Raw genomic sequence first — 288,358 nt, 5'->3', positions numbered from 1 at the left:
ACAACATCAGAAATCATTGATTAACTGCATGATATGATATTGGATGACCGGTGAGTCAAAGTGCGTGAAATTGCTGAGACTATAGGCATTTCAAAAGAACATGTAGGATATATTTTTCATGTAGAATTGCAAATGAAAAAGCTTTACACAAGATGGGTGCTGCGCTTGCTCACAGGAGATCAAAAATGCACTCGCATGAAAATCTCTGAACAGTGCATGGAGCATTTTAACAAGAATAAAACTGATTTTTATATAGCCCATATCTTAATAACAGATGTTGCAAAAATAAACTTACATGCATACTAGAAAAACACGTAAAAATAATGATTATTACAAATTTTTAAATATATCGCAATCTGTATGTCATCTCTCACTATTAATAAAGGTGCTGATACATTATACTGGTATCATCTATTCACTTAGGCATGAGTAAACATTAAAGAAATATATATTTAAAATTTACATGAAAAATGTATATTTGAAATGCCAAATAAAAGCACACATTTTCATTAAAAAAATCCAAATGTTAAACACTACAAGTTTAATAAGAAATATTGCTTACAAATCTAATGTATATCTTTTATCTTAGATCTTACAGCTGTATTTACTTCCTGCCTCATCATAAGTATACACAATCAAAGTTCTATTTATATTTGTATGAAAATTGTTATGGTTTAGGTCTCATGAAATCATCCTGTGATCATTCTGACAAATAAGATACTATTACCATCTAATGTAGTATTTAAAAAAGGCAATCATGTAAATACAAGATGAGTAAAAAAAATTAATACTAGTATGGAACAATGATTTTAATATCATAAATCTTATTACATTACAAATGTAATTTAATGAAAATCAAAAAGTTGAAAAAGAAAATTGTGCATAAGAGGGTAAATAGTAAGTTTTTTTGCAAAGAGAGTGGTAGGAACTTCGTTGTGTTGTCAGGATAGATCTCCCACAATGAGTCTTGTGACTCCATGGAGCCAGAACAATAACAATAAGAATAATACACATTGGGGGGGGGGGGGGGTGGGGGGGGGGGGGGGTGGGGGGGGGGGGGGGTGGGGGGGGGGGGGGGTGGGGGGGGGGGGGGGTGGGGGGGGGGGGGGGTGGGGGGGGGGGGGGGTGGGGGGGGGGGGGGGTGGGGGGGGGGGGGGGTGGGGGGGGGGGGGGGTGGGGGGGGGGGGGGGTGGGGGGGGGGGGGGGTGGGGGGGGGGGGGGGTGGGGGGGGGGGGGGGTGGGGGGGGGGGGGGGTGGGGGGGGGGGGGGGTGGGGGGGGGGGGGGGTGGGGGGGGGGGGGGGTGGGGGGGGGGGGGGGTGGGGGGGGGGGGGGGTGGGGGGGGGGGGGGGTGGGGGGGGGGGGGGGTGGGGGGGGGGGGGGGTGGGGGGGGGGGGGGGTGGGGGGGGGGGGGGGTGGGGGGGGGGGGGGGTGGGGGGGGGGGGGGGTGGGGGGGGGGGGGGGTGGGGGGGGGGGGGGGTGGGGGGGGGGGGGGGTGGGGGGGGGGGGGGGTGGGCGTGTAGTGTCTAGAATTGCCTTTTCCACACATGTTTTATTAGACATGTGTTAAAGTATTTTATTATTTGCACGCCTTTATTATTTGAAAAAGAAAAAAGAGAGAGAGAGAGAGAGAGAGAGATTGAGAGAAAGAAAACTTATTGTAACCTAACATAAATTTGAGTGTCTTCTTTCTTCCCTCGTTTTACAAACTGATAGCCATACCATTCGCGAATACGCGCCTCTTGTGGTTTCGTTATTTGAAAAACAAATGTCTCAAGAATAGTTTAATTTAAAATTCAACGGCATGGCACAACTATCTACTTTGGATGTTTTGAATGTCAAGGACAATAATATATGGTTAGATAATATTCTAATATATATATATATATATATAACGATAGTAATCATTATTTGGGGAAAAAAAAAAACAGTAAGCATATAATGATGGTAGTATACATGTAAATGCGTCTCCAAATGAAGTTCGGTTGCTGCATCTGGTGTAGAATAGTTAGACTGCCAATGTTGGTTGAAAAGGAAATGTGATGTTATTTATAAACGGTCATTGAGTAGAAGACGTTGCATGCGACAACAAAATTGACCATTGACGTTACTGACAGGATGGGTGAAGCACAAGTGCTTTTCATATTCCCCTTTATCTGTAATGAGAGTTATTTGGGAATGGGAGATTTGTGAGCAATTAAGCTCGCCCTCTGAGGGCAGTAGTGTTAGCTATGATCAGTTGAGAGAAGAATAGCCTTCGGTCTTTTGTGTTTGTAGTAATCAGTCTCATTGTAATTGACAGCTTGCACGATTAGTGGGTTTGAATGTGAACTTGACTTCACGAAGAATTTTTCTGCAAGATCACGAAGAAGAGAGGAGATGTATGGAGTGCCGGTTTCTCGGTGAATTTGTGAATTTCTGATGAACCACGGTGCATCCAGGATCATCCTAAGGCATTTGTTTTGGATTCTCTGTAATTTTGAAATGTTTGATCTTGAAGTGTGACTCCATGCTGGTGAGGCGTAGGTAATGACTGGACGTATTACCATCTGGTAAAGAAGCAATTTATTATGTAGGTTCAATTTGCTCTTGCGGTTGATCAATGGGTAGAGCTAAGCTATGACTTTGGAAGATTTGGAACAAACGAGATTGATGTGTTTGTTGAAAAGGAGTTTCTTATCCATCAATACCCCAAGATATTTGGTCTCTGAATGCCATGGGATCTTTTGACCAGAGAGCAGGATGTCTTCTTTGTTGCAGATCTTTCTTCTTGAAAACATCATGGCTGAGCTTTTGAATTTGAATTCTTGTTTACTTGAATTCTCCAGTTGGTGAACCAGTTTGCTAGCTCATTGATACTTCCTTGGAGTCTAGTGATTGCTAGGTGAGGGCTGAGCGATCTGGCTAGAATAGCGGTGTCGTCGGCATAAAGAGCCGTAGTAGTTTTTGGGTTGAGAGGAACATCTGCCATGTAAGTTGTGAAAAGTATTGGGGCAAGAAGAGAACCTTGAGGTACTCCCGCCAGGATTTTGCGCCTTGAACAAACAATTCTGTTGAGTTTTACTTACATGTATCTTTCATTGATATATGAATATATGAGTTTCACTAGTTTAATTGGGATATTGTTCTCAATTAGTTTGAAGATAAGGCCTTGATGCCAGACCTTATCAAAGGCCTTGGCAACATCCAAAAATACAGCAGCAGTATGAAGGTGCCAGTTAAAGCCATGAGTGATATGTTCTGTTAGTTGGTGAATTTGTTGCACCGTGTTGTGAGCTTTGCGAAACCCAAATTGTTCATTTGGGATTATTTTCTGTTGGTCCACTGCTGTTTGTAGTCTTGATAGGATGACCTTTTCTGTTACTTTGCCAAGACAGGAAAGAAGACTGATGAGCCTGTAGCTTTGGGGAAGTTGTGGGTTATTACCAGGTTTTTTCAGAGGTATAATGTCCGCGACTTTCCAATCAGAGGGAAAGTATTGGAATCTTAAGATGGAATTGGTAATATTAACTAGATGAATTATGGCTTTCCGTGAAAGTAGCTTTATTATTCTATTGGTAATGCCATCAGGGCCAGGGGCCTTTTTATTCTTCAGATGGGAAATGATATTTATTATTTCTGTTGGAGATGTGGGGGGTGATGATTTCTGAATCATCCTTAAGCTGACTTAGTGCATTTCTAACTTTACGATGGACTTTGTAAATAAGATTGATATTTAAGTTTGCATAAGATGGGCTGCATTGATTTTCCAGATTGTCAATTAGGGCTTCTGCTTTTTCTTCATCTGTGTGTGCAACTCCAAGATTGGTCTTTAAAGGGGGAAGTGGTTGTCTTTTGGTACGAAGAGATTTTACAAACTTCCACATGGAGTTATCTTCTGGGTTAATTTCGTTCAGTTTGATTTCCCATTTGGAGTTTCTGTGGACCTGGAGGGCTTCTCGAACCTGTCTGTTCAAAGTGTTTAAGGTTGCTTTGTCCTGCGAGGCTCTGGTGTTGTGATATCGCTTTCTGGCCTTGTTTTTGACTCTAATCAGGTCCATTATCTCTTCTGGGATCTTAAAAGCGTGGAAGACGGTGGTTTGAGTGACTGATGCTATTGCTGTGTTGATTTGCTTAGTTAAGTTGTTTACAGCTTGATCTATTTCTTCTTTTTTACGAATGACAGGGGGAGGACCGATGTGGATTGGAAGAACCTTAGAGAGCTTGTCCCATGGTATGAAAGAATGATGGGGAGAGAGTTGGTCTTGAAGTCCTAACCTGAGTAGGATGGGATTATGATCTGAGTTAAGCTCTTGTACTGTCTCCAGCTGGTATTGATATTTGATGTTTCTGAGGATAACTATGTCTAATACATCAGAACTTCCTGATGGGCTGTAGTGGGTGGGCTCAGTGGGTCCAGCTACTATTGATGAGTTGAGTAATGTGTAGTTGTATAAGGTACGGCCTTTAGTGTTGATTGACGAACTGAACCAAGCCGTATGTTTAGAGTTAAGGTCTCCAGCTATAATTATGGAATCTGTGGAGCCAAGGATGGAGTCTAAGTCTGCTGTCAATAGTGAAATACTGGGAGGATTGTACGCTGCGTAGATTTTGAGTTTGCCAGCGTTATTTCTGTGCACCTCCACACCAGTCACCTCAAGGTTTAGAGTTTGGGGGTTGATCAGCGAGTTGTGGCTTAAATAATTTTTGATAAAGATAGCTGTTCCACCTCCACTAGAGTTAAGTCTGTCTGTCCTGTATAAAATATAACCTCTTAGTTTTGGATTGTTTGATGGTCTGAGGTGGGATTCACTGATCAAGATTATGTCTGGATTGTATCTTTTTGCAAATTCTTGCAGCTCGAGAATTTTGTTTGTTAAGCCATTGGCATTCCATGCTGTTATCATGAGAGAATTTGGTTTAAATTTTTTAAACATTATAGAGAGCTGTTAATATGGATTGGGTTTCTAGGTAGAATCTTTTTCTGGAGGATGGTGAGGTGCTTGCTTTGCTGAATTCATGCAGCATTGTTGCAAGTGACGAGGTTAAAGCTGAGGTGAGATTAGAGCTTGTTCGCTCTTGTGATGAAGAAATCTGGGTTCTTACCGCTTCTGCATATGATTTGGACATTGTTGAGGGTCTAGTGCCTTCCTGTGTTTTTGAATGTGAGGTAATATGTTCTGGAGGGCGAACTTCTTGGATGTGCATTGTGTCATTTCTTGGAGGAGCGTGGTTACTTCTTAATGATCCACGGTTTTTTGGATGGAAAAGGTAACCCTTGTAATTAGAGGGGTGTGGTCCTCTACAGTTGGCACAACAGGCGGGTGTCGACCTGGGTTTGGTGCCGGAGTTGGTTTGATTACCCTCACCACATTTTAGGCATCTATATGCAGCTCTGCACAGTTTTTGGGCATGCCCAAACCTCTGGCATCTGTGGCACTGCCCTGCCGATGCCTTCTTCCTTAGAGGTTTGGTTGTGATTTTAAGCTTACAGATGTCCGTTACTTCATAGATGCTTTTTTGTGTATTAGAGATTTCGACCAACACCAGTGGCATTGGTGTTTTATCTGACCTCAACATTCTAGTGACTTTGGTTGGAGTCAGTCCTTGATTGATGAGGTCAGCTGTAATCTCATCAGTTGAGATGCCTTCAGCCAATCCTCTTAGAACTACCTTTAAGTTCTTCTCGCTTGCTAGCGCAAAAGGTGTGGAAGGGCAGTTTGGAGTTGTCAAACAATTTGGTCATCAAGCGATAATCGGTGACAGTGGTAGGGTGGATCTTTACACCCTCTTCCGTATTGCTTGGCTAGGAAAAATTGATATTATGTTCTCCTAGGGATCTTGAGACTGAGGTCCATTTGTCTTTGTCTCGAAGGATAACTGGAGGGACCTTTTCTTTTCTGTCTTGGGAGATCTGATTTTGTTGAGTTGATACATTATCTTCCAGTTCACCTCCCGATGTCCTTCGTCTTTTATTAGATTGTTCCTCATGAGAACAATCGAGTTGTCGGGGAGTCTTTGTAGGTAGAACAGGTGTAATGTCCTCTTCTATGTCTAAATCATCATCTTCAGTGTCATTTACTTGAGTGAAGAGATTCAAGCAGCCAGGGTAGTCTGTATCAAATTTCTTAAGGATGAATTGACATTCTCAAATGTCAAGTGACATCTTTGTTTAGCTGTTGAATGGCGTCCTTGATATCGTTTACATTCTCCATTCTTGTGTACGAAATATTAAGATATATTTCGGAAAGGTATGATGGCGTATAGAACGGCTAGGGCCAGAAAATTGTATCAAAAGTTAAATTCTTACCTTCTATTCCGTAAACAAAGCAGATTCACAATATCTAAAACTCACTAATCACCACTGATATCAAAAAACATTCTACACAACAACAACCGTCATGCGAGACTACTATGCGAGACGCCATCTTTTTTTTTCGCGATGACAAAATAAATTTTCTATCTCTTTTTATTCCCGAAAAAGAGAGAGAGAACAGGAAGCTCCTTTAGCCTTTAATGGAAATCGACTGACCTTAGCCATCAACGATAGCTAAGTTGATTTTCGATGATTTTGAATATATCAGGATTAAAGTACCTCGAATTGTCGGTTTTTCTGAGATGCGAGTTGCAAATCGAGTTTTGCACATAAGCTTCACTAACACGTGAACCGACTAAAAAATTCCTCAACTCGGTAATAAAAGTCAAGAATATAACGATCTCTCTTCCGACAATGCAGTATTATTGGAATCAGAACCGTTGCTACAAAGCAACGCTTCTGCTTGGAAAATACCACACTGTCACTTAACCTACTCATTCCAATAATTAAGCCTAAATACGCTCTTGAATTTAAAGATAACAAAAGTTTAATATTTATCTAAATATAGCAGTTTATAAATTTACTTACGTTGGCGACAATCCATTCGATTCTTCTTGTCTTATTCAATAAAATTCAAGTCAGATCAATTAAGTCAGGTCAGCAAAAGTAGCAGTGAATAAAAGGCACTTTATCGAGCAGTAAAATCAATATATCAGCTTTATATTAGGCAATATAAAAACGCTTTTGATCGCTTGGAGTCTCAAAGTAGAGTGAGTGAGATAATTGGAACATATTTGAAATATGCAAATGATGTAACAAAGCATCGAATTGTTGATAAAGCAGCGTTTAATTGCTTTCTTTGTTTCCTGTATAAACATCAAATTTTTATTGTTTGAGTCGTGTAGTTTTTAATTTGACTAGACTACTGGTTTATTCCTTAAACTACTGAATTTACTAATACTTGATTTCACAAAATTAAAAAATAAAATAAACAGAAAGGAATTAAGGAAGAGGAGATATAGGAGTAGCACAGAGACAATATGGAATATGAAAAAAGCCTAAAGTTAGATATCAAAAGCATCAGAAAATATAATCGAAGAACAATTCAAAGTATTAAAAATATCATTAAAATGAATAAACGGGGATTACATGAAATGGAAAATAAGCAGAGGAATAATACAATACATAGAGAAAAATAAAAATGTGCTGTGATTTTTATAGGGCCCTATACTATGGCAGAGACATATACAGATCCTTCGCTAATTTTAGATGAAGTCGAAACAGAAACGCGAATCATAATAGAAGATAACATACGATATAACATCAGGTCATCCCTGCAAAATATATTAGGAACTGCATATCAGAACTCAAGAGCCAGTATCAAATTAGAACATGAGAGAAATGAATTCAATATTGAGAGAAGAGCGAGGTAACGAAATCCGTTATTATCCGAATTATTTTCTGCTACGATTACTTGAACATACAGGAAAACGATGTCCGTTTACTGTTTGTTACTTGGGGAATTTATCACAAAAAAATAAATAATAAAATAGCATCAATAGAAGGGATCTAAATAGGCTGACCATACGCAGGGGCGGCTCGTGCATAAGCACTGCAGAACTGTAGCACCCCCAATTTTTCTCGATACCTTAATATATTTATATTTGCTTGTAATATCTAATTTTATCATCAACAATCCTATACAATTCTCTTAGTTTGTATAAAAAATAATAAAAATCCATCTTGTAACAGGAGGGCGAAGGACGCTAGCAGCACTGTTTACCACAGTGTCATATTGCTAGCATATGCAGGTCATAGTGAGATGCGAGCTATTACCGTAATGCGGCACTGTCCGTCGCTCAGTTCCACTTGCAGTTTGCGCCAGTAGTTGCTTAGTTTTACAATTCGTAAATTTTTTTCATTCCTCCACAAAATGCTACTTAAAAAGGCAACTGGGGATGCTGCAGGATTTCCAATGTTGAAACTGTGCATCGACAGATTGCCGGTAATGTCCCTTAAGCACGCTCTCAAAACATGAGCAAAGAAATTCATTAAAATCATCGAGTTAGGATATTATTATTTCAATAAAAGAAGTTACCTGAAAATGACAGTTTGATCGGTACCATCCGTTTGTGATATTTATCCTGCGCGGGATATTTTCGTATTCATTAATTAATATAAAATACTAAAGTTCATTAGGCGTTCGAAAATAATTTGATTTTCTGCCTTGAGGGAAGCTACGGAGAGATGGTGCGGACCTATTTGGAAGTAACAAAGACAGTCGCCCGGGTGAAAGTGAGGGGAATCCCATCATAGGCCTACGAAGAGAGGCGGGGTCAGAGTGCCCCTAGTAGGAAAGAAAAAGAAGGGAGGGGATGTGACAGTGTGGTTGAGGTGGGGAGGTGAGGGGGATGGGAAAAGGGGAAAAGGAGAGGAGAAGGAATAGGATGGGAAGGGCGGGTGGGGAGGTGGGGAGTAGGAAGAAGGAAATGTAAGCCTCAGCTCATATTCTCACATTTATCTCACTATTAGATGATATTGTTTCACCCAGTCTCGCTGTCTGGCTTGTAAGAAAGATGGAATGGACCATGGAGGTAGCCGGTGCCCGGGTGACCTGCCCCTTCAGGGCAGCCCGCCTCGAGTAGGCCTGCGCTGCCCGGGTTTTTCCTCCGGACTACCTCCGTGGGAGACCAAGGAACAGAACAGACCTCAGGGGGGGATGCAGAGACCAAGGAAATGACTCAGAGTGGAGCTGCTGCTGCAGATGGAGATGTTAAAGCAGCAGCAGGCAGAACTTGATGTTATTATGTCTGACACTGCACAGGATTGGAGGTGAACACCACTTGTTCTTAAATAGGGTGTCACCCAGAGCCTCTCTTTCGAGATGTAAAAATCTCCTTAAGGAACCGTAGAACTTGTAGAGGACGATTCTAGAGAGATTCAACAGATTCGGAGGATTAGTAGGATTAGAAAATTTCTTTCTTACCTTCCAGATGTGGTATTTGAGCTCATTAATTATAAATACCACTAACTTCTGCTTGTTGTTGGCCGGGGGAGCAAACTGCAGGAAGATGACTTGCTCCTGCAGTAGGAGGGGGATGCGGAGCTCGACGCTTAACCTCCTCCAGATGTAGATGGAAATGGGACACCGGTAGAAGGCGTGCTCCACGGTGTCCAGGCTCCCGCAGAAGTCGCAAAAGGGGTTCCTGGTGTTATGGAACCGCCAGATGTTGATGTTCACTGGAAGGTGTCCATACGCAATCCTCCATGCCAGGTCCTTTCTCGACGGGTAGCCTCGATGTTTGATGAGGTGGCCGAAGAGGATCTCGTTGTTATTGATCCCCAGATCCGGAACGTCGGTACGAACGATGTTGAAGAAGTGTTCGTACCAGGTGGAACTGTTCCGGATCGCGGCGATGTTCACACCCGGCGAGCGGAGTTGTTGTATAAGCTGGCACAGTCTGTTGTAGTCCTCTGGAACAATGTCCGCCTTGGGACCCTGATGGACTGGGATCCCAAAAAGGGGAAGCTTGTGACCCAAGAAATACCGCACAGGATAACTGCAGGGATGTGTGGTCTGCAGTATCCTGTTTAGATGGAACGCGGTATTACTCAGGTACCTGATGTTAAAGGAGGGGAGGCCGAAGCCCCCCCACTTCTCCGGAAGTTGGAGGATGTTAAGACCAACTTCCTGGCGTAGATTGCCCCAGAAGAACTTCAGGGGCTTCCTGTAGAGCCGGATTTCCTGATCCTCGCTAACGTTGGTAATGTTCAGGACGTGCTGAATCGCAGGGCATAAGATGGTTTTGATGACAGTAGCCCTGGAGGAGAGTGACAGCTGTCCATTTTTCCAGTCCTTGAGATTCTCGACGGTGTTGTTGTTGAGACTTTCGATGTTAAGTACGGGCTGTTCTTCGAACGGGACCCCCAGGATGGTGAGGGGGTCGGCAGTAGGGACGAGGCCTGCAGGGATGTTGTGCAGGTCCCAGACTCCGTACAACTTGATCTTGGTTTTGTCGGGGTTGGATGTTAACCCCGACACTTTGAACTTCTTTAAGATGTTGAAGAAGTTCAGCACGGAGTCGTTGTCCCTAAGTGTGCCCACCACGTCATCCGCGTAGGCGATTACCTTGGAATCATCCGTGGTGAGAGGAAGTGGAATTCCTCTAACCGCACGAGAGTTGTTCACAGCCCGCAGGAACGGTTCAAGGGCTAGAGCAAAGAGCAGCGGACTGAGGGGACACCCTTGTTTGACCCCTTTCTGGATGGTAATGGGGTCGGATAGGTGTCCGTTGATGAGGAGGCGAGTAGAGCTGTTGTTGTAGCCTCCTCTGATGATGTTGAGGAGTCCACTGCTAACCCCGACTTTCTCTAGGATGTTAAAGAGAAAGGAATGCCGGACGCTGTCGAACGCTCGGTTGAGATCGATTGTCAACAATGCCATGGAGTACTGCTTGATGTTAACCAGACGTAGCACTTCTCTGATGAAGATGAGATTGAACTCCATCGATCGACCAGGAACACCATACACTTGTGTGCTTTTGATGACATATCTCATCCCGATCTTCAGTCTGTTGTTGAGAACACGGGTGAGGATCTTATAATCCGTGTTCGACAGACTGATGGGACGCCAGTTCTTGATGATGGACGGGTCCCTGTTGGTCTTCGGGATGAAGACGGTATGGCATTCCAAAAATTCTCGTGGCAAGTTTCCGGTGTTAAGGAAGGTGTTGAAGATTGCCACGAGAATTGGGAGGATGTGGTCCCAGGCCTCTCGGTAGAGTTCCGTGCTTAAGCCGTCTGGCCCAGGCGCTTTCTGTGTACGGCACTGTTTGAAGGCTGATGTTATTTCGGCCGCTGTAAACGGTGCATCCAACCCTGCTTGGATGTGCGCAGGGAAGGAGTCAATATTCCAACAGGAGTAATCCTGGGGGGTACTGTTGTCTGAGTAGAGTTGACTGTAGTACCCCCAGAAGGCGTTCATGATGTCAGGTGTTGTAGTGTGATCATGTCCGCCTTCTTTGATGGTAGTGATGGTACGCTCCTGCCGGAAGTTGACGTAACGCCTGTTGTAAAATGCGGCCGACTGCCTATCTTCCGAGCGGAGGTGGAGACGGATCTTGTTGTTCTTATCTTCCACCTGTTTCTGTCTCTCCGATTCGATGTCGAGATTAATGTCACGGATGGCATTGTGACATGGAAAACCTTGGCGTTGGCTAGCCACGAACCAGCTCCTCTCCTTGTAGAGGTCACGGAGCCAAGCTCTTCGTTGGAAGGCACGTTCCTGGCCCCATTTTATCATGTTGTTCTTGATGTTAAGTTTAAGTCGTGCCCAGGCGTCCCAGTCCCAGCCAGCGGTGCACCAGGTGGAGCACAGTTGGTTAAGCTTGGCTGAGAACAGGGACGGGAAGTCTGGTGGTAACTTCCAGGGGCCCGGACCAACATCTACGGCTTCTAATGGATTGTACCTGAGCACGACTAATTTGTGGTCCGAGATGGTAGAATTAATCGGAACGTGCCTTATTGTCTCGGCTCTGGAGACAAGGGATGGTGACAAGTAGAAGCGGTCGATTCGGGTGCCGACACCTCGGCCTGTCCAAGTATAATCCCGACAGTAGGGGTTTTGAGCCCTCCAGATGTCGGACAACTGGAGATTCCTGATGTGGGTTTCCAGTTGTCTGTAGCCAGCAGTACCTGTATGTGGATTTCCCCCTACTTTATCGTACGCCGGGTCCGCCACACAATTAAAGTCCCCCATCAAGATGACGTGATGGGCGCCGTATAGGTATGGATGGAGCGACTGGAAGAATGCAGGTCTTAATGTTTCCTGCGCCGGGGCGTAGATGTTGATGTATCTGGTGATACAGCCCCGGTACTTCCAGTCGACGGCAAGGACTCTCCCTTCTGTGTCCCTCTGGATGTTATGGAAGGCTCCGAGGAGGGGGGCTAGCATAAGTACCCCGACCCCGGCGGTGGTATTGGTGCCGAAACTCCAGAATGAATGGACGGGGTACTTATGGCTCAGTTCCTGCATATCTTTGAAACGAAAGAAATGTGTCTCTTGCAGGAACAAGAGCCGGATGTTATGTGCTAGCATAAGCTTCCACACCTCCTCTTGTTTGGCTGGTGAACGGAGCCCTCGGATGTTAAGAGAGGCAACACAAAAGGGGGTGGCGGCATTATGATGTTTTTATACCCGGCCTAAGTCTTTAATACGAAGCTGTTTGACGTACTTAATTAGGTTGTCAACTTGCAGGGGGGAGGTAGAATATCCCGCTCCCTGCAGACCGGCTTCCAGTTTACTACACGAGCTCGAGAGTACCTCGAACTCGTGGCGAATGTTCTTTATTTTAAAACTGATGATTTTGTTGTCCCTGATGTCATAGTCGTAGAGATTGAACTGGGAGCCGGTGAATTTTTTAATTTTGGAATTGACACTTTCTTTATGTCTGGAGGGGGTTTCGACCTCCATTTCGGACTCCGATGTTGTGGAGTCCGTGCTCTTCCTGGAGTGGCTTCGATGATGTTTCTTGTCAGCTTTTGGGGAAGCCACTTCCTTCCTTTTTTTAGGAGGCTCTTTAGGAGGTGGAAGGTCTTGTTCCCCCTCCTGTGTCTTATGTTCTGCAGGGAGTGGAATGCTGGCTACTGCAGGGGAAGTCTGTGAAGCGCAAACAGAAGAAGCTTCCTCGGATGTTGTTGAGGGGGGGATAGCAGTAGTTGTTTCGCTATCCATAGCTTCTTCTGTACTCCCCTCGACTGTTGGTTGTTCTTGTTCCGATGGTGGTGGTGGTGGAACACTGGAAGTTACTGAGGGGGGGACTGCTTCCTCGGCAGATGTTGTTGCTTGGGAGGAAACAGTTCCTTCTGCTGGTGTTGTTGCAGATTGCCGCTTCGGGATTTTACCCAAGATGGTCTGGGTAAACTTCTTCTCCCCGCTGTTGGTAGGTGGATCTGGAGATGAAGCGTCTCGGGCAGGCTGCGAGGGAAGTGCCTCAATTGGCGCCCCTGCCCGCTCTGCAAATGTTCTTAGTGGACAAGATGTCACTTTATGGTCCGTGGCAGAGCATTTACGACAGGGGTGAGGGCACTGGTTAGAGATGTGCCCGGCGCCGACGCAATTAAAGCACTTGGCTCGGGGGCAGTCACTCCCCAGATGTTCGATCGAGCCACATCGTAAGCACTGCCGTTGTACTCCGGGGTAGTTCACAAGAACACGCGACGTGCCGATGTTTACAAGGTTTGGCACGGGTTGCCGCATGTCCATGGTAAAAGTTACCTCGCCAGAGTACCAAGCGGGGTCTTCCTTGGAGAAGCTCTTTTTGATATTGCTCACTTTCCCCCACTTGCTAAATGTCTGCGTGAGCACGTCGTCTCCGGACTCTATGTATTCCATGGGGAAGCGGTCGATTCTGATTTGACGAACCTGTGATCCCACCATGGTTGGGATCACCTGCTTCCCCTGGACGGTGAAGCCCTCCAAAAGTTTATCTCTCGTGGCCGCATTTTTGACGACAAAAATAAATCGTCCTCCTCCGAAGGTGGTGAAGGAGAAGATGTTATTCACTCCTACGATCTCCTTAAGGACTGTGGTGAGAACTCTGGGATCCTCTAACCCTGGAATCTCCACTCCGAGTGTCCTAGTCCTGGGTGGGACGTAGACTGGTCTACTCATCTTAATCTCTGCGTCTGAAAAATAAAGGAAAAAAAATTAAGAGTCTTGCGACTCAGAATAATCCCGTAGTGCAGAGACCGCACTACCAGCAAGTTAGTACAGTTAGTAAATAAAGTAAAAATATTAGTATAACACAATAAATAACAAACACTATATATTAGTAGAAAGCAACAATAATAAAGAATATCCTGATCCGCTGCAAACGATTGTAACTTCTCGTCAGTAGAAATGAAGTCGGCTCACGAAATTCTGTTGTGTCTGTCTGAATTACGTGGACCTTATATTTATGCAGAGGATGCACACGTGCATCAGTAGAGGTAGAAAACCCGCGAAACCCCCCTACAGAAACCGAACAATGGTAATTCAGCGAGATCTCTTTCACTATCTTGCCATCTACGAAAGATTCCTTGCAGATTTCTTTCTTTCTCCCCCCCTCCCCTAGAACATTTGCTCTAACAGCGTCTTTGGAGTATTCTTTCATATAATAACGGGGTCCTGTATGCTGATGGTTGGTGATATTTTTAACGATTATGTATGAAATTTCGATCCTCGCCTTAGATTTGCTAACTCACTCGCTCCGATAAGGTTTAGATGCGAATCTTCTTGCATATCACTGTTCATGCAATTGCTGTTGCGGTATTGTAATTATTCCGGCCTTTACATTAAATCATAAACAAAAAAAAGCTGTTCTTTGTCTATTTTGTAAATAGAATGAACACGTCAAATTTCGCAAATGATATTCTAATTCCCAACTAAACAGTAAATATAAACACAGATTGTCGCACTGGTACGTGTTCAGGTTGTGTTTGAAGAGGTTTAATAGCTGACGCTGCTGCTTGTCAATATTATTCATTTAGTAATTCCTAGAAATATGCGCACGACTTATGAAATATAGAAGACATTGCTTGTAACCCACTTGACACTTTTGTGGTGGCACAACGGGGGGGGGATGGAAAGGAAATCCACATATAATGAAGAAAATGAGACGATTAGATTCTGACAAATGACCAGATGGAATTGGCTGACTTTCTCTGCGGAAAGAAAACGGAGGACCCTTATCGCTAATGATCTTGGATAAGAGTAATTGCCGTAATGGCCGTTCAACACGTGACGATTTTCGAAAAAGGTTTAGTAAACCAACATTCATTTAGGATATGTTCATTATGTTGAATTTTTTCTTGACAATTATTCATAAGACTATTACACTTTTTTTATATACTCTTTGTTAAGTAGCTTTATTTTATCCTCCTAGATGTTTCGCCAATTTTTCTATTGGCATCCTCAGGGAATACAAACTGGTAAGCTAAAATGAAGGTTACAGAGTAGGTTATAACTGATGGTTCTAATTCATACAAAAAATTGGTATTGTGCATGACAATGTGCGTGTCTCGTTAACGTGATTTATTCGTTATGGCTCATGACGTAATTGTTATGAAAGTTCATTTCTTTGATGTTTAATGATCTAATTAAAGTTTTTTCCAAATTTCTAGTAAAATTAGACCTTGATTCTTGTTTAGGTTTTCAGTTTTGCGGGCGACTGTAGCAGCTTCTTTAAAGGTTTCTGAATGGTAGTTATCTTCTATGTATGGCATAAGGCTCTTATCCCACTCAATGTGATGGTTAATAGAGGCAAAGCGGCATGAAAGGCCTGAAATGTCTTGTCTGTTATTTCTGACATATCCTATGTGTTCTTTCTTTCTCGTTTCACAGCTTCTTGAGGTCTGACCTACGTAACTCATACCACATGAGCAAGGTATATTATATACTCCAGAGTACATGTAGAATGGGTGAGGATCTTTCGGTGATCTTAAAAATTTCCGAATAGTGTTGACTGGTTTGAATGCCACTCTGATCTTATGTGGTTTTAAAAGGTTAGCTAATTTTTTGGAAAGGTTGCTGACAAAAGGAATCGTAATTGTACTGATGTATTGGACGTCATCACGTTGTTGATGTGGTATATCAGTAAAGATAATCTTCTTATAGAGACTTTTTGGGTAACCATTTAAAGAACGTTCTCTGGATATTGTGGTTAATTCCGTTAGTAGGTCATCCTTGTCTGTCGTATACCGTATAGCTCTTTCCTTGAGACTATGAATAATGCTAAGTTTCTGAGCTATGTGATGAGCTGAGTTGAAATGGAGGTAACGTCCAGTATTTGTTGGTTTTCTGTATACAGATAGGTTGTCAACAAATGGCAGTTTTTTTATCTTTTTCCATTTCTAATGTGAATTTGATGGTATTGTGGAAACTATTGATTTGGTTGAGGTAATTCATAAGCCAACTTGATTTACCAACGAACTTCGTATGCTCTTCTTAGAGAAAGAATTCGCCATACGAGTTTCATGCTTAGCAAAATAGACTCACAGTGCTATAATTTATTCACAGATATCTCTAATAATCTTGACGCTGAGACATGGCAACTATTAGACAATATGATTAGCAACAGTTTTACCAAAACATTTAATCACAGCAAAAAGACACAAATTGATAAATTCAGTATGCTGAAATTATCATAGCAACTGCAAACCGTCTCTACCAGATAACCAAGTGATAATTAACCTATCTAAACACGTTTTAAGTAAACCTGAGGTCTCTATCCTCAAAAAAAGGATTCAATTTTGCTTTAAAACCCACTGTCATTCCCAAAATAGAGTTCATCTGCAACTTAGAAAAAGCCTTCTCATTACTACCACTTCCAATAGCTAATGACTTACGATTAAAAAGCAGCATAATCCTTTCAGCTCCGTCAAGATCTCCTAACACCAACTCTAACCAAATGCAAAGAAGAATGCTTCTCAAATTAAGGAATAATAAAGATATCATCATACTCAAAGCCGACAAAGGTAATAATACAGTTATATTAAATACTAAAGATTATGAAGAAAAAATTAAAAATCTGTTATTTGACAGGTCTGTATATGAAGTTCTCAGTAGAGTTCCTACCACAAAAAACCATAATGACACCAATGAATTATTACGTGGAATGAATAACTGGCCTATAGAAATTATAAAAAAACTAAAATCAATGCACCCACTAACTCCTAGATTGTATGACCTTCCAAAAATTCATAAAGAAGGTATACCATTACGTCTAATAGTTGATGGAATCTATTCTCCCACTTACCAACTGTCCAAGTATCTTGCGAAGATTTTACAACAACACATTCACGTCTCGGATACTTATATTAAAAACTCAAAACATTTTATAGATAAAATAAAAAACATCCCTATCTTTGAAGAGGATATACTAGCAAGCCTGGACATTACATTTCTGTTTACAAACATTCCAGTGTTGAAGTCATCAACATCTTAGACAACTTGTTCCCAAGAAACATCACTACTTTGTTCAATCACTGTTTAACTTCTATTTTATTTGGCAAAAAACGATCTACAAACAACTCGCTGGATTAGCTATGGGTAGCCCCCTCTCACCTCCTTGTGCTGACTTATTCATGGAAGATCTAGAGAAAAAAATCTTAACCCAGATCATTCCAAAACCGAAAATTTGGTACAGATATGTAGATGACATCTTTATCATTTGGGATCATACGAAAGAAGAACTAATGAATTACCTCAACCAATCAATTTTAATAAAGAAACAAACCAATAATAGTATGAACCTATCTGTATACAGAAAACCTACAAATACTGGACGTTACCTCCATTTCAACTCAGCTCATCACATAGCTCAGAAACTTAGCATTATCCATAGTCTCAAGAAAAGAGCTATACGGTATACGACAGACAAGGATGACCTACTAACGGAATTAACCACAATATCCAGAGAACTTTCTTTAAATGTACCCAAAAAGTCTCTATAAGAAGATTATCTTTACTGATATACCACATCAACAACGTGATGACGTCCAATACATCAGTACAATTACGATTCCTTTTGTCAGCAACCTTTCCAAAAAATTAGCTAACCTTTTAAAACCACATAAGATCAGAGTGGCATTCAAACCAGTCAACACTATTCGGAAATTTTTAAGATCACCAAAAGATCCATTCTACAAGTACTCTGGAGTATATAATATACCTTGCTCATGTGGTATGAGTTACGTAGGTCAGACCTCAAAAGCTTTGAAACGAGAAAGAAAGAACACATAGGATATGTCAGAAATAACAGACAAGACATTTCAGGCCTTTCATGCCGCTTTGCCTCTATTAACCATCACATTGAGTGGGATAAGAGCCTTATGCCATACATAGAAGATAACTACCATTCTTCTTCTTCTGGTTCCCATCTGCCATACGGCCGCGGGAGGGTAGCTAAATGCTACCATTCTAGGGAGAGATGATTATGAGCAAGGTGGTTTCCCGTTGCCTTCCTTGCCGTAAGTATTTATGACTGTAACCTGTGTGTTCACGGGGCCAGTTTGCCTGCTTGCGGGATGAAAAACCCCAGATAAACTGGCGGAAAAAACCCTGCTGCCCACGCCAAAGACCAGCTAACTTGGCTATGGCTGAGGAAGATCCTTAAGCTCCTCACGTCGTGGACGGGAATCGAACCTAGGCCACTCCTTCCCCAGGCATATGGTTGCGAAGCGCAAAGCCACTAGGCTAACCGCGCATTCAAGAACCTTTAAAGAAGCAGCTACAGTCGCCCATAAAACTGAAAACCTAAACAAGAATCAAGGTCTAATTTTACCAGAAATTTGGAAAACTTTTATCAGATCATTAAACATCAAAGAAATGAACTATCATAACAATTATGTCATGAGCCATAACGAATAAATCACGTTAACGAGACACGCACATTGTCACGCACAATACCAATTTTTGTATGAATTAGAACCATCAGTTATAACCTAGTCTGTAACCTTCATTTAAGCTTACCAGTTTGTATTCCCTGAGGATGCCAATAGAAAAATTGGCGAAACATCTAGGAGAATAAAATAAAGCTACTTGACAAAGAGTATATAAAAAAAGTGTAATAGTCTTATTAATTTAGGAGATGTTTTTCTTTTAATTTTCGAATAACTGAGAGCTACTTGTTTGTTAATATTGAAATTTGTTAATCACTGAAATTAAATGAAAAAAGCGGAGAACGAAATGCAATCGTTCCGTTTTCACTTGCATGACTTCCATTCCTCACACGTATCTACAAGTTTCTTGTGTGTGTGTCTCTGCTTCGCCTGTGTTTACTGTTTGTATTTGTACTTACTAATGGGGTGTTTCCCTTCTTTTGAACTTCGTTTTGTTGTAATTTTAATATTAACGTAAATATTAAAATAACAGAGAGTAACGGAAACATTCTTAGTGGATTTTTTCCCTTTTGAGTATTAAGTGAGTGCATTAATAGCAACTCAGATTATTTCATGCTGGGAAAGTATACTACGAATACTTCACTGATATTCAAACATTTAGTCACTTGTGGAAGAAACTCTGTAGTATTAAAAGAAAACAAAATAAATAAAAAGAAACGTAACGATAGCAAACGTTTTCACAGAGAGAGAGAAAGAGAGAGCCCATTATCATGTGCTTGCCACTCTCAAAGAATCAAATCCCATTATTATTTCCTCAGTGTTATCTCGCTGCACGTAAATGCGTTCTCCAATTTAGCGTCGTGGGGGCATAAACATGCTTGCAATATTCGTGTGTAAACATTAAAAAAGGACTGGCATTGCTGTGCTGTTGAAAGATTGTGGGATGCAGCCATTGCAGGAGCAGTAACACAATATAAAATCTAGAATATACAAACACATAGAAACGTGTACTTGAAGGCCACCAACATTACCCACACTCCGACATTCTTTTGTTACGCTGACGTTTTCTGTTTTACAGAATTTTCTGTTTTAAAGACAAGATAATTACAAGATTAACAGCTTGTAATTACCTTGTCGTCTCATCAATCAACGGAAAATTCCCCTTTCTAAAGTGTCGCTTACACCCGCACATGCGCGATTCTGTTCGTTACTCTAAACGCCCCGTTTGCAATCTGTCAGCAGGTAGGCTCACGGTCGTGTGAACGCCGTCAGTGAGTGAGGAAAATGCCTCGTCATTAACCACGGAAAGAGGAGGTGTAAGGTGAGGCATTTTCCTCACTCACTGACGGCGTTCACACGACAGCGATCCTACACCTGCTGACAGACTGGAAACGGAACTAAATCATTCGCTTTTACTAATCAGTAGACCGCCGTACTGAGCCCCCCCCAACACACATCCGACCTCATTTCAAATTTTACTGCCTTATTATTTTACTTTCTTTTTCATCTTCTTCTCACTGTTATTTTTTTCTTATTTCATTATCTTTTCCCCCATTCTATTCAACTCTTTCTTATCAATGATGATCCATCTGTTTAATTTCTTTTCAGTTTAGAGCGAAACCCAGCAATGATTGCAGAATGCGATTTCAATCCTCATGCTTTAGACAGTCTGTAATATCGGATCAAAACGATGAAAATAGATTTTTCGCCCACCAAATCCTGTGCACTCAGCACCTTGATATTAGCGCAACCCATAAATACATTCCATACATTTAGGGAAGTTTTTGACTTGGCTCTGCTACTAATTGCATATTGGGTTTTATCCTTTAACCAAGTGTAAGCAAAACAAAGTTTGTGTCTGAAGTATTTTCAGGACTGGGGCAACTCGTGGTAAAGGTGGTATAATTTCTCATAACTTGCCTTAGTATTAGGTGCTGTTTAAGTAAAGACCTCTCTAAAAATTAGGATAAAACCCAATATATAATTACATTCCAATCGTATAAAATTCATCGTTGCAATTTAGTGTTGATTGTAATTCTTCTTCGATATTTTTCGTACAAATTTCGAACTTCCCTCAAAATGAGTTTGCTGTTAATTTTGCGATTCAGATTTTATTCTAAATTCGAACACCTCATTCTAAATTGAGTAGCTGATTTAGTCAGTTTTTATTTCAACATGCGAATTTTTATACATGCGTTTTTATTTATATAGGACACAGGGCAACGAGCAAGCGCTCTTTGCACTTATCAGAATGTTTTATTTTTAAACTTGAAGGAGCGGTTCCCAAACAGAATGCAATGAGACCCATATTATTATTATTATTATGATGATTATTATTATTCTACTATTAATATTCTTATAGAAAGGAAACCGGTTTGATACAATAAAAAGTCAACAGACTCATTAGCGTGATATAAGAAGTACAATCAATTTTATTCTTGTTATCCCTTGTTAGTGTTGCAGAACCCTCTTTAATTCAAAAAAAAAAAAAACACGGATGGGTGTTTGGGTTATAATGAAACTTGACAAATTTGAAATAATATTAGCAAAAATTTGCAGTGGATTATCTTAAAAAAAACTTTGAGTTAATTCTCTTTTCTTGACTAATACTTTAAAATTGTGTTATGCAGTAGCAGTTCAAACACTTGCATGCAAACGGACCCGGATATTGCCTAATTTTGATTTTAAAAAAGTCTGTTTAGAAGTGTTCAGACAACTTCTTTGCATCGGAATATTCCATCACTTTTTACCGAGATGTAACAGCCGAGATAATATCAGTCCTAGATAATATTTTTACCTGGCGTAGGCTAAAAAATATTTAAATTATGCAATTTCCATTGTCTCCGCTAGGTTCGCTTTGATCGTTTCTGTTTGAGTAGCAAACGGCACTCAACAACAGATTGGAACTTGTTGATCTGGTCGACCAGTTTTAATCTTCCCTTACCGAACTCGTTTCTGTTCCATCACTCGCTTGTCTGCCGTCGTTACTTGGTGCACGATGCAGGAATTACAGCCAAGGCTCTCTTTACTGCAATCTGAACTTCAGTACGTGTGGACTAGTTGGATGCCACACAGAATCGTGTCGGCCAATGAGGGTTGAAGTTATTTTGTTTCCGGCAAATATTTCCGCGAAGTCACACGTGGAATTAGATATTCGATCTTTAACTTTTTGCTATTGTACTATAAAAAGAGAAAAAAAAAATGAGGATACCGCTGATGGTTGTAATTAACGGGAGTCGAACGTCTTGTTCTGCTTTTGCGTGTGCGGCGTAGAAGTTGAACACGAAAATAAGCGGAATTCGATAAAAAAAAAATAAAATTTTTGTGCATCCTACCCACGAAAGCCTGTTAGCCTTTCTTACTATTAGTACCATGGATGGATGGACTAAGTATAAGATAATTCAGAATCCTTGCTGCAAAGCAGTGTTTCCGAAACTTACTTCCCTGAAGAACTGTTAAAAAAATGTGGCCCAATTTTTTTTATTCATTAAATACATTTTTACTGATACGAATTCGACAGATTAGAAACAGAAATTATGAAATTTAAATTTTCCATAATAAAAAAAGGAAAACTTTAATGAAACGAACGGAATTGTTTCTGTTGGGGAGTTTTGTGTTTGTTATTTTTAGCCGCAGGTCAAGAATACGGTTTCGCTTTTTGAGGTGCAGAAAACCCAGTTGCATCGCATCGTTCATTTACGATGCGATTGATGCCGAAATTCAGCGGAGCTTTCCGAACGCGTGGTTCAAACTATTTGAATTTAAACTTTCAATGCGAACAGTTCGAACCATGTAGATTGAACTCAGTCATGCCGCAAACAAGTCACAGATTTAATGGAGGTCAATCGATGCATCTAAGGAACACTTTCAGAAATTCCTGTAAATTTCTTTAATAATTGTTAAACTAATTATAGAATAGACCTAAAACAATACCGCGACGAAAAATATAAAGGTAATGAATATTAACTGAGGGCTCCCATAAAAAAAGTGATGGGAGTGTCTCATATGGAGCGATGAACTTCACCTCAAGATGATAAAAAACATTCATGCTCACGACACAGTTGGAACCCTTAACCTGTTGTCTGTGAGCGAATTACGCTGACCAGTTAGGTTGATTGAGGTTTATTCAGGGGTTAAGAGTTCTTCAGGGAAGTAAGTCCCTAGAACGAAAGAAGACTAGCTATTGTAGACCTGTAAGAGGAGAGGAAGGTTATTTGCTTATGACACCCAATAAAAGTTCTAAGAAAAAGAAAGCAACCTGTTCTTCTGTAGAATTTCTTATGATCTTCTGCCTTCCATTAGGAAAGAGTCCACCTCAGATTGTCCCACCAAATGAAACCAAACTGAAGAGCGAGAGGGATGTTCAGACTGATTTCATATTTTTACGAGAGGGAAACCGTAACGCTTAAAGAAAAGTAACAATCATACATATTAATACACTCGAACTATTTTTTCCTTCGGAAATTCAGTTTTTTGTTTTCTTTTATCCTTCAGAATGAGTAAATTCCTCTCTTTCCGTCCCATCCCACGTATGAATTCATTTGAACACATTCCCACTCACGAATAAGACCGAAGATAATTCGGAAATTATCCTCATCTGTAAAAACAGATAAAGAAGTAAACAACCGTACTGAGATTTTTTTCAGAATTAAAACTAACTGAATGATTCCCATTTTCTCTACGGAGCATATGTCACAGCCTAAATTTTAAGGAATACTGAATGGGGTGGTTTATTCTAGTTGTTTTTATTTTCTTTTGTATGTGATTTTTTTAAACAATTAGAGGAATATCTCCTCCGAACCGTGGATATGTGAATGGTGTTAATATGAATGATATATGAATGAATGAATGAATGATAATGCAGAAGAGAGTAGGAGGAACAGCAAACACCGAGAATTAAAAACATGAGCCATTAAAATGGAGAAACGAACGAAAACAAAAGCCTTTATTATAATAAGTCAAATTGTGAGATAAAAATAACACTTGGGTTTGTGACACGTGCTCAAGTTATAATGAAAAAAAAGTATTGGTTCAAGAAGATCCTATTCAGCGAAGCGTTCAGGACTCCATATTTGTCATAAAACCAACCTCTAAATATTGTTAATCATAGAGATTAAAACAAAACAAAAAAAACGACATAAATAGGCGAGTTTCTTCCACACGAACATGGAATGAGTTGATTTTTGAACTCGAATCTTTTCTTCAAATATCCCCCTCCCCACAGGTGAACTAAGCAATCAACAGATCTTATTTTATGCCCATAAAACTGCTTTGTTTTCATAAGTTTCAAAAGTCTCCCTTAGTCCAATTTCAATTAGGTCCAATAATACTAGAGCCTGAACGTCTTCCAGAAAGGTGTAAGAAGCAAACGTGGGTTAACACAAGGCCCTACGTAGTTTACAAAGACATTCCAAACTGATTTGTAGCTTCATTTTCTTCTTGGTTTGAGAAAAGCATGACTCACTACAGGGGGGGGGGGGGGGTTCCCGAGTCAGTGATGTTTGCAAAAAAAAAAAAAATTCTCTAGAGTTAATTGGCAAGAAAATGTTTACGATAACTTATTACCTTTTGAATGAGAAAAGGACAGATTAAGAAAAGCAGGAAAATTTAAGAAAGGATGTTTAGAGAGACTTCTAGGAGCCAAACCTCACCGTCATCTCTTAAGCCAGTTGCTACTGAGATAGCTTAGGGGTTCGAATAAGCAATGGGGAAAAACTCTGCTGATGAAAAGTTTTTTTTTTCATTCTATCCTTTCTGAATGCGGCATCTTAATCACACAACGATAGTTGTAAACTGCCAGAGCTTGAACTCGCTCCAGAAACCGATTTTAGAAAATCAGTTTTAATTTCTGTGAGTTTGTGAGGCATTTGGGGAACGATGTGAATGCTAATAAAGAAACGAAGTGGAGTCATTTGGGAGAGTGGGGATAGAAAGATGATGAAAATACAATCGCCAAACAAATACACTTTGAATATTTTTTTTTCGCAACGACAAATAAGGTGTCTTCCTGATTGCTATCAATGGCAGCAAAGTGCCCTTAATTTCCCCCTCCCCCTCATTCCATCGTGTAGGAAAACTCAAACGATTTTGAACCAGAAGTAGTCTCTTTCCGAATGTTTTAGCGTACGTGTGATCGAAAGAGAAACGAAGTGCATTACTTATATGTTGAACCCTGGCAAGGGTTCAATACTTGCTATAATATTTCGAGATCTAAAGATCTCGAAATATTCGAGCAAGATGAGTGTAAAAATTTTCATTTCTTTCATTCTGTTCTGTACTTGAAGTTCCATTATCTTTATCAACACAGTTGAACTGTCCTTTCTTTGAGGCTTAATATGTTCGGGATTTGTTTCGTTCTTTTTTTATCATAATAATATTTTCTTTTTGAGGAAAGACTTCTAAATAAATGGATTCCACCTTGATTTACCGAAAAGGAAACCCTCGGCTTTTACAGAGGAAAAACGGGGAATTCTTCTAGTCGTTAGCCATTGCAATAAAGTTCTCCAGTAATAATCCTGATCGCATTTTACGAAGGGGGGGGGTCCGGAAAGTTCTGATAAACACCTGGAAGAACAACTCATTTTATGTCTTCTTAGAATATATAAGAGAAAAGATATTTTCTGACAAAAAAAACATTTTTTGTTCTAGGCGATTATCAGAACTTTCCAGACCACCATCGTATAACACACGGAATCCATAAAACTCGTGCATTAACGCATTCGCCATATATTTTTTTTCTTTTTCGGATGTACCTTTTTCTTTTCTGCTTATGACAGGTTGCCTTAAAAGAACCCAACGGTGTTCGCTCCAGATTCGAGTCAGCACTTAGAATAACTTGGCGTTTTTACGGCCAATGATCGCACGAATACTTAATTTAATCCCGTTACTGCTCAATCGAATAAACGAAGTGTTTTAAAATAAAACAGTTAAGCAATATGAGCTAGTAAAATAATCCAAATTAAACCTCAGCGTTATCTTTGAGTCTTATTATCGTATCTTAGCTTCTGCACAATTCTTACGTGTAATTTGTAGATGACAATCAAGGAATAAATTAACTCCGGCGGCTGTTTAAGATCCTCATGAAACTGTCTTCGGTGATATTAGACACCAGTGTTTGACGAGAGGGCTTCTTATTGGGAGCCCTCCATATTATTCATTCCATGGGTTTTTTTCCCTTGGGGGGGGGGGTGGGGGGGGGGGGGGGTGGGGGGGGGGGGGGGTGGGGGGGGGGGGGGGTGGGGGGGGGGGGGGGTGGGGGGGGGGGGGGGTGGGGGGGGGGGGGGGTGGGGGGGGGGGGGGGTGGGGGGGGGGGGGGGTGGGGGGGGGGGGGGGTGGGGGGGGGGGGGGGTGGGGGGGGGGGGGGGTGGGGGGGGGGGGGGGTGGGGGGGGGGGGGGGTGGGGGGGGGGGGGGGTGGGGGGGGGGGGGGGTGGGGGGGGGGGGGGGTGGGGGGGGGGGGGGGTGGGGGGGGGGGGGGGTGGGGGGGGGGGGGGGTGGGGGGGGGGGGGGGTGGGGGGGGGGGGGGGTGGGGGGGGGGGGGGGTGGGGGGGGGGGGGGGTGGGGGGGGGGGGGGGTGGGGGGGGGGGGGGGTGGGGGGGGGGGGGGGTGGGGGGGGGGGGGGGTGGGGGGGGGGGGGGGTGGGGGGGGGGGGGGGTGGGGGGGGGGGGGGGTGGGGGGGGATGGAGACTTTTGAAAAGAAAGCCTTAAACTCTGCCCCACAAATACCAGCCATTTGGATTCACTATGTTGACGATGTGTTCGCTATTTGGCCACATGGCTCCAATGCACTCCTCTCCTTCCTAACACACTTAAACAACCAACACCCTGGAAGAAGAAAAAATAACTGCCTTCCTTTCTCAGACACACTAGTCACTCGCCAGCCTGATGGAACCTTGGTTTTCTTAGTCTATAGAAAACCCACCCATACAGATACATTCACCAACAATCCCACCACCCCTCCTCGCAACAATATGGAGTCATTAAGATACTACACAACAGGCCTAAACTTATCTGTTCAAATGTCAATACCCAACTACAGAACTAAACCACATTGTCATCATTTTCTCAGCCAATGGCTACCCCCTCACAACAAGAACTACTCTAAATCCATCACCATACCCTATATCCGAGGCACTTTGGAAAAAATTACAAAAATCATAAAAAAACATGACCTAACTTCTTGTTACAGGCCATATAAAAAATTGGCATCCGTTATCTGCTCTACTAAAGACCAACCTCTCCCCCTGGACCTACCTAGTGTATACCAGGTCCCTTGCAGCTGTAAGCTGTCCTACTTTGACCAAACAGGCAGGACAGCAAATATCAGAATTTCAGAACACAAGGACTACATCCGGTTTCACCAATACAGCCACTCTGGTCTTGCTGACCATGCACTGGATACCTGCCATAGAATACGGCAGAAGAAAGCCACGATAATACACCGTAGTAAATACAAATATGAAAGGCTTTTCATGGAATCAGCTTCAGCCCTAAGAAACAATTCAAACCTCAACAAATTTGGCTGCATGAGATTGCTTCAAATTTGGGAAACCTACATCAGAAGACCTTCAGCCCAATCACCCAAGAATACCAACATTGCCCGCTAGGGGGCACCATCAGAACTTTAGGAGAAATAATAGCTTCCTGCTTCTTCCTCACTTACTGTTTGTTGTACCTGCGTGCACGTCTTGTTCTTGAGTTTCTTGAAAATGGCAACGTGACGTTGCCATTTTCAAGGAAATATTGAAGTATATTAAAATTTATTTTAATGTATATCCTAGTTGATGTTGTAATTTCCTTAAATTATTTAGTAAAAAAAACAAACTTGCATCTGTAAGCTCTCCTATTTTGGCCAAACAGGCAGGACAGCAAATATCAGAATTTCAGAACACACGGACTACATCCATTTTCACCATTACAGCCACTCTTGTCTTGCAGACCAAGCTCTGGATACACGCCACAGAATACGGTGGAAGAACGCCACGGTTATACACCGTAGTAAATTTGAAAGGCTATTCATAGAATCAGCCTAAGCCCTCAGAAACATGCCAAACCTCAACAAATTTGGTTGCATGAGACTGCCCCCCCCCCCCCCAATTTGGGAGACATACATCATAAGACCTTCAGCCCAGCGGCTGAGAATACTTACATAGCCCACTAGGGGGGGCACCATCAGGACTTTTAGGAGAAACATTAATTTCCTGATTCGTCCTCAGTTACTGTGTGTGGTGCCTGCATGCACGTGTCTTTATTTTTAAGTTCCTGTGAAAATGGCAACGTGACGTTGCCGAAATATTGGAATAAAGATTAAAGTTTAATTTTTATTTATATAATTTGTACATTATTAATTCCTTAAGTAATTTAATAAGCATGTATAACCAACGTCTAAGCCTTTCTATGAGAATGACATCATAAAAGTGATTATTAAATACTTAAGGAATTGACAGCATATACTAGAATATAAATTAAATCATACTTTAATATATACTTTCCAATACTTCAGCAATGTCGCGTTGTCATCTTCATGGGAACTTAAGATAAAGACACGTGCATGCAAGTACTACACAACAGCAAATGAGAAAAGAAGGGAGGAAACTTCTATTTTCCTAAAGTCCTGATGGTGCCTCCTAGCAGGCTATGTTAGATGTTTAACTTAGGTGTTCGAGACAACTGAATCGTCTAACCTTCCTAAAACGCTGCCTGGATAATTAGGTAATCCCAAATTGTGTGAAATTTAAACACCTTTTCTTTTCACAGAAAGCTCTCCGAATCTATAACCGCGCAAGCTATGCTTTGCTACTGGAACAAATTAACGCTACACACAGTTCCCTAGCTGACTCAAACAAAGCTATTTTAGTGCTAGAGGAAGAGCTTTCTAATACACAAATCACGAACTTAGGTCAATTCTACATGACGTCTCGTGCAGTGTGACAAATAATGAATTCAAAAAAATACGAAGTCGACATATCAACAAGTTTGATAAATTAAAAAAGAACTCTATGTCCAAACCAAAACTATCAACGAACACTGTAATCGTTCATTCTTCAGTTATTTTGAAGCCTGAAGCACTCAACGTTGTCACAACTTCACCATTGCTCCTAGGAAAATACTGTATGAGGAATTAATGATCCAGATCGAATGCGGGATTCACAACCTTCGAAACCACATCACCAATGATATTAGATTGGATGTAGCCTGTGTTCTCACAAAAGCAAGACCACAAAAAACCAACATATCCAATAGTGAATACAAGTCTCTACAGAAAATGAAGAAAACAAAGAAATAGTTATCACCAAAGCGGATAAGGGGAACGCCACTGTGGTACTCAATCATACTGACTACACAGGTAAGCTTAATGCTTTACTATTAGATCGGGCTACTTACCTCCCCATTAAATAAATCCAAGCAAATCGCAAATTAGAAAACTCCATAGGCTCCTTAAGAAGGTCACTTCTTGGCCTGTGGAGATTACTAACAAACTAAAACCACATAACTCTAGACCCCCCCCCCCCCGTATATATGGGCTCCCAAAAATACAAAGAAAATGCGCCATTACATCCCATAGTGGATGGCATTGATTCCCCCACGTACAAACTAGCTAAATATTTAGCCAAAGCACTCACACGCTATACTGGCAACACACCATCACACATAAAAAAACTCAGCCCACTTCAAAGCCAGTGTAGAAAACCTTACACTCCAACATACTGACATAATGGTCAGTTTTCACGTCTCCTCCTTATTCACAAATGTCCCCTTCAAAGAAACCTTAGAGCTAATCCAAGCTAAATTTCCTCCCGATATCTCAGCCCTATTTCAGTTCACAATGAACTCAGGTTATAGAGGGGACAGCCATGGGTTCACCACTTTCCCCACCCTTGGCCAACTTCTTTATGGAGACTTGTGAAGAGAAAGCCTTAAACTCTGCCCCACAAAAACCTACCATATGGCTTCGCTACGTTGATGATGTGTTCGCTATTTGGCCACATGGCTCGGATAACCACACTTAAACAATCAACACCCCAGAATCAAGCTCACCCTGGAAAAGAGGAAAACAATCGCCTCCCCTTCCTAGACACACTAATCACCCACCAACCTGATGGAACCTTGGTTTTCTCAATTTATAGAAAACTCACCCATACAGGCAGATACATTCAACAACAACCCCCCCCCTCCCCACAACAATATGGAGTTATTAAGACACTATTCAACAGGGCTAAACTAATCTGTTCAAATGACAAAGCCCTGACCACTGAACTAAATCACATCCTTAACACTTTCTCAGCCAATGGCTACCCACCTAAAAAAATCCAGAAAATACTAAAACCAGTAATCCACAACCCCCCCCCCCTCCTTCACCAAAAAGATTACTCTCAATCCATCACCATTCCCTACATTCGAGGCTCCACTAAAGACCAACCACTTCCCCTAGACCTATTTGGTGTATACCAGGTCTCTTGCAGCTGTAAATTATTATTATTATTTGACACCTCCAGGGAGTCCAAGGACTCATCGAGGGAGGGCACCTGCTCTACAGCTCTATCTCCACTGCTCAATCCACCAACTGACCGCAACTACACCAACACCATCTACTGCCGACCACCACCACTGGTATATCCACAGACACTCACAAACATCCATGCCCATGGCGGGATTTGAACCCGCAGCCTTTTGGCTGGTGAGCAGATACGCTAACCACTCGGCCAGGCCAAACAGGCAGGACAGCAAATATCAGAATCTCAGAACACATGGACTACATCCGATTTCACCACTACAGCCACTCTGGGCTTGCAGACCATGCTCTGGATACTCGCCACAGAATAAAGTTAAAGAAAGCCACAATAATACACCACAGCAAGTTCAAATATGAAAGACTATTCATGGAATCAGCTTCAGCCCTTAGGAACATGCCAAACCTCAACAAATTTGGATGTATGAGACTGCCCCAATGAGAAAAATACAACCTTCAACCCAAAGGCCAGGAACACCTAATATAGCCTGCTAGGGGGCATCATCAGGACTTTAGGTAAACGGTAGCTTCCTCGCTTTGTTTCTCATTTGCTGTTGTGTAATACTTGCATGCACGTGTCTTTATCTTAAGTTCCCATGAAAATGACAACGTGACATTGCAGAAATATTGGAAAGTATATGTTAAAGTTTGATTTAATTTATATTCTAGTATACGCTGTCAATTCCTTAAGTATTTTAATAATCATGTTTAACCAGCGTATAAGCCTTGCTACAAGAATTGACATCATAAAACGGGTACTCCTAAACAAAACAGCCATAAAAATTAATATTTAATGTTTCTATTTCAATATTTTCTGGGAGTATAATTTCTTGTATTTGAGTTTCACTGTTTAGGGAAGTATTCAATCCATCTCTTTTCTATGTCTTTTCCCCTTGTTTATCTCTTATCAGTGTCTCTTTTCTCATATTTTTCAGTTATCTTCATTGCAGTCTGTTCAACTTCCTTACAGAGTTCTTCAGTGAATTTTCTTTTATCATCTATTTTTCTCCTTGTACATTTTATTTTTATCTCATTTTCCTGTTGTTTATTTCGATTTTGGAGTAATTTTCTTCTAATTTCTCTTCTTTCCTCACTTAAGAATTTTTTTTTTTTTTTTTGTTATCAATTTTAGAATTCTCTCCTGTTTTCCAGTATTAATAACTTTGGTTGTTTCATTGTATAATTGTTTTATATTTTGCCAATTTACTTCTATATCTCCATTTAATCATTGTGTGAATTAATCAAATATCTAACAATGTGTTATTGTTAGATATTTGCTTTTGATTGTATGAGCAAAGTTTTTTTGTAATATCCTTATTTTTCAGTTTATTTATATTATACCAGTTTCTCTTGCTCCTTAATTTAAATATCTTTTCCACCACCATTATATGGTCTGTGTATGCATCTGCTCCTCTCCACATTCTCACATCCTGCAAAGAGACAGCCATATTTTATTTATTATTATGTTATGTGATGCATTTTGTTTTTACTCTTTCTATCTGGTGAGATCCAGGTTTGTTTATGTATATTCTTATGTTGCACCTAATATGATTCAGTGGTTAAATAAGCAGAAGTCCTTAAATAATATTCCATTTTCATCTCCTAGTCCTTTTCCCATCACTATTTCATATCCACTGCTGCCTTTGCATCTCTTAGAAGTAAGATTATCTCTCCTTTACTACTCTGGTCTAACTCTTTCTGTAGAAGGTCATATAAAGTTTCTTTTTTCTTCCCAGTCAGCACTGTTTGTAGGAGCATAGATGTTTATTATAGTAACAGTTTTGAACCTTGCTTTTATTATTCTTTCCAATACTGGGTTCCATTCGAACACTGTCTTTCTTGCCTCCACTGTCATCAACAAAGTGACACCCCTGCTATGTTTTTCATCCTCGGGGTTTCCAGAACATGCTTTTGTTTAATGTTAGTCTGACCTCACCAATTACATTCCATCTGGTTTCACTTAATCCTAATATTTGTATTTTGCATCTATTCATTTCCTTAGTATTTGATGTGCTTTTCCAGATGCTACATCATCCTGATGTTCCAACATCTAATTTTGGTTAAATTTGGGTGTGAACATATCTTTGCCAGAAACCTTTCCCCTGTTGGCTTCTCTAAGAGAGCATTCATCAACCACAGCCAAGTAAAGATAGGGATGCACCATTTCCTCTGGTGATTCTTTAGCAGAACTGGTCCAATTTCTTTCAATATGTGAAGTTTCTGTAGCAGGAGATTTTTTGATATATTGTGGTTGCTGTCCACAAGTACAACCCTATTCCTTACTCATCCAAGCTTGGAATTAGCAATGGCAGAGCTCCCTGGATATCTCAGCGAAACCAGTCTGTTGTTTACAAAATCGTAGCTCCAGCCAGACAGGCACCCACAATAAGCCCTTTATTGAACTCCAAAAGATCATTCATTTCTTTCATTGACCACCACTGACCAGCAGTGGTGGTCACAATGAAATAGTTGCTTAGAACTTGTTCACAAGTATTTTGCATAGAGACTGCATGAGTGATGTTACATCATCACTACATACATACATCAGAATAAAGGTTTCCAATTCAGTGTCCAGTATGTGTAGATCATTTCTAATTATGCCTATAAGAAGGCCTTCTATAGAAGGATAATAACCTTATCTCTACTTGTCAGTGTTCTGTCAACCACTATCACCTTTTCTTCTTCTTCAATTTGCTGAACTGCTAAGGTTCTTTGCTGCAAGCATCAACTTTTTACATCTCAGTTAAATCTTTTTGGATGTTATCCTCCTAGTCACTTTCCATCATTTAAATGCATGTTTAGACATCTCAGTCTATAAGTTTTGATTATCAGATAGAAATGGTGATCTATAGAGTTCATAGTTCTTGATTATATGTCTCCTTTTTCTCCATTCACCTGTTGTATTAACTCTTACAGGTCCAAAAAACCTTCAAATTATATATAATTTTAAGATTTTTATTGTTTTATTATATTGAGAATATATTAAATTCTCAATATATTAAACAATAGGTCAAATTATTGTCTTGTGTGTATTTCTGTCTTAACTTTGATTGAAATTTGAAAGGTAGTAAATGATGCCCCAATAGACATTATGTATTATCATTATTTATATGGGTACTCCATGGAGTCAAAAGACTCATCTTGAGGGACCCATTCTATCGATTAACAGACTGGCTATCATATATCTCCTTAAACCTATTCACTGTTGGGGTGCATACAATCAATCACCTATGGCAATCCTCTCCACCCATTCAACACTCTCCAAGTAAAGAGCCTAGTACATATATCCTTACTAACCCCACTCTTACACAACTTCCAGGGGTAACCCAAGCTCCCTACATATTGAAAAATTTATTGTGTGTCAATCTTATAGAATCCTTTTCATAACGTGTAAGTTTCTATTATCGCCTCTTTGCCACCTGTCAGGTAAACTCTGCAATCTGCAAATCCTCAATTTACTCACATGGGGAACATTAGACAGACCTGTCACCAGCTTGGCCACTCGTCTCTGAATCCTCTCCACCAACTCCTGATCTCCAAGAATTGCAAGTGATCAAATCTATGCATGGTAATTAACATTTTGCCAAATCATAGCTTTATAAAGTGGGATAATAACATCTCTATCTTTACTTGTCAAAGTGTTCTACAACATCCCAATAATCCTCTGAGCTGTTTTGCCAACTCTTGCAATGTGTTGCAAGTTTTTCCACTTGGTTATACTGGAAATTAAAAATGCAAAGAAATTATATTCTTGCATGTGAAGTTACTTCATGACTGGGTTACTCGTATGTATTAATAACTTCACATCAATTGCCTTAGTACCCAATAATGCAAAGAGCACATATCCTTGCAGGCATGTATAATGCAATGCTTATGGGAAAGGCCACTACGCGGATCTGTTTCGACCTTTATTGAAGTCTCATCAGTGGGAGCCAGACCCAGAAATGATGGCAAAGTTGAAGTAATGCAGAAGTCATATTTCCATATACAAGTAGCCACAAGGTGTCATGCCTTATTACTGAAATACTCTGGATTAGAGATAGACCAAGAATATAATTTCTTGGCATCTTTAATTTATAGTATAACCAAGTGGAAAAACTTTCAACAACTCTCCAAGTAAAGAACCTAGTACATATATCCTTACTAACCACACTTACACAACTTCCAGGGGTAAACCAAGCTCCCTACATATTGAAAAATTTATTGTGTGTCAATCTTATAGAAACCCTTTTGATGAGAACTAGAAAGAGGAGGAATGGATCTTCATAGACATTGGCCAAAATGCGTGCACATGTAACATAATCCGATGCAGTTAAACATTGATCCACCTGAATGACGTTTAGAAGTGCACCTAGCTGTTTATGGATTCTCTGTAGTGACTGAATTGGTATCCCAAGTTTTACCGCTGTTTAGCATTGACTGCATTTTGAAGATTGTAACACTTGTTCCAGCACATGCCTGTGATTCTCATTTGTGTTAACAGTGCATTGCCTCTCCAAATGCCCTTTGCATTCCAGCAGAATGCTCCTGCTATGTTGGGATCTCTTAATTAAGTCAATGAATGACACTGTTGCTTGGGGAAGGCAGAAACAATGAACAAACTGCTCACAAACACATAGGCTTGGCCATTTCCTCTACTAACTCTGTATGAACGAAAATAGTGCTCGACAATAAACGTCTTTTCTTCCAAAATCTTCATCATTGCTGAGGCTAAATGTTGTACACTCTACACATCTTCTATTAATGTTCATGCAGTTGAACAGCATATGTATTGAAGGGGGTGTCAAAGTGCTGTTTTTTTTAGCCATACCATACTAGTGATAGCTGATGAACTTCAACCAACAAAAATAGTAGTTAAGATTGTAGATTTGAAGGGAATAGTTCATTTGAGGCTGTCTGGCACGAGATAGAAGCCAGTAGGTCAAAACGTGATGTTAGTTGCTGCTATAGACCTGGCAATCCAGAATAAGATGTGAAAAAATACATGAGCAGATTAGCACAATGAGTATGGGCCAAGCAATTATCATAGGAGATTTCAGCTTTTCCCCCTTCCAAACTATATTGTGATATAGTTTGGAAGGGAGAAAAGGCACATGACAAAATGGAAATGAATTTATATAATTACTAAGGGATAATTACCTGAAATAGCACGTGATAGAAGAGATTAGGAGTTTGAGAATGTTGGATCTGTTAACTGCAACAGAATATCTATGTATAACTGTAGTGGTAACTCTACCTCAGATCAGGAAAAGTGCCCATGCAGTCTTGTCCTTGGAGGTTGCTCAACATGTGCAAATTTCAGTCAGGAAACGTTTTATGTGGATTTAAAGTGACAGTAGAATTGGATAAAGGAAATGGCCACACCAGGGGTCTTCAACGCATGGCCCATGGAGCTCTTTTCTGTGGGCCATTTTTATTATTATTACATCACACCTCCAGGGAGTCCAAAGACTCATCGAGGGAGGGCATCTACTCTACAACTCTTTCTCTCACTACTCCACCAGTCTTCATCAGCTAACACCAATGCCATCTACCGCCGACTACCACCACTAGTGCTTTCACAGACAATCACAAACATCCATTCCCATGACGGGATTCGAACCTGCAGCCTTTTGGCTGTAGAGTGGATACGCTAACCACTTGGCCAACCAAGGCCGGCATTATTTTTGGAAAAATAACTACTTAACATTAAAACACGATTAATAAAAAATAATTTCAATGAAACCTGCAGGCCACTAAGCAATACTGCAGTATTTAGAATTGTAAGATGCTTTCCAGATTCACAAGGAATGCTGTGTATTTGATACTTTACATAAAATCCTATAAAAATAAATATTGAATAGACATGCTTCTTCAGCCATATACCAGCGGCAAGCTGTACTTAAGTACTAACATCGCAGGCTGAAGCAGGTATTTTATTCGAGTGCGCTGTCTAGTTTCCTCCAGATACAGCTTTAAGGTTCTCGATACTTCGTTATTTTCATATAAATACAAGAGGATCTCATCCACAGTCAGTCATGAACAGTGTGATATTCATGTATAAGCGCATGCTGGTTCGTCGTGTCAGCCATAGCCTATTGTGGTTTTATATTGCCAGACTTTTTTCCTTAGTGTGAGACATATTCAGTGGATAATAACCATTACATGGCCATTTTGGATCATTTTTTGGGTTCACCTGCCATCACTATGGCATGTACGAGTTAAAAGTGTACGTCAAGTGATTCTTGGCAGATTTTTAATGAAAATTTTTTTTGTGCCAATGTGTTTAATTTGTCGTGAGTCAGTGTCAGTAAAACAACACTATGAGACAAAGAATGTGTCCAATTTCGATCACTTTCAAGAGCGGCTTCGTGTGGACAAAGTCAAAGAACTTGCCAATGACACTGAAGGAACTTTAAAAAAAAAACGGTCATCCAAATTTACATCATATTCACTTGCTTTAGATGAGAGGATGTGAAGGATACAGCACAACTGGCTATCTTTGTATATGGCATTAATTGATCAACAATTCACTGTGACATAAGAACTACTAGCGCTCGTACTTATGAAGGGAACGACGAAAGGCACTTATATTCTTGAAGCTGCCAAGAAAACGCTCCAGCGTTTCGGCCTCAGATTAACCAACCTCTAGGTTGTGGTAACTGATGGTGTCCCTGCTATGGTGGGAAAGAACTGGAACTAGAATGGATGAGATGATTGTGGGAACAAATGACTTGAGTGGTGTTGTAAATAGGGCAGCAAGAGATATGAGATTCTTGCTTGAGGTGGTATGAAAGATAGTGTGTGTGTTGCCTAGGTATCATAATGACGAGCTGAGCAGAAGGGCAGTAATATTGAATGACATAATAACTAGAATGTGTGACAAGAGAGGACTGGAATATGTGGATGCTTGGAGTGCATTTGAGGACAGACAGGAATTGTATGCGAAAGACTTTACATTTGAACAATGAAGGACGTAGGCATCTGGAGAGATTGCTGTTCTGAACAAGTCAGTGGGTCCCAGGGAGGATGGTAGCAGGAGGTGGCCTCTTGTGGGAATGGGTACTCGGGAGAAGGGGAATAACATCAGCTAACACTGAGCCCAGTGGAGTCTAGAGGGATAATGCTGGGTATAGAAACAGTTGCATTTATATGCTTTATACTAATGCCAGGAGTATCCAGAATAATGGAGAGGAATTGGTGGCACAGATAGCATCAGCCTGGCCAAAAATTATTGGGATCGTTGAGACGTGGTTGACAGAAGAGGATATAATAACAGAAATAGAAGTCACTGGGTACAGCATATTTTGGCAGGATAGCAAGGGAAAGCGTGGTGGCGGAGTACTGCTTATGATATGTGACAACCTATGTCCTCTAAGAGTGGAGACTTTGGAAGACTTTGTGAGGTAGAAGGAGAGCAAGACAGGATATTTAGTGGGGTGTTGCTACAGACCCAGGAGCACATACGATGGGGACCAGGAAATGTTTAGACAGTTGGGTTTGGCAAGTGCAACAAGAATGATTGTTATGGGAGATTTTAACTACAGTAGTATAAATTGGAGAGAGGAAGATGCATGCAGCAATAGGGGAATGGAATTTCTAGAATTCTTGAGGGACAAATATCTTAGGCAACATGTAATAGAGGGAACAAGAGGTTCAAGAGATTTGGATTTGGTTATAGCATCAGAAGAGTTGATAATAACGGAGATGACATCTCTCCCACCAGTTGGAGAGAGTGGCCATATGGTTTTGACTTGGAAAATGAATAGACATGCAGGAGTATCAAAGAGACGAGAACTTATGTGGAATTATAAGACAGGTGATTATAATAGTCTAAGAAGTCAACTTGGGGAAGTTTTATGGAGGGAGGAATTGGAAGGCCAGGATATCATTAGTGCATGGGAAATTATGAAAGAATATTCGTTAGCAGCAACGGTAAGTTGTATACTATGAGTGAACAAGAGGACAAATTTTAGTAAAATGGATGACAAAAACAATATTAAACAGGAATTGCATGCGAAAAAGAGACTGTGGAAGAGATATAAGGAGACAGGTGAAGAGAATACATTAAGAGTATAAGACAGACCAGAAGAGTGACTAGTATGGTAAGGAAGATGAAACTGGAATATGAGAGGAGATTGGCCCTAAGATCCAAAGAAAATCCTAAGGAATTTTTTAGATATGTGGTCAGTAGGAGGAGAAATGACTGTGGGATAAAAATTGAAATAAAGCAACTGATGCAGAGGACATACTGGAATTGTTCAATGAACATTTTATTGGAGTATTTCATCCTGGAGGAGTCAGTTTTAATGCTAGAGGGAATGGGCAGGTTTGAGGTTTAGAGGTACAGGAGGAGTGTGTGTTTCAAATACCGAGTACTCTGGATGTCAGTATCAGTAAAGCTGTGGGACTGGATGGTGTTTCACCATGGGTTTTAAGAGAACGTGCTAGGGAACTGACAGTGCCTTTGACCTGGCTATTCAATGAAAGTCTGGCTGCGGGAATGCGGGAAAGGTGCCCATGGAATGGAAAGAAGGCAAGATAGTGCCATTGCATAAGGGCAGTAGCAGACTGGAAGTGTCTAATTATAGGCCAGTTTGTGTATCATCAGTAGTTAGTAAGATCTTAGAGAAAGTAGTGAAGGACTGTATATACAGCATTGGGCAGATGAGGGTAATGTTATCTGCGAGAGTCAACATGGATTTGTGAAGGCGGCGCTCTTGTTTTAGCAATATGCTAGCCTTTTATGATAAAGTTACAAGAGCAGTAGATGAGGGAAGAGCATATACTGCCATTTTCTTAGACTTAGCGAAGGCATTTGACAGGGTGTCACATGATAAGCTGATATTTAAGTTGCAACACATGGGTCTGGATGTCAGATTTGTCAACTGGATTCAGGATTGGCTGTCCGATAGGTATCAGAGTTGTGTATGGTGGGGCACTTTCAAGGAAGCAGAGGATTACAAGTGGGGTCCCACAGGGCTCAGTACTGGGACCTATATTGTTTAACCTTTATATCAATGACATTGTCAGTGGATTGCATGGGGATATTCAGTTGTTTGCAGATGATGCGAAGCTGGGAAGGATTATTAGTAATGGTGCAGATGTGGCAGCCCTGCAAGAGGATTTGAATAAGCTAGATAGATGGGAAAATGAATGGGGCTGTCAGTTTAATGCAGCAAAATGTAAGGTCTTGAGATTTGGGAAACATCGAAACACTGCATACTCTATGGGAGGAGTTATACTGGAGGAAGTAGGGGAGACGAGATCTGGGTTGATGATTGATAGAAACCTGAAATTTAGGGGACATATTGCAAAGGTGATGAAGGTAACACAGAGGATTGCTGCTATTATGAGAAGGACACTGACCTGCAGAGATAAGAGGGTTATCATTCCGTTGTATAAATCTCTGATCAGACCACACTTGGACTATTGTTCTCAGATTTAGTCTCCAGGATTTGAAGAGGATAAATTAACTGTGGAAAGGGTACAAAGGTGGATAACAAAGATGGTTTCAGGACTGTATCATGACAGTTATGAGGATCGGCTGAGGGAATGTGAACTGCAGAATTTGGTGAATAGAAGAAGGAGAGGTGATATGATTAAGACTTTAAACTGTTGAGAGGTGGTTACAGGGCTGACACTGGGGAGTTCTTTCGCTTGGTTGAACATCAGGAAGGAGTGATGACAAGAGGCCATCCCTGGAAGTTACAAAATGAAACTGTGACCAAGAGGGTGAGGAGTGGTTTCTTTGCATGAAGGGTGGTTGAGCCATGGAATGCATTGCTTGATGGAGTGATGAGAGCAAGAACGGTCAATGAGTTTAAGGAGTGGTATGATAAACTTTGTGTTTCTTAGGGGGGGGGGGACCTCCCCTCGATGAGTTTTGATAGACTTTGTGTTTCTTAGGATGAACCTCCCATGATGACTCTTTTGACTCCATGGAGGCCTGAATAATAATAATAATAGAAGGAAATGAATTCATCCATTACCACTGTTTAATCCACCAGGAGAATTTGTGTGCAAAAACTATTGGATTTGAGAATGTCATGAAAGTGACTATCATCAACTAGGGCAAGAGGATTGAATAATAATCAATTCCAAGAGTGCGAAGCGGATCACGGCAATGTGTTTTATTATAGTGATGTGCGTTGGTTGAGCAGAAGGACAGTTCTTTAAAAGTCTTTGACTTAAGGAGCGAAATACAGCAGTTCATGCAAACACCAAGCGGAATTTAACTATCTGCTCTGAAGTGGATAAGAGACTTGGCGTTTGTGACAGACATCTTGGTGCATATGAATAACCTAAAATACGTGGTTACAATCCAAAGATCAACTGGTGCATACTCTATTTGATCACATCAAAGCTCTTTTGTGGTCAAGCTCAAACTTTGGGAGGCACAACTCGCAAAAAAAAAAACTTAACTCATTTTCAGCTTCTTGCTGAGTTTAACCGTTCATCTCTTGATGAATACGCTACAAAATTAGCCATGTTGCGAACTGAGTTTTAATGATTTTCGAAACCAACAGTCTTCTTTAGATTTATTTTCAATGTCATTCAGTATCAATGCTGCCGCGTTGCCAGGATCAGTACAAATGGAGCTGCTTGAACTCCAAAACAACTCATCTCTTAGAGAAAAATTATTCAATGTGCCCTTGTTTACATTTTACAAAGACTACATTTCTGAGGATGCATTCCCTAATCTATGCCAGCATGCTTTGAAGATGTGCGCTTTGTTAGGAAGCACATACTTATGTGAGCAATTCTTCTCCAGAATCAAGCATGGGAAGTCCAAAACAAGAATTCAGACTATAGACCAACATCTCGAAAATACTCTGCGCATAGCGACTTCCAACACTGATGCCAACATCGATAAGCTGGTCAAGGAAAAACATTGCCAAGTTGCCTATTGACATAATAAAAAATGAATGTTTTCTTCATTAAATTATCTTTATTTAAGTATGGATTGTATTTATTTATCATGAACCTGACCCCTACCTGTGCTTTTAAAGCTGAGTTTGTTTATTTTTATAGGATTTTATGTAAAATATCAAATGCACAGCATTCTTTGTGAATCTGGAAAGCATCTTACAATTCTAAATACTGCAGTATAGCTTAGTGGCCTGCAGGCTTCATTGAAATTTTTAATGCAGCCTGGCATGGAGTAAAGAGCTGAGATTAACATCTCCAATTTTCATATCAGGTTTAATACCACTTTTCTTCATAATGTGGTGTTATGATTTATTATCCATATAGATAATAAATAACAGAGGGGATAATGTACATCCTTGTCTGACACGAGATTTAACATTAAACCATCTTCCTGAACTTCCTTGAATTCTAACTGCTGGCTTACAACTCAAATAAAGACCAAGTATTGCTTGATATAATGCCCCATTGACACCATACAACTGTAGCGTTTTGAATAGCTTTTCTCTTGGTACCTTGTCATATGCTTTTTGCAGATCTACAGAACTTAAATACAGATCTTTGTTATATTCCCATGATTTCTTAACTATTTGTTGCAATGTGAAAATCTGATTTTGACAGCCTCTATATGGCCTGAATCCTTGTTCTTCACCAAGCTTCCCTTCCATTTTTGTATTTTATTTTGTATACCATCTCATATTATCAAAAATAATATAAAGTTTATAATGTCAAATATATGTTTTATAAACATTATTATATAATAATATATAAATCACCAGGCAACTTTTAAATTATATAAAACAATAGACATAAAAAATATTTATTATATAATAATATATAAATCACCAGGCAACTTTTAAATTATATAAAACAATAGACATAAAAAATTAATCTTTTGCATCATAGAAAAAGCATTTCAGAAAGTTTTATTTATATTTATATTACATTAGCATACAGAAATGTTTGCTCCATTTGTTGCATTGAGAATTTCAAGATAACTTACTTTCTCTCCTTGCTCAGTTAACATGGCCATCACCATTTCTAATGAGAATTCTCTTGGATTTGTGTTTAAATCCTGTTCCAGATGCAAGGAAGCTGTATAAAGATTCTAGAAGTGAAGGTGAGTTAGCTAATCTCATGACAGAAAACCAAACGAAATCTTGGATTTGTGGATGTTGTTTGCTTTGGTGTATTACGTGCTGTCCTGCCAAAACAATCATGGGACACCTCTCCAATTGCAGAAAGCAGTGCATCTATGCAATAGGCAAATTTTATTTTGTAGCCTCTGAAAGAAATTAGTTGTGCAACTGACACCTGAAAGCCATTTCTGTCTTGCATGCTGAGCTAGTACACAGAATTATATAGTTCTTCACTGGAAGTGGGGAGTCGTGCTCTTGTTAGACAAATGTGCATTCTCAAGTTCATAGTTGAAAATGTGTAGTGTATTGTAAAAATATGTCATCCATAGGAGATACAGTGCTTAAGATACAACCTAATGGGCCTCATGTGTTGATATGAAGTTAAGTTTCTCTAAAAGGCTGATTACCTCATTTCAATGTCAGACATTAGAGGTTTGGAGATGTAGCAGCCACAAGCATTTAGCGCTTCCATTACATATAGAACTACATTTTCAGATGAACAGCCACAATCCAAAGCCTTTATGAAAAACAAACACACATTGTCAGTTGCCATGAACCAGACTTCAAAATAACCTGGACAGAGCAGGGGAAAATCTGTCTTATAGAGCGATTAACCATGGCTCTACACTGCATATGCTCTTTTATTCTGATGGACATGTTTGAATATGATCGATACTTGGAAAATGCAATTTTACTTAGTACAACATATCTAAGGATCCCAGTTACATTGGAAAAAAATACCAGACACTTATGACTGATGGTGAAAGTTTAGTATGCGCATCCATCACATATGCCTGTCTTACAAAATGATTCTAACTTTCCAAGTGTGTGCGTAGTAAGGTTTACTATGCACACACTTTACTAAGTATGAGTAAACAAATGGTAAATCCAATTGTTAGGCTGCATATTTTCATTAAGCCACTTTATTAGGTACTAACCTGTTTCTCTTGGAGCAAGCTTCTAAAATGGCATGGGCAAAGCGGACCATTCCGTGCTATTTAAAGCTGAGCCAAAATGCGCACTGTTCTAACAAACTTATTATTGTTACAATGTTGCCATCACTCGCCTTGAGAAAATAACGCATCTAGCAAAAAGCTGTCCCGAAGAGTTTTCTCTGGATAACAGGACGCATTAGCCAAAAACAGGATGATCATGTGTTTTATGGGACGTCTGGGGATCCCTAATGTTGTCCCAACAGTGAAGGTTAGAGATATAGCAGTGTAATGATAATGATATTTTTTGTTCTTCTTGCAGCATGGATTAGGCTTACTGGTCATAGTACATAACTGTTAGGTATGGCTCCAAATAGTTCTGGGACATTTTCTAGGTAGTAGATGACTTTCAGCACTCACTGAAACATCACTAACTTGCTGGATTGAGAAGTATCTATTGCCATGTTTCATCTACAATGTACACAAGTGACACTATCTAAGCCCTGTTTCCCCAACTATTCCACAGAACACTTCTTCGCTTCTTATGAAACATTGGTGTTTGGTGAGATGTGAACAGGTGCTTCACGAAAAATCTTAATTTAAAAAATAAAATTTTTTTGAGTTAAAATGTTGGACCTAATATTAAACGAATTTGTGATTGAAAGACATGGAAATACCAACCCCATTAAAATGCATTTTAAAAAAAAAAATCATAATTCGTATTGTATATATACTAGTATCCAAAATACAGGACAAAAAGATGTCCCAAAGAGTTTTCACTGGACAATGGGACGCATTAGCCAAAAACAAAAATATCTTATCATGATGATAAGATATTTTTGTTATCTGGTTTCAATAGCAAAGCCTTTTTTTTTTTCTATGAGGATGGGTTGCCAGGCACTTCACTCAATAACCTGTTTACTCTGGCTTGGGACCAGCATCATGACCGACTTCCTTTTGCTTAAATATATATAAATTCTTAAAATGGATAAAGTAAGTTATCAACAAACATTCTATGCATGCATTGTTTCTCTTTTAATATATGTTAATTTGTGCTCTCTTTGTATATAATAAAATGTATTTTCTTCTTCAGTCAATGATCAAGCTATCCCAAGAATCTTGGTGTGCTTTAATTTCATTTCATTTGAAGGTGAAAGATTTTATGCTACTTTTGTGTTCCAAATTTTAATTTAATATTGCATCTGTCAATCGTGAGTGTTGTAATATATTTTCTTCTTGTAATAGAAATTGTATACTTATTTACCTCTTTTCTCGATTTTGTTTACATATTTTTGTTAGAAACTAATATCCAAAAATTTTTTGTTTCCTCTGTAACCATCTACATCTCTTACACATAAAGATATTTTCTGATTGAGTAATTACTTGACTAATTATTCAACTATAGATCTTGCTCCTCTACCACTGAGAGGCATCAGTCATTTTTTGTCCACTGCTGCTGGACAAAGGCCTTCCAATCTTGTGCCTGTCTAGGATACCATTCTGATATCAACTTGGTCCATTTTGGAGTGCTATTTCTTGCAATGTGATTTGCCCGCTCATGCTAGGACAAGACATAACTATTATTAAAAGATCCAAATGGCAAATCACATTGCAAGAAATAGAACTCCAAAATGGACCAAGTTGATATCAGAATGGTATCCTAGACAGGCTCAAGATTGGAAGGCCTTTGTCCAGCAGTGATCTTAAAAATGATTTTAAGGAATGACGATGGTAAGGAGGTCACTGAATCAGTCGATATAGTGGAGTTACTGAGCACGCACTTTGCAAAAGTATATCATCCAGGTGGTGACATTGAAGAAATTAAGGAACCATTAGTTTATACAGAAATTCTGATGAAGAGGAGGTGAATAGTCTATTACAGAACCTTAATGTGAATACGTCTGTGGAATTGGATGGTATACTGGCACGGGTCTTGCGTGAAGCAGCTAAGGAATTATCAGTGCCCTTGATCATGTTGTTTAATCTGAGTCCCAAAGGTGTGGAAAAAGGGGAAAATAGTTTGACTGCATAAAGGAGGATCCAAGACTACTGTTGCAAATTACCGGCCGATCAGCATATTAGAAGTCATTGGCAAGAGAAAAATACAGAAATGGATTGATGAAAATGAGATACTGTACAGGGGACAGCATGGCTTTGTGAAGGGTAGATCATGCCTCAGTAACTTGCTCACATTTTATAACACAGTGACGGCTGAACTGGATAAGGGTAATGGGTTTACAGTGATACTGCTGGACCTGGCAAAGGCATTTGACAGGATACCATATGGAATTCTAATCCGTAAACTACAACATATGGGAATGGATATAGAGTTGGTGAGATGGATAGGTGGGTAGTTGATGGAGAGATATCAAAGAGTAGTTTATTCAGGAGTAGAGTCCAAAAGACAGCCTGTGACTGGTGGTGTGCCACAGGGTTCTGTTCTTGGACCACTGCTGTTTAATCTGTTCATTAATTTGCTGATGATGCAAAGTTGGGTAGGGCAATAGTGAATGTAAAATTCATGACTTATTTTTCATGGTATTAACACCACCACAAAGATGTTTTATTAACGCTTATATTTTGCTGATTTTCAACTCAGCATCATCAGAGCATAACACACTTGTAAACGCAACAGTGAGTGAGTGAAACAATATAATTGCAAAAGACAAAAGATCTAAAGTCCTATTTTTTGGCACCCTATAACGGGGGAAAAAAAACGCAAGTTATCCAGGCGTTTTTCTTAGGATAACCATCTCCCAAATTTTTGCAAATTAATGCAACCATATTTGTTAAGGGTGGAAGAATTCTTCAGTCATTGCTGACTCAAAAAATAATCTTTCAGCTCTATAACTCCTAAATAGCACATTGGTTTTCCTCCATCATCCTGTGTGAAGGAGTGTCCGAAGCGTGGTCTACCAGTCCCGACTTGCCATAGTAATAGTAGCGAATGTATCTTTCATGTTCTTCCAGGCGGATGTTCACTGATCTTCCTGTTTGCCCATAATAGGCCAAGTCACCGTCACACAGAACTTCATACACTCCTGGGTGTCCTAAAGGGTGAAGTTTATCCTTAGGCGAGCAGATCAGAGTTGCCAGCTAGACATACCATTTCTTGACACATTAGTCACCCGCCTTTCAGATGGATCACTATCTTTTTCTATTTACGGAAAGCCTACACACACAGGAAGATACTTACATAAACAATCACATCATCATCCAGTCCAACAGTACGGCATTTTAGAAACACACACAGAGCCATTTGTTCTAATGATACAGCTGACCACAGAACTCCATTACCTGTGCCATACATTCTTAACCAACGGCTATAATCCCTACAAAATAGATAAAATACTACATAGGCCCATTACTCTGCCCTCCCCTAATATACAAGAATACAACATGACCATTTCTATTCCCTATATCAGAGGCAGGGGATGCTTAAGGGCATCCCCTGCCTCTGATCTATTCATCCCTCTGGGCAGAGGGATGAATTCTGGATGATGGAGTAGAGCTCTCATAGTACCCATATATAAAAAGGGGAAATAAAACTGAATATGAGAATTACAGAGGTATTTCCCTACTGAGTGTTCCTGGCAAGATCTATGCAAGTATACTTGAGAAACAGTTGAGAAGAATTGTGGAAGGAAAGCCTGGTGAAGAACAAGCTGGATTCAGGCCAAACAGAGGCTGTCAGGATCAAATCTTCACTTTACGACAAATAGTCGAGAAAGCATGGGAATATAACAGAGATCTGTATTTAAGTTTTGTCGATTTGGAAAAGGCATATGACAAGGTGCCAAGAGAGAAGCTATTCAATACGCTACAGTTATATGGTGTCAATGGGGCATTACATCAAGCAATACTTAGTTTTTATTTGAGTTGTAAGTCAGCAGTTAGAATAGAAGGAAGTACAGGAAGATGGTTTAATGTTAAATCTGGTGTGAGACAAGGATGTACATTATCCCCTCTGTTATTCATTATCTATATGGATCACATATAGATAATGAGGAAAGTGGTATTAAACCTGATATCAAAATTGGAGATGTTAATGTCAGCACTTTGCTTTATGCAGATGATGTTATACTTCTAAATAAATCCGCTACAAGTCTGCAAGATTCTCTGACTAAATTGAATAGCTGTTGTAATAGATATGGTATGAAGGTCAGCAATAAAAAGACAAAGACAATAAAAATAGGCAGAATCATTGAAAATGTCAACTGTGTTGTGAATGGAGAACCTGTGGAACAAGTAGAACATTTCAGCTACTTAGGCATCATTTTTACTGAAGATGGTAAATTAAATATAGAAATAGACAACAGAATCAGCAAAGCTGGTATGGTGGGAAGTCAATTGAATAAATTCCTATGGAATAAGAGAGAAATTAGTCGGAACACTAAATTAGCTGTATACAAGACAGTGTTCAAACCAGTTTTAACTTATGGATCTGAGAGCTGGGTCAGAAGTAAAACACTTGACCAAAGACTAGAGACCGCAGATATGAGAGTCCTGAGAAAGATTAGAGGCATGAACAGATGGTATCAATGGCAATATATTAAAAACGAGGATATTAGGAAAGAACTTGACATTATCAGCATCCAGGAATGCATTAGCAGAGCTAATCTCAGGTGGTATGGTCACTTAAATAAAATGGGAGAGGAAAGATTAGCAAAACAAGTGTTTTCTGCCAGGTTGGCAGTTAAACGACCCAGATATAGGTGGATTGATACGGTACAAAGTGCCTTAGAGGATAGAAATATAAGATCTGATAATGTTGGAGTCTTGACAAGTAACAGATTGATTTGGAGGAAATTGTAGATAGGAAGTTAGTAATGATGTAATTTTTTCATGTAGTACTGTCATATCCTGTACACCCCTTGAGGGTACATGGCAGGAATTTGATGATGATATCAGAGGCACATCGGAAAAGATAGCCAAAGTATTGTTGCAACTTAGCGTTCGCACCACTTTCAAACCTCATGTCAAGCTGGCAACTCTGATCCGCTTGCCTAAGGATAAACTTCACCCTTCAGAGGGTGCCAAAAAACAGGACTTTAGATCTTTAGTCTTTTGCAATTATATTGTTTCACTCACTCACTGTCGCGTTTACAAGTGTTGTGCTCTGATGATGCCGAGTTGAAAATCAGCGAAATAAGCATTAATAAAACATCTTTGTTGATAAAAAGTGTTTGTGGTGTTGTTAATACCGTGAAAAATAAGTCACGAATAACCATCAACACCTAAGCTTATCTGTTAGAGTGAATGTAGATGTCAAAATCTTGCAGGATGACATGGATAGATTGGAGTTCTGGGCTAATGAGAATGGATGTCAATTTAATGTGACAAAATGTAAGGTTATGCATTTTGGGGTGAAAAGATGAGCAGCTGTATACCACATTGGTGGAACTGTACTCCAGGAGATTGATGAGGCCAGGGACTTGGGAGTGTTGGTTGATAGGGAGATGAAGTTTTGGGGGCACATCGCAAAAGTAGCTAAATCAGCTGATCAACTCACTTGGTTGTTGAAAAATACCTTGACGAGCAGAGACAAGCAAGTTATTATACCTCTGTACCGAGTCTTGATAAGACCTCATCTCGACTACTGTGCCCAGATTTGGTCACCTCGGTTCCTTCTTGATGGGGAATGGGTGGAGAGGATCCAGAGGTGAGTGACTAAGATGATAGCAGGTCTATGGAATGAACCATATGAGAAAAGGTTGAAGATTTGTGGGTTGCAGAAATTAGTTGATAGGTGGAAAAGGGAAGATATGATTGAGACATTCAAATTGCTAAAGGATTCTATAGGATTAATTCAGAGGATATTTTTGAGATCAGGACTGGTGGTGGGAGAACTAGGGGACACCTATGGAAGCTGGGCAAGAGTGTGGTTAGCAGGGGTGTTAGAGCTGGTTTCTTTACTTTTAGTGGTAAATGAGTGGAATAAGCTGTCAGAGTCTCTTGTGGGTGCTATGATGGTGAGCGAGTTCAAGGCAAGGTATGGTAGATACTGTGAGAATGTCGTATAGTTGTGTGGACGTGATGTTTAGGGCCTCCCTCGATGAGTCTAAGGACTCCCTGCAGTCGCCCGAAATAATAATAAGGCACTGGAGATTTTCATTATGGAAATCGGAAAAGAGCAATTACCCGAACTCATAACTTTCAACGGCTTCGTCTATAATCCCAACCAAAGCATAAATTCCCTCTCCCTAAATGTTGAATATTTTGCTTAACGACAAATGTTTTATTTAGATTATCTACCGTCTGCTCCATTTAAAAAAACATTTAGATTATCTACCGTATGCTCCATTTTAAAAAACATTTTCCAAAGACGAAACAAAATGTGGTGCTCAGTACAAAGATATGGCGATGCTGAGCGCAATAGACGATAATACTGAAGATGTGGATGATAGTCTTCGATGTGCTTATGAGATTTTGCAACGCTAACTTACAATTACTGATCATTGCCATAAACCAAACTACAGTCTTGGGCTTTCACGATGTTATCACAAATTAGAACGTAAAAAATACGATGTTAGTAGTTTTAATTGTTGAAACATGTTACAATACACTAAATTCCATCACGCACATGTGCATTTGGCTTTGTAGTTAAGGATGTGTTTTCTATTACCCCCTACCACCCTCGAAATGACATTCGAAAATATCGTATCAGCCCAAGTAGCACGTCGCTGCACTTAGAAAACAGTTTTTCCATTTTAAATTATATTATATGATGGAATTTTTTTTCTGCCACACCCATTGCTGGGTTAGAAATTTGTTATCTTCTACTCTACTTCTAAGTGTGAATAAACATACTGCAAGCAAAGCATCTTCAAGATTGTAGAAGAGTTACACTTCAAGCCCAAAAATATGACTATAAACGGTACATAATTGTTTCATTAATTCATCAGGATCACAAAATGGCAGTAGCTGTTCACCATGCTCTCTCACCAAATGCTGCACTCAACATTTCAAAAGTTATAGTTAAAAGATCTATATCTGTTCCCTTTGGAAACAAAGAGGCATTAGATTAAAAAAAAAACTTCATACCTCTCACAACCTATGGTGTCCCTTGTAATCATTCCTACAAAACTTGGCTTTTAAAAGCTTAATTTCACACTCACACGTGCTAGAGAAATACAAACCTGTTAAGTAATTATCTTGGATTTTGGTGAAAATCCTCATTCCTTTACATTGATGGTCACAAAGGAAAAAAGGCTGCAATTTTGTTTTAAAGATAGGATAAAAAGCAAATAAATTTATAAAAATAATCCTGAGTGTCAAACAAGGATGACAAGTTCTCTGCCTGGAAATTAGGTGTTTCATCTCGAGAGAAAAAAAAATATACAGTGAAAGAATTTAGACCTAGAAATGTAGGAAAATGACCTTTCCAATATTGCATGAATTTTAAATGAATTTTAAATTAGGTGTTTCATCTCGAGAGAAAAAAAAATATACAGTGAAAGAATTTAGACCTAGAAATGTAGGAAAATGACCTTTCCAATATTGCATGAATTTTAAATGAATTTTAAACCCCTGAGCCTATTGCTGGTAGAGCACAATTATTTAAGCATGTGCCTCTTATCACTGATTTTGTAACAAAATATTCCTGATGCCCCTTGTCAAAGTGGCTTCTCTGGTAGCCAGTCATGGATAGATGTATTTAATTCAAAAACAGGTTGCCATAACTGTAGAAGATAAGTTTTGAAAAATTTTAAAGAGAATTTATTTATTAAAATGAAGTACAACAAGGCTTCAGCTGGGCGATACAAAATTATATAAGCAAAGTGGATATTAGATCCACTGGTGGGAAGACTAGGGCCATCCATGGAAACTGGGCAAGTGTTAGAACTAGGTTTTTTACTTGGAGAGTGATGAACGAGGGGAATAAGCTGCCAGTCCGTTGTGGGTGCCATGATTGTGAATGAGTTCAAGGCAAAGTATGATAGATATTGTGTGGATGTTGAATAGTTGTTCTTGACAAGATTTAGTCTTTCCTTGATGAGTTTAAGGACTCTTTGGAGTTTCCCATAATAATAATAGATCCAGCATTGTTTCAAAGCCGAATGTAGAAACCATGAGGTTTGTAAAAGTAAGTTGACAAGAGCTTACGGGAATACACTCACAGGCATTCACAAGTTGCCTTAGCACAGACTACTTAGAAAACATCAATGCTGGACAAGCATATATATATATATATATATATATATATTTGCTTTCAAAATGGACTAATAGAAAGCGAATTGGGCAGCGTTGGCATTTTCTAAGTAGTCTGCGCTAAGGCAACTCATGAATGCCAGTCAGTGTATTCCCATAAGCTCTCGTCAACTTACTTTTACAAAACTTTCAGTTTCTACATTTTCGGACTTTGAAATAATTCTGGATCTAATATCCACTTTATTCTCTCTAATGTTATGTAAGTATTCTTAACCATTTCATATGCAAGTCATAAAATTTTTTGGTTTTGCCTATCCCCATTTATTAAGCATGAATCACTTGAGGGGGAAGAATCGCATTCCACTGACTCTCTCAAGGCAGTAATTTTGTAGATAACTATTGTTAGTTATTTACAATACAGAATTAATAATAAAAAACTGAGGCCAATACAGATTGTGTTGAAGTTTATTAAAGGGTTTTCTCTGCTAAAAGCTTCAAATTTAACCATTTTCTATAACATCACAGAATGCTGATGCATGGCAGCTTAGCTTCAAGCATTAGCATTCTGTGATGCTAAGCTGCCACGATGCTAGGTAGCTAAAGCTGATCAGGATTTTTTTTTTTTTTAATTTGACCGCTTTTCAACTCATTCTAATACTTGCAGGTTGATTTTTTTTCATTTAATTTAGGGGAAATGACTGCTTCATGCTAAACATTGTACATTAATGGCAGGAAAAATTATTCTCACATTAAACCCACGTTATATTCTTGCTAGATTTCCTAGTAAATCTATTGTCTCATTATTTTAGCAGACTGCATTTTTTTATTTAACATCTTCCATTATTCTTATTTCCTAGTAAAATCAGTGGTGAAGTTGTGAACAATACACTTTTGCTGAAAATATAAAACTTAATTGCATATCAATCATGCCATCACAAGCAAATTAGTGTTTTCAGGCTTGTAACTTACGTCTGTTCTCATTTCCAAACTGGTCTCTTAAGTGGGTTCATTTTGCACCACCAGCACACTTGCTGTAGTAGTGTGCTGCTACTACGCATTAACTACATATATATTTCCTGAGAGGATTATTTGTTTGCATAAGATTTTCCATACTGTATTGAAACATGCCCATTCTAAGGATGATCAGCTAATGGACTAGACATTTTTCACTCAGACATGGCCAAGTCTAATTCTTAAAACTCAGTAGTAGTGATTACTTCAAACACTCATCTTTTCAATTATTCACCTAATGAAGAAAAATATTTTACATTTTACAAGCATAATCTTTTTTTTTTTTTTTTTTTTTTTTTGTCCTGTGATATAATTTTCATGTCTGATTCAATTTTCATTTCAGCACTTTTGCTAAATTCGTCCAATGTAAATATACCCATGTAGCAAATGACTGTGGGCACCATGCTGGAAAATTTCTGCATCGACACATGGAACGTGTCTGGATCTCTCTTGACACAGCACTGTGCTGCCTATATATACGATCTTAAGAGTTGCAGTACCTCCCCTAGATCAGATTACTGTACTTTTAGTGACTTCAGGTTCCTGATGTGTTTAATCACCGTGCTTGTAATCTGGATGACAAACTGAAAAATAATATTACTGAAGCTGTAAAATATCTTGTAAATACAACTGATTGTACATTTTGTATAATGAGAATTAAATTTCTTACCATAAGCTGTTACTATTTTTAAGTACAGAGCATTCTTTAATGAAATACATCAACATTTTAACTGTAAAAAACTTTCAGTTCCATTTATAATAGATGAAATTATGAATTTGTGATCACACAGTAATCACTAATTGCAATGACAAATCACCAAGAGAATATACAACTGGCAGAAGTGAGTTGTGTTTAGTGGAATGGCAAGTCCCTCCCACAATGAGTCCTTGGAAGTGTCATGTAATAATAAAAATATCTTGTCACGTTCGGATATATATTAATGAAGACCATTCTCAACGATCTGCATGTATTCCTATTTTTGACCAACTATAAATGAAATGTTTGTACAGAAATTAGCTTTTCTTTGTTACCATGTGTGGTTAAATCTTGCAATGGATCATATTTCTAAACACCAAAATAATCTATATCTAATCGAGTATTTTAAAAGCTTCATTACTTAAGTTTGCACAAGCAACAGAGAATACTTATAGATATGAATCAAATCTGGATTTATCTTTTTTTTTTCAAGTGCTACTCAAAAGTGACAACTTTTCATACATAAATAAAGCTATAAAAAGTGGAAATGAGGCAATACCACTGTTTGAATAGTAATTTAGCCTACTTACTTCAGTAATTGTTGATGAGGCTATTATATATATATATACAGGGTGTTCGGGATAAATTTGACATATTTATAATTAATTATATTTTTCCGTAAGTTACATGTATTAACACACACTTCTCTTCATTTAAAAGTTTGGACCCTTCTTCATTCATATATATTCAGATGTCAGAAAGGATGGATAGCTGGAACCCACCTGAATCATGGAAGAGAATAACTTGTATCATGATGATTCGTGCCCGCCATCAAAATAAGGATATTACGACTGCTGCCCAATGCTCCCTGAATACAGTAAAAACAATCAGGCATGAACTAGAGACTTGCAATGGTGACTACGAGGATGTAGCAAGAAGAAAGATCCCTAGCAGACGATCTGATTGCGTTCGTACAGCAGAATTCCTCGCAAATCTGCAGGAACAGGTGTTGAAGAACCCTGGCATTGGAATTCGGGCTTTGTTCGTGGAGTTGCTAACTGTAGTCAAGCCCTGGATAACAAGGGTAGCCAATGGTAGGCCGTATGTATGGCAGCAGGATTCGGCCCCTTGCCACACCTCTGGGAAAAGTCAAAAATGGTTGTCTGAAAATTTCTACGACTTCACCAGTCCAAATGTTTGGCCTCCAAACTCCCCAGACCTTAACCCCATGGATTATTTTGTATGGGGCGCAGTTGAAAAAGACACCAATCGCACTTCCAGTAATACAAAAGCCCAGTTAATGGATAAAATTAAAACAGTTTTTGCGGCCCTTCCCAGGGAGACTGTAGCATCAGCTTGTTCGAGGTTCCGAAGCAGAATTGAAGCTGTGATCGATGCTAATGGTGGTTATTTTGAGTAAATCTTGTTGATAGTATTGTAATTAACTCTGCCTGTAATGTTTTTTTGTCAAGTCATTAAATTTAATAGATACAAAGAAGATTTTCTTTTTCCTTACGAAACTGTCAAATTTATCCCGAACACCCTGTATATATATATATTAGAATTTGAACATCAGTACTTGTTTTGCAAACTGGAAACATGTATACATCTTAAAAAAATTTACCACGTAGCACCTCTCAAACATAGGAGCAAATCCTTCTGCATATTCTCAACAAAACTGCTGGCCTCAGCTGTTTGCAATGCATAACAGCTTTGTGCTGTAGATGCTATAATCTCTCACACACACATTATCATTTTGTCAGAGCAGGGTAAATCTGAATAAAGTATTAAACAAAAATCTTAGCAAGTTTAAGTATGGTTCCACTATTAACACAACTGCTGCTTGTTTGATTTGGATTATGGTCAACACATCATCATTGCCTTAATTACTTCTCAAGCCAGTTTTTCATTCAGCAAAAAATCTTACCTCTCTATATAAGTTGAACTCTAGTACGAAATTATTTCTTCTTGCTGCAAACAACTTTTACAGTAAGATTTTTTGAGATTGTCCTGGGGAAAATTAGGTTCACAATCTGCATGTGCCAAATCATCAACAGCCCCTACTTGTTCAACGTGCCAATGCATTTTTTACAACAGAATAGCTCAAGAAATCAGTAACTACAATGAACGCATTGCAATTTTTGTTACCTTACTTGGTCAAGTTATTTCTCTGAAGATTTTTTTTTATAATAATACATGCTAAAACACAGTTACGTATGATATGACGTGAATACATAATGCAGTCAGATTTTAGTGAATAAAAACAAGGCTAATAAGAAAGAGGAAGAAGCATTTTTAAAGTCATTGAGTCTTGAGAAACATGGGACTGGCAGACATAATTGACATTTCAAGCGCAAATGTTTATATAATTCAGAACTTTTTATAATTTTAGTAGTATTACAATGCCAAACAAACTAAGTTATAAAAATATGTTTATTAACTGGTTTATATTTTGATGATTTCAAACAAACATCTTCAGAGACAATATGTTACAGTGTACATGCAACAATTGAAATTATAACAGACAAAAGATCTGAAATGACACCCTATAATGCTGTAAAAAGAATTAGTATTACAGTTGTGTAAGTAGGAGTCAACTACTGTGTCAATTTCTCTTATAACTTATGCTTATTACTCAACCAACAATTATCACTTATTTTACCATGTGCTGCAGTGACATAGTGGAATGCATAAATTTTAGCCTCAAATCAAGATGAACTAAAATACAGGATGTATACTTTAATTGATTTAAATTTCATTATGAAAAGTATGTTTATTCTTTTTTTTTTTACATAAAACATTAAGTATTTGTAATATGTTAGATGCATTTATAATTTTCATTGATTCATGATTAATGTTCAAGACCAAATTTTTGTTATATCATTCCATTCAAAGGAATGAAGTGTCGTGAAATTAGACAGATCTGTTCAAGGAGATTTCATACACTGTTTTACAGATAATGCAATTACAGCACTGGTGAGCAAGTGTAAAAGATCTATGCATGACAAGGAGACCATACTGGTTCAAGATCCATGTACCCCAAGCCCAATTCAAAAAGCACCTGATGAGGTATTCCTGGACAGTTTGAGCATAATAACAAGAAACACTACCCTTTCACACACAAGAAATTGGGATTCAAGCACATAAGGTACAGTTACTTCCGTACGTTATGTGCTTCATAAAACTGTTACTTCTGCCAAAAAAAAAAAAAAAAAACCTCCATAAATTTTTGATTTTGTTTTCCCAAGCATACTTTAGGGGATTCTCCTTCATGCAGGTCATATAACAATTGGACGTGGTAGGTCTTTTTTCATCAATATCAAATGCAAAATTTTGTAAATCGATGTCTTGGATATTTAGTCTGAAATTCCTTGCTAACTGATAATGTTAGGTCCTCTTCGAACATTTCTTGAACTGATTCAATGCTTTCATGTGCTATCCTTGGGTGTCCACTATTCTCTCCTCATCAAGGACAGACCCAGTTCTTTTAAACTTATTCACCAGTGCTCTAATCACATTGACTGTATGATCAGGACTATGAAATATTATTACATTTCTAACACATTACAAAATTATGTTTTACATAAAAAAAATAAATGTAACTTGTCAAATGTATTTGAAAATCAGTGTTTCACCAAAATATGAAGTGACTTTTGGGACACTGCAGTGATTTTTATAACATGATAGGCTTCGTAATCATTTAGTTTCTTTCAAGCTGTACTTTGCCACTCTTCATTTTATTCATCCCTCTTATGTCAAAGAAATATATATATTTTTGCAGTGTTTTAAACAATTAAATCAAATTTTCATCTAATAAGATGTTCTAGTCAATGAGTATGCATTTTATCTGTAATATTTGATTTTCCTATTTTCAAAGGAAAATCCTACCTTACCAGTTTCAGTACATTTAGAAATGACAATCCCTATAAAATTTATCTTAAAAAGGAAAGGAGAAATAAAATTAATGAAACCATCTAGTGATGAATGACTTGTTACCTAACTTCATCAGATAATAAAAATCATTCCACAAATTTAAGACATAAATTTATTGCATTTCTGCATATACAAATATGAAAGCACTTCGTCATAAGATAATAAATCTGTGTACACTGATTTATTTATTTATTTTTTTTTTATCATGCACTGTGATGATAACAGAAAAAAAAAAAACTGCATCCCATATGAATACACAAGTGCTTTTTTTGTGTATTTATACATCCTTGGAAATATTTATTAACCACTTCAAGTTCCTGTGGTCTACAAATAAAGTTGGGCATAGTCAACACAAATTATGCTAAGATATTTATTTAAATATACCAAATGTAGTTCATGGAAATCCAGAAAAGCATCACTACTGCTCAGCAAGCACTCTAAAATCCCATCAAGTAAAATATTCTGTTACTATCCTAAGTGAGTTTGAACCAGTACAATTGGTATCTTAACACTATTTGAAATTAAAAAAAAAAACTTAATCTGGTCTTAAAAATAATGGAAAATTATCCAATTATTAAATTTCAATTTAGCTTAAAAAAAAAGTATCCAACTATTTATATCATGAACCTTGTAATTCCCCAAACAATTTGTACCTTTTCTTTTTTTTTTTTATCAGTAAAAATATGATTTACTTAAGATATTTCACTCAAATGCAGTTATTCTTTTAATTGCAGCAAAATCCAAATTTATTTCATATTACTAAGGTTTTTTTTTCTGCCCCAATAAAAATAAATCAATATGGCACTTACTTGGACATCTTTGAAATATGAAAATCAATCCAATTGCCATATTAATGTGTATTCTATATACCAAAAATTTCAGAAATGCCTTCAACTCACTCACTGATTTAGTAATTGAAATATAACAATTTTTTATAGTATTAAAGAAACTCAGAACTTTTAAATAGTCTAGTTTATCAGACTGCTATTTTATCTATTAATAGCCAAGCAATAAAAAAAAATAAAATAACCTTTAACTTGCAACTAGTTCTTAGGTCAGATAACTTTTACATGAAGAAAACTGAGGAAATATAAGTATATAATGCATAACTTTATATATATAATGTCTGTCAGGTAAAAGTTTATTTCCATCTACAAGTCATTTTAACTTATAGATGTTAGATTACAGATCTAAATGAACAAAATGAAATGTGTATCTAAAAATCAGATTAGTTTCTTAAAGTGGTTTCATTCATTTGCAAGCCATTTACAATTCATTAAGTGACATTTTAATTGACGTGTGCTGGTGTGTTAAGTGACAGTTAACAAAAGCAGTGTTTTTGTTTAAATGCAAGTATTTTTTAGAATCATGAATTATCATTGTGCTTAGTATATTGTGACTAACATCCCTCAGAAAAGCGGTGCACAAAATATGATACTTATGTTGAAGCGTAGTGACTCAGATTTTTTGTTAAAAAGTATAATCAAAACAAAAGAGAAGCAGGCCTCCAAGAATAATCAGCCGGTTTAACCATCAAAGTCAGATTTGTTAACAATCTTGAGTGAAAGGTGCAGGAGAGGTAAAACACATATCCATGTTAAAATCACTAATAGTCACATTCACTTATTATCTACAGCTTAATGTGATGACAAATATCTGTCCTGAAGGATTTGGTTAAAGCAAATAACATTATGTTAGGTTACAGTGTATTATCACTAATAGTCACATTCACTTATTATCTACAGCTTAATGTGATGACAAATATCTGATCCTGAAGGATTTGGTTAAAGCAAATAACATTATGTTAGGTTACAGTGTATTATGTCTGGAAATTGCTTGTATCCACACAACTCTTTATTTAAAACTGTCATACTCCACGTTGTCAACAAGTAGTTGACTGACTTCTTTTCAACCAATTAATTGGTCAAACTAATGAATTTCATTAGACATAAGAATAACTATCAACTGGTATGAAAACCTGAAAATGACTTCAGCAGTTCAGAATATAAGGGTTTTTGTCCATTATGCTGCTCAAGTAACAATAAGCTGGCTTTTTTTCTCATCACTTCAGATCAATTTATTAGCCAGAATTTATCTAGTTCTCTACTCTGTAGAAAGATCTGGGTTAAAATTACATTTATGACATGATGAATATTTACAAATTTATTTATTTTATTCCCCACGGATAGTAAATTTGTTTTTATAGAAATGGATGGGTATATTTACTCCAGGAAACTAGCTTATTACAATTAGGATGTCAGTTCATGAAATACGTACAAATTTCAGACAAATACATTACAACCAATGGCAATATACTGGCATAAGATAGTACTATACCACTGCTTATATTGGCCTTATGGCCATTATAATAAACCTAAGCTAATAACAGATCTACAGTTACACTGCAATTCTGCTAATCAAAAAATTAGCAGAACTGCAGTGTATATGGTTGTATGCTATATAAATGAAAAAAGTGTGTGTGGGGGGGAGTTTTTTTGCAATTAAGATGTCAGCTCATGAAATATCAGTTCATTGTTTTACAAATTGCATTTTCCCTTGCTACTATGGTAGTATCATACCACTGCAAATGGTATAGTTCAGCGTACATTTCCAAAATTACTTTCTAAACACATGCTAAACGTTAAGGCTAATATTATGGAAGGAATATCAGATAATTAGTTAAATGTTGAAAGATTTTGACCTGCCTGTCACTGTAGAAGTTTTAAAAATCACAGCTTTTCATCATAAATCGTACAGAGCAAACTGACAAAAACAATTTCATTAAGTATCAATATTCACTATTTTTAGCTTTTATTTTTATACCAATCCCACACAAACAAGCGACAATAATTTACAGCATCAATAGAAACAAACGAAATTGTACTTTTTAAACTGCTTCAGGGCTCTGGTGAGAAGTGCAGGTCTTAAACCAGCTAACAAAAATAGTCAAAAACTGCTTTTCAGTTGTTGTGATACTATTCTATTTATCACAGAAAAAGAAAGAAGCAAAAATATTACCTTAAGATTATAAACCACCTAATACTGTTTATATAATCAAGTAAATTATTTTGCTATAGCAGATTTTATCATCAACAGATGTTTTTTTTTTTTTTTTATCCAGTTCGTTCACTGTTCAGGAGAGGGTTTGAAATCAAACATTAGAAATGAAAATGAGGAAAACCAGTAATTTTTTTTACACGTCTGTTCACAAACTTATGGTTCTGAGATCTTATGGGTTGGCTTATTTTATAGTGAATCATTAAGTAAACTAGCCTTAAAACTTCTGTATGACTATAATTTTCAAATGAAATACCAGTATTATGTATAAATGATTACACTATAACATAATTTTACAATTACATTCAAATCCAATCCAGATATTTTTCTATTTATTCATTATAAAAACTTACAACAGACTGTCCTTATTGGAAGGAAGTCTATGATACGGTGATGAAAAGTGCGACTTCAAATTATCAAACTTTGCTCCTCACCCCCTCTTCAGAGGGAAAAAATATGCAAATTAAGAAACTAAATACTGAGGATTAATGGACCAATCAAATTTTGGCATTGTCAAATTTGAAACATGAAATGTTTAAAAAATATCCAATCTACTTATATCCAGAATTAAATTAATAAGAGAAAAAAAAAAAAACACATTTATGTATGCTCTACAAAGCAGCATAAAAACAATATGCATTACATTTATGATGACTAGGTAAACTACATGTCTAAAAAAAGTAGAAATTAAGCCTGAGCATTTGAAACAGCATCTTTAAACATTATTCCAAAAACAAATATCCCCTCTACCACAGTACAATCAAAATATAAAATTAGACAAGAAAACTATAAAATTTTTATGACACAATAATTTATACTATAAGCCTTTGATGTTCATCATTTTAAGATATAAGAAGGAAAAAAAATATAGGAAAACTTTATATTAATTGATACATATAAAAACAAGTTTTGACATTTTACAAACCAAGGGGATTTTATGAATTTTTTTATTTTGCATCATACGTACTTAAATGAAATCTATAAAAACTCAAGAATTTAAACATTATGAAGCACTTTGACAATATTCCATGATACAGAAAATATCCTAAATAAATACTCTAATTTTCACAATACAAATTATCAATGAAAATTATCTAGGAATCGAGCAAAGTTAAAGAGGATTCAATAACAGAAATTACTGTTATACAGTAAGTAATTATGTATTTGTACAATATATGAATCATCAAGGAAAAACTATTATATATATCATGGTGAGAGGGAGAACAATATTTCCACTATACATCTCTCTCTCCAATTAGCAGTATCTAATTTGAGCAGTTCCAGAGTTTATCATTAAACAAATCAAATGAAAAATGGCAAAGTGCATGTAATGAAACTATGCCATAGACTAGATTAGCCAAATCTTTGGAATAATAAAGGTAGGTTTGAGTTCCCAGTGCATATAGTGCATCTTTACTTTCTAATCCTGACTGAGCAGTTATACCAACAGCTAGTATTAGAAGGCAGCATCTATTATGAGACTGATGTCAGCATTCTACACCCATTCAAAGGATACATGAAATCTAGCCAACAATCTCATAAAAAGTTGGCTATAATAGATGCAATATCTAATATGCATCTCAAAAATAGAAGTCCTCAGGAAAACAAAAAACTAATATGAATGCAAATTCACAGCTTCATATCCATTATTATTCAGGCCATGAGTAATTCTATGAGTCAGTTGACATCCAACAAAACTGCACTTATCTTATGTAAATCATGCTGGTGGTAGAAAATTAATATATCAGAGCTTACATTACTGAGAATTATATTTTTTTTTTTCAATTTTAGAAAGAATCCTTTATGTGGAAGAAACACTAGTTATCACACTGCATGTAGTTTAAGAGAACATTTTTATTTTAATATATTGTCAACACCAAAACTTTGTCTAAGAATTGAATACTAATTTACTAATGATCTTGTGAATGTTACACTTGGCACAATTTCAAACAGAGAAGGAAATAATGCTGCTGTTCATAAATATTTCCATTTGTGGCACTGACCTATACACAAGACACTGATGATGATGAGGTGAGCTTAAGTGACAACATAACATTTACACAGAAGAAATCTAACCTATGAAAAATTCTTCAAAAATTAATTTGACACATGGTATGTAAGAGTGCTATATCACTGTACAAAGACCATATGCTAATTGCATATACTTTGTTCCAACATTCTGCAGATTACACTTTGAAAAGCAATCAGACTCAAAAATGCATCAGGGTGATATAAATAAGTGGTATTTATCTGCTGGGTAATATGTATATACAAGAGAAATAGCATTTTCAGATAAATGGAAAAAAATATCTTCTACAGGATTTTATACAAAAGCAGTTTCAGAAAGCTTGGAAGGAAAAAAAAGCATAACACATTCATAAATCCTGGCAGCAAGCAGACTGAACAGATGATATTGATGTAATCACATAAAATATAATCATGTGAAGCTGTTTGAACAAATAACATGAAACTAAATCAGGGAAAATAAAACTTAATACAATACATTGGCTCCCATTTCCCCTTTTAAGATATAGAAGAAAATTTCAAATATAAAATATTTGCAATATAAGCAAAGACAAAATACAGAAGAGTAAACTTAATTTATCACTGATAATCATGCCCAGAAAACTTGTTTCATATTTATCACAAGGCTATTTTTATTAAGTAACTAATAATATCATAATTGTACACATTTTTATATCACTGGAATCGGTCTCCAGACTAATAAATGAGACTTCACAGTATATCATAAGTTTAAACACAAAGGTAATATACATTTCACTGGAATCTTCTAACATGCCCAATCAATTGCTTATCAGGAAAAACAGACCATTTTCACACAAAACACCGAACGTACATGAGTCGATTAATTTCATTAAACAAAATTTTATTTTTGTTTTTTTTCTTGAACACTTACAAATGTTATACACCTGTATGAAGTACAAAAAATGATATATCAGTGTTTATTTCACTCTCGTAAATAATCATAAGGCAATGAAATGTACGCTAGTTATCTATATGGTAGCAAAAGCATTGGAATATGCAGGTTAGAGTGCTGTTAAGCAATGTAATGGACATACCATTTTAAAGAAACTACCTTCTGTTAACTTTTTGATGTTTATTTTTTCCCAACTGCTACTAAGAATCTTTATTTCATGCTTGTGCAAGAGAAACTGTAATTTGTTGATACCATTTCAGAGTATGTCGTAAGTCCTTTCAAAATATATAGCAATGTTTTTTTCTATCAACAGGAAATCCAAGAAAAATTTAATCATACTAAGCCATGTGAAGCATGTTTTCGTGGTAAAAGTGTATGTATCACGAAAACATGCTTCACATGGCTTAGTATGATTAAGTATGATTATAATATGTATGATTATAAGTATGATTTATACTTAGTATGATTATAAGCCATGTGAAGCATGTTTTCGTGGTAAAAGTGTATGTATCAAATCGTGGATAAGCATATGCATATCACTTTTAAAATTTTTAAATGTGTCTTATGAGCACAAAATGTTTTTCAGGGATGAAATGATTTTCATTTACATAAATAAATAGGTTTTTCTAATCCTTATTAATATAGGTTCTAATAATAACTATTATCCATATCTTAGGTATATTTAAAGAGCTAGTATTTGAAAATAATAATTAACAGTTTCCCAATTAATACAAGAAATATACACTTCAAAAAGATAAAACAGATTTAAATTTCAACACAATTACATTTAAATTACTTTTGTCTACATTTTGTATTTATTTGGCTTATGATTATGATATTTAGCTGTTACATATGCAAAACAATCCAGTACCCCCCCCCATGCTTCTGCGTCCATAATTATACAACTCTTGGATATAAAACAACTATTACCCAACTGGTCATTTCTACTTATCAAATAGAATGATCTCTGGTGACAGTTTAAAAACCATAGTCCCAGTATTACTGACTTACTAAACATCAGCAGATCTATCTAAATGATCTGCTTTACACTGACAGACAACATAAAGATAATAGTATATCTTATTATAATAATACAATCATGCAAGCTATCTATAATTAATTTTAAATCTGAGGCTTTTCATTATGTTAACTTTACTGACTAATTTTTCATTCCAATTAAAACAGTTACTTAAATAAGAAGTTCCTATATTGTTTAAATTACACTAAGAAAATTGTTTTCACTTTTTTCACTAACAATTCAAATATCTCTTTAAAAAATGTGATAAAATGGGGATGACCATAAGCTGAAAACCTGCATGAACTAAGAAAATGGCATTTGCTATCATTTATTCTACAATGATAATCAGCAGAACTCTTACTAAAATGAATGAACTGTGCACATTATATTAAAATTATAAGAAAAAAGGCCATTAAAGGAGAGTAAAAGTCCAAGTTGTTTATTTAGAAGAATTACACTTGTAGTGATAGTTCAGATTTTTTTTAAACAGTAAAACATGCATATATCAAATTTATCTCTTAATTATCTCTGGTGTAATATAAAATAATTACTGCTATTTTTTTTTTTTTAAAATGTGACATGACAAATTAGAATTACCTCCAAGAAGAAGAAAAGCACAGAGCACCCTGTCAGAGGAAAAAGAAACCCTGTAGTCAGGAGATTTTGCTAATAAAGAAATGTCTTAAGTTGGAAGAAAGTGTTGACAATGGAGAAAAAATCCCATACATCCGACAAACTTGATAAAAGAGGGTGAACTGTGCTAGATTGGGTATACACCTAAGAATGATATATATATCAAACTTTATGGCAAAATGTTTATATCAAAATGATACCTGTCAACTTTGCAATAATGAATATATAATAATGAAAAAATATTAAACAAATCTCATTATAAAATCAAAACTGCTATATAACAATTATTACTGACAAAAAAGAAAACAAAGCATTTATCTTTGCTGAAGATAAGTAGATGTCCTAGTTAAACTAAATTCAACTAGTTTTGGGTTCAAACAGGATTGGCAAACTATGTTAAAGAATGTCTCTCAAAGTTCAGCACAATAATCCAATATGAAGTGAACAAGACATAAGACATATTGCAGAAAAGAATACTGTTGGAAAGAAAACCAAATATTGCCTTGCCCCCCCCCCCCCCCCACTTTTTTTTAGTTGATTTGCATTAGCAAGTTTATGGAGTTGTTTAAGTCTGCTGTTCTTGAGTGTAGTGTATACGTCACCACGAAGTTAGGATTATAGTAGATTACAGTGATTAATTTTTTATGATCATTATCTACAAAATGAACAAAAATTCACATCAAAAGAAGAATTGTCAATTTTGAAAAACACCACTGGGAATTAAAAAGTGAATTTACAAGAGAATACTTGGACACTAATATCTGAGATTTTAAAAAAAGCTTTCTTAGTCTGAATTACTGTGGTATGAGAGAAGTCCTAAAATGAAGGAAACTTTTCATATATCGAGATTTAGCTGCTTTCATATAGTAGTGGAAGGGTTTATCCCTGCTAGAAATTCAGAGCAAGAACAGAAGACCGAGAACATACAGGTGATTAACAGATGAGTCAGTTTAAAGGAGCAAGTAGTTGGTAGAATAGAGTGGCTTCTCATTATGTGCTAGGACTCAAAGAAAGAATCAATTTTAATTTGATGAAAAGAAACACACTAGTTATACATGAAGCAAACTTTTTTTTTATATGGACCTATAAATATAATTACTACATTAAGAATGTGTGGATCTAACTTGCATCTTTAGAATGAATGACTATGAATAGATTAAGTATAAAGAAAAATACAACACAGTGACTATTAAGTGGCTAGCGTAAATTAATTTTTATATAAATTATTGTTAAAAAAAATTAATGGATTGATGTGTTACTAAGGTTTTTTGTATATAATTTAATTTTCTTGAAAATAACTTCTGCCAGCTACTGCTGCCTGATGGATTTGCTATCACAATTCTCTTTTCATTTCAACAATTCATTCTAAAGAAATGTGCACAAAATCTACATAAACTGCAGTGCTACAAGTTATTTTACCTAATAGCATCATTAACTTTAAATATAATGAAACTTATTTAAAAATAAAAACATGAAATCAAATTTAATTATCAGAACTATCAAAGCTGTTTATCTTCACAAGTATTAGTTTTCTCTGAAATTACACTCACATAGTAATGTTTCTTTCTGCATGAACTAGTATGTTCCTCATAAGTAACACCATAGTGCTTCAAAATTATATTTACAGAAATCCAGGTCTTGAATGCAGCAAGTAAGTTTGGCACAAGCCAAATGGAAGTTCCAGTTCCATCCATTTAACATAATTTGCAAAGGAATACAAATAAAACATTAGTGTCAGATGTGAGAGGGGAAAAAAAAAAAAAAGAGAGAGAGAGAGGAAGGGCTATGAAAAACAGATTAGAATATCTATTTACGACATTCATTCTACATCCTGAAGTCTGTTGAATGAATATAATAAGTAATTGGAGTTAACTGAAAAATTTAATTACAAAAATTTTCATACATTCTAATCTAATCTTTAACTAACCAATGCTGACTGATAAATACGAATTATTAGATCATAATATTATAAGATTTAATGAAGATTATTTTTCAAATTAAAATTTCTTACAACTAATTGAATTAGAACAGATGCACAAACAACTCATAGCAAAAAGTTAATTCAGTGCTCATATTTTGAAATTTGCAATACCTGATTCCTTAGGCATGGCACAATATGAAAACTTAGATCCTGATAGAGGGATATTAAAATCTGCTCAACATTACATCTCTTACTAGTCAATAGTACAATAATATATACAATACTCACAAGATTCAACTAATGTGCAGCAATTAGTGAAACAATTGATATTCAAACTCATGAAAGCCAGCTTATATCATGTTACAAACAATTAAGAAAAATATTAATTTATAAAATATCTCCAAGTTTTCTGGGCAAGGAATACTGTTTAGGGATTAAAACACTGTACAAAAATACATTACATTTAAGGAAATGAGTTGCATATTTAACCTAAGTATAGAATAATGAATGATGCCGACCACCAAAAAATTCAGATGAGTTGTTTAAAGATCACATAGGGCATAACTGAATCAGGAACTATCATCTTTGGAACCAATGACTGGGTGCCCAAATATTTATTCTAGAACCCTTATACAACAAACACAAAAAAACATGTTCCTGCAAAACACAATCATACCAACAGAAATTAGGAACACAGTGACTAGATTTCATCATAGCGTAAGCAAGGAAATGGATATTCAAGTCATACCAGAGTAGCCCATAATATTTCACTAACTAAAGCATTTAAAGCATGGACGGATTACAGATGATAAATCAAAAAACTAATATTCCAAAGTTTCCAAAACAAAAATGCCAAGAAAAGAGCACTTTGCCACTGAGTTATTTAGACCACGTTTACTCAAATTTAGAAAACAAGAACAAAATAACATGTTGTCTCTCTCAAACTAATTTTGGTAAAAGATAAATTATCAAATTTAATGAAAATACAGTTTCATTTCTAATTAAGGTGTGTGTAAATCTGCTACTAAGCACTGTATAAAAAAACTGTTTAAATCCGTACATCTGGACTAAACAGTAGTGAAAAAATTTCATATTGTGTAAAACTTGAGCCAAAAAATGTGGCTTAGTTTGAATGTGAAAAATGGACCATTAGAAAATGTAGTGCACTTTTGAATCTCCTTAGAAGTGATTAAGCAAAGTGAAAAATAAACACAACTGTCTTCCTGAATAACAAGCTCAACCAGCAACACCATAGGAAACAATATTCATCTTTAAAAGTTAATCCACAATTCGTATCTACTCTGGCAGTCTCCGTGTTCCATCTGAGAAAATATTTGTAACATTTTCTTTTCCAACAATTTCTGCAGTGCTAGGTTCTTCTTCTTCCACCAACTGAAAAAATTTATCCTTGTCCCTTGCAACATATGGATCAGCAATAAAGCCAAACTTCATGCCCAATACCACATTTAGTGCTGACATATCATATCGGTGGCAACCTGAGTACCGAAATAGTGGCTTCTTGTCAAATCTACAGCCAGAACTTTGTGCTCCTATGGGTGCTATGCATTCAAGAACCAAGGCACACTGAACCCAAGGAAGCATGACATGCTCATGAATGGTATCTGTATTATAGAGCACAATGTGGCTAGGTTGTACCATGCGATGGAAGTAGAAACTATCTTGTTGAGTGTGGAAATATTGAAACATTCTTGGGTGGGTTAGGGCAGAGGTGGGTTGATCTATTGTCCACGATACAAGACCCTCTTTCTGAGCTTGCTGGAGCACACTATCTATTTGACCAGATATAAACTGGTAATGAACATCAATCCAGAGCACTGCTCCAGCTCGGTCAAGAACCTCCTGGAAAACAAAGAAAAAAATTACTTTTCATTTTCCTATATAATCAGTTTAGACAAAAATCAATGTTTTAACATCTTTGTTTATGAGATATCAAAAAAATTTGGAAAACACTGGCAATTCTCTTCAAAAGTAATGTGTACGATACACATCTGTAATTTGAAATGGGATTTAACTATCAGCAGCATATTGTGCATACAGTGAAATCAATATGAATCTGGTATTATTCATTGTACCATTCTTTAGGATGACAATTCAATAAATCAGAAAATTACAAATTTTACATAGCAATTTTAAAATGTCTCAAAATCTAAAAATGAATATTTAGTTTTTACAGCATACTAACAAAGAACCCGTGCCTAAGTAAGATCCCTTAGTGATGGCTAAAAATGGACATTTGTTTACTTCTGATATGTTTTTAATGTAATTTTGCCTTTTGTTTGAAAATTTAAAGATTTTGTGTGCTTTTTATCAGATGTATAATATTGAATTGTTTTGGAACTCATACTAGTGGTAAAAAAAATGCATATTATACATACATGAAATACAGTATGTCTATTGTTCACAGTGTGATAAATAAATCTGATTTAGATTTGATGTATATCTTACCAACCAAGTGTGCTAAAGTTCAATTAATGTATTGAATTTGCCAGTAATATTAGTTTTCTACCCAGCATCTACAGAACACAAATTACAACTGTGCTCATAACACAGAACTCAACTAGATCATTGTAGAAACAATTCAAATTGTAATTGCCTGCCTTGTTGGCCGTGTGGTTAGCATACTTGCTCTCCAGCCAACAGGTCACAGCTTCAGAACTAGTTTCAAGCATGGATATTTGTGATCTTTAAGTGGGAGATGAATTTCATCGCCCATCCTGAATCCCACTGCTCCATTTATTGGAGGCTTGAAAAATTTCCGTGTTTGGTCTCTAGAGTAGGTTCTCCAGGGTTCCCGAACTATACAAAAATGTATAAAAAATTATAAAATTGATATGAAAAAAAAAAAAAAAAAATTCTTATCCCACCCGCAGTACACATGTTTACTAATAACTTTTGGTGGGTGGAAAACACAAAAAAAAATTTAGAAAACTAACATCCTAACATGGTGCCTTTTACAACAGGATAACAATCAAGTTCATTTGGACAAGTCTGGCTATTTGGTCTTAGAATGACTGTCTCTAAGATCTTTGGTAATTAATATAGCCATACTTACTGAGGTTGAGGTAGTCCAGAAATGGTTTCTCAGACCTACAATCAATTTCTAAGTAATACCAATGTCTTCTTTCATTTAATTCTCAGTGAACAAGTATCCCGAGCAGGGTCTGACAGTCCTGACTTGCCATACAGATGATCAGGAATGAAATTTATGAGCTGAAGACAGTCATTCTAAGACCAAATAGCCAGCCTGATGTTAATTATTATTATTATATTTGCAGAGAAGATAGTTAATGTTCTCTGCAAATATAATTGCCATGCCACTTTCAAACCACTCATTCAGTTGTTCTTTTAAGGCCCAAAATCATCTTGCACATCATGGAGTGTATAAAGTTTCTCATGCCATGCTGTATATGAATTAAATGGAATCACTTTCTCCTAATTCCAGCCTCTGCCATAAATCTCACAGAGAAACTTTTGATTTGGCTGTATATATGGAGAAAAATAAAAGTGAGCAGTTGTTGGTTTATTATCACCTTGTACAGATTAACTGATGTTAATTATTATTATTATTGTTGTTGTATATAATCAACTCCATGGAGTCCTAAGACTTTGCAGGAGACCCAATTTTTTCATACAATCTATCATACCTCTCCTTGAACATTAACAGACAAAGCATTGACTTCCATTCATTCACAACTCTCCAAGTGAAAAATCTAGCCTCACGCTCCTACTAACCACACTTTTACTCAATTTCCAGGGATGACCTCTTGTCCCATCCCCACTAGTTATTCAGTCAAATGGCCATCTTGTCCCTCAGAGTAATATATTCCTAATGCATTCTTGAATTTTTTTTTTTTGACCAATTTTTCCAGTAATACTGATTGGTCTATAATCTGATACTACAGTTTTAGAACCTCCCTCTTTCCACCCCCTTCAAACTCTACCAGAGCTGAGACTTAAAAAGCCTAGTCTACACTACTAGTTCTCTTGCACATTCCTTCAAAATGCAAGCTGATATCCAATCTAATCCCACAGCCATATTCCAATGAGATCCAACAACATCCAAAAAACCCACAATTCATTCACCTCTGTTCCCAGGTTTTTTATGACATATGTCACAGCATTAATGGGTGCAAAAAGAGTAATCATCATAGGAGGGGAAATAATTATCCGAACATTGATTAGGTAGCTGTGAAACTGCGTGAGAGAAACTGAATTTATTGACCTATTATGAGACAACTTCCTCGAGCAGCACGTGAAAGAAGGAACTAGTGGTCAAAAAGTGTTAGATCTGATTATAGTGTCAGAAGGGGGTTCAGTTAAAGGCGTAACTATTCTGCCTCCAGTAGGTGACATTGTTCATGCAGTACTCACTTGGGAAGTGGCTAAGTTTATTCAGGAAAAGTTACATGCTGAACTATAAAGCAGGAAATTATGACCGCCTGGGGAGTATGCTAGGTTCTGTGCCATGGTATCAGTTGTTGGATGGGAAGAAGTAGTGCATGGAAAGTGTTTAAAAAATATTTAAGTGATGTGATATCAGAATGTGTAATCAAATTAAACAAGAGATTCATAAGAAAAATATGATGTGGAAAGAATACTGTATGCGTAAAGATGATGTCAGTTATGATAATTAGAAGTAGCAGGACAGAAGAGTTACAAGTGTTGTACAGAAAGCTAAGTGAGTATGAAAAGAAATTGGATCTGCAAGTTAAAGATAACCCCAAAAAGAATTCTATCGTTATGCTGCAAGTAAAAGAAAGAATGAATATGAAAGAATAACTCTACTGAATGAAGATGGTATGCAGGTGACTTTCAATTAATGAGCAGGCATTTTGATAAAATGCTATCAACCTAGTACTTGCAACACCAAACTCACTACTACCACCTCTTCACTGTATGAGGAAACTCATATGGTGAAGAAAAGATGTATGAGAAGGAAGTACTGGAGTCACTGCACAAACTGAAGAAATCTTAATTTCTACAATAGGAACTGATGGGATATCAGCATGGACGCTAAACGAGTGTACAGCTGAACTGGCTATTCCTTTGACCAGGCAATATAATTTGAGTCCCAGAACAGGGAAGATTCCACAGGAGTGGACATAATGTATGGTAATCTCATTGCACAGGGGTGGTGCGAGTGGTGAATATTTTGGAAAAATTGGTTAGGGCTTGCATTCAGCAGTTGTGACTATTCTAGCCTGCTGTTATTAATTTTCATAATGGACATTGTCCATATGCAGACAGTATTCCTTCCACATCATCCTTTTCTTACGAATCTCTTGCTTAACAAGATTACACATTCATTTGACTCCTACCCTATTTATTCTTCCAACTCTCAGGACACATTCTGATATTGTGTTATTTAAGTATTGTTTAAATGCTTCTCATGCACTGTCGATATTCTTCCCATCCAGCAACTGATCCCATTCCACTGAACTCTGTGCACTCTTCAGTTGGTCATAATTTCCTGCTTTGCAGTTCAGCATGTAACCTTCTCTGAATGGAACATTGATAAACTTAGCCACTTCCGAAGTGAGTACTGGAGGCAGAATAGTATGTCTTTAACAGAAACGGCCTCTGACACTATAATTAAATCTAACACGCTTTGACCTTGAGTTCCTTTTATCATATGCAGCTTGAGGAAGTTGTCCTGCAACAGCTCACTGAATGCATTTTCATTCTTCTCATGAGATTCTACTGCTACCCAATCAATATTTGGATAATTAAAATCTCCCATTATGATTACTCTTTTTTGTGCTCACCAATCCACCAGGCCTGTAACAATACCCCACACCAGATGGCTTCAAACTCATTGCCATATGAAATGCAGTTGGTAGTAGTACTACAATCATAGATCTCAACTCTAACTAGATTCAAGTCATCCAATATCATTAGCAGTATGCCCCCCCTCCTCTCCATCCTTCTTAAAAATACTATACCCTTTACACTCGATACCAGTTACTATGTCTGATTCTGATAGCCAGGTCTCATCAATGCCTACAATCTGAGGTCCCAACATATTGACTAAAGGCAAAAAAAATTCTGCCCCTTTGTTTCTGATACTCCTAGCATTCGTGTACAGACACAGCCCATTCCTATCATTAACACAGTTATATAATATTGTCGCTCTTACACTCAGATTCTCATCATCAAATTCCTGCCATGCACCCTCAAGGGGTGTACAGGATATGATAGTACTACATGAAAAAAATTACATCATTACTAACTTCCTATCTATAATTTTCCTCCAAATCAGTCTGTTACTTGTCAAGACTCCAACATTATCAGATCTTATATTTCTATCACCTAAAGCACTTTGTACCATATCAATCCACCTATATCTTGGTCTTCCTCTGGGTCGTTTTCCTGCCAACCTGGCAGAGAACACTTGTTTTGCTAATTTTTCTTCGCCCATTCTGTTTAAGTGATCATACCACATGAGATTAGCTCTGCTAACACATTCCTGGATGCTGACAATGTCAAGTTCTTTCCTAATATCCTCGTTTTTAATATGATATTGCCATTTATGACATCTGTTCATGCCTATAATCTTTCTCAGGACTCCCATATCTGTAGTCTCTAGTCTTTGGTCAAGTGTTTTACTTCTGACCCAGCTCTCAGATCCATAAGTTAAAACTGGTTTGAATACTGTCTTGTATACAGCTAATTTAGTGTTCCGACTAATTTCTCTTATTCCATACGAATTTATTCAATTGACTTCCCACCATACCAGCTTTGCTGATTCTGTTGTCTATTTCTACATTGAATTTACGATCTTCACTAAAAATCGTGCCTAAGTAGCTGACACGTTTTACTTGTTCCACAGGTTCTCCATTCACAACACAGTTGACATTTTCAATGATTCTGCCTATTTTCCTTGTCTTTGTCTTTTTATTGTTGACCTTCATACCATATCTATAACAACAGCTATTCAATTTAGTCAGAGAATCTTGCAGACTTGTAGCGGATTTATTTAGAAGTATAACATCATCCGCATAAAGCAAAGAGCTGACATTAACATCTCCAATTTTGATATCATGTTTAATACCACTTTCCTTCATAATGTGATCCATATAGATAATGAATAACAGAGGGGATAATGTACATCCTTGTCTCACACCAGATTTAACATTAAACCATCTTCCTGTACTTCCTTCAATTCTAACTGCTGACTTATAACTCAAATAAAGACTCACTATTGCTTGATATAATGCTCCATTGACACCAAATAACTGCAGCATATGGAATATGCTTCTCTCTTGGCAACTTGTCATATGCCTTTTCCAAATCAACAAAACTTAAATACAGATCTTTGTTATATTCTCATGCTTTCTCGATTATTTGTCGTAAAGTGAAGATCTGTTCCTGACAGCCTCTATTTGGCCTGAATCCACTTGTTCTTCACCAAGCTTTCCTTCCACAATTCTTCTTAACCGTTTCTCAAGTATACTTGCACAGATCTTGCCTGGAACACTGAGTAGGGAAATACATCTGTAATTCTCACATTCAGTTTTATTTCCCTTTTTATATATGGGTACCATGAGAGCTCTACTCCAATCATAGGGAATTCGTCCCTCTGTCCAGGCTTTCTGAACTATGCAGTGCAGCCACTGTAATACTCTTATACTACCATACTTAAGCATTTCTATTCGAATATCATCTACTCCTGCTGCCTTTCCACATTTCAAGCCTTTGATGGCTTTTTCTACTTCAAGTATGGATATGTATTCCTGACTGTGCACCTGTTGAGTGATTTTTACCACTATGCTATCACTGCTTGTTTCATTTAGCAGTTTTTCAAATTAATTACTCCTTACTTGAAGGATATCTTTTTCTACCGTTTTCATGCCACCTTTATCATCTCTTACTCCTTTTACAGCACTCTTTCCTCTATTCCTAAGCTTCTTCAACACCCTCCAGAATATTTTCCCACCTTCTTGATATTTATTTTCAATATTCTTGCCAAAGTCCTCCCATGACTTTTGTTTAGCTAGTTTTACACAGTGTTTAGCATTCTTGCATTTGTCTCTGTATTCTCTAAGAGCACAAGCTGACTTATTTGACAGGAACCTTTGATATGCTTTCTTCTTTTCCTTCACTGCCTCTTTAACTTCCTGGGTACACCAGTGTGTTCTGATTTTTTTATCCTTGCAGACAACCTCACCACATGCCTCTCTGGCAGAATCAATCAATGTTTTCTTCAGAGTTTGCCACTGAATCTCAAAGGTTTGATTCCTGTTCTCAAACTCTTTCATTTTTTTTTCAATAATCTTTGTGTATTTTAGTCTACAGTTCACATCTGAGAGCTGCTCAACTTTTATTCGCTTTAAAACTTTCTTACATGTTATTCTTTTCAATATGAAATTCAATTTTATTCTGCTCAAGACTAAATAGTGATCACTTCCAATTTCAAATCCTCTGTACACTCTGGTGTCCTGCACCAGGGAGAAAACATCACTATCAACAATAACATAGTCAATGAGACTTTTCTTATTCCTTGCCTCTTCTCTCCATGGGAATTTGTGCACATTTTTATGTTGGAACATGGTGTTAGTAATAACCAGTCCATGTCCTGAGCAGAAATCCAACAGATATTTGCCATTATTATTAGCTTTGCTCTTTTCTCCAAATTTTACCAAAATATTTTTGTATGCTTGGCAATCATTTCCTACTCTGTTATTTAGATCCCCAACAAGGACCAACTTTTACTTTTTCATTGTGTCAGTTGCTTTTTCTAAAGCCTCAAAAAATTCCCCCACTTCTACCTTAGTAGAAACTTCTATGGGACCATAGGCACAAATAAGTCTCATTGTCCAGTTCCCCATTCTCATATTTGCCCATATTACTCTACTTGAGACTGACTGCCATTCAAGAAGATTAGCCTCGTATTTTGTGTTGAATACTATGGCTACTCCTTCTTTTCCTTGATTGTCATTGCCTGAATATAACATTTTGTATTTATTGTTCAGAAAGATCTCACCAGTTTTTGTCTTTTTTGTTTCAGTCACCTTTATTATGTCGATCTGGTACTTATCTAATTCTTCAGCTAGCTCCATTTCTTTGTCATTTAGGCTTCTTACGTTGATAATACCGATCTTTAACTCTGGTGATGTTGAGTTGGGGTTTGTTTTCAGATTTGTTCCAGTAGCTGATTTTTTTGCTGAGATTCTCCCCCCTTTATTATTTAGTTTCGCTGATTCTCTGTATTAGGTCTAATACCAATTATAAGTTTTTCTATACTCCAGATGCCAAAATGCATTCAGGCATAGGCCATCCCTCTTATACAAATCCTTCAAACTCATTCCACACATACAAAAACTCACATCCATTCCTTCTACACAGCCTATGATTCAAATCGTTTGCCACATAGCCCTTCTTAATTCATTTTAATCATATTGAGGTAAAATACTGATGATTTTCACTTTCTCACTCTTGCCTCTTCCAACAATATCTCTAATACTGAACTTATCACTAGTTAAGTCATTAGTACCTACTACAATTAAGATTTCATTTACTTTCCTTTTCTGTTTTTGAACTGCTTCCTTTATATTCTTAATTTTCACTCCAGGAAAACTTGAAGTTATAATTCACTCATTAATAACATGTTTTATAGAGTCATCATGCCAAATAACATCTTTATTTTTACAAACAACATCACTTACCTGGTTTCCGTTAATTCCTGACTTACCTATTTCCATGCTTTGCTGTTTCTTATTTTGCTGATTAATTTTCTTTTTCTCCCTATGCTCATTTAAATGTCTCTTGACTTCTTGTAATTCCTGCATTGCCTCTCTGATGATTTGCTTTAATTTTGCTATTTTGGAAGTTAATTCATTTTCATTAACCTCCTCCACATCTCCAATAACCTCATTAGCAGGACTAGCCTTCTTGTTCCCACCTGCAGTACTCTTCTTAGTATTACATTTTTGGCACCATTTTAAACTTATACTTTTTAAAATATCTTATAAAATACTAAATACACTAAAATCTACACTAATATACTATAAAACATTAATTTTCTAAGATAAAAGCAATAAAATAGACAAAAATCATCAATTTTACACAAGAGCTAAATTCACCAACCAACCACGGTATATCCTAGAACTAATCTTACTGAATGAGCCAGTGAATTGACATCTACCTTGACATATTTGTTTAATACGAGCCTTACAGTGCATAAGTTCCAAAGAAGCGGAAAGAAAGCAAGATTGTACTGCTTCATATGGGAGGTGACAGAACTCAACCATCAAATTATAGGCCTATGTGTGTATCATGTTGTGGTTAAAGTGTTGGAGAGGCTAGTGAGAACCAAGATCTAGAATTGTGTTGACAACAGTGATATTATCTTTGGTGGACAGCACATATTTGCTAAAGGAGGTCATGTTATTTGTAATATACTTACGTATTACAATAAGGTGACAGCACCATTGGACAAGGAAGATGGATACACAGTAGTGGGATAGTTAGATTTTGCAAAGACTTTTGATATATTTCTGCATGATAAGTTGACAGTCAAACTAGAGCAGATGAGATTAGATATTAGACCTGCATTGGATTGGAGATTGGCTATCTGACAGCAACAAGTTGTGTGGGGGCTGCAATATCCCAAAAGAGGAAAGTCTATAGTGGTGTGCCTCAGGAGTCTGTTTTAGGGCCACTGCTGTTTAAGCTTATGTTAATGATATTAGTGAAGATTTGAATGGGGTTATTCAGTTGCTTGCAGATGATGTAAAGTTGGGAAAAACTATGAAAAGTAGAGCAGATGATGCTTTACAAGAAGACTTGAATAGTGAATGGGAATGGCAGTTCAATGTTGAGAAATATAAGGTTTTAAACTTAGGAAAACAAAAATGGGATGTAGAATTATATACTAGGATATATTGTTGGAGGTGGAGGAAATAAGAGTTCTTGGGATGATAGTGGATAAAGATCTAAAATTTAGAAGACACACTACCATAATTGTGAAGACAAAAACGAACTCTCGCAATGATGAGGAGGACACCAACTTGTAGAAGTAAGAAGATTCTGGTTCCATTGTATAAGGCCATGGATTAGGCCATATATGGACTACTGTGCACAGATTTGGTCACCTGGTTTTCAAAAAGATGAAGAGATTTTGGAAAGAGTTCAGAGGCAATTGACCAAGGTAGTTTCTGATCTCTGGATTGTTGAATATGAAGAAAGGTTGAGAAGATGCAATTTACAGAGTCTAGTGGATAAGAGAAGAAGGATGATATGATAGAGACATACAAGTTGGCCAAGAGTTGTCATAAGGATTAACGTTAAAAAGATTTTTCATAAAATGGTGAGAGATCAGGGGAGAACAAGAAGTCATCCCTGGAACCTATATAAGGAGGGTGTGAGTAAGGGAGCAAGAAAGTTTCTTGCATAGATGGAGAGTTGTAATGATTGGAATATATTGCCTGAGAGTGTGGTGTCTGCAGAGAATTTGAATATGTTTAAGGCATAATATGATGAGCTATGTGTATGACAAAAGAACCTCCTAGATGAGTCTGACTCCATGGGTCATAGGATAATAATAATAATCATCAGCATCACTAGTCCAAAATTGAACACCAGAATAAGTTCATTGAACCATTAGAATTGGGGTACAAACATATGCACATAAGATGCTGTGTTGTGTTAGTGAAATGAAAAGATGAGACTGGACATCTGTAAACCAATGAGGCTGAAATGAGTTCAGTATATGGAATATTGTAATAATACCTTTAAAGATCAAAAAAATCAAACTATACTTTCTGATGAAGAGTCCTACTGCCTGTCATTTAGAGCAGTGCTTCCCAAACTTCTGGATGTCAGGGCCCCTTTGCAAAAATTAAAATATTTCACGGCCCCCGTCTCGAAAAATAATCGTAATAGAGAGATATATTATTATAATATTTATTGTATTTATATTCAATACAAACCATACACAGTGAATATTGCAAAAATCAAATGCATAGTACATTTTTTGCCTCTTACCGTTTGGTTTTGAAGACGATGTGGGCTGTTCTGGTAAAATATGAAATACTATCCTTTTTTTTTTTTTGAGTCTGTTTCTGCTTCTTCTGATTGTTCGTGGAAATTTTTAAAACTTTTTTTTCAGCCACTTATCAATCTCAGGCTTAAAGTTTTTAACGTAGAATAGATCAAATAATATCACCACTTACCGATACTGGCACACCACAGACTGATAACATGAAATTCTCTCTTATTCCATATGAATTTCTTCAATTGACTTCTCACCATACCAGCTTTGCTGATTCTGTTGTCTATTTCTATATTTAATTTACCATCTTCAGTAAAAATCGTGCCTAAGTAGTTGAAATGTTCTACTTGTTCCACAGGTTCTCCATTCACAACACAGTTGACATTTTCAATGATTCTCCCTATTTTCCTTGTCTTTGTCTTTTTATTGCTGACCTTCATACCATATCTAATACAACAGCTATTCAATTTAGTCAGAGAATCTTGCAGACTTGTAGCGGATTTATTCAGAATTATAACATCGTCTGCATAAAGCAAAGAGCTGACATTAACATCTCCAATTTTGATAATATGTTTAATGCCACTTTCCTTCATAATGTGATCCACATAGATAATGAATAACAGAGAGGGATAATGTACATCCTTGTCTCACACCAGATTTAACATTAAACCATCTTCCTGTACTTCCTTCAATTCTAACTGCTGACTTACAACTCAAATAAAGACTAAGTATTGCTTGATATGATGCCCCATTGACACCATATAACTGCAGCGTATTGAATAGCTTTTCTCTTGGCACCTTGTCATATGCCTTTTCCAAATCGACAAAACTTAAATTCAGATCACTGTTATATTCCCATGCTTTCTCAACTAATTGTCGTAAAGCAAAGATCTGATCCTGATGGCCACTGCTTGGGCAGAATTCAGCTTGTTCTTCACCAAGCTTTTCTTCCACAATTCTTCTCAACCATTTCTCAAGTATACTTGCATAGATCTTGCCAGGAACACTCAGTAGGGAAATACCTCTGTAATTCTCACATTCAGTTTTATTTCCCTTTTTATATATGGGTACTATGAGAGCGCTACTCCAATTATTGGGAATTCGTCCCTCTGTCCAGGCTTTCTGAACTATGCAGTGCAGCCACTGTAAGACTCTTATACCACCATACTTCAGCATTTATGGTCAAATATCATCTATTCCAGCTGCCTTTCCACATTTCAAGCCATTGATGGCTTTTTCTACTTCAAGTATGGATATGTATTCCTGCCTGCATGCCTGGTCAGTGTTTTTTTACCACTGTGCTGTCATCACTGCTTGTTTCATTTAGCAGTTTTTCAAAGTAATTACTCCATACTTCAAGGATATCTTTTTCTCCTGTTTTCATGTCACCTTTATTATCTCTAACTCCTTTTACAGCACTCTTTCCTCCATTCCTATGCTTCTTCAACAACCTACAGAATATTTTGCCACCTTCTTGATATTTATTTTCTATATTCTTGCCAAAGTCCTCCCATGACTTTTGTTTATCCAGTTTTACACAGTGTTTAGCTTTCTTGCATTTGTCTCTATATTCTCTAAGAGCACAAGCTGACTTATTTGCCAAGAACTTTTTATATGCTTTCTTCTTTTCCTTCATTGCCTCTAACTTCCTGTGTCCACCAGGCAGTTGATTTTTTTTATCCTTGCAGACAACCTCACCACATGCCTCTCTGGCAGAATTAATGAATGTTTTCTTCAGAGTTTGCTACTGAATATCCAAGGTTTGATTCCTGTTCTCGAACTCTTTCATTTTTTCTTCGATAATCTTTGCGTATTTTAGTCTACAGTTCGCATCTGAGAGCTGCTCAACTTTTATTCGCTTTAAAACTTAATAACATGTTATTCTTTTCAATATGAAATTCAATTTTATCCTGCTCAAAATATTTTTGTATGTTTCACAACCATTTCCTACTCTGCTATTTAGATTCCCAACAAGGACTAACTTTTCCTTTTTCATTGTGTCAGTTGCTTTTTCGAAAGCCTTAACAAATTCCTCCACTTCTACCTTATTAGAACCTTCTGTGGGACCACAGGCACAAATAAGTCACTGTCCAGTTCCCCATTCTCATGTATGCCCACATTACTCTACTTGAGACTGACTGCCATTCAAGAAGATTAGCCTCGTATTTTGTGTTGAATACTATGGCTACTCTTTCTTTTCCTTGATTGTCATTGCCTGAATATAACATTTTGTATTTATTGCTCAGAAAGATCTCACCAGTTTTGGTCTTTTTTGTTTCAGTCACCCCTATTATGTCGATCTGGTACTTATCTAATTCCTCAGCTAGCTCCATTTCTTTGCCATTCAGGCTTCTTACGTTGATAGTACTGATCTTTAACTCTGGTGGTATTGAGTTGGGGTTTGTTTCAGATTTGTTCCAGTAGCTGACTTTTCGCTGTTCGCCCTGGCAAAAACAACTGGGGGCCTTGTTTAACCAGGCAATGACCCAGCCAGCATGAAATTTTGTCATGTTGTACCATCATTTTTTATTTTGGTTTATCCAATAAGAACACAATTTGGTCGGCTAAATCCCAAATTGCCAGCCCATCCTCATTCATTCAGTATCCAAGTAGATACCCAATAGGGTGCACCACGAGAAGGTGATGATCGGACATTAGGTCAGAAGCCCTGGTCGGTTTTCTGCATTCCTTTAAAGGCTATGTGGAGGTCTCCTCTCAGTTATACAGCTTTGACCCTTAAATCTTAATCCATTAGGTATTCTGAACTTTGTCAGTCACAACTAACAGTGTTCAAAATGGCTCATGTTGTAAACCATATCACTGTTTCTGCTCATTTCTCACATCCTAAACACTACTACATCATCATCAAATTCCTGCCACGTACCCTCAAGGGGTGTACAGGAAAATATTCATCTCATCTCATCATCTTCCTTTTATCCTCTTTTACCTTGCAATGTCAAGGGTTTATTAATCATCAGACCTCAAACCGTTCACAGGATAAGGTGGTCAGCCCTAAGCCCCGTTGTATCCTGTGTCCTGTAGTGTTGAGTTCTCAAGGCCAGTTTGCCTGTTTTGCAGGATGAAAAACCCCAGGATAAACTGGTAATACTTATTCACGGATTTTTATCTTTCTTGATCAGAATCAAAGATTTAGAATGATATAATTTATTACTAATCACTAGATGATTAAATATCGACTTGACCCATCATTACTGTGCCCAGATTTGGGTGCCAGGGATGGGGAGGAGGTGGATAGGATCCAGAGGCGAGTGACCAAGATGATAGGAGGTCTATGGAATGAACCTTATGACAACAGGTTGAAGATTAGTGGATTGCAGAAATTGGTTGATATGATTGAGACATTCAAATTACTGAAGGGTTTCTATAAGATTAATTCAGAGGATATTTTTGAGAACAGGACTGGTGATGGGAGGACTAGGGGTCATCCATGGAAACTGGGCAAGAGTGTGGTTAGCAAGAGGTGTTTAGATTGGTATATGAGTGGAATAAGCTGCCAGAGTCTGTTGTGGGTACCATGACTGTGAATGAGTTCAAGGCGAGGTATGATAGATACTGTGTGAATGTTGAATAGTTGTTCTAGGCATGATGTTAGGGCCTCCCTCGATGAGTCTGACTCCTTGGAGTTGCCCATAGTAATAATAATCATAAATAAAAGCTGTATTCTAAAACTGTTTCTTCAACATAACTATTTTTAAATAACACATGAATACAATATGAATCCTCAATGGAAAAATTATCATGTTACAAATTATAAGCACTGTGAATATCATAAAAAAATACAACTCATAATTTTACAAGTGAAGTAAATAAAGCACGATAACAAATGAAATCAGTAAGAAGGACATGAAGAGCTTTATTAAACATGAAATAAGTTACACTGATATGCTAGAAAAATTACTAATACAATTTATAATATTAAAATCAATCAATGACCGACTATAGCAATGTACAAATTCACAGCAATGGAATTCAAAGGCAGTGTGCATCAGCCAACGATCTTAATACAAAAAGCATGTTTGTCAGTTATCAAACTACAAACCAGTCAGTCTCTGATTAAAGCAGATTTATGTAAAATATTTAGATTCATATAAATTTGTTATCTAGTGCTCTGAATCTACATAATAAGTGGTTACATTTCAGAATAAATTTCCTCTTTCTTACTCTGATTTCTGTGTTGTTCACAAAATGCAGAGATCACAAAAAAATAAATAAAAATAATAATAAATAAATAATTAAAAAATAAAAAACATTTATCTTTAATTTATTTCAAATGCAAATATGTTCCATCAAATAATTCATAGAAGTAATACATCAAACAAACAACTGATTGACTGCTAAAGTCAAGGTTGGAAGAAAGTGTGTACTCCTATACACTGCTTGGAAAGAAGTCAATGGATACCCCCATGGGCAAGGTGCATCATGTCATGTGAAGTTAAGTGTTTGTAGCCAGTATAAATTGGAAGAATACGATGTTTCCAAGTCAGTAGATCTGAGTCCGAGTGAAACTATCATATTTTAATATGATAGTTTCGCAGTGTGATGGTGTAGTCCTGTTTTTCCTGGTTTGGTCTCAGACCTCTGTAATATACATACCAGATGAACTGGAGCATCAGGTGAGGTGAATGGATGTCCTCCCCACAACAATACAGATCTCATTACATTCCTATAGGAAGAATGGTCCAAAATTCCCATTGATTGTTATTTTACACTTGAGTGAAGTATGCCTGTAGTGTTTCTGCAGTCATCCCAACAAAAGGAGATACATGTTATTAACATGGATCCGTGGCTGTTTTTCCCTCACACTATGGTGTCCGTTTACTTCTATCCAAGCAGTGTATATTATACTTTAAAATAAATTATATCAAGTTGTAAAAATTAAGTTATACATAAAAATAACTTATTCGATAATAATTTAAATCAAGAGTGCAGATCGACATTTCTGCTGAAAATAATAAACATTTTTAAATATACATACCTGAATAATAATTGGTCGATGGGCAAAAAATTTCAGATTACTCACATGAGATGGATAAATATCAAAGCTAAACTTTCGTAATATGCAATTTGTTGAATTACAATATTTGTTAACCTAAAAAAAGAATATGCCATCAGGATTTTATTTTGGATATTTTAATATGATTAATATGCTCATTTAAATATCAAAAGAATAAGGATCTGTTTTAAAAAAATCCTGATAATCTAAAAGAAAAACCCAAATCTAAACTATTATTCTGTATATGAAATTTTAATATTCCTCAATCATACACTACATTTCACATACTCCTAACTCCATCTACTGCTGAGAATTAAACCCATGTTCATGGGACACTTCTGACCAGAACATTATCCGAAATAAGATGCTGAATTACTAATAAGGTCATTATACACCATATAATATACTTGTTTCAATTATTTATCTTTAGTTCAGCAATGTACCTCAGGTTGACAATCATAATGAATGATCTGATGTTCACAAACATATTAAGACAAGAATAAATAATAAAAACCCTGTCTACTAATATCCTTTGTGTACATTAATCCAACTTGATTGTTAATTATAAAAACTTGAATAACTTAAATGGTTTTTTTTTATGAAACAAATTTTGGCAATGATAGAGCATTTAATCCTATCTGCTATGTGTTGACATACCTAGCAGATAGGATTACATAATGTTCCTCCTTATTTTTAACTTCATGAATCTTTAATGTCTAAACATTAATAACATTGCTCTGGCATTCTAACAACAATGTTCTTAAATCATACAATACAGTCCACATTTTAGTGCAAATTTTGTATTATCCACTTGGAACTAAATCATGAACTTACTCAATGGGTGCTAAAAATCACAGTGAGAGCAAACTTCAATAAAATTTTAAAGTATTCTTCAATTCAAAACAAACAAAAAGATAAATAAACATGGGACCGGAAACCCTTTGTAGTTCCCTCCCAAATACTAACAACATGGAAAGTATACAGATGTGACTCAATGAATTGTGTGATTGCTAATAACCAGAATCATGTTGCCTGGAATTGTTTGAGCTGGTTCACCCTTGCAAAGTTGCAATTTCTATTTGTTCTGGTGTTTCTACTGATGTTTTGCAATCAAACGGTAGTTCACAATTACTTAACTGGCTGATGCAGTTTTATTATGGATGTCACATTGGAAATGCACACAAAGCACGTTGTTCTATCAAAAGGCTTCCTTTTGACAAATTCCTTTCTCTTAAGTGTTCACTCATCTTTATCACCACTTCGTGTGCAGGACAGAATATTGCCCTGGACATGAAAACAGCATCTTAATGACATGGACTCCACATAGCACACAGAAGATTGCAGTAGGAGAGGGTGTCTCTCAAGCAGTTGTATGGAAGCTCTTGCATGACAACAGGTTTTATCAGTACCATTTCCAGCAGGTTCAAGCACTTTTACCACATGATCATCATCCTCAAATGGTACTGTCAATGCTTTCTACAACAGTGTACATTTGCTTGAGATAATATTTTCAATCATCAAACAATTATATAAGAGCCAATCAAAATCCACACTGTTATATTGTTAAGACATAGCAGCAATTCTCTACCAACATAGACCCTCTGTCCAAAAAGAAACTGAACTTTTCGAAAATAGAAGAAACTAGTGGCGTCACCTGTGTATCTTTTTGTTAACGAAAGCAGCAACCTTCATTAGCATTGTGCCAACTGTTTATGATATTTGTTTCATTAGAAGTCAAGTTATAGTGCCAAGAGTGACAGTGTGCTTTGACGAACAGTCGGAAAATGAGTTTCAAACAGAGAGTTGCGATTGACTTTTGTGTTAAACTTGGTAAAAGTTTTACCGAAACACATCAAATGCTTCAAAAAGCATATGGTGATGAATGCTTATCCCGTACTCAAGTTTATGAGTGGTTTAAGCAATTTCAAATTGGTCAAGAGATGCTTGAGGACGACGAAAAGCCAGGTCATCTAAAAACTGGACTGAGCGAAGTTAACATCCAAAAAGTGCATGATTTCATCAAAGAAAACCCGAAATCGTCCATGAATCAGGGATTCCAAAATCAACTGTGCACAATATTTTGACCGAGAGTTTGGGCTTTCATAAATTGAATTGATAAGATAATCCATCTGGATTATCTTTATCTAGAAGTTTCTTTGGACACAAATTAATTCACCTTTGACCTTCTTTGTTCTTTTTACAAAAACTTTATGCGGTTATATTACTTCGTAATTAACAACATTTTATTTCCATATTATTACATACATACCAGTAAAATTGGTATATAAGGTATTTTTGTATAAAATTCCTCCTATACATGATTTTATATAGATTTTCTCTCCCCCCCAAAAATTTTTTTTCAAAAAACGTTTTCAACTTCCTGTAAATTTTCTAGAGAGAATTTGACTGCAAACTTGTTTATTTCCTTCTTTTGTATCTCTCTCAGACCTAATTTGTACCTTATATCAATATGTGCCTTATCCTCACGATTACACCTAATTTCATTGCTATCTTTTAACGTTTTGGACCTAATTAATTCTCCATTAAATTTATTTATACAGCTTGCACAATCTGTTAGTAAGTGTGCAGCCTTTGTAGCAAGTGCTAAATTCCAACATAACACACCATTTATAGCCTTTCTAAGCATAAAAAGAAAACAGAGGAAGTTTGCATAATTAAACTGCTGCTGATATTGCACATTAATTTCCTGTTTTCTGGGCCTGTTCCAACATGTCTGTTATAGTGACTTCTAGATCTATCAATTTTCTCAATGAAATTTACTCCGATTGTTCTCCGATTATCCTTCCCTAATTTTTCTTCTGTTTCGTCTTGGTCATTTACTAATTTAATGCTAGATATATGGTAAGTCTCAGATTGATTATTCACTTCTAAAGTTGAAACTATTTCAGAATCAATCTGGTGATTTCTAGAAACTTCACAACCTCCATCAGTTTTATTCTGCTGTATTCTTTCATGAGATTTCTTAACTCTATCTCTAAAATTAGGGTTCCCTCCTCTGGACTGTTTATTACCCATTAGGAATATCTCATTTCTAGAGAAGTCGCAAGAGAACTTGTACCTCTCTAGAAAGTTAGATCCAAAAATAATCTGTGCGCTTGTGCGAGATGCTCTGGGAAGAACCAACAACTCATGCCAAACACACAAAATAAATTCTGGCAAGTATATATTTACCTTAGCCTTCTTGGTTGCATAAAACACAGAAGTTGAAAGTCCCGATAATCTGACCAGTCTCTTCAGCTTAGTAACGCCTCGCCATATCCTGGATTTTATTCCTTGAAAATACTCTCTAGTTATGATAGAGGCGTTGCAACCAGTATCTAATAACATGTCACAATGCGATCCTTGTGTCTTCCCTTTAATTATCATGTTCGACTTTCCTTGTTGTTCATGATTCCATTGTCCTCTCCTCCATAGTTTACCTTCATAATTATAAGGAGTGTGCCAAAATCTCGACTCATATCTATTATTTCTATTGGAGGGTCTCTTGTTACTAAAACAGTTACGAGCTATGTGCCCAATCTTATTGCAACTAAAACATCTGGGAGGTTCCCTTCTGTCTCCTTGTTCATTATTTCTCTCTGAATGAGGCTGAGATACTTCGGAGGTCTTTGCTGTTACTGCCGCCAACTCCTGCATAACAGAAACAAGACGAACCATCATCGGCCGTTGCAGTCGTTCGACCCCCTTGTCTTATTATCTCATTAGTCTTCTCTGTTGGAGGTATAGTTGATTCCGAGGTCCTTACTGTTACTGCCGCCAGCTGATTCAGCACAGCATCAAGGTGGTTCATGAAGGGCTGTTGTAGCTGTTCAACCTCCTGTTTTATTATAGAACGTACTTCTATGTTTGTTAACCCTACTTGTTTTGGAGTGTTCAATTCATTTTCAGTCACTTGAATAGTGTTGACTGACATTTCTCTTTCTCCCTCACCATCCTTTCGATCCTTAGTAGTCTTGCCATTACATGCGCTTGATTCCTTTTCATTCTTATTCTCGCAAGCGAAATTATTCACCTTTTTTTTTAATCACGTTAATATAGCTGTCAGTGGATGCGGGATGAATGTCTCCGAGCATCTGGGAGAGGAAACATTCATCAAGATTTGTGATTTTTTTCTTATAGGCAGTCTCTTTCAATTCTTGTTTTACCCCTAGCCTAAACTAATGAAATACTGCCCAGTTGAGATGAAGTTTATCCTCATTTGAGACGCTCAGACTGTTAGCAATTGTCAGTAACCTATTATAGTACTCAGTCACATTCTCCTTTTCCTTTTGAGCACATCTCTGAAATTTCCAGATATTAGGGCCTAAACTTTTTACTCTGGAGGACTTGGAAATTGAAAACTCTTTAAAAATTTCGAGTATTCTAAGGTATCCTTCAGTATTGGGGATGAATACAGGAAACTCTTGACCTTTCCGACAAGTTTGTTCCTTAGTAAGAAAGCAATTGGAAATCCGTCCATCTACCAACTTTCCTCAGTTCTTTGACGAAGCTAAAAAAAAGCTAAGACATCATCTGTTTCTTCTCCAGAAAATTGCGGAATAACTTGCTGAGGATTAATAGTTCTGAAGAACTCAACGTCATCCATGCCTGTACTAGTAGGTTGATTCATACTCGTGAATTAATTCTGAAAATTTTCACAAAAAACATTTCCAAAAAAAAAAAAAAAAAAAAAAAATTTCACTTTTTAATTGCCTGATTCTGTAACAAAACTTGCTGACTTTAATTCACAATTTTGACCGATTAATTACGTGAATTAAATCCTCTCGGTTGCGCCATTGTAAAATCTGTAAAATTCTGTTTATATTGTTCAGTCCTTATTACATCTTGTATTATTTAAATCTTGTTAATTCTTGTCGTCTGTGCCACTGTAAAATCTACGATATTATGCTATTCAAAACTCATCTTGGAAATTTCACTTTACTTAATTTATAACTCTTTATCTTTAAATTTATACTCTTTAGCTTTTTATTAAAAGTTGTATTCCGAGTATATAATCAGTTGCTTGATTTAATCTCTTAGCTCACAATCCTCTCACTCAACTTATTTCACTTGTCTCAAGTCCGCAAATATTATTGTTCTTGTGTGCAAAAACTTCAGAACAAAGAAAATGACTCTGGCTGGAGCCAATCTCCTTGTCTGAACAACTGGTGTTTTCCTAATTTGATTTCAAGCTGCGCCTTCTTTGTTCTTTTTACAAAAACTTTGGATGGTTATATTACTTGGTAATTCACATTTTATTTCCATATTATTACATACAGCAAATTCTGTTAATTAATTACAAGCATTTTGAATGGAATTTTGTTTACCAATAAAATTGGTATATAAGGTATTTTTGTATAAAATTCCTTAACAGATTTTACATATGTAAAATCGTGTATAGAAGGAATTTTATACAAAAATACCTTATATACTGATTTTACTGGTAAACAAAATTCCATTCAAAATACTCGTAATTAATTAACAAAATTTGTTGTATGTAATAATATGGAAACAAAATGTGAATTATGAAGTAATATAACCGCCCAAGATTTTTGTATAAGAACAAATAAGGCCAAAGATGAATTAATTTGTGTCTAAAGAAAGTTCTAGATAAAGATAATTTCAGACAGATTATCTTATTAACGTATGACCTAGGGCAATTGCAGTCATGAAGGTCAACTATGCACAGGGTGTTTAGTGCACCTTAATGCAACAACCGAAAAAGGTGGCGGGTGCAGCACAACATAATACCCAGAGGATTAATAGATAGCAGTACCCAAGGTCATCGGAGCCATATAAAAGGGGGTTTGCTATGGCAAGAAAGGGCCTTTTTAGTCAGAGGAATTGTTCTTTGGTCAACAAGAAGTTACGAGGTCATGCGGAGTTCCGACAAGAGTGTTACGGGATCCAGAAGGCGAGGAGGTCAGCGAGGGTCGAGCAGTTACTGGGATACGATGTACGTTATGGCGATGGAGTTTTGCTAATCATCGTAGAAGATGATACGCAATTGCCAATGGGACCTGTGTTCCAACCATTAGATACCAGAAGTGCGAAACAACTAATTTAATAAGTTGTTCCTAGAAGAAAGTAGATACCGGAGTTCAATGCCGCCAAGTTCCTTCGCAAATAGTAAGAGGAGATCTGAAAAATATCGGAGAAGGTACCCGTGTTCGTGGCATAAGGCTGGAAGGTAATAGAAGGAAGTGATTCCAAGGATCAATCAGAGGACCTGACAACTGTTTTAAAGTAAGATCTTTCTATTGTTTTAGCTAGAGACAAATTTGTGATGGTGACTTGTAGAGAGTTTGTTTGTTATGATACTTGGACTTTAGCTTTATGCTAACCTTTGAATGGTCTTGTTAAATTATATGTGAGAGAAAACTTAGCTAAATCTTGAGGTGAAATATCGCATGTTTAATATTATTGCTATTAGCTATGCCTGAGCTTGTTTAAGTGTGATAAGGTGTTAACCAAGGAAATATTATAGACACGTGGTCTTACAAGAATTGTTTTCATAAGAGTAGTAATTGTAATTTGTATTGAGAATTGTCACTGAAGCATAGAACCTGATTTACTTGAATCTTTAGTTTTAACCTTTTATTTCCTTGATAATGAATAAATTGTTTTCTTGTTTAAATAATTTTCCCGATTCCTATTACCAAATGCACTGCTCATTAAATTCGAATCTGTGTATCCTAAAGTTGAATTTGATACGACTGCAGAATAGAAGTTATACATTGCTGGATTTCATAAGTGAGAGAGGAAAGTTGCGTGATTAACTGAGTGTTTTTCTTCAGAGGGATATTCATCTCGTATCCACGAATTTTGGTGGTGCAGCTAGAAATCAAATAAATTTTCCAAAATTCAAATTAGAAAAACACCAGTTGTTCAGACAAAGAGATTGGCTCCAGCCAGAGGCATTTTCTTCGTTCTGAAGTTTTTGCACATGAGAACAATAATGTTTGTGGCCTTGAGAGAAGTGAAATAAGTTGAGTGAGAGGATTGTGAGCCAAGAGATTAAATCAAGCAATGGATTATATACTCGGAATGTGACTGTTAAGATTAAAGTTAAAGAGCTATAAGTTAAAGTTAAGAATAAGTTTTGAATAGTATAATATCGTAGATTTTACAATGGTGCAGAAGACAAATATTAATAAGAGATTGTAATAAGATTTAATTAAATAACAAAATTTACATAAGTTTACAACTTGATATGTTGTGCAATTTTGTGATCAAAGCATGGAATAAAGTTAAAGACTGGAGACTGTAATAAAATCATTTAAAAAGTGTGGTATTTCTAATCTTATGGATGGTACGGAAGATGATCTGTTGTGGGAGACTGATGACGATGAAAACGAAATCAATTCACCGGATTCAAACCAGGATCCATATGACGATCATGTAAACAATGAATCCGAAGAACTATTTTCAACAGATGAAGAAAATTAACATGAAAATTGATGTTAATAATTATTTGTTTTTTTAAGACTTACATATATAGTAATATTTTAAATAAATTTATGTAACAAAAAATTAATCTGATTTGTTTATAAACACTGCCTATTTTCTTATATAACAATGTATTGTAACTACCTAACTGTTCATCCAAGAAATTAAGCTTCCCTTTTTATACTTGCCATGTAAGATGACCCATGATTTCGAGGGGTTTTCTGTAGTATTTGAGAGTCGTCTTATATGGCGACATATACCATGTTTTTTTTTTTGTTTTTTTTCAAAAACCAGTTTAACTGTTTTTTTTTTGGAAATACTGGAATTCAAACCCACCGTTGGCATGGTTGGTGAGAGAGTATGCTATCTACTCAGCCAACCAGGCCAACACAGTCTATCTATTAATAATGCCAAATTCTTTACTGATATCTCCATTTTTAATTTCTGTGGGTTACACCATCTGTTCACTCCAATCTTATATTAAATCAACTATTCTAATCCAACTCTCACATATTAAATTGGTTTGGACATTGTTCTATGGCTAGCTTAGTGTTTTGGCTGATTTCTCTTGTTCCATATAAATTTATTCAGCTGTCATCCCACCATACCTACTATCATTATGCATACTAATTATCTAATTCTATTTGCACTAAAAAGTTTGGCAAAATAGCTAAAATAATCTGGTCAATAACTTAACTATTAGAAGGATGAAGTTTATGCACTATTTTTAGTTTAAGTATTTTTTTTTTTTTTTTTGATTTTATATGAAATTCTTCATAGCAATTATTTAACTAAAGACTTAAAGTACATGATTTATTTAAAAGAACGTCATTAGGAGAGAATAAAGAACCAGGCTTCATACAGCTTACAATATGAGCTTATACAATGAAAGAATAGCATGCCAAAGTAAACATTCTTTAGCATAGTATTACTACTAAGGATCTGGCTAGATGTTATAGTGAGTTTACTTGTGTGCGTGTGTGTATTTTATATATGTATTCCTGAGCTTCTATTCGGTTGTTATGGTACATTTTAAGGAATAAATGGCAGTCAGTCTCAAGTAGAGTAATGTGGGCAAATATGAGAATGGGGAACTGGACAATGAGACTTATTTGACTATGTTATTGTTGATAGTGACGTTTTCTCCCTGGTGCAGGACACCAGAGTGTACAGAGGATTTGAAATTGGAAGCGACCACTATTTAGTCTTGAGCAGGATAAAATTGAATTTCATATTGAAAAGAATAACATGTAAGAAAGTTTTAAAGCAAATAAAAGTTCAGCAGCTCTCAGATGTGAACTGTAGACTAAAATACACAAAGATTATTGAAGAAAAAATGAAAGAGTTTGAGAACAGGAACCAAACCTTGGAGATTCAGTGGCAAACCTTGAAGAAAACCCTGATTGATTCAGCTAGAGAGGCATGTAGTGAAGTTGTCTGCAAGGATAGAAAAATCAGAACTCCCTGGTGGACACAGGAAGTTAAAGAGGCAGTGAAGGAAAAGAAGAAAGCATATCAAAAGTTCCTGTCAAATAAGTCAGCTTGTGCTCTTAGAGAATATAGAGACAAATGCAAGAGTGCTAAACACTGTGTAAAACTAGCTAAACAAAAGTCATGGGAGGCCTTTGGCAAGAATACAGAAAATAAATATCAAGAATGTGGCAAAATATTCTGGAGGTTGTTGAAGAAACTTAGGAATGGAGGAAAGAGTACTGTAAAAGGAGTTAGAGATGATAAAGGTGACATGAAAACTGGAATAAAAGATATCCTTGAAGTATGGAGTAATTACTTTGAAAAACCGCTAAATAAAACAAGCAGTGATGACAGCACAGTGGTAAAAAACACTGACCAGGCATGCAGGCAGGAATACATATCCATACTTGAAGTAGAAAAAGCCATCAAAGGCTTGAAATGTGGAAAGGCAGCTGGAGTAGATGATATTCGACCAGAAATGCTGAAGTATGGTGGTATAAGAGTCTTACAGTGCCTGCACTGCATAATCCAGAAAGCCTGGACAGAGGGACGAATTCCCGATGATTGGAGTAGAGCTCTCATAGTACCCATACATAAAAAGGGAAATAAAACTGAATGTGAGAATTACAGAGGTATTTCCCTACTGAGTGTTCCTGGCAAAATCTATGCAAGTATACTTGAGAAACAGTTGAGAAGAATTGTGGAAGAAAAGCTTGGTGAAGAACAAGCTGGATTCAGGCCAAACAGAGGCTGTCAGGATCAGATCTTCACTTTACGACAAATAGTGGAAAAAGCATGAAAATATAACAAAGATTTGCATTTAACTTTTGTCGATTTGGAAAAGGCATATAATAAGGTGCCAAGAGAGAAGCTATTCAATACACTGCAGTTATATGGTGTCAATGGGGCATTATATTAAGCAATACTTAGTCTTTATTTGAGTTGTAAGTCAGCAGTTAGAATTGAAGGAAGTACAGGAAGATGGTTTAATGTTAAATCTGGTGTGAGACAAGGATGTACATTATCCCCTCTGTTATTCATTATCTATATGGATCACATTATGAAGTGATATTAAACATGATATCAAAATTGGAGATGTTAATGTCAGCTCTTTGCTTTATGCAGATGATGTTATACTTCTAAATAAATCCGCTACAAGTCTGCAAGATTCTCTGACTAAATTGAATAGCTGTTGTAATAGATATGGTATGAAGGTCAGCAATAAAAAGACAAAGACAATAAAAATAGGCAGAATCATTGAAAATGTCAACTGTGTTGTGAATGGAGAACCTGTGGAACAAGTAGAACATTTCAGCTACTTAGGCATCATTTTTACTGAAGATGGTAAATTAAATATAGAAATAGACAACAGAATCAGCAAAGCTGAAATGGTGGGAAGTCAATTGAATAAATTCATATGGAATAAGAGAGAAATTAGTCGGAACACTAAATTAGCTGTATATAAGACAGTGTTCAAACCAGTTTTAACTTATGGATCTGAGAGCTGGGCCAGAAGTAAAACACTTGACCAAAGACTAGAGACCGCAGATATGAGAGTTCTGAGAAAGATTAGATGTGTGAACAGATGGCATCAATGGCAATATCATATTAAAAATGAGATTATTGGGAAAGAACTTGACATTGTCTGCATCCAGGAATGCGTTAGCAGAGCTAATCTTAGGTGGTATGGTCACCTAAACAGAATGGGCGAGGAAAGATTAGCAAAACAAGTGTTCTCTGCCAGGTTGGCAGCAAAACGACCCAGAGGAAGACCAAGATATAGGTGGATTGATATGGTACAAAGTGCCTTAGACGATAGAAATATAAGATCTGATAATGTCGGATTCTTGACAAGTAACAGACTGATTTGGAGGAAAATTGTAGATAGGAAGTTAGTAATGATATAATTTTTTCATGTAGTACTATCATATCCTGTACATGGCAGGAATTTGATGATGATATTTAATGACTTTAAACCAAGATAAAATATTAAGTTTGAATGAAAATGATACAACTAGTTTCAGCTTTTTACAGCCTTCATCAGGTATCCACTAAAGGTAGAAAATAATAAAAATTGAAGTTTCTAAAAAAAACTGAGAATCACAGGTAAAAAAGCTAGTGATGAGTTTGAAAGGAAAATTATGGAATTCAGGGAAATCATTCCCAATTCCTGAACATCTAAACAACAACTCGAGCCAAGACATCCCTGATGGACATACTGAGTGAGGCAGATTCCATGAATAGCCTTTCAAATTCGAATTTACTACAGTGTATAACCATGGCTTTCTTCCACCATATTCTGTGGCAAGTTTCCAGAGCATGGTCTGCAAGACCAGAGTGGCTGTACTGGAAGAAAGCCACGGTTATACACCGTAATAAATTCAAATTTGAAAGGCTATTCATGGAATCAGCCTCAGCCCTAAAAAACATGACAAACCTCAACAAATTTCGTTGCATGAGACTGCCCCAAATTTGAGAGACTTGGATCAGAAGACCTTCGGTCCAACGGCCGAGAAAACTTACATAGCCCACTAGGGGGCACCATCAGGACTTTTAGGAGAAACAACAGCTTCCTGCTTCGTCCTCAGTTACTGTGTGTAGTGCCAGTGTGCACGTGTCTTTAATTTAAGTTCCTGTGAAAATGGCAACGTAAAGTTGCTGAAATATTGGAATATAGATTAAAGTTTAATTTATATCATTTGTATGTTGTAAATTCCTTAAGTAATTTAATAAGCATGTATAACAAACGTCTAAGCCTTTCTATGAGAATATATATATATCATATCTGAAATCAGTTTTAATACTACTTTCCATTGTCTGTATACAAATTATAAATAACACTGTCTAAATAACACAGATATTATTCAGGCAATAGTGACTGGGAAAAGGAATAACTAATTTTCACTAAATATGAGAAATTACTTGAATGCCAGGGAATGTTAAGTAATGATATGGGCAATTTCAAAATAGGAAGTTGGATTAGATTTATCTGTGCAAATGATCCCACAGAAAGTTCTAATATGGAAAAAAGTGAGGAATTTTTCAATTCATTAGGGGGATCATTTGCAATTAGGATTTGCAAAAGGGTGAATGATTCTGATGATGATCAGAAATTATGAATATATTGGTATGTAAAAATGGTAATTGATCATCAGTGAATAAAAGAAAATTAATAGAAAAACAAGAAAATATCAAAAATAAACCCACTTAACAAGCATAAATTTTGAATTTTGGTTTAAGCCAATAAGAATATAATTTGGTCGGCTAAATCCCAAATTGCCAGCCCATCCTCGTATGATCAGTATCCAGGAAAATACAGGGTGCACCACGAGAAGGTGAGGTTTGGACATTAGGTCAGATGCCCTGGTCAGTTATCCACATTCCTTTAAAGGCTATGTGGAGGTCTCCTCTCAGTTATACAGCTTTAACCCTTAAGCACCCTCAACCCAACATCACCAGAGTTAAAGATCGGTACTATCAACATAAGAAGCCTGAATGGCAAAGAAATGGAGTTAGCTGAGGAATTAGATAAGTACCAGATTGACATAATAACTGGAGCAAAAAAGACAAAAACTGGCGAGATCTTTCTGAGCAATAAATACAAAATGTTATATTCAGGCAATGACATTCAAGGAAAAGAAGGATTTTAGTATTCAACACTAAATATGAGGCTAATCTTCTTGAATGGCAGGCAGTCTCAAGTTGAGTGATGTGGGCTAATATCAGAATGGGGTACTGGACAATGAGACTTATTTGTGCCTATGGTCCCACAGAAGGTTCTACTAAGGTAGAAATAGTGGAAAAATTTTTTGAAGCTTTAGAGAAAGCAACTGACACAATGAAAAATAAAAAGTTGTTCCTTGTTGGGATCTAAATAGCAGAATAGGAAGTGATTGTCAGACATACAAAAATATTTTGGGAAAATTTGGAATAAAGAGAAAACTAATAATAATGGCAAATACTTGTTAGATTTCTGCTGAGGGCATGGATTGCTATTACTAACACCATATTCCAACATAAAAATGTGCACAAATTCACATAGAGAGAAGAGGCAAGGAATAAGAAAAGTCTCATAGACTATGTTATTGTTGATAGTGATGTTTTCTCCCTGGTGCAAGACACCAGAGTATACAGAGGATTTGAAATTGGAAGTGATCACTATTTAGTCTTGAGCAGAATAAAATTGAATTTCATATTGAAAAGAATAACATGTAAGAAAGTTTTAAAGCGAATAAAAGTTGAGCAGCTCTCAGATGTGAACTGTAGACTAAAATACACAAAAATTGTTGAAAAAAAAAAATGAAAGAGTTTGAGAACAGGAATCAAACCTTTGAGATTCAGTGGCAAACTCTGAAGAAAACATTGATTGATTCTGTCAGAGAGGCATGTGGTGAGGTTGTCTGCAAGGATAAAAAAATCAGAACACACTGGTGTACCCAGGAAGTTAAAGAGGCAGTGAAGGAAAGAAAAGAAGAAAGCATATCAAAAGTTCCTGGCAAATGCAAGAAAGGTAAACACTGTGTAAAACTGGATTAACAAAAGTCATGGGAGGACTTTGGCAAGAACATAGAAAATAAATATCAAGCAGGTGGTATTCTGCAGGTTGTTGAAGAAGCTTAGAAATGGAGGAAAGAGTGCTGTAAAAGGACTTAGAGATGATAAAGATGACATGAAAACGGGAGAAAAAAGTACTCCATACTTCAAGGATAACTTTTTTTCTCCCGTTTAGAAAAATTGCTAAATGAAACAAGCAGTGATAGCACAGGGATAGAAAACACTCAACAAGCATACAGTCAGCAATACATATCCATACTTGAAGTAGAAAAAGCTATCAAAGGCTTGAAATGTGGAAAGGCAGCAGGATAAGATGATATTCAACCAAAAATGCTGAAGTATCGTGGTATAAAAAAGTGTTACAGTGGCTGCACGGCATAGTTCAGAAGTCCTGGACAGAGGGACGAATTCCCGATGAGTGGAGTAGAGTTCTCATAGTACCCATATATAAAAAGGGAAATAAAACTGAATGCGAGAATTACAGAAGTACTTCCCTAATGAGTGTTTCTGGTAAGATTTATGGAAGTATACTTGAGAAACGGTTGAGAAGAATTGTGGAAGAAAGGCTTGGTGAAGAACAAGCTGGATTCAGGCCAAACAGAGGCCGTCAGAATCATATCTTCAATTTACGACAAATAGTTGAAAAATCATGGGAATATAACAAATATCTGTATTTACGTTTTGTCGATCTGGAAAAGGCATACGACAAGGTGCCAAGGCAGAAGCTATTCAATACGCTACAGTTATATGGTGTCAATGAGGCATTATATCAAGCAATACTTAGTCTTTATTTGAGTTGAAAGTCAGCAGTTAGAATTGAAGGAAGTAAAGGAAGATGGTTTAATGTTAAATCTGTTGTCAGACAAGGATGTACATTATCCCTTTGTTATTCATTATCTATATGGATCACATATAGATAATGAGGAAAATGGTATTAAACCTGATATCAAAATTGGAGATGTTAATGTCAGCTCTTTGCTTTATGCAGACGATATTATACTTCTAAATAAATCGGCTACAAGTCTGCAAGATTCCCTGACTAAATTGAATAACTGTTGTAATAGATATGATATGAAGATCAGCAATAAAAAGACAAAGAAAATAGACAGAATCGTTGAAAATGTCAACTGTGTTGTGAATGGAGAACCTGTGAAACAAGTAAAACATTTCAGCTACTTAGGCATGATTTTTACTGAAGATGGTAAATTAAATATGGAAATAAACAACAGAATCAACAAAGTTGGTATGGTAGGAAGTCAATTGAATAAATTCATATGGAATAAGAGAGAAATTAGTCGGAACACTAAATTAGTTGTATACAAGACAGTGTTCAAACCAGTTTTAACTTATGGATCTGAGAGTTGGGTCAGAAGTAAAACACACCAAAGACTACAGACCGCAGATATGAGAGTCCTGAGAAAGATTAGAGGCGTGAACAGATGGCATCAATGGAAATATCATATTAAAAACGAGGATATTAGGAAAGAACTTGACATTGTCAGCATCCAGAAATGCGTTAGCAGAGCTAATCTCAGGTAATATGGTCACTTGAACAGAATGGGTGAGGAAAGATTAGCAAAACAAGTGTCCTCTGCCAGGTTGGCAGGAAAACGATCCAGAGGAAGATCAAGATATAGGTGGATTGATACAGTACAAAGTGCCTTAGACGATAGAAATATAAAATCTGATAATGTTGGAGTCTTGAACAAGTAACAGGCTGATTTGGAGGAAAATTGTAGATAGGAAGTTAGTAATGATGTAAATTTTTCATGTAGTACTATCATATCCTGTACACCCCTTGAGGGTACATGGCAGGAATTTGATGAATAAGCATAAATTGTACAAGATGATTTGCTACTCCATCAAATCTACATGTATTTATGACATGCCTTGATGAATGTGATTAACATTAGTTCACTGGATTAGACCCTCGCTATAGTTAATTACTGAGCTACGAAATGTATACGGCCTTTGTTTATTATTGGTTATTTATATTTTGCAAAAAAATCTGTTTTCCTCTCGTCAATTTTTTATTTTTATTATTTATTTATTTAAAATTATGTCCATCATAAATATACACATGTTTATAGAATCACGTGTTACTCGCTCCACCCAGCAACCTCATGCACATATCATAAACGTAAGTTATTAACAATTTATTTGCCAATAATGAAAGTGTCTATATACACCTAATATTTCTTTCCCTTATATTTGCCCCTCTAACATAGTTCATTAATGAGGTATGGTTTTTTCTTATGCCGAACTAGAAGGTTAAGGTGGCAGCGAAAGAATCTGACTGCCTTGATAGAAATGTGTAAATGGTAGCTGTTTGATGGATTTCTGTTCAGAATATGCAGACTTGTTACTAATGCCATAATTTAACATAAAATGTGGATAAATTCACATCGGGCAAACCTTACAAAGAAATAAAAGCTTCAAAGAGAAACAAAACTTAGCAACTTTCAGCTGTAGAACGAAACATACAAATTTCACTGAAAAAGGTTGAAAACAAAAACCAAACTTGGGAGACTGTCAAAATTTCAAGAAAGCACTGACTAATTCAGTTGGGAAGGCATGTAGTGAAGTCCTCTGCAAGAACAGAAGATTTAGAAAATCAGGGAGGATTCAAGAAGTTAAAGAAGCTATTCTGGAAAAGAAGAAACATAAAAGTCTGGACAGGTAAGTCAGTAGCTGTCCTAACAGAATGAAGAGAAAAATTGTAAGGATGTTATGTGAATCACGGGAAGGCCTTGGTAAACACTGTAAAATGTTATGGAGGCTATTGAAAATCATTAGAAATAGAGGAAAGAATACTATAAAAGCAATCAGAGATAATAAAGCCAACATCAAAACTGAAGATATATTTTAGATATCTGGGAGTAATTACTTTGAGATTATTAAATAAGATAAAAGAGAAATACAACCTAGAATACACATCAGCAGGAAAAAAAAAAAAAAAAAAAGGAAATCTGCGTGGAAAGAGAGCTGCAGTAGATGATATTCAACCTGAAATATTCAAATATGGAAGTTCTACATCAGTTACAATGAAAATTTTAGAACAAGAAATTTGAGATGATTAGAAGAAATCTCTCACAGAATCCATCTATTAAAAGGGAAATAAAAAATCAAAAATTAAATAATTTTCCTCACTGTGTGTTACAAGATTTATATCAACATTCTTGATAAGTAAAAAATGTTTGGGAAAAAAAAAAAAAAAAAAAACAGTGGAAGAACAAACCAGGTTCAGGACAAATAGAAACTGTCAGAATTAATGGTCAGCTAAATTCCAAATTGCCAGCCCATCTTCGTTCGTTCAGTATCCAGGTAGATACCCAACAGGGTGCATCACGAAAAGGTGAGGAATGGACATTAGGTCAGAAACCTTGGTCAGTTCCCAGCATTCCTTTAAAGGCTATGTGGAGGTCTCCTCTCAGTTATACAGTTTTAACCCTTAAGTACCCCCTTGTTTAAAGATTTACAAAATTAAATATAAATCTGTTGTTTGAATATAACAGATCTATATTTAAATTTTGTAAATCTGTAAATATCAATGTGCCAAGATAAAAGCTGTTCAAAATTAATTGTATAAATGGATAACTGTACATAGCAATATATAACCAACAATCAAGTCTTAAGACATCAATTATAACTGAAGGAGGTACAGGATGACAGTTTAACCACCTTACCGGCGATTATGGATCAAATATGCATCCTCATATGCTTCGTATCCATTATATATATTTCAATGTAATAGCAATGGTATTAAAATTTTAATATGCACTTCACATCCATGATAACCTTGACGTCTATAGATGTCTTGGCCAGTAGCATGGTTAACGTAAAATCAAGGACAGGCTTCAGGATTAACTGAACTGAATAACTGCTTTAACAAATTTGGTACAAAAACCAGTAATAAAATGAAACCATTAAAAATAAGCAGGAACATGGAAAATAACCATTCAAGTGGTTATCAGAAGAAAAACAAAAAATCTCAGCTATTTAGGCAGAATTTTTAGTGAGGACGGCAACTGCATATGATTACAGAGCCCAACACGGATCCAAATTCTTTTGCATTGCCTTAAGCCTGCACAGCCAATTTCTTTTCATATTCTGATTTAGCAGACAATATAATACTAATAACTTTACTGGCTTGCATTTTATATATTTCATCACTACTCTCTTATTGGCATGATATTTCTTGCACATCAAATTTTTAAGGATCTTTTGCATAATAAAGTTATACATCCATTTCACTCTTGCCTTATTTGTTCTTTGAACTCTAGGGACACATTCAGATACTTCCTCATTTAAGCACCTTTTTAAAAATCCCCATGCATTGCTGATTTCCCATTCAGTTACTAACTGATAACATTGGACTTAAAATATATTCTCCTAAATTTGTCAAAATCCAGCTTTGTAGTTCAATATATAACCTGTCCTAAGTGAAAACAGCCATATAGATAGCTACTTCCAAGGACAGCAATACAGCATGATCACTGTCACCAAATGGTGGCAAAGCATTCATATTCTTAACTGAGACTTCTTCTAATGCTATGATCAAAAGGTACCACTCCTTGATGTCAGGTTTCCAACAGGTCAGTAAATTCTCTTCATTCTTATGAAATTTCTCTTCTGCCCAATCAAAGTTTGGATAATTTAAGTAACCCATAATAATTACTTGCTTAGTACCATCAGGGTAATTTGGTAATTCATTGTAGCAGTCATTTTGAGACTATCTGGTATGAAATCACAGGATAAAATTATTATTAACGGGGACATTATTATTGGCTTCATGAGTTTCTACCCTAACTGGACACATATCATCTGATATCATTAGTAACCCCCCTCCCCACCTCTATCTCTTCTGTCCTTCCTTAAATTAGTATACCAGATTTTGTTTTATTTCAATATTTATAATATTGAAATAAAATGAGTATAAGTTTATCTATAAGAATCAACAAGAGAATTAAAATCAATTCTCTTGTTGATTCTTATAAACTTATACGTTGGTGATACATAACTGTCAATTTTTAGGGAAAGATAACGTATACTGTTATATTAATTAAAAACTTTAATTAATACTTCCTATATTTCGGTAATGTTACATTACCATCTTCAGGGAATATAAAATTAATATGTGCATGCAGGCACACTGAACAAATATGGCTGAAGACAACTGAAGTCGGTTCTAGAGTCCTAAAAGATGCCATCTAGTGGGCTAAATTTGGTAGTAGTCTTGGCTGTTGGGTTGATGTTCTAAGAATGCAAGCTTTCCATTTTGGAAACAGTCATGCATCCAAATTTGTTAAGGTTTGGGGAGTTTTTTTTTTTTTAGAGCTGAGGCTGATTCCAGGAATAATCTCTCATATTTATACTTGCTGCGGTGTAGTAAGGTAGCTTTCTTCCAGTGTATTTTGTGGCTGGTGTCTAAAGCATAGTCAGCAAGTCCTGAGTGGCTGTATTGGTGGAAACGGATATAATCCTTATGTTCAGATATCCTGATATTAGCTGTCCTGCCTGTTGGGCCATAGTAAGACAGTTTGCAACTACAAGGGACCTGGTATACTCCAGGTCCCTTGTAGTTGATTGTCTGATCATTTGTTTAAATCAGGACATTTCAAGCATTAAGTAATCCTCACTTATATATTCAACATTACATATTCAATATATTCAATGCTTCTGATCAGCTGCACAACTTTTTCTATCTCTAGCAGCTTCATTAATTTATACTTTATTCTTATGGGTTTTTGGTGCTATTTTTAAAACAACCTACATTTAACATTTTCATTTCTCATTTTCCCCTTTACTCTTTACCTTGTGGTGTCAAGGGTTTATTAATCATCGAACCTCAAACCGATCACAGGATAAGGTCGTCAGCTCTACACCCCAGTGTATCCCATGTCGGTAGTATTGAGTTCTCGAGGCCGGTTTGCCTGCTTTTTGGGATGAAAAAACCCTACTGTTCACGCCCAAGACTGGATAACTTGGCTATGGCTGAGAAAGATCCTTCAGCTCCTCACGTCACCGTTGGGAATCGAACCTAGGACAGTCCTTCCCCAGGCATATGGTTGCGAAGTGCACAGCCACTAGGCTAACCCTAAATTTAACTATATCTACAATTATATATTACTAAATGCATTACATGAAAACTCAATAAATCAGAAAAAATCACCAATTTAAAAGGAGCCTCAAAAATTACTACAATTATGTGAAAAACGATGTTAAAGGAACTTAGCATGTTAGAATTCAAAAATGTGTGAACAAAGAAAACTAAGAAGTGGGAGGGGGGATCATTACTTAACACGTTCGCTGCCAACTATGAGTATACTCGTAGTTAGTATATGCGCCTCACAAGCCAACTACGAATATACTCATATTACCGACCTCCTATACCAAGCACGAGTTAACCCTTAGTATAAGTACCTTAATTTGAATCCTTCGCTTGTGAATAAAGCGGAGAGCACATCTAGGGGCTTGGTAGAAGGGAAATAATTTCAGCTAAAATATAGTATATTATATATGTGCCTCAGAAGCCAACTACGAATATAATCGTATGTCGATTACCGACCTCCTATGCCAAGCACGAGTTAACCCGTAATTTGTAAATCAAATTAAAACTAATAAAATCAATAAAAATAATAAAATGAAATCAATAAAATAAAAACCAATTTATTCAAATTACGAATGATACACTTTAAAACAATTTTCCACGCACAATGGTGGTTTTTCCTGGCAAACAGGACAATAATAACGTGTTTTATGTCGTTGTTTGTTTCGTGTACATACTTGGCATGGCTTTGTTGGGCGATTCTTTTTTCTGTAAGTGGTAAAATTTCAAATAATGAAGATCCCGAATCCTGCTGATATTCTGTGATGCTGTAAGCTCATCCATTCCAACAAAAACTGAGATAAATTGATCTCTAAATTTTAAGGAATAAAAATAAACGGAAGAATCATTAATAACTTAAGATATGCAGATGATGTAGTGGTGATGGCAGAAAGTGAAAATGGGTTACAACAAATTATTCAAAGAATTGAAAACTCTTGTAAAGAGTATGGACTAAGAATTAACACAAAAAAGACCAAGATAATGATAATGGGTAGAAAAATAGGAGATAATGTAAAAATAAGATGTAGAGGAAAGATTTTAGAAGAAGTGGAAAGATTTCAATATTTAGGTAGCTGGATCTCAAAAGAAAGGAACTTCAGAGTTAAACATTAGAAACAGAATGGGCAAAGCTAAATCGGCATTTATGGAAATTAAGAGAATTTTAATAAACAAGAACACTAAAATAGGTGTTAGAATTGGAATAGTTAAAGCAACAGTTTGGAGTATTGTAAGTTATGGAAGTGAGTCATAGACACTCAGAAAGAGAGATATGGAAAGAATTAATGCATTGGAAATGTGGTGTTGTAGAAAGATGGAAAAGATTAGCTATACAGAAAGAATATAAAATCAAGAAGTTTTAAGACTAGTTGGGATGGAAAGAACACTGCTAAAGAATATTATGCAAAGAAAGACCAGATTTGCAGGACATCTTCTGAGAGGTTCTTCGGGACAACTGACAAGAACTATATTACAAGGAAAAGTTGAGGGGAAGAGAAGACATGGAACACCAACTAGAGTGGTTTAATGACATCATGGAATGACTGGTTTAAGAATGATGGAAGTGACAGACAGAGAGAAATGGAGAAGAGCTGCTCATCTGCTGCAACCCTCTTGCTAGAGGATGCTACCGGATGACGACAAAATTTTAACGCTGTCATTGCGTTTCCAGTAATTATATTTTAAAATTTATGAGCATTTTGAATGTATATATCAAAAATGCGTATTGCCAATTTCTTTGGCCATCTAATTGTCTTTCATAAGGCAGAATAGTAAGAAAGCATTTAATCAGAAAGACCGATGCCCTACCCAAATTACAGTCCCTAACGATATTTGGTTTTAATTGAATTTTACCATTCCGATTTTTTGCTTCAACCATTTCAAATTTGTGCATATTTGAAATGGAAAGAACTTCTCTCTTATCCTTCCATTTGGGATGATGAATTCATTAAATTCATTATCGCTCATATTAGCACAAGCTTCTAATTCTTTATCAGTAAGTTCTCTTTTACTGATCACGGCAAAACTGAAGGTTTTTAGAGACTAGATGCAATAAACACAGTCGTCAGCGCATGTAATATATAGGTGGGGGTGATACGAGATTAATCGTAGTTGATGTATGAAATAAAATTCTGTCTGATAAGCCAGCTACGAGATTACTCATAGTGATCTTGAAGATGCAAAAGCGCTTGGCGTGCGGGAACAAACTATGCCCGAGGAGCGTGGCAGCGAACGTGTTAAACAGAATGAGAGAGAAAGAGTTAGGAAAATATTTGTTTGATGCAAGGAGAAGACTCAGGAGATCAAGTTCATGGCTGATTGATGCATGTATTAAATCTCGTCACTTAAGACTGAAGTGGAAGCTCTGACAATATTGGCGTCCTGACAAATAAATTAATTTGAAAGAAAATTATTCATACGTTAACAATGTATTATCAGTGTTTTGTACATCCTCCATATGCATACATGTAATAATTTGAGAAAGATGTGCATTGTTTTAAACCAACTTGAAGAATATGGCTATTAACAATAACAATTAACGACTTCTGTTTTCATTATATGAATGTATGCACATTTTTATGAAGTAACAAGAAATTGTCAACAAGTAATCTGTGTCCTGGACAGAATTCAGCAGGAACATGATATTAGTCCAACCCTTTGCTTCAAAAGATTACTTGTTGAATATTTTATGTCTGGGATTAATTTTCCTCTCTGCTGTTTAGATCTTTAATATACCCGGCTCTTCTTTACGTCAGTTAGCCTTCTAATAAGGCCAAAAATTTGTGTTTTTCTTTATTACTAGAACTACTTATAACTGGCTCTCCCCTCGTCAAGAAATCTGTCTTTAAGTTCAGTGATGAATACAATAGCTACTCTGAACCCTGCTTGGCATCTGGCACCTGCATCCTATACTTAGAAGATTGCTTGTTTTACAAGGGTGTTCTGAAAGTTGTCGGCCTGACAATGAAAAAACGAATTTATAATTTCAAAATTATTTTTATTTTTCAACATAATCTCCCTTAAGACTAATACATTTATTCCAGCGATGCTCCAGTGCCATTATCCCGTTCCTGTAGTGGTTCTCAGCAAGATCTGCAAAATATCCCTCTACAGCTGCCATCACCTCTTGATTTGAAGAAAAACACTGACTAGCGAGGAAGAGTTTTAGTTTTGGGAAACGGCAGAAGTTAGAGAGAGAGCCAAATCTGTGGAATAGGGTGGATGTTCCAATAATTCATGCAGATCCCTTAATTTTCCCATTGCCAAAACACCTTTGTGGGCAGGTGCACTGTCCTGATGAAAGATGTTTTTTCCTTCTGCAAACAGTGTCTTTTCTCACAAATTTTTTCGTCTAGCCTGGTTAAAAGATCTGAATCATATTCCCCAGTTATTGTTTTACCCTTTTCAAGTTAATTAATAAACAAAATGCTTTTAGCATCCCCAAACACAGATGCTATGAACTTTACTGCTGATGGAACCGACTGTCTTCTTTTGGCACTGATTCTGGTGTGTAATGGTGAATCCAAGTCTGATGCATAGTAATAAATCGACGCACAAAATCAGTTTTATTCTTGTTAACACGTTTCAAGCACTGTTCAGAGATTTTCATCTCTGAACAGTGCTTCATCTCCAAGTAAAGATCAAAAACTTCCAAACGTTTTTGATTTGCTGTGAGCAAATGCAGCATCTAGCGCAAAGCTTTTTCATTTGCAATTCTTCATGCAAAATATATCCTACATGTTCTTTTGAAATGCCTATAGTCTCAGCAATTTCATGCACTTTGACTCACTGGTCATCCAATACCATATCGTGCACTTGATCAATGATTTCTGGTGTTGTCACACTTTTTGGACGTCCTTCACGTGGATCATCTTCAAGGCTGGTACAGCCTAAAACATTTAACCTTGGCAGCCCATTCGTTAATTGTCAAAAACAAAGGAGAAGAGTACCCATAAACGTTTATGAACTTCGAATGAATTTCTTTTGGCGTTAAACCTTCTTTTACAAAGAATTTTATAACTGTACGATACTTGATTTTATCCATTTCAAGGGATACAGACAACACTTTTGCTTCAGACATCTGTATAAAACAAACTACTTGATAGAATGACTTGCAATTTCACATGGATGCTTATGACAGATGTACCAACTTAGAAAAAAAAAAATTTGCTGATAGCGTTGCCATCTATAATTGAGTCCAAGAACTTTTCAGACCATCCTCATAGTCTGTGTTTAGTCTCAGTAACACCACAGCTTCTCCGTCACTTATCATCTGCATGGATCATTAAGAATAGTGACATTAAACTATGTCCATGCAAAGAATAATCAGTTCTTTATTCTATGCAGATATTTTTCTCTGAAGTAAATCTGCTATGACTCAAAGCCTTTAACCAAAACGAAATAGCTGTGATAAACTTGGTATGAAAATTAGTAATTAAAAGGAACTATGAAAATAGGAAAGAAAAGAGAAACTGCATTCTCTACATTGAAATTACAGAACAAAACATTTCAGCTATGTGCAATTTTTAATGAACTTATGCTAGCAGTGTACAAAAGCTTTCCAGCTGATTTTAACATATAGATCGGGGAGACTAGTACAAATAAAATAGTTGATCAAACAATAGGAATCCATAGTAGTGTCAGTAGGTTGGCTAACTTAAGGTTTATTGGCGCAAGGACAGCAAAGATCGTACTGTGTCATAGCAAAGGTCACAGAGGCACATAAGGTATTACTAACGTTATAAAGAAATAAATTAATAATATATGTACAAAAAATTAAGTTAAGCAATGTAGTATCTATATATAAATAGAATTTATAATCAGATGTGTTTGTATAGATTAATCATTTGTAAAAAGTTGTTTTTACTTGGTTGTTCAAGTCTGATAACATCTGTCTGAGTATATACATTATTCTAGTGAATGGATACACTAACCATTCTCCAGCCTCTTGTCTGGAGAATGGTTAGTGTATCCATTCTCCAGACAAGAGGCTGCAGGTTCGAATCCTGCCAAGGACATGGATGTTTGTGATTGTCCTACTATCCAATTACTATTTGTACTGTTGTGACCAATGTCCTGCCACAGTATGGCCTTTGATGTCTTTGTGCCACAAAAAACAAATAAAAAAAAATTAAAGTATATGGTTCAGCCAGTTAAATAAAAATTTCACTTTTCTCTCGCGTGAAATGCTGCCACTCCACCAGAATATGATGTATTTTTCACACATAGGTGGGTCCTCAGCCCTCGGTAAATAAGAATGCATATGATGAATGTGAGGAGCTGAAGGATCTTCTTCAGCCATAGCCAAGTTAACCTGTCTTGGGAGTGGACAGTAGGGTTTTTCCTAGTTTATCCTGGGGTTTTTTTCCTCCTGTAAAGCAGGCAAACCAGTCTTGAGAACTCAACACTACAGACATAGGATACACCGGGGCATAAGGCTGACCACCTTATCCTGTGAACGGTTTGAGGTTCGATGATTAATTAACCCTCGGCACTGCAAGGTAAAAGAGGGTAAAAGGAAGATGAGATGAGATGATATGATGAATGTGACCTATGCAGAACCTAGCAAGAACAACTTCTCTTCTGTTTCCTTGTTGATTAGACTGCCAATGCTTAATTTCAGGCAATTTGTCAGTGATTCCTTCATGATGACTGCCACTGGACAGCTTTGATTTTATAAAATGTCTGTAGTCTGTACAGGAAAATGTCAAACAATATGCGAAAAAAGGATGCACTGATCTAGCAGCTAAATCCAACACAGCCAAACATAAAAATTATGGATCTTCATTGTGTACAACAGTTGTAACACCTCACAAAGCACTGGATGTGGATTGTAAGCCTGTAAAAAACTCAGAGTGTATATAAATTACATGCTTTTAGTAGTGGTTTTCTTTTATATGTATAAGTGCAAGCTGAAAGGCATGCAACTGTGTTGTATAGTTAATGCAATCTAGTGGGATCTGGTTGGAGATAGTAATATCAGGAATCACAAGCTAACAGAGATCTCTGATCTTAAGCTATCAATATAAATGAGCAAGAAATCAGAGCGGCTGATCTGTGTGCACTGAACAACTGAAGGTAGAGACATGATGGTATATAAGACTTTTGTAGTTGACAAAGGTAAATGTCAATATTCATGCAAATAGCTTCCATAATCTCTAACATGCAAACTAAAAGGACATATGGCAGTCTGATGTGTTCAAGCTTACCAATGCAGAGAAAAGAGACTAGTCCATGTAGGATGGTGTTCATAGCTGGAACCAAATGACCATCCCTATGGATAAGGATATGACTCATACCTGTCACTCACTGACCTTTAAGCTCAGAACACATCTTCTCATCAGGAACAGAGTTTCTGAGATTACTCTTCAAGTAGAGTTGAGTGTTTAATGAGGTGTTACTGTAATTGGTATTCCTAGCCACTAACAATGCTCTGAGGAGTTTCAGAATGTTGTTGATATGAAGTTTCTACAAGGATATCACCAAAAAACATAATTTAACTGTTTTCAGAGGACCTGGCAGTTATTCTAAACCCTACTGAATAAAGAAAGGTGACATTTTCCCAATTAGCTTTTCACTTATTGCATGGATGATTAGGAAAAAACCAGTACATTTATATTGGCATCGCATCTTTTGTTTCTTACTTCTATAATTGGGATGCTTATCAAGGCTGGATAACTGGGAGAAGACTCCCACATGACCTTCCTGTGATGCAACCTGTTGGGTATCTACCTAGATACTGAATGAATGAGGATGGGCTGGTAATTTGAGATTTAGCCAACCAAATTGTATTCTTATTGGCTTAAGCCATAACTCAAAATGATGGAATCTCATGCTGGCAGGGGAATCATCCGGTTAAATGAGGCCTCTGTTATTTTCATCAGGAAACCAGGACGAACAGCAAAAAGTCAGCTACTGAAATAAACCCAAACCACAACTCAACACCTGCAAAGATCAAGATTGGCACCAGCAGCATAAGCATCAGTAAGAAAGAAATGGAACCAGCAGATGAATTGGATAAGTACAAGATCGATATAATAGGGGTTACCAAAACAGGTGAGATCTTTCTAAGCAACAAATACAAGACATTAGTTATATATTCAGGAAATAACAATCAGGGAAAAGGAGCAAGTTATAATATTAAATACTAAATATGAGGATAATCTTTTTTGAATGGCAGGCAACATCAAGTAGAGTAATGTGGACTAATATCAGAATGGGGAACTGGACAATGAGATTTATTTGTTCTTATGGTCCCACAGAAGGTTCCAATAAGGAAGAAGGAAAGGAATTTTTTGAGACATTAGAGAAAGCAGCTGGCACAACAAAAAAGGAAAAATTGATCCTTGTTGGAGATCTAAACAGCAAAGAAGGAATTTGATGTTTTAAGGATACTTGTGACAAAGACTGAATAATATATGCAAGTAAACACAAGAAAGATATTTAGTTAACCAAATATTTCAGTCTGGAAATAGCAGACCATCTTCAGTGGCACTACAAGAAAACAGTTTTAAAAAAAATACAAGGTGGAATACTAACAATAGATCATTTAAAAATAGAACAAGCCATGTGATGTTATATCACTAAGTATTAAAGGGAATATTTTAAAGCAGAGACATGATTGAAATAAAGATATTAATTAATAATATTAAATAAAATTAATATGAATGAATGAGTTATCCTGATTAGACTTTCCCAGATTTTTGATATAGATATACAGTCATTCTGATTCAGGTTAGGACAATGGAGTAAGGCCGCTACGCTTTCTTTGAATAAGCATTCAAATTTATAACGGGATCTAAGTAAGAGGTGAGTTTTTCACCAAAGGATGTTGTGGTTAGTTTCAGTCCCGTGCTGAGCCAATCCAGATTTTTCAAGTTTGTTGTGATGAATAGAGGATTGATTTTCTTGGATTCTTTTTTCAAGAGAACGTCCAGTTTGTCAAATTCCCTGCACAGTTGCAGGGAATTTGATAAACTCCAGGAAGAGATATAGTTGAGCATTTGTCTTTAGAAGGAAAATGGGAAGATAATTTGTTAATAGGTGAATACGTAGCTGTTAACTCATATTTCTTCAGAATTCTTGTCATAGGTTCTGAAATCCCGGAGATGCATGGAATTGGAACTCGACGTATTGAATTTTCGTTGTTTTGTGGTGGATTATAAGAATCAAGAAGATGTTGAATACTCTTTTCGGAAAAGCCATTGAGTTTCATGTGTTGTTGGATAGTAGAAAGTTCTTTCTGTAGAAAATTAGAAGTAGAACAATTACTTTTGGCTCTTCTGATTAGACATTTTATGATTCCTGTTTTTTTTTTGCCAAGGACGATGGGCTGATTCTTTAAGAATATAACGACCTGTGAACGTTGGTTTTCTGTAAACTGTAGTTGTAAGAGTATTTGAAGGTGACCAGATGAGGAGAACATCTAAAAAAGATAACTGGTTGTTTTCTTCCATTTCCACAGTAAACTTTATACGATGATGTAAGGAATTGATACTATTTAAAAAAGAAGGGTCAGAAGTAAAACACTTGACCAAAGACTAGAGACCACAGATATGAGTGTCCTGAGAAAGATTAGAGGCGTGAACAGATGGCATCAAAGGCAATATCATATTAAAAACGAGGATATTAGAAAAGCACTTGACATTGTCAGCATCCAGGAATGCGTTAGCAGAGCTAATCTCAGGTGGTATGGTCACTTAAATAGGGAGAGGAAAGATTAGCAAAACAAGTGTTCTCTGCCAGGTTGGCAGAGAAATGACCCAGAGGAAGACCAAGATATAGGTGGATTGATACAGTACAAAGTGCCTTAGAGGATAGAAATATAAGATCTGATACGATCCAGAGGAAGATCAAGATATAGGTGGATTGATACAGTACAAAGTGCCTTAGACGATAGAAATATAAGATCTGATAATGTTGGCGTCTTGACAAGTAACAGACTGATTGGGGGGAAAATTGTAGATAGGAAGTTAGTAATGATGTAATTTTTTCATGTAGTACTATCATATCCTGTACAAGAGTACATGGCAGAAATTTGATGATGATGGTAAGGAGTCTTTGTTGTGTGGCCATACAGTAAAGATGTCATCTATATATCTTACCCAAAAGGATGGTTGAGGGAAAATACATGAGAAGAGGACTTTTTCTAGATGTTCTAAATAAAAGTTGGCTAAAGCAGGAGAAAGAGAGAGGACTTCCCATGGCCATTCCTTCTACTTGGCTGTAAAATTTGTTTTGACATAAGAAATATCCGGAGTGTATTACGAAATCGAATAGTTTTATAATGTCTTCTGGAAAGATTTAAAGTCTCCTTGAGAGGTACATTTGTATATAAAAATTCTATATCAAAGCTCACATAAGATCTGTAGGTTGCAACGAGACATTTTTTAATTTTTCTAAGAAATATGAAGAGTTTTTTAGAAAGGAACTAGAGTTGCCTATGTGAGATTTCAATAATTTAGCTAGATATTTGGCTATACGGTAAGCAGGAGAATCAATACAATCTACTATTGGACGAAGACGAAAGTCAATTTTATGTATTTTAGGAAGACCATAAAATCTAGGAGGTCTTGCAAAATGAGTTTTAAGTCTTTCAATTCTGTCTCTATCTAAACTGAATGACTTCATCTAAGAGAGAATTTAATTTCTTTAGTTGTCTGTTGGTTGGATTATAATCAAGTTCTTGATAAGTGGAGCGATTTCGAAGTAAAAGAGAAACTTTTCTTCTATAATTTGCTGAGTCCATAACTACTGTTGCTTTACCCTTGTCTGCTTTGGTGATAATGAGGTGATTGTTTTTTCTGAAGGACTGTAAAGATTTCATTTCAGAAAGAGATATGTTGGAAGGTGGAAGTTTGGCCTTAAGTAAAGAAGAAGCGACTTCTAGGCGAAAAGCATTAGCTTTATCACTAGTTAGATGACTGAGATCCCGTTCAATGTTAAATAGGAAATCTAGACATGGTATCTTATTAGGAACAATAGAAAAATCATGTCCTTTTGAAGGATGAGGGTTTCACTATCAGTTAGAGGATGTCTGGATATATTGACAATCCAATTATCTGGAGTTTTGAAGGGCTTGAATTGTTTAGACGAAAGAGCTTCATATTTTCGGTTTAGATGTTGACTTAGTTTATTATATGCTCGTTGAGTAGAACGTTTAGCCACATTTATAACTGTGTGTGAAAGATGTGGATCCAAGTTTGTGGAAATATAGGTGCGAAGATCAGAAATATGATGACTGTGAATAGCAAGATCACGTTTAGCAGCTTTAAGTTGGTTACAGATTAAAGATAAACTGGTGTTCCAGTAAATATTATGAGCTCCAAGGGATTTTATAGTTTCTTTAATCTTAGCAAAATTGGGAATAATCTTGTTGTCGTGCCATTTTTTTTTAAAAATTGATCTTTCCTCACAACCTACCTTGTATAACTGAAAGTTTTCCTAATTTACTGGTTATTTTGGTGGCATTTTCCCCATGAAGGATTAAAATTTGATGTTTTAAGGATACTTGTGATGACATAAAGACTGAATAATATATGCACGTAAACACAAGAAAGATATTTAATTAACCAAATATTTCGGTGTGGAAATAGCATCATCATCCTTGTCAAAAAACAGGAATCATAAAATGTCTAATCAGAAGAGCCAAAACTAATTGTTCTACTTCTAATTTTCTACAGAAAGAACTTTCTACTATCCAACAACACATGAAACTCAATGGCTTTTCCGAAAAGAGTATTCAACATCTTCTTGATTCTTATAATCCACCACAAAACAACAAAGATTCAATACGTCGAGTTCCAATTCCATACATCTCCGGGATTTCAGAACCTATGACAAGAATTCTGAAGAAATATGAGTTAACAGCTACGTATTCACCTATTAACAAATTATCTTCCCATTTTCCTTCTCCTAAAGACAAACGCTCAACTATATCTCTTCCTGGAGTTTATCAAATTCCCTGCAATTGTGCAGAGAATTTGACAAACTGGACGTTCTCTTGAAAAAAGAATCCAAGAACATCAATCCTCCATTCATCACAACAAACTTGAAAAATCTGGATTGGCTCAGCACGGGATTGAAACTAACCACAACATCCTTTGGTCAAAAACTTGCCTCTTACATAGATTCCGTTATAAATTTGAACGTTTATTCAAAGAAAGCATAGAGGCCTTATTCCATCGTCCTAACCTGAATTGGAATGACTGTATATCTATATCAAAAATCTGGGAAAGTCTAATCAGGATAGCTCATTCATTCATATTAATTATGTTATTTAATATTATTAATTAATATCTTTATTTCAATCATGTCTCTACTTAAAAATATTCCCTTTAATACTCAGTGATATAACATAACGCTGCTTGCTATTTTTAAATGATCTATTGTTAGTATTCCACCTTGTATTTTTTTTTAAAACTGTTCTTGTAGTGCCACTGAAGATGGTCTGCTATTTCCAGACCGAAATATTTGGTTAATTAAATATCTTTATTGTGTTTACTTGCATATATTATTCAGCAAAGAAGGAAATAATTACCAGACATAAGAATGTTTTGGGAAAATTTGGAGAAAAGAGCAAAGCTAGTAATAACAGTAAGTACCCGCTAGATTTCTGCTCAGGACATGAAATAGTTATTACTAACACCATGTTCCAACATAAGAATGTGCACAAATTCACCTGGAGAGAAGATGAAAGGAATAAGAAAAGTCTCACTGACTATTGTAGACTGATGTTTTACCACTTTTTCAGGGCACAAGAGTGTACAGAGGATCTGAAATAGGAAGTGATCACCATATAATGTTCAGAAGGATAAAACTCATATTGAAAAGAAGGGTGTGTAAGAAAGTTTTGAAACGTTTCAAAGTTGAACAGATATCAGATGTGAACTGTAGAATCAAATACACAAACATTATTCAAGGAAAACTGAAAGTTTGGAAAAGAACCAAGCCTTGGAGAGTCAGTGGCAAACCCTAAAGAAAACTTTGATTCAGCCAGAGAGGCATGTGGTGAGGTAATCTGCAAAGACAGAAAAATCAGAACTCCACGGTTGACTCAGAAATTTAAAGAAGTAATCAAGGATAAGAAGAAAGCATATCGAAAATTCCTGGCAATTCCCCTTGTGCTCTTAGGGAATACAGAGAAATACATAAGAAAGCGAAGTATTGTGTAAAATTAGCTAAACGAAAGTCATGGGAAGACTTTGATAAGAACATTTAATATTAAATACCTGGAAGGTAGCAAAAAATTCTGGGGACTACTGAAAAAGTTCCGAAATGGAGGAAAGAGTACTGTAAAAGCAATCAGAGATAATAAAGGGGCCATGAAAACTTAGGATAAAGATATTCTTGATGTATGGAGTAATTACTTTAAAAGATTGCTGAAAGAAACAAGCAGTGACAGCATGGTGGTAGAAGACACTAACAGGAATGAATGCCATCTGAAATATATATTGGAACTTGAAGTAGAAAAAGCTATCACAAACCTGAAATGCAGCTGAAGTAAATAACATTTGACCAGAAATGTAAAATATCGAGGTATAAAAGTTTTACAGTGGCTACGCTGCGTAATTCAGAAGGGCTGGTCAGAGAGTCAAATTCTAGATGACTGGGGTAGAGACCTCATAGTACCCCATCTATAAAGGGAATAAAGCTGAATGACGGGAATTTCTCTACTTAGTGTTCCTGGTAAGATTTATGCAAATATTCTTGCAAAACAACTAAGAAAAATTGTGAAGCTTGAACGTCCATGGTCGCACCACATGGCAAACATGCTGTTGGATCTCAGTGATTGTGGTCTGGAATAAGGACTGTAAAAAAACTCAGAAGTAGAACCAAGAATATGGGAAGAAAGGCAAAGAAAAAAAAAAGAGGAAGAATGAAAAAGACCAGCCATCACTGAAGATTCCCCTCCACCATGAACAAGATACTCCACAGGAAGGGATAGATAAGTATACTTGGGAAAGTGAGCAAATGGCACTTACTGACCATATTAAAAATAATATAAATAAATAAATATATATACAGGGTGTTCGGGATAAATTTGACATATTTATAATTAATTACATTTTTCTGTAAGTTACATGTATTAACACACACTTCTCTTCATTTAAAAGTTTGGACCCTTCTTCATTCATATACAAGATGTCAGAAAGGATGGATAGCTGGAACCCACCTGAATCATGGAAGAGAATAACTTGTATCATGATGATTCGTGCCCGCCATCAAAATAAGGATATTACGACTGCTGCCCAATGCTCCCTGAATACAGTAAAAACAATCAGGCATGAACTAGAGACTTGCAATGGTGACTACGAGGATGTAGCAAGAAGAAAGATCCCTAGCAGACGATCTGATTGTGTTCGTACAGCAGAATTCCTCGCAAATATGCAGGAACAGGTGTTGAAGAACCCTGGCATTGGAATTCGGGCTTTGTTCGTGGAGTTGCTAACTGTAGTCAAGCCCTGGATAACAAGGGTAGCCAATGGTAGGCCGTATGTATGGCAGCAGGATTCGGCCCCTTGCCACACCTCTGGGAAAAGTCAAAAATGGTTGTCTGAAAATTTCTACGACTTCACCAGTCCAAATGTTTGGCCTCCAAACTCCCCAGACCTTAACCCCATGGATTATTTTGTATGGGGCGCAGTTGAAAAAGACACCAATCGCACTTCCAGTAATACAAAAGCCCAGTTAATGGATAAAATTAAAACCGTTTTTGCGGCCCTTTCCAGGGAGACTGTAGCATCAGCTTGTTCGAGGTTCCGAAGCAGAATTGAAGCTGTGATCGATGCTAATGGTGGTTATTTTGAGTAAATCTTGTTGATAGTATTGTAATTAACTCTGCCTGTAATGTTTTTTTGTCAATTCATTAAATTTAATAGATACAAAGAAGATTTTCTTTTTCCTTACGAAACTGTCAAATTTATCCCGAACACCCTGTGTATATATATATATATATATATATATATATGTTAAAGATACCAAGTAATTTAGTGATCGGAGCTTGTTCCACCTTTGCCACGAGTTGCCCTGATCCTGCACTACCTGTGGGATCAGATAGACTTGCATCAATTGCAGGCGCAAACTTGACTTTTAGTCTGTTTGTTTACTTGGGAAATGGAGTAAAACCAGGTTTAAAATTACTTGGTATCTTTAACATATTTATACCCAAGGTAAAAATACTTCCTATATATATATATATATATATATATAAAATAATAATAAAAAAAAAAAAGAAATTCAAAGATCTGTAAGCAATACTCATCTAAATTTATATTACTAACTCAATAATATTAAATTAAATCATTAATACTGAACATTAAATTACATTAAGTTAAATAATATTGACCATTTAGTGAAACGTGTTTGAAGAAACCATGGCAGAAAAATCAGATAGTTGGAGATACACGAGTGCTTCAAAAAACAGAAATAGCTGATGAGATCACAGATCAGACAATCAGTAATCTGGAATAAAATTATTAATAGAAAACTAATAAGGAAATTAACTGTGTGGTAACATGCTAAATAGTATGCCATCCCATGAGGAAGGTGGTCATGACAATCCCATATGGAATGATGGATGAAATCCATTCTGAAATCATATGTTGAAAAGTACTGGATTCCTGTTATTTTTGATAAGACTGATTTCAAAATAATTCTTAAGTAAAAATTTCTCCTCCATGATCTTTTTTTTAATAATGACCTTTCCAAACAGGGTAAAACCCAGCAGAATTTAGCTCTTATGTTCTTCATGTGCTAACATGAAGAACATAAGAGCTAAAAAGGTAACATGATGTGGTCAAAGTGAGATCACTGACTCAAAAAACTTCCTTTTTTCCTCTTTTACCTTGCAGTGTTGAGAGTTTTCTCTTCATTTAACTGCAGTCACACACAAGGATAAGTGGTTAGCCCTGTGCCTCTTGGTATATCCTATGTTGAGAACTGTTGAGCTCTCAAGGCCAGTGTTTTCCTGCTTGCAGGATGAAAAACTCCAGATAAACTGGGGAGAAAAATCCTACAAGTCTATGCCCAAGACCAGCTAACTTGGCTATGTCTGAGAAAGATCCTAAGCTCCACACATCAGTGATGGGAATCGAGCCCAGGACACTCCTTTCCCAGGCATATGGTTGAGAAGCACATAGCCACTCAGCTAACCGAGTGGCTATGCGCTTCCGATTACTACCGGAACCCAAAAGATTTTGGATATTAACAAGTTAATAACATTACTAAAAAAAATAAAATTAGAACTAAAAATGCAAAATTTGAAAAGTTCCTCCAGTATTGGAATTAGTGTTCCATATCTAATTATTATAAACAGCTTACTGTAATTAACTCCATAGGGTCCAGCCCTAAGTCATATACAAACAAAAGATGATCAGGAAAATGATGCTGATAAGATTTGAGGAAGCCAGCAAGCAGACTATCTTGTCCAGATGTGACTGCTGTAACAAAAACTGGCAAAGAAACATTGGTCCATGTGTGCGAAGGAAAAAGGCGAGGATGCTCAGTAAATCCTAGAACTTTTAGGTATCGTTCATCTGGAACAGGTTCTTTTTCGACAGGTTTAACCACCTAGAAAAACAAAAAATATATCAAAGAGAAATTACATAATGAATGGTAGAAAGTACTAAAACCAAAGCAAAAAAATAAATGTAATGCAATCTTCAGATGGTAACTATTATAAATATATGAACGGCAAATCTATAAATTTGCCTAATTCATAGAATCAAGAAACCGACACATGAATAAGGAAATTTTAAATGTGGTAACATGCCAACCAGTTTGCCATCCCTCAACAATGGACATCATGATGATTATCCCATATGGAATGATGGATGAAATTCTTTCTGAAATCATACCTGAAAAGTACTGGATTTCTGTTACTAATCTTGTAACAGAAATCCAGTAATTTTGTAACCTTCAAAAAGAAGAGATGGTCACAGACTCACCGCTGTGGTCTCTATTGTAACACACATAACAAACAATGTAATGCCAATAATGGTACTTTCTAATTATAATAGCAAAAAAGGTAGCAAATTTACTTACTATTACAAAATGCAGAAAAGCTCCAACTAGATCCCCATAGTACCAAAGCCCTTCGAAGCTCAATCTTGTCAACATTTTAGCAAGATGAGTTTGTAATCCCCCAAAAATGTTTGCTTCTGGGGAATTAAACAGTGGTTGCTAGGGCATTTACTTTTAACTTAAACTAGTCAAGTGAATTAAGCCATCTTAGAAAAGACGTAATTATTTGGAATTATGGCAGAACTGACTAAGGCAATGGGGACAGTGTCTTGTCTGTTAAATGCATGTGTTTTCAGTTTGCTTGTTTTGTTATCCTCCTTTTCATAGCCAGTATGAGACTGGCTATGAAAAAAAAGAGGGGGGGGGAGAGAGAGCAGATTCCTTAATGCTTATGATGAGTGGATGCTGAAATTTAATTGATCTGAAAACAGTTCAAGCATAACTGGAACTTTTCTTGGCTCCTCTTCAACACATCACTGATTTATAGCCATGTGGTATTGGATTTAAGTTTTTGGGATGATTAAGATATTGTTTTGGAATTTATTTTGATACTATGTAAGTAATAAAAATTATATCCATACTTTTTCTTCTCTTTCTCTAAACTTGATTTGTACTTTGATGGAATTTCAGAAAAAAGTGGATCTAGTCCAAATAAAATACAGTTTGGTTACTACCTTTAAACTGCAGTAATTAGCATCTCCTACCTATGCTATAAAGATCACTTCCAACTTTAATCTTCCCAAGTGTCCTGCAGCAGAAATATTGCTCATAAAAGGCCATCCTGGCAGGATAACCAACATTATACTTTTTACAAATTTATAACAAAGACCACATCAAGTTCTGCTATTACTGTCAGATATGCAAGGTGAGTGTTTTCCAACCTCAGTATAATAGCCTACATCTGAGAAATCCTATTCCTAAACCTTCAGCCCCAAAATCCCCAATAATGTCATCTGATTGGCTTCTTTTAAAATGAAGAGTTCTATCTTCTTACCAGTAGTTGGTTTTACTTATGTAGTGAGAACAACACTTATTGTATTTACACAATCACTGAGATAATTAATAAAATTATCTTCAGTGTTTCAAGCTTTATATCAACCTTGTCTTCAGAAGCACACACACACACAACATCAAAGCAACTAAGTCCTTGGCTACATAATGTTGGACTGTTAATACCCATCAAAACTGGTCTCAATGGTAACACAATAGTGTTGTTAAAAATAAGATCACTGATTATTTGAAGAAAATGATGCCAATTTTTAATACCTACCTATATCAGCCATTTATAATTTCACAAAAAGTGAAATCAAAAATGAAACTAAAGAATATTGAAAGATTATTTAATTGGATTCTGAAGTAGTGAAAAAAAAATTAACATTATTCTAGACAGCTAAGAATCTACCAGCTCTCCAAAATAACAAACACAGACGTGAAAAAGTAAATAGTCAACACTTATGAAAATTAAACTGTTCTTGATGATCAAACTCTTAGTTTTGACACCCATCTTCTTTATCAATATCCATCAATAACAATTCTCTTGTTGCAGAAGAAATTTCTGCCTGACACTACAGCACTTTTTTTGTCCGTGTACTCTGCTCATGTTATTTCACGTCGCAAAGTAACTTTAACCATCAAAAAGAAGAGATGGTCACAGACTCACCACTGTGTTCTCTATTGTAAACTTCTGAATCATCTGAGATGCCTTTGAATCTACAATTCTGCAACTTTTAAACCTAGTTTGACTTAGATACTGTTTTTGTAATTTGGCAATACAGCCACCAAGTTAAATATACTGATGTTCAAAAGCTAAGGACAAACTACATTTTTATCTGTATATGAAAAAATTTCCATGACTACAGCAAAATGTGGACATAAATTTATTACCAACATACTAATAAATTATATTACATAAAAAATGTGTTAAAAATTTCATACAAATTAAATTGCAATGTTTTTGGAAAAAGTTATAAATTTCTTAACGACGTACTTAATTAATGTCCAGTGCTTACAGAAAACTAAGAAGAGAGACATTTCAGTAATGAATACGTCCACCTTGAACTGCGATGCAGCTCTCACAATGCTGCCTTAACACCAAGCGATTCAGGAGTTCTTGAAGGAAACTGGCCCACTTCTCCTTCAGAGCAAGGATAAGGCCTTGGTTTTCTGAAGGCAAATTCTGAGCAGCAATGTGTCTCCCTTTGTGTCACATGCAGTTGAAATCTAAGGAGCATGCTGGCTGCTTGATTCACTTAATAACCTAAGTCTCCAAAAGTATCTCCACTGTTTGTGTTGTCATCCATAAAAATGAATTCTTTGCCTACAGCAACACAGAACAATCGAACATGATGTTGAAGAACTAACTTCATTGCAATATTATTCACCAGCCAGTCTCTTTTTACACCACTCGTAGATTAGTGCATCTATTAAGCATAATGCCCCTCCACCAGCCATAACCCAAGCACTGTTGTATCTATCCCTTTCAAGAACATTCTCATGATGGTAAGTAGTACCACTTTCATGCCAGATGAAGTGTCATCTGGAATCAGAGGAGAGACTAAAATAACTCATCTGTAAAGAGTACATTAACTCACTGGTGTCTTCTTCAATTTTTATGGATATAACATCACTGAAAACATGTTCTATGATGGGCTGTGGATAAAGTGACACACACTACAGGCCTTCAGGCATATAGGACTACTAGTCACAAATGTAGTACCACAGTTTGTTGTGATATCCATCTACCTGTGCTGGAATGGAGCCGACTTGCAAGCTGACCTGCTGTGATGTGTTAATTATCTTTTGCTGTTAAAACCAAAAATCTGTCTTCATGCTCCATGGTAGAGTGAGGGCAACCTATTAGCAAAAGTCTGGAACACATTCCATTGGTATGAAACAGTATTTGAAAGTGACCAGAGCCTGGATAAAACACTATGAGATTTCAAACTCTGTGGTAATATCAGCCATCCTGCAGTCTTCAAGCTTTCCAATAATTCTTAATCATCATCATCATCATTAAATTCTTGACATGTACCCTCAAGAAGTGTACAAGATATGATAGTACATGAAAAATTTACATCATTACTAACTTCCTATCTACAATTTTCCTCTAAATCAGTCTATTACTTGTCAAGACTCGAATATTATCATTATCAGATCTCATATTTCTATCGTATAAGGCACATTGTATCGTATCAATCCACCTATATCTTGGTCTTCCTCTGGATCGTTTTCCTAGCAGAGAACACTTGTTTTGCTAATCTTTCCTCGCCCATTCTGTTTAAGTGACCATACCAATTGAGATTAGCTCTGCTAACGCACTCCTGGATGCCGACAATGTCAAGTTCTTTCCTAATATCTTCGTTTTTAATACGATACTGCCATTGATGCCATCTGTTCACGCCCATAATCTTTCTCAGGACACTCATATCTGTGGTCTCTAGTCTTTGATCAAGTGTTTTACTTCTGACCCAGCTCTCAGATCCATAAGTTAAAACTGGTTTGAATACTGTCTTGTATACAGCTAATTTAGTGTTCCGACTAATTAGGCTTCTTATGTTGATAGTACCAATCTTGAACTCTGGTGATGTTGAGTTGGGGCGTGTTTTCAGATTTGTTCCAGTAACTGACTGTTCGTTCACCCTGGTTAACTGGCGAAAAGAACGGGGGCCTTGTTTAACCGGGCGACGCCCCAGCCGGCATGAAATTTTGTCATGTTGTACCATCATTTTTTATTTTGGTTTAACCAATGAGAATACAATTTGGTCAGCTAAATCCCAAATTGCCAGCCCATCCTCATTCATTCAGTATTCAGGTAGATACCCAACAGGGTGCACCCCAAGGTGATGATGATTGGACATTAGGTCAGAAGCCCTGGTCGGTTCTCCGCATTCCTTTAAAGGTTATGTGGAGGTCTCCTCTCAGTTATATAGCTTTGACCTTTAAGCACCGCAATAATTCTTTCAAACTTGAAATCATCTAGATGCCTTTGAGACATTATAAGACATCCAAGTTTGCAATTTTATTCCTTCATGAAAAGTTTCCTTTAAACACAACTCGCTTAGTGCAGCCTTTTATGTAATCGAGTGCTACCACATGACCTCTTTGAGCATAATTCAAAAATTTGAATGTTTACCTGCTTTTTACTCAAAATTGTCAGATATACAAATTGCACAAGCTGATTCATCTGAATTTCCCAGGACAAACACTGTTTGTCCTGGAAAAATTGATTTTGTATGTCGATTTATTACTATGGATGAGACTTGGATTCACTGTTACACACTACAATCCAAACAGTGGACAGAAGCCAGCTGTTCAGCAGAAAAGAAGACAAAGTCGGTTCTAGCAGCAGGAAAGGTCATGGCATTGGTGTTTTAGGATTCTAAAGGTTTTCTGTTTATTAATTATCTTGAAAATCATAAAACAATAACTGGGGAATATCATTCCGATCTTTTAACCAGCCCAGACAAAAAAATTTGTGAGAAAAGACCCGATTTGCAGAAGAAAAAAAATCATCTTTCATCAGGACAATGCACCTGTCCACAAAGATGTTTTGGCAATGGGAAAATTAAGGGCTCTGCACTATGAATTGTTGGAACATCTACCCTATTCCCCAGATTTGGCTCTGACTTCTATCGTTTCCCAAAACAAATTTTCTCGCTGGTCAGCTTTTTTTCTTCAAATCAAGAGGTGATTGCAGCTGTAGAGGGGTATTTTGCAGATCTTACTGAGAACCACTACAGGGACAGGATAATGGCACTGGAGCATCGCTGGATTAAATGTATTTTAATCATCATCAAATTCCTGATATATACCCTCGGAGGGTGGTGGGGGGGGTGTACAGGATATGATAGTACTACATGAAAAATTTACATCATTACTAACTTCCTATCTTTTAAATGTCAAGATTTTAAATATAAGACCAATATTATCAGGTCTTATATTTCTGTCTTCTAAGGCACTGTATCAATCCACCTATATCTTGGTCTTCCTCTGGGTTGTTTTCCTGCCAACCTGGCAGAAAACACTTGTTTTGTTAATCTTTCCTCACTCAATATGTTTAAGTGACCATACCACCTGAGATTAGCTCTGCTAACATATTCCTGGATGCTGACAATGTCAAGTTCTTTCTAATATCCTCGTTTTTAAGATGATATTGTCATTGATGCCATCTGTTCACGCCTCTCATATCTGCTTATCATATCATCTCATATCATCTCTCATAACTCTCATATCTGCGGTCTCTAGTCTTTTGTCAAGTATTTTACTTCTGATCCAGCTCTCAGATCCATAAGTTAAAACTGGTTTGAACACTGTCTTGTATACAGCTAATTTAGTGTTCCGACTAATTTCTCTCTTATTCCATATGAATTTATTGCTGACCTTCATATCATATCTATTACAACAGTTATTCAATTTAGTCAGGGAATCTTGCAGACTTGTAGTCTATTTATTTAGAATTATAACATCGTCCGCATAAAGCAAAGAGCTGATATTAACATATCCAATTTTGATATCAGGCTTAATACCACTTTCCTTCATAATGTGATCCATATAGATAATGAATAACAAAGGGATAATGTACATCCTTGTCTGACAACAGATTTAACATTAAACTATCTTCCTGTACTTCCTTCAATTCTAACTGCTGAGTTACAACTCAAATAAGGACTAAGTATTGCTTGATATAATGCCTCATTGACCCCATATAACTGTAGTGTATTGAATAGCTTCTGTCTTGGCACCTTGTCGTATGCCTTTTCCAGATCGACAAAACTTAAATACAGATATTTGTTATATTCCCATGATTTTTCAACTATTTGTCGTAAAGTGAAGATCTGATCCTGACGGCCTCTGTTTGGCCTGAATCCAGCTTGTTCTTCACCAAGCCTTTCTTCCACAATTTTTCTCAACCGTTTCTCAAGTATACTTGCATAAATCTTACCAGAAACACTCATTAGGGAAATACTTCTGTAATTCTAAAATAAACTAAAATGGCACATGGAGCAGAACTTAAAGCCTTCAAAACAATGATTTCACTCTGAGTTCAGAGTTGCAAAATGCAATGGTGTTCACAGTTGCAAAATGCAGTTTCTGGACAATGGGAAACAGGAGAGAATAATACTATGAAAGAAATTTCACTGTAGGGTTAAATAGGAAAATGTGGATCTAGCTGCAGTCCGGTAAATAATGGAAGTATGAATGCAGAGTTCAAACTGCTAACTATAGTGTAAGTCCGGGTTTCTCAAACTTTTCCTATGATGGAACACTTCACAAATCCTGAAATTTTAACAGAATACCTTGGTTAGAGTCAAGTATCATCAGTCTGGTGTTCAATGTAAAGCTAAGCGCACACTATTGCCGCAACAGGCTGTATCACATCACAAAACTGTGACAGTGCAAACTACAGGTGTGTCGGGCTGCAGTGCATTGACCTTGCTTGTGACTGCACATTTCCTAGAATAGATACCTCCGTACTTCACTTGTGCTTGGAGGTGTCAACAACAACGAGCAGCTGTCAGCCAGCAGCTGAGTCAAGGCCAGAGCACGCTGGCCATAATAGTACAATCCACCCCAAAGTGAGGAGTGCCTGATTTTCAAACATGTTTGAACTTCTTGCAGAATTTAAAACCATTCCAGGCTCATATTAATTTTGATAATTTTTCATGGAACACTTCTTCACATTCTGTGGAACACTGGTGTTCCTCGGAACATAGTTTCGGAAATGCTGGTGTACCATAGAATTCCCGAAGCATAGAATGTGCAGCATTGTTCAGAATAGGAATCTTCATTACCTCTCTTCTATGTTTATGGAAATGTAGGTGAAGGTTTTAGGATAACAGTATTACTTGTCACACAGCAAAGTCTACTATGGCTTGGTTTAAGAATAATAGCATACATGTAATAGACTGATCAGAGAAGATAACAGTCCTGATCTAAACCTGATGTACAATGTATGAAGTAAAATTTTGTGCAAGAAATGCTCCCTGGACAATAAAATCGCTCAGAGTTCATTTTTCATTGAATTTGTCAGAAAAATGTGAAACGTCGAACACAGATTGAAGCAGTGATGCTAATCAAAGATAAGACTAAACCTCATTGAAAAGGTAATATCTTGATCCTTATTTGTATTTCCTGGGTTTCCAATACCTTTTCACGATTATGTTGTCAAATATCATTTTATTATTATTTTTTTTTCTTACACATGTTGAATAATTACACCAAGTTGAAATGATACATTATAAATAAATGAACATGTAACAACAGTAGTTGTCGAAAGTTTATTCCCCTTGGTTATAAGTTAGATTAAAATTGACAAGAAATTATATTCTTGTTTAATATTTTTTCGAAGTTTAAACAAACAAGGTCTGCACATGAAGTATCTTCACTAATGACTTCATATTAACTGCCTTAGTATCCTATTATGCAAAGCCACATCCTTTCAGATGTGTGTAATGCTAGGCATTATACTACCCAGACCAGTTTCAACCTTTATTGAGGTCTCATGAAAATACTTCATACAGTAAAACTTTGTTTTCTTAAACCTGGATAAAGGATTATACTATAATATACTTTCTTTGGAAAGTTCAATTTAATTTGTAACAGTAAAATTTGTAACTTTCTATATCTGTCTCTGAGCCACAGAATTTTAATAATATTAGTATTATTCTGAATAGTATTCAGAATTTATATTCCTGATTATATATACTTAGTACACAAAATAATTATTTTAAAACTGATTTCATATGATCACAATTACCTGTCCTTTCTTCCACTGTGACAAATGCCTATGAGTTTCAGTGACAATTTCATGGATGGAAGGTTTGGGATCTCCGTACAGACAGACAATAATGCTAGTTGCTATGACACATGCCAGAAGAATCACAAAGCTCTTTGTCCTCATCTGTTCTAGCATCACATTCACTGCTCCTTTACCTGTGCAGCTTAAATTTTCTTCTCATAATCTTTCAAATAAACATCTTGTTCACATTGTTACTAAATATATGGAACCTATATCAAATAAAAGCAAGCATGCAAAGTTAATTTGTGTAGTGCCACTCCACATGATTCTTAATGTTTCATAATATGAATTCCTTAAAAAAAAAAAAAATTACTTAGTGAGTAGAGAAAAATACCAATTCATATGTCTTCTCTTCTCATGCAGGCTTAAAGAAGAGAACATGTCAATGATTTTAGTTTCAAAGACCCAAAAAAATGTGATTTTTTTGGGTCTTTCGCAAAAATTAATCTTAGTGAAAATGGCAGAAAGCAACAGTATTTGAATTCAAATCTTTGACAATGAACTGTAATAAAAAAATTAATTAACTTCACTCACAGTATTTCACAAGAGCCGATCATAAGTCAAATGTAGATATTTAAAATTAAACAATGCTATTTCATAAAATAAACAAACACATTCAACTTGAAATTACTGATAACAGCATTCTAACATCAGCTGATACAGGAACTGACTATGCATTACTTACTGTAAATTTAAGATTCTGAGGAAAATAATTTTTAAAAAAAGTAAGGTAGAGGGTAGAGACAGGAAAAAAGCATTAAAACACTATCAATTAATTAATAAAAGAGCAGTTTAACGAAGATAGTTTTAATGAAAATACAGAACTGAATCAAAGCTCAGGAATCTTTCAAAATAATTCATATTAGTGCTTCACAGTATAAACATGACCACACGAAGAGATAAAAAAAATGTGAATTCATTTAACTTATTAACATTTCTCTGGTTTTCTATCCAGCATCAGAGCACAAATAACTAACAAGCACAAAACTGAAACATTAGAAACAATTCAATTTATAACTGACACAGAACTAATGTCCTACCAAACCACCTTCTATGGTACAGTTAAATGCTGTTAGCCGATTATAACAGGCTAACAGCATTTAACTGGCAGTTAACCATAAAGTTAATAATTATTAACTTTATGGTTAATTGGCCCACAGAGGGTATCAGTTAAAATTGAATTATTTCTAATGTTTTAATGTGGTGCTTGTATGCCTCTCATGGTATAATTTGTGCTCTGATGATGCTAGGTAGAAAACCAGCAAAATATTAATAAATTCAATAAATTTATTTTTTCATCTCTTTGTGTTGCTTATATCATGAAGCACCAATATGAATAATCAATAGATAAGCTTTAAAAATAATATTAAATAAGCTGCATAAGCCTTAGGAGAAATAATAATTGGAAATAAAAGGAAAGGTTAGACTCCTTAGTACTCAGAGGAAGTTAAAACTATTAGCACAAAAGAAAACCTTTTAAGCATATCTACATGAGAAATCTAATGAAGAAAAGTATAACAGATAAAAAAACTTAAGAAATGATACTTATCAACAGAAACTGGAAAATAAACTAAAAACTTTGGGATAACTATTCAAAATAACTCAAACATGGCATTAAATATTGCAATTAAAACAAGTATATACAAAACTATAACAAGGCCACTTAACTTTATAAATTAAAGATACCAAGAAATTATATACTTGGTTTAATCCATTATCCAAGTGTAAGCAAACAAAGTTTGTGCCTGAAGTATCTTTCTGGACTGGGGCAACTCGTGGTAAAGGTGGCATGAGTTCTCATCACTTGCCTCAGTATCTCCCATAATGCAAAGCACATCTCCTTCCAGACAATGTTATGCATTAAGGGAAGGATCACTACACAAACCGGTTTTGACCTTTATTGAGGTCTCATTAGTGGGAGCCAGACTCAGAAGTGGTGATACTGAGATGGAAGTAATGGAGAAGTCATATTTCCATATACCAGTTGCCAAAAGACAACTCAAGTGGAAAAAGTGAGAAAATATTGTGCAAAAGGGTATTCACAATGAAGAAAAAACTGCTGATTTTTTTTTTATTTTTTATCAGCTGATGCATGAATTAAGACTATGTGGCCAAAAATTATTGCTAAATATTCTCATGGACTTTCCTCATCTGGGATACCACTCCCCCATATACAACCTGCTGATACCTCTCAGAAAGCCAATCTCCAATCCAATGCACTAATCTACCATCCAACACCCTCAGTTCCAATTTAGTTTGACATATGGCAATCTATCGATAGCCTTTTGCAAAATCTTAATATACTACTGTATATGCACCCCCCCCCTGTCCAATGTATTCGTCACCTCATTATAATAAGCGAGCAGACTACTAAAACATGATCGCCGCCACTTAACTTTACGTATATCTGAAACATTGAAAATCAGTTCAATCCTACAAAAATGAAAAATGGGAGTTGATAAGATCAGAAATGTTAACTAAACAATTAACCAATAAATGGAATATCAACAGCAGGACAGATAAAAACTCCCATGCATATAGAAATATTATGGAAAATCTGAAGAAAAGAACAAATGCTAATAATAGTGGCAAGTGCCTGATGGATTTCTGTTCAGGACATGGGTTAGTCATCATTAATATCATGCTTCAATATAAAGATGTACAATGATGCAGAGAAGTCTCACTATGTTACCATTAAAAGAGATATCATATTGATTCACAATAAAGAGTAAACAGGGGATTAATGGAATTCTTAAGAGTAAAAATTATATTCTTTTTTTTTTTTTTCTGCTCGAAGCCAAGTAATGATGTTGCTGAAATGAAAAATATTTAATAGTTTTAAAAATAATTAAAGTGAAGAAGCTTTAGAAATAAACTACTCATTTATACAAATATTATTCAATAATATTTGTATGTTTATGGGTGGAGTCTCAGTGGCAAACACTGAAGAAAACATTGATTTGGCTCTGGCAGGCATATGGTGAAGTTGTTTGCATGGAGAGAAAAATCATTACTCTATGGTGGACACAATAAGTTAAAGAGATAGACCCCCCCCCAAAAAAAAAAAACAGCAGAAGTACCTAACAAGTCGGGTAGATGCCAGTAGACAGTACAGATAAAAATATAAGAAATAAACGAAGTCATGGGAAGACTTTGGTTAGAAAATGGAAGATTGGGAAGGTTGAAAAAGCATTCGAGGCATTTGCATCCACTAGGCTGCCTGAAATGCTCTAGAAGGCAAATATAAGATATGCCAATGTTAATGTGCTAACAAGTACTAAGACTAATTTGGAAGAAAATAATTCACAGGAGATTAGTAATAACAAAGTTAATGATCAGTGCTGCCACAGTTTCTTATAAACACACCCTTGAAGGTACATATTCAGAAAATTATCACCACCATTGTTATAATTCCTGATAACTATCCTCAAGGAGTATACAGGATGTTACCCTAAACTTATGATCCAACATGTTAACAAAGTTTCTTTCCGTACATGAATCTAACAGATGAAAGACTAATCCCATCATACATTCAGTACCATGGTTGGTTCGTTAAGTGTCCAATTATTGATGAATGAAATAAATTTTTGAAGACAGGAAGACAAAAGTTCAGAATAATTTTCAGAATTGGGAGAATGGTAGAGGCAGCAGATGAATGAAACTATGTGGCAAAAAAATTTTAACCACATAAGGTCAAAATGGTGAGATTCTAGGTTAGGCATCCTTTGGCAAGGGATATCAGAATGCACAAATATCTCCTCTCTTATGGCAGAATGATTCATACAGGATATAATATGGACAGTTAAGATGAGCTGTGGTAGATTTAGTAGATTTGAGGTTGTCAGAAACAGAACATTAGGTTTGGTCGACCGAAGATGATGATGAACATAACTCAAGTTACTGTTGATGCCATTGATGTTGGTCAAGTGAATATGAGTTTTTTTTTTTTTTTTCTATGTGATTTTTCAGTTTAAATTTTTTTTTTTTCAAATTTTACTGAGAGGTTTAGTTTAACTGAAGAGACACTATACCTATTTAGTTCCATGTTTAATATTACAAACAGTGAAGAGAAACATGTAGTGGGAGAAAGACTCTTGAACATGTTGTGATACAGAGAGTATCCAATCTCTAACCCATAACATGAACTCAATCCTAATGGATACACAAGACCTTTAATACAGAAAATATTTGATAATAAATCATCCCTGTTCCAGATTGAAATCTGATATTAAAAGGATCAGCATATTCTACCTTAAAGGGATATCTGAACGAATAGCAAGGATCCTTTGCAGATGAAATATACTACATTCAAACCATTCAAACTGGAAGTAATCTTCCTTACCACACCTTTATTCCTAAATGGGGATTATCAAACACTCTTCTTGTCATCTTTGCAACTTCGAACAGACTGGCCATTCTGATACTATTAGAATCAAAGAACATCACGATTATACAATATTTTTTAATTCAGGCCTTGCTTCTAATGCCCGTGAAACCAGACACAGAGTTCAGTAGAACTGTACCAAGATGGTACAATACAATAGGTTCAAATATGATTGTATATTTTGTTTGAGCTGTGTGAAACCCTATGCCTCTGTCCCAATCTTAATTGCACGGACTATATGCCTATTTCTAAGTTTTGGGAAATTATTGCTGTTAATTGTTTATAATTTTTTATATTTTTATTTACTATTTTTAAATTAATTACACATATATTCCCATATCTCTGAATTCTAATAGTGTTTCTCTCTTCTGAAATATATAGAAATATATGTAGTGAAATATACAGGAATAATAAATTATATTTAGTTCTCTCTTACATGTGTGAAGCCATTATACAAAAAATATGGTATTTAAATAGAGTCCAAACATATATAAGTCCATTCATCCATCAAATTCATCCCATACATCTATAAACTGCACACTACCTTCCTGCATAATCTTCTCATGGACTCATTAGCAAAAAGCTTATCATAGCAAGGTAGCAGACTCACAATCTTAACTTTGTTACTCTTCATTTTCACTTCTTTCAACAACTCTTTCCTATCTCTTCAATATTGCAATTACTTTTAAATTAGCATAAAGATTCCCAACGTACTTTATTTCTTCCATTAACTTGGACATATTTTCAAGATGCCTTAATATTTCTTATGAGACATATGGAAGGCTTGTCATTACTATTATTACAGTAATGTACTGTTTATCCAGTCACACTGGGAAATTTTGGCCTGGTTGGCCAAGTGGTTAGCGTATCTGCTCTCCAGCCAAAAGGCTGTGGGTCCGAATCCTGCAGTGGGCATGGATGTTTGTGATTATCTGTGAAATTACTAGTGGTGGTGGACGGTCGATGGCTTTGGTGCAGTTGTGGTTCGTTGTAGTTGGTGAATTGAGTGCTGGAGATAGAGTTATAGAGTAGGTGCCTTCCCTAAATGAGTTTATAGACTCCCTGGAAGTGTCACGTAATAATAATAATCAATTTTTTTAAGGATCATTAGCTTCAAGGAAAGCTACATGCACCACCATGCCAGCAAATGAATAATTTTCACATTATTCTCAAATTATATAAATCACTGAAACTTTCAGTTAGTTTCTTGAGTTAAAAAAGGAGTAGTAAATTACATTTTTAGCATAACTTCTCACAAGAAAACAAAAAGGTTAATCACAAGAAACTGTAAACACAAAACATTTCATTTGGTATTTGAGAGGGAGATGGCAAATCCCGTTTTATTTTATAGCCTGGTACGAAACTCTGGTCGAAATCCATAGAGTTTCAATGCCGAAAAAACTATCGGCGGAACAAAGTGTAAATGATCACTTGGGTATCCTTTCGGCTTATCTTTGTAATTTCATTTGGTATATTTAGATTCATTTTCTGTTCCTAATGGAAACAGATGCTTTCCTGGGGTATTTATTACTTCCTTACAATCAGAAAAAGAATTCTAGGCACCATCCTTTCCACACACACACACACACACACACACAAAAAAAAAAAAAAAGCAACATCCCATAATGAAACTACAGTAAGCAGATACTAGCAACCAGTCTGCTATGAAAATTTTGCTAAACCTATCTGCCCTTCTAAAGAATTAGAAAAAGAATTGTTGACAATTTTAATTTTAAATGATAAATTACGGTTAATGAACTGTAGAAGTATCTGTATACGAGGGTGGTACGAAAAGTTCTCGGCCTAACAATGAAAAAACGAATTTATAATTTCAAAATTATTTTTATTTTTCAACATAATCTCCCTTAAGACTAATTTTTTTATTCCACATTTATTCCAGAGATGTTCCAGTGCCATTATCCTGTCCCTGTAGTGGATCTCAGTAAAATATGCAAAATATCCCTCTTCTTTTTCAGCACTACAGCCATCCAAGTTAACATGTAATGAGATACTTGTCTGCCTGGAGAGCTAGCCCAAAATTTTTCAAGCCCCGTATATATAACTTGAAATCATTTCAAATTGCACCTGAGATTTTGGATATTATTAAGGCAGTTCACAGATGCTAATTTTAGAAATAAAATTCTACTGAAAAATTTGCAACTAAAATGGCATATGAACATCGTGAAAAGGTACCTGACTGCAGGACTGGCTCAGATGTCTGTTTTTAGGCTGAGTTCCCGTGCTCAGAGTGACCCCCACACTTTCATATTTCTAAGAAAATCTGATAATAGAATTTTGATGTTTCAGAGATGTACTGATACGAGAAATATTTTATTATATAACTTTATGTATTTAATTTTTGTAAATTATGTTTAATAAAATTGATTTTTTCGACAAAAAAATTTTGCAAATATTTTTGGACCCCACTAATAACTTTTTACCGAGGCCCCGCAAAACCTCCAATGATTTTACAGTTGCTGATGTTACAGATATGCATATCAACATTGAGTTAGACAAACAGGAGAAGTTTAGCATGTTAAAAAATATGAATGTGAACAAAGCAGTGGGGCTGGATGGCATATCAGCCCATGTCAATCTAAGTCTCAACTCTTGCAGGGTTCCAATGGAGTGGAAAACAGGTAACATAGCAGCATTGCATAAAAGTGGCTCCAAGGAAGAGGTAGCAAACTACAAACCAATTAATATATCAGGAGTGGTTTTTAGAAGTATTGGAAAAGTTGGTGATAAGGAAGTTATTATCCCTCTTTATAAGGCTATGATTCACCCACATTTTGAGAACTGTGCACAGATTTGTCATCTGGGTTTCTTGGGGACCAGAAGAGGGGGAAAAGAGGATTCAGATGAGTGACCAAGATGGTGATAGGTCTGCGGAATACTCCCTATGAGGATAGGTTGAAGGTTTGTGGGTTACAAAGTTTAGTTGATAGGTGGAAAAGAGTTGACATGATAGAAACTTTTAAGATAGGGGTATTAAAGGGTTTTATAAAATTGATACAAGTGAAATTTTGCATCATCATCGTTTATTTATAATTTTACAATTATAAATAGGAAAACCAATCAAAACAAATAAGTGTACACTAAGATAGGACTTGGAGGTTCTTATGACGTGAAGGAAAACCAGGCTTCTCTGTCATATGCAAATTGATGGATCTCTGATGGGGAGAGTTGTGTGTGTGTGGGGGGGGGGGGGGGAGAATATTGCTGATGTATTTCCAATATTAAGTTTGGGGTCTGCCATTTTTTCCATCTGTAGGGGCGTAGAGGACCATAGCATCAAAAGGGTTCCTTTGAACAGTGCATACTAGAGGATCTTGCTGGGTTTCATCTAATATAGTAGAGTTAGGATGTGGTCTTGCCAGGAGTAATCCAGGATATATCTTAAGACAAGTAGTTCCAAAGCTATTTATAATATCAGTTGCTGCTTTTATTGAGATGTTCGAGGTCTGGGAACCGTACAGAAAGATAGACTAGATGGTGCACTTGTAAAGACGAATCTTTGTCTCCTTTGAGATGAGGCTCGACTTCCATATTTCATTAAGAATCCTGTGGAACTGGAGTGGGATGTGAATCTGCGAGATTTAAGGTAACCAGTAATTTACCACAAAGAGTGCTTTCTATTTTCTTGTCTTGATGTCTGTTAAGGAATCTGAGATGTGTGATCCTAGGTATACAAAGTCCTCTACTTCGTCAAGGTGATCATTTTGATTTATATAGATGTGCCCATCTATCTGACTTTTTAATATCTTCGTTTTTGGTAGTTTATTTTTAGTCCAAATATTTTTGCAGTTCTCCTAAGGCTGTTGAAGTGGTTTTGAGTATCTGTAATGTTGGGGTCAATGAGGACTATATCATCTGCAACACTGAGGTCTTCATGGTGCATCTGTATATATGGGTCTTTGATGAGGATTCTGAATTTAACTTGAATCAATTTAAAAATATAGTCAATCACTATGATGAATAGATATTGGGCCATGTGATATATTTTTCAATATATGACAAATAGTCAGAACTAGGAGACATCCATGGAAGTTGCATAATATGGTTAGTAGGGATATGCGGATTTTTTTGCATGGAGAATGGTGAGTGAATGGAATGGATTGCCAAAATTAGTTGCGAATTCCCGACAGTGAGTGGATTCAAGGAGGGGTATGACAGGATTTGTGTATAATGGTTAATTTGGGTCACCGACGAGTCTCCAGACTCCATGGAGATGCTGTAAAATAATATTAGGATCACCTGATTTAATTTCAATTATTATTATACGGGCAGTTCCATGTAGTCCGAAGACATCGTGAGAGACCTAATCTATCATACCTCTCCTTGAACCCATTAACAGAAAAAGCTCTCAACTCTGGCAACCCATTCCACTCATTCACAACTCTCCAAGTAAAAAATCTAGTCCTCACACCCTTACAATCCACACCTTGATTCAATTTACAGGGATGACTCCCTTTTTATGGTCCCTCTAGGCCAAGTGCTGAAACATTTCTCTTGCGCCTATCCTATAAAATCCTTTAAGCAACTTAAATGTTTCTATCGCATCCCCTCAACCTCAATAGGGAACATTCCACAGGACACTCACCTCTGAATCTTCCACTGCTTCCTCATCCCCAAGAAACCCAGGGGAGGAGACTTGAACACAGTAATCCAGATGAAAGCGTATCAAAATCTTATAAAGAGGAATGACAACTTCCTTATCTCTACTTGTTAATGTTCTTCAATAGCTAAGTAATCTTATGGGCGACCTTAGCAACATGTCCTCTAAACTTTAACTCTGTCTACCACCACACCTCTCAAGCTTCACTTATTTCCTGGAGTATAGGACCATCAATGTGATACATGGCTTGTAATCTATTTATCCCAAAATGCATAACTTTAAATTTCTCAACATTAAACTGACACCCATTAACTCTTGCCCATGCTGACAGCCTATTTAAATCGTCCTGCAAGATCTCCACACTGCCTTAACTATTACTCTAATTTCACATCACCGACAAACAACTGAATATTTCCTTTCAGGTCATTTCCTATATCATTTATGTACAAATGAATGGTCCCAGCACTGAACCTTGTGGCATACCACTAGTCACCTGTTTTTGCCTCTATTCTGCAGCTCCATATACCACTTCGTGATATCTGTCTAGCAGCCACCCTACTATCCTCTTAACCAGTGTCATATCCATCCCCATTTGTTCTAATTTGCATAACTGAGTTCCATGTGGTATTCTATTGCCATAGCAAAATCCAGCAAGGTCAATGTATAGCCATTTCCTTTATCCAACTCAGCTGTCACACTATTATAAAAAGTTAGTAAATTACTCAAGCATGACTGACCCTTCACAAAGCCATGTTGACCCTCATGCAGTATCATATTTTTATCTGCCTATTTTTGAATTCTCTTTTTTACCAATTTTTTTCCAGTACTTTTACCACCACACCTGAGATACTGATTAGTCTATAATTTGGTACTATACTGTCTTAGAACTTCCCTTATGCAAAGGAATTACAAGACACTTTTCCCACTCCCTTGGAACTCTACCAGAGCTAAGACTTAAACAGCATAGTCAAAAGGCACTGCCAGTTCCCTGGCACATTCTTGCAAAACCCTAGCTGATATCTCATCTCATCCCACAGCTGTGTGTGTACATCGAGATTTTGCAATATCCAAAGAACCTCCAATTCATCTGCCTGTTCCCACATTAGTGTCTGCCACATAGGTTAAAGCAGTAACCTCAACTAGGATAATATATCCTTGCAAAGTGGTCACTCAATAACTCAACTATTTTTATCCTTCCTTCTCCTCGTGACCGTCATCACTCATTAAGATTAATATTCCATAGTCATTTTCCTCTTACTTGCCACATAACGAAAGTACTCTTTGGGATTTCCTCTGGCCTGCTCGGCTAGATTCTATTCAATCCGAGTTTGCCTTCCTTACCTGACCCTTGTAATTTCACGAGTTTGCTAGTCACCTTTCTCTTTATATACTCTCCACAGCATTTTCTTCATTATTATTATAATAATAATTTGTGTAGTTTAAAATGAGAGTAGCTCCATTTCTTCCCTTCCAGTATTATTATTATTTTTTTTTTGTTATTTCCAAGATGTAGAAGGGCTTTATATTCTCTGTTGGGCAGATTGCTTGCAGGAGGTTTCACTTGTAATGGCACGTTGGCCAAGTCAGCTAATATTGTTGGCATCACTTGGGAAGTTATAGAATCCATGCCAGACCTGTTATCCATCCATCTAACTCCTACCTGATTAATTCTTCTTACCCTAGGTCAGGGGCTGCCAACCTTTTTGGAGTAAAGAGCCATTTTTAAAATTATATCTGTTAAAAAAAAAAAATTAGGGAGCCGCACGTTTTTTTTATTTTTTTATTTATTTATTTTTTTTTTACAGTAACACGTTATCATACTTGTAAAACACAGGGGTGACATGCCACATGAAATTATATGATATTTTAAAATATTAAATAACAAACAAAGATTTCCTTCTCCTTACAAAAGCATATATATAAAATCCAATAACATACCTATTTCTTTAATTTTTTTTAATTTAAAATACCTTCTTAGTGTGACTTTTGCTGTTGAACTACTTCGGATAGTTTCTCAATATGCGGCGAATATGCCGTAATTTTCATTTTCAAACATGACGAAAGACTCGCGTTGTTTAGTTGGTTTCTCAACTTACTTCTAATAAAATTCATATAAGAAAATATTTGCTCACACAAATATGTCGATCCGAAAATCAATAGAAGTCCAAATGTGTATGTTTTTAACTGAATGTAAGTGTCCAGTAAACAATTCCACGTGTCAAATACAATCTGATCTTGCTTTTTAAGATCTTCTATTTCAGACCATTTGTGTTCTATTGCAAGGGTAGATTTTTGTTTTTCCAACTCCTCCAGGTCAGCTTCAAGATTTGTAAATTTTGAATTCCACAAATCCTTGGTTTTCAGGTCCTCTAACTCAAGTTAGAATGCAGCTTCATCAATTCCAGCAAAAGGTGAAAATTTTAATTCGGCAGGATTAATTTCAAGTGGTCGCAATAAAAATGACATAGTTGCCTTGTTCTTTCTAAACTCCTCAAATCTCCCATTAAATTCAGATCACATATTTACCACAATTTCTTTGAAAATGGTTAAATTTATGGAATTATCAGCTTGTTCTTGTTGATATTTCTTCAACGTAGGAAAATGTAATAATGTGCCTTTCTCTAAGTCTGTCGCAAACAAATATAATTTTTATTCAAACGAAATCACTTCTTCTAAAAGCAAAACTGCTGTATTTCCCTTTCCCTGTAGTTTCTTGTTTAGTGTGTATAAAGTAGAATTTTTGTAACCAATGAGTATCTTCTAACTGTGCATATTCAAGGTCCTTTTGTCTTAGAAACAACTTAACCTTTCCAAGGCAGGTGGCAAATTGCATCAAGAAGATCAGAATATTTGCAATTGATTTGAAGTTCACAAAATTTCTGAAGTTCACAAAATTTCTGATGATGTAGTGGTATTGCCATTATTTTGTTAACAATTTCTACAACCAAATCTATCACTATTTTTTTGGTAAAGTTTGTGCGCAAAGTATCTCTTGATGGATTATGCAGTGAAAGGAAAACGCGTCATGCAAAATTTATTTGTTTTTTAAATAAAGAAACAAAACCTTTTATGTACCTTTCATGCTTGGCACCCCATCGGTCGCAACAGATATTATTTTGTTAATATTAATACCCTTACTTTTCAAGCAAGTGGTAACAGCAGATTAAATGTCTTCTCCACGAGTTTGTCCTGTAAGTGGCAGTATATCAAGTCATTCTTCCTGAGGTCCTTGAGAGCTTATGTATCTACAAATAGGTACAATGTCATCTACATCACGATTCGTCACAGGCAATGGAGAATCCTGGTGTTGAATTTAGATCTGTAACCTGCTGATTTGTTATATCTTCTGCCATTCGTATAGTTCTGTCTCTTACAATCTTAGCAGATAATGGCATGTCTTTTATTTTTGTAATAATTTCCGCTTTGTTTTTAAAATCGAAGAAAAGATATTTGGACATTTTAATAAAACATTCTTTCAGATATTCGCCGTCTGTAAAAGGTTTTCCTCATTTAACAACTTCTTGAACGGCCACAAAACTAGCAATAGTTTTATTTCTTGATGCTTTTATTCATTTGGAAAATGAACATTTAGTTAGGTTTACTTTGTGTTGCAACTCTTCTACTGCCGTTTTTTTTCATCTCTCCATGGATATGCTTTGTCAAATGTATCATGTTTATTTAAAAAATATCTTTGTATATTTGATTTTTTATTGTTTGAAAGCTTTTCATGGCATATTAAACACATTGGAAATCCTGCTGTATTTGCTACAAATGCATAGGTTTCAGTCCATTCACTTTTAAACTCCCAATTTTCTTGTTCTATCTTTCTCTTCTTTGCTGAAATTTTACATACTATAAAAATATTTTTATTTTGTTAATATTTAATTTAATGTTACAATATTCACATTACATAACACAATCACCAGTAAATAAAAGCACTGCAACGTCCACTACAAAACCTTTACTTATTTTAACAAAATGAGCAGATTTACAGACCACATCTGCGCTATATGCGAAGACAATAGGTTCAGACAGGCAAGCACTACCGTAGCACTACATGTGCTAGCCTAGCGTGACGTCATAAATGTGTCCGAGCCAACTGCTCGATCGCCATTCGCTAGAAATTAATTTAATTTGTAGCGATTAATTTTTGCTACAACATAGCACTTGCATAGTGCTCTGCCTGGCTGATCGTGCCCAATGTAAACCGACGTTTTTTTGAGTATCGACATATGGTTAGGGGTCATTTGACCTACAAAAAATTTCTCTTTACTTCTATGTTTAGATAGATCATTTAATAACATAAAGAGCTGCAATTATTCATTCAAAGAGCCGTATGCGGCTCCGGAGCCGCAGGTTGCCGACCCCCTGCCCTAGGTATACAATTTAATACTGCTTCCTCTAGATGACCCTTAACTATATCCCATGCACTACTATCATCCTAACCTTGCAGTGTTTTATGCGATGGTACAGATTTAAGATCCTTCCTAAGCATGACAATCACCTACCTTGTAGTTCCACAAATATCACTTCTAGAATATTCCTCATGTTTTACAATCTGTCAAGTCAAGACTGCATAGTCACTTTCACCAAACATTGGCCATGTTGTCACCTTGGTTTTGGATAGCTCTTCTGATCCTATGACCAGGTCCAATACTCTCCCACCCTTAGTCCCCTCCATCACGTGATACCTTAAGTAATTATCTCGCTGCAGGTGCAACTGACCTTTCTTTCCAGTCTATATCTCTATAGTTGAAGTCCCCCATAATAATTACTTGACATGTACTCATTGTACTAATTTGACGATGCATGTCTTCCAGATTATCTGTGAAACTCCCTGGCCTACAACAACAACCAACTGTATATTTTGTCTTACTGGCCTTAATCTCACATCAAATGAACATCTATCATCTGCCTGTCTCCCATTTGTTTTTATTGCAATTCATCTGCTATCATCAGCAGTACTCCATCCCCCATCCTACCTTCTCTGAAAAAATATATTTTTTTTGATAAAGGATTAAACTGAATTTATTGTAATCTCTGAAAATACTAAATCCCTCCATTCAATTCCTGTAACTACATCGTCATCTGCTGTTAGCCCAGTCTCACTAATGCCTATAACTTTTGGTGAGGTTGCACTAATCAATACCAAAAACTCCTCCCTCTTATTCCTGATACTTCTGGCATTAGCATATAGAAACTGCAGCATCCCTTTAGTCCCTACCCACCTTTACTTTCTGAATTGACTACCCTACTCTCACTTCATGAGTGCCTTCACACAAACTCACTTGCTTCCACCCTAAATGCTCACGTTTCTCTGAATTTGCACTTCAGCATGCTCAGTGAACAAAGCTCTCTCCAGGCACTTAAATCCTTTAGATGCAGTCTATCACAGCATTATACAAATCCTTCTTTCCATCAAACAGAGACCACAGATCCGCAAATTCTACTTCATTCCTTTTGCACAATCTACATATAGACTCATTTGCTATCAATGCCCTCCTCCTCAGTTCGCCTTTATCATAAGGAGACTTACAATTTTCACCTTCTCACTCTGCAGTTTTGCTTCTTCTGACAACTCCTTTAAATCCCCCAATTAAAAAAATTAATTCAGGTGATCCTGAATCATATCAATGTCTTATTCCGAATTTTAAAACAAGCACTCTGTATTGGATCTATACTCATATGAAGAAAACACCTACCTATAACCAGGACTGGTGCATAGTATTTTTCTTGTGTTTGCGATTAATGTTCGGCACTTTTCCAAAAAAGTTTTTTTTTTTTTTTAATAAAGTGTGAATAAAACGAACAGGAAATGAAAAACAAATGAAAACCGCTTTACAGTATAATGTTACCTATGGATTAGTCCTGCTTATACGAATTTTTTCAAGTATATAAATTTTCAAAATAATATAAAATAGTAATATAAAGTTAAGAGATTTATTGAAATATTCTTTACATTAATTTTGCATTAATAAATAAATTAATTTTGAAGATTCAACAAAAATAGATAAGAGAATTTTACAAGAATGTTTCGCATTGGACTCGAGAGTTCGCTGACGCCGCCCGCTAATATAACAGGCTCGAATGTCAAGAAGAATGAGTTATCAGTAGCAAGCAGACTTTTATGGCCGGACCAAATGCATCCGATCCGATTAAAATCAGGACACGGCCCTTACATGGAACTCAACAATTAATCATAAGTTAATTTATGATACATCAAAAAATAAAGAACTATTTTAAGTATATTTTTGTAAATTTTAATCAAAAATTACAATGATATAATCGGGTTCAGGATACAATTTCAGAATTTATTTGTTCGTTTCCGGGAAGATCTGAAGTGGCCCGAACGGAAGACTACGTACATTCATAATTATATGTACCATTCTGTACCATTCGTTGTTCATTTAAACTCTTATCTCATATTTTTTGAGATCTTCTAGGCACCTGTGTATATTGCACACACCACCAGCCAGCCCTGCCTATAACTATTAAATTTATTAGGCTAATAAATTTCATCATCAATTTCCTGATATGTACTCTCAAGGGGCATAAGACTATAATGAAAGCACCATATGATTAAGTTTACATTATTAAAAATCTCATATCAATAATTTTCCTCCAAATTAGTCTATTAGTCATCAGCACTCTAATATTGTCGCATCTAACATTTCGTTCTTCTAAAGACACTTCTGAACGAATCAACCCACATACACTTTGGTCTTCCTCTGAGTCTTTTTCCTGCCATTTTGGCAACACCTGTTTTGCTCACTTTTTCTCACCCATTTTATCTAAGTGATCATACTATCTAAGTGATCATACTACCTTAGATTAGCCCTGCTCACACATTCTTGAATGCAAAAATACTAAGTTCCTTCTTAGTATTAGCCGTCATTTAATATGATTTTACCACTGATGCCATCTGTTCAGACCCCTAATTTTTCTAAGAATTCCAACATTTGTGGTCTCTAATTTTTGTTCATGTGCTTTATTTCTAGTCCAAATCTCAGATCCATAACTTAAAAATTGGTCTGAATACTGTCTTGTATATTGCTAGTTTAGTGTTTTGGCTACTTTCTCTCTTATTTCAAATAAATTTATTCAACTGGCTCCCCCCCATACCAGCTATGCTTATGCCATTGTCTATTACTAGATTTAACTTACTATTAGGTAGCTCAGTCAGGAGAGGCTTTTAACCTAATGGTCCAGAGTTCATGTCCCTGTTTGGGCAAATGAATTATTTTTGTTAGCCTGGTTGGTCATGTGGGCATACTCATCCTCCAACAAAAAGGGCACGGGTTTTAATTCCACTGTGGGCATGGATGTTTGTGATGGTCTTTATGTAGGAGATGAATTTTATTACCTGGTGAGAGACAACTGCCCTGCTTATTGGCAGCCTGAAGTGGCTTGAAAAAGATCCATGTTTAGTCTCTAGAGCAAGGTTTCTGGACTATGAAAAAATACAAAAAAATATGTAAAATTAATAAAAAAAAATGGGGGAGGGAAAATCCTTAGCCCACCCAAGGTACAAATGTACAATAGGTTTACTAATAACCTTTCATAACTACAAAAAACTGCCTAAATAGCTGAAATATTTTACTTGTTCTATACAGGCACTCCATTCAGAATGCATCTGAACTTTATGTTCCTGCCTATAAAAACAGCCTGGAAAATAGACTAAAGATAAACATAAATGGCAATCAATATACAAGCATCAATACCAGATGAATTGCCCATTAGCCCTACCTTAAAAGAATTCTGCTATAAGTTCCCTATTCTTCCTGACTTTCTTGCATGTCTCCAAAATAACGTATCCTGCTATTTCAACTTACTATTAGGAATGTGACAAAACCATGATATGGCCAAAGAATGCAGAATTAAATTTCATTAACAAATGTTTTGAGAAAAAAATAAAAATGGGTGTATATTTTTCGTTCAAAACATTTGCTTATAAAATTGAATTTAGCATGCTTCAACCAAAACTGCAGAATGAAGAAAAATTGAAAAATGTCTAATAATACTCCTCCTAACCATGTAACCACATGGAAATGAGAAAAAGGAGGAAAATAAATTTTTTGATGTTTTTGGTAGAAACCAACATCTAGTTTCTTCCTAAATATTTCTGCCTTTGAAAAACTCATTCAATGAATACACTGATAGCTGCTATAACCTTATAAATTAATCTTGGAAATCCTTTTATTTATTTATTTTTATGGCCTGTTATCCAATGCAATCATTGGATAAACAGGCCATGCATCCTCTTTCACTTTTTAGATTATTTGTTAAAATCAAATGCTTATTGTTTTGTTGGATTTACTTTAGATTCATGACCACTTACTTGTGATCACTATGCTTGCATTTTTACATGATTAAAATGTTTCATCTAGCTATTTTGTGGTTTGCATATTTTACATTTTCACATTTTGAATCTTCATGTAAATCATAAAATATCCAAAATTTTTCTATTGTTATTTATGACCAAAATTGTACTGTTTTTCAATATTTTAAGACAAATTTTAATACACCATAATATAAACAACTTTTAAGACTGCATTATCTAAACTCTGAAGAAAGATAGCAAAACCTTGTATGAAGTAGTGCAAGATAATGGCAGACTTTTCCATTTCATTGTTATGACCATTCACCAAGAATTTTTCTGCTTCAGCCGACTGAATACTGAATCTTGCTATTGATTCGGCTGAACAGAACATTTGAAATAGAGACAGAATTGGCCAAATACTGAAGCAAAACTGAATATTTGGCATATCTCTACTTACTATACATTAAAATTATGAAACATGCTATTTTGCTCTGCAAATACTTACCACAATTATGGTCCAGCTGCATATTATGCGCAACTTTAGTTTCTGTGTCAAGTAGGTCCTAATAACATTTCTTGAAAATATCACCTGTAAGATAATTGTCATATAGTAAAGGATTATTCATTGATTTGTAACTCATAATGAAGTCACTTAAAATTACTTTACATAAAATCAAGGAAAAAATTGGCAAACTATGAAAACAGGCAGTAAACCAATTAATATCAACTGCATTTCAAACATCAAACCTATAGAAAATGTATGTTTTTAACTATTCTGACAACAAATTAAATATGGCACTAACAGAATATGACTGGCAGTATAGTGGGAAACTAGATAATAGGAAAATCAATTTAACACTAAGCTGGCTATATATGACTGCTGAAATCAATTTTAATGAACAGATCAAGAGTTATATATAAAATAATAAATCCACTAACACCTAACAGCCTTGCCTACTCCACTATAAGAGTAGGCAAGGCTGTTAGCTGCCTTGCCATTTTAGCCCTATCCAACTTTTGGAGAGTGAAGGATAAGTTCAATCTCCACTGGTGAGAAACTAGATAATCAGAGATAGCAGGTGCAGGACTATCACTAATTATACACAGCATCCAGTGTAAATTAAGTGTTTACAGGATGAAAACACAGATTCCAGGGGGGGGGGGGGGAACAACTGCCCATGCTTGAGATCAACTAACTCATGAATCAGTTAAAAAGAAATCAAGAGTTGGGTTAATAAAAGCTGATCAAACACTCAAGATCACAAATGTATCTGAGGGAAATTATTGGAGCAAACCGATAGCATCACAGAGAATGTCCCATTAAAAATTAAAACATCAGAAAACGTCATTTCCTGATATGTATTCTCAATGGGAGTACTACTATGACAGCAGTACATGATCAAATTTAAATTATCAATGTCATATCAACAATTTCCCTTCAAATTAGTCTATTACTTATCAACACTCCAATATTGTTGTATCTAACATTTCTGTCTTCCAAGGCATCTATCAAGATCTTAAGTCTTCCTCTGGGTCTTTTCCTGCCATTTCAGATCAAACACCTGATTCGCTAACCGTGCCTCACCCAAAAGTAACCATACCACTCTAGATTAGCCTTCCTCACACAATCTTCAATGCCGATAACATCAAGCCCTTTCCTAATATCTTCCGTTTTATCATGATGCCATTGTTTAGTCCTCTAATTTTTCTCAGAAAAATTCTGTTGTCTCTAATCTTTTAATCGTGTAATTCTTTCTGATCCAATTCTCAGATTCACAAATGGTTTGAACACTGTCTTATATAATGCTGGTTTAGCCTTCTGTCTAATTTAACTTATTTCATATAAATATATTCAACTAATTCCAGGCCATACCAGCTTTGCTTATTCTGTTGTCTGTTTTCAAATTTAAATTTGCCATCTTGTCTTGGTTGGTGCTAATGATTAGAGAGGTGAGAAGTATTCTATGAGGGAGGATGTAAAGGAATTGTTAGAAGAGGCAAAACTGAAGAGTAAGAAGGCGAAGATTGTAAAATTCCTACCACACTATGATAGATGCAAACTGAGGAGGGCATTGATAGCTAATGAGTTTGTACGGAGATTGTGCAAAAGGATTAATGTAGAATTGGTGGATCTGTGGATTCTGTTTGATGGAAAGAATGATTTGTACAATGCAGATGGACTGCATCTGAATGGTTTGTGTTAGGTGTCTGGAGAGAGCGTTGTTCACCGAACATGCTGAAGTGGAAATTCAGGGAAACTTAAGCAATTAGGTGAAGCAAGTGAGTTTGTGTGAAGGCACCCATGAAGCAAGTGAGTGTGAGAATGACCAAGTGAGTAATCTAGTCTCTCAAGCAAAAATATTGAATAAGGTAGTCAATTCAGAAAGTAAAGGTTGTTGCTACAGATGATCTGGAAGACATGCTTCACCAAATTAGTACAATGAGAACAGGTCAAGTGATTATTATGGGGACTTCAACTATGAAGATATAGACTAGAAGGAAGAAAGATCACATGGCAGAAAGGAAATGGAATTTATATACCTGCAGAGAGATAATTATTGCCAGCAGAATGTGATGGAGGGGACTAGGGGTGGGAGAGTATTGGACTTGGTCATAGGATCAGGAGCTATCCATAACCAAAGTGACAACATTGCCTCCAATTGGTGAAAGTGACCATGCAGTCTTCACTTGGGAAATTGTAAAATATGAGGAATCTTCTATCAAGGGATATTTGTGGAACTACAAGGCAGGCGATTATGATATGCATAAACAGAAGCTTAAATCTGTAAGGATGTACACGGGATATAGCTAAGGGTCATCCAGAACAGCACTTTTTAAACCTTTCTACTCATGACCCCTTTTCAGCAGAAAAATTTTTACGCAACCCTGGGTATATAGCTATATAAATAGGTATACAAATCAAACGTTTACTGATAATAAATCATAAAGAAATTTATTTTAAAACAATTCTTTGGTATACATATAATTTTACCATTTACATATGTCTGGACAATTATTGGTATAGTGTGTGTGTATACACACACTACTGCCTTATAAGGCAAACAATGTGTATACACACACACACACACACACATATTGTTTGCCTTATAAGGTCTCGAATCTGAATTAATTTTTAGTCGTGCGTCCAGAAACCTTTTTCGGTTACGAAACCAGAAATCCAATATTTGGTTACGAGATCCCATTTGGTGTCACAACCCACAGTTTAAGAAGCTCTGATCTAGAGGAAGCTGTATTAAATTGTATACCTAGAGTAATGAGGATTAATCAGGTAGGAGTGTTAGATGGATGAGTAATATCAGTAAGCATGAGCTGCAGAAGAAGAAAATGTTGTGGGAGATATATATAGAGAGAGAAAGGTGACCAGCAAACTCATGAAGAGTACAAGGCTCAGGCAAGAAAGATGACCATTATGGGAAGGAAGGCAAAATCAGATTATGAGAAAAATTTAGCTGAGCATGCCAAAGGAAATCTCAGAGATCTTTTCATTATGTCGCAAGTAAGAGGAAGAATGATATGGAAGATTAACCTTAACAAGCAATGGTAGTCATGAGGAGATGGAAAAGGATAAAATAGTTGAGTTACTGAGTGACCACTTTACAAGCATATATCTTCCTAGTGAGGTTACTGCTTTAACCTATGCGACAGACACTAATGTGGGAACAGAGGTGGATGAATTTGAGGTTCTTATGATATTGCAGAAATTCAATGTAAATACAGCTGTGGGATTAGATGAGATATCAGCTAGGGTTTTGTGATAATGTGCAAGAGAACTAGCAATGTCTTTGACTAACCTGTTTAAGTCTCAGCTCTGATAGTATTCCAAGGGAGTGGAAAGAGAGCAAAATTATTCCTTTGCATAAGATAGGTTCTAAGACTACACTAGCAAATTATAGACCAATCACTATCTCAGGCATGGTGGTAAAAGTATTAGAAAATTTAAGAATGGGTAGATAAAAATATGATACTGTATGAGGGTCAACATGGCTTTGTGAATGATCGGTCATGCTTTAATAATTTACTAACTTTTTATAATAGAGTAACAGCTAAGTTGGATAAAGGAAATGGCTACACAATGATTTTGCTGAATTTGCGAAGTTATTTGACAAAATACCACATGGAACACTCGTATACAAATTAGAACAAATGGGGATGGATGACATTGGTTAAGTGGATAAGAGGGTGGCTGCTGGACAGATATCAAAAAGTTGTATATGGAGGTGAAAACAGATGACTAGTGGTGTACCACAAGGTTCCAGTGCTGGGACCATTACTGTTTAGTTTATAAATAAATGATATAGGAAATAACCTGAAAGGAAATATTCAGTTGTTTGCTGATGTTGTGAAATTAGGTAGAGTAATAGTTAAGGTAGTGTGGAGAGCTTGCAGGACGATTTAAATAGGCTGTCAGCATGGACAAAAGTTAATGGGTGTCAATTTAATGTCGAGAAATGTAAAGTAATCTATTTATTCCAAAGGGATAAATAGATTACAAGCCATGTATCACATTGATGGCACTGTACTCCAGGAAATAGATGAAGCTAGAGATTTAGATGTGGTGGTAGAAAGAGAGAAAAAAATTTACAGAGAGGACATATTGCTAAGGTAGCACATAAGATTACCTGTCTAGTAAAGAACACATTAACGAGTACAGATAACGAAGTTATAATTCCTCTTTATAAGACCTTGATATGCCCACATCTGGATTACTGTGCTCATGTCTAGTCTCCGTTTCTTGGGGATATTCAGGGGATTGTGGAACAATCTCCCACTTGCTGTGTTTCCCAAGGAATACCATTTAAAGTCATTCAAATCAAATTCCTCTTTTCCCAACCCAAGATGGTGAGTGGCCTGTGGAATGTGCCCTATGAGGATAGATTGAAGGTGTGTGGATTGCACAAGTTGGCTGATAGGAGAAAAAGAGGGGATGTGATAGAAACATTTAAGTTGCTTAAAACGTTTTATGGGATAGATGCAGGGGATTGTTTCAGCACTTGGCTAGAGGGACCAGAACAAGGGGGTCATCACTGGAAGTTTTTTTTTTTTTTTTTTTTTTTTATGTTGGGCCCATACACAGGAGGTTGGTTGGTCAATCTATAGTATATTAGTAGCGTGCATGGGTAGTGCACACTACTAATGTACATGGGTTGGGAAAGGAGGAATTTGTTTACATTTGATTTGAATGACTTTAAATGGTATTCCTTGGGAAACACAGCAAGTGGGAGATTGTTCCACAATGCAGCAGTTACAAGGATGAAGGAAGAGGAAAAGAAACTAGTTCTGTCTGTTTCTAGGTGTACTGTGAAGGGATATTGTGCAGCAGCAGCTGCACGTGTTCCAATGAGCTTTGTACTGAGTGGAGGAATTATCGATGTTATTTCGGATGAGCATTTCCCATGGAAATATTTGTAGAATATACATACTGCAGAGACCATACGTCCGTGAAAGTGGGGGGAGAGAGATGGTAAGGGATGGATCATTGATAAGTCTAATTGCTCTCCTCTGTATTGAGTCGAGCATTCTGTGGCTTTTAAGGGCCCCACCACATATGTGGGAGCAGTATTCAATAGCTGGGCAGATTTGTTATTTGTATAATGTTAGTAGCTGTTCGGGGGTGAGTAATGTCTTGAGCGAAAGAGAAATCCTAGTTTTTTTTTTTTTTTTTGAGGCTGAGAATGCAATGGTTGTGATATGTTAATACCAGGAGAGGTTTGATGTAAGGGTGATTCCAAGAAGCGAGATCTCAAACTGTCTGGAAATTTAGGTATCATCAAAAAAGGATACTGGGAAAAATTGTTCTTTTTTATGGGAAATAGTACAGAACTGGGTTTTATTGGCATTGAAATTTATCAGGTTATCCGAACCCCGTTGTAGAATGGCTTGGAGATCGGAGTTGAGGGTGATGGTGGTTGATGTTCTGTAGGTTGAGGTGAGTTGTGAAAGGTATGGCTTATCAAACGCAAGCGAGAAGTGAAGTGTGCTGTCATCTGCAAAACTGTGTATTGGGTTGGAGGTCAATTGCAGTAGGTCATTGATATATAGCAGGAAGAGGGTTGGTGATTGAATGACAGTGTGATTAGTAGGGGTGTGAGGTCTAGATTTTTTGCTTGGAGAGTGGTGAATGAGTGGAATGGGTTGCCACAGTCAGTTGTGAGTGCTTTTTCTGTTAATGGTTTCAACCTCTATTATGATAGATTGGGTCTCCCACAATAAGTCTTCATTCACACTTGGTGGAGGTGCCTGTATAAGTCTTCACTAAAAACAATGCCTAAATGGCTGAAATAATTCACTTGTTCTATATAGGTTCTCCACTGAGAATACAGCTTAACTTTTCTATGTTCCTGCCTATTTTCATAGTTTTGGTTATTTATTGCTGATTTTCATGCCAAATTTGTTAGAGCTGTTATTTAATTTAGAGAATCTTGGAGACTTGCACTGGATGTTTAGGAGTACATTATATATACATAAAGCAAGCTTGTCCAATTCTAATATCAATTTCTTTCATAATGTGATCCATATAGATAAGAATGGAGACAATGTGCATCGTGATCTTACACCTGATTTTGCAAACTATCTGTATTTCCTTCAATTCTAACTGCTGACTTACTATTTGTTATAAGGTGAAAATCTGATCTTGACAACCTCTATTAGGCCTGAACCAAGCTTGGTCTTCTAGTTTCTCTTCCATAATTGTTCTCAGCCTCTTTTCAAGTATGCCTGCATAAATCTTACCTGGAACGCTTAGTAAAGAAATTCCTTTGTAATTCTCAATCAGCTTTATTCCCTTTTCTTGTAGCTTGCAACTATGAGAGCTCTATTCCAATAATGTAATTCAATCTTCTGAACAGACCCTGTGAATTATGCATCCAAGTTTTTGATGGCTTTTTCTACATCAAGTATTGATATGCACTTCTCTTGGTATTCCTCTTGAAAATTTTCTACTACTGTTATGTTACTACTTGGTTCATTTAACAGTCTTTTAAAGTATCCACATATCTGGGATATGCTTGTCTTCATTTTTCACCTCACCTTTATCATCTTTAATTCCCTTTACAGCACTCGTCCTCCAATTTCTAGTTGTATCAATTAATGTTTTCATCAGAGTTTACTTCTCTGAGATTCCAAGGTTTGGTTCTTGTTTTTGAACTGTTTCATCTTCGCTTCAATAATGTTTATATAGCTCAGTCTAGGGATGCACTGAATATTTGGTTTTGCTTTCCAAATTTTGTTTAGAAATTTGTGCATAACCTTACACTTAAGGTTATGCACTTTTAAATGACATTCCCATTCCTCATCCCAAAACACCAACTTGTTCAAATCCTCTTACATCACTTCAGAACATACTGACATTGCTATTCCTAATTTAGGATAATCAGGAAACAACTGAATATCTCCTCTCAAACATTGAACTACATCACTGATACGTAAATTAAACAACAGTGGTTCCTAAACCATGTAATACACACAATCATTACCTTGCTCTTTTGGGACCCCCCCCCCCCCCCTTACACACATTACTCAGTGGGTCCTATTAGTCAACCATTCCTATAACCAGTGGTGAGCTATGGAAATTTTAACAAAGGGCTCGCAAAAAAAAAATAAATAAATAAATAAATAAAATAAAAAATACAGCTTGTGTACAAATTCCAATCAATAAGGATGAGAGAACAATCAACCTCTAAAGGCTATCATTTTTAAATAAATATTTCATGATCTAAACATGAAATATTTGCATACAATCAACTGTTAATTTATCTTACATAAGAAAAACATTTTTTAACTATCAAAATATAATAAGAATGAAATCTTTTATAATCTTTTATTAAACATTTGATTGGCTACTAGAAGAGAGAAGGGTAAAGATAGCGCACGCGCTTATTTTATTTTCAAAATTGGGCGCATTCGTTATAGAGGAGTTGAAACAATAATTCCAAATAATCTATACACTGCCGAATAGACTAATTTTTGTTAGGTTACCTTATGAGTGTGTCGCTTAATATGTTTGAAAAAAAAAAAAATAAATAAATAAACAAGAACAAGGGGCTTGCATATTTGAGAAAAATTTAACAAAGGGCTCTTATAGCTCACCACTGCCTATAACCTATATACAAACAATACTTTTGCAATATCCATATAAAGCACTGTGTAAGCATCTCCTCTGACCAATATACTAGTCACCCTATTATAAAATATAACCATGTTACCCCAACAAGACATCCCCCCCTTAACAAATCCATGCTGCTTCTAATCTAAAGATATCCAGTTTGTATTCTGTCTCTAAGACCTCACCACTACACCTGATATACTAAAGACTGACCACTGATTGGAATTCTCCCTAATGCAGTGGCACTATTTTTCCTTCATTTCATTCTTCTGAAACTGCTCCAATGCTTTATTCTTGTTGAACAACCAATTCAGGGGCACTGCTGGCTATTTTGCACATTCCTGTAATACATGGAATATAACAAATCCATGCTGCTTCTAATCTAAAGATATCCAGTTTGTATTCTGTCTCTAAGACCTCACCACTACACCTGATATACTAAAGACTGACCACTGATTGGAATTCTCCCTAATGCAGTGGCACTATTTTTCCTTCATTTCATTCTTCTGAAACTGCTCCAATGCTTTATTCTTGTTGAACAACCAATTCAGGGGCACTGCTGGCTATTTTGCACATTCCTGTAATACATGGAATATATTCCCATTTGGGAATATTCCATCCAGTGCAACAGCCTTACTGACATCAAGTATACTTAATATTCTAAACACTTCTCAATTCTTTAACTTTCAGTCTTTGTCCACCTTTATAAACTCCTCTTATACATGAAATACATTAACAAAATACTTGCTGAATATTTCCATTATCTTTGGCAGATGTGACCTGTATTTCATTTCCAGAAACAAAAATCAGTCTTCCATATTCACCCTTTCTTCTATTAGTAACATAACTGTAGAATTCAAGTTCTGCTTTATTTCTTCAGCCAATCTCCTTTCACATGCCAATTTCTCCTTCCTCAATATACTTGTCACCTTCCTAGACTGTACCTTATACTGCTGAGCAGCACCGTGATCTTAATATCTTCTCCATACAATCTTTCACAGAAGCTCTGACATAATTCTATGATCCATCAATTTCACTCCTTATTCATCCTCTTGACCTTATGAATACAATATGACACTGTCATAAATAAGTGATTTCAGACCAAGTCCCAGGCACTGCTGATTTCTTTCCCCTTCAAATGGTTAAGCCACTGCATATCGCCAATCAGTTTCCTTAATTTATTATAGTTCCCTGCTCTGTAATTCCATGTGTATTTTGTTCTCTGAAAAACCTAGATAGCCACTGACCAAATGATCAGTCTCCCAATTGGCATCACTGTGGTGACACCTATTATCATGGAATGAGACATTAAATCCAACACTCATGTCCCACATTTTGCTCAACTACCTGCTGAAGAAGATAGTTGCCCCTAAGTAGCTTAAGGAATTATATTTCCTTATGTTATTTCCTGCTTCAAAAGTTAGTCATTATCATCCTCCCATCACTTGCCTGTCTCATCTGTCTAAACATTTCAGAATCATCTCCCCTCTACATTTCCTAGCCTATAGTAACACCCCATTAAACAGCTAAAGTCAGTGCTTACCACAACTTCACTCCAAATGGCATCAAAGCCATTATCACTAGTGCTTACTTCAAGTTCCACTTGGAAGGGGCATAAGCCTTCTGAAATCGTCAGTAATATCTCGCATCTTATCTTCTCAAAAAATGCTATAGCCACTGCCTTCTATTCACCTGAGTAAATCATCCTCCTTCAACCATCTCATTGACACAAATCATTTGCAGACTAATTATCAAGGCCTATTGTTAAACTCTTTCTGGCTAACATGTAGAGAAAAATATAGAATGCATTAAAAACTCCAATGGATTTCATCCATTGTCATCATTAACCAGAGTGACTAATTGTTATAACAAAACTACAATCCAGAAAACTGACAATTGTCATCTCTTAGCTACAATCAAATTAGAAAAGAATTTCAATACCCTATCCTAAATGAACATCTAAACAAATAGCACTGATTGTTTGCAACATTCTACATCCTACCTTCACACTAACACAGATGTCCCCGTGATATACCATTTGGCAAGGAAATATTACAAGGTCTCTCCTTGCCAAGTGCCCTGTTCATGTCAGCTTTGCTACTTACTGGATATTCTGCTAAGATTAGAATCCAAGAACATCAAGACTACACTGCATTTTTAGAATCTGACAAGTCTGGGCTTGATTCCCATGCCAGTGACACCAGACAGAGTTCTCTGGAGGTAAACCAAAATTCTTCACTCCTGTAGATTTTTTTTGTTAAAGACTGATTAGGTTATTTAAATTTCAGTTACAAAAACTATCCACTTGTTTCTTTGAGCTCTAATAGCATTCTCTGACAACTCAGATGTGACTGGGACATGAACTGGTATGCACATACTACGTAACTCATATCTTGTGATTAGTGTTTTGAATGTTGTTACAGTGGATAAAAAACACTGGGGTTTTTAATGCATTCTCTACTTTGCTACCATGTGTTAGCTGTGAAAGTGCTTAACAATATATCATGCACACATGTTCCTTTAAAACTTCTGACTACTCCTTGAAGTGTTTAATACAATACTTTCCTCTGATCTTCCCCAACCCCATCCTGCCCACAATTCCTCATCCCAATCATTTGAGTCCTCTGACTACATTGTCCCAATGAGTCCATCCTTGTCTTTCTTCATGTATCTCTGTCATGTCATCCAGTTTCCATTTCCCTAATTGGATAAACACTCTCCTCTTCTCATGAAGAATTTACCTGGCTTCATGCTACTGTTATCATTCAAATGCAATCATCTGGAAGCAGTCTCTCCTACCTTAAAATTTATCTCACATCCAGATACTCAAGTAGTTTTTTCACTGTACATTCTAGCTTTCATGCCATTCATAATCACTATTGTACCATGGTAACACTTACAATTCTCCCTTCACATGCTTCATCTAACAACTTTTATTTGTTCCTACCAGTACAGTCAACTTTTCTGTACTTTCCTCTCCACAGTCTTGGTATCACTGCTTCTCTCAAATATGTAGAAAGTTGTTTTTTACCTTGGGTATACTATACGTTAAAGATACCAAGCAATTTTATACTTTGGTTTTAATCCTTTTTCCCAAGTAAGCAAACAAGCAGGTAAGTCAAGTTAGTGCCCGAAGTATTTTTTGACGAGACCTCAATAAAGATCGAAACCGGTCAGGTAGTGGCCCTTCCCTTAATACATAGCATCATACATGTCTGCAAGATGTGCTTTGCATTAGGAGAGATACCAAGGAAAGTGATCAGTTCTTACTCCACCTTTACCACAAGTTGCCTCAGACCTGAAAATACTTCAGGCACAAACTTGACTTACCTGCTTGTTTGCTTACTTGGGAAAAAGGATTAAAACCACGTTTATAAAATTGCTTGGTATCTCTCAAATACACTTTCCACACCTGCTCCATTTTCACATCTTTCTCTACAGAGTCCCTAATGCATCACACTACTGCACACTACACATTTCAATGCAATCATTCATCCTTGATTTGTCACCCAATGGCACCTTCATTTTTGCATCTCTAACCACATTCTCTAAAGGTCTTGTCTTGATTCCTTAATTCATTCCTTAACCCATTCTTTAATATCCTCACTCCTGTTCACACCAGCTTCTTTACCCGTCATTCTATTTTTTGCATCTTCCTCTGCCTTACTACTCTCAGCTGTGTCATTCACTTCAACATTCACCATATTTCTACTACGTTATTTATTCACTTACATCTTTTGTGCTACCACCAATTGTTTTTCGGCAGATCACTCGCCCACTTTTTAATTTTACTGCTCACATGCTGCTGCTTCACATTATATCTTTGCTATCAGACAAACATTCATTCATTCATTCATTCTTGTTACAATTTCACTACTCTCGTTCTTTTATGATACATTATCACTCATTAACTCCGTATTCACATTACTCTTCACACTCTCCTTCCACCTGCCTTTAAAAAAAACCCCAAGAACTCATCCATACAGTCCAATGAATACATGCAGCGAAATAAAATCAAAATTAATTGGTAGGCAAAGCAGTGCCATCTTGTTTTCAATTCCAGTCACTATATGTTACTAGGTTTAAAAACTTTATTTAAAAAAACTGAAACAAGCACACAATTTGTATAGGACCTCTCACCTATAGTTAATTAACCAAAAAAAAAAAAAAAATTAACTGTACCTACAATATCCTTGCTCATATCTTCAAACAAAGTGCCTTCTTTAGGAACTCTAGTATTCATTCAGAAAATAAGCAGGTCAAAGAATAGGTGGGACAAAAAAATGAACCCAAGAGTTTTACTACAGTAGCCTTGAAAACCTGATATGTAGCAGAGATTTCAATAGGATATTGAAAGGAGGCAGACGGAACAGCACATGAAAATGACTTCACACTATATACTGTTTATCTCACTGACATTTTGAGATGAAAAGATATCAAAATGAGGACATTATTTTCAGAATTATTCCCAATTTCTAAAGTACTGATGGATCAGTATGCAACAAATTCTGGCATGCTTAATCTTTGTATTAGCCAAAATGAGTGCTAATACAAAAGATTTCACCAAGCTGAACTCTTTTTTGAGATCTCTACCCAAGGAAGGCTGCAAACCTGTATAGTACATTAACACCATGGTTGGGTTAAGGTTTTTTTTTTTTTTTTTTTTTCAATTTCTATTAATTTTATAGCTTTTATTTTTATTTATTTTAACATAATCTGAAATCCTGCTCTAAAAACCAAACAGAACTTAATAAACTACTCCAGGCAATGAAATTCATCATCCATTTAAATGCTATCATAAACATCCATGCCCACAGTGGGATTTACACCTACAGTTTGTTGGTTAAAAAACAGATATACTAACCATCCAACAACAGCTTGCGACTTTTCTTCTCAAGATTATATTTTAGTTTTCGTTGCATGTGTCTTTCAACTGACTACAGAATTTTATGTGACTCCTACCTATAAAAGGTTGTATATACTTAAAATACATTATTGCACTGGGTAGTGCTAAAGTTTCGTATGTTTTTTAATATACCCCCCCCCCCACATCTCCTTCGATGAGTCCTTGGACTCCTTGGAAGTGTCAAGTAATAATAATCCAGAAATACTGCTCTAGAGAAAATATGGATCTTTTTCAACCACATCAGGCCTCTAAATAAGTGTGGCAATCTGACACTGGGCAATGACTGCTTGGTTAATGAAACAGTGGCATATAACCTTTCCTTTAGTGTTACATGGTGATCAGCATTCATTTGAGACAACTTAATGGAGACTACAACCGTGTTAGAAATACTTTAATATTTCCTGACATTTTGACCTTCGTATTAAGGTCATCATCTGGAATACACACCACACACACAGAGACAAGCTATATTACAATATGCCAAAGAGACAATGATTTGATCAATGGTTATTCTACTGGCCTGACCTCTAGTGAAAAAAAAATTCTTTTATTGGCAGGCTAGCCCAGTGAAATGGGTGAAAATAACTATTAAAAAAAACAACATTGAGCAATTTCGGGAATGTTTTAAAACACCTTAAATGTGACAGTATCCTAAGGTCAGTAAAATCCTAAAAAGCATCAAGTATTTTAATGCAAGCGGATTGGTACACCATCCCATATGTAAGAAAGAGGATTCTAAAGCAGAGCAGAGCGCAAAGTTGAGATGTATACAAAGTTAGCGATTGTAACAGGTGATAAGTAATGCCCTGAACGTAAGTTTTTTGTTCAGTGTCCCTGGAGGTGTCACATAATAATAATAATAAAGGCTATGAATATAAGCCAGCTCAAGAGAAATATGATCTTACCTAGAGATATGAGAATTATCAAATGTAATAAGGAAATGAAGCAAGATCTTATGAGAAATAAAGGATTGTGTTTTGGTATCACTTATTCTTTATGTCAGGGTTTCCTAAACTGTGTTCCGTGAGAAGTTCTCCTGGAATTTGTCATTTTAGTTTTCTAAGCATTTTTCATGAATAAATATTTTATAGTGAAAATATTCTGAGGAGAATAATATTCATGAATATGTCAAAAAGTTCAGATCCAGAACGCCTAATAACATCTGTGTAGCAAATGTTAGTGACCAAGCCTTGTATGTTTAAACGTTGAAGTATTCATCAATTATCGTTAATTTTCACACATCGAAACCTTTCAACATTTAGGAAAGGGCGCTGTTTATGACTTTGTCACAAAAATTGCCTGCAAACGGATTATAACAATGGGCAGCACATCCTCTGTTCTCAAAACTGAAGAAAATGACATCTGTGTAGCAAATGTCAGTGACCAAGCGGCATATTTTTAAACATGGAAATATTCATGAATTATCATTAATTTTCACACATCAAAATCTTTCAACAATCGGGAAAGAGAATACCACTTATTGGATTCTGAATGAAGAGAAATGGAAATTGTTAATATATCATTCAGAGTCCAACATAATCTACCATTCCCTGAGCAACATGTTTTTTTTTTAAACTAATAGTCTCAAGCATAATTTGCTATTCATGTAATTTCTTCAAGTTATGTTAATCGATATTGTTACATCCCGATAACTTAAGAATGTGAAAATTTCAGTTATCATGATGTAACAAGAATTAAAAACCCTGTATAGATAACTAAGTAAGCAAGCTTGTTCCTAAGCAGATATCGTTAAGAGCCTTTGAAAGTAACGAATACAAAAAATTAAAAGAAAGAAAAATATGCTTGCATCCAAGTGAAAAATATAGCTGAAATTGTTGAACCAAATAAAAAAAAAGAAGGGAATTTTATTACAGTTATGATATGATAAAATAAGGTTAAGTAAAGCAAAGAAGATTAGTCATAGGATTTTGTATGTGAGAGGGTAGTTTTTGCACTTGAAATAAGAGATTAAAGATTCGAGTTAATTCTTAGAAAAATTTGGAAAGGGGATTAATTTAGTATAGATGATAGAGGTTAGCTTAAACAAAAACCAAAGCTCAAGGTCACAGTTCCCGAATTGAGACTTCAATTTGTGTCAGTCGCATGCACACGGACAGCATGATGTTTTGACAGAAAAACACCACTCTAATTGGTCAGTGAAATCGACTCCAGTAAGGGGGGAAGAAAAGAAATTGAAGAAGGTGCTGGTAGGGGTCATTGTATAAAAGGGTTAGGAACCCCCCCCCCCCACGAGGCATTTTTCCCCAGAGTTTTCTTCACAAGTCTTTGTATAGGTCTCACGCAGTTTTCCTGAGTGACGGGTTAGGAGTTTTCTCCGTCCGACACAATAAGGAAATAAAGTGTGTGGGATTTCGATTCCGTGTTCCTATTGTAAGAAATGAGGGATGCGGTTTAGTTAAAAAGAAAGATGATAATGTCAGTGTGTTTCATCATCCAGTGATCGTAACGAGAGAAAGAAAATTCTATAAAGAAGTCGGTGCCCACGTGGTGAATTTCACAGCCATAGAATAGATGATGCTATGTATGTCCTTGATTGAAGAATGTAAGGTAAAGATTGTGAAAGCCCATCTTAGTGCCAAAAGAACTTAGGAGTGATAAGTTATAGAAGAGTTCGTCCTAGGAAGGTACAATCGGAAAAAGGTGGTGACCAGTGTAAAAGACCCAAGTCAAACGGTACTGTAAAAGCTCGTGTCAATTCAAATCATATGTAACTGTAATCATTGCTCAATTACTGAACAGTTGAAGGGATTAATGAGAATTATACTAGGACTTTAGTACATGTCAGACTAGAATAAGAATGAGCTTGTTACTATACATTAATAAGTATTCAAGTGCCTAGAGATTTATGCAATGTACATTGTATTTTATTTAAGAGTTTTACAGATCAAAAGTATGTATTAGCTCAGTGAAAGGATAAATGTAATCCATATTGTCTTAGTAAGAAAATTAGAGTAACTGAATATATGTCCTAGAAAATACAGAATTATAGAATGATCAGATCAGTAAGGGGTTAGACAAAAAAAGTCAATTAGTTCTAGAATTATACATGTTCGTATGGATAGAATCTGTTATGGCGATATGATCACAATTCTTACATAGGATCTTAACCTAATACTTGTGTTCAGCTAGCGCTAATTTGTATTATATATTCTTAGTACTGAACTGAGTTTTATTTGATAAAGAATGAATTGTATCATGTTTAAGAGTTCAATAAACTTTTGTTCCTTGAAAATAGTTTGTCTGAGATTACCGCTCAATGCACCACTTGTAACAATGTACGAACCTAATCACTGGGGGGGATTTTGTTAAGTTTATGAGATAAAGATCACGATTGCATATTAGTTGCACACTCAGATATATTTTGGTAACTGCTCCTTGTTTTTGAATTTTATATCTTAAACTAAATGTCCTGAAAGGCGCAGTATAAAATAAATATTTAGGGACACTAGGGGGAGAAGAATCTTGAATATTTATATTTGGGTGATATCTCGTATATAAATAAGATTTGGACAAAGACAAACAGAGTTTCACATGTAAGGATAGTGGAAACCCTAATAATTGTAAATTGGGACACAACAATATTTATTTATTTATATATATTTGGGATAAATTATGGTTATGAAACGCTGTGTATTAAAATATCATTAATTTTGCAAATTTAATTCCGTTAATATAATGTTAGAAACTGTAATGTATGTAATTTTGATATATCCAGAAGATTCTTTGTGATATCATTTGATTGGTTGCTATGAGAAATTATGTTATTTTTAGTTAGCGCGTGTTTACTCTATACCATGCACAAGGCAAAATTGATGAGAGCTAAACCGGTGAGAACCAGTTTTTGGCAAGAAAAAGGAAGGAGTAGATACAAAAACGTAAGTAAAAATAGAATCGAGTAGGAAAGTATAGAGAATGGTAGTTGGAGACTGGAAGGGAATTTTGACGTGCCAAAAACAGAATTTAAATGACTGAGAATCGCGTGGTATTTTAACTTACCTTTTTTCCGAGTTGGAATTTTACCAAAACTTCCCAAAGCCTAGCAGTGAAATAGTGCATGAAATAGGTTAACACGTATGAGAAAACGATGAAATAAGTAGATAACTTAAACCAAGTGCATAAAGATTATATTCTCCAGAGTCTATAAATCAATCATGGAAATGGAAGATTCTTTTAAGTTCGAAGATTTTAAGAAGATTCTAGTAAAAGTCGGTAAAGACTTAAAAATTGTTGTTTGATCTACTTATGATGTGTTGAAGCTATATCCTGGTAAGATCATCTATACTATACTTAGCGAGAAGTAACGAAAATTAATTCCTCCGAAAGTAAATCGTTCCTAGTTGCAGTATTCAGCGAGCCAAGATTTAATATGTGATGTGTTAAGACTTTTCCCTCTTCAAATGATAAATGCTATGTTATTGAATTAAGTGTTCATTAACTGAATAAGAATACTGTGAAGCCTATTGTTTGTGATTCAGGAATCTCGAACTTACATGAACTAAAATTGATTAACTGAGCCTAGAGAATTACAAATTGAATGTCTGAATGTTCATGAGTTGTATTCTTCTGAATATCATGAACTGATTGGATATTTAAAATTGTTTTGAAATGTAACCTTAACCAGAGTAGAGTTGTGATATAAGCTCTTTGTAATAAGAAGTATAAGATCTGTATAATACAATCTTTAATTATAAAGTTTAAGCTCAGCTGAGTAGTATACTAGTGATTTAATGAGAACTTTACATTCATTCAATCATAATGTCCCTGTTAGAATACTGGTTATGATGAAATTTATGTGTCACTGCATTTATTAATTTTGTTTGAATCAAATCTTTAATTTGACTGATTTTTTTATTGCACCACTCATTAAAATAATTCGAATCTCAGCAGGAACCCTATGTAATAAAAATAAGAACCTCGGCCTAAAATCAACTTATGATAACCTGATACAATTGAAGGTTGATTTATCTAAGTTGCTCTTGCAATTTCTGATTATGGAGTGGCGCAGTATAATATAAATTTTCTTCATATTCAATTGATATATCAGCCCTCAACTAATTGAATTTATAACAAGAGATAATAATAAAAAGATAAAACGTAATTGAGAAGAGATGAGTTCCAACACACTGTTTATGACGATCATTAAAATTGCCTGCAAGCCGATTACAACAATGGGCAGCATATCCTCTGTTCTCAAAACTGAAAGAAATTGCATCTGTGTTGCAAATGTTAGTGACCAATCAGCAAGGAAGTATAAAGATAATTTTTCCACTAAAATTGAAGATCAAGGTAGTCTGTATCCGGTTCTCAAATCTAGTAATACTGAATACTTTCTTTGCAAGTTTGTATTGTAGGGTGAAAGTTTTGAAACCGTAGGGCCATGATTTTTTAAAAGTATTAGGCCTGCAGATTTAAATTTTAATATGAATAAGAGACAAGGGACTTTGTTTAATTCTGGTATTTAAAAATCTCTTATTGAAGGTGTTTGTGATGCAATGGATAGTGAGACATCTACCACCAGCCTACAAAGCGATCCCAAGGATGTGCAAAAGCAGAGAAAACTGCCAGCACACAGGAGAAAGTCTGCATTCACTCACAAGTACTTATAATATTATGAATATTTGGTGATCAGAATGGGATATGTCAATGAAAATCAGTGCGAATGAATTTAATGATGTTTAATTAATTATTAATTAATAATAATAAATCAGCTAAATTAACAATCAATTATTAATACATTACTGTTGAGATGAGAAGGTTAAATTATTTTCTGAATTAACTTTTTCTTTTTCATTTTTCAAATGTACTTAGTTATAATTTTAAGGAATCGAATATTTTAACATTTTATTCGTCCTTTTTGGATGAGAAATGGAAATTGTGGTTCCATGAAAATTTCAGCGTTTGTGAAGTGTTCCGTCGTCAGAAAAGTTTGGGAAACACTACTCTAGGCCATCCTTATTCCTACTGGAATACAATGGAAAATTTTTAAACAGAACTCATATCAATATCACAAAATTTGTTAAATAAGGAGGAATGGCCAAACTATTAACAGGATTTGAAGTTAGTGAGAAGACTGTTTATGTATAGGAGGAAGAGTATGGACAAAAAGTTCACTCCTAAGGCACTCTACTACTGCTAAGGAAATCTTAAGTGAAACTATCTACATCACATATGGCAGTGTTTCTCGAAGTAGTAGGCATACCCCTGGGGGTACGCAAAAGGTCGTTATGAGGTACGTGGCAATTTTCGGCTATGCATAATTAAAGGAGTAATTATATTTTTCAACAAACTGTGCAATTAGAGACAACTAGGATAAAATGGCACTAACTAATGAATCACATCCCCTCTCCAACAGAAACTGCTGTACCAAGCAAAACCATATGTTGCCGGTGGAACATATGGTTTTGCTTGACACCACCCCCAGTCATTAACATGTTAAAACTAAGAAATATATAGTGAAATTGTTTCAGATATTATGGAATTCGGTTGAAGGGAATTAGCATTTCAACTCAACTTTTGAAATGCTAATTTGTTTTTGGTTTGTACAATCTTTTGTTAATACCGCAGCAATCATATGCAGTTCTTCGCTGCTCTACATATCTCAAGTCTTGTAAATTACTGGTAATTTTTGCTTGAAGTAATGGGAAAGAAGATGACGTTATTTGGGTAGATAACATTGACGATGCACACAAAGAAACTGTTCTCGATGCCAAAAGTAGTGATAGCGAGTAGGAGCTTCTTGGTAAGTTGCACCATTTTCAGTTTTTTTTTCAGAAAACTTTAGTTTCCGAAAATTCCTGCACGTATCTTGCAACACAATTTTTTAGCTTTAATTTTGGGAAAAAAGTTAGTTATATTTGAGTAAATACAGTATTTTTTTTAGCTTTCAAATTCTTACGTATGGATCATTGGTTAAAGATTGGATTTATAAAACCCCCAAAAGAGAGCAATATAGCAAATACCAGTACAAGAAACCGTTGATATTGCATCTGGATCAAATGAAATTGATGAGTATGTCGTATGACATCTCTAGAGAACCAAAATTTAAAAATAAATCATATTTCTTGTTTACATGAACATATAAATTCAAATAAAATAGATATTTAATTTTAATTAATATTTTAAATTAAATCATTAATTTAACTAATTAATTTCTTTATTTTTAATTAATGAATGAATTTATTTTTTATTTAATTAATTAGGAGGTATTTGGTAATCACTGACACATTGCAAATGACCACAGAGAAAACAAGGAACTCACTTACCAAAGGGTGGAAGACAGATCACAAGATGGTAGCTTGGTGGATAACTGTCTCTACCAGATCCAATCACATGTTTGGAAATGTCAAGGGCAACCATACGTTTATTGAAACTTTTTGACTCACTTCCAAAAACTAACATTGTCTAGATCTACTGTGAAGCGAGAATGGAATGTATAACAAATAATTTCATTTAGCTGTTATTCATTTCACTCCTCGTGTCTTTCAGATCTGTTCTATTATTTTATTATTAATAACTATTTTGCTTCTAACTGGAGTTTGTCTGCAAAATGCCATTGTTTTAGTTTTATCTATGGAAATTTTCATTCCAAACTGTTCTACTATAATGTTTAAATTATATATTGCTCTTTGTAAATTGTCTTCCTTATCTGATATTATTACCTGATCCTCTGCAAATAATAGCATATTTATTTTGTTATTCCAGGAAATTTCAATACCTTGATTGTTTAAGGTGTTCCACTTTATTAATATTTCATTGATGTAAATTATTATTATTATTTTATTATTCAGGCCTCCATGGAGTCAAAAGACTCATCGTGGGAGGTCCTTCCTAAGAACATAAAGTCTGTCAAGACTCATCGAGGAGAGGTCCCCCTAAGAAACAAAGTCTATCATACCACTTCTTAAACTCATTGACCGTTCTCGCTCCCACCATTCCATCAGACAATGCATACCACAGTTCAACCACCCTCCACACAAAGAAACCACTCCTTACCCTCTTGCTCACAGTTTCCTTTCGTAACTTCCGGGGATGGCCTCTTGTCATCACTCCTTCCCGCTGTTCAACCAAGCGAAAGAACTCCCCAGTGTCAACCCTGTAAGCACCTCTAAACAGTTTAAAAGTCTCAATCATATCACCTCTCCTTCTTCTATCCACCAAACTCTGCAGTCCACATTCCCTCAGCCGATCCTCATAACTATGCTTGTACAGTCCTGAAACCATCTTTGTATCCTTTCCACAGTTAATTTATCCCCTTCAAATCCTGGGAACCAAATTTGAGAACAATAATCCAAGTGTGGTCTGATCAGAGACTTATACAATGGAATGATAACCCTCTTATCTCTGCAGGTCAGTGTCCTTCTCATAACTGCAGCAATCCTGTATGTTACCTTAACCACCTTTGCAGTATGTCCCCTAAACTTCAGGTTTCTATCAATCATCAACCCCATATCTCGTCTCCCCTACTTCCTCCAGTATAACTCCTCCCATAGAATATGCAGCATCCCATCGATGTTTCCCAAACCTCAAGACCTTACATTTTGCTGCATTAAACCGACACCCCCATTCATTTGCCCATCTATCTAGCTTATTCAAATCCTCTTGCAGGGCTACCACATCTGCACTATTACTAATAATTCTTCCCAGCTTCGCATCATCCGCAAAAAACTGAATATCCCCTTGCAATCCACTGGCAATGTCATTGATATAAAGTTTAAACAATATAGGCCCTAGTACTGAGCCCTGTGGTACCCCACTTGTAACCCTCTGCCTCCTTGAAACTGCTCCACCATACACAACTCTCTGATACCTATCAGACAGCCAATCCTGAATCCAGTTGACCAATCTGACATCGAGACCCATGCTGCAACTTAAATATCAGCTTATCATGTGGCATCCTGTCAAATGCCTTTGCTAAGTCTACGAAAATTGCAGTATATGCCTTTCCCTCATTTAATGTTCTTGTAACTTTATTATAAAAGGCTAGCATATTGCTAAAACAAGAGCGCCCTTTCACAAATCCATGTTGACTCTCACAGATAACATTATCCTCATCTGATAACATAACCTCATTGAACAATTCCACTATGTCCTGTGCATCAGTCACTCTATTCCCATTTTTATCCCACAATATCATTCTTCCACAGTCATTTCTCCTCCTACTGGCCACATAGCTAAAAAATTCCCTAGGATTTTCTTTGGATCTTAGGGCCAATCTCCTCTCATATTCCAGTTTCGCTTTCCTTACCACACTAGTCACTCTTCTGGCCTGTGTCTTATATTCTTCATGCATCTTCTCTTCACCTGTCTCCTTATATCTCTTCCATGGCCTCTTTTTCGCATGCAATTCCTGTTTAATATTGTTTGTCATCCACTTTACTCCAAATTGTGTCCTCTTCTTCACTCGTGGTATACAACTTACCATTGCTGCTAACAAATATTCTTTCACAATTTCCCACGCACTAATGATATCCCGGCCTTCCAAATCCTCCCTCCGTGAAACTTCCCGAAGTTGACGTCTAAGACTATTATAATCACCTGCATTATAATTCCACATAAGTTCCTGTCTCTTTGATACTCCTGCATGTCTATTCATTTTCCAAGTCAAAACCATATGGTCACTCTCTCTCTAACTGGTGGGAGAGATGTCAACTCAGTTATTATCAACTCTTCTGATGCTATAACCAAATCCAAAACTCTTGAACCTCTTGTTCCCTCTGTTACATGTTGCCTAAGACATTTGTCCTTCAAGAATTCTAGAAATTCCATTCCCCTATTGCTACATGCATCTTCCCCTCTCCAATTTATACTACTGTAGTTAAAATCATCCATAACAATCATTCTTCTTGCACTTGCCAAACTTAGCTGTCTAAACATCTCCAGGTCCCGATCCTCTGTGCTCCTGGGTCTGTAGCAACACCCCACTAAATATCCTGTCTTGCCTACCTTTACCTCACACCATACGCTCTCAAAATCATTTGTCTCACTTCCTTCCAAAGCCTCCGCTCTTAGAGGACATACGTCATCACTTATCATAAGCAGTACCCCACCACCACGCTTTCCCCTCCTATCCTGATGAAAAATGCTATACCCAGCGACTTCTATTCCTGTTGTTATATCCCCTTCTGTCAACCACGTCTCAGTGATCACAATAATTTTTGGCCAGGCTGATGCTATCTGCGCCACCAATTCCTCTCCCTTATTCCGGATACTCCTGGCATTAGTATAAAACATATAAATGCCATTGTTTCTATACCCAGCATTATCCCTTCTAGACTCCACTGGGCTCAGTGTTACCTGACATCGTCTTCTTTCTCCCAAGTGTCCATTCCCACAAGAGGCCACCCCTGCTATCATCCTCCCTGGGACACACACTGACTCATTCAGAACAGCAATCACTCCAGATACCTATGCACTTCCTCATTCAAATGTAAATGGTCTCTCGTACACAATTCCACTCTTTCCTCAAACGCACTCCAAGCATCCACATATACCAGTCCTCTCTTGTCAAACATTCTCGCTATTATGCCATTCAATATCATCGCTCTGATTGAAATATTGAAAAGTGTTGGAGACAGAGGGTATCCCTGTCTTGCTCCTTGGTTTATAATTGTTTTTCAGACAACTTTTCATTTATTTTTATTTCATTATCTTTGTATATATTCAATATTGTATGTAGTAAAATATCAGGTATATTTATTCTTTGTAATATATCAAACAGTATACAGGGTGTTCGGGATAAATTTGACATATTTATAATTAATTATATTTTTCCGTAAGTTACATGTATTAACACACACTTCTCTTCATTTAAAAGTTTGGACCCTTCTTCATTCATATACAAGATGTCAGAAAGGATGGATAGCTGGAACCCACCTGAATCATGGAAGAGAATAACTTGTATCATGATGATTCGTGCCCGCCATCAAAATAAGGATATTACGACTGCTGCCCAATGCTCCCTGAATACAGTAAAAACAATCAGGCATGAACTAGAGACTTGCAATGGTGACTACGAGGATGTAGCAAGAAGAAAGATCCCTAGCAGACGATCTGATTGCGTTCGTACAGCAGAATTCCTCGCAAATCTGCAGGAACAGGTGTTGAAGAACCCTGGCATTGGAATTCGGGCTTTGTTCGTGGAGTTGCTAACTGTAGTCAAGCCCTGGATAACAAGGGTAGCCAATGGTAGGCCGTATGTATGGCAGCAGGATTCGGCCCCTTGCCACACCTCTGGGAAAAGTCAAAAATGGTTGTCTGAAAATTTCTACGACTTCACCAGTCCAAACTCCCCAGACCTTAACCCCATGGATTATTTTGTATGGGGCGCAGTTGAAAAAGACACCAATCGCACTTCCAGTAATACAAAAGCCCAGTTAATGGATAAAATTAAAACAGTTTTTGCGGCCCTTCCCAGGGAGACTGTAGCATCAGCTTGTTCGAGGTTCCGAAGCAGAATTGAAGCTGTGATCGATGCTAATGGTGGTTATTTTGAGTAAATCTTGTTGATAGTATTGTAATTAACTCTGCCTGTAATGTTTTTTTGTCAATTCATTAAATTTAATAGATACAAAGAAGATTTTCTTTTTCCTTACGAAACTGTCAAATTTATCCCGAACACCCTGTATATCTTTTTACTTTGTCAAATGCTTTTTTGTAATCTCTAAACAAAAGACGAGTTTCCAAATTAAATTCTCTTCTTTTTTCTATAAGTAGTTTTAAACAGAAAGCTGCATCCTTTTCTAAATCCATTTAGACATTCTAATAATCTTTTTTCACTGTATATTTTTAGTTTTTCATTAAGTATTCTGCTATATATTTTGTAGCATGTATTCAATCAACTAATACCTCTGTAGTTAGCAGGTTTTGTTTTATCCCCTTTTTTAAATATAGGTATTACTATGCTTATATTCCATTTTACTGGTATTTGTCCATTTGTATATATTTTATTTAAAAATTTTAATAATCTCTGATGAAATTTTTTTCCAGTGAATTTATACAGTTCGGAGTTTATCCCATCTTCTGCTGATTTGCCATTTTTTATTTTATTTAGGTTGTCCTTTAATTCTTTCATTGTTATCATATCATTTAAGGTATTTTGTAAGTTTCTGGTGTAATTATTTTTGAAGCCAGTATTATCTGCCCAAAGATCTGTAAAGTAATCCAAGAATTCTTTTACATCTATTTCACAATTTATATTTGCAGTTTCTTTTCTATCTGCATGTGTTTTAGTATTTTGTACGCACTGGGTCTTATTTTATATATGTCATTTTCTAGATATGATACAAATTCTTCCCAGTTTTCTCTGTGTCTCTTTCTGGTTTCTCTTTTGGCTATTGCTCGTCTTTTTTTATATTCAATTTCATCTTCTTGTTTTTTGATACTTAACCATCTTTTAAAAGTCAGCTTTTTATTTTCAATTATTGTTTTTATTTCATTGTCCCATATATGTAATTTTTTATTTTTATGATATTTTTTGTATGTTCTTCCTAGACTTTCATATGCTGCTGATGCGATAATTTCTTTTATATTATTCCATTCTTTCTCAATGTCTTCATTTTCTTGTATTTTTTCTAAGTAGTTATTAATCCTCTGTTGCTATAAATTTCTTATACTTGAATCATTTAGTAGTCTTACTTTGTAATTAGATTTTGTTTCTCTAGTTTGTTTATTTTTTTGTAATTTTTATAGTCAGTTTGATGGAAATCTTAGTTTTGCCTGTACTAAATAGTGATCTGTGTCAATTTCTAGCCCTCTTCTAACTTTAACGTCTAGGAAGAGGTTTGCTGCTTTTTCATTTGCTATAAAGTAGTCTATTATTGATTTTTGTCCTCTTGCACACCACGTATATTTATGTATATTTTTATGTTTGTAAAATATATTCATTATTTTTGAATTATTATATATTGTATAATCAATGAGTCGCTTTCCATTTTTGTTTACTGTTGGTTCTCCAAATTTTTTTCATTCCTATTCTGGCATTAAGATCTCTGGTTATATGGTCTGTTTTATTTAATTTTTCATATATTCCTTGTAACTGTGTAAAAGTAATCATTTTCTTCTTCTTCTCCTTCTTCAGGGGCATACATTCCAACAACTGTTAAATTTTCTTTATTTAATTTTAATCACACTTCTAATATTCTTTCATTTCAGTATGTATATAATGAGTTATTTTTGCTTTAATTGATTTATAGATCCAAATCATTACACCAGCGTTTGCATGTATTTGTTTGTCCAATCCACTATATATGATATTGTAGTTAGCTGTCTCTTTTGTTCCTTTAAGTTTCTTTTTTGTTTCTGTAAGAACTGCAATTTCTATATTTTCATCCTTTAAAATTTTATGTAATTCTTCTTTTTTATGTGCTATGCTTCTAATGTTCCATGTAGCATATTTCACCATGTTTTTCTTTTTCCAAAGTTCTTTAACCTTTTCCATTTGGGGTCATTTCCCATGTTTTCTGCCTGGTTTGGATTTTGTTGAGACTTGAAAGTAATATGTGTTTCCCTAAGTCAAGTGACTAGCATGATGATAGGTATCCTAGTGGTGGGGCTGAACTAGGTTTGCCTTTTTTAGTAGATAGTGGAAACTACAGTTTGAGAGGAAAGAGTCACCCCCCCCCCCCCTCACCCTCGGATTGCTCAAATAGCACTAGGGAGGAAGGAGTAAGAAGTAAGCGAGAGTAGAGGGAAAGAAGAGCAGAAGACCAGTCTCCAGATATGATATACCAAGTGTATATTGTACGAAGTAAGATCAGGTCTAGCTGATATCTGGTTTGCAATGCCCGTACTCACCAATGTAAGCCCCCGAGAAAACAAACAAATATATTTTGGGAACATTTGGAGAAAAGAGCAAAGCTAATAATAATGGCAAATACCTGTTGGACTTCTGCTCAAGACATGAAATGGTTATTACTAACACAATGTTCCAACATAAAAATGTGCACAAATTCACATGGAGAGAAGAAGCAAGGAATAAGAAAAGTATCACTGACTATGTTTTGGTTGATAGTGATGTTTTCTCAGTGGTGCAGGACACTAGAATGTACAGAGGACTTGAAATTGGAAGTGATCACCATTTAGTATTGAGAAGGATAAACTTGAATTTCATACTGAAAAGAAGATCATGTAAGAAAGTTTTGAAGTAAATAAAAGTTGAGCAGCTCTGAGATGTGAACTGTAGGCTAAAATACACAAACACTATTCAAGATAAAATGAGAGTTTGAGAACAGGAACCAAACTTAGGAGATTCAGTGGCAAATCCTGAAGAAAACATTGATTCAGCCAGAGAAATATGTGATTAGGTTGTCTGCAGGATAGAAAAATCAGAACTCCATGGTGGACACATGAAGTTAAAGAGGCAGTGAAGGAAAAGAAGAAAGCATATCAAAAGTTCCTGGTAAATAAATCAGCTTGTGCTCTTAGAGAACACAGAGACAAATGTAATAAGAAAGATAAACACTGTGTAAAACTAGCTAAACAAGTCAAGGGAAGACTGGTGATTACAGAGAAAATAAATAAAGAATGTGGCAAGATATTCTGGAGGTTGTTGAAGAAGCTCAGAATTGGAGGAAAGAGTGCTGTAAAAGGAATTATAGATGATAAAGGTGACATCAAAAAATGGAGAAAAAGATACCTTGATGTATGGAGTAACTACTTCGAAAAATAGCTCAATGAAACAGTCAGTGACAGCACAGTGGTAAAAAACACTCAACAGGCATGCAATCAGGAATACATTTCCATAAAGTACAAAAAGCCTGAAATGTGGAAAGGCAGCTGGAGTAGATGATATTTGACCAGAATTGCTCAAGTATGAAGGCACAAATGTCTTACAGTGACTGCACTGCATAGTTCAGAAGGCACAGACAGAGACACAAATTCCAAATGAATGGAGTCAAGTCCTCATAGTACACCATATATAAAAAGGGAAATAAAACTAAATGTGAAAATTACAGAAGTATTTCCCTACTGAGAGTTCCTGGTAAGATTTATGCAAGTATACTTGAGAAACAGTTGAGAGATTGTGAAAGGGAAGTTTGGTGAAGAACAAGCTGGATTCAGGCCAAACAGAGGCTGTCAGGACCAGATTTTCACTTTACGACAAATAGTTGAGAAATCATGGGAATATAACAAAGATCCATATATAAGCTTTGTAGATCTGGAGAATCCATATGACAGAGTGACAAGGGAAAAGCTATTCAAAATGCTAGTCGTATGGTGCAATAGGGCATTATATCAAGCAATACTTATTCTTTATGAGTTATAAGTCTGCAGTTAGAACTGAAGGAAGTACAGAAAGATGGTTTAATGTTAAATATGGTGTCAGAGAAAGATGTACATTATCCCCTCTGTTATTCATTATCCATATGGATCACATTATGAAGGAAAGTGATATTAAATCTGATATCAAAATTGGAGATGTTAATCTCAGCTCTTCACTTTATGTGGATGATGTTATACTTCTAAATCTGGTATACGTCTGCAAGATTCCCTGACTAAATTGAATAGCTGTTGTAATAAATATAAAATGAAGGTCAGGAATAACAACGCAAACACAATGAAAATAGGCAGAAGCATTGAAAATATCAACTGCATTGTGAATGGAGAGCTAAAGAACAAGTAAAACATTTCAGCATGATTTTTAGTGAAGATGGTAAATTAAAATATGGAAATAGACAACAGAATCAACAAAACTGGTATGCTAGGAAGTCAACTGAATAAATTTATATGGTACAAGAGCAAAATTAGTCAAAACACTAATCAAGTGGATTACTTATGCATCTGAGTAACTGGGTTAGAAATAAACACTTGACCAAAGACTAGAGACTGCAGATATGAGAGTCCTCAGAAAGATTAGGACATGAACAGATGACATCAATGGCAATATCATAATAAAAATAAGGATATTAGTAAAGAACTTAACATTGTTAGTATCCAAGGAATGTGTTAGTAGAACTAATCTCAGGTGGTATGGTCAGTTAAACAGAATGGGAGACGAAACATTAGCAAAACAAGTGTTCTCTGCCAGGTTGGCAGAGAAAAAGACCCAGAGGAAGATCAAGATATAGGTGAATTGAAACAGTAAAAAGTGCCTTAGAAGACAGAAGTATAACATCTGATAATGTTATACTTCTTGTCTTGATTGGTAACAGATTATTTTGGAGGAAAATTGTAGATAGGAAGTTAAATTATTATTATTATTCAGGTCTCCATGGAGTCAAAAGACTCATTGTGGAAGGTCCTTCCTAGGAAACAAAAAGTCTATCATACCACTCCTTGAACTCAATAACCGTTCTTGCTCTCACCACTATATCAGGCAATGCATTAAACTACTCCTCAACCTCTTGCTCACAGCTTCCTTTTGCAACTTCCAGGGAAAGCCCTTGTCATCGCTCGTTTTCCATCTCTCAACAGTTTAAAAGTCTCAATCATAACACCTCTCCTTCTACCTACCAAACTCTGCAGTCCACATTCCCTCAACCGATCCTCATAACTAACATTGTACAGTGCTGATACCACCTTTGTTATAGAAGATTGTTATATGAGGGTCTTATACAATGGAATGACAACTCTTATCTCTGCAGGTCAGAGTCCTTCTCAGTATTGCAGCAATCCTCTGGGTTACCTTCACCACCTTCGCAATATGTCTCCTGAATTTCAGTTTTCTATCAATCATCACCCCCCCCCAGATCTCGTTTTCCCCTAATTCCTCCAGTACAGCTCCTCCAATCGGGTATGCAGCCTCCCATTGATGTATCCCAAACTTCAAGACTACATTTTGCTGCATTAAACCGACACCTCCATTCATTTGCCCATCTGTCTAGTTTATTCAAACTCTCTTGCAGGGCTGCCGCATCTGCACTATTACTAATAACCCTTCCCAGCTTCACATCATCTGCAAACAACCTATCCCCCTGCAATCCATTGAAAATGTCATTGATATTATACAGTACTCAGCCCTGTGGGACCCCACTTGTAACCTTCTGCTTCCTTGATATTGCTCTACCATACACAACTCTCTGATACCTATCAGACAGTCAATCTTGAATCCAGTTGACTAACTCAACATCTAAACCCTTGTGCTGCAACTTAAATATCAGCTCATCATGTGGCACCTTGTCAAATGCCTTTGCAAAATCCAAAAATAAAAATGGTAGTATATGCCTTTCCCTCATCAACTGCTTGCCACTTTATTATAAAAGGCAATCATATTACTAAAGCAAGAGCATCCCTTAACAAATCCATGTTGACTCTCACAGGTAACATCACCCTCATCTGCCCAATGCTGTATATAGTCCCTCATCAATTTCTTCAGAATCTTTATAACTACTGATGAAACACAAACTGGCCTATAGTTAGATGCATTCAGTCTGCTACCGCCCTTATGCAATGGCACTATCTTACCTTCCTTCCATTCCTTGGCTACCTTTCCCACAGCCAGACTTTAATTGAAAAGCCAGGTTAACAGAGCTGTCAGTTCCTTAGCACATTCTCTCAAAACCCATGGTGAAATACCATCCAATCCCAGCTATACTGACATCCAGGGTACTTAGTATTTGGAACACACTCTTCTCTTGCACCTCTAAACCTTGAACCTGCCCTATCACTCCAGTATTAAAATTTACTTCTCCTGGATGAAATATTCCAATAAAGTGTTCATTGAATAACTCCACTATATCCTCTGCATCAGTCATTCTATTCCCATTTTTATCCCACAATGTCATTCTTCTACAATCACTTCTCCTTCTGGCCATATAGCTAAAAAATTCCCTAGGATTATCTTTAGATCTTAGTGCCAGTCTCTTCTCATATTCCAGTTTTGCCTTCCTTATAAGTCACTCTCCTGGCCTGAGTCTTATATTCTTCATGCATCTGTTCTCCACCTCACATCGCTTCCATAACCTCTTGTTCACCTCCAGTTCCTGTTTGACATCCACTTTACACCAAAATGTGTTTTATTCTTCACTCGTGGAATACAGCTTACTATTGCTGTCAACAAATATTCCTTCAATTTCTCATGCACTAATAATATCTCAGCCTTCCAATTCTACCCTTCATGGAACTGCCCCAAGTTGATATCTAAGACTATTATAATCACCTACCTTATAATTCCACATCCATTCCCTTTTTTTTTTTGATACTCCTACATGTCTATTCATCTTCCAAATCAGAACTACATGGTCACTCTCGGCAACGAGGGAGAGAGATGTCATCTCAGTAATTATCATCTCTTCTGATGCTATGACCAAATCCCAAACTCTTAAACCTCTAGTTCCCTCTATTACATTGCCTAAGACATCGCTCAAGAATTCCAGAAATTCCACTCCCTTATTACTACAGCAATCCCTCAATTAGTGCGCCTAATGCATTCTGCAAAACAGGCGCATTAATCGAAAATGCACTAATCGAATATAATAACCTAAGGGAAAATGTATAATTAGTTAATCAGATTTCATTTTTGAACCTTAATTTTTTTATAAAAGAATTAAGGTATGTCTCAGAGCCTAGTTAAAGGAAAACCATGAAGCTGAAAGACAATAAAACATATTCAGAATATAAATTTTATTATTCTACTTCTTAACGAAGAATTGAGCTGACGTAGTTTGGCAGACATTTTGTTTCTTTTTTTCATACAGCTGACGATATGGCCCTATTGCCTCTTCTACTCTTCTGAAAATTTTACTGCTTCTCTCTTCATCAGGGTCAGCCTCTAAGCATTGCTGCTTAAAAACTTCGATTGTACGAAAAATATTTTCCAATTGTTTCTGTGAAATCTCTTTTGGCTGATTATCAGTGGTTAAATTTTCTTCATATTCTTCAGGATCTTCCCGCTGTTCATCTAAATTTACTCACTTCTTTAGAATGAGATTTAATTAACTCTTGGACATAATCATTGAATGGGTAAAAGAAATGAAGTACGAATTGGTCGCCAATACGCGAAATCACGTGCTTTATAGGTAAAATTTTCCAACTGTTATACAAGCAAAATAGTTACCACTTTAAAAACTACAATTATCATAAAAGAGAAGTTAATTTTCCGATGTTCCATAAATAATAAACAACTCATCCCACAATATGGATCGATTACCCTATTATCGGAATGGATTCTCCTTTTTGTGACATGCACAAAAGTGTCGAGGGACCTCAAATCGGTGGGCGTACTACAGCACACGACATAAATTTTGGCAGTAAAAATTTGGAACATAGTGTACATGGTAGTAGTGTAGTATGCCATTAAAAATAACTTTATAAAATGCTTTAAATCGGTAACTAAATTATTTTAATTCTGGTGAGTGATTTTTTTAAAATAGTTCATCATCATCATCAAATTCCTGCCATGTACCCTCAAGGGGTGTACAGGATATGATAGTACTACATGAAAAAAATTACATCGTTACTAACTTTCTATCTACAATTTTCCTCCAAATCAGTCTGTTAGTTGTCAAGACTCCAACATTATCAGATCTAATATTTCTATCGTCTAAGGCACTTTGTACTGTATCAATCCACCAATATCTTGGTCTTCCTCTGGGTTGTTTTGCTGCCAACCTGGCAGAGAACACTTGTTTTGCTAATCTTCCTTCGCCCATTCTGTTTAAGTGACCATACCACTGAGATTAGCTCTGCTAACGCATTCCTGGATGTTGACAATGTCAAGTACTTTCCTAATATCGTCGTTTTTAATATGATATTGCCATTGACACACCTATAATCTTTCTCAGGACTCTCATATCTGCAGTCTCTAGTCTTTGGTCAAGTGTTTTACTTCTGACCCAGCTCTCAGATCCATAAGTTAAAACAGGTTTGAACACTACTCTGTATACAGCTAATTTAGTGTTCCGACTAATTTCTCTCTTATTCCATATGAATTTATTTAATTGACTTCCTACTATACCAGCTTTGTTGATTCTGTTGTCTATTTCCATATTTAATTTACCATCTTCACTAAAAATCGTGCCCAACTAGCTGAAATGTTTTACTTGTTCAACAAGTTCCTCGTTCACAACACAGTTGACATTTTCAACAATTCTACCTATTTTCATTGTCTTTGTCTTTTTAATACTGACCTTCATACCATATCTATTACAACAGTTATTCAATTTTGTCAGGGAATCTTGCAAACTTATAGCAGATTTATTCAGAAGTATAACATCGTCCGCATAAAGCAAAGAGCTGACATTAACATCTCCAATTCTGATATCATGTTTAATACCGCTTTCCTTCATAATGTGATCCATATAGATAATGAATAACAGAGGGGATAATGTACATCCTTGTCTCACACCAGATTTAACATTAAACCATCTCCCTGTACTTCCTTCAATTCTAACTGCTGACTAACAACTCAAATACAGACTAAGTATTGCTTGATATAATGCCCCACTGACACCATATAACTGCAGTGTATTGAATAGCTTCTCTCTTTGCACCTTGTCATATGCCTTTTCCAAATCGACAAAACTTAAATACAGATCGTTGTTATATTCCCATGCTTTCTCGACTATTTGTTGTAAAGTGAAGATCTGATCCTGACAGCCTATATTTGGTCTGAATCCAGCTTGTTCTTCACCAAGCTTTTCTTCCACAATTCTTCTCAACCGTTTCTCAAGTATACTTGCATAGATCTTGCAAGGAACACTCACCTCTGTAATTCTCACATTCAGTTTTATTTCCCTTTTTATATATGGGTACTATGAGAGCTCTACTCCAATCATCGGGAATTCGTCCCTGTATCCAGGCTTTCTGAACTATGCAGTGCAGCCACTGAAAGACTTTTATACCACTATACTTCAGCATTTCTGGTCGAATATCATCTACCCCTGCTGCCTTTTCACATTTCAAGCCTTTGTTGGCTTTTTCTACTTCAAGTATGGATATGCATTCCTGACTGCATGCCTGGTCAGTGTTTTTTACCACTGTGCTGTCATCACTGCTTGTTTCATTTAGCAATTGTTCTTCAAAGTAATTACTCCATACTTCAAGGATAACTTTCTCGCACGTTTTCATGTCACCTTTATCATCTCTAACTCCTTTTACACTCTTTCCTCCATTCCTAAGCTTCTTCAACAACCTCCAGAATATTTTGCCACCTTCTTGATATTTATTTAGTATATTCTTGCCAAAGTCCACCCATGACTTTTGTTTAGCTAGTTTTACAGACTATTTAGCTTTCTTAAATTTGTCTCTGTATTCTCTAAGAGCACAAGCTGACTTATTTGACAGAAACTTTTGATATGCTTTCTTCTTTTCCTTCACTGCCTCTTTAACTTCCTGTGTCCACCAAGGAGTTCTGATTTTTTTATCCTTGCAGACAACCTCACCACATGCCTCTCTGGCAGAATAAATCAATGTTTTCTTCAGAGTTTGCCACTGAATCTCCAAGGTTTGATTCCTGTTCTCAAACTCTTTCAATTTTTCTTCAATAATCTTTGTGTATTTTAGTCTACAGTTCACATCTGAGAGCTGATCAACTTTTATTCGCTTTAAAACTTTCCTAAATGTTATTCTTTTCAATATGAAATTCAATTTTATCCTGCTCAAGACTAAATAGTGATCACTTCCAATTTCAAATCCTCTATACATTCTGGTGTCCTACACCAGGGAGAAAACATCACTATCAACAATAACATAGTCAATGAGACTTTTCTTATTTCTTGCCTCTTCTCTCCATGTGAATTTGTGCACATTTTTATGTTGGAACATGGTGTTAGTAATAACCAGTCCATGTCCTGAGCAGAAATCCAACAGATATTTGCCATTATTATTAGCTTTGCTCTTTTCTCCAAAATAGTTTAAAATAGTTAGCCATAAAAAATGTATAGATAGAAAATTTTTAAAATCTGTATTTTTAAGATGTATATACGTGCACATCGAATTTAGGTATCGAAAAAAAATGACTCACTAATCGAGGGATTACTGTACATTCATTTTCCTCTTCCCAACTTATACTGCTATAGTTAAAATCTCCCATAACAATCATTCTTCTTAAACTTGCCAAACTGAACTGCCTAAATATCTCCTGCTCTCCATCCTCTGTGCTCCTTGGCTTGTGGCAACATCCCACTAAATATCCTGTCTTGTCCTACCTTTTGAAAGCACCATATGCTTTCAAAACCATTAGTGTCACTGACTTCCAAATCCTCCACTCTTAGAGGACATAAGTCATCATTCTCATAAGTAGTGCTCCACCACCATGTTTTCCCTTCCTATCCTACCGAAAAATGCTGTACCCTGCTACTTCTATTCCTGTTATTATATCATCTTCCATCAACCTCGTCTCAGAGATCACAATAATCTTTGGCCAAGCTGATGCAATCAATGCCACCGATTCATCTCCTTTATCTGGGATACTCCTGGCATCAGTATAAAGCATAAAAATGTCACTGCTTCTATTACCTATCATTATCACCTCCAGACTCCACAGGACTCGGGTGTTACTTGATGTCATCCCACTTCTCCCAAGCACCCATTCCCACAAAAGGCCACCACTGCTACCATCCACCATGGGAATTCTAGTTTCCCTGCATTGATGCACCGAATCATTAAAAAACAGCAATCTCTCCAGATACCTACGTCCTTCCTCATTCAAGTGCAAGCAGTCTCTTGCATTCAGCTCCTTTCTGTCATCAAATACCCTCTAAGCATCCACATATTCCAATAATCTCTTCTGACACATTCTGGCTGTTATGCTATTCATTATTACTGCTCTTATGCTCAGCTCATCATTATCGTACCTGGGTCACACCCACTATCTTTCCTCTGTGTTTTCTCTTTTGTACAACCTCAAGCATGAATCTCTGATCTCTGGCCACCCAATTTACACAGCCTCTCAAGTCATTCGTGCCCACCATCACAATGACCTCATCCATCCATGCTTTCACCCCATTTAATTGCCATAGCCACACTTTCATTCCTCCAAGCAATCACTCCTCTGGCATCCTATCTTGCACATCACGGATCAAGTCTCCATATATCATACCTCTTACCACTCTGTTCCTTGATTGCTCATCTGCATTCCTCACTCTCTCCTTTAACCCTTTCTCTCTGTTTTCCCCTACTTGCCTGTTATCCTGGCATCACTCTATCCCTGGTTCCAGCACTTCCCTTGCATTCTTCTCATTCCCTCTCTCCAACTGTTTCCATTCTCTCCTCTATCATTCCCATAACTCTCTCTCATTCCCTGTCTTCTACTGTTTTACTATTCTCTTCTCTTCCATCATTCTCATAACTCTCTCTCATTCCCTTCTCTTCTACTGTTTTTCTATTCTCTTCTCTTCCATCGTTCTCATGACTCTCTCTCATTCCCTTCTCTTCTACTGTTTTTCTATTCTCTCCTCTTCCATCGTTCTCATGACTCTCTCTCAATTCCATCTCTTCTACTGTTTTTCTATTCTCTCCTCTTCCATCGTTCTCATGACTCTCTCTCAATTCCATCTCTACTGTTTTTCTATTCTCTCCTCTTCCATCGTTCTCATGACTCTCTCTCAATTCTCTCTTCTATTCTCTCCTCTTCCATCATTCTCATAACTCTCTCATTCCCTCTCTCCTACTGTTTTTCTATTCTCTCCTCTTCCATCACTCTCATAACTCTCTCATTCCCTCTCGTCTACTGTTCTCTCCTCTTCCATCATACTCATAGCTCTCTCATTCCCTCTTCTACTGTTTTGCCATTCTCTCTTCTTCTATCATTCCCATAACTCTCTCTCATTCCCTTCTCTTCTACTGTTTTTCTATTCTCTTCTCTTCCATCGTTCTCATGACTCTCTCTCATTCCCTTCTCTTCTACTGTTTTTCTATTCTCTCCTCTTCCATCGTTCTCATGACTCTCTCTCAATTCCATCTCTTCTACTGTTTTTCTATTCTCTCCTCTTCCATCGTTCTCATGACTCTCTCTCAATTCCATCTCTACTGTTTTTCTATTCTCTCCTCTTCCATCGTTCTCATGACTCTCTCTCAATTCTCTCTTCTATTCTCTCCTCTTCCATCATTCTCATAACTCTCTCATTCCCTCTCTCCTACTGTTTTTCTATTCTCTCCTCTTCCATCACTCTCATAACTCTCTCATTCCCTCTCGTCTACTGTTCTCTCCTCTTCCATCATACTCATAGCTCTCTCATTCCCTCTTCTACTGTTTTGCCATTCTCTCTTCTTCTATCATTCCCATAACTCTCTCTCATTCCCTCTTGTCTACTGTTCTTCTCTCCTCTTCCATCATACTCATAGCTCTCTCATTCCCTCTTCTACTGTTTTGCCATTCTCTCTTCTTCTATCATTCCCATAACTCTCTCTCATTTCCTCTCTACTACTGTTTTTCCATTCTCTCCTCTCATTCAGCATCCTAAAGATTTTTGATGGGATTTAAATCAGGTCTTCTAGGCAGACGATTATTTCAAAGTTAACAGAATGCTCCTGTTTAACAAAGCAGTAGCCTGCCTGGACCGGTAAGACAAACAGTTGTCTTGCTGGTAGATGCTATCTCCATTGGGATGCATGATAGACAAATGGGTATCAATGGTTGCCCATGAGTTTCACATATTGGGATGCATTGATTTGTAGGTACATGTACCAAAGGTCCCAAAGATGACCAACTGAAGACACCCCAGGCCATCACTGGGCCACCACCAGCTTGTACAGTTCTGACCTGACATGCATGATCCATGGCTTCAGGGGGGATGGTGCCGTATCTTCAGTCTCCCATCAATGCTATGAAGTTTAAATCACAAATCATCACTCTAGGCTACACGTTGTCATTTTTCAATCGTCCAGTTTCAACGTTCTTTAGCTCAGACAAGGCATTCAAGCCCAGTCATGCCATCAGAAGTGGGGGCTCTTGTAGGTAGGCCTTAAGTTGAGATGAAGTGAACACTATGGTTCTTGCACTGACTTTCTGGCTGGAACCCTAATTCAGATGGGAGGTGATTTGAGATAACATATGGCTTCTATCTCTCCGTACAATGCGAGTCAGATGGCAAAGTCCACAATCATTCAGGCTGGTCACCTTTTAGAGTTTGTTTAGATGCTTGCTTTTTTTTGCTGGTGTTTTCATGTTCCCGGAACACTCTTGAAATTGTCGTACGAGAAAATCCAAGTTCATTCACAATTTCGGAGATTGGGTGACCCATTCATCGGGCACCTATGATATGTCCTCTATCATATGCATCTAAATCCTGCACCTTTCCCATTATGCTTCTCATGACGAATGCTTGAGAAAGCCAACAATGACATCTAAGTATAACCAGTTTTAGCCATGCATGCATGCAAATGCAGGAGTTGTGATATAGAATTTGTGGGCTTTGCCATCTGACTCACATTGTAAGGAGAGATAGAAGCCATATGTTATCTCAAATCTCCTATCCCTAATTCAATGGCACTTCAGTATAGTAGAGGTGTTTAATGAGCAGTTCATTAAAGTATTCTATTCCATCCTTGTGAATGTAACATAATGCAGAACTTGAGACAGTGGGAATGGGAGAGCAACCACTGATGGTGATTGAGCAGGAAGTTCAGCTAAGCTAACGCCTTTTTATTCCCGTATATACGGGAGTAGGCGAGGCCATTTAGCCCTATCTAACTTTTGGAGACTGAGTGGGCAGTTCAATCTCCACTGCTACCCAATCAGAGACAGATGGCCCAAGGCTATCACTAATTAAGCGGTACGCAGTGAAGAGAGACGGCTCAAATCTGCCGCCATCTCGTGGTCTCTAACCCTAACACAATATATTTAATGTCTGAAATAATGTGGGTTCTACGGTCGATTTTCTTGAATTTACAGGACGAAAAACCCGAGTTTCCGGGAGGAAAAACCTGCTTGCCCGTGCCAGAGATCGACTAACTCGGGAACCGGTCGAAAAAAGGCTTAGAAAAATTTCCTCTAGTCGCCGACTAGACTCGAAACCAAGACTTCCTTCGTGTGGCCAAGCGCGGTGGTGTGCAAACGCCACATCCACTGAGCTACACAGGCTCCATGAGGAATTGAGTAAACTTGATGTCAACAAGACCACAGGACTTGATGGTATGTCACTACGTGCCTTGGGAGAATGTTTAACAGAGTTAACAACAGCTTTAAACTAACATTTTTAACATGGATCTTATATTAGCCCAAGTTCCAAAGGAGTGGAAAGGTGGCAAACTGTTCTGCTTCATTAAGAGATCATAAGACTAAGTTAGTGAGGACAAGGAATTAGAACTAGGGTGATAATAGTAGAATTCGCTTTAATGAGCAGTATGGGTGTGTTAAAGGATGATTGTGTTTTAGCAATCTGCTTACGTATTATAACAAGGTGATGAATACACTGGAAAAGTGGGATGCACACGCAGTAGTCTATTTAGATTTTGCAAGGGATTTCGACAGACTGCCAAATGACAAACTAGTAGTTAAATTAGAACATATGGGGTTGAACAGTAGATTAGATTGTTGGATTGGCAATTGACTGCCTGATAGGGTATCAACAGGTTGTGTTGAGGAGGAGTAATATCCCATAAATGGAAAGTCACTAGTGGCATGTCCTAGGGGTCTGTTTTGAGGCCACTGTTGTTTAATTTGTATGTAAATAACATTGGAAAGGGCTTAAATGGTGATACACAGCTGTTTGCAGATGATGCAAAGTGGGAGAAGTTATTAGAAGTAGAACAGATGTAGCTTTGCAAGATGACCTAAATAGACTGAATGGGCTAGAATGTGTGAGAATGTCAGTTTGATGTAGTGAAGTGTAAAGTTTTAAAATTTGGGAAGCAAAAATGGGATGCAGAATATAGTGTAGTGGATTGGTGGAGAAGATGAAAGGTCTGGGGGTGTTGGTGAATAGGGACTTTAAATTTCATGGACATTTTGCTAAAATTGTGATGACAACACAGCAGATTACGGGAACGATGTGGAGGACATTGACCTGTAGAAGTAAGGATGCTTTGATTCCAGTGTACAAGGTTTTGATCAGGTGACATATGGCTTACCAGACTTGATCACCTGGTTCTCAGAAGGATAATGAGATGTTAAAGAGGATTCAGAGATAATTGACTAAGTTGATTTCTGGCCTCTGGAATACAAGGACAGATTGAAAGAATGCAAATTACAGAGCGTAGTGGACAGAAGGAAGGAAGATGGAAGACATCAAGACATAAGTTGATAAAGGATAATTACCAAATTAATATGGATGACTTTTTCATAGAATATCTGGAGACGTGGAGAACAAGAGACCATCTCTGGAAGCTACATAAGGTGTGGTGAGTGCAGGGACAGTGAATACATTTCAATCAAAGTATGATGAACTGTGCATGTGAGAATGGGACCTCCCACCCTGAGTCTCTTGACACCATGGAGGAGTGTTGTTAATAATAATAATAAACATAATGAATGGAGAAAAGGAAAGGGAGACAAAAGGGAGTAAAACTGGGCAAGAAGGTATGGAAAGAAAAGAATGGGGGGGGGCGGACAATGGCGTATTTAGGTATAGACTTGGGCCTAGAGCGGCAAATTTTAAGGGGTGGCGGAAATTTCCGGGCTCTCATTTTTGTAATTATATTTATATCACAAATTTATGATATAAATAGGTTATGCACGTAAATCAACATGTTCATTAAATATGGGGGTGGCAGCACTTTTCTGCGGGCCTAGAGGAAGGAAATACCTAAATATGTCACTGGAGGGGGGGGGGGAGTATGAAGATAATGGAGAAATGTTGTGGCATTAGTACTTATTTGCAACATACTTTTAGTATTTTGTCTAATTTAAGAAATGAAAAGCTAGGACCATGAACTCACTGGCAGCCTGTTGCCATGGTAACTAGTTTGAAGTTAGTTTACAAAACTTGGAACACTTGTAAACCAATAATACATTTTTAGAGTAGTGCAATCTTTTGTTATAAATCATTTATGTCTCATGTTATAGAAGCAAAACACGGGGATATACACTATTCAATTAAAACAAAAAAATATATACATAAAAAAACCTCAGACTTCTTAACAACTACCCATGCAAAGCACAATAGCTAAAATACAGTCTGATGAAACTGTTTGCTATTTAGTAATTTAACAAAACTTTATGGAGTCCCTTTCACCTCACATTTAAATAAAGAGATTTTTTATATCCAATATCTGAGAAATATAAAATAACATGTTAAAGGAACATACCAAGTCTTTCAAGCAATTTAACACAACAATGAAATATCTGCTGAAATATAAGAGCTACAACAGTATCACCTTCTTTAAACGACATTTGATTAACTGAACTGAGGACATGAAATGCACCACATGCGTGGATATCTAGTTATCATTAGTTGCAAATTAGGTATACATAAAGGGGGGGGGGGGGAATATGAGAAGTATGTAGGTATACCGTGAAATGTTAATGGTTCTCTCGCAATGAGTCTTGGGCTCGAGGGAGATACCGCATAATAAGTAATCACACATTCTCAATAGTTGGCCCTAATACCTCGATGTTTAAATAGTAGGCGTGCAGAATGAAACCAGGGACAGAATAAAAACCAATGTACTGACACTTATCCTCTCGAATCCTTTAGGTACATCAGGTCAACACAGGCATTTGCGTTTCTACTTGTCGCAACAACGGACTTTATGTTCTACTTTTCTATTTCGGTAATGGTGCAAGTGGACCTGGTACTAAAGCAACGGTAATTCTAAAAGCATTTTATCTTTATTCAGAGGAAATGAATATTGTTCAAAATAAATGTTTTTCAATCAGTAAACAACATAAAAGGGTCCGTAATAAGAAAAAAAGGTATCAACTATTATGTATCAACAATTAATTACATAATTTCAGTATTTAGTATTCATTTATAATACTTGTGAGAAATCACCATTCCAATAAAACGCAATGTTCAACTCGCCATATAAACTACTCACGGTAAAAACCTAAGTTCGTAATTTCTTTTCTTTACACCTTAAGAAAAGACTGCATGAATATTCTATCATGATTTCGCTCAAAAACAAACACTTAAAATCAAAATATTTGCCCTACCACTTACCTGCAGCAACAAACATCATACATACATCAATGATTAATAACAAACACAGAAAGCTGCTATAGCCTCATGCTGCACACTACATCGGTACTGCCAACATGACGTCATATTACTTCATCTAACCTGCCACCTGGTGATTTTAGTTAGCTGCGATAATTATAAGAGTCCACCCAAAGATTATTCAATAAATAAATACTGTAATGTTAAATGGAACTTGATTTGAGTTTATAAAATGAATAATTACTTTATCACACTTTTGATTGACTGAATTTTATTTCATTACTTTTACTGATAATAGTTGACAGCAACTGAAAACTGTTTTCTCTGAAAATGCTTGATTTCCATTTGAACTTTGTATTTACTACTGTAATTTCTTTATTGCAAACCTCCTCTGTAAGCCATATAAGTATGCATGTAAATAAATAAATAAAGAATCAAAAGACTTCGGGGATGCAAATTTATACAAATTAAGTGGATATTAAATCCAGCATTATTTCAAAGCCGAATATAGAAACTATTGAAATCTGACCAAAGAGCTTATGGGAACACCCTCGCTGATATTTACGCGTTGCCCTAGCCAGACCTTATAGGAGATATGATCGCTTCCCAAGCGTCCATACATTCCCCTCCTATTGGTCCATACTGAAAAGATTTCACTCGTCTGAAGCCAGTGGTGCATCCAGGAGGGGAAAGGGCTTGTTCCCCCCCCCCCCCCCCCCAAAAAAAAAGAAAAAGGGAAAAATGCTAGAAAATTTTTCAAAAATCTTTTCCTAATTAAAATTCTTTTTTTTATTTATGTTGTATCGTTTCTTCTATTTTTATACTACTTATGAATCAGTGGTCACATAAGGTGGGAATACCCTAGAGTTTTCATTAGACAGATTGCCTAAGGCCTTCGGGAATCACTGCTGCTGTGAACGCAAGCTGAACGAATGCTCGGGCTGACCGAGTACCTACTTCGTTGCCCGAGCCCGAACAGAGATCACAGGTGTCATGTATTGGCGATCACTGCAGATGCTCAGTCATAGGAAGGGCCGCATTTCCCATTAGGCACAAGATGGGGCCTCACTCTCTAGGGGGTGGGGCCTCATTTTAAAACCTTACTCCTCACAAAGAACAATAAAAAAACAGTTATAGTTGCAAAACAAAATACTTATTTTTAAATATTAAATTCATAATATAAAAACTAGAGGCTGCTGAAAAATTTGTGAGGCTTCCTGCTTCCATTTGAAATACATTGTTCTTTCCTTAGAATATAAAACTAACAGGAACTCTGTATTCAATAAAATTCATGTATGTAAGCGTACTATTTCTTTGCTGGACGTATATACACGCCCAACAAACCTGAATAATATTCTGTCCACCTGTTGAAAGAACATGAATAAGAAGTGCAGTTTGACCATGTCCATTAGAAGGGGAAATAATCCTTCACGCTGAAAAGAACACTTAACTACATTACCTGGCATATGTAGTAGCTACGTTCTGTGGCCTACAGCAAGAAACGCAGTTGCTTGCCGTTTGCTCGGTAACCGGAATTTAAGTTATATCAGACTAAATACCTATGAGTTATATTCATTTTGCTGCTTGTTTTTATCGTATAATTATAGTTTTTAATGCCAACGCAAAATAAGAAATCCTTTCATACTTTCTTCACTTCATATTGTATCACTTTGGAAGATCAATGTCACTATCAGTTTTTTTGCTAATTATTTTAATCGCCAATACATTTTAAAATTATCCAAGAACCTGATTGAAGATAACTATTTTTGTCAAACAATTATTTTATAAATTCATGAAAATCCGAATCTAAAAATGAATACAGCCTCCATCTGTTCCAAATTAAGTTTTCTTTTTTATTCATAATCTTAGTTCGAAGGTTAGTTATCATGCGTAAATCTGGAATCATATCATGTAGTGCATAATTTTTATAGCGTAATCTGTTGGTTTTTGCATTTCAACTTTCTTGGTTCCCCCCCTAATCACTCACTGCAAATCAAAATAAACGACAGTTATGAAGTCATCTGTTATGTACATATTTTCGGCTAATTTCGATATTATGCGGCAGTTTTGAAGTAGCGATATTTTCCCTACAGTTTATCTTTGAAACATGTGCATGCGTCAAAATGAAATTTTATTTCCAAAATTTTCATAACAGAATTAATTCGCCTTTAATGGCTAACTCCCCCCCCCTCCCAAAATTATCGCACGCACACACACACACAAATACTGCTAGATAACATGTGTGCACTTTTTTTGTTGTTTGAATTCGTTATTTTTCCAAAGTACTGTTGAAGTTTTAAGCAAAAGAAAAAGGCGTAGAATCTCTGATAAAATACCATTGCATATAAATTAAAAAGACTCACAATCAGAAACTGAGTAATGCAGTTTAACACCATTTGTTGTTCATAAAAAAAATAAAAAAATAAAAAAATCGTTCCTAAAATTGAAATGCGCGACCCGTATAATCTTATTTTGCAAGGAAAGGAAGCAAAATATCATATTTATTTCAATAAATGTTATTTAAAACATATAAATATTTGACATAATATTTCCAATGCAAACAAACATTTTGATTATTTATTTTCGCACATGTGAAATTCGTTTTTATTTGGGAAGAGACACAATAAGTAAATTGTGCAGCAAAGAAGGGTCAATCCAAGAAATACAGTGCACATAACTACAATAATCCGTTAACAGCAGGGGGAGAGAATTGCATTTTAACAGATAGAATGCTGTTGAAGTTTCATCAGCCTTCTGCCTTTTTATTAGGTCAAAGAGATTTTGAGTGTATTTTCGAACAGATATATTCAACATAACATAGCCAGTTTTGTTGTAAAAAGTGCCGCATTTGAAGAAATATTAGTGGCATAAAAAATAAAATAGCAAAATTCATAATGCTTCATAATAACTTGATCATTTTGATAATGCCAAAACAAGACACATCTGTAGAAATCTATTATTATTATTATTATTATTATTATTATTAGAGTCCTTTTAATTATGTATTCTATAAAGATATACTTAATAAATTTGTATTTTTTGTGTTTTTAAATAAATAAACTAGTTTCATTTTGTCACAGATGGTTTTCGCTGGACTACCTGGTCTTTTAGACTATTGTTCTTATCAATATTGTAAAAACTCGATTGTAGCTTAAATATTCCAAAGCACATTACATCGATTTTTTACTTACGTCAAGTCCCATAAGAATGCTGTAAAAAATAACCTTGTTTGTCTCTGTATATTTTGTATTAGATATTTCTGTAAATAGCCCTTTGGAAATTAGCTGTATATACTTCTTTAATAAGAATATGTTAGAGTGTTAAAAGAGTGTTAAAGGCAATGTTTTTCGCTGGAGCTCTATGTAATAGAGCTACATGGCGGCATTAGAAAGGTTGTTTATTAAATTTTGTGTGTATGAGAAAGGCTTACAAGCTCTGCACGTAAACACCTCTGAAATCAGTCAGAAAGGTTCAAACAACTTTCTGATGGTCGGCAACTTACAATCAAAAGAAGGCACAGAAGAGAACAAGGAGCGGACCGAACTTGAAACTTAAGATGAAAGAATCATGCCGAATTCTTCGGGGGTTATAAACTTCGTGCGAGGTCTCAGAGAAGGCATAATAAAAGGGGACAGAGCCAAGCATATAGGGCTTCCCGGATCCAGAAGTCGCTAGAGAGAGAGAGAGAGAGAGAGAGGGCTTCCTGTATCCAGACGTTGCCAGAGAGGAGCTTCCCGGTTCCAGTCTTAAGAGAAGGCTTCGAGTTGCCGAAAGGAGATGTTCTAATCGCCAGAGAAAAGCTTCCAGGCCAGAGAGGATTACCGGTTGACAGTTGGCGGCAATTCGAGTTAGTGGAGGCAGCAGAAAAAGGAGGCAGTCGTCAGGCATTTTTGGCGAGCCCAAGCAGAGGAGAAAAGGTGAGACAAATTACCCGAAGCACCTTAGCTCAGAAGTTTTTCTTTTCGCCGTGGGAGAATAACTTTTTGCCGGAGCTGTATATGAGTACCGCAGGGCGCAGTTTACAATCCGCTATTTTTCCGAATGATATTTCTGAAGCCAGATTTCCTGAAGGAAGCTCAAGATCTGAGATGAGAGAATTGCCTTAGAATTTTTTGTGCAAGACCTTTGACGGAATGTGCGATAGAGCTTTTGTGAGTTATATACCTTTTGTACAATTCCTCTTATAATGTGTTTTAGTTGGACAATTAAGATTTAGATTAACAGTAACAAAAAGTGTCATTAAGAGAATCTATTGGCATATTTGAAGTTGATATACAGTTTGTAAAAGTAACTTAATAGAAAGTTAGCTAACCTCTTTGCAAGTATACTAGAAGTTTAATAAGTGAAAATTGTAAATAGAGTAAATATGTTTTTGAGTTAAAGAAAGTTTTTGCGATCATTTTGAAACACGTTCCAGAAACAACAGCGGTTTTTTTGTATTCTGATGCTATTTGTATTAATTAGTTGGGTAAGAGCAGTTTCTATATCACATAAATAGAGCATTTGAATTTCAAGTTTATTATTATTTATAAATTAAATTGATTTTTCAGTTCATTTTTTGTGCATCAAGATTCTAGTCATTTTAGGGTAAAATGTCGAGTAAAAAAGTGAATGTTAGTGAGCATAGCAAGTTATCGTTACTATTTATTGCCTCTACATTTTAACTAAAGCTGGAATTATTATGCTTATTACTGCAACTTAAAAAAAAATCAAAGCTGGAGTTGAATAAATCTTGTAATAAATAAATTTTGTAATTCCATAAATATGATGATTTTTGCTATAATTTTTATTACTAAATTCAAAATTTTTATTTTTAGTGAGAATATCTGAACTTTATAGTTCATGAAGTTCCAATTTTTACCTTGATTAGCAAGCTTAAATTGATTGCATTTAAATTCTTTAAAAAAAAACAAAAAAACTTTAACCTTATACTAAATTATTACCATACCTTTTAATACTTTTTTCGGTATTCAGAATTTTTGTAGCACCTATGATGCTTGTCAACGAAGCTTGTCAAACAAAATCAGCGTTCTCAAAATCAATAATCAACACTGCAACTGAAATCTTTCACAGAAAGATTTTAATTACATCTTTCTTTATTTTAATTATGATTCAATTACATGGAATATTTAAAAGTGTAAATAATATATATATTTAGAATTACATTAAACGATTTTAAAATATTTAGAAAATTTAATATTAAATATGAAGTATCGTAGAAGTTGCATAATTATTTATAATCCATCGATAGAAGTTGCATAATTATTTATAATCCATCGATAGAAGTTAGTCATTTATTTATATAAAATGACTTACAAGGTTGTAAGTTTAATATTACCAAGATTTTTTTAATATTAATATTTATTGTATACATGTGAAATTCGCTTATATTTTTGGGAAGAGATAATAAATAAATTGTGTACCAAAAAGGGTCAAATATCGTAGAACAGTAAAGGAAATTCCAAAAAACAGGTAATTAAACTGCAGTTTGGTTACCGTTATTTGGCTAGTACTTGTAAAGCAGTATACCGTATACAAGCATATATAGTATATACCTAATTATATGGTTAAAGTAGTTGTCGCAGTCTGTAAAAATATATTATTCAATTAATTATTATTATTATTTTACTGTTACTCGTTTATTTTAACAAAACCAAGATACTACTGTTTCTATTTTTGTATTTTTTAAGCTTTTAACGTAATTGTTTATTTTATTTATATGTTAATTTTGGATTTAATAAATATTTATTTCGCTTTTGATAGATAATTACACATAATGATGCCAAGAAAATTTGAATCCGGAGCTAGTAAAAGAAAACGACTTAGAGATAATGAAAAACAACTAAATAGTCAAAAGGGGGCAATTTTGTCTTTCTTGTTCTCAAAATGAAGAATTTCGTAGAACTGAAGTTGTACTTCACAGTTCTCGGAATGAAAACGAAACATTAGTATCATTATCAGGAGGAGATGAAAGTGAAAATGAAGAACATCAAAATGATGTGGAAAACATAGAAGGGGAGAAAGAAGTAAATGAAACAAATCAAGAGGATTCTAAAGAAAATTTTCAATCGGAGTCTGTACTTACCAGCAAGCCAGCTATCTCTTATCCTACCGATACAGCAGTGCGGCCACTTACTATTAATGAACAGTTTATCGAACATATTTTAATAAATATGCCCCAGAATGTTGGTAATATCGAAAATTTTAAAAAAGAATACGCAGAATGCAATAGAATATATGTCAGAAATGTAAATATGTCACATTTGTACTGTAAAAAGGCGAATGGAACAAAGGAGAAACGAGAGTGGCTAATTTTTTTCAGAAACCAGCAAAGCAATGTACTGCTTTGTTTGTAAATTGTTTTCTAAGTCAAATAATAGCTTAATGAAGGGTTTAATGACTGGGGAAATATAGCAGGAATCTTATGTGATCACGAGCATTCTACTGAGCATATACGAGCGATGTGCACATATCGCAAAAGAAAATCAAGTTCTGTAAATAGTCGAATTGATTCTGAATTGAGCAAACAAATACAGTCTGAAGAAAATTATTGGAGAGAGGTTTTTAAAAGAATAATAGCTACCATTAAGTTACTAAGTAAACTAGGGCTAGCATTTAGAGGAAATACAAATGATTTTTTCTGATTCTTGCGGAAATTATTTAATCGTGTTTACATTATTTAAGTGAATTTGATGATTTTTTAAAACATCACATGAAAATGTACGCCAAGTATGGTTCTGGCAGATCAAATTATCTTTCTTACCATACTTGTGATGAATTCATAGCTAAAAAAAACAAACAAGAGAAATATTAATATCAGAAATTAAGGAAGTTGCTTATTTTGCAATAATACTCGATTCAACGCCAAACATTGCCCATAACGACCAACTAGCTATGATATTTAGGTATGTTGCCGCGAATTCTGACATTAGAGAAACATTTATCGGGTTCATCAGAATTACACAACATAATTCCTTATATTTAGAAGAGGTAGTATTAAAAAAATTAGAAGAATTATCTTCGGATATAAAAATGTGCAGAGGGCAAAGCTATGATAACGCTGCCAATATGAAAGGTATATATATACAGGTTTACAAGCTAGGCTGAAAAAACGTAGTCCCTCTGCACATTATATACCGTACTCTAGTTATTCCTTAAATTTAATTGGTAACCATGCCGCGGAATCTTGTCCGGAAGCAGAGCAATATTTTTGTTTTATTCAAAATATATAATTACTTTTCATCTTCAACAAGAAGATGGGGTATACTCCTTAAACATTTAGAAAAAAAAAATCTTTAACAGTTAAAAGACTAAGTGAAACGAGGTGGTCCGCAAGAGCTGACGCTATATTGGCTTTGAAACGTGGATATAAACAAATTAAAGACGCATTACTTGAACTATCCATTTCTCCTCATGAAAAACCTATTTCTAAATTAGAGAGCTCATCACTGGGTGAACATTTAGACAAATCAGAAACAGCAATTTTAACAGTTATGTGGGACAAACTTTTACAACGAATAAATGCAACTAGTAAATCTCTACATGATCCCGATATGAATTTGTTTTTAGCTAATAATTTGTTACACTATTTAGTTGGTTTTATTTTAGATATTAGAAATAGTTTTGCTGCTGTAAATAAAGAAGCGAATTTATTAAGAGATGAGACAAAATTTAAAGATGAAAGGAAAGAATTAAAAACGGGCGAAAAAATGAGTGACGACGTTTCACAATCTAACAATGAGATTATATTACATGGGAAAGAAAATTTCGCCGTTAACACTTTTAATGTCATTTGCGATAAGCTAATTTTGGAAATTAACTAGACTAGTACAAGACTAGTATTGATAATATTTTACAAGTTTATGGGACTGATATTGATCCAGAAAAACGTGCTGATGAAGTTAAGCAATTTTTAATAATGATAAAGGAAGAAAATTCTTCAATTAAAATTATGTACAAATTTATAAATGATGGGTTAAGGTCTACTTTTCTGAACGTAGAAACAATTTTAAAAATATTTTTGACGATGCCTATTTCAAATGTAAGTGCTGAACGCTCATTTTCAGTGTTGAAACGAATAAAAAATTATTTAAGAAGCAACTTGCACCAAAATAAAACAAGTGACCTGTCGTTATTATGCATTGAATCAGATGTAATGGACTCGATCAATTATGATGACATTATAGATATATTTGCTAAAACCAAAGCAAGAAAAAAAAAACTTTTAGTTATTAATTTTTTTATTTAAATTTGATCTGATTTATTTTTATACTTTTTTTAAAAATGCAAATATGTATACCAGTGTTGTATTGTGTTATTAAAATGAGTTATTATGGAAATGTTGACTTTTATTTTCAATAAACTAAAAAGCTTATTTTTGAGGGCCTCATAATGATGTTGCGCCTCGGGTCTCCAAAAGTATAAATGCGGCCCTGGTCATAGGTCGTATACAATGTGTAGTATGTATTCTCAAATCGTCTACGTAACTGTTCCCCCCCCCCCAAGATTAAATCCTGAGCGCACCACTAAAATAAAGAGCCAAAAGGCTTAACTTCGGCGATGAAAATTTATACATTTATATTAAGCGAGAGTTCGCTTACGAAAAATACACCTCTCCGATGGACCAATAGGAGGGAAATATATGGACGCTTGGGCAGCGATCATTATTTCTCCTATAATGTCGGACTAAGGCAACTCGTAAATATCGGCGAGTGTATTCCCATAAGCTCTCTGGTCAAATTTCATACGAAACTTTTATAGTTTCTATGTTCGGCTTTGAAATAATGCTGCATTTAATATCCACTTAATTTGTATCATCGAAGTTAATCCTTTTTGGTTCTTTATTTTAGTAAATACTCTTGCGCCAACCGAGAGTTCGCTTAAGAAAAAATACACCTCTCCGATGTTTCAAGTTACTTACTACTGAGAGTTTTTTTGCTCTCTTAAGGTTTCTGCCTGGTTTCTGACGAAAACCAACCAGCTTGAAACATCTGTCAGGCTAGTGAAACCTTTTCAAAATGGACCGATAGGAGGGGAATATATGGACGCTTGTGCAGCAATCATCTTTCGTATAAGGTCCGGCTAGGGCAAATCGTAAATATCGGTGAATGTATTCCCATAAGCTCTCTGGTCAAATCTCATATGAAACTTTTATAGTTTCTATATTCGGCTTTGAAATAATGCTGGATTTAATATCCACATAATTTGTATAAAATAACTAAAAGCCACTATGAAAAAAAAAAGAGAAAAAATCCATGAAATACTATAAGGGTTAAAGAATTAAAAAAATAAGCTAACTCCATTTATTCTTCAAAGGAAGACAGAGATGTATTTAGGCTCTGTGGAAGTCGAGTGTGCCGTTTGCTGCGCTAGACAGTCTGAAGAAAGAGCGTCGTGACTTCAATTCTAGTCGCCGAGTAGTGGAACTTTTACTGGGCATTTTATCGACCGGTTTCCCAGTTAGTCGATCTCTCGCAAGGGCAAGCTGGAAACTCGGGTTTCTCGTCCTGTAAACTCAAGAAAATCGACAGTAGAACCCACACTATTTTCAGACACAAACATAGCGTTAGGAATCAGGAGATGAAAGCACTTGTCAGTTGCCTCTCTTCACAGATGCCATGTATAATTAATGACAGTCTTGGATCAGCTGTCTCTAATTGGATATCTGTGGAGATTGAACTCCTCGCTGTTTACAAAAAGGTTAAATAGCACTTGAACAGCCTTGCCTACTTGCCTAAGAAATCTGCTAACGCCTTTTATTCTCCAGAAGGTGAAAAAGAAAATGAGGCATTTTGCCATATCTTTTGTAGAATGAAAGATAGCCAAACTCTATCTTTAGTCATGACAGACAGGTTGCCTATGGCCATCAGAGATTATAACAGGCATCCAGGGAGGAGAGTAACGGCTGACAACAAGCTTCATCTTATGTTAATAACCCCACCAATATACATATATTATTGTCTGAAATAGCATAGGTTCTATGACCGATTTCGTAAGCTTAAAAAATAGTAAATAAAACTTTATCCACCATAAAAACAGAATTTTACAATACAGAGCTACTTCTGTTTTAGAAACAGAGTCTAAAATACTTTACTATAGTCAAGTTTTTAAGGAAAAAAGAAATGGAATGCATAATAAACATAAGAGTTTTAAATGATTAAACTTCACAGAATTTTAATAAGAGGAAATGGAATATAAAACAAATGTTATATATGCCTGTATAGCTCAGTGGAAATGACGCTTGCATCATATGCACTAAACCGCTCGAAGATAGACTTAAGTTCGAATCTAGTCGCTGACTGGAGGAACTTTTTCTAAGCCTTTTTCGACCGGTTCTCGAGTTAGTCAATCTCTGGCACGGGCGGGTTTTCCCTCCTGAAACTCGGGTTTTTCGCCCCGTGATCTCAAAAAAATCGACTGTAGAACCCACATTATTTCAGACAGTAACACATGATGTTAGGGATACATACCAAGAGGTCAGAACACTTGTTTTCCCATCTCTCTCTTCATTTGTTACTGCCTATAATTAATGATAGTCATGAGCAAGCTATCTCTGATTGGTTACCGGTGGAGATTAAACTGCCCACTCAGTTCAATTCCCCAAATGCTAGATACAGTTAAAAGGCCTCGCCTACTCCCTATTAGGAAATAAAAGGTGTTAGCTGATTATTATTTTTATTTATTTTATGTTTTATATGTCAAGCAAGCAATATTTGTTCTTTGATGCTTCAGAGGGCACATTAAAGTTTTACAAGATCATGTCTGTCAGTCAGCTAAATGCTGTTAAATGAAAATGCCTACTGGAGTAAATTGCTCCGCAAAATAAACAGAATAAATACCTTACATGAATATGGAACTTTATCATTGATCCCAAAGGTTAATATTTAATGTAATAGTTATTCAGCATGCAAATATTCCGAGCGCCAAGCTACCACTCAACAGATGCGTGTACAATGCAAATTACTCATGTCAGATTGCGATTTTAAGGGAATAAAGCATTTTCATAAATATCAATGTACATAACAAGTAAATCAATAAAACAAAAAGTGTTTGAGGATTTATTTATACAACGTCTGAAGGATAACTAAATATCCTAGTCGTTACGTCATTGATGCTAGAATAGAAAAAACTAGAACAGAAGAACGAAGTTGACTAGATTATGACTAGAGTCAAATCTTTTTAGATATGATTCTCGTCACATAATCGCGAAATTAATAAATTTTCAACTCTTTGAGTTGAAAATTTATTAATTTCGCAATTTCGCAAAGTAGTTGATATTGATTTTGATAAGCAGAGCTTTTCTACCCATAACTCTTGAGTTGTGGGTAGAGTTGTGGTTATACTTTGCAACTCAGAAAACTCGACCGAATTAATTGTGCAATTTCGTATAACTTCAAATATTAATGATGGTTAGGAATTCGTTCACCAAATTGCATCAAGTGCTCACGGTATCGAGTCACTTTAGTTTATGCAACGTTTAGAAACTGCGCATATCTTGTGTCGATGACGAAAGTAGAGGTGGCTGCCAACTTTCTCAAAATATTAGGGCTAGAAAAGCACTTCTTTTTTATATCAGATTCACGAGCGAAACTAACGAAACACCTGATAGTCAAAGCTTACAGCATATTTCCATATGTGGGCAAGACAAAAGAAGAAAGAGTCCACTGATATATTTCTTGCACAGTCAAAGGCTGTTCTCTTTGCGAAAGACAGAAAGAGACTGTTCTGAAGAACAGCCTCTTTCTCTGTCTTTCCAAAGGAGAATGAAAGAGGATGATGAGAAACTGGCAATCAGCAGTACTATGATCTAACAATTTTGGAAGAAAGTAGAAGAAAATTGTGCCCAGTTTATTCCTCTATGGAACATTTCCAAGGGGCATACGAAGGAGAGGAATGAATCTGTAAGAGAGGGGGATATCAGTTAATCAGACGGCCCTCTGATGGACAACATCAGACATTCTTAGTATTACTCCAAAGTTTCCATGGAGTCCAAAGACTTATCGCAAAAGGTCACGAACACTCATAGACCACAATACCTATCATACCTTGCCTTGAACACATTCAGTGATTGGAGCACCCACTACCAACTCTTGCAATGTATTCTACTCGATTCCCAAAGCCAAGCAAAAATTCACTTTCACCTCTTTACTCACATTACTTTTGCACAGTTTCCAGGAATGACCTTTTGTTCATGCATCACCCATTATTCTTTGCGATAATTTCCTGGTATCTATTTGCTAATCCCCTCTCAACAAGTTATACGTGTACATCTGAAACACATCACCCCCTTCTCCTCCTCAAGCTCTGAAGACAATATTGCCGAAATCTGTTCACATTCTCAGTATCCAGATTCCTGAGATAGTCTTAGTTATTCGCTTCTGCACAATTTCCAATGTTACGCTGCCACCAATAAACGACCAGATCTGTGCATAGAAATACAAATTTGCTTAATTAGCACCTCAGGTTCTTTGCATTATGGCAACAATTTTTTTGGGTAGCCCTTAAACTTTCACAATGTGTACCCTGAATTTCAGTTCCCTATCTACCAAGACGTCCAGATCCTTGCTTCTTCCATTTCAAAGCAAAGTTCCTCCAAGGTAGACAACGTCCTTCCGTCTTCTTTGGCCAAAGTACATACTCACTTAGGCCGATTCAAATTCTCTTGTAACAACAACAACACATCAAACTTACTGACATTGCTCTTCCTAATTCAGCATTATCAGCAAACAACTGAACATCTCCTTTCACACAGTGAACAATAAATAGGATGGTTGCGAAAAGAATAATTATAATGGGGGATATTTTAATTATCCGAATTGATCACGTAGCTATGAAATCGCACGAGAAGAATGAAACTGAATTTACTGAGCTGTTGCAAGACAACTTCCTCAAGCAGAATATGATAGAATCAGCAACAGAAGCTGTTCAAAACTATTGGCTGTAACTTCTCCACCCTTCCACTAATTTTACATTGGAGTTGACCCATTCGATTGCTAACCACAGGAAAGCCAATCTCCTGATCTCTTACTTTCCTCTGATTCTTGGGTAGATGATATCAGTAAATGCCCTCCTATCATTCCAAATATGTAACATTCAAATCTGCCTTTGATTTTTTTGAAAAGAGACAGAAGAATTTCATTTCCAAAAACTCATTATTGTCTTCTATTCCAATAGTGATTATACTAAAGCCTGATTATACTAAGAAAATTAGTCCACGTTCAACTCATTCCTAATAAAGGCGACAAATCATTACTATAAAATTACTGTCTAATTTCTTAGAACATTATGTCTGAAGTGAATAGATCCTTATCGTTAAATTTTGCAATAAATAATCATTGACAAAACAATCCTTTCGTCCTCTTCCTTCAATATAAGAAACCTGCAGATTCAATACACAACTTTGTTGAAGTCAAAGAAAGATTTTACTGTCAAGCCTTAGCCTTGACAAATCAGTAAAACTGCCAGAATATCAACTGTTTACTTAATTTTTAAATTATGGTTTAAAAAGTTGGCTTTAAAAAGATGGTTAATATCAATAGGCACTGATATTAACCCCATTAATGTCGATGCTAATAAAATAAATCTCACTTTTTTTATTTTCATAAAACACATCTTTTCTTGTTGGAAGTTTTTCACTTGTTTATACTATAAATTAAAGATACCAAGAAATTATATACTTGGTTTGATCCTTTATCCAAGTGTAAGCAAACAAAGTTTGCACCTGAAATATAATCAGGTCAGTCCATAATGCATAGCATTATACATACCCGTAAGGATATGTGCTTTGCATTATGGGATACTAAGGAAAGTGATGTGGGGTCATTAGCTTCTATATACGAATTGCCCTGTCCTGATTATATTTCAGGCACAAACTTGGTTTGCATACACTTGGATAAAGGACCAAACCAAGTATATAATTTCTTGATATCTTTAATTTATAGTATAACCAAGTAAAAAATTTCCAACAACTTTCTATAATCCAGAGTATTTTTAATAATAAGATGTGACACCTTTTGGAAAATCGTATATGAAAATATGACTTCGTCATTAACTTTAGTATCATTTCTATTTCTAGGTCTGGCTCCTACTGACAAGTAGGAGCCAAACCTAGAATCCTAGACTCTCAGAGAAGGACCCGAAACCGGTTCGGGTCTGTTTCTGAGAGGCTCTGCTTCGGGGTAGGTTTTTGTCTGTTCCTGAGTGGGGCCACCGCTGAGATTATGGCTCTGCTTGGTGGTGGGGGGATTAGCCTGTCACTGAGTGGAACAACATTGAGTTGGGCGATCTTTCGGGATCGTCTTGTTTTTAGAGCCCGCTTCACCAATACAAAGGTCGAAACCGGTTGGTGGTTTGATTCCAGGGGAGCAGAGTTTTGCTCCCTTAAGGTTTTTGCCCTAATCAGCTTTTGAGCATCCAAGGATTTCGATCCGTTGGGGTGGCCTGTATTATGGCTTCCTTGGGTGATGCTTTTCCTGAAATATGAGCAGTTAGGCTTGGTGGTAGGGGAACCTGTCACTGAGCAGAGCCGCCGCTGAGTTAATGGTCGCTCATTGTTGGGTGATCGCGCCAGTTTTTGTAGAGGCAACCCCCCACTTAAACAGAGAAATCGGTCTGGGTAGTGACCCCTCCCATAATGCATAGTATTATTCATATCCGTAAGGATATGTGCTATGCATTATGGGATACTAAGGAAAGTGATGTGGGGTCATTAGCTTCTACTCGTATATACGAATTGCCCTGTCCTGATTATATTTCAAGCGCAAACTTTGTTTGCTTACACTTGGATAAAGGATCAAACCAAGTATATAATTTCTTGGTATCTTTAATTTAAACACCTTTTCTTCTTGTTTTACTTTTGACAACACATGAACCTCTAGATAAGACTACATTTATTTTCTCTGGAATATTTTATCCTGCAATTTTTCTTTCTTCCTCTGGCTGGTGTTAAACAAATTACAAATAACGCCTCCAAAACATTAAGTTTTCTTTTTCTTTTAAAGCCATTCAGAAGTAAGCCAATTTTATCTCTCATCAACTTCAATAGTTCTCGAATATGAGGTGGTTCTTCTAAGTGTTTCTAAAGCAATACGGGAGATTAATGACCTATCTCTCACCAATTCATTGTACTCTCCTTTGCAGATGTTCAACTATATGCTGTTTGCAATTCCTAAAGATAATATCCGTGGAAACTCTTCAGAAATGGTATTGATAATTTCTCTGTTCTTTCTTCTAAATTTGCAACAACATGTGAGGTATCGCTCTATTCAACTCCACAACTCTTCAACTTCTATGTATTTGGAGTTGACCTTCACAGTTCAACTGCAAACTGTGAGAACAGGCTTCCTTTCTCTTAATCCGTTTCTCTTACTCAGTCTTTTGAAACAACCTTCCCACTAATGCGTTTCCTAAAGAGTACAAACTACAGGTCTTAAATCCGCTGTTAACGAGTTCCTTCTACTGGTACAGCAAAATAAAATGCTTCTCCTATCATCCTACATACCTAAACCTGTTCACCAGACAGAAAGTTGCGTAGCCGGACTTCTAACTGCATAGCGCTGATTTCGATTCTTTCAGAGTGCAGATCCTATGAACCCTCCTGGTTCACGCCAATCGACTATATATATTTCTTGTTGTTAACAAAGGCTTGAGGAAACGAATTTCCAAGGAAAATTTCTCATACCGTCATGCTTGAGACTTTCTCAAGAAGCAGCAGCCCAGTTATTATTTTAGGCCTGCCAAAGCACATCCTGGCTCAGTATTCCTTCATTTCAATAGATGACTCATCAGTATATTGCGAACCGTTGCAATACTTCTATGCATTGCAACCTGTGAAAGGACGTAAATCTATAAAACATTAGTACTGTGGGTTTAAGGATTTTTTTATTTTGTTTTATTTTATTATAGAATCCAGAAACTTCTCTACAGACCAAAACATGGAACTTTTTCAAGCCACTTCAGCCCTCTAATAAGTGGGGTGGTGTTTTACATTGGTCACACTTTCACGTACTCGCTCTCTAACCAACAGACTGCGGACAAACATCTGCCGTGCGCATGGATGTTTACGTAAGAGATGAAATAGAGAGCGAGTATGTGAAATATTAGGCTGACCGGACTGGCAAATGCTGCATAATTTCTCCATTCAGAGAATTTCTAATAATGACAACCCAATTAAAGTGCTGTTAACTCTTTCCGTATATTCATTGGTCAGCGTACAATATCAACATGATTTCAAGAAATCATTCCTTATGTGCAATTGCTGGAATAACAAGAGGAAAGTTTGAAGATATGAACGAAATCGAGCTGCTCAATGGTGAAATAATCAAAGCAATAAAATTCGAAGACAGCTACAAATATTTGGGAATTTTAGAAGAATCAGAAATTCTGCACAATAAGATCAAAGAAAGAACCAGAGCAGAATACATAAGACGATTAAGAAAACTTCTTAAATCAATGCTTAATGCTGGAAATTTGATAAAAGCAATTAATACCTGGGCCATACCTGTTCTGAGATATTCAGCAGGCATTGTTGAATGGACCCAGCTAGAGATGGAAGATTTAGATCGAAAAACTCGAAAATTAATGACCATGCACCATGCTCTCAATCCTCGCAGTGACATTGATAGGCTCTATCTACGCAAAAAAGTGGTAGAGGATTATTACAGGTGAAGCAAGTTATTGAAGAAGAAAAACGAAATTTAAATGATTATCTGCAGCAAACAACGGAAAAATTTCTAATTGAGGTAAGGAAAGAGGGTTTATTTAAACCCATGGAGACAAAATTGGAATACAAAACCAACCAAGTAAAAGTGAGAACCGAAAGATGGAAAAATAAGGCATTGCATGGAAAATACCTTCACAGCATAGAGGACAGCGCTGACAGCAACTTGACCTGGCAATGGTTAAGAAATGGAGCACTAAAGAAAGAAACAGAATCGGTAATTTTTGCAGCACAAGAACAGGCCATTAAAACCAACGTTATGAAGGCAAAAATACAAAAAATTCAAGAAGACAGTAAATGTAGATTGTGCAAAGAAAAGGAAGAAACGGTAGAACACATTATACGTGGATGCAGCAAAATCGCACAAATTCAGTACCGTAAAAGGCATGATAACATAGCTAAGATAATCCACTGGCATTTATGTAAAAATTATGGGTTTGAAGTATCTAAAGACTATTGGAAGCATAAAGTTCACCAGAAAGTGGTTGAGAATGAAAAAGCTAAAATACTCTGGGATTTCAAAATCCAGACTGACAAAAGCTTGGAATGTAATACACCCGATATCACAGTGGTTGAAAAAAGTGAAAACAAGGGTGTTACGTTTATCGAAATATCAGTACCAGGAGATAGTCGGATTGACAACAAAGAAAATAAAAAAATTACAAAATATCGCGATTTGCAAATCGAAGTTGAACGAATCTGGCAAAAGAAAACAAAAGTTGTTCCCATAATAATAGGTGCTTTAGGCGCCATCCCTAAAACATTGAAAAAACATCTAGAAGCACTCGAGTTCGATGGATTAAAAATTGGGCAGCTGCAAAAGGCCGCTTTGTTCGGCACAGCTTTCATTTTCAGAAAGTATTTCCACAATTGATAGACCCTTGGGTAGGGCCCGAATTAGTGGAATATAACCAGCCTTTTCTTAAGACTGAGGAAGTAAATCAAGCTTTGATGAATATTATATATATAATATTATAAATTAATAAATAAATTAATTTTCTATTAATTTTTTATCAATTAAAAACTGCCCGGCACTTCAGCAACTCGATTTGTAAACTTTTGGCACGCTCACATAAAAAGGTTCGCCACCACTGGTCTAAGGCCCTTTGTACCGTATCAATCCACCTATATCTTAGTCTTCCTCTGGGTCGTTTTCCTGCAAACCTGGCAGAGAACACTTGTTTGCTAATCTTTCCTCGCCCATTCTGTTTAAGTGACCATACCACCTGAGATTAGCTCTGCTGACGCATTCCTGGATGCTGACAATGTCAAGTTCTTTCCTAATATCCTCATTTTTAATATGATATTGCCATTGATGCCATCTGTTCACGCCTCTAATCTTTCTCAGGACTCTCATATCTGCGGTCTCTAGTCTTTGGTGTGTTTTACTTCTGACCCAGCTATCAGATCCATAAGTTAAAACTGATTTGAACACTGTCTTGTATAGCTAATTTAGTGTTCCGACTAATTTCTCTCTTATTCCATATGAATTTATTCAATTGACTTCCTACCATACCAGCTTTGTTGATTCTGTTGTCTATTTCCATATTTAACTTACCATCTTCACTAAAAATCGCCTAAGTAGCTGAAATGTTTTACTTGTTCCACAGGTTCACCGTTCAAAACACAGTTGACTTTTTCAACAATTTTACCTATTTTCATTGTCTTTGTCTTTTTAATGCTTACCTTCATATCATATCTATTACAACAGTTATTCAATTTAGTCAGGAAATCTTGCAAACTTGTTGCGGATTTATTTAGAAGTATAACATCATCCGCATAAAGCAAAGAGCTGACATTAACGTCTCCAATTTTGATATCATGTTTAATACCACTTTCCTTCATAATGTGATCTACAGGGTGTTCGGGATAAATTTGACATATTTATAATTAATTATATTTTTCCGTAAGTTACATGTATTAACACACACTTCTCTTCATTTAAAAGTTTGGACCCTTCTTCATTCATATACAAGATGTCAGAAAGGATGGATAGCTGGAACCCACCTGAATCATGGAAGAGAATAACTTGTATCATGATGATTCGTGCCCGCCATCAAAATAAGGATATTAAGACTGCTGCCCAATGCTCCCTGAATACAGTAAAAACAATCAGGCATGAACTAGAGACTTGCAATGGTGACTACGAGGATGTAGCAAGAAGAAAGATCCCTAGCAGACGATCTGATTGCGTTCGTACAGCAGAATTCCTCGCAAATCTGCAGGAACAGGTGTTGAAGAACCCTGGCATTGGAATTCGGGCTTTGTTCGTGGAGTTGCTAACTGTAGTCAAGCCCTGGATAACAAGGGTAGACAATGGTAGGCCGTATGTATGGCAGCAGGATTCGGCCCCTTGCCACACTTCTGGGAAAAGTCAAAAATGGTTGTCTGAAAATTTCTACGACTTCACCAGTCCAAATGTTTGGCCTCCAAACTCCCCAGACCTTAACCCCATGGATTATTTTGTATGGGGCGCAGTTGAAAAAGACACCAATCGCACTTCCAGTAATACAAAAGCCCAGTTAATGGATAAAATTAAAACAGTTTTTGCGGCCCTTCCCAGGGAGACTGTAGCATCAGCTTGTTCGAGGTTCCGAAGCAGAATTGAAGCTGTGATCGATGCTAATGGTGGTTATTTTGAGTAAATCTTGTTGATAGTATTGTAATTAACTCTGACTGTAATGTTTTTTTGTCAATTCATTAAATTTAATAGATACAAAGAAGATTTTCTTTTTCCTTACGAAACTGTCAAATTTATCCCGAACACCCTGTATATAGATAATGAATAACAGAAGGGATAATTTACATCCTTGTCTGACACCAGATTTAACTTTAAACCATCTTCCTGTACTTCTTCAATGTTATCTGCTGACTTATAACTCAAATAAAGACCAAGTATTGCTTGATATAATGCCCCATTGACACCATATAACTGTAGCATATTGAATAGCTTCTCTCTTGCACCTTGTCATATGCCTTCTCCAGATCGAAAAAACTTAAATACAGATCGTTGTTATATTCCCATGCTTTCTCGACTATTTGTTGTAAAGTGAAGATCTGATCCTGACAGCCTATATTTGGCCTGAATCCAGCTTGTTCTTCACCAAGCTTTTCTTCCACAATTCTTCTCAACCGTTTCTCAAGTATACTTGCATAGATCTTGCCAGGAACACTCACCTCTGTAATTCTCACATTCAGTTTTATTTCCCTTTTTATATATGGGTACTATGAGAGCTCTACTCCAATCATCGGGAATTCGTCCCTCCGTCCAGGACTTCTGAACTATGCCGTGCAGCCACTGTAAGACTTTTATACCACGACACTTCAGCATTTCTGGTCGAATATCATCTACTCCTGCTGCCTTTGCACATTTCAAGCCTTTGATGGCTTTTTCTACTTCAAGTATGGATATTTATTCCTGACTGCATGCCTGGTCAGTGTTTTTTACCACTGTGCTGTCATCACTGCTTGTTTCATTTAGCAATTTTTCAAAGTAATTACTCCATACTTCAAGGATATCTTTCTCGCACGTTTTCATGTCACCTTTATCATCTCTAACTCCTTTTACACTCTTTCCTCCATTCCTAAGCTTCTTCAACAACCTCCAGAATATTTTGCCACCTTCTTGATATTTATTTAGTATATTCTTGCCAAAGTCCTCCCATGACTTTTGTTTAGCTAGTTTTACACAGTGTTTCGCTTTCTTACAGTTGTCTCTGTATTCTCTAAGAGCAAAAGCTGACTTATTTACCAGGAACGTTTGATATGCTTTCTTCTTTTCCTTCACTTCCTCTTTAACTTCCTGTATCCACTATGGAGTTCTGATTTTTCTATCCTTGCAGACTACCTCACCACATGCCTCTCTGGCTGAATCATTCAGGGTTTTCTTCAAGGCTTGCCACTGAATCTCCAAGCTTTGGTTCCTGTTCTCAAACTCTTTCATTTTTTCTTCAATAATCTTTGTGTATTTTAGTCTACAGTTCACATCTGAGAGCTGCTCAACTTTTATTCGCTTTAAAACTTTCTTACATGTTATTCTTTTCAATATGAAATTCAATTTTATCTTGCTCAAGACTAAATAGTGATCACTTCCAATTTCAAATCCTCTATACATTCTGGTGTCCTGCACCAGGGAGAAAACATCACTATCAACAATAACATAGTCAATGAGACTTTTCTTATTCCTAGCCTCTTCTCTCCATGTGAATCTGTGCACATTTCAATGTTGGAACATGGTGTTAGTAATAACCAGTCCATGTCCTGAGCAGAAATCCAACAGATATTTGCCATTATTATTAGCTTTGCTCGTTTCTCGAAATTTTCCCAAAATATTTTTGTATATCTGACAATCTTTTCCTACTCTGCTATTTTGATCCCCAACAAGGGCCAACTTTTCCTTTTTCATTGTGTCAGTTGCTTTTTCTAAAGCATCAATTTTTTTTTTTTCCCAGTTCGAACTGTTTAGCATTGCTAATTCTAGAAACGTACCAGGGGCGAATGCTGGTCTTGAAATTCACGCTTGCTCTTATTATCATTCAGGTATTAGAGGTCTGATTGAAGTCTGATTAGAGGAATAATGAATTACTGATCATTTCAAACTATATATTTAGTAATTTATGTACATTTAATCATTCAAATACAACATTTATTTTACAAATGATATTCTATCTTTTTCAATTTATCTACTTGAATACAAATTCAACCCTACGGTTCTTCTTTATGAACTAGTCAATAACATCTTCATAAAAAGTTGATTGTAACTTAATTTTCTCAAGCAACACGCACACTTGTAAAGGCTGGCTGAAGCTCAATGGCTAGAGCTACGTTGACTGCGTATGGCCTGTGTTTAAGCAACAGAGTGAGACGACGTGAAATGGCTATGCGCGGGCATGAACTCACAGTGCTGCTGCGAGGACCTGGAAGTTCCTACAACCGAGCAAACTAAGGTAGCTTTGAATAGACTAGCAAGCATCGGCCTTCGATACAGAACGCAAAGCTCAATTATTTCCACGCAAGCTTAAGATGTCTTCTGTCTACAAAAAGAAAAGCCTAAATGGAATGCTTATAAACGCGTGCATTTATTAACAAATAAATATTACTTCTTTCTCAATTAATGAGCTTGCGCAGTAAGCATGGAGAATTCGCCACTGAAAAGTACAAGTATGGGCAGTGACTAAAATAAATTACAACAGAAATTTTGTTTTGAACTATTATTAAGATTGAGCAACAGGGAAGGAGGGGGGGGGGGGTCCAAAGAAACAGAGACTGGGCGAGAGGGTATAGTTACGTCTGATAACCCTCACAGGAAAGATCTTCTGTTGAACGTGTGAAGTACTGTATAATGAATATATCCTAACGCATTTGTCAGCAATGCACAGCGGTTACAATTAAAAGCAAATAGCATGGATCTGAAGAAAAACGTGAATCATTGCGTGAGGTAGTCACTAGTTGTCGTAAAACGCATGGAAAGTAAGTCGGACGTAGAATTATTAAGCGGTAAATCACTCCAAATGTAAGTGATGGTATGATGGTGTGAACAAGAAAAACCGTTCGAAGAACTTGGTGAATCTGAAATTCCTGAGTATTTTTCTAGAAGGAAGGTGGCAACGTAGAGGGGGGAAAAATCTTTAGAGTTTGAAGAATATTCTATAAGAAGTTAGATTTTAAGGATGAAACAATTTTGAAATAGAACAACTTAGTGGAATTGTTTTATAACGATATTAATTCTAATAAGAAGGTTAGTAATAATAGTTGCGACAACAGGAAACACTATCAAATTGCTGGATATTTCTTTCTATGGAAGTGAGAAATATAAAAAGCAGAATCGACCTAAGAAGATTGTTTTAATTATGCTAACATAGGGAATAGTTAACGATCTTGAATATGCTATTTATAGGGAAAATGAAAGAAACCCATCAAAGAAAGAAAGAAAGTATTAATATCAGTACGCTCTGTCTTAAATAATCCCCAATAATGTGGGATTATTTAAGAATTTAGAAGGCTTTTTAGAACACATTTTGAATGCAAAATAAAGAGTCGATAAAGCCAAGTTAACAAGAATTATGCCTAATTTGGAAAATGAAGTGTTGTAATCAGTACAATGGATGAAAACTCGATATTTGGATTTTAAGTGGATCGTGTACTAGATGCGACTGTGAATTCTTTGTTATATGTGGAATCGTTTTATCGGAGGTGATTTCGTAATGATCATCACATATCTGACTGCTGATGGCATCGTTGAACTGGGAAAGAATATCATTACTGCGAAGTAATTTAAAAAATCACTAGGAGAAATAAAAAGATAGTCATTGTAACTGATTAGAAGGAGGAGGCGAGTGTCAAAAGCAGGTGTCAGGATGTAAAGGGAAACAGAATGCAAATTATGTCTCGATAATATTAGATTTGAGGGATTTAAACTAATGCACGAAGTTTAGAATAGTGATAATCTCCTATGGTTTACATTAGTCGAAGAGAATTAAGTGATGATATTGTAGGCCAGTTATCCTGAGGGTACGAAGAATATAAAAAAAAACAGCTAATGCCTTTTATTCCCTTATAGGGAATAGGCGAGGGCTTTTAATCCTATCTAGCTTTTGAAGACTGAGTGGGCAGTTCAAACTCCACGGGTAGCCAATCAGAGATAGTTGCCCATGTCTATCACTAATTATAAGAGTAAGATATTAATAATGGACGAGATTTTAATATCGGCAGGATAAATGAAATAGCAATAATTTTTTAATCAATTCATGATAGCTTTTTAAAGCAACATGTACATAAACCTACAGGATTTACATACTCGGTCTTGGATTTAATATTACTTCCATATGATCTGAGAATCGGCCATGTCACTCGGTTAGAGCCACTATGACCGTTTAATTCTGGCATGAGAATTAAAATTAAAGGGGGGAAAGGAAGCAGCAAGAGATAAGAAAGCAACAAGGCTGGAATTTTATGAAAGCTGATTTTGAAATTATGGAAGGAGAATCAGTTTGCATTAAACCGGGAGCTGAAATTTAATGGGAAAAACTTTTTAACGATATATTTAATAATCAAATGTCCAAATTTATCTCAGAAAGTCTGAAAATAAAACGGAAATTAACTGGATGAAGAACCATGTCCTTTAAAAGAAAAAATCTGCCATCAGAAGTTATTTACATGAATAAACATTTCCGCAACGTCTAAGTGTTTTGCCGAAATCTAAACAGGTTCTCTATACGAACCTATTGATAAAGATGTGTCAATTGGATAACGATAGGTATTTAGTTAAATGGATCAATAACTGATTGACAGGTAGCAAGTAGTATTGTAGTATTTGAAGGGGAAATTGCTAGGAGTCAGGAGTAGAGAGTCTTTCGGGATTCAGTTTTGGGTCCTTTGTTATGATTTAACATTTATCAATAGAGATTCATGTGATAATATTAAAATTTCTGTCGTTGCTGATGAGAAATAGGGTAGGAAGTAATAATGTATGCAAACGATCGCAAGTCTCTTGGAATGATCCTAAAAAAATAAATAAACGAAGAGAGCTCTGGGAATTAAAATTCAAATCCAGAAAAATGCAAATCTACGACATCTTTGATTTGCTAATAAAGTAAAATCAGATGGATTTTAATTCATCGGGAGGATTTAAAAAAAGGCTGAATAAAAGGATTTGGTGTTGAGGTGGAGAAGGAATCATATTGATAAGACACTTAGTAAAACAAGGTGAATTGTCGGTCTGATTAAAAAACTTTCCTCTTAGATGGAATGATTAAGAAGACATCCTTATACAAGTCTCTGTTCGGGTCAGTCTTGTATTATGGTTCTCACCCCTATTTAATGGATCTTAAAAGAATTGAAGGTTTACAGATCACTAAGAGTATTGAGAAAATTTATCATAAGAATAGAATAGTGATATTAGTTATGAATATGAAATATTCCAGAAGATATTGTTAGCTACAGAAAAAAAGAAGGAAAATGACATATGTAGAGAGAAAATGCCATCTGCAAGATGGTCAACATTGCAACAGGACACAGTCCAAGAATGAAAGAGAAGCCAAGGAGAAGACCAAAAAAGATGGAAGAGGATTAAACGGTTTTAAAGATGGTGCAGAAACGCACGACCTAATCCGTGCGTTCATAATAATCTTAAAAGATACAGGCCCTAAGAATATATCTATAGGATATAAAGTAATGAAGATATTCCATTCGAAGAGAAGAAATTTTTAATATTGACTGTGAACCATGCTTCTATTTATTTATAACAATTTTAATATTCTTTGCTGATCATTTGCGTATTATTTGGAGGAGCCAACCCGCTTGTATCCTGCAAAATAACATCAGCAGGATGGAGGTAGTGGAGATGAGAATGCTTAGGTGGATGTACGGTGTGACCAGAAAAGATCGTCTGAGAAATGACTATGTGAGGGGAACAGTGAAAGAAAGAACAGTGAACTTAGGAGCGAAGATACAGGAGGCAAGGTTGAGATGGTTTGGTCATGAGATGAGGAGGGAGGACGAATATGTGGGGGAAAAGGTCATGCAAATGGATGTGCAAGGGAGGAGGAAGCGTGGGCGGCCAAAGAAGAGATGGAGGGAGCTGGTGGAAGAGGACTTGAGGATGAAGAACTTGGATGTGGTTACAGCCCAAGACAGGAGGCTATGGAGGAGATTCACCACAAACGGCGACCCTATTTAAGTGGGAAAAGCTGAAGAAGAAGAAGAAGTTCCCAAGGAATAAGGTAGAATTAGTTTGGCCTTAATGTTTAAAAATCAGTCATCTCCATCCAATGAGTTCGTGACTGATGACTTTTTTGCAACGTGACAATCGTGGTATGACAGCAACTGTCGCTATATCGTGTTGCTAATTGTAAAACGTAATATTGTGTAAAATACTGAGTGTCCTACTATCGATTTTTCTTGTATTAGGGGTTAAAAAATACAAGTTTATGGGAGGAGTGAAAAAACTCTTTGCCTACATCAAAATTTAATCGACTGGTAACTGGCTGAAAACTGGCCTAGAAAAAAGTTCCTCTACTCGGCGAGTAGAAATTGAAACTATGTCAGTCTTTCTTTCGGTGATCTGGTGAAGAGTCTTGCATGTTGTGATCTGGTGAAGAGTCTTGCATGTTAAGAAATCTTGAGAAGCAATCTCCTAATAATAACTATGTTTTTTTTTCCCCCAAGCAAAATAACATTATATTTTCAAACAAGTACAAAGACTGCAGTAATAGAAGTTAAAACTATTTACTCACTTTATTTTTTTATATAATAACAAGTTGACATTCTAATATATTTACAAATATGCACGGTGATTCTCGCAATAACAACAATAATAATAACAATATTATTATTATTACATAACACCTCCAGGGAGTCCAAAGATTCATCGAGGGAGGGCACCTACTCCACAACTCTCTGTCTCCACCAACCGCAACTACCTTCATCATCTACACCAACGCCATCTACCGCCGACCACCACCACTAGTATTTTCACAGACAATCAACATCCATGCCCACGGCGAGATTCAAACAACCCGCAGCCGTTTGGCGGATACGCTGACCACTCGGCCAACCAGGCCGGCATATAATCTTCTAATGATCATTATTACAAATCATTTCGAGTGAAATATCATGGAGGGAGAAGTTTATAAAACAAATTTCTTTCTTAATCTTCCTCTTTTACCTTTTACGGTGTCGAGGTAAGTATTCTTTTAACCACAACAGTACTTGAGGATAAAGTGGTTATCTTTATGCCTCCCCGGTGTGTCCCATGTCTGTAGAAGCGTGTGTTGACGAGGCAGGTTTGCCTGTTCTGGGGGACGAAAAAGCTGAGGTTCCTGGTGAAAACAACTTCCCCTATCTCCATATGAGACCGGATAACTCACCATTCGTTGAAAGAGACCAGATAAAGGGTCCTCAGGCCACTGACAGGAATCGAACCCAGGTCTTTTCGACCAAATCGCTTCGTTGATACTGACTAATCTACGGAGGCTCCTGATGAAACAAATATTATAACAAATCTCCTTGGAGTTTTCGTAGACTCATCATGGAAGGTCTAGTGCTATAAGATTCATACTGATCTTAAATTCATTTCACACTCTTACAATACATTCCCACAATAAGTCCCATCCGCCCATCAGTTCTCACGTAAAATAAAAATAAGTAGGATGCAATACAGGCTTCTGAATTTACAAAACAGTGAAAGTTAAAATCCTCAGGACATTGCTCAATACATGCAACATTTGCAGTGACAAATAATAAGGACATAAGGAAATATTGAGCGGAGGGAGGGATATAATCCATTGACCATGAATCTAGAATGTGCTTTTATAAAGACGGTATTGCTATTTATGTTGTTCAGTGCTGCTTATGAATAAAATGCTGACCTTGTTTGTTGTCGTTCATTATTATTATTACGTGTCACCTCCAAAGAGGGATCGAGGGAAGGCACTCTACTCTACAGCTTTCCGTCTCAGTGGCGCACCCATGGGGACCATGCCACCCCCCCCCCAAAAAAAAAGAAAAAGAAAAAAAAAACACTAGAAAATTTTCCAAAAATCTTTTCCTAATTAAAATTCATTTTTTTATTTATGTTGTGTCTTCTATTTCTATACTACTGCTTGTGAATTAGCGGTCACATAAGGTGGGAATAACCTATAGCTCTTGGGAATCACGTCCGATGTGGACGCAAGGCGAACGAAGTAGTGCTCGGGTGGACCGAGCGCTGCTTCGTTTTCCCGAGCCCGGCGAGAGGAGATCACGGTTTCATGTATTGGCGATCACTGCAGATGCTCAGTCATGGGTCGTATGCAATGCGTCGTGTGTGTTCTCAAATCGTCTACTCAACCCCCCCCCCCCCCGCCGCAAGATTAAATCCTGAGTGCGCCACTGCTCCGTTTCCACCATTTCATCCATAAACTACACAGAACAGCTACTGCATGATCATTTACACACCACGCCATCTACTGGCCTAATTGCTTTTACTATGAAGAGTTTTCGTTTGAATTACTTTTCTTAAGAGAAATTCAGTTTACTAGATGAAATCTAAAAAAAAATAATAATAAAACAGGTCTTGTTTCATAACTGCATTTGCACTAGTTTTGTTTTGTTCTAGTAATATTTCTACTGACATTCTCAAAGCCTGTATAGTAAATCCTGCGGATAATTTTGAATAGCTACCATTGAATTGTTTGATTCACTATCTACATATTAGACATCGATTTAACTGCTTGAATATAATACAGTATTTCATTAGAATGCAGAACGGACGCGCATATTTCGCATCGACGTATACGTAGTTCAATACAAACATGACTGGATATATACCGTGTTCAGTTGCACAGTATGCAACTATGCAACTCAACTTTTATCTGGGTATTGACATTAGGCTGACTTATATGGTATTCATTTCGCTAATCACAATATTTCGATAATACCCTTTGGAACTACTAAAGGTTTCTCTTATCGAACGACCGTTTGTTGATCATGTAGAATTCACAAAAACTATTAGCGGCTTTTCCTCAGTGATTGTTATTGTTATACGTGAAGTAGTTTTGATTGTGGTCTTCTTATCTGATATGATGTCCCAGTTATTCTGTAGTTAGGATTGAAGAAATGTTTTAACACAACCTATGTGGAGTGGCAGAGGAATTTTACTTTACACATTTTAGCCTGTAACTGCAGTGCGTACCATAGGAGTCAAATAACGCTGTATCCTTAAACTTGATGGGTGATAAAAATATTCCTCATAATAATAAATTACATGATTATTTTTACGTTCAGAGACCTCTTTTAGAGTCATAGCTCACAGGCTCATGCAAATAATAATAATAATAATAATAATAATAATCGACTGTCTTATTAGCTTCCTCATTTCTATGATTTTCAACTCATTTGTTGGAAATTAAAACTTCTAAATAAAGTTCATCGATGTCTCTATAAGGGCTATACTTATCTTTCTTTCTGAGATTATGCTTCGTTTGTGAAAGATTATATTCTTAAACCAATCGCCAATTTGTCTAAAAAACTGGAATGTTTTCCTTCGCTTATTACCTTCTATTACTGCAGACTTTTTTTTTTAAATGTTCTTACCCAATGAGAAATCATAGCTAAAAAAACGTATACTTTAAGATTACAAAATTGAACTGGCAAGATTATTATTGTTAGTAGGAGTAGGAAGTAATATACAAGTATCTCCATGGGGCCAAAATCCCCATCGCGATAGATCGATTATTCACACAATAGCTATCATATTTCGCGTTAAACTCATTCACTGATGAAGCACTCACAACCACCTCTGGAAACTCATTCCGCCCATTCACCATCCTCCAAACAAAAAAATCTAGTCGCGACACCCTTCTAATCACACTTTTCCACTGTTCTTGTTCTCTCCCTTTTGCGTTGTACTGAAAAAAAAAGTCTTCAGTCCTATAAAATCTCCTTTAATAACTGAAATGCTTCTTTTTGCGAAATCTTTTTCGCTATCATTCCATAGACCTGCCACAATATTTGTTACTCGCCTCTTGATCCCCACAGAATCTGGGTGTCGAAATCTATGCGCAGTATTCCAGATGTGTCCTTATATAGGGGAGCAATAACCCCTTTGCCCTTGCTTGTTAGCGTGTTCTTCAACATTCACGTTTGATGTGCTGTTTTTGAAACCTTTTGCAATATACCCTCTAAACTTCACCTCTCCCTCTCCATAATCACCCGTAAGTCTCTGACCTCATCAGTTTCCTGCAGTTCAGTTCCATCGATACAGTCCACAGCTTGCGATCTCTTCCCAAAGTGCACCACCTTACACTTTGCCACATTAAACTCGCAGCCATTTACCTGTGCCCATACTGCAGGTTTATTTAAGTCTTCTGCAGGATCTATGCATCACCTTCATTTACCATTGCTGTTCCCAGTTTAGAATCACAAGTAAACAACTGAATATTTCTTGTCAAATAATTTCCTATATCATTGATATATAAATTAGACAACAGAAGACTAGGTACTGACTCTGTGGCATGCCACTAGTCACTTGTCTTCTCCTGGACTCAACTCCTCCATGAACCACTTTGATATCTGTTCAAGCGCCACCTTCTAATCCAAATCACCAGATTCATATCCATCTCCATTTGATCCAATTTACGCAACAGTTTTATGTGGAATCTTCTTAAATACTTTTGCAAAGTCTAGCAATATCGCTGAGTAGCCATTTTCCTTATTTAACTCCACTCCATTAAGCAAGGCAAGACCTAACCTTCAAAAAACCCTGCTGTCCCTTATACAGAATCATATTCATATCCACCCATTTCTAAAATAACTTAACCACCACTCCTGAGATGCTGATTGGATTATAACTTGGTACATCGTCCTTGGAACCGCTTTTATGCAATGTATAGGCATGATTTTAAGCATTTTATGCTTAAAAGCATGCCGATGGATGCACTAAATTAATAAGGAGAATCACGCAAGTTATTTACAGTAATTACTATAGCAAAATAGTTTTTTTTTTTCCCGTGCAGCTGAAATACGTTTGGAAAAGTAGTAAAAAATATGAATTTTTAGAATTACTATGGCGGCTTTTTAAAAGGAAAACGAAAAATGTCATAAGCCAAGAAATTGTATATTAAATTACATAGAAATAATGGATATTAAAGATCCAACATTATTTCAAAGCTGAATGTTTGCAGAAACTATGAAAGTCTCCTAAATTTGACCTCAGAGCTTACGAGAATACAATCCTCCTAAGCTCTTAGGTTATTTTAAATGTTATTTTAAGTAGTGCAAGCTAAGCCATCGGAGTTGACTTAGCTTCCCTCATTCCCATTCAAATGCCATCTCCTATCCAGGATGCTGACTACCATGATGTGACTCATGGTTAACGTTCGTAACGACATGTGCTGAGGACCCTATCACTTCCACATATTGTCGTAATTATTCATGGCTGTAAATCCGTGTGTCCACCCTATTGCATCGAATTTGCCTTCGAACACTTACACGGCGAAGCGTGGATCTAAGCTTAAGCGTAAATTAGGAAGGAAGGACAAAGTAACTAAACAAATTCGAAGATGAATATTTCGCCATTAGAATTAAAGAGAAAATTAACATAATTGTATTTCAATAGCATATTCAAAATGCTTTATCAACGAGCCTGGTTACTGCGCATTAACTACCCAGCAAAAGAATTGAAATCTTGATGTAATCATGCGAAATCATAAAATGAAAGACATGCGCTTCATTTAAAGATTTTATTAAAAAAACGTGGAAAACTGCGTTTAATGCGAATCCAATCCACTAAAGATTGAAATACATTAGTGCTGTAAGTTAAAATTTTGATAACGTTGGGACTCGGCTCTACAGATTAAATGGGAAACATTTTTGCTAAGTCACTTCCAGGAATGCGATAATTGCCTCAAAGTTTCTCTCTTTATTACTCAAACAGAAACAATTTGGCAAGGGATATATCTAATCGATACATCCCCCCCCCCCTTTCCATAGAAAAATTAGTTAGACTTTTCAGATTTTATAGAACAAGATTTAGTGAATAATTCCAGAATGGAACTTTTATCAGAAAATATGTACTTGATCTCTAAGTAACAACTGGTAACAACATAAACAAGTTACAAGGTGGGGGGATTCTTTTAAAGTGTGACTAATATTGGACCACCCTTATGCGCTTTATCAGTTGAATTATTGCTGTCTCATATGAACTTGTGAAACTCATTTAATCTCCATCGTTGATATGGGTATCAGCAACTTTAACGTTTTTCATAGTTTATATATTACAGGACAATGGACTTTCTTTTAAATAACTAAGGAAAATAAAACACTATTGATTGAGATACTGGGCTGCCCTCTACATACGTTAGCATCGATATATCATATGCTTTCTTCAAATATACGAAATAAACAAGTATGATAATCGTGGAGAACATCTTTGCGTATTTCCGGAGAGTCATAATATCAGATCTGTTCGAAAACCAGAAGAGTGTGCAGAAAAGTTTCGAAGCAATAGAAGAAAGGTAATAATAATGACCCCAAAATCTTGAAGGATTTCTGCTATGGAAATGCATCTTGTTAGCATCATATTGTAGAATTAAATTTGGAACAACTTTATTGCAAGAAAACACAAGAAATGTCAAAAGTCTTATTGAGTAGTGTTATGGTAAGTGTTACAGGAAGTAGTGTTATGCTGAGTAGGGTAAAAATCATTGGCAGTGAAAACAATATGTATAGGAAAACTATAAAAGTTAATAAGTTGGAAAAAATGATAAAATCTTGAACACAGAATGAAAAATCTCAAGAAAACTTAAAGAGACTCAGCAAAAAACATGAGAAAAGTAAGTTCCGTATTTGTAGCAAAATAAAAACCAAGGAGTTAACAAAAGATTAAAGAGACGAATAATCTCGGAGAAGATTCCTGTTAGGAAATAAATATCGGCCAAATTAGAAGTTTCTCGATTTTGTTCTCGATGTACTCCTTAATACGAATATATCCACCAAGCAATTTCACAGCAGGCTTGGGTGACAGAGATATAGATAAAAGGTTCGATACAGCTCCAGTAGAGGAAATGAACGAAGAGAAAAACAGCATGTATATCAAGTGAGTTTAGTAAGAGGTAGCAGAGTGAAGTAGCGATTGGTGGCTTCAGCACGTTTCTTAACCGACTTTGAGAAAATTAGATGCGAATCCTGATGAACAGAACGAAATGTCTGCAGCAAGAACTCAACGTCTTGGTGAAAGAATGTTCTTGAGGGAGAGAAAAAAAAGGATCAACGTACTGAAATTACTTTCTTCTGTATAGGGACAAGCATTTTTAGAGTTCTTAAGGACTCTGCACAGTCCCAAATTAGGAATAGTATTCAGTGGTCGGATAGATTTGTGATTTGCAAAGAGTTAGCAGTTGTTTAGAAATAAAATAATGCATAAATAGAAATAAAATAAATGCAGTTTCGGTAAGCTGATTACACATTGCACACTGAATCTGGTGTCTGCATTTAGCTCGTTTGGTTGTGATGGAAACGTAACATCGTTATAGGCGAAAGTGGAAGAGTGGTGACAGAGTTGATCCATTCTTAGCAGCAATACTTGTTTTCCTTTAGCATTCTCGGGTGATCACAGCATCTAAGCAATTTTCGCATTTGTTAACAACAATTCTAATTGCATTTATAAGTCAGTGAAACATGTTTAAATTCCTCAGCAAGATAGCAATGACTTTAAGCGTCACTCCTAGGAGGCGATATTTATTAGTACAGTTTGTTACCATAGTAACATCCTTCTGTATAAATCATGTCTCATTTTACATCAACAAACAGTAATTAACACGTACCTTTTCCTATGTAGGATTCATGCTATTAACGTAAGTGACAGCTTACGAAAGTCGGCTCTTAAGAGCCAAGTGCACTCTATTGAACGAAGCTTCCTAAAACTTCTACATAGAAGTTTAGGAATATTTATGCAAATCGGCACTCACGGACACATTACAGCTTTCCTATTAAGCAAACGCAAACAGAATGGGAGGAATAAATTTCTGAGAATAGGTGTACAATGTTACAAACGGACATGCTATATACGCATTAATATTCACTTTTTTTATGCATTTGTCGTTCAAAAGGATGGGACCGATTTTGTTGGTAAATAATTGACGTTAAGAGTTATAATTTGTGCCAACGAAAGGTAAACTGGTTGTACTGAGTAACGGGGGGAAAAAAAAAAAAAAAAAAAAAATGAAGGAAATGTCAAAGGATAGTTCGAGTAGTTTTATGTCCCGTGACTGAACAACATTCAAATTGAATAAATAAATAAAAAATAATAATAATAAAATAAATAAAATAAAAACCTCCTACAACTTAGGAAATTAGAAAAAACGACAACAGCTATCCAAAATGTATCCGAGTTTTTATAATAATTACCGAGATATGGGTAAGTGAAGAGAAAAACATTATCTGGAATGACTAATGTAAACTCCACTGGGGCGCGAAACCTTTCCACATTGAAAAGAAACACGCTAAAAGGAAGTTTTTTTATTACGTACGTTAATGTTGCTCACCTAATACATTTATACATCGACATTAATAAAAAGTATATTTAGAATTATTAAAATAATGTAGTGCGAAAAGATTAAGGGTCACCAGCTATCTCATTACACTCCTCGTTATGTCATGCTACACACCTTTTCTCTATTAGAGAGAACGAAAGAGAGAGAGGCACAGTGGTATAGCCATTTCGAATGACTAATGCGAAGAACATTTGAGAAACCTGTAATAAATGAGTTGGAAACTGCACAGAGCGTGACTCTAGTATAGGAAAGTTACATTAAAGAGTAATGATGAACAAAAAAAAAAAAAAAAAAAAAAAAAAAAAAAAAAAAAATCACGCTGCATGCGGTAGACCATTTCATACATTTAATACATGAAAAAAAAAAAGTATTTTGACCAACTTTAAAAGAAAAAAAACTATTCTTAATTTACATGCTATCAACTTTATTTAGTTCCAATTTTTAGTGCTATGCGTTTATTCTTTTTGTCTTTTTCTATGGTTGGGAATCCTGGCGTGCTTCCAACTTCTACATCAGTCATTCCACGAGTATTTCCGGGTTCGTTTTCGCAGAAAAGCAGCTATCATTCTATTTTCTCCTACAGATTGGCCCCTCCCCTGCCTATAAACCAGAGGTTTGGGATGTTAAGACCTTGGCAAGGATATGCTCAGGTCACGGTTAGAAACGTTTGTGATGAACTACGCTACTGTGATAAGTACGCATTAATAAAGAGAAAGTCGTGGCCTCACGATGCAGCAAGGTCACGTGATGCAACGCAATGCAAACAATAGCGTATGAAGTCGTAGGCTGCTGGGAAGTTATACGAACGGAAGACCACAGTGGAAGTATCATACTTTGTCCACAAACACGATGTCATGACGTTTACGTATCTGCTTTGGACAGATGAAATGTCAAAAGTGTCATCTTTTCTTACCTCGTGTTCTGTTACGCAATGCTTTGTTGCCGAAATGACTAAGACTTAAAAATTCATTAAACTCAGTCATCAGTGGCGGAAGAATCATCTCTCAGTTATCTTGTTTTTATTATTTTTTTAAATAATTGACTTTATCAAATACTCGATTTGATAGCTGACAGAGAAAAATTATTTTAAAAATATCCCTTGTGAATGGGGCATACTGATGGCTATCTAAAACCGTATTCAACTTGTTCCTTGTTTACACAAGCAATGGTGGCTTATTTTGAATTTCTTTCCTTTATCCACTTACACTGAGCTAAGCTTGAATTTTGTGACTTTTATTAGGCTAAAATATAACAGCGATAATCTTGGATGCTTTTAACGAGAATCGTTTATTAAATATATTAACATTCCGATGTTATCGCTTCCTTAATCAACATTTAAATAATTATTACGTTTGCTATTATTTAATAACTATGACTCGTATTTAATTGGATATAGTTTTTTTAATTACAATTCAATTATTCAAATCTGACACTTCCAACTACAGCTACGTTGCAAACTGTCAATGCAAGCCTCCAAGTGCAACATCAATGACGTCACAGCTTGCTTTAATACTTAGAGGCTACACTTATGAGTAGCCAAAATCGGCCTCATTACAGCTTAACAAGACTCCTAAATAATACGACTTTAAGTGCTTGGTTCTGGTTAAAGTACTACGTCATCAGATAACTTCTATTTCCTTCTTGAAGAACTTTCGTTTTAGTGTGCAGCAATAGCTTGTTCTAAGGTACAGGTATAGCTGTGACCTCCAAGGTTGCACGTATACTGTTAATCCTGTCCGATCCGTATATTTCTCGGATTAGACAGGATTAACTTATTTGACAAGACGATCAACTGGAAAACCTGCTCTGATTTCTAGGGGTTATCTTATTGCGTTTGCTCTTGATTCGGAGTTTACCACATGAGCACTTCATTTTGTATACCCTCGGGTATTTCTCAAAGGAGTGATTTTTCAAGTGGTTTCAAAGGTTATTTTCTCCATTACAGTGAGGTCGTTAATTGCTAAGGAGTTATCCTTCAATTACACGAGTAGGGTAACTGAACGATACAGTTAGAAAAACCACTGTTTGCCCTTCAGAAATTGTAAATAGGTCAGTATTATTTGATCCATTTCTGCCGATTGCTAGGTTAATAGACGAGCAGGCAAATCCCCACCAACACACACACACACACGTATGCTATCGATCAATTCTAATTTCTGTTATATTCGTCATATATTGAGAGCAAATCTTTCGTATAAAACCGAACAAATCTAAAAGTAGTAACAGAATATTAGATCATTATTCTGTTGTCGAGGATTTGTTATTTTTGTATCACAATAGTTGTAAGGTGATTATTGTTACTGTAAAGTTAAATTTTGTCATCGTTTAATGAAACTTTTTCATTTTTTCTCGACGTTTCGACCTTCATACGAGGGTCACCATCTGGAGTATATACAAATATACAAGGACAAGCTGAGTCACATTTCACACAGTAAGCTAAAGAAACAACGATCAGATCACCGGTTATTCTACTGGCATCCCTACAACGTTTTACTCGGTCCGAAATATACTTTTTCGTACGTTTAGGTCCTCTTCAGGGTTTCACGGGTTTTTTTGGATAAATTTGTAAAATTCGAAAACCAGTTTTTAAATTAAAAAAAAACGGTTTTAGATACTATAATTAATTATATACACATTATTTAATTAAAAACGTTAACATTTTGACTTGAAACCGCTGTATATGTTACAAGAGAGGAATCGGAAGATGACGTAGAGTGTGAAGATGACTATGGCTAGGATTTTTTACATTCTCTTGATCTAGATAACGACTGTGGATTCCCTATGTTGTCTGACAATTACAACCAATCAATATCCCAAATTAGAAAAATTTGCAAATTTTTTAGAAAATCTCCCGTAAGAGATAACATCCTTCAGAATTATGTAAAACAAGAAAAAGGAAAGGAATTAAGTCTGATTCTTGACTGCCAATCGAAATGGAACAGTTTAGAGGCCACGACTGAAAGATTTGTAACATTAAAAGAATGTGTTGTTTTAGCTTTGAATGATATTGGTGCTTCTCACATGTGGAATGAAGCTCAATATCCTAAAATCATGGAGCTTCTTAAAGTGTTGGGACCAGTACGTCTAGCAGCTGAGGACCTTAGGGAGGCGAGATGCCAATTTATTAACAGGTATTAATATTAATTTATTAACAAGTGAAGGCATATTTGAATTTCTGTTAAATGAACTAAAAAACTTAAAGACTGAAATTAGTTCCAAATTATTAAATGCTTTAGAAGTACGAATTCAAGAAAAGAGACAAGTTGGATTGGTAACCCTTTTCCTATATTTGCAAAATCCACAAAACATTTCAACAAAGAAATCCAGTGTATTTCCATTACCTTCAAAACTCGATATTATTAAATTATCTGGAAAAATATTGTCTAGAATAAATCCAAATTCTTTATGGAAACAAGATTCCGATGATGAATATATCGGAGGCGGAGAAATTATTAATCAGGGAAATGCTCTAAAAGAAGCCATGAAAAAATCAATTCATAAATTTGAGGAACCTGAAGAAATAATATCAAATCCGAAGACAGTGAAGGCTGAATTTTCAGTATTTGAGGCAACCAATAAAAGAACAAAGAATTTAGATTTATTATTTGATGCCCTGAAAACGATAAAACCAAGTTCATATATATATTTAAATTCGAAAACCGGATTTTTGGAAATACTGGAATTCAAAAACCGGTTTTTTCAAAAGTCGGTTTTTGTATAAACCCTAGTTCTCTTATTGTCAGTTTTTTTTTTTTTTTTTTTTTTTGAGGGAGGGGTTCTTTCCACCACCAATTTGGGATATCGATGACGTGTAGAGAAAAATGTGGATGGTCGTCATTTTTCTCCGAACCCCATGGTAGGTGGTACAGTAGGTAGAAGCGCTGTCCTTTGATTGGAAAGACGTGAGTTCGATTTTTGTTGCAGTAGAAGAGGCACATTTGGGTTTTTCAACTGAAGATGAGTTAGCCGGTTTCAAACAAGTAAAAGAGTCTTGTTTTGAAAAATGTGGATTTTCGTTCCCCATAATCCGCAGACCGACTAGAATAATAATAATAATTCAAATTCTAATAATAATAAGTTTACAAACTCGCTTCAACAGTAGTTGTTTTTCATAATCTAAACCACCACCAGTCCTGATCATATAATACGCAGATGTAACTGCATCCCAATACACAGGAAAATAGTTTATTATTATTGTTGTTGTTAACGAGTATCTCCATGGAGTCAAAAGATTCATCGCGGGAGGCCCATAGGTTCATAATATACCTATCATACCATCCACAGTTGAAACAAGAATTTCACCATGGGAGGCAGAAACTAATTATTATTCACCTTTCCAAAGGAGCGTTTTACGTCACTCGGGAGGAGCGTGTTCTTTTGTTGGAAAGGTTAGTTAGCCGGTTTTATACGATGGTGCCAAGATTTTCTTCACTCAAACTCATTTATTTTCCACGAAACAAAACAGGCCAGAAGAACACACGCAATTAACAGACATAATACATTGGCCTTATAGCCAAAGTTGTTTCTTCCAAGACAGCCTTTTTTCTTCTATCACACTTAAGTCGCTATTGACTGTCTAGAGCAGTGCTTCCCAAACTTCTGGATGTCAGGGCCCCCTTTGCAAAGATTCATATATATTTCACGGCGCCCCCCCTCGAAAAAAAATCGTAATAGAGATATATTATTATAATATTTATTGTATTTATATTCAATACAAAACATACACAGCGAATATTGCAAAAATCAAATGCATATATTACATTTTTTGCCCCTTACCAAAAAATGCATATATTGCATTTTTTGGTTCTGAAGACGATCCGGGCTGTTCTAGTAAAATATGAAATACTGTTCTTTTTTTGAGTCTGTTTCTGATTGTTCGCGGGAATTTTTTTTCATTTTTTTATCAGCCACTTATCCATCTCAGGGTTAAATTTTTTAACGTAGAATAGATCAAATAATATCACCACTTACCAATACTGGCACACCACAGACTGATAACATGAAATTAGTGAATATTACCTGAATAAGAGAATCCCCGGACCAGGAACATTTTTCTGTTTTGTGACTTTTCTCCCTTTACGGTAATTAAGCCTAACGCGAAACAGACAGCAAAGGCAGGGTTATTAAAACGTGCATATGATTGGTGCGGTATTAACAAAAGATCGCGCACCCGAAAGATAAAAGCGAAGCTGACAATTGAGTTGAAATGCTAACTCTCTTCAACCGAATTCCATATGTGAAACTGCCATAACATTCATTATATATATATATATATATATATATATATACTGTATACATTAATTAGTTTTAACACTTTTACGAATTTTAACACGTTCGGTTGAATTTTATTGCTGCCTTGGGAAATCGAACTCACACACATCTAATTAATAACAATAGTTTTTAGTTAGATACTGTGTTTGCCCATGCAACATATGGTTTTGTTTCAGTCTATACAGCATAGTTTCTGTATGAGGGGACATGTGATTCATTAATTAGTGTGTTTTTATCCCAGTTGTCTCTAATTGCACTATTTGTTGAGAAATATATTACACAGACTCCTCATACCTTATTCACTGGCATAATAAAAGCACTTGTCTTTATTGCCTCTGCAGTATAGTGGCTGTTACGGAGGGCGTGTGTTTACCACTGCAAGCGAGTTACTATCTCCCCACATGAACTTGTTTAAGCTTTTTTTCATGTGTGAAGTATATGCGAAACTTTTATTGGTAACAGAAAACTAGCTCGGATGACAGTGATAATATAAAACGAGTTTTGATATGTACATAAAGCCAATATCAACAGTCCCTGATTACAAATGCGTGATGAAAGGGACAGAATGATTTAGAGCTTCCCCGGAGAGCATTCGTAGTAAATACAATTAACCACTATATGAATAAGTAATATTTACTAATATTCATTAAGCACCGAAATACGCTGGAAGCAAAGTTTGTGAACCAGCACCAATGTGTGAATTTTTCCATTAAAATATAAAAAATAACAAAAAAGAGATAATAAAAGTTAAATACGTTTCTTTTAAAATAAAAAAAATCTACTTAGTGTTAAAACATTTTAAATTTGTTTTCATTATTTCACGGCCCCCCATCCCTCAAAAAAACCTGCGGCCCACAGTTTGGGAAGCGCTGGTCTAGAGAACTTAGCAGCTTTAATTGCAGCGTCTCATGATTTGTTATTTAATATATTTAATCTTTAATATTTAATATAGGTCAGACCTCTAGCAGCTTTGAAACCAGAAAGAAAGAACACATAGGAGGATATGTCAGAAACAACAGACAATACATTTCAGGCCTTTCTTGCCACTTTGCCTTTACTAACCATCACACTGAGTGGGATAAGAGCCTTATGCCATACACAGAAGATAATTACCATTCAAGAACCTTTAAGGAAGCAGCTACAGTAGCCGGTAAAACTGAAAACATAAACAAGAATCAAGGTCTAATTTTTCCAGAAATTTGGAAAACTTTTATCAGATCATTAAACATCAAAGAAATTAACTTTCATAACAATTACGTCATGAGCCATAACGAATAAATCACGTTAACGAGACACGCACAATACCAATTTTTTGTATGAATTAGAACCATCAGTTATAACCTAGTCTGTAACCTTCATTTTAGCTTACTAGTTTGTATTCCCTGAGGATGCCAATAGAAAAATTGGCGAAACATGAAGGACGATAAAATAAAGCTACTTGACAAAGATTATATAAAAAAAGTGTAATAGTCTTACTCCATAAATATAGTTACAGTATTACATATATTTATTTAATAGTAAATAAAGTAACTGCTCTCTAACCAACAGGCTGCGGTTGGAATCTCACAGTGGGCACGGATTTCTTTTAAATCGAAATGAATTTCATCGCAATGCGAAAGACTACCACTCCGATTACTGAACACCTCAAGTGGCTTAAAGAGTTCTATGTTTGGTCTCTCTAGAGCAGTGGTTCACAACCTGTTTCCACTTGTGTACCCCTTTTAAATCCATTTATAAAAATTGCACCCCTTGCCTACCTTAATGTAAGTGCGTTACATTAAGACAGGCACTGAACAAAAGTGTCAGTATTTAAAGACAGCTATTTGAAAAACAAGGCGTACAATTTATAGAAATGGGTTTAAAACGAGTACACAAAAAGGATGGTAACTACTCCTCTAGAAAAAGGTTCTCGACTATATAAAAAATACAAATAAATGAAGAAACAAAATGATTTAAAAAATTTATAGGTCCACTCACATACTGCTGTACTATAGGTTTAAGCCTCAATGAGTGGGACACACACACCGCTATATATATATATATATATATATATATATACGAGGGTGGTCTGAAATGTTCTCGGCCTCTACCATAGATGGCAACACTATCGGCACGATTATTTTTTCTAAGTTGGTACATCTGTCATAAGCATTCATGTGAAATTGCAAGTCATTCTATCGAGTAGTTTGTTTTATAGAGCTGTCTGAAGCAAAAGTGTTGTCTGTATCCCTTGAAATGGATAAAATTGAGTATCGTGAGGTTATAAAATTCTTCGTAAAAGAAGGTTTAACGCCAACAGAAATTCCATTCGAAGTTCATAAAAGTTTATGGGTGCTCTTCTCCTTCGTTTTTGACAATTAAGAAATGGGCTGCCGAGTTTAAATGTGGCCGTACCACCTTTGAAGTTGATCCACGTGAAGGACGCCCAAAATGTGTAACAACTCCAGAAATCATTGATCAAGTGCACGACATGGTATTGGATGACCGGCGAGTCAAAATGAGTGAAATTGCTGAGACTATAGGCATTTCAAAAGAACGTGTAGAATATATTTTGCACGAAGAATTGCAAATCAAAAGCTTTGCGCAAAATGGGTGCGCGCTTGCTCACAGCAGATCAAAAACGCATCCTCATGAAAATCTGTGAACAGTGCTTGGAGCGTTTTAACAAAAATAAAACTTTCAGACCACCCTCCTATACTCGTGTGGGTGTGAGATTAAATAAATTTAATGACTAGTAGGCGAGCGTTACCAAAATAGAATAAAAAATACAATTTATTATTTGAGCACACAACTAGTTCCTTTTTTTTTTTTTTTTAAGAAAACTTCATCGGGTGCATAACATGAAAACAGAAATACAAAAAAATATACATTGCAAAAGTCAGCTATAAATTAACTTGCAAACGTATTGCTGACATTTGAAGGCGTTCTGGAAGCCATAGCATTGTTGGGCACGTTCACGTACGCAAAAGTTAGATAGCTGAAGAGTGACATTGTCACTCTTCACACAGGGATTGAGATAATTTCTGTCTATTCCACAATTCTTCTCTCAAGTTCATTACAGCATCTAAAAATGTTCTCTGATTTGTTCCAGATCACGGGATGAGTTATGTGTTCAAATAATGAATATATATATATATATATATATATATAAAAGTTTAATGACTATTACCGAGAGAAAAGATGACAAGATATATTTAAAAAAGATACTACTAGTTTACTAGTTTCGTTACATGAACATCCTCAGGTATCACAATCAAAGAAGTATATAAAAAATTACAGAGACTTAAAATTGTGCTAACAGAACAAGTATAAAAAACAGTAGCGTGTTTGAAAAAAATGCAAGTATGAGTTCCAAACAAACGAATACTACGCGCTGTCGCGAGTGCGCCAGTACTGAACAGAAGCAACGTGTGCGTCAGAGAGATTGTAACTCAGGCTGTTGTTGATATGAGAGGAATCTAGAGAAATTTCCCTAGATTCAACAATCTTTCTTTCGAGTTCATCGTAGTACACATGGATGTTAGCAGTTTGAGTCCAGTTTACAATGTGCTGGCGGCCTTCGTCTGAGTTAGCTGAAAAGAGAACGTGGCTAGAGAGAGCGCTAGCTCTAGTCCTGTTATAGGAGATATCTCTACGGTGTTCATCCAAACGTAGAAGGTTTGATTTAGCAGTCTGTCCATAGTATGGCTTTCCGCAATCACACAAAATCTTGTATACTCCTGGAAACTGAGTAGGAAGATGTTTCTGTTTATGTTTGCTAAGTAATGAACGAAGTTTTGGAAGCGTAGTGAAGCATGTTTTGAAGTTGAATTTCTTGAGAATCTTTGCCAGTTTTGGTGAAAGAGAGCTGATGTAAGGCAAGGAGATGAAGGCTCTTGGGGAAGAGGGATCTTCAGAAGTAGTTGAGTGCCTGGGGGAAAGAAATTTGTCAATTTTCTTTGGAGAGAAACCATTGTTAATAAACGCTTTTTTAAGAAAACGGAGTTCATTTTCAATTTCTGTTTCTTCTGTAAGTAATGATTTGACTCGGTAGGCTAAAGTGGAAATAATACCACGTTTTTGTGGGGGATAATGATGGGAGGAAGCATGAAGGTATCTGTCAGTATGAGTAGGCTTTCTAAAAATTGAGATTTTAATGCTCTCAGCACATCTGGTAAGTTTGAGGTCTAAAAAGGGAAGGCAGTCATCTGATTCCAGTTCCAGACCTATAGTTGAGGGCATACACTCTCCCACTTATAATCTCTCCAAATTTCTAGCGAGTTTTCTAAGAAATTTTTCTGGAATTTCTTCTTCACATATTAAAAACTCTGCAGATTTTGTTTCTAAAATCAAGGACATCAAACTTAAAAAAACAGATTTAATGGCCAGTTTTGATATTCAAATCTGATATTCAAATTTTGATATTCAAGTTTCTCTCTTTACAAATGTTCCTGCTCAAGAAGTCCTCGATCTTCTCAAGAACAAATTATCAAAAAAACTCTTTGCTCTTCTCTCCCATTGCATAAAGTCAGGATACTTCAAATATGATAACAAGATCTACTTACAAAACTCAGGTCTGGCTATGGGCAGCCCACTCTCTCCGATTCTTGCGGATATATTTCTCAACGAATTTGAAGAAAAAGCTATTAACTCCTTTCACTTTAAACCGGAAGTCTGGTACCGCTATATGATGATATTTTCCTCATCTGGGAAGACGGTTTCAATAACCTCTATTTATTTTTGGACCACCTAAACAAGTGCCATGAAAAAATCTCTTTCACCCTCGAACTGGAATCAGATGACTGCTTTCCCTTTTTAGACCTCAAACTTACCAGATGTGCTGAGAGCATTAAAATCTCAATTTTTAGAAAGCCTACTCATACTGACAGATACCTTCATGCTTCCTCCCATCATTATCCCCCACAAAAACGTGGTATTATTTCCACTTTAGCCTACCGAGCCAAATCATTACTTACAGAAGAAACAGAAATTGAAAATGAACTCCGTTTTCTTAAAAAAGCGTTTATTAACAATGGTTTCTCTCCAAAGAAAATTGACAAATTTCTTTCCCCCAGGCACTCAACTACTTCTGAAGATCCCTCTTCCCCAGGAGCCTTCATCTCTTTGCCTTACATCAGTTCTCTTTCACCAAAACTGGCAAAGATTCTCAAGAAATTCAACTTCAAAACATGCTTCACTACGCTTCCAAAACTTCGTTCATTACTTAGCAAACATAAACAGAAACATCTTCCTACTCAGTTTCCAGGAGTATACAAGATTTTGTGTGATTGCGGAAATGAACACCGTAGAGATATCTCCTATAACAGGACTGGAGCTATCGCTCTCTCTAGCCACGTTCTGTTTTCAGCTAACTCAGACGAAGGCCGCCTGCACATTGTAAACTGGACTCAAACTGCTAACATCCATGTGTACTACGATGAACTCGAAAGAAAGATTGTTGAAGTCTGTAATTTTTTATATACTTCTTTGATTGTGATACCTGAGGATGTTCATGTAACGAAACTAGTAAACTAGTAGTATCTTTTTTAAATATATCTTGTCATCTTTTCTCTCGGTAATAGTCATTAAACCTTTTTTTATAATATTCCAACCGAGTAAAAATGAATTTTGAAAAAAAAAAAAAAAAAATATATATATATATATATATATATATATATATATATATGAGAGAGAGAGAGAGATTGCTTAATTTAGTCTCAGTTAACTGATCCTGAGAGGAGTGAGTGGGTGGGCGAAATTATTCAAAATATGAATTAGATGGAAATGGGAAGCAAAAACAATGCAGATAAGAATACAATCAAGTATTGTAAGATAAAGAAAATTAAAAGCACATTATTTACCTCAAATGCAAAATTGTTATTATCAGTGAAAAATCTTGAAGGTTTACAGTTAAAATGAAAAACTTATAGTTAGCATAATTTTTTTTTTTTTCTATTATCTTCGGCATGTACTGTATTTGTTTTTACATGTATTTGTTTAGAAATTCATGCTCAAGATATCGATGAGAGTATTGTGACTAAGAAAATGCCGTAACGAAATGAGCTCACAGTTCACCATTAGTTATGCTTTACTGCCAGAAATCCAAATATTTTTGAGTTGTTTAGAATTGCAACAAGTTAATTAGAATTACAAACAGAAAAAGGGAATTTCCCCGAGGTGAATCATCTTTTTGATCCAAAACATGACTGAATCTCGACAGCTTACTAATGTTCCGTCTACTAATGTCAATACGTAAAATATTCCTTTGTTAAAAAAAAAAGAAAAAGAAGAAAAGTGAATAATTAAAAAAATTCTATAAGCACATCATAGTGTTAAACTATTGCATTCTTCTGTCAAGAATATTTAATATAATTTTTTATATTGTATCAACAAGTCATATAACAGAGGTCTGTGCAGCCATGTGGAAATGGCGTCTGCATCCATATCGGGAAGAAAACAGGTGGAAAAAAACGGTTCCAAGTTTTCGATTCATAGCTAAATGATCTCGCCTACTCCCTTTGGAGAATAAAATGTGTTAGCGGATTTATTATTTATTTATAACTTATATAGAATAAGGGGGCGTTTTGAAGAATGCGGTTGAACGTTTACGTATCTGATAATTTAGGTTATTATCAAATGATTTTATCAGTGGTGAGATGCGAGTACTTTTAAATAAATTTGGTGAAATTTCTTAATTGGGCTCAACAATCTGAATGAATCGCTTTCCTAAGCCTAAAAATATCAGCATTGCGGTATTCAATATATTTATATCTCATCTTTCTTTTTCCCTCTTTTACCTTGCAGTGTCGATGGTTTATTATTAATCATCGGATCTCAAGCCGTTCACAGGGTAAGGAGGTCAGCCCTACGCCCTGGCGTATCCTATGTCCGTAGTGTTGAGTTCTCAAGGCAGGTTTGCCTGCTTTGCGGGATGAAAAACCCCTGGATAAACTGGGATAAAAACCCAATTGCCCACGCCCAAGGGAATTTCGGCTAACTTGGCTATGGCTGATCCTTCAGCTCCTCACCTCACCTGTTTTGGTGAGGTGAGGAGCTGAAGGATCGAACCTAGAAGGATGAAGGATATGAAGGTTCACATCCTTCATATCGTCGAACCTCACCTAGGTTCGACATCCTTCATATCCTAGAAGGATATGAAGGATGTCGAACCTAGGACACTCCTTTCCGAGGCATATTGTTGCGAAGCGCACATCCGCTACGCTAACAGCGCGGACATATATATTTATATGTAAATATATATAATTTAATTATATATATATAATTTGTTTTAAATGGAAAAATTACCAGACCAATATACAGTAGTTCCCCTCTTATTCGCGGGGGATAACGTTCCAAGACACCCCGCAGATAGTACCGAACCCTATATACATACATTCCTATGATAACGTTTAATTTATAAATTAGGCACAGTAAGAGATTAACAACAATAACTAATAATAAAATATAATAATTATAACAACATACTGTAATAAGTTATCTGAATGTGAATGGAATCTTAGCAACCTCAGTACACGCTTTCTTTTTTTTTTTTTAGGCTTCTCTTTGGCATATTCAAATTGCCAGCATCATTACTTTTGCACTTTGGGGCCATTATTAAGTAAAATAAGGGTTACTTGAACACAAGCACTGCAATAATGAGACAGTCAATCTGATAAGAATTATTCAGAACGCGCGCAATTTCTGATATTCTTGATTTTCGAAAGGCTGCAAGGTGGCTGTAGCTTTCTTCACCTTTGCAACGAGTTGTACTGGTGTTGGACTACCTCTGGGATCAGCCGAATTATCTATTACTAAAAGAAAGAGCCAGTCGGCTTCATTTTGACGAAGTAAAATTACACAGGCAAAGTGGATATTAAAGTAACATTATTTCAAAGCCGAATATTTGTAGAATCTATTTTCTACAAACGATTTTCTCAGGTCAACTTATGAAAATAAAGTTTCGTAAGTTGACCTGAGAGCTTACGAGAATATAATCATCGCTATCCCGAGTTGCACTACCTACTTAAGTCAAGTAGTGTAAGCTACAGTAAGGCAACTCAGGGATGCCGAGCTCGTAAATTCTCACATCAATTTACGAAACCTTCGTAGTCTCTACAAACATTCGGCTTAGAAATAATGTTGGATCCACTTTGCCGATGTAATTAAAAATTGTTTATTTCTGGAATTTTCCCTTTGATATCTTCGGATAGGGGTTAACCCCGGATAAGCGGGAGGACTACGATATTAGCCGCCTTCTATCGGTTATTTTCAAATGAAGTCCTTGTAGATGGGACATTAACGTGGGAGGTATTGAGTTTAGAGGCTCACAAAATGGTAGTATCTGCACGTAGTCCTTTCATTCAGAGCTTACTTATGGAATATGCTTGTAAACATCCCACTGTTATACTCAATACACGGATTGAGATATAAAAAATTGAGATCAAATGAAATACACGGATCTGAAAACTGAAAACAAGTGTTGTCTTCATGCAATGTGGAGCTTCCACTATACATGAAGCTTATCAGCTTCCTACAAGCTTTGCCTCCTAGCGAGCGCATAAACAAAAGTTATCAGTACCAGACTTCTTGGTGTCTATACCGGTGACAACATAAAATTTACCGATATATTCCGGTAATCTTCCTCACTATCATTACTGCAGTTGCATATCAGTTACCCATCCCTCCTATTGTTGGATTGTTAGAGGAAGTCTCATCATAGTGAGTTAGGGCCTTGTGATGATAGGCACCTTTTTGGTCACTGGGTGACGGAGAGTTAGCCGTGTTCGTCGAGATAGCTGTGAAAAGATAAGTTTAAAATTTGAAATTGTGTGTGGCATTAGCGACTTAGTTTTTTAAATAGTGTTGTGTGATGTTGTGATCGGTACGCATTGTTCGGTGTAGTTATAATTCGGTATTGTTTATACTCGTATTTTTGTGTTTCTTATGAGCGTGCAACACGCACATTTGTAAAGGCTGGCTGAAGCTCACTGGCTAGAGCTACGTCGACTGCGTATGGTCTGTGTTGAAGACGACGTGAAGGGAGCGGAAATGGCTATGAAATCACAGTGCTGCAGCGAGGACCCGGAAGCTCCTAAAACCGAGCAAGCCAAGTTAGCTTTGACTAGACGAGCAAGCATCGGCCTTCGATACACAACGCAAAGCTCAATTATTGCCGCGCATGCTTAAGACGTCTTCTGTCTACAAAAATAAAAGCCTAAATGGAATGCTTATAAATGCATGCATTTATTAACAAATAAATATTTCTTCTTTCTCAAGTAATGAGCTTGCACAGCAAGCATAGCAAGCATGGAGAATTCGCCCCTGGTAGCTACGGGCAGTGCGTAACGAGGGCGCAACTAGGTTTGGGAGGGCGCAAAAAGTAAAAAATGTAAAAAATAAAAATAAGTAAAGAGATATAAAAGTCCGCTATTTTATATTGTATTTTAAATTTCGGCAATACGCCGCTTTAGACATACAAATTCTGCAACACAGCGGACGTTTGCATAGATAATCTAATACATTTTTCCGTTATCCTCCCAATGTGTCTATTTGCCCATCCTAAGTTTATTATCTTCCATATTATAATTTTAATCCCTTTATGACCTCCTTCGATATCATTCCATCTACTTGAATCCCTCGTTTCATGGCTCACCCACAAAAATAATTCGCCAGCCCTTATTTACAGCCATCGAATCCAGGATCAATGAAAATCACGATCTTCCCACCCTTTATATACAACTGGCATACTGAGTAAGCACTAAAAATAATTATATTAATAAAAACACAAATTTAAATTAAAAAAACCACTTCTAGGGTAATATGCCACCAAAAAAACCTTCCGGTGCACAATTTAAAACAATAAGAGAACAGACGATTGAAAATATAAAGAAAAATATAACTCCAATTGATATTTTTATTAAAAATCATCTCCACCTCTAGTTCATTCAAGCTTAACTGAATTAAATCTGCCTTCCACAAGTAGTCATGTTTCATGTGAAATTGAAACAGGAGAGAAAAGTACAATTGAACATCAAAATCGAGAAGCAATGGAATAATGATAATTATATGGTGGATGTTAAATTAGAAAATATTGATGATGCAAAAATAATAGATTTTAATGATCCCAAACACGGCACATAACCAATAGTAACATACAAATATTTGTTCAGCATGGACCCGAGTTGTGCGATAATATAAGTGTTTATCCTGATACAGAAAATCGGCATTTGGATAAAAAATGGTTTGTAAAAACCATGTCAAAGGAGAATAAGTACTCAGAAATTGGTTGATATATTGCAAGCAAAAGGATGCACTGTTCTGTTTTCCATGTATTCTTTTTTGAAAAAATCAAAATGTATGGACCACTACGGGGTTTCGAGACTGACAGTATTTGAATCCTATGTTACCACGTCAGGAAAATTCATTATATCATAAAAAAAAAAAAAAATCAAGTCGAATGGAAAACTTTCGAATCAAAAATTAAGAAAGGTAGTTTTATAGACGATCAATTACAAGAAGCATTTTTTTAAAGAAAAAGAAAAGTGGAGGCATATTTTAAAAGGCATATTTTGGATGCCATTGTACACTGCGTAAAAAATAATGACGCTTTTTTTTTTAAAGGAGTCCGAAGACTCATCGCGGGAGGACACCTACAACTGTCTCAACCACTACACCGAACCTCTACTACGAATCATCTCCATCAACGCCATCTACCGCCCACCTCCACCACTACCACAACTAGTATTTTTTGTCTGTAAATTGCGTGTGTTCTGAAGAGCCGATTTGTCTGTATGCGGGATGAAAAACCCGAGTTTCCGGGAGAAAAAACCCTGCTACCTCCGTATGAGATCGGCTAACTCACTTTGAGAGGAACTTGTGAAAAACTTGGTCATCCCGAATGTGGAAAATTTTTGAACACGATAGTTGGGATCTTTTAAAGGAAAAATTATCTGTTTGTCTTAAAGGTTTAAGTGACACGAGGTGGTCCGTGAAAGCCTTACGAAATCAAATTACGAAATGAAATGTGTGAAAGACAAAGACATGTTACAGTAGACTCTGTAACAAATGCTCGAATGTTGCTAAAATTATTAACAAAATTTAATTTTGTTGCACTATTAATATTTTGGAATACAATATTAGGAAAGATAATAAAGTCAATTTACTTTTACAAGAAAAAAAAAAGCAGAGTCGAAAATGCTGCGAAAATGATAAAAGCTCTAAAAAATGAAATTCAACATTACCGAAATGATTTTTTCGATTCGCTTCACAATTCGACAAAATGTTTAGTCGAAATAATAAATATTGAAACTTACATTCAAGAAAAGAGATGGCGTAAAATAAAAAAAAATATGCCTGGTGAAAGTTACTGATGATTCGTTTGCCATGAACGAAACTGAATTACTAAAAAAAAAAGAAATGTGTGAAGTTTTAGATCTAATACTCGTACAACTCAATGATAGATTTACTTCTTTACAAGAGGTCGCAAACGACTTCAGTTTTTTTTTTTTTATTAAATGGATACGCTTTAAAAATTACAGCTAGATGACCTCAAACGATGCGCAGCTGACCTGGTATTGAAATATAATAGCGACTTAGATGCTCCGGAATTCGTATGTGAAATTGAGAGTTTCAAATATCAAGCCATGGAAGTTTTTGAAAATTTAGGCGATATGGATGCTTTTCAAATCTTGCAAAAAAAAATACGAATTCTCATTACAAAACACGTATCCAAATCTAGACGTAGCATTAAGGATTTTCATAACAATGCCTCTAACAGCAGCTTCCTGCGAACATTCGTTTAGCAAACTGAAAATTGTAAAATCGTACCTTCGTTCTTCTATTGGACAAGAGCGATTGACAATCATGTCTATAATATCAATTGAAAAAGATATTGCAAAAACATTAAATTATGACCATATAGCAGATGTGTTTGCAAATGAAAAAGCTAGAAAAATTTCTTTATAAAATATGCTGAACTTATTTATGTTTTTATTATATTATTTTATTTATACCTATGTCGTGTATTTCTTCATTTGTCACTGAATATGAATAAAAATTTGTTCTTATTTAATGGATTATTTATTTATTCAAATACATATTTGGATTTGCAGGCAACTTATTTTGATGAGGTTAATAGAAATTACTTATCAGAAATTTTTCTTATTGCATTTAGTAAAATTTAACTTGTTACATTTAAATTTTTCAAAATTTTTGTCATTTTTGGGTTAGGGGGGGCGCAAGTTAGACACTTGCGACAAGCGCTTCATACCCTCGTTACGGCACTGGCTACGGGAGTAAGCAGGGTTGACGTTACGGCTATTCTTTGGGCTACCGCTCAACGGTACGACAGCGGGCGAAAGTGGCGATGCTGAGTGGTAAGACAGCTCACGTAGATGACGGTTAGGTACGAGAGCCTGAGGGGGATTAGCGGCGGTGAGCAGTAAGACAGCGGACGTGCAAAGTAGTAAAAATGCGATATTTGGCACTGAAAAATTAATTGAAGATATGAAAGCGGAATTGGCAAAGATGAGGCAAGAGATTAAACGTATGAGGAATGAATTGAGGAGAACGAGGGATCTGCACCTAAACAATTGCAATGCTGTTGCTGCACTACGTGAATTTCATTGCTTGAACAAATGCCACGAGGTCCATCATCTCCATGTGCTCTGGTATGTATGATTAGTGATTTTGAGGAAACGGGATCGTTTGGAGTTAAACTCGGCAGACATCGCAAACCAGTCGGTTCACAACAAGTGCATGAAGTTGTTACTGCCGTTGTGGAGTAGTCATGAATAATAATGAGTAGTCATGAATAAATGCGTTGGTTCCTGCAGTGCACGTGCTATCAAGACATACGAATGTGTCTTACACAACTGTATGGAAATTTCTACTGCAGATTCTGCATTTCTACCCATTCAAGATAACCCTGACACAGGAGTTGCACCCGCAGGACTTTGAAAGTCGACTGACATTCGTTAACATTCCTTGCTCGAGTGGAGCTGGACGCTTATATGGCCGTGGGTGATTTTGTGAGGAGTTGAGGCTCACCTTTACCTGAACGGAGCTGTGAATACCCACAATTACTGGATATGGGTCCGCGCGGTTAGCCTAGTGGCTTTGCGCTTCGCAACCATAAGCCTAGGGAAAGAGTGTCCCAGGTTCGATTCCCGTCGAAGGCGTGAGGAACTTGAGGATCTTCCTTGGCTCTGCCTGAGGAAGATCTTGGGCGTGGACAGCAGGGTTTTTTCCGCCAATTTATCTGGCGTTTTTCATCCCGCAAGCAGGCAAACCGGCCACCTGACCATACGCTGCTACAGTCAAAAATATATCCACACCCAGCGGCAGACTAGGCGACAGGTCGGTTGGGAGTGGTACTAACAAAGAAGTCGCATCTAAGTAACACGCGGACCCTGCATAGGAAGCGGGAATAACGCGTAGTGGAAGAAGACTGGATATGGATTACTCAAAATCCTCATGCAATCCAACAAATTCCTTTGCATTTACGCGAAGTTACTGTCTGGTGCGGGTTTACAGCTTCGTTTATCATTGGACCATTCTTCTTTGAGGACTAGTTGGGTCCTGTGACCTGCTCAGTTACTGCCTAGAGGTATCGCGATATAATAAACAATTTTGTTTTCCACAACAACAGCAGCGCCTGTACGTGAATTCAGTCATTTTCATCCGAGATAGGGGCCCTCCACACATTGGTCGATCCAGGAGATTCTTTGAGAGTATTTCACGGAAGCCCGTGTGATCAGTTGTGCGTTTCCCACCTCATGTTCATCTGAACTGACCTCCTCCTGTGGGGATTTATCCACAGCCAACGTTTATCGGGATATGATCCCGATAAACGTTGGCACACACAGAAAAAAGTACATCTTTAACACACAGAGAAAAAAGTACATCTACATTAGGTACATCATACAGCGCACCTGAGGGGGAATTTTGGAACTGCTTTTATTTATTTTATTTATTTATTTTTGTCAGATATAGTTTCCGAATGACGCACAATATACTCCTGCAAATTGTGCAGGGTTTGGATCACAGAGTGGTGTTCCACAAGGCCTTAAATAATAATAATAATAATAATAATAATAATAATAATAATAATATAACTTTGTTAAATTGTGAATTAGAGATAAGACACTAAAAATTACATACAGGCACTGGGATTATTGATTCATTATCATATTAACACGTAATCAACCTATTTATGAACTGCTGTGTTTGTTGAATTATTTTGATTTAGTTATCCACGTGTTTGGCATTAATAGAATAACTTTCTTGCACAATAACATTATAAAATATAAGAGAAATTATCACACGCTTTCATTTGAAAACTATTAAGCACAGCAAATAATTTCGTCTCCTTTTGAATAATATAGTTAGTAACAGTTGACTAATTTAAACCAAAATTGAAAGCATCATGATAAAAAGGAACTGCTGTGCAGAAAGGACGGAAAAGGATCGTACATGTTCCTTAAAATTATTGCGTAAATCTACATATTACAAATCGGAAACAGCGACAAATAACTACGGAAACTCTATTCGACTGTGTGTTTTTTTATCCTTCATATTTAATAAGCTAATGAGTGATTTACATGGAGTACTATGGGAAGGAACATTTGTACAATAAATAAACAGTTTTTCTTATGAATATTAAGAATATTCGTATGCGAGACACCTTTAATCTGTTCGTTGCTTTTCTTGTTGCTGTTCCATCTTAGAGTCATTTAAACCAAAGAAAATTGACTCCCAATAATTAGACCATCTCTGAAATGCTAAACTGTCTATTTAATTATTGAACACAGCGCTAAAGAATGAATTACATATTAAATCTCCCTTCTACCGATCTTTTCGAAAATATTAGAGAAATTGGTAAAAATTAGACTCGTGAAATTCTTGGACAAAAATAACTTCTTTTCAAAGAATCAATTTGGGTTCAGACAAACGTTTAGCACAGAACATGCTTTACTGAACTTCACAAACACAGCTTGCACCTCCCTTAACGAACATAAACTAACATTAGCAGTATTTCTAGGATATACATAAACCTTTTGACTCTGTATCACATGAAATTTTAATAAAAAAAAATTAGAAGTCATAGGAATACGAAGTACTGCCCTAAACTGGTTCAAAAATTACTTAAATGCCAGATCACAAATTGTAAAAATAAACAACAGGTATAGCAGCTCCAAAACAGTAGACTGCGGTGTACCACAAGGATCTGTCTTGGGACCAATTTTATTTAATATTTATATCAATGACTTCTGCATTCTTAAACTAAACAGTAAAATAAATACTTTTGCAGATGATACAGTACTAATTTTCGTGAATGCTGATCTTTTGAATGTAACAAATTGGTTCCAGTCAAATAAACTCAGTCTGAATATCTCAAAAACTAAATATGTAAATTTTAACTTGCGAAATACAATTGGCAAAATAAACTTCACTGCACAATTAATTTTGCATGATTGGAATTGCATGATAAATTCAAATTGCAACTGCGAGAAAATAGAAAAAGTCAGTGTAATAACTTACTTGGGATTAAAAATTGATAGTAATTTAAGCTGGAAACCGCATATTACCGATGTCGTAAAGAAAGTAAGGATTATGTTAAACAGACTTTACTTCCTAAAAAGATTCTTAAATTTAAATATGCTAAAAATATTATATTCTGCCTGGATTCAAAGCACACAACAATATGGTATATTAAGTTGGGGAGGAATCTATCGCACTACTCTGAAACCTTTAGTCTCCACTCAGAATAAAGTAATTAAAATCTTAACTAGAAACAAATATAAGGATACTGCAATGTGTAATAAATACACCATACTAAACATACTATCCCTTAGATATTTATACGTCTATAGGATTGGATGAATCAATCGACCGTGAGATGCGGTGATTGATTCATTCAATCCAATACCCTTGGAGGGCAATGGATGGCAATGCTGTAGCTAATGAAGTTCTAACTGAGGCTCGGCTATTGCTGTTACCCTCCTGCCATGATCAGAGCTTTAATTGCTCAATAACACCTTATCCGTCTCCAAAAAATGGATAAAGTCATTAATAACCAACTCCTTCACTACCTAGAGACCCACCAATTAATCACCGACCACCAGTACAGATTCTGCCATTCAAGACACACGGCTAGCCTTGCAGCTTACATCACCCACCACTGAACACGTACCATGGAAAGATACGGAGAAACTTGTGCTGTCGCCCTTAACATTTCCAAAGCTTTTGATCGTGTGCGGCCTTGAGTCCTGCTAAACAAACAAATTGCCATTCTTTGGTCTCCCTGTCACCCTCTGTAATTGAGTAGCCAGCTTTCTCTGTAGTCTTTCTCTGCGAGTCCTGGTATATGGTCCCCTTTCTTTGAGCTTCACCACCAATGCTGGATGCCTCAAGGCGCTGTCCTATCACTTACTCTCTTCTTCCTGTATACAAATAACTTAAAATAACCACTAATTCCCATCTACAGTTTTGATGACCATATTACTCTCCACTAATCCTACTCACTTGAGAAACCATGCAGTACTCTGACATCTCATGCGACAAGATCATCTACAACTACTGCCTTAAACATTGATCTCCATAGTATTCTGTCGTATTCAAGACCACCAAAACAAGCTCTTGCTTTTTCTCGCGCAAAAGAGATCCCAACTTACCTACCTTTACCCTTAGTAATACACAAATCACAAGACAAGATCTGGTCTATTTACTTGGAATAATTTTTACCTGCAATCATTCCTGGGACAAACACGTCACATCAATAGTCTCCTCATGAGCGTCAAAGAAATGTGGCATTTTCTTTAGAAGAGTAGTTTAGAATACTGCTCACATGTTTTTCTGTTTTTTTTTGAAGGGGGGGAGAGGGATGTTACACCTGAAACTCCCTTAAAATCCTTGACGCCATTTAGAGGCGAGCAATTAAGCTCGCCTCTGATGACTTCTCTTACAGATTCCCTTCAACTTATCTCAAAGGCCCAGTATTTCCGTTCTTCTATTCTACCGGGCACTTCAATGGTCACTGCTCCCCTGAACAATCATCCCTCCACTTTCTTTTGCGCTTGCTAATTACAAGAGCAGTAACTACCCAGCATCCCTTTAATGTCCAACTACAAATACACCGAACTGTTTCTATTCTTCTTATTTTTATCCAGTTTTATGTCTACCTCTGTCCTCTGGAACAGCCTTCCATGAGGAAGACTGTTCCAGAATGGAGTACTCTCAAACAACTACAACTGCGACTTTTCATATAAATAAATAAATAATAAATAAATAAAATGTATAAGTAAAATAAAACTTCTATCTAGGCCCTCATTTACATCCCCCCCCCACAGCATCGACGTGCTTATAGGTTCCTCAAATTCTCGTGTATAAAAATAAATAAATACATAAATAAAGAAAGATGGAATGCCATGATAAAGGTTCTTCGTGTTGGCAAACCAGAAAGAACACACGAAATTAACAAACATAACACACTGGCTTATGACCATGGTTTTTTGGTCATAAACCTAATCAGCTCCTCCCCTCACGTTCTAATAGTAACAGTGTGAAGTGAAATGGGGGAAAAAACAGTTAACTATCTTCTCTATCTTGGTCCAAAAAATTAATAAGTGATTACCAATACGAATTCCATTGTACTCATTCGACAGCTGATCTCCTTGCAAACCTTAACCATTTTGGACGCATTCGAAATATTTGGAGAAATTCATGAGGATACCCTTGACATTTCCAGGACATATGATTGGTTAGAGTATAGGAGACTTGTTTACGACTTATGGATTGTTTTCTACTCTTTTGCGAGTGGATCGCCAATTTCTTTAATGGTCGTTCATTGAGTATCACAGCGGATATTCTCTCTTTGGACTTCTCTTTCAAAGCCAGTTATCCCAGACCTTTTTATTATTATTATGTGATACCTCCAGGGAGTTTAAAGACTCATCGAAGGAGACACCTACTCTACCTCTCTGTCTCTACCAACTACAACGAAATGCAACTGCACCAACGCGATCCACCACTAGTATTTTCACAGACAATTACAAACATCCATGCCCAAGCCAGGATTCGAACCCGCAGCCTTTTGGCTGGAGAGCGGATATGCTAACCGCTCAGCCAACCAGGCCGGCGAATTTATTTATTTTTTTCCTAGAAAGAAATATTTGACTTCACTTCCCTTACGTGATAACAGATCACCCCTTCTCTCACATTCCCTGAAGCCATTTTCTCATAGATGTGGTCGTGCTTATACCTTTCCCACAGGTATTTTCATATGCGATGTTCTGCTCAGCTTGCTTCCACCATTCCTCAATTTTTTTCTGATAATATACGAACATGCATCCGTTAACAGTCCAGCTTCAAACCTATTAAATCAACTTATTTTTATCTTTTATTCCATGTATGTCTGTTCTTTTTTGAATAGTTCTCCGCTTGCTTTTTCTCTCTCAAGGACTATCACCTCGAGCTGTTCAAGAAACAATCGACAGATTCCTTCTATCTCACTAATCATTTGTTTACACACAGAACTGTGCGATTTCTCGTGTTTGGGAATATTATCAAATAATACATTTTTACGAAGGTTATTCACTCACTCACACATAGCACTGTTGTGTTATAGGTCTTGTAACCTTTTATGAGTATATCATGCGAGGAATCATTATGAAAATAAATAAAGATTATTTGTTTCTGATATTTAAGCGAAGTGGATTAGTGGATTTGATTCAGTATATAAATATAGAGAAAATTCATATGTGTTTTTTCTCGTTTAGATTCAGAGGTGAGCACGCTCGTACGCGCATGCCTATACAGAACAGAGTACATGTGCGTAAACTTTTTGAAGGCGAGAAGAGGGGGAAGATATTGGACAAGGTCTATTTGTGTCCTTGTGTTGGTTGGTACTTGAGAACTTAATTGTACTGGTTTGGGGCAATTTATTTCTAATTTTCCGTGTCGTTATAATCTCGGCATAGATAATACCCTTTCCAACTCTACAGAGGTCCCAAGGCTTCTCTTATCGAATGGCAGCTCATGTCGATTATATAAAAGCTCTGGGTGCGTTTCCGGCTGTTGTGGTTAGGACTGAAGTAGTGTTTATGTGCTTCTTTTGCGGTCCGTATGAATGTAGCAACCTCTGTATGTTTTCAGAAAATCAGTTTTGCCATTTTATACTGCAGCGATTATGATCTGTTTAATTTGTAGTTTGCGCAAAATACGTGTGTATTATTTTACTTGTCTTAAGATGTTTCCCATAAAGCCTTATATATTACTCTTTGTATTTATGTGTGTGTGTGTGGGGGGGGGGTTATGCCTTTTAATCAATATAGTTTACTATTATCCGGAGTTTCTTGTACAGATAGTTTATGTGGCTATTCAAATATAGATCCAGAATCGATGTTAAACAGAATTGGAGAGTGGACAGCAGCCTGTGGGACTTCCCAGATTATCGATGTGACATCCTAGGCATCGCGTTGTACTGACCTGTGTAATAGTTGTTTTACAGTTCAAGTTCAAGTTTTAACAGTTGAACTTACATATGTTATGTACTTTCTAAGTTTAATAAGCATTGTAAACCACAAGAGTAAAGATCCATCAATAAATACCCCGAACACTATTCCCTTTTTATCTAACGCAGTGTTTATTAGGTATGTGAAATCTTCCAAGACCTATGTTGTTCCTTTATTCTTTCGAAAACCATGATGTGACATTTTTCTATATAAGCGGAAATTTTGTAATATGTACGATGCGCTTCATAATTTGATTGATCACTGATAATGTCGCAATGGATCTGTTAATTATAATTTCTTTTGTCGCGTTTAGAGTAATTAATGCAAATATTAGTGCGTCAAATATGATCCTGAATCGAAGATTTTATTTAACAGTTTTAGAATAATACAACTTAGTAGAGAATGCTGTTGAATTATTGTGTGAATTAAAGTTGTCAACTTTTTTAGGGATTTGGGCTCGTATTAATAATAATAACTAATGCTGAAAACAATTACTTTTTTTTATATATGCCACAATAAAAGAGAAAAAAGGATAAAAAATTCGAATCAGATAAAACATCAGGACATTAAATATGTAACCAACATACAGCCCTTTGTTACGTTGATTTAAATTACGTTGATTTAAATCAACGTTGATGACGTTGATTTAAATCAAAATCGTTATGAATGAAAATGGGTAGAGTTTGCACAAAAATATCGAAATAAATACAGAAAATAAACACAAAGTTACCTTAATATATTATAAAATATTATACTTGTATAGCCAGTGTTTACTTTTTTATTTTTATTTTATTCTTCATCCTTAAAAAGTATGTTAACTGCATTTCGGGTGCATGTTTAGCTTTTAAATTGACGTTTATCTCAATTAATTCATTAAATGCATTACACCTATCAGAAACGGAAAACAAGTTTTTTTTTTCTTTCTTAACTAGACTATTAAACAACGTAATTATGTGACTTATCAGTATTTGTAAAAGCTGCGTCATATAGTTTCCGATATTTAGTGCACTTAGTCAGCTATAATCTTTTATTCTTGAGTAAACTTATATGTGAACCTTGTCTCCTCCTCCTGCCTTTCTTAGGTGTAAGGCAATGGCCTGTGCTAATCAGAAATTCAAACATGTGTAAAGATAATGTCTTCTGTGTTTGTTTCAACATTATCGAAATTCACAGACACACCAACGCAAAAAAAAAAAAAAAGAAAAAAAAAGAAAACGATATGGTCAGACCATATTTAATCAAATGATATTAAATTATACGTGGCAAATTACGATAAACGAACATTCTACAGTTACATAAATAAGCTGAATGCTGTTGGTTCAATGCGAAAAAATAATGACGCCACTATGCAAGAATGCCACGACACACTCTTAATCATTTCGTAATAATTCGCACTAAACTACTGAACTGTCATCAATGGGCAGGTGGTATTAGTAGAAACCTCGGTACAGGCGAGAACTAACTACAGCGGGGGGGGCAGCGGGAGGGGAAAGGACTTTCATGCTTGAATACGTTTGTCCTCTCCGACTTCATGTATTCTACACTTTCAGTGTACTCAATGAGAAATTAAGTCTCCCCCCCCCCGATCCACTTTCGTCACCTCACTCCTCATATATTTGACATAGCGTAATTTCAGGGCCCCCCTCTGGTACCTCGTAAAGCAAATCAATTAATTTTACCCACCTAGTTCAAAGTCATGACCAGAAAGAATTCCCCATTTCACAGAATTCAAATAAATAAATAAACAAATAATAATTATGCGTTTACTATTTTGTTTCTGAATTCTAATAAGCCTTAAAAATCACATACATTGAAACAAACAACAATAACAAAAAAAAAAAAAACAGCTATATCTTTTTACAGCAGTATATTTTATGCTAAAAGGCAAGACAATTGCACTTCCATGGCGGAAATATATAAAGATATATTTAAAGAGAAATTAAAAAAAAAAAAATTACCTTGTCAGCTATTGAAACCTAAACAAAGTACATCCTCGACCCTTGTGAAATGTGATCGCGTACGTATTAGTGTGATCAATGATCCTTTTAGACTGTCATTCGCGCGCTGTTGTTAGCTTCGGGTAAGCAGGCATTCTGGATGAAAGATATGACTTACCAAGACTGCCTCGCTGACATCTGAGACAATAACTATAATAAACAACCGATAAATAAGACAGTAGACAGACTATGTTGTCGAAGAATGAAGAATTCGAAGTACATATCGAGTTGCAATACATCGACATACTGTTAGCGAGATCAAAGAAGCTGAGATGTCTTAAAATATGAATATAATTTTGACTTCTGCAGAAAGCTTCCGTATTTCTGTGGTCAAGTAAAACATGGCACGACACATTCAAGTATTCAGGAATACCAATGTAGAGCTTCTCTATGTCGGCAGCATTCTTCGTCCCAGAAATAAGAAAGTAATATTGAGATTTCTGGGAAATCCATGAATATATTAAGAACGAGGATTCCTTTATTTTTAAAATGATATTCTGTTAGAATTAGGATAATTATTTCTGCCTAGATGACTATTTATACACTGCGATACTTGAATTTTATTCACTATCAGTATTTTTTTATTAAATATAATTTTTATCATACTATTCATTAACAAACGATAACTAAAGGATTAAAATATATTTAATTACAGTTAAGGTTTATTTGAAAATTAAAAAAAAAAAAACTTAATTCGAAAATAATTTTAACCTATTATATCGAGAATTTTTCTTATTTTTTAACCCAAAGATAATAAGAAATATAAAAAACAACTTTTTTTGTAAAAATAAATATTTATTTTTTTAAAAAAATAATAAATAAAATAATAGTAAATAATAAAATTCACGAGAAAAAAATAATTTTAGTCTTTTATCTTAAAATGATTTTTAACAAATTTATCTTAAAATATTTCAAGAGTCAATCAAAGAGCCTCCGTAGAACAATTAGAAGAACACTGCGGCCTTCAAGTGGAAAAGATCAGAGTTCAATCCTCGTCGGTAAGAAAGTAATCTTTATAATTATTATTATTATGCGGTTTCTCTGTGGAATCCGGAGGCTAATCGGGGGAGACCCAACCTAACTATTATGCACACAAAACCAATTACACCTCTCCTTAAACTCATTCACTGTCAAGAAACTCGACTAATTCTGGCAATTTACGCCACTCATTCCCAACTCTCCAAGCAAAAAAATCTAGCCCGTATACCCCTATTAACCACACTCTTACACAACTTCCACGGATGACCCCTGGTTCTCCATTTGTCATATACTGAAAAATCTCCTTTGCATAAATTTTATGAAATCTCTTTAATATCTTAAATGTTTCTATCGCGCCCCCTCTTTTCCGCCTATCAGCTAAACTTTGTAAACCACAAACCTTCAACTTATCCTAGTAGGGAGTATTCCACAGGCCTGTCACAGCTTAGTCAATCTTCTCTGAGTCTTCCCTACCACCTCCTGGTCCCCAAGGAACCCAGGCGGCGGAATCATAGCAAGAGGGATAAGACAGTAACTTCCCTATTATCCTAGTAGGGAGTATTCCACAGGCCTCTCACAGCTTAGTCAATCTTCTCTGAGTCTTCCCTACCACCCCCTGGTCCCCAAGGAACCCAGGCGGCCGAATCATAGCAAGAGGGATAAGACAGTAACTTCCCTATTATCCTAGTAGGGAGCATTCCACAGGCCTCTCACAGCTTAGTCAATCTTCTCTGAGTCTTCCCTACCACCCCCTGGTCCCCAAGGAACCCAGGCGGCCGAATCATAACAAGAGGGATAAGACAGTAACTTCCCTCTTATCATAGTAGGGAGTATTCCACAGGCCTCTCACAGCTTAGTCAATCTTCTCTGAGTCTTCCCTACCACCCCCTGGTCCCCAAGGAACCCAGGCGGCCGAATCATAGCAAGAGGGATAAGACAGTAACTTCCATATTATCATAGTAGGGAGTATTCCACAGGCCTGTCACAGCTTAGTCAATCTTCTCTGAGTCTTCCCTACCACCTCCTGGTCCCCAAGGAACCCAGGCGGCCGAATCATAGCAAGAGGGATAAGACAGTAACTTCCCTATTATCCTAGTAGGGAGTATTCCACAGGCCTCTCACAGCTTAGTCAATCTTCTCTGAGTCTTCCCAACCACCTCCTGGTCCCCAAAGGAACCCAGGCGGCCGAATCATAGCAAGAAGGATAAGACAGTAACTTCTCTATTATCCTAGTAGGGAGTATTCCACAGGCCTGTCACAGCTTAGTCAATCTTCTCTGAGTCTTCCCTACCACCCCCTGGTCCCCAAGAAACCGAGGCGGCCGAATCATAGCAAGAGGGATAAGACAGTAACTTCCCTCTTATCATAGTAGGGAGTATTCCACAGGCCTCTCACAGCTTAGTCAATCTTCTCTGAGTCTTCCCTACCACCCCCTAGTCCCCAAGGAACCCAGGCGGCGGAATCATAGCAAGAGGGATAAGACAGTAACTTCCCTATTATCCTAGTAGGGAGCATTCCACAGGCCTCTCACAGCTTAGTCAATCTTCTCTGAGTCTTCCCTACCACCCCCTGGTCCCCAAGGAACCCAGGCGGCCGAATCATAACAAGAGGGATAAGACAGTAACTTCCCTCTTATCATAGTAGGGAGTATTCCACAGGCCTCTCACAGCTTAGTCAATCTTCTCTGAGTCTTCCCTACCACCCCCTGGTCCCCAAGGAACCCAGGCGGCCGAATCATAGCAAGAGGGATAAGACAGTAACTTCCATATTATCATAGTAGGGAGTATTCCACAGGCCTGTCACAGCTTAGTCAATCTTCTCTGAGTCTTCCCTACCACCTCCTGGTCCCCAAGGAACCCAGGCGGCCGAATCATAGCAAGAGGGATAAGACAGTAACTTCCCTATTATCCTAGTAGGGAGTATTCCACAGGCCTCTCACAGCTTAGTCAATCTTCTCTGAGTCTTCCCTACCACCCCCTGGTCCCCAAGAAACCGAGGCGGCCGAATCATAGCAAGAGGGATAAGACAGTAACTTCCCTATTATCCTAGTAGGGAGTATTCCACAAGCCTGTCACAGCTTAGTCAATCTTCTCTGAGTCTTCCCTACCACCCCCTAGTCCCCAAGGAACCCAGGCAGCCGAATCATAGCAAGAGGGATAAGACAGTAACTTCCCTATTATCCTAGTAGGGAGTATTCCACAAGCCTGTCACAGCTTAGTCAATCTTCTCTGAGTCTTCCCTACCACCCCCTAGTCCCCAAGGAACCCAGGCAGCCGAATCATAGCAAGAGGGATAAGACAGTAACTTCCCTATTTTTACCTGTTATGGTGTTTTTCAACCAAGTAATTCGTTGAGGTATTTTACCAACTTTTGCAATATGCCATCTGAACTTTATCTGTTTGTAGGCCATAATTCAAGGGTCCCTAGCCTCATCAGTTTCCTGCAATCCAGTTTCATCAATATGATACACGGTATGTAACCTTTTCAACCCTAAGTGACCTTACATTTTGCAACATTAAATTGGCAATCACAATCTTCTGCCCACGATGCCAATTTATTTAAATCATCCTGCAGGATATCAACATCACTTTTATCAACTATTGCTTAGCATCATCAGCAAACAACTGATGATGCTAAGCAATATGACGATGCCCCCCCCACTTAAATCTTTCCCTATATCATTTATATACAAATTAAATAGTGGCTATTACAGAACCCTGAGGTACTCCATTGGTCACCCTAATCTTCCGAGGTTCCACTCTATCATATACTACTCTCTGATGTCTGTCAGCCACCCCATTATCCATGTTACTAGCTTCATACCCATTCCCATAAACTTTTGTAATAGTTTTCCATGTAGCGCATCGCATTCCTATCCACCTGTGTCCACACAATTCATCGCGCGACAATTTGTCAAGTGTCCCCCCCCCACGCAATTAAGACCTTTCTTTTCTCCATTTCACAATGGCGTCAATTATTTAATTATTTTTTTAAATCTAAATATATGAAATTGTCATCTTTGAAATTTCCATATAAATTCAGACCCTCAGTAATTACAGAATTCATTTGGTAAAAGCAACAATATTTCGGAGAAGGCAATGCTTTGGGATTTTCCATTGCTTTGTTGTCATTTCCTCCTCTACGTTACAAAACTGCATATATTTGCAAACTCTCCCCATCCCCATGACACAAGAAGAAAAATAAAAGCCACATCATTTAGGGATGAGCTGTTTTCTGAAATAACGGCACATAGTTACGGTGCACAGAAGAGTATAAATACAACTGACATCTCCAATAAGTTCCACTTCGCTTCCTCAAATGATCTAAGTCGGTAAAGAGCGGGGTTGGGGGGGAGAGGAGATCGAAATAATGAACTTAGAGAAATTATCTTCTTGTCTTCATTTGCCTATTTTTATGAAGGAGGGATGCGTGAGGTTCTAGAGGGCCAACTGACAAATATAATATCATATTGTTGAAATTTAATGTCTTGTTTTATTGATATAAATGACCTCGACATTCACTAATATTATAAAGTTCGAACTTCGAATTTATATTTACTTCAAAAATTGTACAAAAGTAATTTTTGCATTATTTAAATAAAAATTATATATATTTTTTTCCGTTTCACTTCTCCGAACTCGTGATCGACTCAGTGGATCTTAAGGTAGGTCTTACTTCCAGAGAGAATGTCGGAGTTAGTGAGGTGTAGGGAAGCGTATGTAGTTTTTTTAACACATTAAATATTATAATTTTGTGTTTGGAAAATAAAACATAAAAATAATTATGCTCTTTTGAAAGTGCCTGTACGTGCTTAATTAATATTAATATTAATAATTAATAAATTATTATTAAGAAAATAAAGCGCGAAAAATCTCCGAGAATTAACTTATTAATTTAGGTTTGATTAACTCACGATCTGATATTTTATGCCCCATCTTGTGTGGAGTAACTTTAATAATAGTTTTGCTATGCGCCATGCATTTAATTGTAAGCTTGCCAAACACAAAAGAACATCGCCAGCTGAAGTATGCCAGTAGATAAGCGGAACTTTTGCAGTCTTTGAATATTAAAAGGGTACGTGCTTAGGAACACAAATGGGGCAACGTGCTTGAAATAGATAAAAGACGTCTGTCATTAAACACTCGTGAAAAATAGTACTGTTGACTGTTAAATGTTTAAAAAAAAAAGAAAAAAGAAAGAAAGAAAAGAAAAATGTTCGAAGAGAAAGTTAGCTATTTTAGCGAGCATGAAAGGACACTTGAATGTGGAACAGCAATCACAACAATAATGTTTCATCGTAGTTTGCCGACCGCCGAAGCGCGACTGCGCGATCAATGATGCCGAGACAGTGACGGGAAACATTTATTACGCATTGCAAAAGAAGTTTCAAAGTTGCCCAACCATACATTTTTGTTTATAGTAAGTGACTTCAGTATTCGAAATTTCTGAAAATGTTTCCTAATTATCAAATCAATCGAATTCATTGATGGTTGCCAATTCTTTACTGTTATAGATGATGCCAAAAATAAATTCTAAAGCAGAATTTTATATAGAATTAAAATAATTGAATATACCAACATTTTCTTGTTTTGATATGTGGAATTACTAATCTCAATCCAGCTTATCATAATTCAGTTACAAAATATGAATAATTTCGACATTCTCCCATAATTTCGGACAGTGCCACATTGCGCTAACAGCTTTCATCTCACTATGACGTGCATATGCTAGCGCGCTTAGCAATATGACACTGTGGTAAACACAGTGCTGCTGGCGTCCTTCGCTCTCCTAAGTGCTACAAATTGGATTTTTATTATTTTTCATACAAAATACGAGAATTGTATAGGATTGTTGATGATAAAAATTAAATATTTAAGCAAATATAAATAAATTAATAAACATATTTATATATCGAGAAAAATTGGAGGTGCTGCAGTTCCGCAGTGCCTATGCACGAGCCACCCCTACCCATGACGGTCGTTATTTTAGCCGGCTAGCATTATGGAATCAGAAATGGTGTCAAACAGCACAGTCATCTTACAATTATGTCATACTCACTAAGTTTAAAATACTAAAAACCCACTAAAACATTTAAAAGTCATTAAAACATTAATATTACAACTACTTTATTGGAGACTAATATGACTAATACGCTTAATATAATTATTCAGAAGCATAGTAAGGCGTGCTAATGTACACTGGATTATGGCAAATTGCATACCCTAATGATTTGTTACCATGTTCCCTATTTCTAAGTGAGTAAAAACAAGATGTTAAATTTAAAAGCAAATAATAAGTCTCTGATGTAAGCTTCCGCATAAAATGTAAATTGCGTGTCTTTTTCTTCCGGTGTTGAAAGCATATGTGACATTCTAAGCAACATTCTTCCTGTTTGCTCCGGACATCATATGAACAGTCAGTCCTACAGTGATCTGCTAAATGCCCCACTAATATTCAATGATACTGGGAACAGTTGGAAAATCGTTTTTGAGAACTGTCCTAATGTCCGGAAGCAACAAAACAGGAAAATTAAAAAGGCCAGAGATACCACTGTATGATTACAATTAAGATTGTTAAGTAATATTATGTTTTCGTGTCTTTGAAGGTTCCCTTTACTTTTCTAAAGCGTTCTCACAGTTGACTGTAGGAATCTACATTGGATTTAATACAACAACCTAATAATGTACTTGACTACCGCGAGCCTTTAGAACAGAATCCATACGTTAGGAACGAACTCCATAAGATACAGAAACGTCATACAGATCGATACGAGCCATTCGTGCTGTCATATATTTTGAAAGTGGATCGTCGCGAGCATCTTATTCCACCATATCCCAAATTTACGCAGTGGGATTGACCGATGACTAAAGACGGGACAACCCATCAACTTACAGTCATCATCATATTCCTATGGCCATTCTTCCACATTACGTACCTTGTGACAGCCATTTATCCCACTGAACGTGTCGGTCACAGGGTAAATAATTAACATGAATGTGTCTGTTTAATCCGTAGTAATGTTCGGGGTAGGTCATATCATTCAGCACTTGCTCTGCCAGTATCAAGGAGCCAAAGGTATCCCAAGAAAAGATGCTTCATACTATCACTCCAACACCATCGCTTCTTTGCAGTGTTTTTTTGCACTGAACAGCACGATGAATCCATGACTTCCTGTTGTTACCATATCCTTGTTCTTCCGGTACGGATAACCCAGCAGGAAAGGGAATTTATTACTTCATGTAATCCGTTTTCTGGTTGTTTTGTGTACAATGCTATGTTCCTTCTCCCATAGTATGACGTTTTACAGCCACCATATGCTTCAGGGTCGATTGCTGTCATATCCCATTTGAGTCAGTGTCCAAGGTATGGTGCATTCAGATGCACTGAGTTCTATTCCTCCTTTGTACCTTTTGTACAAAGGAGTTTTGTACAGTCATTTGACCTACTCTTGTAGGGATTTTTTTTATTATTATTAATTAATATTTTTTCTTTATCAAATAATTCTCAGCATATCATCTCACATTAGAAGTCGTGTCCATCATAAACGTCTGGACGTAGTTAAATTCTCTTTATCAATCTAAATATTTTTACAATCTAAATCCTATTTTCAGATCGTCTAAAAATAAGTAACTGCAATGGTCGTTTTGTGATTCCATTTAGTATGAAGATGATTCTAAGGGAAAATATAAAACATACAGAACATTTAACAGGAAAGAATCATAAAGTAGTTTGTCAACATAATTGGTAGCTAGATTAGCGATAACCTACGAACGTGGCGCCTGTGCTTAACTGTCTTCCATATTCTACGTCACTACAATGCCTTTGAGAATAAATTTCCAAAAAGCCTTATGGGAGGTATCATTTGGGATGAATGCAGCGTGTTAATAGTATACGACACAATTGCCTTCCTTTGATGGAACTGGTTCGCTGAATTTTCAGTGCGGCTACAACAGCTTCGGGTTGAATTCTGTTAACAACGTTAGAAGTTTTTCCTAGGATTTTTAGAGGGAGACGAGCCCTTCAATCTCGGCTGTGGAATTAATCCTTTTATCTTAGTTTTTTCTTTCCACAAAGGACACAAATGAAGTAGAAAATAGACACAAGTAAACCAATATCATGCATTGTTCTCGTGGTTTTAGCTATTTCACACTGAATTTGAAACAATCTATTGCTATTTGGGATTATTACGACAGATGCAATTAACGCTATTAAGCCAGCGTTTATGTCTGTTAACTGCGTGTGTTCTTCTAGCCAGTTGCATCGGTAGTTATTTAAAATAACTACTAACATATCTATCCCATTCACCCTTAGACTATTTGCATTCTTCACATTTAGCAGACATTCTTGCAATGCATTCCACTCAATTAAAATTCATTCTTCACTTCCATACTGACTACAGTCTTGTACGCTTCCACAGTCAGCATATCGTTCGTCTGTCCACTCTTGCTCCACTATGTATAAGTCCATTGTATTAGCCTACTAAAATGTCCTCCCTACTTTAAACGACCCTATGACATCATCTCTTTTCTGCCCATCCACTCAACTTTGTTTACATTTCCTTAACCTCTCCAAACCATCATTCCAGAGACTTGATTCTCTTTAGTCGGTCGTCTCTGAATCCTCTACTGAGTTTCTTCATCACAGTGGAAACTAAGTAACCAAATTTACTCACAATATACACTGTGTGTGTGTGTGTGTGTGTGTGTGTGTGATACTTTAGATACTTTACAGAAACAGATACTTTAACTTAAAGTTTTGTGTGTATAATGTCCTTTGATGCAAGAATGTCACACGCAAACCTAAAGTGAATATACTAAATTTTTTATAATTTAGTATATTCACAATAGCGAAACCAAATATATTACATTAATGATTTTGCACTTCAAAAATAACTGCACTTGGCATAAAACTTTATTAGTTACCATGCGAACTACTTTTTTCGTACCATTAGTATTTTATCTCATCAGTTTTCTGCTATTAGGATATAGTAGTGTCATTTTTCAGTTAGGATTTCAGGTAGCAGTGTCGACATGTATGTAGCAGCTCCTCGTATCTCACGATTACCCGCACATCACAGCCCACAGAAGCAATTTCAGCACGCCCGTATCTCTCTTTAAAATAATTTTCACATATCGCAATCGTAATGAGTATTTTGTTTATCTAAATGTTTAAAAAAATAATGCCATTTTATTACTAAACCTGCGTGAAAAAAAAAGGTTAATGCATAAAAATTTAATACTTAGCTTATTTTGAATAATTTGAATATTCAAAGAATAATAATGGCATATAAAACGAACTAAATACTTAACGTAAAATAATACCTTTTTTTTTTGTCAGTATAAAGTGATTTTCATGGTAGTACTAAATGTGAAAATATATATACGTACAGCTTCAGCACTATACTCATGTACAAATAACTGAAGTGTAGCAGAGTGTGGGTTCCACATTTAAAAAAAAACGTAATCGAAAATAGTTTATTGAAAGACGACAATTCATGACATAAACATTTATTATTACTATTATCAGACCTCCATGGAGTGAAAAACTCAGCGGGAGGTCCCGCTGTCTCTCTCTCTCTCTCTCTCTCTCTCTCTCACACACACACACACACACACACACACACACACACACACACACACACACACACACACACACACACACACACACAGAGAGAGAGAGAGAGAGAGTTTATCATATCGCGTGTCTTAAATACTCGTCTTTGGAAATTGGCCCAGTACAAGACTCATGCTAAAACGATATATCAGAGCTGTTGTTAACTCCCTAGAACATTTCGTCAATACACGTGGTGAAATATCACCAAGTCCTAGAGCTTTACTAACATAAAATTTATTCAATTCCTCATATACCTCCTGCTCACTTACTAACAGTTCCTCCCCCTTCCTTCCTACTACATTCGAGTTCGGCATGATGTCACATTCGCAAGAATGAAATACCTTTATAAATTGCTCATTAAATATCTCAACTATATCCTCTGCAGCGGTTATCATTCCTCCGTTTTCACCAATCAATGCGTTCTTCCATAATCCTTCTTACTCATACTGGCCACATATCGGAAAAAAATCCCTAGAATTCTTTTTAGCTGCATTAGCCAACTGCTGCTCATACTGCACTTTTGCTACCCTTATCAAGCGAATCATCTTCCTCGCCTGCTGTTTGTACTTCTCGTGCAACTGGTTGTTATAACTACTCATCCTGTGCTTCTTCCACAATACCTTCTTCTTTCAGATTGTATGTCATACCTCTTCATTAATCCATTTACTTCTTGACCCTTTGGAATACATTCTGATATTGCTTCCACCAAATAATTCGTGAATAGGACCAAGCAGAACTGATATCCTCTCCATCCAGTTCCCCATTCCATGTTATTGCTGCAAGCTGTTTACAGAGCTTCTCATAATTACTAGTCATATAGTTCCGCATATATCCTTTTCTAACAAAAGTCCTCATTTTTGTGATCACTTCATGCTCACTCTCATCAACTTTTTCAAGTTTAACATCCGATTTTTAATAACGTCATTTGATGAGATGACCAAATCAAATCTTTTCAGCATCTTTCACAAATTCCAGAAATTCATTCTCTTTGCTCCCAGATGCTCCGATCTATATTATCATAATTAAAGTCACTGATAACGATCACTCGTTTCTTGCTAACCAGGCTAACTAGACATTTTTACCCTCCGTATTACCACGTCTATAGTAACATCCAACTAAATATTTCATCCTCTCCAACTCGCACCATGCTGCTTTAAAATCTTGGTTACTATTTGCACCTTGCAAATCCACCTAAGATGGGCACAACTCATCTGCTACCATCAACAATCAACATCAACAAGTACTTCTTCGCTGTCATTCTTAACAAAAATATCATACCTTGCCATCTCTATTCCTCTCAGGATGTCATCCCCATCTAACTATGTCTCGCTCTTATACCAACAATTTTGGGGTGAACCTCAATCAACGCAAATAGTTTTATTTCCCTTATTTCGAATACTTGTGATATAAGTAAACAAACAAATCATTTCTGGTTCTACAAGTCGTACGGACCTAGAAAATTTTCGACTAATTCATTTTTCGTAATTCATCGATATAGTTCTTTTATTAAAATATATTTTAATTATGGTAAGTTTCTAACATTAAACTAAGATAGAAAATAAGAGTTGACTTTCGAGCTTTTCAGAATTATTTTAGAATATTATTCTGTATATCAATACTATTTCGTACAGAGGCTGGTAATTGTTCTTTCGCTACTGGCTTGATTCTAAGTTATACGAGAGCATATCGTATGTTGCAATGGATCCGCCAAATTGTAAATATTTTAATGTCACTTTGGAAGTGTGTTGTTTCTCACTGCTTTGAATATATTTCAGCATACCGAAGTTGCGTTTTCTTCATGTGATATATTTAATTTTATTTTCGTTACAAATGTCGCTTTAGCTTCGATTAATCGAAGCACTGATGGAACTGTCACCCATTTCAATTTTCGTTACATCACGCTTCCAGATTGATTTGTTGTTTCAAGAAACTTTGAATGTACACTCTGCCTAGTAGCACGTGGGGCCTACTTTGGCTGAAATAATCACTTGTATCCGTCTTGGCAATGACTCTACTAGACCGCAAAAGGCGTCCTGAGGTATTGGACTAACTACAGAGAATAAAGTCAGCGACAGAGCGAAGGGCACTGACGTCAACCGGCAGATGCTGCTTTCCGCGTGATTTAGCAGAATTAAAAATGCACGTATGGAAAATAAATGTAAATTGATCAATATCGTACAGACACCAAAGACAGAATTAAAGTTAGAATTAAATATTTTACGTATAATACAATATATACTAATAGATAATACATAAACTGATTTATTTCTTGGTATGCTGGTTTTTTTTTTTTTTTTTTTTTTTTTTTTTTTTTTTTTTTTTAAGTGCAGAGCACTTTTGTGATGATAGAATATTTATTTTGGCTGCAAAATTTCCTTTAGAATACTTCACACATTCCCGGTCTACTAACAACAATTCCCTAAACAGCATGCTTCTATCAAAATCTCACACATCTCGTATAACAGATGTCGCCTCACTCTTACACATATATTTCTGCCACACGCCTTTTGTTTATGAACATATATGGCGCTGTTCAGCTGAATTATCATGTCATGTTCATCCACCCTTCTCAATATTCTCTGAATTAACATTACATGATCTTCCTTCAGTCCAACATGTTTCGCGTGTTGAATTGCTAGTACACAGTACAAATTACGCAAATACGTAGCAATTGAGGAAACTGCTGTTGCATATTATAGCCATAATAGTAGGATATTAACAGACTTAATAAGCCCAAGGCGATTCTGAGTAATAATATGTTTCCAAATCTTTGACTTGCAGTTTTGCAATATTCTGAATGCATGTCTGTTTTTGACTAATAATAAATACTATTCGTGTGCTGGTGTCGGTGATTTAACAGGGGACGGAGAACAGCGGATGGGACAGTTGACATATCAATGCAGCTTTAATTGTAAAAGTTCCTTAAAAATGCGATTCGCCGTGTTCTTCTTCTTTTGATGATGTTTCCATTCATCATAAAAGTATTATTTCCGTTAATATAAAATAGCACAACTTTAACGATTTCATAAGGTTATGACGAAGTATTAGAAAGAGGGTTTGAAGGAAGAAAATACATTAGAAGTAATCCAGTTCCCTCGGGTTGCATAATATACGTTCAGAATATCAATAAAACTGGAAAAACTAAGAAAAACGGATAGATTATTGATATGTAATCATAATGCTAAAATGATGGGGTTATTTTGAGGTATATTTGAAAACAGTAATAAAGCAAATATAAAACTAAAAATGAGAAGAAAAAAAAAGCAATTATGAATGTGAATAAGCATAAAACCTACCTACCTAAGCTACAGCGCATGTTGTTTGCAGTCATCTGATTTTTCTTCTACAAGCGATAGGATGCAGGATTTGAATCCAACTGTGGGCATGGATGTGAATGTCTTCAGTTGGTAGACGAATTTCATGGTTTCCGCTTACCTAACGTTAACCCATCCACGGTACTACGTTTACAAACTTTCGTGAGGGGATATTTACATCACAAAAGAAGGGGGGGGGGGGAAATAAGTCACTATTTATTTTCATCATTAACATTGAGCTGTCACTGGGCGTAGTCTCGCGTTGATTTTTCTAGAATGTTTCCATTTTTTTTTTTTTTAATTTCACAAAAATATAAAACTGGTCTCGAATATTTTCTAAGCCTGCCTCCTGGAGGAGGGCTAAGATATACCGCATTTTATTCTTTTAATGGAATAGGTCACACCTTTATGGTACAGTCCTAACTGCTTGGAAACTGGCTGCCAGCCAGTTTCCATCTAAGTTTCCAGCTGCTTTCCATCGCCATCTCGTGTTCCTAATCCTAGCTAACATAACTGTGTTCGATATCGTGCGGTCTACGGGGAATTTTTCCGAGTTGCAGGTTGGAAAACCTGCAATTCAGAAAATACTCAGGAATACCTCAAAAATACCTTCAAAATACTCATCTCAATCACAGATCAACTAACTCAGGAACCTGATGTAAAAACAAAAAGTTCCTTTAGTCAGTGGCTGAAGAGGAACATAATACCTTTCTGTTATGGATCTCGATTCATGAATTACAATAGCTACCTAGCCAGCCATTCAGTTAATAGTAATAAATCCACTAATAGCTTTCATTCTTCAAAGGCCTTTTTAACCGTAACTTATTTTTGAAGTCAGTGGGCAGCCACTCTCCAGTATTATCTATTACTAAGTTTACCCAAGGCAATCAATGATTTCACAGGCATTCGAGGAGAAGAGTACAGCAGACACGTACTGCAAACTTCTGATCCTAGTGCTGCTCTTCTTGTCTGTGCGAAACAAGTACAAATATTTGCTGAAGATGTTAGATGAAGTCTTTTATAGTTAAAAGATCCTTAGATCCTTGAATAAGCAAAGTTGTATGGTGAGGAGCCAACTGAATAAATCTACATGGAATAAAATAAAAATTAGCCAAAACATTAGTCTGTAAACTGTATAACTTAGGAGTATGAAAGTTCACTTAGAATAAATCGGGTGATAAAATAATATAGACCACAGATTGAGCGCTGGGAGAAAAATATTAAAAATAAATATATTAGGAAGGAACTTGAATCTGTTAGCATTCAAGAATGTGTGGCAGAACTAATCGCATGTGGTATGGTCACTTTAAACAGAATGGGACAGGAAACGATTTCGCAAAACTGGTGTTGGATACCAAGATGACAGCCAAGAGACCCAGAGGAAGACCACGTTCTGGTGGATTTATGCAATAAGAAATGCCATAGAAAATTGAAATATAAGTTCTGAAGTATCGAAATCCTGGCGAAAATAGATTAGTTTGGATGAAACTGTCGGCAGTAAGCTTGGATAGAGTTGTTTTAAATTATGGCGGAATAAACTGAGGCTATGAGAAAAGTGTATTATATCTGTTTGCTTTGTTCTTTTTTGTATGTGTTGTTCCTTTTGTCCAATTTGCTAATTTTGTTTGATGGAAATTCCATTCCTAGTCGCAGGGTGGAATTCTATTCCTGGAAATTCCACTCTGCGCTGTTTTTAGCATATTAAAATTAGCATAGCTAATTTTAGCATATACGGGATTCGAACCCAGATATTTTGTCCTAAAGGGCAACATTCCATGCCGACTAAGCTACGGATGACAGAAAGCCAAACCACAAAGTCCTGCCCCCTACAAACTGCGGTTTTATCTATCTCTCTCTTCCATCTGATTCAGATTGGTTGGGCCTCCTCCTCCTACTGAGGAGTCACAGTGAAATAATGCAGCCGGCACGCCACTCCTCTGCTGCATGCCTATTGGAGGTATTCGTGACTGTAGTCCGTGCGTGTGTGAATTCACGGAGCCGGTTTGCCTGCTTTCGGGATGAAAAAACCCCAGCTAAAGATTGTGTGTGTGTGTGGGGGGGGAACCCTACTTGAGGAAGATCCTTCAGCTCCCCACGTCTCCAACGGTAATCGAACGCAGGACACTCCTTCTCCAGGCATATGGTTGCGGAGAGCGTAACCACTCGGCTAATCGCGCGGGCCGACTGCGGTTTCATATCAGGAATTTCATGAGAATAAAGCAAATATAATTTATTTCGCCTTCTGTTTCATTACTGATAGTAATACCACACCAGTGTCTGACTTCTCTAGTACCACTATAAACTGACTGTTTCACTGGAGGGCAGGCTTTTTATATGCATTCTTTCTTTCTTTGTAACGGCGATTATTTTATTATAATTATTACTTGACACCTAGAGGGAGTCCAAAGATTCATCGTGGGAGGGCATCTACTCTACAACTCTGTCTCCACCACCCGCAATCCACCAACTACAATGAACCACAACTACACCAAAACCCATCTACCGCCCATCACTATCATTAGTATTTTCACAGACAATTGCAAACATCCAAGCCCACAGCGAGATTCGAACCGGCAGTCTTTTGGCTGGAGAGCGAATACGCTAACCACTCGGCCAAACAGGTCGGCTATTCAATACTCACCTGACACATTTCATTACTTGACAAATGGCACATAGCAGCTAAATTGCAAGAATAGCTTACTGGCTACAGAAAACGTTGGTGGATCTTTTAAAGTGTGTTAAGTTAATCGAAGCTTTAGAAGAAAATCGTATTTTTCATCCCTCAAAGGCAAACTACCCAAAGAACACACAATTAGTAAACAGAAGAACACTAGACACTCAATCCGAGTTTTCGTCCGTAATTTCGTCTAATGCTCCTTAACGTATTAGACTTAGAGACAACAGGACAGTTAATGGAATACGTCACCACAGTACTGATATTTTAATAATTAAAATGTGTAATACCGTGTATGGGTAACTGAAGAAAGTAAGTGAGCGGTGGTAGCCGGAGAATATCGTGGACAGTAAGAAAAACATCCAAAAAGTTGAACAAAGGCTTTGTAAGTAGATTAGTGAAAAGTCAGTTTGGGTGTGGTTCCGCTCGAAATATGGCAGAGTTTTTTTTCTTCACACACACCCCTCCCTCCTCTTCTAAATGGTGGATATATTCACTGATACAAGGTAGAAAATATGGTGTTTGAGGATGAGCAAACATTTGCGAGAAGGGAATAAAAAAAATTAAAAAAACACAATGAATACACATACACCAAGAATGTTCTAAAGGTTAAACATGTTTTTTTTTTCGTTATTTATTTTGCGTGATGCACTAAAATGGAAGATGTTATCATCATATACACGAGCCTTATTCGTTCCCTTCAATCTGTATTTAGTTCGAAAAGTTTCAGAATCTTCACGAGACCTTCAGACTTTAACCACTAAATGGTGACATTCACTGCACGTCCAGTGTAGAAACGAATCGATATGTTTACTGGTAGTACGAAGAAAGTTCGTTTTCAGGGTCATTCCCGAAGTCTGGCGTCACAATTATGACCTTGAAAATGACGAATTTTGTTCCGTATTGACAACATAAATCTCTACTTGTTTGGGATGTTTTTGAATCCCACCCACCGCGCACACACACACAAACACATACATAAAAGTTCATCTTTTGATTATTTCCGTTGAAATTCTAAAACGTACATCGCTTGCTTTTTTTATAATCTTCGCTGATTTTGCAAGTCGTAAAGTAAAAAAACAAACAAACAAACTTCAGATTGCTAAGGCGAAAAACTGAATAAATAATTCCTACTCTTCCATGGACATCCGCAGAAAATTTTCCAGGGGGGGGGGGAGAAGCTTGGAGACAAATAATTACATCAATAAAGTTTTATTTAATTTTTTTTTCACAAGTAGATCCCAGGGAAAAGGCGAATGCCCCATTTGCCCACGCTCTGCGGACGCCCATGTACTCCGCTGTTTGACTGATGAACTAAAACAGAAGTTATATCTTAAGAAGTCCTAGATGCTTATAGTTCTGGTTGGTGAAATATTACCTTGGCAATGCAATTAGGAATATGAAATAAGTTCCAAAAGAGCAACATATTAAGGATGATTAACCCTTCCACCTTCGTGAGAATTCATTCAGCGAAGTGAAACGGCCATATTAAAAACCAGTAATTCCCTTATTCAATAAAATGACATCCACTCATCTCTGAAGTAGTTCCCACACTGCAGGGCAGGGAGGAAGGCCAGTGGAAGCTCTGGTAGATGGATGGAAAGGAAAAAGCCGATGAGGATTTACATGGGTATTTTGTAGTATTTCTATACCTCAGCTGGGTTTTTTTTACCTGATCTACTTCGTTTCCTTAATGCCAAACAGTTTATTGAAGATTGGTTAACCAGAGAGCTTAACCAAGACGGAGAAAAATATGCCTCAACTAATGAAATTCCACAGTCTTCAATGAACAGTTTGGCATTTCAAACAGTTGCTCATTATTAGGTTTATAAACGTATATAATCCCATCATCAAAAAGTTCAGCAGCTGTACTCCAATTCATTCTAATAACTGCCGCTTCATTACTGTTACATTCTTCAAAGCCTGAACTCTTGCAACACCTTCAGACTGGTCTCCCAGAACATATTTAGCGATCTGTCTCGTATGAAATACTATAACAACCTAGTCACGTTCAATATTTCCAAACCGGTTTTTTTTTTCTTTTTCGTTCGCTAAAAGATAGTTCGTTCTCAAATACTTCGGAAAATGCTCAGCTAAACTAGCTCTGATCTCAGACAAACTTACGCCTGGCCTTTCTGGCATGATCACATCACTTCTCCAGAACCCTCATCCTGCTGAAAATTGGGCATCCTCTTTCACTCAGAATGTTACTTCTCATCGGTCAGTAACACTAAACAAATTTCCAATCCACCAACCTTGGAATACTGTAACATTTGGGGTGGAGTACCTAAAACTCCCTTAAAAATTCAGAAGAGAGCATCTTGATTGAATAATTTGAAAGAGGGTCAGCTACCGCATGTGTCTTTTCCACAGATATTTCCATACGCATTGTCCAGCAGGACAAATATACATTATGCCCCTCCCCATTTCTGCTAAACCAGTGTTTCTCAACCTTTCTAAGGCCAAGGACCAGTAAAATACTGAAAACAATACTACGGACCACTACGTTACAGAGGCGTAGCTGGGGAGGGGGGGGGGGCGATTTGTCCGGGGCGACACTTTAACTTTTTGGCTTTTAAGAAATCTTGCCATACTGTCTATAAAACAGTTTGGCAAAATCGTCGATGACATAAATTTCGACAATGTCATCGACGATTTTGCGAACAGAAAAGCAAGAAAAATAACATTTTAGAATGTTGGAATTAAAGTTTTACTTCTAAAATAAACACAGTGTTTTTAATTTATTTCCCTATACGTCATTTTGACTTTTCGTATTTTTTTAAAAAACCTAAGTAGGAATTACCAACATTTCGAAAAAACTGTGCCATTTATAACATAATAAATCTAAAAGCTTGTTTTGAATACATTACGGAAACATAATTAAACTGGAAGTAAACGATTAAAAGTGTATCATAATTGAACAAAGTTTTAATTTTTATTAAACAAATAAATATGATGACATAATTATGTTACTACTTACTTTTAATGAGACGGTTAAAGCTTAACCATCTCATTAAACTCGGCCCTTGCAGAGTTGCTGGATATCTGGCTCAATATTGTTCAAATTCAGTTGAAGATCGGCACACACGAACACGATTTCAGTATTTTGTTTTTATCTGAAGGAGCGATGATAATCCTTTCTCACAAATATAGGTTGTAGAGAACTGCATGACGATTTTCAATGCTTCTTCAGATAATTCGAGAAATTCACTTCTCACTGAAGGCGAGATCCAAAATCAAGCCAAACCAAGATCATGGAATTGCATTTTAAGTCCACTGTCACTTGAAAACTCAATTAACTGTTCTTTTTTCGATAACGAAAGGTCGTTCTCGTGACTGCAAGCCTGAAATGGTCGCGAACCCACAGAAATTTCTTATAAAAGTTATCCGGAAAATATGTTTCAAAATTCCGTTTCAGATTTTTGAGTGGTCAGAAACCCTTTCCAGAAACTCAGAATCAACAAAAATATAATTTTCCACTAAAAAGGATTCCAGTGTTGGAAAAGGTGCAAATTGTCTGGCTTTTACATAATTAATCCATAAAACCAGTTTTTTCTCGAATGCCTTTATTTTGACGTAGGCATCAAGAACAGTTGAAGAATTTCCCTGAAGGGAGAGATTTAGCTCATTTAATTTCGAAAAAATGTCTGAGAGATAGGATAGTGTTGATAACCATGCTTCGTCAACAAGGAGTGATGCAAAATCAGAATTACATTCATTTACAAATAATAAAATGCCTTAATTGAAATAACCTCGTTAGTACTTTGCACCTGGAAAGCCAGCGAATTTCAGAATGAAGCAGAAGTTTTATATATTCACTGTCCATTTCATCACAGAATACTGAAAATAACCTGTTATTAACGGTCGAGATTTAATAAAATTAACTAGCTTTACAGCGGTATATAGTACAGTTTTAAATTCTGGTGGCATTCCTTTGGAGGCTAACGCTTCCCTATGTATGAAACAATGTACTCAATCTTATCCAGAGCTACTTCCTTGACCATAGAAACAACCCCACTATGCCTGCCTGCAAGGGCGCGAGATCCATCCTAACAGAAGCCCATACATTTTTCCTACTGGATCCCTTTGTGTATTATGTAATTATCGAGAGTGTGAAATATTTCTTCTCCAGTTGTTCGGGATGACAAAGTTCTACAAAAGAGAATATCATCATGAATGTTGTTATCATGCGCATATCTTACGTAGCATATTAACTGCGTATCACTTGTAACATCAATAGTCTCGTCTATTTGTAACGCACAAAAAGGGCTCTTCTTAACTCTTTCGATTAACTGAGATTCTACGTCACCTGCCATATCATTAATTCTGCGACCGACAGTCTCATTTGAAAGAGGAATCAAATCAACATCTTTCAGTAACTTGTTGCCAAACATCGTTTTTTACCACACCTTTTAGAGCTGGAAGTAGCAAATTTTCTTCGATAGAATGAGGTTTCCCTGTTTTCCGCTATGCGCAAACTTAAGAGATAGGATGCTTCTAGTGCCTTGCTATTAATGGAACCCATGGCCGAAACTATATCTTTCCCATGATTTAATGTCCTTAAGCGTCGCTGAAAAAATTGAACTGTCTCATTTTTCACATCACAATGTTTAGTTTCTAAATGTCGACGGAGTTTCGCAGGTTTCATGCACTCGTTCGACAACACTTCATAACACAAAACACAGTGAGGTTTCTGTTCACTTTCATCTCCACGCCAAGTAAACAAGAATTCCAAATTCACTCCTTGTTTCTTCTTCTTTAATAGTATCAGATTTACTCGCCATTACAACACTTGTATCACAACTAGAGTTAGCATTACCTGTTTCATTTGCCCTTCTTTTCAAAGTCCTAGTTCTAAGCCACTTTTCCATTATTAAAATGGAAAAGTGGCTGGGGTTAACTCAGGACACACTTTGTCCAAGTATCACTTAGCACTTCTGAAGATATATTGAGCCTTGGTTGAAGGAGGAAAACCTTCAATAATAAAAATCAATAAACAACAAGCCATTGGTTGAAATGTGGACAACACGTGTTCACTTCAAATCTGACAAAACAGCAAGGGAAGACGGAAGCAATAAAACTGTATTATTGTTCACTTCACCCCTCTTTTATTATTGTCATTCTGCTGCTACAGATTTAGCGGCAGAATGACGAATAATAAAAAGGGTGAAGTGAACAACAACATATCGTTTTATTGCTTCCCCTTTGAACATTCTGACGATTTTTTTAAGTCTCCATTTGATTTCAATAATTTTTACTTACTTATTCAATTTTAATTTGTTTAGATAATTAAAAATATATATATATTTAATTAATTTAAGTCTGCCTGTGGACCACCTTACCATTATCTAAAATAATGCAAAAATCTGACAGTGACCTCTTAATTGCGCTAAATTTTGTTGATGATGTTGTGGCTCAATTAAATATCGTTCATGAAACACCAGATTCTTCATTTAAAGATATTTACGATGAATCATGTATAAAAGCCAATAATTTTAATATTGACATTAAAAAGCCAAGGACTTCATCAAAACAAACACATTAAGGTCTAATGTTCCAGCCGATTCTGTAGAAGAGTATTTCAGGAGAACTATTTCATTCCATTTATTGACCAAATATTGACTCAAGTATATGAACGTTTCACTCGGCACCGCAACTTGAAATATATTTTTTTCTCTTCTACCAAATGGAAAAGATGCTCCAACAGCAAGTGCAATGGAAGATTTTCTCAATTATGTGAATTTTATGCCGGTGATTTGCCTTATACAAATCCAGCAATTTTGAAGGCCGATTTCAAGTTGTGGAATGAGAAATTTGAAAAACCGTTTGCAATAGCTCCATGCAAAAATGCCGTTGATGCAGTTTCAAAGTGTGACAAAATGATATACCCTAACATCTATAACTTATTAAAAATATTTGCAACGCTTCCGGTAACAACATGCGTCAGTGAAAGATCATTTTCTAACTTACGTCTTTTAAAAACCTATTTAAGATCTACCATGACACAATCACGATTGAACGGACTGGCTTTGATGTATATACACAGAGAGATTAATGTAACCTCTCTGTGTATATACAGAGAGAGATTAATGTAACCACGACTGAAATAATTCAAGAGCTTTAAAAATAAAAGAAAACTGGATTTTATTCTTTAAATAAATTTTTATAATCACCTAATGAATTTTATTTAATGAATTTTATTGAATGAATGAAATTTAACGAATTTTAGTTGAAAGTATAAAAATGTTTTAATGCAAATTCATCGCATTAAAAATATTTTTATCCGTTCAACTCGCCCCTCCCCCGAAGATTAAATCTTGGGTACGCCACTGACAACAGAAGTTTCAATTGCGAATGGATGGGGTAGCAGTCCTTCATCCTTATACTCCAATATGTAGCTCATACTGACTTCCATCTGTTTGACCTGTTTAAAAAATTCTACTAAATAATATTTCACATACAAATGATTAGGTAAAAATCAATCACCTCTTAAGGGCAGCTGATTATATTCTTCGATACAAAAAAAGCTTGTGGGAACAATAGGATAAAATATATCAACAGATTTGGAAAATACGGTTCTTTTATTTGGCATTCTGACCTTTTCCTAGCTATATCTTTGTTAAAATATTACTAAATGTTAATAAGTACGTAAATATTGGCAAAGACCAACCATAAACCTCTTATAAGTTTAGTAAGATTTTTATTTCATTTACAGGGTGATCAAAATTAAAGTATCCCCCTTAAAGCCTTGAGGAGTGATCCAGTGATTTAAATGGTGCAAAACCTTGCAGGAATGCATTGTGCTTCATGGGAAAGCGCTATCTGAGAATAAAAAAAAAAAGTAGTTCCAAAATTCACCACCAGAGCTGTTATAAACACCAAATGCATGAAATTTGCATATGACGCAACTCGGAGGGTGTCAGGAGGGCTTAAAAATGGACACAGGATTTTTGCCCTTCATTCTGGTTGATAATACCGTCCATGATAGTACTAACCTTGCCCCAGCATGCTTACTCGTGAAGCTGTACTAACTAAACAATTGCAGTGCTCCGCGAATTTTGTCGAGGATGTCCATTATTTCCATGTATTCTGCAAAGCATGATTAGCCGTTTTGAAGAAAACGGCTAATCATGCTTTGCAGAATACATGGATCGTTGGGTCATTGGGATCGTTGGGAGTTAGACCTGGCAGAGGTCGCAAACCAATCAGTTCACAACAAGTGAATGAAGTTGCTACTGCCGTTGTATAACAGCGTTGGTTCCTGCAGTGCACGTGCTTATCAAGATACATGGATGTGTCTCACACAACTGTCTGGAATTCTACGCAAAATTCTACGGAAGATTTTGCATTTCTATCCATTCAAGATGAACTTGACACAGGAGTTGCACCCGTAGGAGGCCGTGGATGATTTTGTGGAGAGATGAGGCTCATTTTCACCTGAACGGAGCTGTGAATTCCTTTGCATTCACCCAAAATTACTGTCTGGTGCGGGTTTTATAGCTTCAATTATCATTGGGCAATTCTTCTTTGAGGGCATTCGCCAGTCGGGTCCCGTGACCAGCTCAGTTATTGCCCAGAGGTGTGGCGATATGATAAACAATTTTGTCGTGCCAACAGTTACAGCTGCGTCTGTGCATGGATTCAGCCATTGTCATGAAGGAATGGGGCCTCCACACATCATCGATCCGTACAGGAGGTTCTTCGAGAACATTTCACTGAAGCCAGAGCGATTAACCGTGCGTTTCCCACTCCATGTTCATCTGATCTAACCCCCCCCCCCTTCCTCACCTTGACATCTCTCTCTGGGAATTTCTCAAAGACACGGAATCATCCTGCTAACTTGTCAACGCTAAAAGACAGCAAACGCAGAATATGGGCAACATAGGTCCTTCAACTACTTTCTGCCGTTGAACACAGTTTGTGCAAAGGATGCAGTTTATGGCAGAACGGCAAGGGTAGCACATTGAATAGTACAGTCCGTGAATGCATAATGGAAGTGAATAAAAATGTGTTATTTATGCTTGTGTCGCTTTTCTCCTTCGTGCACCCACACAGAAAAATGACTATATTTATATTCGGAACATCATACAGCGCACCTGGTGGTGAATTTTGGAACTACTCTTTTTTTTTTCTCTCAGAACTGGCTTCCACATGACGCACAATCATTTCTGCAAATTTTCGCAGCATTTAGAAACTTCAAAACAATGATATTTCAAATAAAATAAAAGGCGCCCCAAATAGTTTTCTTGCAGCTTAGTCTGATAACAAACCGCTCTCTCATGATGACGACAGTGAGGATGACTCTACATAAAGTCTTTTGTGATCGCGCAGTTTTACTGAATCTAGTTTTATAGATACAAAACAAAATACAGAGTATTACTGAATCTAGTGTTTGTTTATTTAAACCACTGTAATGTGAATTCTCTTAAAAAATCATAAAGCACGTGTCTGGAAAAAAAGGTAATCAGGACCATTCATCAGATCACTTTTCTTGTACAGATTCATCTGCATTTATACAACGGAGTTTATGCTTGAAATAACTCATCTGCTTGTAACCAGTAACACTACACTTACTTCACAATACAGATACAGTAACCGATTTTGTAATCGTAAACAAAGCTCCTGTCGCAAGGTATTGCTTGTTGTTTAGGATTAAACCAAAGCGATTACGACTGTGTACATATCACTCTGTTAAATGCGCATGTCCCAAGGCTGGGAAAAAAAAAAACTTTCACCTTTGATACGAGGCCATCTACCCTACCTTCGGTTGTTACACCCTTGTCAAAACGATAAGTTTGCAATCCTCTGTTCTAAGTTGAATCTTAATTTTAAACTGTCAGCAAATCTTCCGAAGTTCTCAAGGAACTCTCCCACGAATATTTCTTTAAGAGCAGCTGTTACGTTTTGAGACTTTCGCGTGGACAGTCTATCCATACTGCCTGATTATTTTCTAACGAAATCTTTCCATAGTTCCATCTGTAACAGGCGGTACTGCCCTGTTGATAGGTAGAATGCCTTTCTACAGATTTACAAACGATGCTCTTGTCATCCAGGATGTCACATGAGGACCATCCGATCCAATGGCATAACTAGAATGTTTTTACTCCCCCCCGCCCACCGAACATCCTCTCAATGGTCACCTTGCGACTCTTAAAAAGGACTATTATCGGGACTCTTTAAGCTTTCAGGCCGGTCCGTATTGTGGGGTTGTTGCGGCATTGCACTTACGCTTAATGTTTTAATCATTGTGCCTTCAACAAAAAATGTGTGGGAACGCTAAAAGATACCACGTGCGGAAATCCATTCCCTGTACGAAAAGAAATGCCCTACCTGCTTATACGCATGCGCTACTTCAACTAAGTAATACTGAAGCCCATATTTACATATGTGTTTATGCTCCGATATCTCAGCATACGGGGATTATTCCTTCAGTGATTTTAAGCAAATAAGTTTATATCAACACGAGTTCAGCATTTCTAACGCGTATAGACAATCACAAGGATTAAAGTTTACTTGTAAGTCAGAAAATCAGTTCTTTTAATAGGTAACTATTAGTAAAGTAAGTTCTATAACACATAGAACAAATAGCACAAAAGGTCTACTTGCATACACACGTTCAAAGCCCTTATAACAATCGGTGTGTTGTTTTTCTTTTTCGTTGGTCTGCTCCAAAATGTTGCGATACTCTCGTCCTTCGCCGCTAACCTTTAATGTCAATAAGGGAACATATTTCGAAGTTCCGCAAAAATAAAAGTTTTATCCCTAAGAGCAGTGGTCTCCAAACGTTTCGCCGTGAGGGCCACATTGGGTACTTCAGCACTGTTCAGCGGGCCATAGTAAAAAAAAAAAAAAAAACTCTAGAACTAGATATGAGTTTTATTGAAAGCAGATACAAAGTGATTACAGAGTATGTAAGATTAAATTATCATATATTAATGACCACGAACACTATCAGCAAATTCTCACATTTTTATCACAAATTATAATAAAACCATTAATATGAACCCTGCAACTTTAAATTCAAATTGTTCATGTGGTTCTTCAGATCTGCAAAAAATGCCAATTTCCAAACCCACTCGGTATCTGACAAAAGTGGTTCGTAACGATTTTTCTCGGTAAGAAATATCTCAATTTCATTCCTGAGATGAAAGAACCTTTCCACAGCTAAGCCAGAGAACTGCAGTATAATATGTCAAGTCAACATACTCAGAATCACATTCCTCGAGAAAAGACCTAAACTGGCGATGATTAAGTGCATGAGAGCGAATGAAATTTACCACAGAAATAACAGGTTTCAAGACACAGCTCATCTCAACGTATTTTCCACAAGGTGATTGTTGGTGGATAACACAGTGAAGAAACATTGGTTATCATATTTCTGCATCCTCACAAGCTTTTGTGATTTGCCCAACCAACTCCATATTTATACCAGACATGTTTTTTCCTCCATCAACTGTCACGCACTGCAAACGATTCCAGTCCAAATTATATTCTGCTAGTGTTTTTTGAATTTATTTGAAGATACCTTCTCCTGTTGTAGTACCACGCATGCTGCGAAGTGACGCTAATTTCTGTGTGACATTAAGTTCATCGTCAATGCCCTTAAAAATACTACGAGTTGCGAGGTATTACAAACATCAGTTGATTCATCCAGCGCGAGAGAATACCGACTAAAACATTGTGCTTTGCCTACAACTTGCTGGATAATGTTATTTCCCATATTTTCGACCCGACGAGCAATAGTATTTGGCGAAAGACTTATTATTTTAAAAATATTAAGTTTTTCTGGGCATAACTCGGCCACTGATTCCATCATACATTCTTTGATGATATTGCCATCGATGAATGATTTTTCTTTTCTAGCCAACACATAAGCAACCTTATAGCTTACCAAGGTTGAGGCTTCATTTTCTGAGTTTTCTTTCGCAAATAAGCCTTGCCTAGAAGGCAAAGCTTCATTTCTGGCCTTACAACTATGCCCTCTCTATAAACCTTACTGTAATTCTTCTATAATCTACTCTTTCCCCCTTCAATATACCCTATTCCCCCTATGGGTTTAAATTCGGAAGAAGGCTAGTTCAGAAGCCTTAAGGTAGCAGCCCTACCACTGAACTAGTCCATCGTCAGGCTAGTCCCCTGACATGGAGAACATAATTCTACTAGTAAGCTGACAGAAAAAGATAATCGGATTGAATCTATAGGAAACGACCCTGGAATGGAAAAGGTAAAACAAAAACGGAAACGACAAAATATAATACACATAGCAAACTGGAATGTAAGAGGAATAGCATATAAAGGAATAGAATTAGACCAATTATTAAATGAAATAAATTTTAAAATAGCAGTAATAACTGAAACAAAAAAGAAATTAAAAGGAACCATGAGAACTGAACATTTTAATGTGATATACAGTGGAGTCGACAGAGACCAAAGAGCACAAGCAGGAGTCATGATTTGGATTCATAACTCCCTTTCAAAACAGTTAAAACATTATAAATTATGGGATGAAAGAATAATAGAAGCTAGAATAAAAATAGATAGAGGCTATTTAACAATAATTGGTTTATATGCCCCAGAAGAAGGAAGACAACAGGATAATATTGATTTTTATAATCAACTACAAAACATATATAATAAAATAAATAAAAATTATTACGTAATTTTAGCAGGAGACTTAAATGCAAAAATTGGAAACACGAAAATTAATATGGACAACATACTCTAAACAGGAATTGTAAAAAATGGATTGGCTTTGTAGTTTATAATAAAAAAATAATGAATTCCTTCTATAAACATAAAGACATGCATAAATATACTTGGGCAGCAAGAGGATGGAAATCAATATTAGATTACTTTATACTAAATGAAAAGACATCAAAATTTTCACTAGATGTTAGAGTTCACAGAGGATATGAAATAAGCAGTGATTATTTCATATCCTCTGTTAAAATATGAAATATTTTAACAAGGAAGTGGTTAATATAAAATTAAGATTACCACCTAAATGGCTACAAGTAACAAGAACAGAAAGAAAAATTGAAACATATGTTTATAAAACTAGACTATTGAATGACACAAATGTACAATGGCTATGTGAACAAAGAATTAACCAGTATCTAGACAAAATAAAACAAAATGAAGAAATAGAAACATACTGGCTTAATATAAAAACGATACTAAATGCAGCAGCAAATGAAAGCTTAGGAAAGACCAAAAAATTCAATAAAAGGAAAAAACTGAAGATCTGGGATGATATAATGAAAGAAATAATCAAAAAGAAAAATGAAGCCTATCACAAATGGTTAAGCAGTAAAAGATTAGAAGATGAAACAGAATATAAAAGAATAAGAGCCATAGCTAAAAGAGAAGTCAGAAAAAGACATAGAGAATCATTGAATAAATTTGTTTCTAATTTAGAACATGATTTATATAAAATAAGACCCAATGTATATAAGATTTTGAAACACCTAAATGCAGATACCAAAGAAAACATAAAATTAAACACTGAATTGAAATTAGAAGAATTTCTAAATTACTACACAGAATTGTGGACAGAAAAATATTTTAAAAAAGACAACTGGCAAACAATTAATGAAAATGAAAAGGAAATAACTAAAGAAGAAGTAGAAATCAGCCTGAAAGAAACAAGAAACGGAAAATCACCTGGAGAAGATAAACTAGGTTCAGAACTATATAAATATGCAGGAACTAGATTCAAAGAAAGACTCTTATTATTTTTAAATAAAAATTATTCAACTGGTATTCCCCCAATAGAATGGAAAAAAAGCAATTGTGATTCCTATCTTTAAAAATGGTAATAGAAATGACCCTAAAAACTATAGAGGTATCAGTACTCTATATAGTTTTTAGGGTACAGAATATAAATCCTTTTATAAATCCATTCTGAAGTACAGAATGGATTTATAAAAGGACGATCATGTATAGACCCAGCCTTTTGCCTAAAATTAATAATAGAGAAAAGAAGAGAATACAATTTAGAAACCCATGTTGCATTTATTGACTTTGAAAAAGCATTTGACAAAGTTAAAAGAAACATATTATTTAACATATTAAAAGAAAGACAAATACCAAATAATATCCTAAAAACTATCACAAGTATATATAAAAATAATCAAATACAAATAAGATTAAATCACGAGCTATCATATACGAGAGAGATAAACCAAGGGGTCCGACAGGGATGTCCCCTCTCAGCAACTCTTTTTAATATCTACTTAAATTAAATAATAATAAAATGGAATAAAAATTTACATCAAGGAATTAAACTTTCTCCTACAGTAACCTTAAACACTCTCCTCTTTGCAGACGACCAAATAATAATTACAAATTCTGAAGATAACTTACAGAAAGCTATTTTAAATCTAAATGAGATATCCAAAGATTATGGTATGAAAAAATCAAAAACTATGGCCTTTAAAGGACAAGATCCAGCAAGAACTAAAATAGTATTAGATAACAAGATCTTAGAACAGGTGAATTCATTTAACTACCTAGGATGTATGATCACTTATGAAAATGAAAGAGATATAAACATAAAAATTGCAAAATATTTAAAAATAACAGGAGTAATTAACTCTATATTTAAACCAAACCTAGTTCAAAAACAAACCAGGCTAAAAGTATACAATACATTAGCCCTACCAGTCTTAATGTATGGAAGCGAAATCTGGACAATAAAACAAAAAGACAAACAAAGATTAACAACAGCAGAAATGAAGTTTATGAGAAAAACTGCAAAGTATACCCTATTTGATCACAAAAGAAACGAAGATATTATGAAAGAATCAAACCAAGAACCAGTAATTGAAAAAATTAAAAAATATAAACATAAATGGATGGAACACGTTCAAAGAATGAAAACAGAAAGATTACCAAAACAAGCCTTAAAATACAAGCCACTAGGAAAAAGAAAACCAGGACGTCCTCTTAAACGATGACTTCTAAGGCCGAAACAGGCCATGCTAGGCCTAAATCCTTGATATGCATGATGATGATGATGATGAAATAAGCCTTGCCTAGAACGCAAACAACGACATAATGATTCAAATTTATCAGAACGCTCCTTTCTCTAAATTGCGAAAACATTGAAGCGTGATTTGTTTCATAGTGGGGGCGCATATTTGTACCCTTTCAACACAGCAACAATGGCTTTACAAATGAGACATACAGCTTTATCCTTTGAATTCGATTGTGTGAAGAAGTATTTTACACCCCATTCTTCATTAAACACACGACATTCATGATCAACTTTTCTTTTCTTTTTTCCATCCATGTTAACCCTATGAAAGAGAATAAATTTATAAATAATTATAAAAAAAATTTTATTTATTTAAAAAAAAAATTGTAAAAATTACCAAAAAAAATCTTATCACGACAATTTCTACGCACGAATTGATTTTTTTTTTTTGAGATAGCCGAATTCATTTTTTTTCAGTTCGGGAAACAATTTGTTTAAACTTTTGCTAGTGGTTAGTTTTTCAACCGAATATACACCGACAATTTACATCTAACTTTTTTTTAATTTCGTATAACTTCGTATAAGTTTTTTGCCAATCAACACAGATCGGGAAATTTTGTTTTTATTTCGTTTTTTGCTGGTTATTTCATTTTAACCGTGTTTTTACCGACTTTTTTAAGTGTTCTTATTTCGTGCGACATAAATTTTTTTTGTTGATAAAAACGTTTATTCAGATGTAACTTTATTTCGTTTTGAATTCTTTTAAGTTTTTTTTTTTTTTACAGTCAGAAAGACCGTAACTTGGATGACGGTTACTTTTTGCTATTCGGGAATATATTTTGAACGCAATTTTAATTAATGCATTTGAAATCAATCAACACCCTGTGTTTTTGTTTTACGGATTCTTATTGAAAAATTAGTCCAATTGGCGGGCCGGATAAAATCATATCGCGGGCCGCATCTGACCCGCGGGCCGTAGTTTGGAGACCCCTGCCTAAGAGGATCGTACTAAATGATTACTTGGCTCGCAACAAATCCACATCACCCTCCACACATCTACCGAAAGTCAGAGCTGGAAATTCTTTTTCTCTTTCTCAAAAGGATTTGTACAAGCCATAAATGCTTATTTCCAGTATTATTCATTCCATCTGTTGTAGACGTCGGTGAATTAAGTGTATCAGTGCCAAAAGTTCACTGGGGACTCACAATCTGCTTTAACTTTTTGCAAATAGTATGAACGTCATCAAAATACAACAGCCTAAAATATTCCAAACTGGGTAAGGATGTTTCTTGAATGCCTTTAGGTGACAGTTGGATTAAACTGTCTGGAGTGAGACCACTGCCATTCTTACTGGAGGTCGTTCTGAAGTGGCTTAAAAACGTTCCAAGTTTGGCCTTTAAAAAGAGTTTCCGCATTGCACTAGTAATAATGCCCTTGTCGAAGCTCGTTATCTTGAATTTAGGTGATTAATGTCACGTTCATGATCTTTTTTTTTTCCCCACAGATATCAGCGTATGTCAATAAGACATCGATAAGAAATAATCGAGTCGAAACACCAGCGTTCTTTGTGTCCTTAGAAAACAAATTCCGTTGTTTGTCATCAGCCATAACTTACACGAGTACACTCATCATTTGAAAACGTCGCCAGCATATTTTCCGTACTGTCACATTCCACAGAGATACTCTGCAACACCGGAAAAGTATACACACTCACCACACTCTTCATTGGATGATTCCTGTCGATTGTATTTACAGATCCTGTTTTCAAACAGAAACAAAATAAACCTCACAACGGATCCATTTTATATTTTTTATTTTATTTCCATACTTGAAGCGAGATACGAATTAAAACATCATATTCCTCCAATTTACCGGCTATAAACACGTGACTCTTTACGAGTACATGTTAAAATGCACCTTGCTCATGGGAGTGCCCGTTGACTTCTTTCCAAGCAGTGTATTCAAAAAATGAGATACAGGTATATATTAGTATATACGTGGGCTGTTCAATAAGTAATAAGACTAATTTTACTGTGGCGAAACCACTCATCACAATATTAATTTCTGTGGAATAAAGAAATGTTGCTATCTGTATTAACAAAAGAGGTTGATAGATGGCGTATACGGGCTGATGTGCCAGAGTGTCACGTGACTAAACGCAAGTGCTCATCGGCGCACCTACGAGGCGCGACCAGTCTTCGAAATGGAAGCGTCCTTGGAACAGCGTTATGCGATTAAATTTTGCAAAAATCGGCATCGGACGCTTTTAACATGATACGCGAAGCTTTCCACGATGAAGCAATGTCGAGGGCAAGTGTTTTTCGCTGGCATAAAACTTTTAAGGAAGGAAGGCAAAATGTAGAAGATCTTGAACGTGAGGGAAGACCTTCAACGTCCATCACAGAGACAATGATCAACACAGCAGCGATTATCATCAAGCACGTCAAAAGGAAGCGTCCATTGCTGAAGAATGGCTTCTTATTGCACCACGATGATGCAAGGCCACATATTGATGGTTGTGTAGTGGACGTTTTGCAGAAGAACAACACAGATATCCTACCACATCCTCCACTGATCTCGCACCGTGCGATTTCTGGCTGTTTCTTCAGCTCAAGAAACCACTAAGAGGCCGCCATTTCGAAAGCAACAAAGGACGTGTAAAAGCTGCGGAGGCGGTTTTGAAAGAACTCTCAAAAAACGGACTCTCACATGTGTTTAAGAAGTGGACGCAACGTTGGGACAAATGCATCGCGTCTCAAGGTAGTTACTTCGAAAAAGACCATGTAAATGATGACGATTAAAGGTAATCTGTTTTCTGTATAAATATAGTCTTATTACTTATTGAACAGCCTACGTATATTTCACATAGGCTAGAAGAAGAAGGCCGGCATCTTAAAAACCGACTGAAAACTTGTATCCACAAACAACTGAGTTCAAGCGACACCTTATGTGACGTTTAAATGGGAAGCTACATAGCAGATTTTTCCATGAATATCCTCGACACAGGGAATGGGAAACTTTAATTCAATACGAGAAATGAATGAAACATATTTCGTATCCTACTTAGGAATGAAGAAGACTACATGAGTTTCTCGTATATCCAAGAAATCATCCATGCAGTCTCTTACATTGCTGCCTCTCTGAAGCTCGCTGAAATCGAATGCATTTCCGCAGTGTACTAGCAGGATATGATTTCTATCTAAATAGTATTTAATTGTACGCGCATCACTGTGTTTTACAGTATTTTTAATTAGTGATTTATTTCAGTATTAGGATTAAAAAAAAACGATTTTTTTTTTCAGAAGAAAATATCTTGTTTGTTTGCATCAAAGATCGACAAGTGTTTGGAATCGGCTGAAAAAGCACATTGAAAAAAAAAGTTCTAGTTATGTTTTTACAAACACCAGACACACACGTGAACTTATTTCAGTGGGTTCGAGAAATATGAGAAGCGAAATTTTTTTAGTTATTTTAATATTTTAGTAAAAATTTCACTAAATAGTATTTAATTTATTTAATATTTTTGAAACAGCAATCAGTGTAAATAATTTGAAACTACCGGCTCTATCTAAAAGGATGTCTGGAGAAAGTTCACATGCTCAGTGCAGTACAAGATTGTAAATTCGCTGACCTGGTTTATATCTCGATCTAGTTAAATCAGTGCTTCAAAAATGGGTACTGCGACATCCTTGGTCGTTATCGAATTTTTCAAATATTGAACAAAATATTTTAATTATCTCCTTTATTTTATTTAGTTATACTCTTACAACATGACATACGGCTGATGATTATACTGTATTCGACATACAACTAATGGTAGCAACAAATGAGAGAAAATAAAACAATATATATATATATATATACTTGGGTGGTCTGAAAATTCTCGGCCTAAGACATACATTAATTCCAGCGAAGCTCCAGCGCCATTATCCCGTCCCTGTAGTGGTCCTCAGTAAGACCTGCAAAATACCCCTCTACAGCTGCAATCACCTCTTGATTCGAAGAAAAACTCTGATCAGCAAGGAAGAATTTTAGTTTTGGGAAGAGATAAAAGTCAGAGGGAGCCAAATCTGCGGAACAGGGTGCATGTTCCAACAATTCATAGTGCAAATCCCTTAATTTTCCCATTGCAAAAACACCTTTGTGGGCAAGTGCATTGTCCTGATGAAAGATGAATTTTTTTCTTCTGCAAACCGGGTCTTTTCTGACGAATTTTTTCGTCTAGTCTGGTTATAAGATCGGAATAATATTCCTCGGTTATTGCTTTATTCTTTTCAAGATAATTAATAAACAAAATGCCTTTAGCATCCCAAAACACCAATGCCATGGCCTTGTCTTTTTGACGCTGATCAACCGGCTTCTGTCCACTGTTCTGACTGATGTTTGGATTCTGGTGTAATGGTGAATCCATGTCTCATCCATAGTAATAAATCGACTCACAAAATCAGTTTTATTCTTGTTAACGTTCCAAGCACTGTTCAGAGATTTTTTCATGCGAGTACGTTTTTCATCAGCTCGGCATCCATCTTGCGCAAAGCTTTTTGATTTGCAATTCTTCATGCAAAATATATCACACACGTTATTTTGAAATGCCTATAGTCATAGCAATTTCATGCACTTCGATTCGCTGGTCATGCAATACCATATCGTGCACTGATCAATGATTTCTGGAGTTGTTACACTTTTGACATCCTTCACGTGGATCATCTTCAAGGCTGGTTCGGCGATGTTTAAACTCGGCAGCCCATTTCTTAATTGTCGAAAACGAAGGAGAAGAGTGCCCATAAACTTTTATGAACTTCGAATGAATTTCTTTTGGCGTTAAACCTTCTTTTACAAAGAATTTTATAACCGCACGATGCTAAATTTTATCCATTTCAAGGGATACAGACAACACTTTAGTTTCGGACACCTGTTTAAAAATAACTACTTGATAGGATTATTTGCAATTTCAGATGGATACTTATGACAGATACATCAACTTAATAAAAAACATCACCCAGGTATGCGAGTACGAGGTCTGAAACGTTCCCGACCTCGACCGCAGATGGCAACACTATCAGCAAGAATTTTTTTTCTAAGTTGATACATCTGTCATAAGTCTATGTGAAATTGCAAGTCATTCTATCAAGTAGTTTGTTTTATACAACTATCTAAAGCAAAAGTGTTGTCTGTATCCCTTGAAATGGATAAGATTGAGTATTGTGCGGTTAAAAAATTCTTTATAAAAGAAGGTTTAAAGCCAAAAGAAATTCATTCGAAGTTCATAAAAGTTTATGGGCACTCTTCTCCTTCGTTTTCGACAATTGAGAAATGGACTGCCGAGTTTAAACGTGGCCGTACCAGCCTTGAAGATGATCCATGTGAAGGACGTCCAAAAAGTGTAAAAACACCAGAAATCATTGATCAAGTGCACGATATGGTAATTGATGACCGGCGAGTCAAAATGCGTGAAATTGCTGAGACTATAGGCATTTCAAAAGAACGTATAAGATATATTTTGCATGAAGAATTGCATTTGAAAAAGCTTTGCGCAAGATGGGTACCGCGTTTGCTCACATCAAATCAAAAACACACTCGCATGAAAATCTTTGAACAATGCTTGGAGCGTTTTAACAAGAATAAAACTGATTTTGTGCTTCAATTTATTACTTTGGTTGAGACTTGGATTCATCATTACCCACCAGAATCCAAACATCAGTCAAAACAGTGGACAGAAGCCAGTTGTTCAGCGCGAAATAAGACATAGTCGGTTCCATCAGTAGGAAAGGTCATGGCATAGGTATTTTGGTATGCTAAAGGCATTTCGTTTATTAATTATCTTGAAAAGGGTAAAACAATAACCGAGAATATTATTCCGATCTTATAACCAGACTAGACGAAAAAATTCGTCAGAAAAGACCCGGTTTGCAGAAGAAAAAAATCATCTTTCATCAGGACAATGCACTTGCCCACAAAGGTGTTTTTGCAATGGGAAAATTAAGGGATTTGCACTATGAATTGTTGGAACATGCACCCTGTTCCGCAGATTTGGCTCCCTCTGACTTCTATCTCTTCCCAAAACTAAAATTCTTCCTTGCTGATCAGAGTTTTTCTTCGAATCAAGAGGTGATTGCAGCTGTAGGGGGATATTTTGCAGGTCATACTGAGAATCAGTAGAGCACTCAGGATTTAATCTTGGGTGTGTGAGGGAGCGGGGGGGGGTTGAGTAGACAATTTGAGAATACACACTACGCATCGCATCTGACCTATGACTGTGCACTGCAATGATCGCTAATTCATAAGTAGTATGAAATAGAAGACACGACACCACATAAATTTGAAAAAAATTAATTTTAATTAGGAAAAGATTTTTGGAAAATTTTCTAGTGTTTGTTTCCTTTTTCTTTGTGGGGAAGGCCCCTTTGGTTTTCCTCCGGGTGCGCCACCGCTGCGAACCAGTACAGACGGGATAATGGAGCTGAAGCATCGCTAGAATAAATGTATTAGTCTTAAGGGAGATTACGTTGAAAAATAAAAGTAATTTTGAAATTATAAATTCGTTTTTTCATCATTAGGCCCAGAACTTTTTAGACCACCCTCGTATATCATCATTGTATGTTACGCTTTCGTGCAGGACTACACATTTTACCGAGTAAGCTTCCGTAACCGATAATCCCGCGGAATAGGTTGGTTGCTCTTTATTCCCGGTAGCATCCTATTTCTGTCGAAGCGTGTGTTCACGAGGCCGGTTTGCCTGTTTGCGGGATGAAAAACCTCAGATAAACTGGCGGAAAAAACCTGCTGCCCACGCCCAAGAACGGCTAACTTGGCTATGACTGAGGAAGTTCCTTAAACTTCTCACATCGTCGACGGGAATCGAACCTAAGACACTCCTTTCCCAGGCATACTAGGTCAACCGTGCGGACTCCTCGTATGGTTAGTATATGCCCAGAGATAATATAAGTGCAATTAAAATTATGTTAACCTGAGTTCAATGAAACAGATACATATGTAATGATTTTAGAAATTATTGGAACAAAACCTATATTTCTTCTACATATAGTTAGTGTTATGGCAATTATCCTAAGATTATGGAGGCATTCACTGTTGGCATTTTAATTTTTTTTTTTTTCAATTATTAAAAATGCTAATATATATATTTGAACAAATCTGAACAAATATTCTGCAAGAAACCGAAGTTCAAATTCAACATTCTTTTCAAGGGATAAAAGCTGTGTGCAAGCATTTCAAGACTCATAAACATGCTGAGCTTTGGAGTTTGCGGGGATCAAAGTGGTACGCTGGCCTTCGCTCTATGTCTCTTTCATCGTTATTATTTTGATGTTGATTGGAGCACTGAACCGCGAAGGCACGTGCACAGAGGCACACCTGCCCTGTACTGAGATATCGAGCGAAACGCTCGAAATGTAATCGAGTATACCGGATCTATAAAGTAACCAGCTCAAAGTGTCGTTTTTTTTCACATCCTCGAAGTTCTGTTGTATATTGAGTGTATTCTTCTGGCCGGTTTATCTGTGTGTGTGTGTGTGTGTGTGTGTGTGTGTGTGTGTGTGTGTGTGTGTGTGTGTGTGTGTGTGTGTGTGTGTGTGTGTGTGTGTGTGTGTGTGTGTGTGTGTGTGTGTGTGTGTGTGTGTGTGTGTGTGTGTGTGTGTGTGTGTGTGTGTGTGTGTGTAGAAATTCAAGAAATTATAAGTACTCTTTATATCCAGTGCGAAGTGCTTTGTTGACTGCGTAGTTGGAAGTGAAATATGTTCAAGGCCACTGAGATAAAACTGCATATATATTTATATCGATAAACAGAAACAGAGAGAAAAAAAGAGTGAGAGAAAGAGACGATACATCCTTTTGGACAGGAGGCATATGTGTGATAAGATTTTTTCCCTCGCTCTCGTACAGCTGGTTTTGTTATTACGCTTGATGTACACCATACACAACAAGTCATATAAAATGAAACGATGCAGTATAATGGTTGCTATATGATAATGTTAATAACATACAATAATCATACTAACAATAATACAGCTGCCCGTTTATCCGGTGAAGATCAGATTATGGTTTCTGTTCGCTCAGCTGTAAGGTTTCTTATATGAAAACTAATCTGCTGTTATGATTTTGACTGACAGGAATCTAGAAAAATATAGGCGTAAAGAAATAGAAAACGTGCGCATTGATAACATGCAGCTGACAGCGGAACGCGATGACGGCAATCGAAGTCTTACCGCGTTCATAACAGGTGAATAACGTTGCAAAAGTTTGTTTATAATAAAATTATTACCAAAAAAAAAAAAAAAATACAGAAATAAGTGCTTCGTAATCATATTTACCATTCGCCACCCCTGCTATCATCTCGAGATGTAGTGCATTTCTGTGATATATCACCATGTGAGATAATAGCATGAATAGAACACTGCTGCCATCTCGTGTTACTAATAGTGAAAATAGTGAATATAAAGAAATACAAATTTAAAATTGGAGTTGTTTTAAATATGGTTTCAAATAACTTTATTGCATGTGCTGCTGCTTTAGAGCAGTGGTTCTTGACCAGGGGTGTGTGCACCCCTGGGGTTGCGAGAAAGCATTTCCAGGTGTGAGAAAGAAGTTTCTAAATTTTGACCAAGATTCGATGGACGACAGCTATTTAATAAAAGACGATCTTATTGAAATACGAGCCAATGCACGTATTCAAATAGAATTTGAAAAACTGGACTTAGAACAATTCTGGTGTACACAGTTTCTTATCCACAGCTGGCAAAAGCAGCATTGCAGACACTTTTACCATTTACCACCAACTACCTGTGTGAAATGGGATTTTCATCTTTTGCACATAAAAACAAAAGCCAGAAATCGCTTAAATGTAAGTGATAACTTACGCGTGAATCTTTCAAAAAAGGAGCCTCGCTTCAAAAGAATTATTATGAATAAACAACAACAACATAGCCATTAAAAATTGAGATATTGTTTTGTATGTATATGTTTATTTTTCAATGAATAAATTATCTTGCAATAGATGTAATTTCCTAAATAAAGAAATAGAAACAGATTTTTCAAGGGGATACGAGAACTTTTTTTTAGATTCACGGGAGTGCCGATCACTAAAAAGGTTAAAACCCACTGCTTAAGGGCGATTTGAATAAAGGCTATGTGGGCAGAGAAGTGGGGATGTCAATTTAACACCAGTAAATGTAAGGATTTGCACTTTGGATCTCAAAAAAGTAGAGCTGCGTATCATATTGGAGATGTTGTATTACAGGAGATGGAGGAAGCGTGTGATCTTGGGATATTGGTGGATAAAGAATTGCAGTTCAAAGGACATATTGCAAAAATAATGAAAACAGCACAAAGAAATGCCAGTATATATTAAGAACACTGACAAGTAGAGATAAGGATGTGGTCATTCCGCTGTACAAGGCTTTGATTAGACCACATTTGGACTACTGCGCATCGATTTGGTCACCTGTAGGTGAGAAGCAAGCTCTGGGAAAAGTTCAGAGGCGAATAACAAAAGCAATATGGGGATTGTGGAATATTGACTATGAAGACAGGCTGAGAGGATGTGGATTACAGACGCTAGACAATTGGCGATATGATAGAGACATAAATTGCTAAGGGGTGCTTATCAAATAGATACTGAGGATATTTTTCAAAGGGTTGAAGGAGGGAAGAGGATAGAGATAAGAGGCCTTTCTAGGAAGTTGTATAAAGGTGTAGTGCGTAAGAGAGTGCAGCATGACCTTTTTGCACGGAGAGTGCTTGGTGAGGAATTTATTGCCAAATGAGATGGTAATGCGGAAACATTGAATCAATTTAAGATGAGGTATGATAAACATTACCTCTGTTAAAATGCATCTTACTATATATATATAGCCCCCGTTGATGAGTCTTGACTCCAGGAGGTGTTTGTATAATAATAATAATAAAATCAGCTATCGCCTTTTTCTTCAGCCCTACTAACTTTTGGAGACTGAGTGGGCAGTTTAATGTCCACTGGTACCCAATCAGAGATAGCTGGCCAAAGAAAGATATCACTAATTAAGCGGCACCCAGGGAAGAAAGACGGTTCAACAAGTGCCGCCATCTCGTGGTCCCTAACCCAATATATTTTTAATGCATGAAATTTCCTGAAAAAAGTTCGCAAATGTACACTGACTTACAGATAATTCCAGTAATAATATTTTCATCGTAAAATATTATTATTGGAATTACCTACGTTTAATTTCAATGTCTTTATGTGTAAAACTTTCGGCTGTTTCATAGCCATGTAATTGTATTGACAATGGCTATGAAACTTAGCGGAAAATTTTACAAATAAAGACATTTAAAGTAAACGTAAGTGATTCCGGTAATAATATTTTATGATGAATTCTTCCTCTCACGTCTCGATTTTTAAAAGAAGACAGTTTGTTATTTTATTTTATTTATTTATTTTTCATTATATATCAGAAAATTGTTCCGTATTCAATAACAATTATTTGTCTTATTATTTTTTTTTTAATTTTATTTTCCATTATGATTATTATTTAGCACGAAATGTCACCACCCGACCGATCAGACTGACAATAATTGCCATGTTTGCAGAACTCCCCACAGGCCAACGTCTTACACTACTCAGTCATCCGTCTATACGCACTATGCCACAATTCATCAACTACACACAATGCTATATACAGATACAAAAGGTACATTTTTTTATAAATTGAGTGTATGAACTAAAGTCGATTTGCCTGTATAATAGGCATAAAATAGGCCTGTATAAAAATTAAAAAAAAAAATAGTTGATGAAAATTAAAATCATTCAAAACTTCCAAAACTCAATATTTAAGAAATTGGAATGGCATCTTTTATGCTATTCTAAGATGCCTCAATCCAGTGTTTAGTTGTTCATCTTTTAAACAGATATTGCCAAGTAATCAGAATCGCCCATGACCCCTTTAAAAAGATTTTAGGTTCAACTTCTAATTTAAAGGGGAGGAGAGTTTCCGCTTCGACTGTGTCCTTCAGTTTTACGTAGCATCTTACCGACCATGATCAGTCAGCTACCTCTTTACAAAAATGTAATGAATCATGCATAAGATCTTTCACACACACACACATTTCGTACTGAAACGAAAACAGAGTCATCCTTAATGTGCTGTAACAACATATAAACCCCCTCCACTTTGCCGTAAGAACGACCTGTATTCTCAGTTGCTTCGATTCAACTGCTAAAACGTTGCAACGTTTGTCCCGACTGTCACAACGGCATCTCCCAATTGTCGCTGACTGGATGATGACACGATGCTGCTGCTGCGAACTGCTCGTCCCACCTTATTCCAGGGATGCTCCATTCTGTTGAGGTCCGAGCAGCACACCTCCCATTCCACATATGGCAAAGCTACTGATGTTTTGAAGTGTTTTAGAACAAAGTTGTGAAAACACATTTAATGTGAAAGTAGGCTACAGTATTGCATATGATCCTATTTTTATGACGTTTCCGAATTATCCAACCATTAATCGTCCTAATATATTAATTTGTTCCCAACCTTTTATGGACTTGCTTGTGTAGAAAAGGTCGCCAATGCGCTTCCCACTCGAACTACCAAGCTAGCGTTATCAACGACACATCCAAATCACAAGTGAGGTGATCTGGCAATGTTAGTTAATACTACCAAGTTTTGTTTTTGACTGAGTTGGAATTTTAATTACACTTTTATTATAGCCAATTATCTAACAATGATCGATTAGGGGCTTTAGGCAATTTAATGCAGTCGACTTATCATTCCTCTTATGCATCCCTCTAGGGATAAGTATTTTATGTCTATAGAACTGTGTGTTCAAGGCTGGCTTGCTTGGTCTGAGTGATGAAAAACCCAACTTTCTTGGAGAAAAATATTCTCCTACAGTCTGTCACTAGTTAATTCGATAAAGTTCCTCACATCATAGATGGGATTCAAACCCGGAAATTTCCAATCAAAGGACTCGTCTGTACTAGCTGAGCCATGAAGGTCTTTTGTTATAATAGT

The 288,358-nt window shown here is 36.3% G+C and overlaps 1 protein-coding gene across 2 annotated transcripts; it reads right to left on the bottom strand.

Moving 5' to 3' along the window:
* Positions 1-57,046: 57,046 nt before the first annotated feature.
* Positions 57,047-186,386, bottom strand: LOC150105354 (uncharacterized). 2 transcript variants are annotated; one of them, XM_090394090.1, is made up of 6 exons: positions 186,297-186,386; positions 144,777-144,860; positions 126,908-127,158; positions 118,450-118,698; positions 83,529-83,642; positions 57,047-68,379 (listed from the first exon to the last, which is right to left on the bottom strand). In XM_090394090.1, the coding sequence occupies exons 3-6, from the start codon at positions 127,061-127,063 to the stop codon at positions 67,816-67,818; spliced, it is 1,083 nt and encodes a 360-aa protein (XP_090250216.1). In that variant the 5' UTR covers positions 127,064-127,158; positions 144,777-144,860; positions 186,297-186,386; the 3' UTR covers positions 57,047-67,815. The 2 variants fall into 2 exon arrangements, with proteins under 2 accessions (XP_090250216.1, XP_090250217.1); XM_090394091.1 differs by lacking the exon at positions 186,297-186,386 and adding an exon at positions 186,175-186,202.
* Between the last annotated feature and the right edge of the window lie 101,972 nt (positions 186,387-288,358).

Source organism: Typopeltis vanoorti, chromosome 6 (genome assembly GCF_054136105.1).
Source record: "Typopeltis vanoorti isolate ZY-2024b chromosome 6, IOZ_Tvanoo_1.0, whole genome shotgun sequence".
In the NCBI taxonomy this organism is placed as follows: Eukaryota; Metazoa; Arthropoda; class Arachnida; order Uropygi; family Thelyphonidae; genus Typopeltis; species Typopeltis vanoorti.
This window is presented reverse-complemented; position numbering and strand designations above follow the sequence as displayed.

Excerpts from the sequence above, each read along its gene's own strand:
- LOC150105354 (XM_090394090.1), bottom strand. The coding sequence starts at position 127,063 with ATGCTAGAACAGATGAGGACAAAGAGCTTTGTGATTCTTCTGGCATGT. Across the intron at positions 83,643-118,449 it reads ACCCTATGGAGTTAATTACA|GTTAACAAATATTGTAATTC; the intron begins GTAAGCTGTTTA and ends TTCTTTTTTTAG. Across the intron at positions 68,380-83,528 it reads ATCGACCAATTATTATTCAG|GAGGTTCTTGACCGAGCTGG; the intron begins GTATGTATATTT and ends TTTGTTTTCCAG.